This window comes from Scatophagus argus, chromosome 15, assembly GCF_020382885.2.
Source record: "Scatophagus argus isolate fScaArg1 chromosome 15, fScaArg1.pri, whole genome shotgun sequence".
NCBI classification, from domain to species: domain Eukaryota; kingdom Metazoa; phylum Chordata; class Actinopteri; family Scatophagidae; genus Scatophagus; species Scatophagus argus.
Window position 1 is genome coordinate 9271129 of NC_058507.1, and position 288358 is coordinate 9559486.

The 288358-nt window shown below is 41.9% G+C and overlaps 2 protein-coding genes across 8 annotated transcripts; both read left to right on the forward strand.

Annotated features, from left to right (window-relative positions):
• Positions 1 to 12701: 12701 nt before the first annotated feature.
• Positions 12702 to 132351, forward strand: pacrg (PARK2 co-regulated). 3 transcript variants are annotated; one of them, XM_046412393.1, is made up of 6 exons: positions 12704 to 12916; positions 31487 to 31621; positions 53906 to 54086; positions 73387 to 73558; positions 79506 to 79655; positions 131907 to 132351. In XM_046412393.1, the coding sequence occupies exons 2-6, from the start codon at positions 31590 to 31592 to the stop codon at positions 132083 to 132085; spliced, it is 714 nt and encodes a 237-aa protein (XP_046268349.1). In that variant the 5' UTR covers positions 12704 to 12916; positions 31487 to 31589; the 3' UTR covers positions 132086 to 132351. The 3 variants fall into 3 exon arrangements, with proteins under 3 accessions (XP_046268350.1, XP_046268349.1, XP_046268351.1); XM_046412394.1 differs by lacking the exon at positions 53906 to 54086 and having other exon boundaries at positions 12702 to 12916; XM_046412395.1 differs by lacking the exons at positions 12704 to 12916; positions 31487 to 31621; positions 53906 to 54086 and adding an exon at positions 69474 to 69562.
• A 9816-nt stretch (positions 132352 to 142167) lies between these two features.
• qkia (QKI, KH domain containing, RNA binding a) lies at positions 142168 to 219343 on the forward strand. Of its 5 annotated transcripts, none has more exons than XM_046413688.1 (8): positions 142168 to 142625; positions 167731 to 167873; positions 178918 to 179034; positions 186892 to 187035; positions 206521 to 206608; positions 208894 to 209310; positions 211303 to 211377; positions 212656 to 219343. In XM_046413688.1, exons 1-8 carry the CDS (start codon positions 142481 to 142483, stop codon positions 212670 to 212672), a joined length of 1146 nt encoding a protein of 381 aa, XP_046269644.1. In that variant the 5' UTR covers positions 142168 to 142480; the 3' UTR covers positions 212673 to 219343. The 5 variants fall into 5 exon arrangements, with proteins under 5 accessions (XP_046269644.1, XP_046269642.1, XP_046269643.1 ...); XM_046413687.1 differs by having other exon boundaries at positions 142169 to 142625; positions 208870 to 209310; XM_046413689.1 differs by having other exon boundaries at positions 142169 to 142625; positions 208870 to 209169.
• Positions 219344 to 288358: the final 69015 nt, after the last annotated feature.

The window sequence follows — 288358 nt, forward strand, 5'->3', positions numbered from 1 at the left end:
TTTTGACACTACACTTCTTGTGATTGTGTCTTTTGTGCGTGGCGACACCTGCTCCTTTTCTTCTTTCTTTAATTCCCCCCTCCCAGTCTTTTTATATCTCCCCCCACCAATCTTTATGCCTCGCATGCTTTCACACGCCATTTTCCATGCTGGCTCTGGGTATCCCCACTGTGGAGAACTCTGCCTGTTTCATCTGAGTGTGGAAACAGTGTGCTAATATCGCCTGCTTATACCCATTGGGTGGGATAATGGCAGCCATCATTCACTGATGCAGCACAAAAACTGACATTTCGCTCTCCTTGTGCTGACAAACAGCATATACCTCCCACTGCTCTGTCACTCTCTTTTTTTTCTTACAAGCACTCCCCTTTTTCTCTCTGTCTCTCCATTTGTCTGCCTCTTTTCTGTCATTTGTCTCTTTGCCTATAAGTCTCCCTTCTACCTTGTTGTCACCCGCAGTTCACTCTTTCAAGCTGGTATCATAAAACAAGGCAAAGGTTGTGACCCCTGACGGATGTTGTTGCAGAAATGGAAATAGCGCTTGATTCTAAAAGCTTTTGTGACTGATCGTTTTACTCTTGCATAAATTATTCAGTCAAGTCCTAAACAGAGGGACACATTAAGAGTCATGGCTACGATTACAACTCAACCATCCTACAGGGAATTCACATTGCAGCTCAGTGAAGGAATTATTGGCAGGACAGATATATGGACAATATGCATGTTTACATAAAAGCACAGTTTTTCCTTTGAAATTCACATTCAAAGCCATCTTCCTTCCTTTTTTTGTCCCATGTGAATGCTTTACACTTGCATAAATTGATTTCTTGTTCACTTTATGACAGAGTAAAAACAAGCTGTTAAAACAATACTGACATGTCACCTTTCAAAGTTCATACGGAGAATTTATTTCAGGAGATATGGAGCAAAACTAGCATTCATTAACAAGTAAGTCCACTTATTTTTAGCTCTGTTTTTGGTCTCTACCAACACCCAGTCTGACTCTGAAGCAGTTTCTTATCACCAGTTTTTATAGATTTACTTTCAGTGTATCAACTGAAAACAAAAAAGGTGTTGATGACAATGAAACAAAACAGTAAAGGTGTGGGCCGCTAAACCAAAGCAAGCAGATGATACGCGCTGAAACAATAATAATTAATCACTACAAATGACCATAGACATAGTCATTTGATCAGTTCCTAATATAACAAATATTATTGATTTTTACTGATTTCTATTGAATTTAAACTCCAAATTCATTAGGCCAATTTTGAATTTATCTTTTAGCAGGAAGTGTTCTTTACAATAGTCCTGGCACTGTTCATACTAGACATTCAGCATAATAGTGCTAAGACAAGCTCCGCCAGTTCTTTTTAATTAACAAAAGCTATAATAATCAGTCTTTGCAGCCTCATGCATGATTGCCTTTATGAATAAATAACTGTCATTTAGAAGAAGGAAAACTCTCACCTACACTTAATGTTTACATGCTGGGTGTCTGTTATTGTAGGTATTAGCAAATGGATGAAAAGTACATTTGATAATGTGAGATTTCTATCTGTGACAGCACAATACCTAGACTGCTTCTGATCTCCTGCTAGCGATTAGGCAGTGTTTTTGCAAAAAGCTAATTAATTAAAGAACTGATGCAAACACTTCACATGAGGGACAAAACAAAGGCAGCTACAAACAGCGAACAGCATCCGCTTCTCTGTGAGGGGGGCCTCACGTGGGAGCCATTGTTAAAAGGTGCGAGTCTACAAGAAGATTTCATTCTCTGTTACAAATGGGAAGGAATCTGGCAGTCTGTTCATCTCACACGGGAATGAACTGCAGAGGCTTATTTATGTAATTGCTTTGGCTGGGGTTGGAGCGCAGAGGTGAGCCCAGCGACACACCAGAATGACCAGTCTGTTCACTTGCCTGAACTCAGAACATAAGCAATAAAACTGTTTTGTGCTCACACTGCAAAGGAAGATTTTTGTGTTTATTCTTAGTTTCACCAAGAATAACATCTCATGTAAATTCTTTGTAATCTGAAGATGTTCATAAATTAGCACTGTGAAAATTAACATTTCTTTTCTTGTTAATCTGATGAAGAAACTTACTCGGTGGTTGAGAAGAAGACACAGGTTTGATTCCAAGAACAGTTCAATAATATCCATCCTGCCACCCCCACTGTTTTGTTGCAAAACTCTGAATCCCTGAACACTTTACACTTTGTGATTGCTGTAGATTAGCACATTAGGCAAATGTCTAAAATGTGAATGAAGTTCAAATGTGTGAGGGGAGGAGAGGAACACAAAAGTCTGCGTCTTCTCTGAAAACATGAAGAACAACATGTATTTCTGGAGGAAAGCATAAGGAGGTGTAGGTATAATGTATAAGGTATAGCTTTCTTTTAATTGGCACAATGCAGGATGTCTGAGCTTTTCAGGTGCTAAAACAACTCTAGTGGCAAAGGTGACAAATAATGCACATGATATGCCCTTAACAGTGTTATTTTTGCAAAAGGTGAAACATCTAGTGTCTCACAGGAAGCTCAAACTTGCTACAAAATGTCATTTTCTACAGTGGCAGCATGCACTTTACAGTAAAGCATAGCCTCTTCCCATAAACCCAACGGTGGAGATTTGTCTGCCCTTTCAAATCACTGTCTCCAGGGTAACTGAAGCAGCAACTCTTGCACCTGTTAAGCACTGAACAGAGAGCAGATGATTCACCTGAAGCCAGACTGCAATCACCTCTTTTCATAGATTAATAACCTCCTGCAGCTATCGACCTGCAGCATTTCAGTGAGTGTGTCTTGCAGTGTCGGTAGATAATCTCACAAAACTGTATTATAATTGCTAGGCAATCAGGTGAAAAATATTGCTAATTTTGATGGGAGAGGTCATATTTTGCATTTCCTTGCACGCATACAGACACGCCTACACATACAATATCGTGTCTCCTTATGGTGAGAGGCAAGAGTTCAATATATGAGGGATGAGCAGAAGGCAGATGCCGGGAACTCCAGAGGTTGCCGCCAGGGTTGCTGAGGGTCACTGATCTGCAGGCCCACAATCCCAGAGACGGCGGCTGTTGTGTGCACGACAGCACCAGCCGACTGCAGGGTCAGGGCACCAGGGACTTCGGGTGCTCTCCCTTCGAATGTGACAAATACGACGTGACAAGTTGGTGCATGCTCGAGAACATCGCCCCCTTTCACTCATACTGGCGCACCATGTCTTTTTTCTCCTCCTTCTGTTTCTTTCTATGGCACACATACACCCACACAGACAAGAACAGACACGTAAATACAAAAAACAACAACAGCAACAGTAGCTTTTTCTATTTCTCCCTCACAAAACTAGACACAGAAACACAAAGACAGTCAAAGAGAGAAACGCAGTTACTCACTCTTGCATGAACGTGCACACACACTTCACTCTACTCCCCCTGTGGCTGTCATCAAAAGCAGCCACTCTGCCCTACACTATGTAAAAGTAACAGCTTGCTTTTATTCTCCCCGGTCTCAGTCTTCTCTTTTTCTCCTGCTCACTCCTCCTCTCCTCTGTGATGCCTTCCAGTCATTCCACATCATCCCACCTCTCCAACACCTCTCCTACCACCTAACAGTTAAGTGCATTTGCAGGCCCTCTTCAGATAGGCTGTCATATATATTTGAAGGGCTTTTCTAGGCACATTGAGAAGGACTGAATGCACATTTACCAAGGGGCCATACAGGGTGTACTTTCACGCTGTGGCTTTTTAGAGTCATTTTTCCTTCCTGAACAAGACATTTTTTGAATGTAATGCTCTCACACTCACTCCAGCATTTATATGTAATTATGATTTTCACAGTGGGTCAATAAAATATTTGATGTGTCTTTTATGGGCTTTAAAGAGATGTCTTACATTAACAAAATGCATTCATTTATTCATTTACTACAATTTTTGAAAATGAATTTCAGCGAGTTCAAAAGAACACACACATACACACATCATAAAAGCAGTTTCAGGAGGGTTCTGGGAGATATGTGTGGGCAGCAAGATCGCCTTGTTCAACAAGCTCTCTTAGTTGGTCTAATAAATAAGTCTAAGTCCAATAAATACAAAAATAATTAAATGAAATACCGCAGTGATATAAGCAGAAGAAAAATATCCATCGTAAATGTACCCCAGTCTGAAAAGGCTACTGGGTCTGACAGTTATTGCTCACCACTGTGGGGGTGCACTTAGTGCTAACTGGTTAGCTGCTGAATCTATCACTGTTCAGGGGGTTACTGCTGTTTGTGTTTTGAGCGATTTACGCCGTTGAACGAGTCTGTTGTCTCTGCTTCAGAAAGACTCGTTCTTCGGCTCAAAGCTGTTTGAGCACCACAGTGAAGTCAGTTTTAGGTTGGATGTTGGACAGATGTTCACTCCAGAGTGAATGTCTGTTGAACATCCTACATCCCCAAACTTACTCGGTGGTGAAAAGTGTAGCATGTTGTCATCATTGCTATCCATATCCAGCTATGTCATGTCTCATTCACATGTAAGAAAACACAGAACAACATCATGATGAATGCAAACAACAAACTTGGCCATTGTTAGCACTCACAGCAGTCAAGTTAGCATATGAGCGTGAGTTGGCAGGTTTGAAGGTAGAAAGGCAGGCAGGCTGTCCATGAGCTGATTATAGCCCTGCAAGGGCCACAGACACAGATTGTTTTCTTTGTTTTCTGAGATTGTCAACAAACAGTGCTGCGTAAATACATTTCCAACCCTACCTTTGACAAAATAGCAATAATGATTATTGCATAGATGGGACATTGTTTTTGATGCATGGTTACTGTTGTTTCCAAGGTGAAGTACTGGAATGGAAATACACATTATACATTATACATACATATACACATACAAATAAGCAGATATATATGAATAGTATAATTAAATAGTATTAATATGAATAGTGATGTACAGGTGAAATACAAACATAAAAGGGGTGGTTAAAAAATGAAAAGACACGCAAATCATACACGCACAGCTAATTTGTGTTTCCTCCTTTGATGCTGTTACAGAAATTATGGTAATTTCACCTGCGCGTCTGCTCACCCCATAACCCCCACCCAGGGTCTGAGAATGCTGGGAAGTGTTAATAATATTTAAAGTTAAACGCCATCTGTTCCCAGGGCCTAGCGTGAATACCAATACAGCCAGCAAACGTTGCAATTAACGGAGCCAAGATGTCAGGAACGCCGGAGCGGCAGGCTTCAGCTCTCCTGCTCCAGGAAAAGAGAGGCAGATGTGATGTGAGCAGAGATGACTTTTCTGTTCTGAGGGAGGGGGGGGGGGGATAAAAACTCCCAATGTCCCCCCTTTCCCCACCTCCATCTGCCCATATGTGACAGGATCCCCAGTATCATCTTTACTTAGGGGAATCTCCTTTGAAATATATCGGCTCTATAAATGCCTGTCTCTCTCTATTTGAATGTTTTATACACAGAGCAGAGAACTATGAGTCAGGTGAATGAGATGCATGCTGTTTTTTTCTGGTATGAAAGAAAATTGCATTTGCCCTGCCATGCACAGTTTGTCGCCGCGGGGATGTTCTGTTTGTGTTTGTGCATGTCTTTATGTGTGTGAATAAGAAGGAAATGCACTTGAATAGCTTGCTTAAAAAATTCATACGTAAGATGGAGTGATGCAAAGATATTCATGCACTGCATGTTAAATAGACTAAAACTAATGTGGATGATTTTAAAAATGTAATTTATGGGTGGAACTTTTTTTTTTTTTTTTTATTGCACACCACTGTTTTAGATTCTTATCGATAAGTTTTCATCAAGAGTGAAAACAAAAAATGGTTCATTAAAGTCGCAATCTAAAGAAAACACAGCTGTCACGTCAGAGTTTTCCTGTGACTATTTTGTTTTTTGTTATTTTTGTACAGTACAGCCAGTCACATAACAAAGGGGAATTATTATGCTTCTGTTTGGCACCAGGTTATATCTCCTCATAATCTATTCAAATTCCAGACCCTTCAGATGTACTGATCAATGAATAATCTTCATTTTATGCTACCTGTTAAAATCCAAAGGTGATTGAGGGTTTTTTTTTAGCCTAAATTTTCTCCTCTTTAAAATGCATCTTCAGACCCATCTCTTTTTCCTAGCTTTTTTTATTTATCTAATCATCGTGAAGACATAACAAGTCATAATCCGTTAATGTTTTAATTGATTCTCTGTTCAAGACACATTTTGTGTTTTTATAATTATGCCTGTATTCATTTATTTATTGATTTTCATAATTATGTTTGTAATTGTCATTTCATTTTTGTCAGCGCTTTTTAATATTGCTCTATAAATAAACTGCATCAACTTTCTGTCTGGCTACAGCCTTATTTTTATTTGTTTATTTATTTTTTGGTCAAAAATGCAAGAGAGAGAGAGGGAAAGAGAGCACACTGCTTACAGGACTTGTTGGCAAGTCATTGCTGGGATCTGGTGGTAGCCGGTAAAGCTGGTATGGATATAAGAACCTTTTTCTTAAAGAAGAAGGATGAAGGCAACCAGTAGCAGGTGAGACTAGAGGAGGTGGAAGAAGTGTTATCTCAGTGTGTTAGCATTTCACTGCCAATATACAAGCTCAGGTGTGTGAAACTGATTGAAACCTTTTGGTGGAGCACAGGGACACATCTTATATTCATTTAATCTGAAATAGGTGCAATTAAAAGTCTCAGCATTTCTGGGTTGGGCTAAGGCCCCAGAGTTTTAAGATCCTAACTACATTTCTGATTGTATGGCTCTAATTTCAATGCTTACAGGGTAAATGTAATTCCTGGGGTTCATTCTAGTAGGCTGACCTCACTCTGTTATAGTCTTGACACATTTATCCACAGCTAATTACATTTGGAGACCTCAAGGACTCTGAGATATGCACAAGAAGAATAGGGGCTCAAACCAGTTTTATATGTAATGGCTGATTTGCTCTTCTACCTGAGCTACAGCACTGACAGTTTTCTGACATGCACATCAAGAATTTTTCAATATGCTTTACATAATATAAATTACACATAAAGTCTGCCTGGATTACATTACATTAAATTTCTTAACAAATGCATTTTCTGATGCAAATTAATAACAAGTCTATGTGCAAATTTTATTTCAGCGTTCTGTATATTGAAATACAAAGTTAGATACCATGTGGTGAACTGATAGTGTGATGGAACATTGGATTCTTCTCAATATTTCATCACCTGACAATTACAGTAAAGGCTGTAAGCTCCTGAGCTTTCCTCACACACACACACACACATACACGCTCACGCACACATACATACATACATACACACACACACACACACACATTAGAAATACAATTCTCCCCTGCCCTTCTATTCACCCTGAAATTGTGAATAGAAGGGCAGGTGTTTTTGACAGCCAAAATTGAGCTTTTAAATAGGACTCTTCAAACCAGATACCACAAATTTTAAAACACCATTATCCCTTCACCCTCACCCTCTTCTCTCTCTTTTTATCTCTCTCTCCACACTATCCCTAACACCATGGCCAGGTGTACGGCCATAGTGGAGTCGTGTGCAGAAGAGGCCGGCTTATTTGCGCCCATGTGGGATCACCGGTGTCACTGTTCACACATTCAGGTTCATGTGACATTGACCTGTGGATGACAGGGAAGCTCAATTCTTTGGAGGGTTAGGTGTTGCCAAGGCTGCTGAAAGCACCACTAGTGAGGTCATGCTGTGAGGCATACAGCATTCAGTGGTTTTATTTTGATGATTCACAGTGACAAAGCCCGACAGCCAACAGTCACACAACAGCCTGTAATGTATTTAAGATTAAAGTATGTCAGCTGGACAGTTTCAAAGAGACATATGCTACCCATGAACTTAGAGAGGACAAATAAACATGTGTTGTCTGTAACAAATATAATTATGTAAACAATCACCAAGCAGTGTGTAGCAATATCAGACATATTATCCATATGTTTATCATTTGGACCTGTGTCTGATTATTGCTGCTATGGTCCAGTGGGCATGTTAGAGTGTATACTCTGAGGAAGAGCCATGCGTTCCACTATCAACTGGCCTCAAAGCTGCTTCTATAATGCATGAAGATCAATACGCTGTGGCTTTGTGAGTGAGGCCTTGCAACTCAGGGCCCATATCAAGTATTCCCGCCAACTGCCCTGCCGTTTGAAGAGATCTATGCCTTTGGATTTATCAGGGCTCAGGGGAAAGCAGACTTCGGTCTGGATACCTGAACTGCTATTGTTTGAAAGAAAAAAAAAAAAAGCTGGGTGTACTGCGTGGAGTATTTCTGACATTTGGAGGTTTTTGACAGGATTTGATGACAACTTTCAGGGAGGCATTTTACAGAGATCAGTATTAAAAGGGTCGTTTTATCCAAGATTTACCCTCAACTGATTCCCCTTAAAGTGATTTTTCTGCTATACTTATTGTATTTCAAGCTTATTTGACTACATGTTGTGTCATTTGTTCCAGCTCTTTTGTATATTAACAAATTTTGATGATTATGTCACCAACGGTGTCAGCAAAGTAGGAGTGCATCTACAAAAAGAATAGGTTACCAGTAAATGATTTCCTCACACCCTCCAAACATGGTACACATGCTTTGTCAGCTGCAGTGACAGCTTTGTATTACATGAAGGATTTCGATTAATTCAACCCTGTGGATTTTTCTATTTTTGTCGAAAGAGGAAAGAAGCTTTATTTACATACAAACATTCTCACCAAAATGCATTTTGTGTTTCAACACCACCCAACAAACCTAATGCATTAACATGTTTATTGCATAAACACATTTGTTGCAAAGCCCCTTTCAAATGCTTAAAAGCCATACTAGTTGTGTGCATGTCTTTGTTTGCTACCTTTTGAAGCATGGTACAATGTCAAAATATTTCTCTTCATTGCCACAAGTGGTCAAAGCTTCCACAGGGCAACCTTAACTGATTAAAAGGGTAATATTGATTCAGATTGGTCCATTTATTCATTCATCCTTATTTCATATTCTTACTTTTTCCAGTTCAGGGTAATTGATATATTCCTGTACGTGCAGGGAGGAAGGTAAGCAGACATGGTGCTCATCCATGTAGCTGGACTATGGAGGGGAATACAGCTGGTGGAAACTCACTTGATATAGCATGTGAGTCACCGTGCAATTTTAAAATTTTGGATTTAATACAGGGAGGATGTGTGGATACACCTTCACCAGTCAAGGCCACAACAACAGCAGCAGAGGATCTGCTATCGTAGTAGGAGGCACAACCATCATTTCGGCTTCTAAAATTACACTGCATCAACCTACACTATTTGTATAATATTACCCTCTAGTGGATTTGTTCCCAACCTTTTCAACTTGCCTACTCACAATGGCTCATCAAAGTTTGAATATGTCTTTTGTGGTGAGTTCAACCAAAGAGCGATGCTCCTTTGTCCCACTGTTTTCCAACAGAGGTGAAACTCTCCAGCATTTCACAAGAACAAAGCAGAGATTAGAGGAAAATGAATATAATATTTTGATATGTGTTCCTCTTTTTTCCTGACTTGTTTAGTGGATTGTGAACCTTCCAGTGTTCAATTTCCTAGAGGCACAGTGAATCACAGAATTGGCTGGGAAATCTTGTTAATGTTTGAATGTGTGATATATCAAACTGATGATTAATTATTAGTGATGGATCTCCCCCAGTTCCTCTTTGAGGACTTGGACCATACCACTTGACGTTTGATTTCAACTTTTATTGAGCACCAGATTCCTTGAGATTAGACAATAAACTATTAAAGGCCTTGTGCACCCACACAGTTGTTTTCACTTATTGTGGTTGATTAGATCTGTGCTGAGGATGAAGTTGAGATTCACCATGCAAGAAATTATGTGTAGCAATTTAAGACCCTGTACTAATAAAAACTTTGGAGCAAGAAAACCTGCACTCTTTCTAACAGGAGGGTCGAGCGCAGCCTGTCCACACCCACACAGTTCAGAGAAGATCACTAATCAGACAAAGATGAAACAACTGGTGGAGGTGTACCAAGGCTACGTGAGGCCTTTAACAACTACAAATAATTCACTAATAATCTCAGACAAAATTGCTTTCACTGTGTGAAAAAATATTGTTTATCTATGTTTTTGGTCAAGTGTTGCTAAGTGTACATTATATGGCTTTACTGCATTTAAGCAACAATTTAGCAGGCTGTACTGTACAACATATTTTCAGACCCTCATAACAAATCACTACAAGATTCCAATAATATTCCTTTTGGGGGCACTAGATCACGTATTACACTGGATGGTGCTTTTAAAGAGACTTGATTGAACTATGGGTATCTTGAGCTTTAATGTCTCTTTTATTGAGACCCTATAGGACATTAAATATGTCTAAGATTACATGACTTATAAGACATGAAGCATAGTAGGTAACCTCACCTAGAAGGATCCTGATTCACTTGTGCTTTGAATGGCATTTGTAACAGTCACAAATCTTGTACAGTACACTTTGTGTGACTTTCACAACCTGACGAACTGTTAAACCCAACAAGCCCCTGGCCGCTATCCCTACAGCCTAATGGCCTAGTCTAATGGCTGTTTGCCTTGTTTCATGGTAATTGGAGGGCAACTGACACTGCAGCAGAGTCTCTGCTACCTTTTTCCTGTTGAGATTCTTCTGCTGGTCCCCTCTGGGTCCTCTGCTTTGTAGGTACTGGTTTCTACTCTAATGATATCATAATTGCTGTTTTCCCTCACAGTGGACAAAGGTTGCCAAGCCTGAAGGTGGCCCAGTAAATGAGCTGGAGATGAAACTGAGGACACCATGATGATGATGAAGGAATAGTGCAGCTGCAGAAAAAAATAACACAAATTTATCAAAGTATGGTGCATTGTGGTCCATTTTCTATGCTGTTACTCATATTTTTCTCCTTGATTCTTTCTCTTCCTGCCAGACCACCTGGTTGCACACAGTACATCATTAGCGGTGGGAACATGCAAATGAATCTTCACTGTATAAGTCAATTTGGAAACTGTGTGTGTGTCCTTGAAGTGGGTGTAAGAAACTGAGATATTAACTTGACCCCGTGTAGTGACTGACTCATATAGCCTGAGAGAGCTATAGATATTCATACTTACACAAACATGCTTACGCATGAACAAATAAAACTGAATGGACTGGCAAAACAAACAATAAATTTTGTATTTCACACATTATTCCTACAAAATCCTGTTAGTGACAATTCACAAAGAACAGCTTCAGCCCTCACTGCACATGCTCAGGAGTGAGATAGTGCAGTGCTGTTTGAACAATCATTTCTCAGGCCAGCTGAATTCATGCTGACGCTCCAGTTTGCTCAGTTTGCTTTCAGAAAACTCCCCTCTTCCTCTTTTTAATCCTCTAAGGGGAAGCAGAGAGAGAGAGAGGTAGACAGAAAAACACACACACACAGAGAGAGAGAGAGAGAGAGACCAGCATTGAATGCTGACAGGGACATAACTTGCCTTCCCTGCATACCTTGTTTACAGTCTCCCTCCCTGCTGCTATACCCTTCTCTCTCAATGGAGCCATAAAAAACAAATAGGGGCTTTTAGAGAAATTGCCTGTGCACTGAAGATTAATAACAGTTGCACCAGTTCACCCAAGAAATTCTCCAGAGGCAAAAACGATATTGGAAGATTAAAAGTACCACGTCCCTAAATTGGAATGATTCAGAGCTTAGGCTGCTCTCTAACCAGCTTATTGAGAGTCAAGGTCTTGGTCTTCCTGCCAGACAAAGAGCATCATTAAGTATTTACTTCTGGATGAGGATCTGCTGCATGAGTACAATGACGAGCTGAGGGTGTGATCCTCTGTGTTTAAGATCGAAGTGTGGCGGCCCCTGGAGCTGTCACAAAAGAAAAGTCTACATTCGCACTGCAACCCTGAGAAGACACATCACCCTTTGTGAAGTCAGGTCATCTTTTCACCACCTGTAGCCCATTTGCTAAACTAGCCTGATGGTAGCAAGTAAAAGGTGCACCAATTTGATCCATTAGAACAACTGTGTCAGACACAAGGGTGGCATGCTAATGCAGTGGTTAGCGCCGCTGCCTCACAGGAAGAAGGTTCTAGGTTTGAACTCGCTGGCCGGCTGGGGCATATCCATGTGGAGTTCGAATGATCTCCTTGTCCCTGCATTACTTTTCCATCAGCTTCCTCCCACAAGACATACATGTAAAAGTGAGCATGAATGTATGTGTCTGCCCTGTGATGAACTGGCAACCTGTCTTGCATGTGGCACACCTCTCACCCAGTGTCAGCTGGGATTGGCTCCACTCTCCCCACAACCCACCAATTGATAAGTAGTTATATAAAAAGCTAATGTGTGGCCTGTACTATCCCAATCTTCTTAACCTCCTTATCCTAATCTACTAACCTTTGCAAACAAATAAAGTATAGGTCTATGCACTTACCGCATGATAATTAATAAGATTTGTTAGCATCTTTAAAATATCATTTATCAGTAGCGTATACGCCCGCCCCCTTACTATTTTCATATTAATTTGATATATCACAACTTTTCAGAAAGAACAAAAAGAAACCTAAATGCTCTCTGGGAACACTCAGGCATTCTCTATTGACCAATCACGACAATTTGCTCTATTTTCAGCAGTGCCATGGAATTTCTATGGTAACAAGGAAACACAGTTCTCCGCAGCAACCAAACCACAGCGTCTCTTGCGTTGCATAGCAACCACTACCAAAAAGACAACGACCGTCACGTTTTGAGAACCACGCAGATATTAATTAGTTAGCAGCACTTCACTTTTGGCTTGAATTCGCCTCATTATTTTACTAGTCAACACCTGTGGATATGTTGAGGAATAAGACGTTGCTAAGAACACAAGGCTTCACCGTGAAGGCCACTATGAAGAACTCCGTGGTGAGTTAAATTGATCGACGTTGTTAATCTAACTAGCTAATGTTGGGCGAACTTTAGCTCCAGTAATGTTTGTATTATTTTAAAACATTTGACTGAGAATTGACTATACAGTTTTTATAGCGTGTGTTCTTTAGAAAGTTTTGACGAAATATAACGTGATGTTGGGATAAAAAGGTGCATTTGTAGGTAATCAATTTGACGTTAGATCGATCACTGTGAACTGCATCGTTTCTGGGAGCACAAGCTGACTGACTGTAAGGAATTTTGGCTTGGTAACGTTATACTAAATATTGTTTTTGAATGGCTGAAGCATCCCAGACTAGAGTCGTCTTTTAGTAGTCTTTTGTGAAGTAGGTTACATGAATAGTGACAGTCTGGACTCCCACATCCTGCCGCCACAGTGGCACCACTATCTAGGTTAAGTTACAATTGATGGAAAAGGATGGGGTCTGTTGGCAGCCTCGTACTTGCTGCTTTAAATTATCCTCTTACTCTTTCTTTCCCTCTGTTATTTCTCTATCGTTATTCAGCAGAACCCATCTTCTGTCTGCTCTTTGTGCACTGAATAGCCCACAGAGATGGCATAGCTGTGGAAAAATCCAAATGCCTGAACATATTCTTTCCAGCCATCACTTTGTTGTTCTTGTGTTCTGAGTGCATATGTGTATGTGTGTGAGTGTGTGCAACAGCTCGGGTATGTTTCACATAAGTATGGGGATTTGAGAACCCCAAAATTATCCAGTAAGTTTTATTTGCTAAAATGACACTTTTAGAGCCCATTCCAAAGCTATAATGCAATGATTAGACACTATGAAAATCAGGAGCCATATGCTAAAAAAAATGCAAATGTGTTTTTTAAAATATCTTTGACATATCACATTAACATGAAAGGGGAATGTTTTATAGACTTACATTCTTGTGGGATTGTTGGAGTTGGACACACATTTTTTACAAGTTTACAATTGTCTATTTGTTTTTTCTACCCATCAAAGCTAGCTTTTATGTCTTCTAAAGAAACTATTATGCACTTTTTTGTGCTGGTGCCCCTTGGCTTACTGAGACAAACAAACAGAAGCTTCCTGAATCATGATTTCCTTGTATAGCAGTCCTCATAGACCTCCATTAAACCAGTCATTCTCAAACATTTTCTGTCATGGCCCCTTTCATAGGCTGAAAGAATTTCATGTCGCCCACCCTACAATTTAGTGAAATAAAGGTCAGCACGATAACACGCAATCCCTTGTTTATTTTCCCAACATAAATCACATTCATTCAACTTGGTTTCACTCGTTATTTTCTCCTGGTCATCCATGCTCCTCTTGCATTAATGCTATGCCCACTCTGATGGCCCACTGCAGAGTTTTAGAACCGCTAAATGGAGCTCACTGGTTTCCAAAGAGAGTCATGCCAGGTCTTCATCGCTTCTTATTTACTGCAAAGGAAGATGGATCAGTTAAATGTAACGGATTTACAGCTGCAAACATTAGTCTTTATTGATAAACTGTATCGATTGGTCAGTAGAACTATGTCTGGTGCAGGCAATGGATTATTATTATTATTCTTAGAAATTAGTCTAGTTTTATCTGGGGTAGGTCTTCCATAGCTACAACTGTAAATTTATTACATAAAGACGAGCTACAAATTTGTTGTCACGGTGGTGCATGGTGCAGTGTACTTGCAGAATTGTGAAATGAACTAAATTTGCATGACCGTGGCTTTAAATATGATATCGTAAAAAAAGAGGATGATGTATGAAACTGGCTTTTCCCATAGCTGATGTTGTTTGCCCCTGAAGGCCACTGAAAGATGTATGTGTAGCCTCCCGCTGTGCTCTGGCAGATGTGTTAGGCCATAGGAGCGGCTACGGTGACAGACCATAGCTGCTGATGAAAACAAGCCTCCCAGCAGTACACAGGCATCTTTTCTTTGGCATACATAAACCAGAGCTTATCAGTGGGTGCTTGTATGAAGTGATGTGAAAGTAAAATCAACCATTACATTTTTAACACTGAAATTTGATAAAAAGCCGTTCTCTGCTGTTAATACTGACCGGGTTTGACTCATTCCACTAGTTCAGATGAAGCCGTTCACGTTCTTTTGTCATTAGAAAGACTTCTTTGCTTCAGTTCGTTTGCAGAGTATCGTATTATAAGGAACGAGGTTTGAGATACCTTCTGACATCCTCTTGCTTTTAATTCTCACTTGGCACTTTTACAAAGAGGCAGTTGCAGCTGGTGAGCAACAAAGTGTGTCAGAGACAGTCATATTGCTTAAATTGACAGGCTGAGGCATTCTTTTACTCTCACTTGCCTGATCTTTCAGGCAATTATGGCCAACCTATTTTTTGAGACAACACCATGCTTTTCAACAGAATCTTCTTCTTTTGTGGTTTAGAGATGCTTATTTTTTAGTATATTTCCTACATCCAAACTTGGCAACATGTCGTCTTTTCCAGCAATATAGTAAAACCTTCTTATTCAGGATGTTTCAAGAATACCTTATATTTGCATTTCTGTGTTTTGTTTTGAAGCTGTTTATCTTGAGAGCTTTGACTTGGTTGCTGCTGAAACGAGAGCACTGCGTCAGAAATTGAGGCATCTATGGTCAGCAGTAATTTAATGAATGAATTCAACGAAAGTGTCAGTTCAATATTTTCTGTCAGCAATCCCCGGCTCACACTTCCATATCTTTTCTACTTCTAAAATGTTGACTGTCCAGTCTTGGGTTCTTTGACGCAAACAATTTAACTAGGTCTTCCTCTCTGAGCCTGTAAGTTTTTCTGCAGACATCTATTTCCTTATTACGCCCACACTGCACTTAAAAGAATCAGGCTCGTGGTGAATAGAGGCAGAAGAGCTGCACATTTCTGATGACAACAGTAAATTCTCGAACATGAAATTGCAGCTGTCTTATTTCAATGACAAGAAGCGCCTTGAGATGCAAAAGAGACATTGACTTCTTCCTCCTTTTTTGAAGGTCATAAACAAATCTCCTGTCAAGAGCTTTCACAAGGAAGGCTCCTGCAAAGCCCTTTAATATTCACTATCTCCCCAGAGGATCTGATACGTCTGATACATGAATGATACTCCTACACTGCCACACCACTGGCTAAATCCTGAACAAAAACCATTACATTTTTCAGAAGCTTGCTTGTGTCTGTTACCTTCAGTTTTTTGCTCCCCTGTGGTCACTGACATGTCACTCCAGAGAGGGCAGCTTTGTGCAGAGCTGTGATTTGTAGGTACCGACAAGGCCATTTCAAGCCTTGAAAGGGTATGGGGACTTGAAACATAGGCTTATTATGCTTTAAAGTATTTGTGGTCATAGAAATTGAATCAATAGCACAGGCCCCTGAAACTCTCCCCTTTTTTCTAATGATTCATCCTCAAGCATTTAAAGAGAAAAAAAGATACACTTTACATTCAGGTGTGAGGTCGTCACCTTGTGTTTTAGGCAGACAGGAGAACAAAGCTGTTATTTTCTCTGTCGCAGGCTTATTCCAGCTTGGTGACAAAAAATAACAGGGGTTTAGGGGGAGAGTGCAAACACCTGCACAGTGCTGTGACAGGAATGGACATGAATACACATACTGCACACCAGCCCAGTTGATGCAGATAAACAAAAACAAGATATAGATTTTCTTATGTTATACAGTGTGTGTGAGTGATGAAATTTGTGTTTGATGATATAATTATGTGTAAATATTTACTCAGCCAATGAAATACCTGACAAATTAAGCTACTTCATAAATTACTTCAGACATGAGAAAATCTTTAAGCAATCCTGTTTTGATTTGCAACCTGGCCCATGATGGTCCAATATACATTTTTCATGGAAAATTTTCATTCTGACTTGTCAAAGCAAGGAAAGCATGTTCCACTGCAATCAAGTGTCTTCAGAATAAGCCAAGAAGAAAAGAAGAAGAAAAAAAATCAACCAGCAATAACTGACCAGTGCCATCTAATTACTTGGTGCAGGGTGGAGTCTCTCTGAGGGCACTCCTCCCACTGAGGCCCACCCCCCAGGGGCAGTCGTGGCTTGGAGGTTGGAGAAACGACTTGTGATCGGAAGGTCGCCGGTTCGATTCCCCCCACCGAACGGGCAGGAAAAATTTCGGTGTGATGGAGTGATTAATGAGAAAAATGCTGATCTGCCCTTGACTCCAAATTTGCTCCCCGGGCGCTTGATAGTTGCAGCCCACTGCTCCTGTGTGTTTCACTGCATGTTGAGTGTGTGTGTTTCAATCATTGATGGTATAAAAGTAAATAACATTAAAAAAATAGTTAAATTAAAGCCATTAAGGCAGTATGCTCAATATTAGAGCTGTGACAGCATACCTAAGTTAAATGCTGTAATCATTAGTATCTTAATTACACCTGTGCGTCTACTACAATGACCTGTAAAAAAAAAGAAAGAAAAGAAAAAGAGGAAAAGAAAAAAGCTATTTACATACAATAACAACTTCCACATTTTTATGGATCTCATTCATGCTTGTCACACTGTGGCCATTTCACATGAATTTTGCTAATATCCAGTAATTTCATCTATAGAGCTCCGATTTGTTGATTCCTTGTTTCTCCAATCTGTGGAAACAGCTGTCGGTGGCACACTATACCTACAGTTCCTGAGTTACTGAACAATTCAGAGGGCAGTGATTCAAAGGTGTGGAGCCAGTATAGCTTGTTCTGCGTGTCTGTTAAACATCTCTTTAAAAGTGACAACATTTGGTCAGTAACTATCGCATACACTTGGGATGAGTCATGTTAGGTTAAGGTGCAATTGATTTATAGACTCTTGTGGAATTTGTGACCTTAAATCATCATCATGTCTGCTTATTTATGTGGTCTGTAATTTGTTGGGTGTTTGCCATAACACATCCTATAATGTTTCCTTTTGTGTTTACTGCTTTTACGTTTTAACAGAGAGCGTCTCTGGCAATATCTTTAAGGTGTTAAGTGTCACGAAGCTTTCTCTCAGGAAATGTTCCTTAAAATACAAATCCTAACTGTCTCTGCACTCTCCTGTCTCCTACACTACATATAAAACACAAGTGAACACACACGCGAGAACATGGACATGGACTTCTTTAACAGTGTATTGCACAGTTCATCTGAGAGGGCAAATCAATATAAACTGCACCTGATCCTAACCTCAACTTTTGTGTGGCAAGGTTCTGCAGATTGCAGAGTCGATTGACTGCTTTTATAACAAGCACACCTCATTCACTGTTTGCTTCGTCTCTGGGATAAATTGCACTGGCAAAACACCATCCCCAAGTCTGTTACAACCCTACCCACAACCTGCCAACACCTTTCTCCCCCAGCACCACCGTCATCCCTCGCTCACCCCACTAACCCCGGGGGACAGATGGAGACTCCATGCTTGCAAACGTGACCTCCATATCTTATTCCATTCCTCCCCCACAGCATCATCATTATATAGCTGAGCAGATGTCTCAGGCCTCAATGCTGTTTCTGTCTCTGCCTCTTTTTCTGTCTCTCTCTCTCTCTCTCTGTCTGTCTGTCTTTATCTTTATCCATCTCTCTTTCTCTATGTCTTTATCTCTTTCTCTGCAGAAGCATTCAGGTCTCAGGGTTATTAGACATGTACTGTACATAATAATAAAACTTAAACTAAATTGGCAATGTGATAATGATAAACAATAATAATCAAATAATATGACAGAACAAAATATAGATGCACTTTGTTGTTAAATGCATTTTAATGTAGTAATTTTGACTTTTGAGTGGATAGTATAAAATGTTGGTTTGTTTGTAAGTTATGTTTATTGACATAGCTGTTTGCCTTTGACGCTAACCAGTTATTAATTAAGTCATCTGATCACATTAAATGAGTGACAGTGTAGAACTGATTCTTGATAAGAGTTTAAATTAATCTAAAATTTCAGTACAACTTGATTAAATGTAATCTCACCTTAAATTGCAATATAAACCTAGTTAAAATTCAGTCTTCAATTCAATTTAATTTGGTTTAGAATTAATGTAGATTTTCAAGTTTGTCTGATAGTCTGATGTGTATCAGTTAAAGTTTGATTTAAAATGATTTCTGCTTGACACTAAAGCACCACAGGGAGGAAATCGAAATCGAAAACAAACAAAAAGAACATGAACACGAGAAGGATAAAAAGTTTGAGACAGAAATAAACCCATTGCCATTATATGGATAGCAGGCAGTTGTTGACCAAGATTGAATACTTTAAAGCTTTTATAGACATATGTCTATTATGCAAGGAAAGCATGTTCCACTGCAATCATGTGTCAAGTATCAAGTATTATTAATATGTCTATTTATTATTTTCACTCACATTCAAAATTATTCTTCGTCTTCGCTACAAACACATTTACCTGACACAGGAACTCATAATGTGCTCAGCGTGAATACATAAATTGGCCATGAAGCCATCTGGGGTATGGGGTATTTTGTGTCTGTGCTGAATGTGAAGGATGCCTGTGCAAGTAAAGGGAAATTGAGCAAGTTTGTGCTGTTGGATCCATGCTGCAGATTCACTCACCTCTCTGCTAGCATGCCTCATGAAGTGTTTTCTAACCCAGTGGTGCTTGTAGACACACAAACCCTCACACACACAGAAACTATTTTTCTGTGTCCGTCTTTCCTACCCTCAGCTCCTGCACGCTCATCTTATCAGCACCAGAAACCTGTAGTTCATCCCAGTAAGCATTTGGGTTATTTGAGGAAGATTTGAGTCATGGTAAAACAGGTTAAATTGGCAATGGGCTCCAGAGGCCTGCTGCCGTTTCCATTACTATCAATCAACCACGGGGCCTAAAGGCCTTGAGTGGACCGAGCATTAGCTGACTTGGACATCTTATGGTTTTCCCCCATAGCTTTTGACTTTGCTGACTTTGGCTGTCTTGTTCCTTACTTTAAAAGCAGTGGAAAAAGACTGACCCAAATAGAAGCACATTTTCAGCATTGTTTTAAGATAGTTTTTATCCATGAAATGTTGTTAATTAAAAGTGACAATTTAAGAGAAATTAAGCTATCTTGAGACTTTGCTTTGATTTTGCCAGAAGCCAAAATTATAGGTTCTGATCACATTGCAAATCTACATTTCAATTACTGATGAATTAGGCAGAATTTTGAAGTACTTCATGTGCCACATGCTGTTCACACCAGGTGTCAAAAGATATATTAGATTATAATTGATGGCATGCTATCTGAAGTGCATGACTGCTGTAATGTCTGTGACCTTTACCACGCTTGAGGTAAGCACCATCTGGAAATTTCAGTCAGACATGGAGAAGTACTTCCACTGCATTCTATCATGACCTTATAGGAAGTGCTAAGATGATGATGTCTATTATGTTTGCTTTCCTCAGAGTCTGGCTTACAATTACACTGGCCTCTGTGTTTGTTATATTCTCCTTCAAGCCCTTGTAGCTTGCATCCTAATTAGATGGCTTTTAATGGAGAATGTTTATTGCTCCTTGCAGGGCTTCTATTCTCCACTCTAGAGTTAATTAGCCCTATGCCATGTGATAAGCAACACGGAGGACAGCTAGTCCTATGCCCCTTCTTGAATCAAAAGCCTGATAGCAGGAGCGTTGGGTGAATTATGTGCTTGTTTTCATTTAGTTTCAGTCATATTAAAAGTGCAGATGAGTATGAGGACATGCTTTAATGTTCCAAAATTAAGCATAATCTCACACATGCACAAGCACAGTAGTTGACATGGGCTATTTTGTCCTCTCTAAGTTTCCTGTAAATGATTAGAAATAACCATGAAATCAATTTGTTTAATATGTTGTCAGCTGGTGTTGTGTAATCAGGCCATTTTAGCTGCGTTTTACCCTACTTTGTCCCGCCTCTGAGCCAGGATCAAATTAAATGTTTTGTTAAGATGAAGTCTGGTCTTTGTGGAAATTTGGTTTGTTTTGCTACCTCCTGTGGCAATGGGGGTTTGTTAGAGTATTGTACGTGAATTTTAATTTCCTTTCCTCATACAGTACATTTTGGTTTAAGGTGTGCATTTGGTTACTGGAGTTTTGTCTGTAATAGTGAATTTGTTGCTGCATAATCTCTTAAGGTAGTGAAAGGGGAGAGAGCCAGAGTCTTGGGCTTTCTAGGGGTAACTGTATAGCAAGAACCTTCTGGACCCACTGGTTTCCAGTGAATAAGTACCCCTCAATAACTACCTGAACATGAGTCTTGAACTTATTTAGCTGGTTGAATGTTAGCTAATTTTGTGGGTGACCATTGTGCAGATTGGGATTCAGCACTTGTTTTGTATTAGGTTTGTTACTGTGATGTAGTCAGGGATTGGGCCTTGACGCAGACACTAACTTGAAGCACTGCCTTTTGTTTCAGGATTTGTTTTCCCATTGTACTGTGTATATCCATTATATGACTATTAGTTTAAATTTGTGACCACATTTCATCTCTGCTGAGATGATTTGGCTGTATTTTATTATGATTTTTAGACCTGTTCCACAGGACACAAGAAATACTTTAGTCCATTTCAATATTGAAGTGCTGATAGCAGACCTCTTATTTCTGTAGTTGACAAAGGCTGCTAATTGGCTTTCAAGCTACTCTGACTCATTTGTTTTTAATTTACGGTTACTTCCAAGTTAAGTCAGATTTCATCAAGGGTTTACATTATTTGTAAATCGTTATTTGTGCCTGTCTCCTCCCGTAATTGTACCTGTAGCCAGGTACAATTATTTTCCTCCTCCGTACATAAAATCAGCTGAAGTTAAACCTACACGAGTCTATGCTTAACTGTCAGGACATTAGCCATTTATTCATCCATCCTCCATCATTATCACCCATCAGCACTGACTTGTTCTTGTTAAAGGAGAACAGGCCCTTCTTAGTGTTCTAATCTGTTAGTGTTAGCATGTGCTATCCGCTTTTCTACAGGGTCATACGTGGCAGCTTACATGCTGCTTACATCAACATAATAGGAACCAGTAGCAGAAAAATCAATGTATCTGATGGACAATGTTATTCCATTCCAATAAGGCCAAATGGTGGCCTTTGTTTCATTACCCCACACTTTGAAATTCTTTAAAATCACCATCAGTGCAATAACACTGGCTTGACCTTTTGAAATTTGCTGACCCGACCAAAATGGGCTGTATGGATTCCCTCAAGGACAATGACGAAGTCCTCTATGCACTGTGATACATAAAAAATGCAACCTTGTAATAAATGTTAGAAAACAAGCTATACAAACAAACAATAGCAATTCAAACATGTTTGTCAGAATACTTACTAGGGGAATATTATCTCTAAAACAGGAGACAGATGTGAGGTCAGAGCAAGCGTGCAGCAGTACCATCTACTATGCACAATGAATTCAGTTTAAAATGCACAGCAGCCAGCTTCATAAATGTTGCTCCAGGGCTGTGGTGTTCTTCACCCAGTGCCAAGAAGGTAAACCTGCAAAACCTTTGAGATTTGAAGCTGTGTGTACGTTCCCTTTGGAATTCCAGTGAGGATTACTCTGCTATTTAGCTCATGCCTCAAATCCAACAGAGTCAGAATGCTCCCAGTTGAAGGTACTCTGGATGCAACGGCTCTGCTGCAGCAAGCTGGAGAAGGCAGGCAATAGGGAAAGGCTGAAAGGCAAAAGTACTTTAATACTGTCAGAAATGATCCACATCACAGCCTGACACCCCTCTGCTCCAGCCACCTCCGTTCATTACCCTCATCGTCCGGAAACACAGAGTAAATTCTACTAACGAGTGTTTGACCAACACGCCATTCTAGAGCAAAGAGAGACAGGCACCCTGTTCAGGGCTCTCTCCATCTCTGTCTCTCTCTACCGCTCTGTCTCTTCCACTTTTCCTTTTTCTTTCTATTCCTTCCTCCCTCCCATTCCCTTAAGATGGGGGGAGAACAAAGGAAGAGACAGCAGAAAAGCAATATAACCTCTTGGCCCTTATCTGCAGAACACACCAGAGCATGTCTGGCCTCAGATACAGCTTTGCCTGTCCTTTGAAGGTCCTCATCTCCCTTTGATTTCAGCCAAATGGTTCAGCACAGTGACAGATGCTCAACTATCCATCTGTCACTCTGACACCCATCTATTTAGTGCTGGTGATTCTAACTGACTTTGTTTGGACTGTCTGTTTGGCAGTCTAAATAAGGTTGTGACTTGGATGCTGATATGAGTGCTAATGTAAAAGATTGTGACAAAGACCTTTAGTTAAGACAGATGAAAGAAAACTCCCTGCCACTTTTTTCTTGAGGTCGTCTGTACTGTCTTGGCTGTATTTTTACATTTAAAATTTTATACATTTAGTTGATGCTCTGAGACTGAGTGATTTAATGAGGAGTCTAAGGGTCATCATCACATTACCTTGACAACATTCCTCTGAGATGGGCCACAAAAAGACATAAAAATTCAAGCCAAGGAGAGTCGTAGAAGGCAGCCTTTTTACGAGAGGAAATTAGAGTGAGTAGAGGGATAAGATATTGGAGAGCGAATATGATTCAGGAGGGAGAGGATGACGTAGCACACCTCTTAAATAGATGAGTGCTCATTTTATGATTGGAGATGAGAGGGGTTTTTGCTGCACTGACTAAACTTTGGAGGTCATTTTTTAACTCTTGCCTAAACAATAAACATGCACTCTTTTTAATCATTGCTTTGCCTTGGTCTGTTTTTGAGATATTTCACTTTAACTTTAGGCTATTGACAGTGAGACTAAAAGCACACACTGGCTGTTATTGTAACAAGCCCTGATTCACTACTGCTCATGCCATTCACATAGCCTTGATTTAAGCTAGTCATCAGTATTGTGGGATAGAGGAGAAACACAAAAAAACACATAATAATAGCCTATACACCTGTTTCACTGTCAGAGCATCAGCAACCTGCAATGCTGGGTGGAAGAGGTGGAAAATTGGGAAACTGGATTGGATAGATGAATGGATTGTACGTGCAGGGGTGGATAAAAATGAAGTAGATCTGTATGACTTTCATAAAAATCCCACTCCCTGAATATAAGCCAGAGGTGGCTGGCACAAAACGCTTTAGGCATGTTTTTGCATTAACTCGTTTTTATTTGTTTGCTTCTGTGACTATGTGCATGTGTGTGTCTCCCTGTAGCTCACCTAGAAGTGTCGCCTCTCTGTCTGAGAGATTTGCTGCAGCAAGCCCCGTGTGAGATTTGAGGTGTCAGTGAAGTTGGCTGTTTTAAAGCCGTCCGGGAAGCAAAGTTTATTTTTTCCTGTGTCTCTTCAACTAATCCGAAGAGTGGTAGTTATTCTCACTGAAGGGTCTAAAGACCCCTCCCCATGCTGGGAGCCCCTCTTAGTCTGTTTTAGTCAAGTCATACAAAATGTGTGTGACTGGTTGCGTGCACCTGAGTTAAGCCAACTGTGTGTCTTGGGTATCTACTAGTAGGGATGTAGCCTTCTGTATGCTTTCCCCCCATTTAATTTATGTAAAGGTCAAATTTCAGACCGTGCTTGGCTTTGGTCTCTGCATGGTGTCTCTGTAAGCAAACCTCCGGCATTATTTTTAACAGACAGCCTTACAGGCAGCAAGACTGATTTCCTGGAATAGAAAGTCACACCGGGTGTGCGATAAGACCAAGGGCCTGGGGTTCATTTTGGAATACATACTAATCACCTAGATAATGTTCTTCACAGTTAAATAATACTCCCATATCAGAGGTAGAACCTGTATCTCTTCCCATGTGCAGTGTGCTTATCTCCCCATGTCTCCCTCCACTCCTCAGTGCCAGACTACCTGTGACACTTGTGAATGTGTGTGGCTGTGGGGTGGGTGTGAGGAAGCAGCAAACTGACCTGCTCCCTCCTCTCTCATCATTGCAGCTGTCTGTCTGTGGCTCTGTGGTGAAATCGATGGCCTCCTGCTGCTCTGAGTGTGTCCTTCTCCTTTTCCTTCCCCTGTGGGCCTGTTGCTGTTAAATCAAACCTTCCACAGCTCCCAGTGATGTTTCCTTGCTAGTGTGGGTTCACAAACTTTCACCTGCTTGCCTATCTCACTGTCTGCCTTTCTCCTCGCATGGTTCCATCCTGCTTTCCCATCTCAGCATTTCCCTGACTTTCTGTTTATTTCCATGAGCGCCTCCTTATCTAGTTAGTTGACAGTCTGTAAGTCAGTTATTACCTGCAAAACAAATTTAGGTATCAACTTTTCAGTGAGTCATGCAGCTATTGTGAGCTGTGTCCAGCACTCCATAACCACTTTATAACAGAGTGTTGTTTCTGACATCAGGCAAGTTAATATTCTATGAGGTGATTATTAGACAGCTATAAAGATAATGCACTTATGAGGATGTTTATTGACAAGAAACGACTTATTTGATGAATAAAATTGGACAATTAAGTTCTTTTTTCTCAGTAGCAGAAGTGGCAAGTGCGGGTCAGGGATGTAGTTTTCCTTCTGTGCCTCATTAATTTCATTGCCGTGTGCAGCGTTTTAATACCTTCAGGTGTTGTCACTGATTGGGGCTGTAAAGACAAAGCATTGGATCAGTGCATGCCATAGTCTCCTAACAGCGAGGAAAGTATGCTTCGCTCCGTGACACACAGATATATACACTCATATGTACGCATAGAAAAATTTAACACATACGATTGACGCAAACTGAACAGCAGTCAAACATGTTTCAGCACAAACACATCTCTCTGTTGCCATTTATTACATTGCATTGTGGTAAACAACTGAAAAATGATGAAATTGTAAAATTTCACACTAGTGCTCAAATGATTAATCAAATAAGTTGATCAGTTCATTTTAACAAGACTATGAGACAAGTCACTTGGATTTGAATACTGTATACATGGGTTTACATGGTTTGTATCAGTGTTGATGCACATGAAAGTGAAACTTAGCTTTACTTATGTGAGTCAAGCAATTTGCAAGTTTACCCTCATGCGCTCAGTGCATGTGGTTTCCCATTCACTTAACATGTAGTAAGAGCTGCTAAATTCTGTCTATTCCATGCAGGCTGATTCACTTTGAGCCATCATCTGAACTGTGGTTTGGTGATATGAATCAGCCAATAGGGCTCTGTAAGCACAAGGCTGCCCTGCTGTCTGGCTGATAAGTGGGCCACACAGAGAAGATGGAAAATACTCAGGGCGTTCTCACTCCCTCTCTCTCCCTCTTCCCTGTCTTCCTCACTCTATTTTTCTCACTCACACAGCACTCCTACCTCAAACTCTTTCTTTCACATCCCGTTAACGTCTCCCTGTGTCTTTGCTGTTCTTTTAAGTTATTGGGTTAAAGTAGAGGAGACAGAAAACAGTGGGGTGCTCTTCAACACTTGAAGCTTCCTTTTGAAGCTCTTCTTTCAAAGTTATCCCTTTTGCGCACAGTTCAATAGTAGGGGACTGTCACCTGTTTCATCCTTGTGTCTTTGTAGTGACACAGTGTGTGTAGTGTTGTCTTTGCCTAGCGGTGTCATCATTTTTCATTATGAACATCCCTGCCCTTGTGCCTCTGTGTGCACACTACAGTTGATGCAAAAGCCTCTGACACAGTGACAATTGTATAGCACACCTCTATGGTCCTGTGAGTGCTGAACAAAAGACTCTGTTACCTTTCATCAGTCTGTGGTTTTCCTGTCCAGAGAGAGCTCTTTACTCATTTGTTCTCATCTGACCTTGTCTCTCAGAATAGGGCTAATTTCTTCACATAATGAAACTTGCTCGCAGACTGATTGCACTTCTTGCTGTTTGATCATGAGAAATTAATGGAGTGCTGCACAAATATTGCAGATTTATTCTTTTGGTAGGACTCAGCCTCCCACCAGTCTGTGTTTTGCCCTGCAGAGGGAATGAGCAAGCGAAAATATCCTGTTGGAATGACTGTTTGACCATGTAGCAGAGACTCCCTAGCAGTCTAAACACCTCAATTATTTTGTCTGTGTCTTGTTCATTTAAATGCAGTTTGAGAATAAAGCATACATCTCTAGCCCTGCTTACATCCCTGGTGGTTAGTGGGCAGGCAGCAGACATGGCTATGTTGGAAAAGGCTCGGTACATAAAGAGAGTTAATTTTGTTGCCTATGGCATGATGTGCAAGCTGACCTTATCAGGAGAGCTTTGGTCTGTCTGTTCCATCCTCTGTGACTCACCCACCCTGCTCCCTCCCTCAGGAAAGACGGCCTTCTGTATGGAGCTAGATTTCAATAACCTCTCAACCGAGAACAACAGTGAAATGCAGAGCGAGCAAGCAAGTAGGTGCCTACCCCTTTGCTGCTAAATACTGTAGGCAATACAGTGTACCTATGTGCAGTGGCGTGCTTGTTCTCCTACAGGTGTAGTGCAGCAAAGTGCATTTTTGCCCAGACAGACAAGAGGCAGAAGGGTGGTAGGAGATGAATAGAACTGAAAAGGGAGATTAACGAGGGCCTTATTTGAGCAAGTACAGTAGTGATGGCAGTGCAGGGCTGAAAATGAATTGACAGCTCTTCACCAGGCATTTATCAGAGGTATTCAGAGGTGTTTCGGGACAGTGGTATGGAGGCAGGCATCCCAGATGGAGAGATGAGAGACAGAGAGAGAGAGAACGCTGGAGCTGGAGGCCCAGGCACGGTGATGGATCACCTACATGCTGCAGCAGCCCTGCCGTGCTGAACTCACCCTTGGAATTGATGAGGCACACCTCTTGTCTCCCCTTCTCCCTTTTTCTGTCATATCTATTACTCCTCCTTCACCATCCTCCATTCTCCATCTCTTGATTTCGTCATTCTCTATCTCTTTGTTCGTTCTCATTCCATTTCTTTCCAGGTTGTATTTGTCTCCCTCTGGTCTCTCTCATCATCCACCTTCATCCCATCTCAGCCTTTCTCTTCATTTTTTCCTTGTGCCTTTTGACTACCCCACCCACTCTGTATGTCAAAATCAGGCAAGAGAGCCATGGAGGTGCCATACCAATAAGGTGAGAGGGAGCATCTCTGTTTCTTGTGGTGACACCTTTATAAATGACAGGAGCATGAGGCCCTACTGGTGCTCAATCACCTCTGCAGGGGCTTGCCTTTGGGGAGCTCAGTATGTGTGGTGTGCAAGCAAGTGTGTGCGTGCATGGATGCATGGATGTGTGTTAGCGTTGCTGTTGGTCTTGCAGCAGCCAGGTTTACGGTGGAGCTAGTTGGAGTGGACAACAGCATTAGGAAGAAACAGATCTTGAGGCAGAGTGAAGGTGAAGGAGAGAAATGACAGCCTGGAGCTCATCTGACCAGTACTGCCTTGTTATGACTCCCTGATGTGTGCACCGGGGGCACACAAAACAGACACTTCCTCCCTTTATTGCCTTACACCACCCCTTTGTCTGTTCTGTAGTCTGTCGCCTCACAGGCTCGCTTTATGGCCTCCACTGAGGGGTGGGATGCAATCTGCTTGTATAGGTCTACGTTATAGGCTCATTTTTTTGTCTGTTTCACTGTCTGCGTTTGTGTTTATGCCAGTGTTTTAGAACAGGTATGAATTTTTGATTACATAGGGGTATGCTGCGCAGCATGCGGCTGCTCTCGTGACTTCATATAACAACACAACCACCTTTTTTTGGCTACTCTCATCAATAAAGAGTAGGGAATAAAAAAAAAACATACATGATTCAAATCTGTTTGGGAGACACACAGACCTCAAAATGTTGTGACATGCTGACTAACAGTACGACAGAATCAAGGATTCAAGGAGCTTTATTGTCATTTCACAAATGTAGAAACATGAGGTGGGACAAAATTAGTTTCCCTGGTCCCGGGTTAAGCCCAATAACCTACAAAATACCTAATGCTATACAATATTTACAGCAGCATGGCGGTATTGCGCAAATGAATGAATAGTGCAAATGAGTTGTGCATAGTTCTGTGCAAAATGGCTGCATTGTGCAATGTACAGCAGCAGTTGAAACTGAGTTAACACGAATGTGTGCTCACTCATACAAGACAGAACTTAGGGGCATTATTGCTTGCTCACAAAATGAATACTGTGTGCTTCTTATCTGAATTGCTTGCCCTGTCCATAAGTTCATAAGGGTTCTCAGAATGCCACAAAACACAATGCACAAAACAAACCCTAGTTCCTATTGAACTGCTCTAAGATAAATTAGGTCAGTAGCTTTTGCTTTTGGATTTAGACCTGAATATCATGAATGGCAGAACAAGAGCAGACAGATCATTAGAATGACACCAGGAAGGTGGCAGGTGATAATCTCCCCACTACACTACTCTTAATGCATTTCTCCTTAAGCTGCTACGGCAGCCCACATGTGTAGCGAAGGAAATGGCTTCTGGGTTTGGCTGTTGGTGGTGTGTGCAGAGCCAAAAATATGCTATTGTTCATGCATGTATACCTTTCTGGCTGTTGGTGTGTTGCCTGTCAGTGATCATAATTGGAGAAAACAGGGCTGTGAAGCTTGCAACACCTCATCCATGAACACAGGCCATGGAAGTGACTGCAGCGTCATCGTTCCTGACCATAAAAGCTGCTCAGCCAGTCAATGCAGTCTGGGTTCATTCTCTCTTTGCTGCCCAGTCTGAGCTATTTTTAGCCTCCCTGTGCAGTGTAGCTCAACCACCGTCGTAGCTACCTGGATATGAGGGCTTTGTCACTCCTGCAGGCTGGAGCAGCACTGATCTTGCAAGCTTTACAGCTTCCTATTTCCATAGCTCGGGCTGCAAAAGAACTCCTGCAGTGAAAGGAATGAACAGAAACACGGAAAAGAGGAAGACAAGTTGTACATGTATATTTCACAAGGTTCAAATTAAACAATAAAAGACAGTTCATTCTCACGTTACCTTATACTTGATGTGATGTGACAAGACAGAAAAAAATACTCTAATAAAGAAAAAGAAAAACTGGGTATAATCTCTTATTTAGAAGTAGTAGTTTATAAGATTTTACAAAACAATAATACTGTACATGATACAATACACCATTGCAATTGAAATTAAACTTGAAGTAAACACACAATACTTAAAAGACAGTAGCAGGCATTTAACTTGTTCCATTTATTGTGATAGATTTCTTGTAAGCTATTACAGTAGGTGAGCCTGAAGAGTGCCTTTTCTTGAGTTTTACATGCATTGTTAGTCACAGACATTTTGTTAAGGTAGTCTTTCTTTTGTAGGTATACAAACCTGTGCCTATTAATTCAGCATAGTATTATTCTGTATTCCCTGACATGGTAAACAAATGCTCCAAACAGATTCATTTGAAATGGCTGTACTGCAATCCCATGGTGCATTAGGGCCGTTTGAATGCAGCGAATGCTTGAAGACAGTCACTCAGTCCCTCATAATAGTTTCTCCTCTCTTCTTGTTTCCCTTGAGCCTAGCTATGCTGGCACCAGCTACTTTCTGTTACATGTTTAACCGGAACTTTGTTCAATGTTACATCATTCCTTGGTGGCGGTTTTAGCAACATTTGTGGTTCCAGGCATTTTTTTTTTTTTTTTTTTTGCATCTGTTTTGTTTATGAATTATGCAATAAACAGGCAACATGAGGAGATGATGTAGGATAAAAATAAATAGATAGATAGATAGATAACAACAAAAAACAATCTTACCATTGATTAGCTTCATATTAATACACTAAAACCTTTCAAAATCTCTGAAGTAGCACGACAATCTTCGGCAGTCCTGCCAAAGATAACACATCCCAGTCTCTGCTCTGCCTGTGGGCTGCTATGGCAAAATTCTGTTTCTCAGTGGGTGGTAATCTGAGGATTAATGACAGCAACACATCTGCCAGTCATGTGGCAGCACAACACAGATGGCAGGGAATGCGCACAAGGGACACAGACGGGGAAAAGATTTGCTCCAACATTCTGTCATTTGTCCATTACAACATGCTGCTGCAAAGCTCTAATGTTTTCAATCAAATAAATCCAAATTCCTCAAGTACATAAGTGGCATCCACTTTTGGTCACATCATTGATTGGAGTATTTCTGTGCAGACATTTCTGGGCTAATTAGTCCTTCCCGGACGGCTAAAATATGTGTCAGTTTTTTAACACATCATCCTTGTAGTAGTTTTTAAACATAAAAAAAAAAATACTGTGAAATTGATATAGTAACACCAAGTGTCTTGTCCTGTAGAAGATGGTATTAATGGTTTCTTTTTCTAATTTCAAAATCTCCACTTACTCCTTCTGAGTGTTGCATTTATTTACATCTCTTGTATGGTTAAAGTCACCAATGGCCCCCACAACAATAGTCGCAGACACTGTGGCTGATGTGATATGGGTCCCATTGGCTTTCAGCGGCACAGTAATAGCACATATCCAATATGGAGGCAGAGAAAAGATGATCCTAACAATGCCTCTGGCAATGCCTCTGGCTACGGGGCCAGCGCACACACAAATGCACACTATCTGTGTTTTTCCTTCCTTGGAAGAGCTGAGGAGCAGGCACATGTGTCTCTCTGAATTACTTTTGAGGAAAGGCAGTGGGAGAGATTCTATTCTTGTAGGAGAAAACACAGTCAATTCTGATTTCATAAAACAACACTCTCACTTGCTGTGTATGTCTCACTCTGTTTATTTCTCTATTTTGCTCCTTTCTCTTCATTCCCATTTTCTCTTTTGTGTCTGACCAGGTGGTGGGTCCCCCAGCTGCAGGGGCTTTTCGGAAGCGCCCTTCCAAACCGACCACCTTTCGCAAATTCTACGAGCGTGGAGAGTTCCCGATGGCACTGGAGCATGACACTAAAGGAAACCGCATTGCGTGGAAGGTAGGAGTGCTGCCTTCTGGTAACTAATGCTTGTGGTTTTCACATGCTATTAATAAGAGAGCTCGGATGTTAAAATTTGCCATGAGGGAATGTTGTATGTCAGAATGGAGGTGGGATGTGGGTTCTCTCAATACCATTAAATAACCTTTAGAAGCAAATGCAGTGCTATTGGGGCTTAATTAAAGGTTTGCAAAGAAACGTCAGTCAGTCCATGATGAAAATATCTCTCAGAGGGCTCCCAAGAATCTTTGATTTACGATTACACACAAGACTTAGTGCTTGTACACAATTTACTGTTTGCATCCGTATTTACTGTTGAACAATTGTGGTGCTTGAATTTGGAGACTTGATAGGTGCTATGCAAACACCATTTATTGCCATCATTATCAACTCGGCTGAAGGGATGATGACAGTTTCTCACATTTTTAGGTGTCCAGTGTGGGCTGTTATCCTGTAGGAGGCAGTATAGATTAGCTCACTTGAAAGCTCCACCTGTCTCATAGCACCAATCACAGAATCCATAAATCTCAAACTCTATAGGTACTCAGGGCAGTCGCAGGAAAACACAGGGAGTAATTGTATATGTACAAGTATTTGTGTTTGTGCTGTGTTCGTGTGTTTCAAGACACAAGCCTCTGTAGAGCCATTAGGCTTCTGACCGGCACAGTGTGTGGGATGAATGCATTCTTCTAATCACCATGTTGCTTTATTTCAGCTCCCTCTATGCTGCCAGCTCTTCCATAACTTGTAGCATTCACTCTTAATGACATTTATTCATAGTAAGCAATGATAAATGAATCAAACAAATTATAGCCTTTTCCTCCTCCTTTTCACACTTCAAAGAGAGAAGGAAGGGTTGGAGGGTGACTGAGCTTTCTTGCTACTTAGCTGTCTGTCTTCAGGTGAAAACACTGTAAAAGCTCTCTCTCTATGAATTATTTATGTAAAATGTTCAAATGAATCTTTGCGTTTGCAAAAAATAATGGATTTCTTTTGTGCTCTGCCCCTGAAAAGCACTCAGCAAATGGGATGTGGTGTATGAAATTGTTGTTATCCAGTGCGACTGTTATACATATTGATTTTGAATACTTACACACATGCTATAATGTGTCATTCTTAAAATTCTCAGCAAAAGAAGAGTTTATGGCTTAAGCCTATTGTGATACTTCAGGACTGTATTTTGACTGTAGACAAGTGTCTGGGATTGTTTTTATGAAGCAATGTTTTAAGAACTTAGTGGAGGAGATATGTTTTTCCTCTACGATTAGTATTTCCTTGAACTGAGTCTTTATTTATCTGTTGTGTGTGTTTATGTGTGGGAATAGTGTAACAGAGTGTAACCATGAGTGGTGTAAATGGAGGGGCTGCTGTGTGTTTGCACTGAGCTGCCCTCAGGGCACAGGTTCAAGACGGTAGCTCAGGATCAATCCCAGTCTGAGAGCTCAGCCCCCTAAGCAAATAAAAGTCTGGGGAAACTAAGAAAGAGAAAGAGAGCCTTTTGGAAAGAAAAATAAATGGTGTGTTGAATTATTTTGTGGACTGAGGACTCAAGCATGCAGTGTGAACATGTGTGTACTATAACTGTGTATCAGACTGACTGTCTGCATTGATGAGTATGTGTATTCAGGACAGGAATTCAGCTTCCCACTTAGAAAGATGTTTGCCTCGGTGCAGCAGCAAAGAGCTAGCGTGACCATGAAATGGACAAAAAGGCTTGATTAAATGTCAGTACCGTGCCCTGTTGCATTTGCACCCATACTTCAAGAGTACTGAACACAGCTCTTAAAATGCTTGGGTAGTGGGTGCTTTGATTGCTAGATGACAGAAAGTACACCCTACCCTCCAGTAACAAGTTTGATAAGCTATATCAGCTTGTCAAATATTTTGTTAGCAAACACTTTTCTAATTAATACACATAAAGCACAAAAGAAGTTTCAGGTAAGAATTTTCTTTTTAACTGTGTAATGTAAGGCTTGTGAGTTGGCATGTGTGAGCATTCTTCATTGTTGCACATAAGTGCAGAAGTGCAAGGAAAATGTGTTGAAAATGTGTGAGGTCACAACAAATTATGAGCCTGGGGACATGCAACTTTGTGTGTGCTTGCATGCTGGTGAATGTGTGGCTTTATAGTGTGTGTTTGAGCCTATATGTAGAGGGAAAATGCAAGTGAACTAAATGTCAAGGGCAAGTTGAAAAAGGAAAGGTTGTATCTGGAAGGTAATTTGGCTCTCCAGAGGTAAAAGCCTCAGCTGTAATGGCGCGCTCAGGTAAAAGCTTTACACGTATGGGGAACATGTGCAGCAGATAGATAAGAGATGAGCGAGTTCCTATCCGGGTCTATGTGTATTTGTGTTACAGCGAGTTGTGTGTGTGTATCTGTGTGTGAGCGCGTATTTGGCTCCTGTCATAACGTAAAAGCCAAAGGCCTGGAACAGCACTGTAATCTACTGTGATCCCCAGTGCCAAAAAAGAGAGATAGAGAGGTGGAGACAAAAAGAGGAGGAGAGACAGAGACAGACAGACAGAGAGAGAGAAAGAGAGAGAGAGAGAGAGAGAGAGAGACAGCAAGAGAGAGAGAAAGTTCCACAGGGACTCAGCAATCAGGAGACATGGCAGCCGCTTGGCTCTCAGTTATAATGGATGAGTTGAGGTCTTCCTGCATTCCCTGTGGGGCTTGGTTTGACTCTCCTATCTCTACCCTCTGCTGTGCTCTGCAGGCCTGCAGCCAAACATCATGGTACACAGATACATGCACACACACTCACCTCGCATGTACTATTCACCTCCTAAACAGCCTTGTTTATTTCATTTCATTGATCGCCTATCTGCTTTATCTTGTCCCTTGATCTCCTGTTCAGCTCCGTGCCTCCTGTATGCTCCAGGTTGTTGTTTTGTCCTCTTTATAAATCCTGCCTGTCTGTTTCTGCAGGCTTCCACCCTTCCATGTCAGACCCCACCCCACCCTCCTACCCTTGTCCTGCTGCATGGATTTTATCTATTCCCCTTTGTCCTTTTGCGGGGTCTGTCTGGGGGCAGAAGGAAAAGCCATTTTATAAAAATATCAATGCAAACCTGATTTCTGCACACCCTCCACCACCACGTCAGCCTCAGTCGGCAGAGGGGACACAAGGATTGGGGTAGGGTGGGGGGGCAATCAATTAATCTGATCAAGTGCTTTAGGAAATGGAGAGTGTAAGCGCTCCTAGGGGATGGATATCCATCTCCTTGGGATGATTGAATTACACACCGAGTGAGAGTTGGGGAGGAGGGAGGGCAGGAGAAATGAGGTGGTTAGGGTGACCGAGGATGAGGGAGCATGTGCTTGAGAAACGCAGTGGGAGTGTGTGCTTGGTACGAGAGAATGAAAGATAGAAAGACAGACAGAGAATGAAATAGAGCAAGAGCAAAATAGTGTGGTGAAAGAGAGAGATGAGGTCATTGCAGAAACAGCAATGGCGAGGAGCCTAATTTCTCTACCTCCCTCCTTACCTCCCATCTAACAATTTACATTTTTATGTGTCATACCTTATGGTTGATAACCCCTTATTTTGACAGGTATATTACATGGCATGGGTACATCATTTTGCTTTGGTGCCAGTTCATAGCTGAGTGCTGCTTGTTGCATATTTTGTCATTTATTTAACAGTAAATTGTCTAACAGCATGCATATAGACCAGAGGTATGGAAGACTTAATGGAAATGGCTCATGGTACAATAATGACTGCATTGTCTCGATCTAAATTTGTTATAACATCATAGACGGATGTGTGTGATTGACAAGGCTTGCTGTGACATCATGCTAATATCATCTCTATACAGAAACTAAAAAGCTAAATTTCAGGCTCATAGTTTTATTTTATTTTATTTACTAGTTTTGTACTTTATGTATTTAATGTTCAAAACACATTCAAACCACACATTTTCTCACTATGTAAGCTACATTGCTGCAGCACCTTTATTCATCTTCTGCCTGAAATGACAGGCCGAAAGGCCCAGTCTGCTCTGATTGATCAGCTTCCATAAGCCTGAGCAGGCCCTACAGCTCTCAGGTTTGCAGGTGCTTTAACAGTCAGGCGGTGCCTTGGTTACAATCACTGTAACCAAGTTCAGTTGTATGTCTATCACTTCTAAACCACAAACTGATGTCTGAGCAGGAATCTGATCTATATTAGCCTGTCTCACTGTCCAGCAGGCTACTACAATAGCTTGATGGTCTGATCAGGCTAGCTGCATGGTGCTAATTTGTTTCACAATGTTTCCAAGCAAATTTTTGAATTTTGAGCATTTTGAAAAACATTTACTGCAATCCGATCTATTACCTCTTTATTTGTTTACACAGTTTCTCTTGACCCCCCCTCAATATTACAACATCAGTTCAGCGTCGCCTCAGATTGTGGAAGTAGCCATCTTAGCTATGTAACATGCTAACACCAAGTTGAACAGGCTAACCTTCAGTATAAACATGTCATAACATAAAGCATGTCAAACCTTACCCGCTCCAAGTTGGATCTTGGGTCATGTACAGTCAGTATCGATCCTTCGTGTGCTTGTACCTACTGGCCCTTGTTGTGAAAGCAGTCCAGAGAGTAAATTGTGCACAGTTTCCCAGTGATTGTATGAGCATTTCTGTCACATTTCGATAAAAAGTAGTCAATCTATTGGGTCTTGATATCAATAGATTGTAGGAGCAGATGACGTCTTAAGTGTTGGTTGTTGTAGCCACAACAGAGAAATGAGTGTGCTTTGCTCACACCTTCGCTATGTTACCAGAGCTGGCATTGGTCAGGACATAACAAATATGAAGTAGATTTACTAGGTATTCAGTGAATGGGACAGTCTAACCCTAACCTTTCTGGAGGTGGTGCAAAGACCTGAAAAATGTCGAATCTGACTAACCGTTTTGGAACACTCATTTTCTGAAATTTGGAGCAAGCAAAAAGGAGAGGGGATGGTCTATTCTCATATGTTGGGGGCCTTAAGACACAGCAGGAACACATTTCTATTAAAAAACATGAAAAAGTTTATTTTAAATAAAATGCAACCTTTCAAATAAGTTGTACAAAAACTGATACTGTAGCTACCCAAACATACATTAGCATAGCACTTTCACAACAGCTGTTTCTTAGAAATGCCTCAGTAACCGAGCTCTTCTATGGTTTCTCAAATTACACAATATGGTGCAACATATTGCTTAGAAGTTCACTGCTCCTTTCGAATGCCACAGTTTTGCAGAAAATGACCTTTTCTTCTGCTCCTGTTGAATGCATACCATACCTTCTCCTCTTCTCTATATGAATGATTTCTTATCTGCTGTGAGCACAAGAGCTTTGTCGTGGAGCCTCTGAATAGACAGAATAAAACGGGGTTAACCATGCGTTTTCTCCTGCTCCCTGCTGAAAGCTGGATACTCTTGGGGGACAGTTCTGTGTCATGAGGAAAAAGATGAAACACAATAAGAGGAGAGAATATGAACAAGGCCCCCTGGGCTTTCTCTGAGAGGAGAGAGAAGAGAGAAGGAGGAGTTTAGATTAGAGAAGTGGAAAAAGCACCAGGCATTCTCACTGAAAAAAGAGAGATGAGAAAAGAAAGAGGAGGAGTGGAGGAAGGAGGTGGAAAGAAAAGGCTTCCAACAAACAACACTGGCTAACCATCAAGGGCTGTATGAGCTGCCTCCCTGGAGGGAGAGAATTGTTGAATGACTGCTGGGAAGGAGTCCGATGAGCTGCGCCACTACCATGCTGCTGGTGTGACTGCAGGAATGGTGGGACTGTTGGAATGGAGGCATCCAGCAGAGAGAGCTTGTCTTCGGATCTTGAACTGCAACACCGCCTGCCGCCCTCAGCCATTATTCATAGCAGACGAACGCCACGTGAAGCTGATGATGGTTGTTTAGCCTGTGGGCCTTCCACTCTTGCTGTGGTATGAGACAATTGCAAGAAATAGATTTTTTGGAGAAAATGGAGGATCACTGGAGAAGCTTTTATTTCTGAAAATGACTTACAATGTGAGTCAATATAAAACTGTTTATGTTTCTATGGGTATGGACCAAAGTGACCCAGCTTCTATATGGAGCTCAGAGTTACATCCTAAGAAATTGAATTTGTTGTCATGATCCCAGTTTCCAGGAATAGTGAGCTTTATCTCTGAAGCCTTGGAACAGAACGTTCTTTTAGGAAACCAACTGCTTTCCCAAGATCATCTCTTCTCAAACCAGCATTATATTTCAGCATTATAATATATTGACACTTTTAAACATGGTTGCACACATGATAATGAACTTCTCATTCTGTGTTGTGACATTGTGTGTGCAGTCTTCATCGTGAGGCCATCTCCTTCTGTCCCACTGTTACTTCCCGTCCCGGGCCCCCGAGCTCATATCATCCCCCTGGACATTGTGTTGATCTCAACTCCCCTATTGCCCACTGCAGCCTCCCACACCTCCAACCCCAGCTGCAACCACTCACAGCTGGCTTCCCTGTGCAGATGGTTAATAATACAAATGCACACATTCTCTCGTAGGGAAACACAGGCCTGTGACTCCTTGTAGGCAGATGGGAAAAGCCATGGATAGCTAGGGGTAAAGAAGGGAGAGGAAAGTGATAGATGACATCACTGTGAAGAGCGGGAAGGAGATTGTGGAAGGGGCAGGGTGACTACCAAATTAGACAGAGACAGAGGACAAGACAGAGAGGGACATGGCTCGTCTGCCAAGGCTACAAATCATGTCCCCAAATGCAGCACCCGTCCTGTCACCCCTCCCTCCCACAAAATAAGCCAGAGATCTATTGATTGGCACTCGTATTTGCTAGCGGGCTCCAGCTCAAAATGGAGCCTTTAATTAACTTAATGGACCGGCTGCAGCTGTGTGTGAGCCAGAGAGGGAGGAATAGAAATAGATAGATGGAGGGAGAAAAGGAGTGAGAGTCAGCATAAAGAATAAGTGGGGTTAACTGCAGACCCCTTCTACTATCAGTCAGGATGGACAGCACAGACACAAGGAGGGAGAAGGATCACGGAGGTGTCCTTTCAGTTCCTTATCATCTCCTGTTCCCTGCATCCTGCACACAGCTTAAGTCATGGTGCCAACTATTATTTACTTTTTTCACAAATGGCTCTTTCATACGTGAGATGTGCATGATTCAGGTATGTTGTGCATTCACCCTGCATTCCCCCATACTGTTCAACCACCAACAGGCTTTTCTGGTGTGTCTGTGTTGACCTGAATGGGGTACATCTGGCATCGCTATCAGAGACTTAATGACACGCCCTCAGTCAGTAATCACCCCTCAAATGCTCAGTCCCTGTCAGCCAGATCCCTGTTTCTGCACACAGCTGCCCACTCTCCTTCACCCACCTCTCTCACCGCCCCTCCCCTTTGCACCATTCTCATTCCTGTCCACTCATCCATTCTGTCAAAGGTTAATTGGTTTGGAAATGATTCGATTCATTCTGGCCGTTAATGCTGTTATCATGCTTTTGTTCGAAAAAAAGAGAAAGAAAAACTACCCCCCACATGCACTTAAGCCTAATTTAAAATAAAGGGGAAAAAAATCCAATTTAATCTTTTTTTCTTTCTTACTCTGGCCCAGGCTTGTCCCCACAAGTCTTTTGCTTTAAATTATGGCAGAATTTCATTACCTTGAAAGCTTTTCTGCCCTCTCCCTCTGCTCCCCTCCCTGTCTCCAATACTTTGAATGGATCAGGACTAATGTCTTTCTTGTAACCTCAAGGTCGGAATATTTGGATCCGTAGAAGCGCTCAAGGGTCCCTGTGATTAATGCACTGTACAAAGTACCTTGGAAAAATGCGCTGGCTGATGGCTGCACAGAGTGATCAGTTGTGCACCCACCCACTCACCCTCATACGCGCACACACACAGATCCGCAGACACACAACTAAATCTGCTGGAGGTAGTTGTAGGTAGAGGTGCCCCTGTCAGTGCCCTTGATGTGGATCATGGGAGACATTCATATTCAAATAGGGTTACCTAGAGGCCCCTTTCTCAATTCCCCCCACCAGTGCCATACACTACTTACTCCCCCAAGGAGCTTTTTGCTTTTCTCTCTTCAGTATGTTACATCTTTACTTACACAGGCTTTGTTGGATACAACCGGGTTATCACTTCCCTCAGAGCTGCTTAAAGAATGATGGATTTTCATTGAAGCACATCATTCTCAGTGGAGTTGTATAAAAAAGTCCAGGTGCAACAGTTTCAGTTGTCATTTACTTATTTGTATTTCACATCAGAGAATTAATTAGATCACCTCTAAATGTCAAAGAGCAACGGTTTTCTCCAATTTGGTATCTACAATAAAACAGGCACTGCCTGATTGCTGCTGGTCTTGATGTTTTTTGCTGACACGGCTGCGATGTCTGATAAAAATGTGATTTTTCTCTGTTTCTATGGCCACCTTGCAGAGGTCCTCATAGTGGCTGATGTGTATGCTGTCCACACCCTATTGATCAGAGACACTGAGGCCTCTGTATTGAAGTTGTTTGCAGAGCTGCAGATGCTATCTGCACTTTTGTTAATTATTTACATTCAGTTCCACAAATCTGATCAATAGTTAATTGAGCCAGCGGGAGCTGTCTGAGAGAAAAACAAAAACTTTGCAGAACCAAGGGACAAAATCTTCAGTGCTGCCAGTTTTATTTTCTCTCATAGTCTTCAGTTTTATAATATTATGTTGAGTTAACTGGTTTAGCGACAGATTGAGAAAGCCAGGTAGATACATGAAATGGCTCCATGCTACATGCTCTAGTTTAGTCTGGTTTTTACCTTCTTAAAAGAACAATTATTCTAAAAGGCAACAGTTTAACAAAGAACAACTTGTGGCTGTTCTCCTGATTGAAATGTCATTTAAAATGTCAGGTGGTTGACTAGAATACATTTCTAGGTTTTGCTCTGGTGGGCTGTTGGGAAAGAGAGGTCTGTGAAGTCCAGGAACTGATCAAAGCGTGCATGGAATCAGGGTGTATGAGCTGCCCTTATGCACAAGATTAAGTTAATGAAGCATGCATATAGGCTCCTGTACAGTGAACAATAATAAATCACACCTGTTCTACATTTGCTCATGCTTAAAATGCTAATTTACGAATACCTGTAAAGGCTTGTGATGGCTTTCCTGTAAAATTTAAATAGTTTGCTGCATGTGGAAATGAACCCATGTGCTCCCTGAAGGCAGAGACGACAGTCCACATCTGTTTGATTATGGAAACAAATAGAGCACTATCTCAGCCATTGCCTTAGTTTTAAAATATTAGATTACTGGTTTTGACAGTGTACATATTTATCAGAAGATTTCAATACATTTGATAACTTAATTTTACAAAATGTTTTCCTCTTTTGGCTTCAGCAGTAGGAGAGCCTATAGCTGGTTCATGAGCTATTCATGAGATATTCATCAGTGTGTGGGAGAAGCGACAGCTAAATTCCTGACACCTGCCTCTTCCCACTAAGGTCATTAAAAATATATCAATATGCAGATGATACCGTTCTGATTCTCATGCTGTGCAATGTTCCTTTACTTCGTCCTTATGTAGCAAATACATAATAGAAATAAAGCAAAATTTTATCTTCTTGTTAATGTGTTGTAATGTTCTTCTTTTAATTTAGAGATACACAGACATTAGAATTAGTATTACTGGTTTTAATACAGTACTTTGGCATGTGACTTCATGAAAAATTTACATTTGAATACAATATCATATATTCAGCCTTGGCTAACTCTGGCAAAAGTTTGGATTTTGTGCAGACACGGAAGCAGCTGCCCCCTGAGCTGCAGGAAAATAAAGTAGGTTATGGGGATGTAAGATATTTTGCAGCCTTCCCTGATTTTAAGTTCTTAGGCTCTGTTTATCATTTTCTGCCGGACCTGTAAATACTTTAACTGAGCCTGCATTTTGTTCATTATTCTGAAATTCTGTAATATATCCTAGTAGCCTAAATATAGGACAGAAGACATGAAGCAAGAATAAAAATGATCAGATAATAAAGTTGGGCTAAATGAAGTTCAACTAAACAAATGTATTAAAAATCATTAGCACTCTCACACATAGGAAAGGGAAAGAAAACACTGTTTCACCTACGATAACTATGGCAGAAGTGAACTTAAAATAGCTTGACCTTGAAAAATTTGTAGCATATGGACTGACATTATTGCCTCAGAATGGGTGTAGAGTAAATTAGTGTTATTCATAGATTAGAAAATTGCAGCAATTATTGGTGAGCCATCCCTGAAACACATTCCTGATGCTGACGCCAAGAGAGCAACTGCCAACCACACAAGAATCAACCAAAAGGTGAGCAAATTATGTAACCAAAACATAACAGTTCATACATACATACGCACCTAATGTCATCATCAATCAGTCTTAAAAATGATTGCCTGCAAATTGTGTTGGCTTAAACAAGGGGCATAGATACATTATGCAGCTGTATGTGTTCCATGTTGCACTACACAAGAAGCAACACAGAGGTAAGAAGATACACATTGCACCAAAGGAGGACCCGGAGGAGGTCATTGCACATTTAGAAGAACTGAATTAGACCCTGAAAGAAATTATTTCCTGCAGCACTTTCTGACCTAAACCGAGCAAGAAACAGCTATTAGTTTTAAATAAAACTCACCTGAAGATGTAGGATCATCCCATGGCCAAGCTGCATCATATAAAATCAAATTAAATTAGATTCTCAATCAACTTGTCAGTTAGCCTGACATTATTTACAGCAGTGTTGGAAATAGTGAAAATCTGAGCGTGTGTCAAAATTAACTCTAACTAAGTAAAAGTTGATGGTGGACACAGGCATTAAGGAATACACTTTTCAGACAGGGGGAGCAAGGAAGTGATGAGGCAGATTGGTGTGTTTGAGTTTGTATGTACACTGGGTGTGTGTGCTTGACTGTCTGTCTGAGTGATTGAGTGACAGGAATTGATTACAGTATGCAGTAACAGCTAGCCTACATTTTAGTCATCTGTGCTGCAACACCTCAGGGGACAAACCGAATGTGCCTGGCTCTAACTGTTCATATTGCAGTGCCCATATTACGTTATGAGGCGAAATTCATCTCATTGTTTCTCCTCCCATTTACAGGCTTAAGCTGCACATTTGCCGTTGTTAACTGACAAACGTGTCAATGACTAATCTGCCTGGGTGTTCGACCACCACACCTTGTATTGGCTTTGGCGTTTCCTTATCTCGTTTCCAGCCTGTCACTGATAAGAGAGAAGGTAGGGAGGGAGGTGTATGTGTGGAGCAGAGAAAATAAGAAAAAAGCAAAGTAAAAGAGAATGGTGGTTAAAAAACTATATATATATATATAGTGAGTGTTAGACTTAAAGAGAGAGAGAGAGTGTGCATGGTAGCTTGTTGAAAATGCTACAGTGTCATTGGCTTATTTCAGGGGAGCAGATAAACTGTCTCAGTTTTGTCCTCATCTTCTTGGGCCAAAGGCTTTTGTAAAGTCTTGGGAGAAAATACGGTACAATGGGAGCATCCACCCTTCAGCATCTTAAGAATAGTCACTTTTGTTTTGCATTGTGTGTCTGTGTGAATAAAGTGCATGTGCACACACATACACAAGGCACCAGTCTATATTTCTCAGCATAAGGAGGAAGGTTCAGTAATTTGTATTCGGATGGATGAGCAATGGAAGAGGCAAGCCGTGTGGTGCCAGCCATGACTCCAACTTCAATCTGACTCTGCCCTGACCCAGCAGTATTGCTAAATCTGACTTGTTACATGACGAGTGCTCTGGCTCACTTCACCTCGCTGAGACAACCTCTGGCCGCAATCTGGGTGTCTTTGTCAGCTCAGAGCAGCCCGGCCCCCAGAATTGCTGAGGTTGTGGATTTTGCTCTCCTCCCTCACTCAATCTCTGCACACACACACACACTCTCACACACACACATATACAAACACAAACACTTCTTCCCTTCTTCTCATCCACAGATCAGCATTTTTTTCTTTGCTGTCACCCATTCATACTTCCAGGGACCTGAGGCTCTCTCAATGCCAGGGGACAGTCTAGAGAAGGAAAACCCCTAGATCACTTTCTTTCTGGCAATTAGGTGCACAAATACCTCACAGTATCCCACTCAGAGACCTGACAAAGAGAAACTGAAAGGAAAAAAGGAATACAAGAAAAGAATGACAAGAAAGAGGAGCAAGCAGATGAGAAAGAAAGAGAATAAAACATACACACACAAGAGCTTGATTAAGTGGTCTTTTAAATGCGCGAGTGGTTAGCAATTCAGCAGCTCTTTAGTCTCGGGAGGACCTGTCTCAATTACCCTAATGAGTCAGAGTGACTCTGTCTTAGGAAGGGTATGGGAGACAAGGAACCGTGCAAGGCCATACAGAAGAGTAGGAAAAGCTGGAGGAGCAAGGGTCTTAAAGTGTGTGTGTGTGTGTGTGTGTGTGTGTGTGTGTGAGCAAGAGAGACATGCAAGATGTGGATGCCCTGTGAAGTTAAATGGAGCGTGCTGGTTTCCCAATGAGCCAGTTTTAGCTGGTGGTCTGACTCACAGTGACCTCCCACTGTGCACATCACTTTCTCATCTGGGCTGTCAGTGAATGGCAGTTAACCTCAGTGTGCCCTGAACCTTGGCCTTGTCTGAAACCAATACATATCTTCAATAAAAGTCTAGCATGGAGAAGGCTCATGTCATGATATGCAGGCCTACCTCTATTCATATCCTGCCTTCTAAAAACAGAATTAATTCTTGCTTATGTGACCAGGAAAGTCTCAGTGTTGTTATGACTCACAAGACAAAAATTGTGTGGAAATTTGCTGTTCGAAATGTCATAATTTTTCTGGTACAATGCGGTTGGCTCTCTGCTTCCTGACGCAGGGTAATGGAACCAGCCTCTGTGCTCTTTATTAACCTTTCCCTCAACAAACGTACAAACATGTCACAAACTACACTGTTGTGGAAGCTATCAGCACAGTGCCATCACCATTACCCTCATGTATCTAGCATTCCCCTTCACATGACATTCCATTAGCCATTCAACACACAGCCACTCAATGCCCTGTGGCCTCTCAGGAATACATGTCAGTGTAAGAGTACAGTTACTGTGTGTTATACAACCCTTCTCTATATTCAGAGGTGAAAGAAGTACTCACATCTTGTACTTAACAATAAGTAGAAATACTACAGTGTAGTTACTCTAGAAGTAGAAGTTACGCAACTGAATTTTCTGTCTCCAGCTAGCCAGTGTTTTTTGCCTCTGTAAGCAGATGGGCCAAAGGAGGTCACTGTCAGAGCTACATAATTATGCTCCTTCCACAATGTTGGTCTATCTGTTGTCTTGTCTCTTTCTTTGTCCTTCTGTCAGTCTAACGCTTTTTGCTTTAGAGCAAGATGTCTTCTGGCCAGACTCTCCTGCGTCTTGGTATCTGATGACCCCATTTTTCTACCATTGGTAATAGGTCAACATTTCCTTGTTTGTCTATGACAAAATAATGCAGACGTAACAAAAAATGCTGTATTTCCACAAAATATGCTGCAGACATTTGCATGGCCACTTGCAAACAACATAATTCACGTGATTGTATGATAAGGCAGCTGCACCATTCTTAAACTAAAATTTTAACATGCAAATTTAAGTAATAGGCTAATTGTTTTGTCATGTCTTGTATAAGTTAACTTTTCTTGCCCTCTCTAGGAATAGCTAAATTCTCCCCAGTAAATTGCCTGTTGTACTCAACTTTAAACTTTTAGTCCTATTTTCTCAACCTTTGTTTTTATCCTTGTATTTTGTGCTACTGGACAAGATGTTATTGTGGGGGCCAAAGCCCTCACTGATAGCCATGTCACCTTTCACTTTCAATTGCTGCAAAACAACTGAAATCATTTGTCATTCTTTCTGGGCCACTGAGTGAAATATGACTCATAGGCCTCAGAAATGCTGAAATTGAAAAAGCACATTGGCACACTGTGCCTTTGTCTCAAATCTCCTCTCTCTCCTTCTTTTTTCCTCTACACTGTCAGTCATGCACAAGAAATGACTTCCATTTAGACAGTCCTAACAGTCTCTCTTAATGGCTCTTTGTGATCGAAGTTATTTATGGCAAGATTAATGTTAATCTGTCAGTCTGGGGGAAAAATCTGCCCGTGAAATGGACATTCTGAAAGTCCCTGTTGCTGACTACCAGAATGCTCTCTTTTCTTATAAAGAAAATGAAGAAAAGTTGTACGCCAAGGCCAGGGATGATTTAGCTCATTGCCATTAAGTTGGAGTTTGAATTGCAATACATCTGGCAGAGCTTGGCTTTAGGTGCGAAAAAGTCAATAGCCAAGAGTGCCGCGTCTCCCTTGTCAGCCCTGACAGAAGACCAACGACCAGCCAGGCTGCCATTTGTCTTCCTGAGTGAGATTTCTAATAACCGTAATGGCTATGGCAATAAATTACCACCAGCCTGTCACAGAGAACATAGTGCAGCATTTAAATCTAACAAAGAGCCCCCATCCCCCCTCCCTGTTTTACTCTGATTTTATTCTTAAAACTTAGTAACTCCCTCATTCCCCTGAGGAGCACTTTAAGCTAATAGTGAATAGCCAAACCCCATTGCAGAGCTCAAGTATATCACATCCTAACTGGACAGAAAATCCTTGGCTCTCCTCTTTCCCCAACAATAGAATAGAATATTTAGCACTTCCCTGATAGATTTTTTTACTATAAAGCAGTTCATGTTATATTACCAGCTAACTGTTTGAATTATGAAGGAATGTCGCTAACTACATTGGTCACCTGTCTGCTGGACTTGCACTTAAGTGAGCTAACAAATTAAGGCTGAAAGCTGATTGGAATGAGATGCCATCTTACCCTTGACCTCATCATCATGTGCCCTCACACAAGCTAGTGTTTTTCCATCCCCCTCCCATGGAGTTGACTGCAGCCCCTCTGTGAGATGAGCGTGCTCAGTAATTGGAGCAGTGGGAGGCGATTTGTTCCCGTCCTTCCCTTCAGTAGCAGCAGTTTGCCGGTGGGCAGCTGATGGAGCCATGCCATCTTGTCATTTGTCAGACAGGGTGCAATTTCCCAGTCATCTGTTTCCATCCATAACTGAAGTTGAGGAAGAAAATGGTGAATGATGGAGATGTAAGTATGGCTTCTCATAGTGTAAGCGTTTACTCGTGGTAACAGCAAGCCAGACTCATACACTCTTACCCTTGTGGCAAATACCACAGCACTGCGCTCACAGCCTTCAAATGCACACTATTTACAAGTGACGCATTTCTCACCAATGTGGGGCTCTGCTGATTTTGTTAGCAGACCTGTGATGTACCGATGGATACTGTGCCCCTGGAAGGGCGTGTCACCTTGAAATGACAGCTGCCTAACACGAAAGATTTGCCCCTGAGCAACAGGCGAAAAAATTCCAGTCATTTTTGCCCCAACCTCTGTTACTATAGCTCCCTGCGGCAACATGTATGTTTAAGCTTCTATTTCCACATGTTGCTGTTACTGACCTGAAAAAAAGGGCACAGGACACCCTCTAATGGTTCATGCATTTAACTTTAAAATACGTCTGCTTTGGTGTTGTGTTCTTCACAATGAGCCATGTATTGAGAGCCGTGGTTTAAAACAAAGTAACCTGCTTCATTAGCAATCAAGGCTCTTCTTAGCGAGGTGCCATAAAACAAAGAAACCCCGCAGCGTGCAGCTGTACAGCATGATAAGCATGCAAACTCTGCCTCCCAAACTTGGCCGATCACACATTTCCATCTATCCATTTACCAAAACCAATTATGTTTTTCAATCCAAATGTGCACCTGATACCTCCCCATCCCCCCATCAGCCTGATGCAGCAGGGACAGAGGAATTCTAAAGAAGAGCAATGGGTGGCATGGGCAGTGCTCTTCTGAATGTGGGGAATGACGAACTGTGTTATTTGTAATCACAAATTGATGTTCTTTGTAGCCATGTTTTGGTGTGATCTGTGGATTGGGAGAAGCAGGCGTCATGCGAGGCAAGGCAGCTGCTCTGCTTTTCTTCCCTCCCTGCAGTAAAGGGTTTCCTTTCAAAGGATCCAAATGCATCCCCTTTCAGCTGGGCAAAATGGAGTCACTGTAGTTCATTTGAGACTTCAGATAAGACTGGACAGGTGTTAGGATGTCAGTTGAGCTTTCACACAAATATCTTTTATTCTCCCTTTGTCTGGAATTAGGAACCATATAAATTAGCTTCTTTTTTGTGTTTTCCGTTTCATTTTTTTTTGTTTTTTTCCCCATCTTGACTCAATTCAGTGGCTACTATTCTTTTAATATTTTATGTTTGTTCTCTGAAGTACACCTGGCTCTGGATGAGTAGTTTGTCTTAAGGTATTTCTTGAAACATTTTTTTTTTCATTCTAATTGAAGGCTATACTGAGAGTAGCTGTCTCAGTGAAAACAATTACAGATAAAGGAAACATGCTATTTTAGATGTTTATCAAATTTAATTACCATCATCAAGAGAAATTCATAGTCACTGTTAATTTATTTCCCCTGGTTCTGTTCCTGTGTTGTGCCTGTTGTCAAAATATATTTAAATATTATTGCGTTGATTTGCTTTGCATGCTGTTAAAACTGTTGAAGGGACAAAGAAGAACGGTTTGCCTTTTCATACTTATTGTCCAAACTGTTTGCTCATCAACAAACAAAGCTGCCTCTTTTCCAGTAATATGCCACAGTGTTAGAGCGGCACCGACTGCTGAATGACCACTGTACAACGATATTGCTTAAATGGCCTCATGGTGTTGCAGTGGGCAATAAATGCTTAAATGTGTCTTGATCCTGAACTCATAACTCATTTTTAGCTGCAGTCATAAAGATGTGTTCAACCTCTGATTGTAAAAAAAAAAAAGAAGAAAAAAAGTTGATAATATTACATGAAAGCAATGAATATTTAGCTTAGAAAGTTATAGTACGTAGGGGGGTGTGTTTTATACTGAGCGCCAGCATGAACTGTGATATCAGTGAATTACACATTACACATTTATGGATACATAGGTGCTACATATTGTTACTGCATTGCATGAAAGTCATGTTACTAACAGATGAAGTAATTGAACAGCCAAAGTGAACCTAATTTCAGAATGCACCGCCAGTGAGGATGAGGGACTGTTAGAGAGTTCATCTGTGGAAGGGCCAGGGTTTGAAAGGAAAGGCAGTGCCTGTTACTACCGAAGCTATAACGATGCACTGTGTGCGACCCCCAGACAAGATTGATCAATAAGTCACTGCAATGAAGTGGCACATCGATTACACCAATGGCAGGGCATTTACAGGTTTAATCTGTATAATGAGTGTAACCTTTTTCTTTCAGCCACCTGCTTTATGCCTGGCATGAACCTGTCCAAGGCCAGCAGGGACCACATATGGGGTGGGAGTAAGATAAGATGAATGCCTGTGTGCAAGTATGCTGTGGGGGATGGGGAGAATGATGATGATGCTGCAGAAAACATAAGAGTGGAAAAGGCGACAAGACAGGAAGTGGAGAGAAGAGAGGAGAAGAGAGTGGTTTATGTGACACCCCGGCCTGTGCTTGTGTCACAGCTGTAGGTAAGACAGCGGTGCAGGGGGGGAGGATCATCACCACCATGCATTCGTATGCAGTGTAGGGAGGCCACCAATGATTAATGTGTGTCATGGGTAACTCGAGGCTCTGCAGTCTCTTTAGCATTTATAGGGTGTCCTCCTCTTCTTGCCTTCACAATACGTCCCAAGCATGAACAGCTTCTTCTGCTCTGTTCTTACATCCTGTTGTAGTAGAAGCAGCTTCCTGTCTTAGCCAGCAGTGATATATGTTACACATATTAACTAGTTTGTACAGGTCTTGTTTCTTTTAGCTATAGAGTAAATGAAATACTTTCCATTCCATTAATCATCACTGGGGATATAAATCACCAGTTTCACTTTTTAACGACAATGTAAAATTCATGTCAATAAGTTGAGGTTCGCAGACAAAGCAGTTGTTTTTCATCAGCATTATAAGCTCAAGCCTATGGCATTTTACATTGCATAAATTAGCCTAGTGGCTATGGAACTTTTCCTGAGATGTTCCTTATAGCATAACAAATATGTATGTATGGTTTTATATTTTACTTTTTTTGCTCACCTTTGGGTTAAGTCAGTGCGTCTCTCGACAGAACGTCACAGTTGAAATACTGCCTACCTGCACATTTTTCTATATGATTTTGTTGAAATAGAGCAGCTAATACGGTCGTTGCAAGAGTCAGTGGACTGCCAAGTGAGATGCCTCCTGATCTCGTAATGAACTCTTTTCTCTAAAAATCCTAACACTCTTGATTTATTCCTAAGTGGCAAGTGAATATCCTCATCATTTTTTTTTTTTTCATTTTTGCCTGGCACTAGCATCGTTTGAATGTTTAGGATGGAGACACTTGGGCCGTAATGGTGGCACAGACATTACCATTACCATTTCAAAATAAAGGTTTATCTTAAAGATGATGATATGGATTGGTGTTTTCACTTTGTATCACAATATTGAATTGTTGATGTATCTTAATGAACTGATGTATCAACTGAGATCAATGGATTGGTACACCTCTATTTACTACTTTACTTACCCGTAATTCTTTTTATTCCTCTTTTGCAACATAACACAATTAACTGCCAAATAACCTACACGCTTATCAGTGAAACACAGACTTGGTAAGGACTCTTTGAAGCTGAATGTGCTTTTTAGAAACGGTTTGCTCACTTGTGCAACATCTCTGCATCAAGCCTTCTTTGCACATCTGATTTGGGAGAAAATTCCATAGCAAACAGGTAAAATGATTGATCACAAGCCTTCATCACATTCATTAACTGCTAACTGATCATCATTATGCTGTGAGAGGTGTGCTTAAGAACATCCTTATTTCAACAGATTTAAGATTTCACTGTTGATATGTTTATTTTTTTACCTAAATAAATCAAAACCATATTATTATCAAGCCAGCTTTCAGTGGTGTTTTTTTCTTTCTTTTCTTTTTTTTCTGTTTTTTAACATGTGGTTCCTGTTACTCTGTTATTTTTCCTACCTGGACATCTTTACATAGGCACAGTGAAGATCATAGTATAGTAGGCTTATGAATGATCCTTTGACAGTGGTTCTGCATAATTCTTGTCCTTGCTTACTTGCATATGATATTACAATAAACTAAAATTTGTGTATGTCAGTCATATTAGGACCATTAGGGACTCTAAATGGAGTGTAGAATGTAGTGACCAGGTCGTACCGCTGTCTCTGTCTCTCTCTTCTGCTCCTGCTCTGTTGCAAAGAGCTGCAGGTCTCTATGTCTGTTTGATCAGCCTATTTGACACACACAGACGTGAGGCAAAGAGCAGTGTATTCACTGTGTATTCACAAAATCAGGAGGGTTTTGCGGAGCTATGGGTATGTGTTTATTTGTACTTTAAAATGTAACCGCTGTGAAACAATCATAAAATAGTGCTTTATTGCTCTGATTTATTGCTTCTCGCTAAAGGCTCTTCATTCACTCTCTAGCTCGCAAGGCCTCTGCTCTCTCTTGACCGTTGAGATGGTGAGAAGGGCCCGCCTTTAAATGGTTAACAGCAGTTCACAAATCCTGCAAGTTTTGCCTTTAAATTTAATGATAATAAATTACTACAGTTTAGCCATGACAAAAAATAACAATGGTAGAGCTGCTTGTGTGAAATTGTACTCTTTATTGCATTGATTTTAGTTGGCATATGTTCCTTAATTGTGTTTGGTTCAGGTTTTTGAGTGACAGTTTGGTTTCTAATGTACCACAGAGAATGTTAGATACTGTTTAAACATTTATTTTGGTGGAAAAAAACATGCCCCAGAAAATTAAAGAAGCAGACTTTGGCAAACACTCTCTCTTGTATCATCTTAGCTCTCACTATTCCCAGTGTGTGGAAATATTACAATGTGATGAATTAAAAATAAACTGATTGAATGTAAAAAATATTTTAAAATATGTATGAAACCTTATCAACAATAAGTGACCCAGCTGGCTCCAGAGTTTATGTTTGTGCCTTTTGGAAGTGAATGTGAGTGTGTAGGCCTCATAAGATTAAATATCTTTAATCTTGGTACAGTCATATAGATTAAACATGTCCAACAGAACTATCATAAAAAGGCATGCATATAAAAAATAACCAAAAACAGAAATCAGCCTGGAATTATCCTTTAAATGATTAGGCCTCTAAAAGTCTGTCTGCTGAAGAAGTCACAGCATGGTAAATGTTCTTTCCTGTGGATGGCTGCAGAAAATATCTCTGGGGCACAAAGTGCTGTGAGCGTGTTGTCAAGGGAATATTACTGCAGGGTTATGATGTGTTTTTATTCTGTCAGTCTCATCCCCAAGGGCAGGAGGAGGCCCTCTCACAACTGTGCTGCCTGCTGGTTCACTTCGCCAGAAATGCTTCGACATATACGACGCAGTAGACGAACAGGCACAAACAAGAACAGACACAGGCATGCAGATACACACAGATATCAAGATACAAACACACACACACACACACACGCACACCGTCACCTTCAGAAAGTTGACTGCTTGCAGCCGGAGCCAAGTTAAATGCTGCTTTGCCAGTCCATCTCCGCGTCCCCTCCCTCCCTGCTCTCCTCCCCTCTCCTCATCTCTTTGACTCCCAAGGACAAGGAGACCCACTGTACAATGGGACACCATTTATCACCACAGGAACAATTACTGGAGACATTTCATTGTCAGAAAATTTCAAGCCAATTCTTCCCTCATCTCTCTCTCTTTATCTTCCTCCTCCTGCTCTCTCCCTCTGTGTGTCTTTCTTGCCCTGCTGCCATCCCTTCCTTTTTCTCCTTTCCCCTACTCTTTGCATGGCTCCCAATAAGCTCGATTGCAGGTCAGGCTCCTATTAGCCCTTACTATGATTACAGCACAGTGGTGGTGGATCATTATATTCTATCTTATCTGAAGGCTCTGAGATACTTTTCTCCCTCTATTTCTAACAATGGAATCTTTCTTTTCCCATGGAAAGGCATGGAAAATTGCCTGTGATGCTGTCTTTCCGGTCCTGTGAAGCCTTTTAACATGGCATGATGTGAAGGGGAAGGAAGAGAGTCTGTATTCCAGTCTCTGTTTGATCACACATGCAGGCCTAGACTCAGAAAAGAAAAGAACAGCAGAGAAAGGAGGGATTTATCAGATATGTTATGTTTTGCTTGTGCTCTTTCACTCCACAGTTTTGGTTTGAGTTGAGTTTAATGTCTGCTCTACCACTAAATTTGCATCACCAACTGAAACAGTCGTAATCTTTTCCCCCTTGGCCCTAAACCAGCAATTCTGAAAATACTCCATTTAGCTCTTGGCGTACTGATTTTTGCGTTACCTCTATGCTCCTTCAACTGATTTACAAACATGCAACACATTATCATCCTAGGTCACCAGATACCGATACGTTGTCTCATCTAGATGTACAAGGTACCCTTTAGCATCCACAAAACCACATGATTAATATGAGAAGGCAATTTGGTTAAGTTTAGCAATAAAAACTACATGGTCAAGTTTAGGAAAACATGATGTGTACGTGTTTCACATGGGATGCAAACGCCTGGTGAAAATCAGATGCGTGATCAAACCCGACTGACGTCCACCACACTTGAAATTTGATTGTCTGTTAGTGACGCATATGTGTTTGCATTGCTACATTAAAGCTCAGCATGCCTCATCCAGATGCACACGTGTACCTATTGTCTCAGTCAGATGCCGAGAGATGTGCCGGCATGTGACTACTACTGGAATATAAGTAATATTTGGCTGTTATAAAGCAGTGAAATTTATGTTAGCTGATTCAATCACGGGTAAAGCGGCATCTCAGTTTGCCTATGTGGTATCCTCGTGTCAAATGTGCTTTGTGATAATGTGATTTATCCGCAAGTGCTGATATGATCACTATTAGATTGTTTTTAATGACTAGTGACATTTAAAAAGTGCTTGTGTCTGTGCTTAGGCAAATTCCCTCTCCCCAGTACAATACTGTGTTCTGCCTGTGGTGATAACAGCAGGTTTGAGTCAGTTATGGAGCCATGTATTGAGTATGTATCTGTCCATTTGTGTCACCAGAGCAAGCTGGTAGGAAGACCCCCGAGGCAATGCCTGAGGGCTGATCTGATGCTATGTGTCCTTCTTGTATGTATTACTTACATAATTTAGTATTTGGAGCCAACTCTGTATTGTAGTGTTACTGGCAAGTTGACATATTTGTAATAAAATGTGTCAATATAAAACATTTAATTTGTGTTTTTCCTCTTATTTGCAGGAGTTCCTTAGCATCCTGCTCTTCTGTGTTTGGGAAACAGGCTTCGTACAGATTAATTTGTAAGCTATGTGCATGTAAAAGCATCTTTTTGGTGTGCTCCGCTCCTGGTACCGTACGTGTAAAGGTTTGCCAAAGGGATGAAGAGAGGATGGACACAGGAAAAAGAGGAGAGGCAGGAAAAGTAAGGTGATGCTGAGAAAGAGTGGAATGTGTGACACAGTTGACAGATACCGAGAGGAATACTATGCATATGCAGCCACAGGCTGTCTGTTGGGTTTTTTTTTGTTTGGAGAGGGTCACTTAGCTCTCAGAGTCACAGCTGGTTTCAGCAGCAGCCAGACACCCTGGGGAGCTCCCAGACATTCCTATGGGTCTGTCTCTGTAATAACTCTGTACTGACATGGGTTAAAAGGGCCCGAGAGATAGGGGGAGTTATAGATGTGGCATGCCTGTACAAGTGATTGGAGATAGAACTGACTGTCTGTCTGGTGTTTACACTGAAGAAAAAGATAGAAAACAGAATTGAGTACAGGCTGTTGCATTCAATGCTGCTTGTTATACTTTAAGCATAGAGCCCACCATACTTAAACTAAGGTGGAAATTTCTAGTACTATTCAGTGAAACTACCTTAACCTTTAGGCCGATTTAATACAAAGTTGCCAGACAGTTTAGGCTTTGGATTTTGTTGGGGTATTGTCTTCATCGCAGCTCTCTTAATTTCCATCTCAGCAACTGAATCCAAGAATAGGCACAACCCACAGACAATCCATACAGAGTTTAATATCACTGAGTGGGCTAGAACAATGATTTAGAACCACTAAATAGATGCTCCACATAATCAACTTTGCATATTTGATGTGAGGCGCTCTCCAGAGTGGGCTGGCTTTCAAATGTAAATTTTGCCTGCAAACTTAAATCATTTAGTGCATTTTACTTTAAATGTATCTTTGACAACATTAAATCACAAGGTTGCTGCATCCATTAGCAAATTGGCTCTGCAGTAGATGGATGAATAAAGGGAGAGAGAGGCAGAGCGAGAGTGTGCGGCAGCAGTCTTTTATAATCAACGGTAACAGTTTCAGAGCTGTAGTAGCCAGACGCTGCGGCACACGGGCACCCATAAACCTTTGGTCATATACATCACAACAACAGGCCCATTGATTGGCTGGCCAGGACAGCAGGTCGGAGGCACCGGCTCTAAGTGATGCATGCCACAATCAGCTTTGAAGGGCCTCCGTTCTTTCTGTGGCCCTGTCACCCTCACGGCCCTGTCTGCGTGTCCATGAGACGCCCACAACGGATCTTTCAATGTGTGTCCTTCATGCCTCTCAGTTTGCAGCGCACCCTTGCTGTCTGCCTCTGCTCTCCATTTCATCCCCATTCTGTCAGTCTCTCTCATATACACTCACACACAAATGCGCACACACACACACACACACACACACACATACACTTACTTTTTAAGACCCTGGTCTTGTCTTTTCCCTTTTTCTTTTCGAGAGTTTTATTGTATTTGGATAAGTGCAGGCTACAGTATGTCCACCCTTTTCAGAAACATGTATTAGACAGAGTAGCCGGTGCTTTCATGAGTACAAAGACAGAGACAAGAGGAGGAGAAATGGGGCCAATTAGAGGCCTGAAGCTAGCACTGTCTTCTGATATTGCTGGTCTGGGCCAGAGTACCCAGTGCGTGTGTGTGTGTGTGTGTGTGTGTGTGTATGTGTGTGTGCATGTGTATGTGTAGGTGGATTAGATGCAGGTTCTGTATGGGAGGTGATGAGTGAAGAAGAAAGACCAGGAAATCCATTATTTCTATTTTGGTGTCCAACATTACTGGAAGCTGGCTGAAATATGAATTATGGAAATGACTGTAGGGGTGTTCTAGCCCAAAGGCTTCACTTCAGAACCCTCTTTTCCTCTAGTGATTACATATGATACCACAAGGGGAATTCTGGGAAGTTTGTGTGTGTCTCTGTGACTATGCCAAAAATATTACTTAGACACTTAGCACAATAGTCTTCCATTGTTTAGCTGTGTTTTATGTTAAAAATGTCAAAGATTCTGAGTGGATGTTGTCTGCTTAGTCCACCTTTTCCAAATGCACCAGAAGCTTGTACTTGTTACTTGTTATTATATCTTGGACAATGTCACTGTGGTATGACGATGTGAAAGAGTCAAGAGAAAGCAGTGTAGGAGCTCATACTGTTGGCCTTTTTTTCACATTATAGCACTGGATTGCCCAACTCCTATATTCAGTATGATCAAAGTTTGCAGATCAAACCACTCAACTGACAGACAAGTGCGTTACCTATCCTCGGGCTTCAGGAAATGTGTCTCAAACCTTGCAATTACTTATCTGTGATGCAAGAAAAATTTCCAATCTCTCACTAGAGAGTCGTTAAAGGGGTTGACCAACGATATTTTCCAGCTTGGTTTCGAGTGGAGAAGCTTGTGTGCTTTTACAGCTCTTTGTTGACTTGTTCCTGCATCCTGTATCTTTACAGCCCTAACCACATCCATGCTAATTAACAGGACAATAAACATGCTGGCTCCCTTTAACTGTGGCGGCCACTGCATATTTCCCCAGACAGTGTCTGACTGGTAGATAGCGCCTCTCTCTACTGCACAGTATGTTAATCAGCCTCCTTTATCTCAAACTCTCCATCTTCTCTCTCTGTCTTCAAAGTCAAGTAGGAGACCTTCTTCCTTCCCGTCCCCAGGCCCTGCCCTATCTCCATCTGCAGGTAGCTTAATCTATCTTCACTGGAGGGCTTTGCCACATCACTCGGGTGCTCGCCAACCAATTACTATCCATTTCAAGTGGACGGCTCATCAGGTTGGTGTCACGAAGGAAAAATACCCACGTCCTCTTGACCTTTTGATTGTCCTGATGCATCAAGTACTAAGGCAAACAAGAGAAGCGGTGAGTGAGTCTGTCAGGCTTAGGGTGACTAACTCATCATTATCAGCCAAAGGAGTGGAACCGTGTAGCCATCCTTAAAATCTGTGCTCAAAGTGCAAGGGAGTGTGGCACAGCTCTGACAACACTTTGGGCTTTATGTGGCGTGGAACCTCTTTATTTTGGAGGGGAGTGAAAGGCAGTAATCCGACCTGCAGATAATAAGACCCCATGTCATAAATCCTCTCAGAAAACTAAGGCAGTTAGGTTCATATTTGCTCATTCTATCAGGGCACGCACTGTTTGCTGCTCAGAAGGATTGTCTCAATTCTTTTCCTTTTTTTTTTTTTCTGGTTATAAGACTGAAAATCATAGTCAAACTCTTTAAATATCAGCTGGCCTCATATACACAGAAGAGACACCCACCCAGCTTTCAAAGTAGGGTGGACACTGTACAGAGACTGAACAGAGACTATCCCTTAGAGAATGAGAGTCAGGAGCATTATCATAAGCAACTGTCAAATTTTGTCTTTGCAATGTTAAGTAGAAAGAATAAAGAGCAAACCATGATTTAATTAAGGCTAGACTAAGGGCACAGGAGAAAAAAAAAGAAACAGAAAAAAAAAAAGGAAGTTAATAAAGTAACGTAGAGTATGTGTGTTTTGTTATTGTCGGGCCAGTTGCAGAATTAATTTTTTACCTTTGGGCAGTTAGAGCAGCGGTGGGCGATGTGTGTGCCCAGCTGCTGGTCTAAGAAAGGCAGTAGTTAGGCATGCCAATCTGGTGGCCTCTTTCAGCCTGCCAGTATGTCCAGCTCTTCAGGGCTCCCTGTGAGCCCCTTCTGTCTTGCTGTGCACTGGCAGAAGAGCTAATTAAAACAGAGCTAAATTAACAACACATTCACAGGCGGGCCTGCCTTGCCTGTTTGTCTCCTTCCTCTCTGCTTTTTTTTTTCCTCTGTACCTCAGCGCACACACAAGCACACGTAAACAGACACTCCTCCCTTTCCTCATCACCTTATATCTCACTGAGGCTGCCTACTGTGGGAACATGTGTTTACCTTAAAGGGTTTTATGGCAATTACACTCCTGTGCTCTCTCTGCCTGTTTTGTTTCCATTTATGTGTTTATTTAATTGGCATTCAGTGTGCTGTAATTCTATTAGTTCCTGAAAAGGTCAGGGTCATAGGGGATTGGCTTCTGGCAGACTGGCTTGTGAAACACATAACACTCAAACCGTTCCATACATACGGAGAGATAATTAAAATGGCGCCCATTGTAGAACCTACTTGGCAACCTTTTAGCAAGACAATTAAAAACGCAAAACCCAGCAATACTAAGAGGAGGTTCTAGATTTTAATCAATTTTGCAATATATAGTTAGAATATAAATGTTAGTTCCCACTGTATGCACAGCACAGAACATCAGAGTTAGTTTTTCTTTCTTTTTTCCTTCTTTGTCTTTTTGTATCAAACAGCACCATAGCTGAATTAAAGATTATTAAACACCATTACATAACAGAATGCTTGGACACTTTCAGAGACAGTTTTCAATTATGATATTTTCCTCTGAACACCACCAGTCATATTTGCAGCTACTGTCTCTTTTTTCTTGGTAACTGCATTATCCTGAGATAACAATACATTTAACTGTTGGATGGTAATAACTGGCTGCTGTATTGAGTATGAGTCACTGGAAAAAAAAGGCCATAATGCTGTCAGTAGCTGTAAATCTCTCTGAGATTGTGTGCAGTGAAGCACCTTTCTGCTGTCAGGTCATTGTCCAAATTACCTAGGAATTCTGAAGTATTTAAATTTTAAACCTCCATAAAGTGGCCTACATGGCCCCGGCTGCATTTGTTAATAATGAATGAAGACGAACAGATCAGCATGTGTAATGGGAACTTGGCTGGAGACATGGCATGAGCTGACTGGGTATCTTAGACTATCTGTCAGCATGTCTGCTGACCCTGATGAGCAGTTATTAAAATTGTGCAAGAAGAGATACAGACACTTGATGGAGCCAAGACATGACAAGCTTTCAGTGTGTTTGTGTAGCTACAGTCGTGTTAAAGCTCTAGCACAAAAGACCCACACCATTAACACATGCAGATAATGATATAATTGTCAAACTGTAAGTGGTGTAATCTGAAGAGGTACTGTGGACATTTTATTTTCAGTTCATGGTTTAGAAATATTCACATGCATGCACATGCATGTTGTATTATGACAGCACAGCTTTGCAGAGCAAATGCAGACCGTCAGTACAGGAGAATAATAAAAAGCGATGCACTGACAACTGATGGACCATATTTCACTATATCCCATCACAGCAATATTCCGCTTTTAACAAGTCAACAGTAGTTGTTTGATGGATATTTTTTGTATTCATTTGTTTATTTTTTCAATATATGAAATGTTTTAAATAATAAGTAAATGTTTTTTTGCAGCCCTGCTACCTTTGGTACATTTTTACTGACTTTTTTTTATTCGCTCCATCATCCACCTCACTCTCTGCGGATGGCGCTGATTATGGTTAATTATGTTGATGAATGGCAGTGCTGAGGGTGCTCCATCAGCATTTCATAATCTGTCTTCTCTCTCTCCCTGTTCTTTATCACGACTAAGCTGAGACAGCGTGCAGGACGGTGCTCATGGTGATGCTGCTCGAATACTCATACATGTCAGACTTGAACTCTGACTCGGACAGACTCTTACAAGTCATGTATCGCTGCTGGGCGCTGAGAGAGCACAGTTTTTGTAGCTGTTCGATGGCAAGTGTTTGGAGATTCACTGAAATGGAAGTAAAGGCCTATTTGTGCCCGTGCTATTCTGCATATTGGTTAACGTCTACAATTTAGACAAGGACCTGCAGTACTCCTCTTGTTTGACCACTAATGTAGCATTGTTTCCTGTTTAGTCTAATTGATACTGAACTTCAGTTTTTATATAGTGCAGGATTCACCATGAAAACTTTAAAGAAGGTATCTTACTTTTGATCATAACATAGGCTTTTTGCTGTTTTTGCAGAATTGGGGCAGACTAGTTAGCAGCAGTAACATTTTTCTTGCTGTGTAATGTTAGGGAATTGCTGAGGGAATTTACAATATAGCAAGAACTACACAAACTTGCATGTGACAACCTTCTGGTGAATGTAGTTAGAAAAGGATATATAACTATAACTATTAATTCTTATTTACCTGTTCTTTGTTTGCAACATCTTCTCCTTTTGTAGTCTTTGTGATAAAACCCTTGCAGAATCAGCATACTTTCTCATGGAAACACTGAGGAGAATAAATTGCAGACAAGCCATGTTGTTATTTTTTTAGAGGGGACTGGGTCCTCCTCTGACATTGCTCTTGAATGTGCACTCTAACATTCAAGCAAGGATTATGCCCCATTCCCAACCCGCCTATCGCTTAATTGGCTTAGATGAATATCTAAAGAGCTAAAGCTGGGTTTAAGCCATGCAATTAGAGGAGTGCTGTTATTGAATTTACATGAATGCCACAGATACTGATTGTGTGTCAAAAACAACCTTTAAATCACAGCCCATATATGATGGATAGTTTACATACTGTAAAATGTTTATTTATAGAAAAGAGGGAGCAAGAAAGAGGGAGTCGGTGTGAGAAAATTGCCCGAAATTCAATATGCTGTGCAATTATCATGTGTAATAGCCTGTAAAATCCTAATATCTACTCAGCCACTTGGAAAGGCACAAGAAATGGCCTGACCACTTAGCCCACTTTCTCGAGCCCCCTTCCTGGCTATGACAGACGGCCCTGTCTGGAGAGCAGAAAGAAATAATATAAGCCATATTTCATTCAAAGGCCCTTCCATGTATCCTCATTCTTTCTGTTCAACTGACTTTCCCCCCTTTCCTTATCCTACCGATTTCTTCAGAGCTATATTGGTGATTACCTCCAGCAAATCAGCAGAGGTAATGGAGACTGCGTCCTGGGGGCAAAATGGACTGTGAGGATGTCGTTCTCTTGTTTTGTCATTGCTCAGTTCTAGTTATTGTTTGGGTTTGGAATCAGCTGAAACTGAATTTGGGATCGATTTAGCTTCATTTCACCTTGACTGTTATACAAGCGTCGGTGCATGTACAAGCATAAAATATATGTGATCCTGAAAAGACAGTAGTAATACAAACATGAAACAAAGAATCACTTCAAGCAAGAAAGTCATTCCAATGTGGCGAAGCGTTCGATGCACTTTGCAAGAATGCAGCGTTTAGATATTTCCTCTCATGGAAAGTGAGAAGAGGGGGATAATAGTCTCGGAAGTGGTGGGTCTTCTAAAGTGATTCGTGGTGGTAGAACAAGCTATCATGGTGAACAAAAAAGCTTATTAACCTCAATGAAGGGGATTCAGATAGGGTGGAGCTGTGTTAGTGGCCCCCGTGTTAGCGAGCATGATTGACCTGAACTTGATGTGAGCAGCAACAGGGAGTCAGTGAAGGGTAATTAAAAATTGGGTGACATGAGCTGTTTTTGGCTGTTTCATTTGCAGAAGTTTTACTTTGCCTGCTAGTAGCCCTACATAACCAGTGCCTGTAGAAGGAGTTGAGCTTCATATTCAGTCAGATAGGACCTCAGAATGCAGCATGCTTACGTACTTTTTTCACATCTTCCTCCTATCCTGGTAAGCCTAAAATGAAACTGCTCTTTTCTTTACTCATCACTCATCTGTGGGAAACATCAAAGGCAGGTTTACCTTGTGTGCTGAGGTCTATGTGTCCTTGCACGTGTGAACTCTTGCATATTTTCAACTTACATACTGTATTTTTGCACATGTATTTGCAGCAGCAGGCCCTGCCAAGGCCAAGCAAGCAGCACCTACAGCTTTTGCAGTAAACCTGTCAGAAGCATACCCATCTTCATCTCCTAGCTGTTCACTTTTCATCTGACAGTGCCTGTCAAATCTCTCCACAGGATTTCCTAAAAAAAAACAATACCTCCCAACATCTTTCACACCAATGACAGCAACAAAACAGCAATAGCAGCAGCTGCAGCAGCAAACAAAAGCAGCAATAACTGCTTTCTTGTTGGCATGCCTTGTGAACATGAAGAGTGGTACAGCATTACAAACTGACGGTGCAACAGTTTATAGTTTTCTTTTTCAATATTACAGAGCAAGATTTAACTTGCTGTATAGTTGCTGTCCTACTACAAACCATATCTAGTCACCCCTTCACTCTCATGTCCGCAAATATTATCAAACCAAGCTTTACGTATGTATATGAGATGAGGACTGGACTAGTGCTGTTTATCTGCCTCAAATCTCTCATCAGGGGCAAAACCAGAGATTGCTGCCACCAGGAATGAAGAAGGGACTATTTCCTGTTGTGGTCCCCTTCACATAAAGCCCAACCAATACTACCTACACCACCATCATCTTCCCTACCTATCACATCTGAAAAGAGCAAGGGAACACTTGCCACCTCTGCTGAAAGATTTCCCCATTCTGTGGCACCCTGATAAGCTGTGACTTACTTCCTCAGTGTGGGTCAGAGGGACTCAAAAATACACGACTTGCATTGCTTTTTGGTAATTACATATGCTTCACTGCACTGTTTCTGCTCCCCTCACTCTCTCCTTCTTCTTTCAAATGGGAATTAGATTTGTGATTGTGTGTGCATGCATTTGTGTGCGTATGTGTGGTTGAGTTTTCTGACACACACACACACACAAGCATAATCCCTGTATACCATCTTCATTCTACTCCAGCTATTTTTCTTCAATCAAGGCAAACACTAAATAGAAGAAAGGCCTTTTGTCCTCTCAACTACATACTTCATACTCACCATCCAATGTAATGTCACCTACCATTTGCTGTAATGTATCCCCACCCAAGATTTCACACTCTTTGACCAATTTGCCATTCTAATAGAAAAAGGGGAATATTTAATGATCTCCTTGCAACAGTTGTACGTGTATGCCTGTATTTGTCCGAGCAGCACTGAAAGAAAATGTTTCGGATGAAAAGATTGGGACAAAACAAGTGTTCTTTTTCTATTTTACATTACTGATGGAGAAACGATAGATAAATCAATATTAAAGGATCCTGTATTCATCATTGTATTGCAAGGTCAAATCAAGTCGCTCTAAAACATGCAGATTGACCACTTTGAGTACTGTAGCAATATTTTGTTTAATTCTCGTCAGCTACCATTAAATAAATTATTTGAAGTTATGGTTAGTGTTATTTCAAACACTCACCAGTCACTGATTTCAGTCTTGGCCTGCGTTGCCAGTCTGATTATCTTAGCTGAAAGCAACAAAACTGTATTTTAAGCCTCATTTGGATGGGATTTACTGCTCCAGACAAGGTCGGCACACTGATTTTCATTCAATCCAGAGTGATGGTTCTCGTGACTTTCGTTGCCCTGCTCCAGTATTAATCACAGTCCCAAATACTTGTTTTTTACTGCACTCATTTGTCCTCCCAAAGTTTAAAAAGTAATTTCACACAGAGTCGTGAATCGTTTCACTGACCTCTTAAGCTGTTATCACGCTCCCTGCATAAACCTGCGTGCCACGTTGGCTGCATGTCTGCAACAGTCATTGTGCATATACTCAACCATGCTCTCTTTCGTGCAGGAGTTGGCATTGCTCTTTACATCTGTAGTGTTTTTGTATTTTACTTGTTTCAGTGTTCTTAAAAATGTAAGACTTGGCCTTGGGTATTATACACTTTCTGTAATAAATCATTTAAAAGCAAATTGAGGGCCCTGGATCAAAATCTTATTAAATGGCCGTATGTGGACTAAGTTGTGTCTGTGCAGGGGTTCTTGACGTGAAAAACGTTTGAGAGGCAGTGGCTTGAGCTTTTGTTTGTTGTCCACATTTTGTGATCCTTACTCGCTGGTTTCGCACCATGTGTCTGATTCTGGATGTACTGAACTGCCCTTTACTCTACCAGTTATGTTCTGTTTGCATTTGGGTTGTTGCCAGTAACTGGAGCTGTGACAGGTGTTGCACTGTATCAGAGGCTATATCAATCTTTCAGTATTTGATCCCAACACCTTAATGCTGGTTATTTTTCATTACAATTTGAAATAATGGGGGGATCATTTCAGAGCATTTCTTTGCATTCAGTTAGTCATGTGATTAACAGAAGATCACGTTCAGATTATAGTGAAATGTGAAAATTACAGTAGTAGTAGTAGTGTGTATAAGTGTGTGCTCAGACGTATGCAGCACTCCATTTTCTGTGACATTTCAAAAGCTGGCTTTCATCCCACTCATAAGGCCCTGCGTGTAGAGCACATTAGTCAGGTTCCCTGAAACAATCCTCTTCTTTAGATTCTGTACTTTTCTCAAAGGCCTTGAGTGAAAGTGTTGAGCCATGCAACTGAAGATGCTATCATCAATGCTGAGGAAAGACATATTTCTATCTGCAGGTGTATGATCGAGCTCTGTGTGTGTATTTGCATTTGGACACATGTATAGCCCTGTTCATACAGCTTCATTCTTGCTTGGTGGCCTGCCCTCACCTTTGCCTTTTGATATTCATCACATCAAACCATTTTCTTATCTCTCGTCCATCAACTGCACAGCTGGCTGCCACTCGTACCTCAAAATGTTGATTCCGCATCACCTGACACAGAGCTTTGCTCTGATATCATTACTGACCCTTAGCAGAGAGGGTTAAGGTTTACCATGTGCTGATGCACTACAAGCAAGGCTAGCCTCGGATGTGAAGATGCCTCAATTCACCACTTCACCATGCATTGACCCGACAAGTATCCAAAACACCGCATGTCTGCCTTGTCTGACAATCTTTCACAAAGTGGGGTCCTTTTGGAGGAACGTGTTCTAAGTGACATGATCTTGAATGGTCACAATACTGTGGTACTGCACACAGTCATATTTGTCTCTTAGCTTCTCCATATTAGGTGAAAAGGAAACATCGCTGTCCCACCTGATGGCTTTTTTTCTTTTTTACTTCCCTCTTTTCACCATCTTTTCCCCTCACCTAAATAGAAGCAGAAAATAAAAGAATTGGCTTTAATCTGCCTATGAAGGTGAACAGAGGGACACAAGGCATGCGTAGTGCAAAGGATAGGATGTTTTTTGGGATTTTTTTGGTTTCTTTTCTTTTTTCTCTTTCTTTTTTATTTCTTCCCTGTTTGCTTGCATTCTTTCTTTCTTTACCCTTTACTCACCCTTGCTACTCCACTCTGCCTACGTCCTCTCCATCCATGCAGCCCTGGTAGCTCTGTGGAGTCCAGGCCCTCTTTGATCTGTAGTCCAGAACACAGGATGAGAGTTATCCGCTGGCAACAACAAGAACATCCCATTAGGAGCTGGACAGAGCCTTGACAGACACTCTCTGCCTCTGCTGCTGCTTGGCCCTAAAAGCGGACTGCCTACTGCTACTGATGCTGCTGATTCTCTGTGCTTCTCCTCAGCTCAGGGTGGGCATTACTGGCTCAGCACACGTGACACACAAGCTCAGAGTCGGGTTCACTTGTTGAATTTAAAATGTTGAAAAACTGTCTGTGATTTATTTTTAGTTAATCAATGAGTTGTCACCCACTGGTGTTTCTGGCACTGAAATTCTGGCTGACCGCTCTGCTTGATCAAGGTGAACTGGGATCTTTCATTTAAGCAGGCACCATGCGATGCATGAAATATTTTGTTGAATAAACACTCACCTCAAGGACCATTTAATAGCTGTTCTCGACTTTCTTCAGCCGAAGTAGTCTGGCCAGCTTTCTTGGAGTTGCATATGCTCAGATTTTAAACACTTCAAAGGTCTAGTATGTAGGATTTTGGGGGGATTTATTGGCAGAAAAGGAATGTAATATTCATTAGTGTATCGCCTGAAACTACTAATTGATGTGTTTTTGTTACCTCAGAATGAGGTAAGGAAACTTTCATGTGTGCTATCTGCTTTTTTTCGACTGCAGACTATTGTTACTATATCGGCCTTTGAAAATCCACTATCAGTCAACCTCTGAAATGCATGTAGAGAATGTCACACTGCCTGGTAAAGCTGCCTTGTTATCTTAAACAGACCGAGCATTTGTCTTGGTCTCTATTGTTTTAGCTTCACGCACAAAATCAATGGAGCTCATTCATCACATTCTCATTGAAAATGAGCATATTTGTTTGAACATTTGTGTGGATTTTTCAGTACAGTGTGAGGCAGAATAGCAAGATTTATCAAAAGTGTGCAGGCAGTAGATGTTCCAGTCATGGTATTTGCTCGCTGAAAAAGCATTACTCTGTCCCCTTATCTTCGCCTTGCATCTGACATGTACAAATCACACACACAGGCAGACGCGCACTCATATATATGTGCGAATAATTAATGCATGCATACACACATGCACAGTTTCACACTCAAACACACACACATGCACAAGTACTCTCTGTGGTTTCTGTTTCCGTCACAAACAACCAGTGATGGATTGGCCCTTTCCATTTTAAACAGGGAGAAAACACATGCCCCCAGGGACCCTTGTGTGTGGAAGTACTTTGAAGTGTCCACATTTAATTCTTCTGTATGATAAATGAGAGGAGAGCTGCAGTTGTAGCCTGTGAGGAAAAGCTCAGCTTGCTCAACGAGGGGAGCGGTAACAAATGTAGCGATAGCTGATAAGCTGACTGTGTCTCTTGCTCTTACTTGTTGTTCTGCTCCCTGCAGACCCCCACAGCCAGATAACAAATCCATCCTATCAATCAAACCCATCAATGGCTGGCTGCAGATTAGAGACAGTGATTTTGGGGCTGATTGGAGGGGAAATGCTGATTACACCTCCCTCTCTCTCACTTGATTACACTCTGCCTGTGTGTTGTCAAGCTCGGCTGCTGAGCTGTAATCACTGGAAGCGAAGAGCAGAGGCTGCGGCTTCTGAATAGACATGACACAGACGCAATCACACCACTCGCTGGTGAGCCATGACTTTGTGGCCAATGCTAGGTCACTGGAAAGGCCCAAATCCCACACTGTCAGAGAATCTGTGCTTGGTAACTGAACACACAAGCCAACACATGTGCATGCACATACACATTACATTGAGATAAGAAAAACACAAGCTATGAAACCCTGTGTCTCGCTTTTTTTTTTCTTTTCCTCTTGTTATGTTCATCACCTCCCGTATTTCTCCTCCTCCTGCTTCTCTTCACTGTTTTGGCCTACTTCCAGCACAGTGGCAGAGGGTCCCGTACTGAAGAGCACACACATCCACACACACTCACACAAACACACACAGTGAGCACAGTGAGCAGAGTCCTAATCTTAGCTGTATTTAGCTGCTTCACCTTTAAAACTGGAACAGGTTCCAGACAGACAGACAGTCCCTTCCTCAACCGCCTTAGCTTCTTCCTCTTTCACTCCCTTGTATGCTTCAATCACTGCAGCCACAGTGGCCTAAGACTCACTTTGAGTGTACTGTGAAGTGGCTGTCAGAGGCCCCTGTTCATGGTGTGTGCAATGAAAACTGCATGAACTAACAAATTCGTTGTCAGATATTAACAGCATTCTACTGGCAAGTTTGAAATGCGTGTGGGAAAATTAATTGGTTTTACTCGATTGCTTGTTTATAGGAAACTAGTGGCAATGGGTTCTCGGTGTGAACACAAGAACAAACCAAATTTATTCTTTGTTCCTTATGTAAACAAGGAAACTACAGAAACATAAAGTTAGTGATTTTAATGAAAGTTTGGGGAAATTGAGTGCATGTATGCATAAAAAGCCCGCAGCAAAGTCAGGCCTCTGTAAAATGTGTTGCTAAATATTCAGTGACATTTTAAACCTCCCAGAACGCTCATTGTTGGTTTTCTTTTATTGTATGATAAAGACTTCTTGGAGAATATTTTTACCATGTGCAATTTGTAATAGGATCATCTACCAGGGCTTTTCTTCTTTTCTTTTTTTCCTTTTTTTTTCTTTCAACAACAGTGTCAGCAGAGGCACAATCTTAGCAGAAACACCATCAACAGGGTCACTGTTTCAATTTCTCTGGCTAATGTTTGCTCTGCTAATAACACCATCCTGCTTTCTAATCCACAACACACCATTTGGGGAATGGCATGACTGTGCCAAAATCAAAATTCTTTTCATCTCAGTCAGTCTGTATTTGTGTGTGTTTTTGTGTGTGTGAGGCAGGTTCACATAAAATTCATAACTTTCAGTGTCCTGCTTTTGAACTATCTTTGAAGCCCAAAAATTGTCTCATCCAGCTTGTGTTAGGTATCATTTCAATTGACACCATGCACTCTACTAGTAGTGCTTTGAATTGAGCATACTTGCATGCTTGTTAGATGGAAACAGCTGTCAGGGGAGATAGCGAGAGTGACTCACTCCTCTTTCCCTCACTTATCGTTTGCCTATTCCAGTCTTGCTACTCTTATTGTGACCTCTGAGAAAGTCAGAATATTCTGTTCTCTTTCTCTTTTTTCTCTATTTTTTTCTTCCTCGTATTCACCGCGAGTGCACAGAGATGGTGACTGATTTTTGGAAATGTTGTGGCCCAAAGTGTGAAGAGCACCTGTGGCACAGTTGGAAACGGGGCTGGATTAGGATAAAAAAAATTATGAATATGTGTTGTGTGTTGCATGCGCTTGACCATTTCTGACATTTGAGATGTTCTACTGTAAGAAGCCTTTTTCTCAAAGCTAAATTGAAATCTGCGCACAAGACGTGAAGTTCCTTTGCAAACTAACTTTTGAATCAGGCACAGAGGCTATATTTGGTTTACAATTTGATTTGGTTTGATATTTGGTTTGAGAATATGACAAAACAAAACAGAATTTACACCCTGCCTTGTTTATCAAAATGCAAAACAGGCTTGTTTTGAAGGTGTGTCACCATGTATTAACGTCTTTTAGAGGAACCAAACACTGAAAGGGGTTCAGGGATATTTTCAGAGCTAAAGGTAGCAGTGAGGTGGGCACCAGCAACTCCACAGCCTGTGCAGAAAGTCTAAAAGATGTTTGTGCACACATCAGTCCTTAACATCATGACTGTAGCACTTTGCGATGTGCACTGTTGCTTAATAATACACGTAATCTTTTCCTGGCTGGAATCTGGAGCTGAATAACTTGCCTGTCTTGCTGTACTGGTTGTTTGACTCCACTGTCATCAAACTGTTTATCAACATGGTCCATTCTCTGGCCAAGTTGCAACCTTTTAAACTGTGATGTCTGCAGCTGAACAGGATGGAGTTGGAGGCTGGCCCTACGGACAGTTTATGTATCCAAAAGATCCATAATCGTATGCATAATTTTATGGTAGGACAAACAGCTCATATGAGAGGTGAACTGGTGGGATATTGCTATGCACAAAGTTAATGTCATGTTTACTGTGATCTGTTGAAGCGGTTCATGGAATCCTTCCTTTACTGTTTTTTAACAGCGTCGGTCTCCATACGAGGAAAATTAAAACAATGATTGCAGTCAATAATTTAGTCTTATTGCGCCACGCTAATATTGATTTTAGTACATTATAATCATACACAGTAATGTAGCGTAATTCTGTTAATTCTAAAATTACAGCACTTGTAATGTAATTGATCCTTAAATCACTTAAAGCCAGTCTGAGAGCTAGAAACAACAAACAACTGGCTGTGCCTTGGGGATCCTGAAATTCTATAACAAAATAAGATCACGCCATAGTGTCAAATCTTCATTATTCCTGTTTGACCCCTGCAGATGGGGTTTTGGAACCTGACATGGTTTCTCAGAGCAACAGCATGCCTAGTTGTTCCATCACACTGATGACTGATAGGAATCCTGTTGTGGTATGTATTGTTATTTTTAGTGCTTGTCAGTTCATGCCTGCCCCATGTATCTCTGTAACGTAAAGCCCTTTGAATGCATATCTCTTGCCTGGGTGTAAATATCTGTTAGAAGCATGCCACACTGTCTACGTGCTATCATATGTGAATACTGCATTCCTTTTTGGTCTTTTATTGTACATTTTCAGCAGAACTAATGGATGTTTTTTTTTGGCTGTAGAGACTGTGTAATGAATGACTCACAGTGTGAGTGGCATCAACAGGAAGACTGTTCTCCCCTCAAAGCCGAATTGACAGCAGATCATCTGCCAGCTCATCTAAATACAGAAACCTGTACTTGCGTTAACAGAATCCAGGTCAAGTCATTATGGCATCATCAATTAAAATAGCATCATTGTCAAACAGCTGTCATGCATCGTGTTTTGGTGCACGATCTATAAACCATGCTTTTAGTAAGACAGAAAAGGTTAGACCAGAGGATGTTTTGCTAGCAGTTTTTAAAGGCCAAGTGAAACAGAAGTTTCTCTAATATGACGCATTTTTGACTGAAATGGAATATGTAGACGTGGTATCATTTACAGAGGAACTTGAGAAGGGATTTGAAAAATGGCAACAGCAGTCTAGTGAATACAGGATTGCAGAAGAGTGTGAAGCTGTCAGGGACAGTTGATCTTTACCCATGAAAGAGGATCAGTATTATTAAGCAGGTACTCTCGATAATGTGAACAAAGGTTTTATCAATTAGCATCCAAGCACACACCTCAAAATCCATCATTTCACCCTGTTGAGAGCTCAACTAGTTGCTCCAAATCAGATCTGATCTTGTCTAATTAGGAGCAGTCAGAAGCCGACGGAAAAAAACACACATACGTAAACACATTCATGCACACTCTCTCGTTTCTCCCCTCATTTTCTCTGTCACTTTCACATTGCGTCTTATCCTGCTTTATAGCCTCTGTGTGATTTTGCGCTTAGGTTTTGTAACATAAATGACTCACACCTCCTTGGAAGACTAACCCAAAAGCTTAACACATCTGAGCACACACAGGCTATACATGGAGTCATGTAAGCACACGCACGTACACACACACATACACAAACACTGTCATCCATCCACCTATCTATGTATTCACATGTACACCCCCCCACTCACAATCACTTCATAATATGTTGTATTTAAAGTGGTAGCCTGCTGATTTCTGTCCTCCTGGTCTCATGTGCCTGTCGGTGGCCTCTGATACTGTTGTTTAATGAGAAGACGCTCTCCTCAGGCTTGCTGCTAGTCTGGTCTACTTCTGTTGCTCTGTGTCTAGTGTTGTAGCGCTGACCATAGGAGACTTGCAGGTCTGTGTCCCAAGGCTAATTGCTGCTACTTGGCTGGTAGTCTTTCTGTGCTCCACTCTCATTGACTCCCCGGACTCCAGGGGGATTCCCACAGGCAGCCAAAGACAAACAAACCTGGGCGGACAATCGATAACGGATGCAAGAGTTACCTCTCGGCGCAGTCGCTGATTAAGATTCCCTGGGAATGTGTGTATGTGTGTGTGTGTGTGTGTGTGTGTGTGTGTGTGTATATGTGTGCGCATTATGTAAGAGCGTGAGTGTGTGAAGGTGTTTGCAGACTGTCCTCGCTTCTTCAGTGCTCACAATCTTCAGCCAGTCCCTTAGTGCTTGTTTCTGTGATTTTGATTAAGAGTGTGACAGAGTTCAAAGGAAACTTCACAACAACACCACTTTAATGCTCCCAGGTAATTATTCCCATGGCATCACAACTTCACAACAAAGTAGGTGAGATCATGTCTCCGTTTAAATGTGAGACCTGATAATTTGCAACAGTGTTAAATACAAATGTGTGGTTCTGTCTGTAGTCTTACAATACGATATAATATTAAAGAGAAAAGTGCGAGAATACAATACACACATGGAATAGATCACATATACACGTATACTGTCAGTACCCTACAGTATATCACGCCAGAATGACACAAAATGAAATTAGGAGTTATCCATTGTTTGCATTCTGTTTGTCAGTTTAGTCACCCGCAATATCAAGTTAATACCTGTTAATCTTATTTTTAACATTTTCACGTTTCTTTGAATATAATCAAAGTGTCCAGTATTATTTCTAATGTAAATACTTTTTTCTAGCATTTTAAAAATCAAAACCCTGAAATATTAACACGAGTGAAAATCTGGACACAAGAGAATTTAAATTAAAGAATACTAAATTGCTTTCTAAATCCAAATCTCGGGACTTGTTTGTAGATGTATTATATTGTTGTGGTGAAAGAAATTAAGCAGCGTATAGCATGCTGTGTGTTTGTGTGTACCACTGACTGCCACAGGCTAGCAAGTAATGCTGTGTGTTTATGTCATCGCGCCTCTTCCGCACCCTCTCCACCCCTTCTGTGTGTGCTCATGTTTGCTTTTGTCCTTGTCTCCCACATGCCTGACTCACAATGATGATCTTGACCAAGCACAGGGAAAGGTCAAGGTTGGCCAGCAAATTGCCTCAAAGCAATCAGCCTTGTCTTTGTGCGCTAACAGTATGGGCTCTCAGTCTCTGTCGCCATCTTGCCATCTCTCTGTCTTTTTTCTCTTCCTCTGCCTCTGTGTTTACCCGGTGGGGGAGATGTGTGTCAGAGAGGATTGGCAGAAACAAGGCAGGGGGGTCGTCTGCCCTGCTTTGAAGTCTCGGCTCTGACCAGTGGCTGAGCAAGGACTGGGACTTGAAAGCAGCAAGCGTCACTGCCATGGTGACATTTCAGCAGGGCCAGTGTGACCCAGCAGGGTGCTTGAGTGTGTGTGTGTGTGCGTGTGTTTGTAAATGAATGTTTGTGTCTGTATATGTGGACAGTAAGTGAGTGTCTCCTTATGCTTCAGCTGTCCTCAAGGACTGCTGACTTCCGGGGGCTATTTGTCTCTGCACCAAAGGGATTACCTTCCATTACATGAAAAACAGAATCACCCATTCAACCTCTCACCCCTTGCTCGACAATAGTCCTATTGGGATGCAGTGCTACAGATGACATCCCTGTTATAAATACACACTTAACTAGCTCTAGTGCACACAGATATTGTGCACAAGGCTCAAGGACAGCCTCCAGCCCAGGGTGTTTGAGGGGCTTTACTCTGATGGCTTCACACACATGAAAGGCTTCACTTTAATGAGTGGCACCATAGTTACACACCCAGCCAAACGACTTCAAAGCCTGCCCGTGACCTGTAGCTGGACGGATGTCTTCATCTGCCGCCCCGATTGTGTGTGCATGTGTGGCTTTCGGTCTGTCCTGTAAACGGTGTAAACAGGTGTTAACATGTCAGCCCATAAGATGCCACATGCCGCTGTGTCATGATCTCCTGAACAGCTGTTCTTGCCTTTGTGCGTGTATGCGTGTGAGTGTGTGTGAGTATGAATGTGTTTACTGTAAGGGTTATAAATGGCTGCAAGAGGGAGCTTTAGCCCCAGATATTGTGCAAAGCCAAGGACAAGCAAAGAGAAAGGGCAAAGAATGAAAGGGAGCTTTATGGCAATAACTGATTTAATCAAGAACACCTGGAATTTTCTTCTGCTGTGTCTCTCAGTGTGTGCACTTTTGTATGTTTGTATGCGCATGTTCAGATGTGAATCTGAGTGGACTTGATGGTGATTTGGTGGGTAGGTAGAGAGAGACTGTCCAGTAAACAAAAAGTTGATCCTTGCTGCTGGCTAATGTCTCCATCAACAGCAGCATGTTCCAACACGTGCCCTTGAGCAAAGGACAGAAACTCAGTTAATAATAACAGTTAATAATGCCTGTTATGTAAATGTAAATTTCTGTCCTCAGGTGGAGATTGAGAAGCTGGATTACCATCACTACTTGCCCCTGTTCTTTGATGGCTTATGTGAGACTGTTCATCCTTACGAGTTCTTCGCCCGCCAGGGAGTCCATGACATGCTAGAGCACGGAGGCCCTAAGGTCCAGCCCGTCATCCCCCAGCTCATCATTCCCATCAAGAGTGAGTCTGGGCCGGTGGCTTCTCTCACACTTTACAAATCACACACAATACAGCTTCTTTTCCAAGTGACCCTGTGTGTGTTGACGTCAGTTCACCCACTCTGTGGTTCCCTGCCACTGAATGGAATATGTGATTATCTCAAAATGAGTGAAATGAAATTTGTGCATTTAAAATACGTGTAATTTGATGTTTTGTATTTTTTTTAATCATCACACAGGATCACATTATCACAGCAGTTTTCAACAATTAAAATGTAGCAACTATTCTATTAACTTTGGCAGCAATAGTCCTGCTTTCTTGCTCATTTGCATACATTCTACAAGCCCTTCTACACCTAAATATTATTATTTTATAAGTGATTGACATCTAAGTAATCTTCTCAGGGTTTATTTTCAACCTCAATAAATATTATTGCGTGTCGTTATTTCATTATTTACTGTTTTGCTGACAGCATCATTACATTTTGATAGCTGTTTGCTGATCTGAGACAAATCTCAAGTCTGGAAGACGTTCCCAGTTGTTTATAGTATAACTAACTGCGACCTTAAATAAATCAGAAGCTAATAACACACTACCACACACAGATTAAGGGCACAAATTAGAGGCCTATTATTAAAATTAATTCTTAATATGAAATTAAATGAGTAAGCAAATATTAAAGAAAATCTATATCTAAAATGTATTAACATGTTTTTGAATAATTGAACATTAGCCCTCTCAAACCCCTCTCAGACTTCAAGTGCAACCAGAATAGAACAACATACTTTACCGAGAATAGACTCACCTGTCTTGCATACTTGAGCTACAGCAGATTTTAACATTACCATACAACCAGTCCTGTGACAAGTCCTAATTTGGTTCGCAGTCATACTGTTCCTATTATTACATTAGCCCTTAGGGCAAAGTGTCCTTGTGTTTTTTATTTGCCTGGAAGAAGTTGGCTCCAAAAGCACGCCTGATAATCTGCCATGTGCAGTGTTGTGACATGCTACATTTAACTGTCATCGTGCTTCCTTACCTTTTCCACCCTGACACCTTTCCATGTGCACATACACTCGCACACACTCACACAAAAGTTGGCAGATGGAGGTGGGCGGAAAGGTCGTGTCTCAGGGCGGAGTGGTCTAAGACTTCAAAAATAGACATCAGAGCTTACAGTGAAGTGGACAGGAATGGTTTCTTGTATGGCAAACATGGGGACGATCAAGTCGCAGAGAGGTTGGAGGAATGGAGAGTGTGGCTTTTGTTGGGAAATTTCAGCACATGTGCACAGATACACAGTCTCTCTCAGACACACACGCACACACACACACGCGCACACACGCTGTCTTTTGTTTGGCGCCGCTGCCAAGTGGAGTGTCAGTTTCAAAGTGGGAGCCTTTAAGTGGCGCCTAGTGAGCCTGGGATAGTGTTCATGTCATGGGCAGTTGGCTGGTGGTGTGTACGTGTCTGTGAAGTGTGTTCCCTGTTTATGTGTGGGCGTGGGACGTCTGTGGAGGCAGAGGGGCGTAACGGCCAACAATAGGCAGGGCTGCTGGAGATGCAGAGACACAGTGACAGACTGACCCTGGCACAAAGTCTGTTACCACACATCACACTGCGCTGAGCACACACTGCAAGATCTTACACATCTTATATTGTGACATAACAAGTTTTCTGTGCTGTGTGTTCCATCAGAATATCGTTGACTTGACCACTTAATTTTTTAAATAATGGAAAAAGCAAGGATTTAGCGAAAGTAAAATCACAGATTACATTTAAATTCCACCATTGTCATGCAATATGCAGTGCAATATCTTGTCTCGTAACTGCATGATTTACTGGTATCTTTTCACAGATTGTTTAAGTATTTTGTTGGTCTAATATCCGTTTTTCCCTTCATGAAGTAGCACCCACTTTGCACACAGCTAGATATTATACACAGAGTGACTGGGCCACTTGCAAACCTGGATGATAGTTTATAAATTCAAACCTCTCAGCAGTTTTGGACGTTTGCCTTTGGGAGGCGAGTCCAAAGGTGATGGTTATGCTCCTCATGAAAATACACACTTTGCACTGATAATGGAATTTTAAATGGCCTGCTCCTTATTAACTTCTTGGTTTATTAAAATCAGGCCTGTTTCACCATCCACAAGGCAAAGCCGCCAGTCCGTGTCTATGTTGCAGATTAATTACTTTTCTATGTAGCAGGGAAGAAGAGGGGATGATGGAAAGAGGAAGAAAGTAAAAAGCCGTCTGCAGTCTTAAAATGGCAAGATATATATTTTTCTCCTCTGACGTTAATACATCTTCAGTGTGGCTGGCAGGCTCTTATCTGCAGAGCGACTGAGTCACATCAGGCCCTGGTGAATTTTGATGATGACTGCAGGTCACCCAATGAGAATACACAATGAAGAAGGCTCTGGCTGACATTATACTCTAAGGCCCTGTCCTCAGTGCATCAGTCCCGCTGTACACACTGTGCCCTTTACCACATGTTAGAAATACTACCTTAAATGTGGAAAAAAACGGAACCCCCCCCCCCCCAAAAAAAAATGAGGAAATAAAAGATATTTCTATAGTTTTCAAAATACTCAGAAGCTAATGGTGCAGAGAAAATAGTGCAATTGAAACACCTATACATCTGTAAGTGATGTGTAAGTCCTGTTCAGCTAAACACCTTCACGGTCACTTAAAAGGAAAGGCTAAAATGTTACAGAAATGTTGTAAATGGGGTTTTTCCTGCTTCCTTAAATAGGGAGGAAGATTCAGAGCCATGCCTACATTGAGCCTCAGTTGATTGGCATAACATTTGTTCAGCTTTGAACCAAAATGAGACTTTCATTACAAGAAGATCCTCAGTCACGCCTCTGCACGGGAACATCTTCTTCTGATCTGAAAAGTATATTTGTACAATAAGCATGAACAATTCACCGCTAAACACTCCACCGTGTCACTCTACCTTTGACATTTCACAGGAAACGGAATACAAGGTCACCATTGTTTTATTTTCACACTAAATATGAAACAGGTCCTTGCATGAATAGATTATTACTTTATTCAGATTTGTCCCAACAGGATTTATACCAGCATTAATATATCAGGCCCTCTGCTGCCTTCTCCCTGGCTCTTTTAATTTTTTTTTTTTCCTTTCTCTTTTCTTCAGCAAGGCGAGAGTGGCGATGAATAATTGAACAGTCCCGCGGTCCAAATGTCACAGCAGGGAAAATTGTTTGCGCTGGCTGGTAATTAGAATTTCATTGTTTGTTATGTAGGTTTGAAATTCCTGTCATTCCACATTCCACCTTATCTCAGTGATGGCAGATATCTCTGCGCTTGTCTATCTGGGGAGGCACTAAGGCAGAGATGGAGAGATGGCATAAAGCACAATACATTTGCTCATTCAGCATCGTCTCCACCGCCGGTCCTCTGTACAGGCACGCGCGCACACACACACACACACACACACACACTTAGAGACAAAGGCATTCTTTAGCAAACTCATCATACACTCAAAAGGATACAAAACAATTCCGGTTCGTGTATGCAGGTAGATACAATGTAACAAGGGTGTAAAATGTTCTGACATCTTGTTGCTTATATGATTTTTCTATGTTGTACAATTTTATTCATATTTTGCCGTTAACGCGTTCAGCGCTGCCTGTGCTCGTGTTTCAGGCTGACATTACGCCTCATTGCTTGTGTATGCGCGCGCCCTCGTGACTGTGCGCGCATCAGTGTGTGACTGCTTTGTGCGGGTGTGGGTATGCACATGCTTGTGACAGCTTTTTATTTGCATATGAGCTGTTTTAACACAGGCAGTGGGTGATGCAATGTGTGCTCTTTTGAGTGCCCGGTCATGCGCAGTATTTTAGGGTTGTTACACTTTTCCTTTCTCAGTCAATTTGGTAGCAGAGAAGGCTGTTGTTAGCATGTCACTGAAATCACTATTCTTACTGGTGCGGCTTATCAGTTTGGTAGTTCAACGTTATTTTTATGGATTCTGTTGATGTGCTAGGAACTGAGAGGAATTATATAAGAGTAGAATCAACACTGTTTTAATATGCCCTATAATGAAAATATTCTCCCTTTGGTAGCAGTGTTATTCATTGTGAGGTGAACACTGTATCTACAGCTCGGTAGGATATGTCTGATGTATTCTTGTACTGATGGTATACCAGCTGGAAATTAGCATTGTTTCTCTTTTTTTCTTATTGTATTATTGATGTTTTGTGTCTGTTTTCAAAATGTAATATTTAAATGCAACCGAGTGACTACTATCTTTTTCTTTATTAAACTGCACATGGCCTCCGCCCAGGGACCACAGGTGGGAATGAGCTTGTAGCTATATATGGTGCAATAAATGTATTGTGCATTGTCCTTGTAAAATAAACAATATCAATAAATAAATATAGGCATGCAGCAGTCCAATGCTGTTGTATGTATCAGACCCTATTAAGGGACTCCAGTAGCCGCTGTGATGTGACTTATCCACATGTATGTGTAGCCTCTTTCTAATTTCGTGCATGTGCATTTATGTTGATGTTGTTCACACAACAGGCACTTCATATTAGTAGTGTTGACTCCTAGTGGCTTGTAAAACACTTTACTGCACTTGTTGTGGCAACAAGCTTTGTCATCAGCATGAATAAAGAGTAAAGCCATTTCATCAATTTAGTTTTTTCTAATCCCCTTGGCAGCCATTTGTTCTGTGGGTGTAAGTCTGACCGCCCCTCTTGCAAAATCAGGTGTCAAGAGAGAATAAAGGAAAAACAAGAAATGAAAGAGGAAGGGAGAGCTCTGTTGATGTGAGATGGTGCAGACACTGAGCACGATCATTTGTATGCTTTAAAACCAAAAAGCAGCTTTAAATAGTTTTCTTTTTAAATAATTTATTATCCTAGTGTCTTTTGCCTGATCTAAAATTTACCTTTTGATTTCAGGCTGTGTTTAGTCTTTCAGCTGTGTAGCACTAGCTTTCCTCAATAAGTACCATGTCTCTCACTCATTCTCTTCTCTTTATTCCTTCTCTCTCAGTTGCATTTTTCCTCCTCTCTGTCAACTGCAATCTCGCAGTCTTACTGCTCACTCCGTTTTCTTTGTTTTGACTCTCTTTATAAATGTTGTTTTGTCACACCTTTCATTTTTGTTGTTTGCAGGTGCTTACTAGCAAAATGGATGCTATGATACCGTTACAATCCTCTCTATGTTTTTTGAAAGTAGGCATCAAATGACAATTTTAAGGTTTCATGAAAAGAAATAGCTCATGTCTGTTTTCTAAGCTCGGGTTATGCTCTTTTAAACTGACACTGAGGGAATTCCAGCACTCATGCAGAAGCTCACATAAGAACACTAAAAGAGCACAAATAAAACAAGTGCAAAGAACAAGCAACATATGTCAGCCTTAGTTGCTAATCACAGTTATTTTCTAACCCTTTGCCCTCTGCCTGTCACATCCCTTTATCTCTCTTTCTGACATTTTGTCTTTTATTTTTTTCGCCTGATCGCTCTTTCCCTCTCTATATTTGTCTCTCTTGATCTCTGTAGCCCTCCGTCTCTTCCACCATCATTCCCTTTGTTCTCTCTATCAGTGGGAGATGGAGTTAAGTGCAGCTGTAGGCCAAATAGCCCAGTGATTGGCTCTCACTTACTCCTGCCTCCCTAGTGCATTTGAAATCACTGATTGCAGACGAGCCAGTCCAAATCAAAGCCGAGGTATAAAGGAAATGCTTTCAAGGGAAATGGAGTTTGTGGGGGTCAAAATTTATGTGTATTTTGGCCCTGCTAAGCCCACTCTCATGTAGCATATCCTGTAGCTGCAGTTGTCAGCGTCACTCTACATTTACTGTACTTCCACCTGCCTGAACAAATACCCTGTAATTCTATTCTACAGGGCAAAACTGGTTTATGACCACTTGTGGCCATTTTTTTTCTCAACTTTTAACCTTTGCCATGTCCTTCCACACAGATGCCCTGAACACGAGGAACCGTCAGGTGATCTGCACCACCCTGAAAGTCCTGCAGCATCTGGTAATGTCTGGCGACATGGTGGGAGTGGCTCTGGTGCCCTACTACAGACAGATCCTTCCCATTCTTAACATCTTCAAGAACATGAACAGTGAGTTCCAGCCATGCAAATGGTTGAGTATTAATTTGTGGACAGATGGTGTGTCAGAGTGATGTGTCTTTGCAGTCATTGTGTAAGCTCATCCCTTTGTGTCATCAATCATTTTTTGTGCCAGTGCTGCTACTATGTCAGTGAAAAGAAGAACAGCAAAAGTTTACAAGCCTGTGAAAGGCAGTGGCAGGTATTCATGTGTAGCGTGTAGCCTGTGGTGAGGTTAAACCGGGTGATTCCACAGAACTGCCCAGTATTGGGAAATATTATGCAGATGTTAAGTGCTTCTTTTTATTTGACTTTGCCACCTCCAGGCGGAAAGCATCCTGTTTTCTACCTGGTCTTTTCTCTGTGGATCTGATATACGCGCCTGTCCCTGAATCCTCTTTCCTTTTTCTCCCTCTGCTTAAACATCCACTTGAGATAGAAGCTCCATTTTGTCCTTTCTGCTGTCAGTCAGGCTGCATTGTGCACAGCTGTTGAGGAGACTTTGTCCTTGCTCTCTCTGAAAGCCTCCACCTGGGTGACACGGAGACCTGGGGAGATTGGCATCAGATAGGCAGTGTTCTTTGTGTGGCAACGTGAAAGCACTTAGCATGGTGTGACATGATGTCGGCCCATTGAATTCTTAAACGCACGACCAATCCTCCACTGCACTCGCCACACAGTCAGTAGGATGTGAAGAGTGACATTGTGAATCAATCATTAAAACACAGACTTCAACAGAAGAAAACACAAGGCTTTATTCTCTTAATCAATATTCAATTTGAATCTCTTGTCTCTTTAATTTACTTACATTATCTGTTACTATTTGCTGAGGTCTAAAAAAAAGGGAAGGAGAGAGCCGAAAGAGATAGCGGGGAAAGACAAAGGATGGAAGAGAAAAGCCTGCCTTATTAGCGCGTGGCCATATGCAAATCTCCTCTGTAAATTAGCTGTCAAGTCAATCCCCTAAACCAGTTTGAAGCGTGAGTTTTGCCGCTACGGCGCAGGCTCAGCAGTTGGCCGGTGAACCCCAGCAGGAATAGTTTTATCTCTGCCTGGTAGCTACCGTGCCGGCCTGTCTACCTGGCTGTCCGTTTGTCAGTCCTCCTCTGGCGGGCATCGATTAAACCTGAGCCAACCTCTCACCTGGCAGACATCCCTGCTATTGACCTCTCCCAGAGAGACCAGTCTGGGCTGGAATGGGGTCCATACAGCTGCCAAAGCCCAGGACCCAATCTGCTAAACAAGGACAGTGCTAACTGTTTGACAATTTGTGGGCTTCCAGTAGAGTTTCTCTCTTTTAAAAGTTTAGTTGGAGTTGAGGCTGTATGATGATGAGAAATTCTAACCAAAGTAAAGTATAAAAGAATGTATATTTAAGGAAGTAATAAGCTGTATAAGCATTTATAAGAATTAATTGCTAGATTTCTTTGTATTATTTTCTGCGTTTTATATCTGGGGCTTTCTTGTTAGATGAGCTGTCAATTCATGTAATGCACCACCCACTCCCTGCTAACATATAAAGATACGACTTCAAATATAGAGAATAAACACTTTTTCTTTGGAGACAAAATACTGTGAACCAGAACTCTGTCTTCTTTCTCTCTAATATGTAGATATTTCAGGGTTGTTGTTCTCTCACACTCTTTGTCTCTTTGTGTGTCTTTGTCTCCATATCTCTTCTGTTATATGTGTCTTGTTTCTATCAATATCAAAGCTTTCATTGAAGTCACTTTATTATCTAATATCGCTTACATACACCTCCAACTCCATCCCACGCTGCTTTGGCTGTCTCATCTGGGGCCAGCATGCTGCCTCTAGCAGACAGGCACGATCATTGTGTTTAATACACTAGAAGACACAGAGGACTGTCTAGTATTGTGTGGTAACATCTCCCTTTGGCTCTCCCACACTGTAACCCAGAGAGCTTGCATGGAATCCCTCTTATCTCCTGAGCCACAACCAGACCACTGTCCAGTATGTGTTTGTGTGTGTGTGTGTGTGTGTGTGTGTGTCATGAATAGATCTGTTGTGTCCCATATGCAGCTGTTGACTTCAGCGTAGATGAAGGCCCCAGCTTTCTGCCTCTGTCTCGATCTATTCACTGTTGTTTAGGTCTGCCAGCCTTTGGCACATAATGTCCTGCTAGACTTCTATGACATGATCGCACATAGGCACACACACACACACATATCGCACACTGTCCCATTTGAGTCTACACATCCTGACTCTGTCCCTGTCTCCCCAGTCATTGGAGCTGTGAATCAATAGGCTGACAGCCACTGCTGTAGAGTCAGGGTTACGCGGAGATATCACCAGCATCTCATCTTGGGACAGATCCCCCAGGCTGTGTTCACACACACCCGCTGTGTCGCTCCCACTCTGAGACAGGGTTGTGACCTGTTAAATTGGTCCGCATACAGGCCTTATCTGAGCCTTTTTTCCAGGGTCAGTGCTGGTCATCTTCAAAATGGACCCTCGGGTATCCTTTCAGTCAGACAGAGCAGTGGACCTCTGACCGGTAGAGAACACTCATGACCCACATGCTCAGCCTCTCTGGGACCCAGGCCTCTGAAGAAGGAGAGGCTCCATTGTTTAATGGTAAAAAATGTGCTTGTTTAACTTCAGGCAGCCGACTGCCATTCTCTCCACTGACACAGTAATGTGTCATTTTGAAGTGTACGATAATGAGTAATCACATAGTATCACCGTCCTTGATGTACCCCTTTGTCTCCCGAATCAGCTTTCTCAGCTTTTGTTTGCTTTGTGCCTTTTTGCGTATGAGTTGTGTTTGCGCATGTGTGTTTATGTGACAAAGTTGAAGACAATGTAGGAATTCCTCCAATGCGATTTGCACGGCTCTCTTGTTTGCTTGCTGTGATGAATCTTATCCCTAATGAAATGCAACAACGTTCCTTATGAAGGAGAGATGTGCTCCCTCATCCAGCAAATTCCTCATCTGAGCTCGAAAGAAGGGAACTTGTCTTCAATACGTCATATAGGGAAGAGAGAAAGAGAGTTTGTGGAGTTTTGCAAGGCAGAGTAAACTGCATTAAAATATAATACCAGTATATCAGCTAGTATGCTTTTTATTTTAACTAAAATATCTTAAACAAGATAAATGACTATGAAGCTTGACTTAAAAAAAAACATTAAATGCTGCAAATAAAACAATATTTCTGCAGTCACTGCTCTGCAATTTCATGTTGTGTACCTGCTAACATACGAAACAATCCAATATTTCTTTTTTCTGTTTTAACCCGTTATTGGTTGATAATTTCAGCCCTTTGTTGGTACATGTGGCACATCTTCATCAAAGTGCAACATTTTTGCAAGTCTGTCTGGATTTGACAAAGTATATAAAGAATGCACCACCCAGTGATGTTTGCCTGGAGTATTTATTTGGGCCTGAACTGCAGCATTGTTGTTGTTGTCCTGATCATTTTCTCTGCTTATCTGAAAGGTGTAGGTCCTTAAACTCCTATTCATCACTGACAACCCCCCCCCCCCCCTCTCTCTCACACACACACACACATATATATGTATTTCTCTGACACGTTGCAGTGATCTGGTTCATTTGGCCTCTTTTATCTTCCTGCTAGGAATGTGGCCAGCTATGATAAGGTCTCTCACCCACATGCATTACTGAGCCTACACACACGCACACACACACACACACACACACACACACACACCATGGCTCTCTCTCTGTCGTCTGTTCCTGGTGGCTGGTGAGGTTTTTGTGTTAGTGACCGATGCAGTGCTGTAGCTGGCCACTCTGTCTTCCCCACGGGCCTGCTTTAGCTGTGTATTGCATACACACACACATGCTCATGGCTCATGTTGAACATCTTTATGAATACAGCTGATCAGTTACAGCCCACGCTGATCGTTGGAATAAAAATAAACAGGAAGAGTGGACTGACCTCATAACCCTCCCTGTCAAACAGGGACGGTCACTAACAAGGGGTGCAAGGACACTCTGTCAACTGTGAATGGAGATCATGTACATGTAGCTGTTACATTTGAAACAGCCATTGTAAATACAAACACACACACACACACACAGGCAAAACCCCAATCCTTTTTTTTTTTCCAACTCATTTTAATCCGACAGAAGGCCAAGCGTATGCCAGTGTACTCAGCCACCTGTGCTCTTGTCCACAATACAACGTGATGCTCTCGTTCTGCTAGAGCGCTGCACTGTTGCGTATGCGGTTTTGAAGTTAATTCCTGGGGATTCCCATTCGCAAACATTTGTTTTATATAATGACCTTTTCCAGCTGCTGTTGTGCAAAATTAATTCACTACCACGCTTTCACTGTGTACATAGCAACACAAGAGGGGACCATGCCCACTAACACACACACACGCACACACACACATAAACTTGTGGCCCCGCATGTAATCCATCATCCCCCACAGATACACAGAGCTTCTTGTCCCCGAGGAGGACAGAACACACACCTCATCTTCAGCCCTTGTCTCCTCTTCCATGTACCCCTCTCCAACAGGAGATATCTATCTATCAAGCAATCACAGCCTGCTAAGACCCCTCTGCCATTAAAATACAGAATGAATGGGAGAAACAGAGAGGAAAGAGAGATAGATGGAAGGAAAGATAGCGTGAGTGAGCAAGATATGAAATCCAGGTAATACCGAGCTGGTCTGTTCTTACCTGCTCCACCGTTAGCATGCTTCACAGCACATAATGACTTTTTCCTTCTCTCCTGAAGCTTAAAAGAAGATAGTTGTGGAAAATAGTGGAAATATATTTTTATATTAATGCAATCCTCCCACCCACCCCAGACACTTCCACGCCCCACCCCCCCTACCCCCACATCTCCCTCCACCCCATACTTCTGCTGCCTGCGGATATGCCCACCTGGCTCTGTTAATTTCTATTGTCAGCAGGTCTGAGGCGGAGCAGCCAATCAGGTCTGAGCGTCAGCCCTTGGGCCTGCAGTCGCTCTGCGGCTCCAATTTAAAGGTCAGCTGATAAGCAGCCAGATTCATGCATAATCTTGGCTGCTCTGCAGGCAGACAGGCTGACTGCTGCCGCTAAAAGAAAACACACATGTGCACACACACACACACACACACACACAAACACACACACACTCAACAGATATAAACATCATAGTCTTTGTCTAAGATTGACCCTCTCAGACGTTTCACTGTGATGGACAGGTTTCACTTTAACACCTTTTGTGCCTCTGTTGTTCCATGAATGCGACAGTATACTTTCACTGATTGCTTGAAAGGAGCGCCTCAATAAGAGCTTGGCTTTGTGTTTGTTGATTTGTTCATTAATTTGTACATAGTGCATTTTTGCTACGTGAAGCACTTAGGGGAATAATGGGATCCACCCTTTAAATGGTGCAGAGCCCTGAGACTGGCAATATGCTTAAAATAAAATAGAATTTGGCATCTTCATATAGGTAGTCTGGAATTTAAACAAAGTAGCACTTTGCTGCAGTGTGTGGAGGCTAGCCAGCAGAACTCGCACAGCCTCGATCACCTCTCTTCAAGTCACCGCTACTGGTCTACAGTGCCATTTTATTGCTTCGTTTCTGGTTCTGTCCGTCGTAATTTCACATGCCTTGTGTTTTCATGCCTTAATCTTGCACGAATGTCTGTCATTGCTGTACTTTGAAAGGCTTTTTGTATCCCTCCTTTGATTTTGTAAGAGTTATGCAGGAATCTTATGCGACAATCACATAGGATACCTTAAAAGTGAAGTGCTTCCCCTTGCAGGTGGGCTCATACAGCAGAACAGTAGTAGTGAGTCTTAAATCCACAAATCCACACACGCACGCGATCATGTATGATTTTACTTATTTTTAATGCGTTCAATTGCAATGTTTAAACTTTTGTGGGAGGACTTAAAGTAAGCAGTTAGACAAAGCCTCTAAGTGAATGTTGAGCTTTTAGACGGATAGGATCAGGTTCAGCGTTTACTTACTTGTAATCTGTATACGACCATATATATATTCCTCAGTCTCAGTGAGGCTCTTCCTTTCTTTCTTTCTAATCCAAGTAACACTCAATTACTTAATTGGATAAGTTACAAGATTCCCCCCCCCCCATTTCAATGAGATTAACACACACTGTAATTAATGAATTTGGGGCAATTTGAAACGATTCAAAGGATCGTTCAGGCTCCGGGCACTGACATGTGTTACACAGTTATTGAGTTGTCGAAATTAGACAATAGAATGATCATGAATAGTGCCGACATTAAGCATGTTTGCTAAAGACAGCTGATAGTTCCAGTCTGAATGTGGATCAGGTCGATGGGGCTGCTTTGTTGGATGAGAGTGGGGGGTCAGCTGTTTGATAGCCAGTGAGTGTGCTCTTTTAATGTCATTTTATGTGTGTTCTTGTGTGTGACTCTGTGTCCTTGCGTGCGCCTTTGTGTGCGTCATGACTTCCTTGTAGTGAGCAGGGAGCTCTCCTGCAGCCTCTCACCACATCATTGTGTTTGACATCTCCGCGGGCAGCCAGCGACAGAACGCTGGTGTGTGTGCAGACATTTGTCCAGCCAGCTTTAGATCAGCATTCGCACCCTTTGCCAGGTTGCTTGTCAGCTCTCATAAACAGCCGTACCTTCACAAATAAGCCGGCCGCTTGAAAGTGAAAAAAGGCACTATTTTACGACAAATAACAAAAAGCATTTCTATAGTCTCCCGAACTTGTTGTCCCAGGCAAGGACACACAAAATAAACAACAGAAACGAAACAGATTATCATTACCGATGTCAGAATACGGTCTTCTCCCTGCTTGTCATATGTGGGCACACTCAAGATAGCAGATAAGTAAAATAATGCCATTAGTGTGAAACATTTTAACATAAAACAACCTGGATTTTAAGTATGGCAGTTAGACTTTGTTTTGTTTTGTTGTTCATCGACTACTGTGCATTTCCACATATTATGAAAATGCATTCATCCAAAGAGAAAGTTCTGTAGACATGGTTTCAGACTTGCGATGCTGATACATTTCAAGGTCATTGTTTGGGAATTACTTGAGATTGTCAAGTGAGACCTTTGTCAGTTATAATGCCTCCACACCTGTCGTTTTTGGGTTCTGTCTCCTTTCTGTCTGTGTCTTTAGAGACCCACCCCCCATTACTGCCCCTGTTCAGCATGTTTCCCTGACAGAGGTAATCTTATCTCCTCACCTCTCACACAGGCATGTCAGCATGCAGCAGTCACAGTCCTCACTATCTCTAATGGATGTAATTGAATCCTATTCTAACATTCTAATGCGCACTATTTCTCAGGAACCCCCCCAGAGCCCCTCACAACATTCCCCCCAACTCACACACATTGCCATAAGGTTGTCCCAGCCAAGTCTTGTCCCATGTCCAGAAAACAGTTTTTAACTAGCTCCCATCTCATATGTTTCCATCTGGCTCCACGGCTCATATTCCCATAGTATACAATATGGCATAACCAGACTTTTGCACAAAATGTGATATCCATTACTTGACATAGTAGACTGATATTCATACTGTAATAAAATGAATCAAAGTGAAACAAATTACTGAAAAGAAAAATGATCACACTTTTTAATTAAAGGAAGAAAAAATGTAAAATTCAGTTTATTAGATTAGTTTATGGGTAGTCGTTTGTTCATACTTATCATGTTACACAAGTTGTTAGACATACAGGTTAATCATACATGTAATGTCCAGGTCAGCAACATGGATCAGTGGTTAGTGTTTTCTAAGCAGAACTACAGAGCAAAATAATTACAGGAAAATTCTCAGCTTATATTTAGCCACAGGAGTTTTACTGAGAATTCTTTTTGTTGTTGCTATTCTTATATAAGTTTTCAAACTTGAAAAAAAAAAAAAAGAATTAATACTAGAAATGCTTGGCTCTTTATTCACTCTGCTATCTGCACAACATCCATAGCGTCTTGTCTCAGAGTAACAGGGTCTTTTAGTAAGTGTGCGGGTGCTACAGCTTGTGCAAATGAAAGCCAGTCCACTGAACCAGATGTTACCTTATTGAATTCGACCACCCACTTCTAGGACAAGGACTAGGGTCATAGAGAATAAAGGCTCCCATGTTTCACTAGACGTTCCTCAGAGGCCCTCAGGCGAACAACCATAACAACCTAGCTAACCATCACCAGTGCTTTTTTTTTGTCCCTTCCTCTGAACAGTACATCAGTTCTCATGTCCTCACAACAATCACATGAACCAAAAGTAAGGCCCCATTCACACTTGTCACTGTAAGTGTCTTGTATCAAGACAAAATCCTGATGAGGTTTAAGACACTATGACTATATTCACGCTGCGATTTTACATCAGTGTGAACAGGTCTATGCCATGTACCCCACATTTACAACAAGCATACTGCCGAACAAGAGAAAATGTCATTAGTACAACAGCCTGTCATCAAAATTAATAAGACAGAAGGGATGGCATTCATTTCTTCAGTGATCTGTTGTGGTAATAGTAGTGTGGTGACAGTCCTTCAGCTATTCAGGCTGAGGGCAAGATGGAAAAAAGGGTTTTGTTTGAAACATCTATCTTTATATCTATTAAAGTTACATCCTCCTGTCTCCCAGTCACAATGATGGCTGTGATCTGTGAAGTGTATACGTCTATTAAAGTGTAAGTATGAACATCTTTATAAATCTGACAACTATATATCTGTACTTATTTTCTGTCTCTCTGGGGATCGGAGGGAGACTCATCTGGTATTACAGTTAATCATTTCCTAAAGCTTTGGTTCCCTATCACAAACAATTTGGGGTTGTATATGGAAAATACTATATTTGCATAGTTTTCACTGGGAAGTTTTGTAGCTATTCAAGGAATAACCACAACTTCTCATTGGGGCTAATAATTTAAATCTGTATTTCTTACTGACTTCCTACTCCAGAAGTCTCCTAAAGTCTCTCTTGGCCCCTGACTGGTATCTTGGAGTGTTACATTGAACAGTGGCATTTTAAAAAAGAACTCAACAAGTGCCAAGTCACTTATGAGCTGCACAAAAGTGTAGGAACCCTACATGACAAACAGGACGTTCTCCGGACACAATAACAACCACGAGTGCAGCCCGAGAATGTTTTTCATGTAAGCCATCAGCTGAAGGTGTGCTGAGAAATTTATGCAGTCACCAGTAATTTTTATCTGCAAATAATGTGCCTCAAGCACTTTCGCTTTTCAGTGCTGCAACATGCTAATGGTTAAAATTAATTAAATTCTTTTAAAAATTAATATTTAAATAGGCTCCTGCCCCAGTATTATGTGGAATGCACACTGTACATTGTTTGCATAATTAATTCAGTGCAGCTTCATCATCTGTAAATGATATTAGTACCACACCAGTTGCCCAGACATGGGACCACTGTCAGGACCTGATTGTGTGTGTGTGTGTGTGTGTGTGTGTGTGTGCACAGTCACTGCTGTGCAAACACTGAGAAAATTCCCACAGTTCTGTCTTATTTACTCCCAGGATCTGTTCTGTCACACAGGCATGCATGCCCAGGTACACACACTCGCACACAAACACACACACACACATATGGTGCATGCCCTTCAAAATCAATAGTGGGGATATAAACATCAATATGTCTATTTCACACCACCACGTGGAATATAGACGTCAGCTATGATCTGCTTGAGATGATATCTTATAGGTTGTTGCTGGGCATCAGAGCGTCTCGTGTTGTTCAAAACATGCTTCAGTGCATATGAAATTTACTCTGCAACTGAGCTGTGATGAATGCCAGCTTATATTTGACAGTGTTTTTGAGAATATGTGCAATTAATTATAAAAAAGTGAAAGGAACAAAATGAATAGCAGCTCATTTTCAATAAACAATCTCAATGTGAGTATCAAGAGTAATTCTTCAGATAAGATGCTGCAGTGTCTCATAAATGCATCAATGTTGACTTTTAAACATTTTTATTTTTATTTTTCTGTCTGTTTCTAACAAAAATGTTTCCATGTTGGAAATACAGTACAGCAAAACAAATGCTGATGATAACACAAGTAAACAAAACATTGTCAAGGGTCAAGGATTTTGATTACCTTCTGTGGTGGTTTATACACATCCAGTGTGTGTTCCTCATTATTTTTCTGTTTCTGTTGATAACGGCACAAGGCAGTCCCTTTATGTTACATCCTGCTGCAGGAGCCACATAGTTAACTCTATCTAACCTCCAATAACAACCAAGGCTTTTACATTATCTCATTATCACCCGTGTTTGCTTCCACTCCTCCTGCTTTTTCCCCTTTGTGTTTTTTCTGTCACCTCTTTTTCTTTCCTCCCACAAAACTGAAGCCGTGCTTGTTTTTCCGTTTTTGTTTTAGCGTATAGCCCATGTGCGAAAAGCCTTGACCTCTTTGTTCTCTACTGTGAGCCACCCATAACGCTGTTCTAGCATTGACCTCAGCAAGATGAATAATTCACGGTGGACTGTCGTAACTCTTGTATCGTCCTGACCCCCTCCTGGCCCCCTGCCCACCTGAGACACTTTCCACACTCTCCTGAAGGAGATGCACCCATGATTCTGCTCCTCTCACATCAGCTCCTCTCCACCACCTCCACCCATCAAATATTTAGCCAGTGTGGTTGGCGCACATCCCCAGCTCCCCCCATGGCTTTCACTCACTGCCTCACCTCATCTCTCTCCCTCATACGCAACATGTTCTGCCGCTCTTCTCAATAGTCTCTTTATTCACAGAAGCAACATGGCGATGGAACGAGTCGATGAAAACAGTGGCTTTGTCAAACATGCTGAAACCTCAGCACACTACTTGAAAAAGAGCTACAATGATGACCTGCTACTGTCTAGTGTAAAATCTGTCTCGCTCAGATACTAGACCCTCTGTGATGGACCACGCATTTTCCTTCTGTTTTTCTCACAAAGAAACACAAAGACTGAAATATGAGAAACTGTCTCTTTGAGTGTTTTTGATATCAGGTTTCTATTGGCGGTCGATATGCTTGTCGCTCAGGATGATGAGTAGGATGGTGGCGACTGTGTGGATAAGTGTGGATGTGTTCCAGGATGACTGCCACATGGACATTCACATCTTGAAGGTGCGGAAAACTACACATTTTCTCAATCAGCCTCTTACTGTACAACAACATGCAATTTTAAAACAGTTTGTGTTGTCTTTGCTCTTCCCACTGGTTTGAAGTAGTTGCTGTGATATCACGTACATGACCACATCCTCTAGTTTCTGCTGGTTGCCAGGCAACTTCACGTTGACAACAGCATTCCAACAAAATTAAACTTGTTAGTTAGTGAGTATTATAGATGCTGGTAGACAGATTTGGTTACCTTTGGACAGAGTCAGCTTCTTTCTGTGCCCCACCTTTGAGTTTTTGTGCTATGCTAAGCAAATCAGCTGCTGATAGTAGTTTCATATTTAACATGCAGACATGAGTGTGGCATTGTTCTTGTTTATCTCTTATCAAGGGACTGAATAAACTCATTTCCCACCTATTCCTTTAATAAAAGCATAAAACGGTGTTGTGCTTAGAATTGTGTGTTCAGCTTGAGCTTGTGTGCAGATCATGTGTGTAGGCCCCGGCGGGGTCACAGTCTCCCCCCGTGTGTTTGTCATCACAGCCTTTTGTTCCCCACAGCCCTGCTATTCTGGGCAGAGAAAGGTCATCTTCCCCTCAGATACTGGCACCTTAAGGATGTTCAGATCACAATCACACTCTCTGTTTTCTGTATCATGAAGCACAAGAACAAGGTTCGTTTTCAGCAGTCTGTACAGCTCATGTACCAGTGTTTAAAGTTAATGTAGAGGGTTTATGTCAGATTCCTGTATCCATTTATGATAAGCCCAACACATGATAAACTACAGCTTCTTCTTTTATGAATCTTTGTGTGTGTCTGTGCACTGTGTCTGTGTGTGTTGGGTTGTTCTGCGGTTCCTTACTCCCTTCTCTATTTATGTCTCTGTGTCCCCCTGACATCGAAGACAAGCTGGTGGGCGGTTCGTGGAAAACTGACCCATGCAGCATAACATCTGTGCCCCCTCACCCTGTACATATGACAAAGTGACCCCGTATTCTTGCGTGAGGCCTCCCCCTCACTGGGAAATACAGAGGAAAAGCTTTTGTCACCTGATTCCATATGTGCAGAGAGATGAAGCTAACAGCTGCTATTAAGCGCCTGCAAAACAGCTACTAGGATATTCTTTCACCTTCCAGCTGCTTCCAGCTTGAGGAGGGAAAGGAAACTGTAGGTTGCTGAAGGTTATGTGTGTCGTCGCAATTTGGACTTGGACTCTCTTGACTCCAAGAGAGGTGCTTTCAACTTAAGAATGGTAGTTGAGTTGCTGATAAATGCAAGCTGCAGAACACTGACTGGAGCATTTAAGTGTGTGTGTGTGTGTGTGTGTGTCACCTTTATTGAGATTCTCCTGATATTTTCAGCACAACACCCCATCAAAAAGCTGATGCACATATTGATTAAGCCAGAGGTATTTCAAAAGTCCTTACCAACAGGACATCTCAGAGTGCTTCTAAGAGTATAAATGATTAATGTTGTAGCGACAACCATAAATTGAGATTGAGCTGCCTGCTAGCAAACGATGTTGTGCTCACTCCATGTTCGTGACTCTGTGTATGTACGTGTATGTGAGTGTGTGTAAACAGAGATTTGGTTTCCCGTATGACTGTGTGTGTGTGTGTTTATACTAGCCAGAGCAGTAGTCACCGCAGGGTGGGCTTTTATTAAAGAGTTGTAATGAGTGAGCGCCATCATGAGCCAGCTCACCTATTGATTACCTATAAAGAGCACTCAGTGGAGACGTGCTGTGATCCATAGATAATGCTTTGCACAGGGAGACTCAACCTGGCCTGGTTGCTGGCCATACCTCCAGTTTTGTTGAGCCGTTCAATTAGATTCTGGTGTCGCTCTGGCAACTGGCTGTTATCCATGTTGGAGAGTCACCTAAGCCAATCGGAGCCTTTGTGGACTGAACTAAACAATAAAATGTGACATGAGAAGCTAAACATGTGAATGGTGGTGCAATTATGCAAATTGTCTTTGCATAAATATGTAACAATAACCCTTTGTTAACTGTACACTAGAAAATGCAGCCTCAGTGCAGTGAAAATGATGTCAAACAGCCAAATGTGCCTTTTTGCCTGTTTTGGGCAAAAGCAAATCTTCCCACAGAAACCACCTAATAAGGGGGCAATCAAACAGAATAATGGACTACTAATGAAATGGTCTTTCAGTCTGGACATCAGGTTGAGCTCTGCTAACACACCAATAAGACCACTGCACCAAATGTGTCAGCACACTTCTGCATAGTAACAACAGTGTGTCTCTCAGAATCGTATCAACATCTTTGCGTTCGCACAGGTCCAAGTACAACACAGAATATGTATATCTTTTCAATGAAAAGGTTAGCTGATATCAGAATGCTGCTGTATCAATATGTTGTGTGACTTACCTCTGTCAAACAGCCTGTGGCATTGAACTGCTCTGTTCATGCGATTTCTCTGAGCTTTGCCTTTTGATACCATTTAGTGGGCCTGTATTGGTGGAAATGTAATTGGAAATGGAACCAAGCATAGACGGACAGAATCGGTCTGGGAATGATTATAAAAAAATCCAACTACAATAGTTGAATTTCTGCACAGTCAGAGAGCCATGGCAAAAGTTCAAACATTATCATTCATTCCTTTTCATTCATATCATATAGGCTTATAGAGGTCATTTCAGGAATGAATTCCTACATACCTCAGAAAATGTCTGCATTGGGGTAAAAATATTATTTTGCCACTGTCTGCCTGACCCAGCTGTCTAATGTAATTTCCCCGTGGAAGGGGTCCTGATGTGTGTACTGTATCTGGTGTTGTTTTCATTTATTGTTGCAGATATTGATTGGTGTTTACAGTAGCCAATATTGCTGAATGTGTAATATGCCCCCCCGCTGTGCAACACCTGTTGGTCCTATTAGCTGACTATGTTCAACACGTAAATATGCAGAATCAAATAGCACTATGCCTTCACCCACTGAACACAAGCGGACGCGGACTGAACACAGCCTCTGAGACAGACGGAGGCCAGTTTGATGACAGGGAATGCAGTTCCTCTGTGGTCTTTCTGGATTCTGCTTTGACACCCTGAGGCTTTGTAACTAGGTAACGACGGCTACAAATACCAACAGTTGGAGGTTAGCTTACTTTAGAAACAAGTAAAGCCACCTGAACATCATTAAACTGTGTAAATCACCTCATTTATGCCATTGTATTCCCTGTCATCAAAGTGGCCTTGTAACATTGAATGGCTTCTCAGTGAATTGTACCACCATAATTGAGGTGAGGGAAACTATTCATGACACAGTTATAATGGTCTAATGGCAGCTAATGTCAAACAGTTTGGGTTCAATATTTAGACAGTTTAATGTCATGTTAACACATAAATCTTAATTATTTCTTAGAGTTTGATAATTAGGCCTTTAATGACATGCTTATGGGCCATGTTGTCCTGGTTAATGTCAAGTTGTCAACCAATATCTCAGACAGTGTCAACACTAAGTTAAAATTAACTGACCAAGTGACATTTAATAACAACAGTCATAAGCAATGAAAAATACAGTAGCAAGTATGCTTACTACTGTCAACTATTATATTTGAAACTCCAAGTGTAACACTATGACCTCAAAATGCATGAAAAAGTAGTCTCCGCAGCGTTTTGCAATACATTTCTTCCTGAAATGTCACATTTCAGTCAACTATTATATTTGAAACTCCAAGTGTAACACTATGACCTCAAAATGCATGAAAAAGTAGTCTCCGCAGCGTTTTGCAATACATTTCTTCCTGAAATGTCACATTTCAGTTTTTCATATTTGATAGTTATGTAAAATAACAGGGCAGCTTAGTGGTGCAGTGGTTAGCCCTGTCGCCTCACAGCAAGAGGGTTCCAGGTTCGAATTGTTTGTGGGTTTTCTCCGGGTACTCCAGCTTCCTCCCACAATCCCACAATCTGTCTTTGTGTGTCAGCCCTGCTATTGACTATGCTATATCACTGTAGAGTAAGCTACTGAATATTCATTCTGTAGGGTGTAGTGAATATATAAACAAGAGTGATCATGCAATACCTCCAGTATAAGCTGGTAATATTCAATAGACATTTTCTTGTAATAATGTCTTTTTCAGCTGAACTCACAACACAGTCTTGTTGGAAGTATTATCTAAACCGTGCCCCATAGCTTATTTGCTGCCAGACTCTATTGACTGTTGGTTGATGTTCTCCAAACTAATGTTGCTAGCCCTGAGCTTATAAAATTTAGGCTGACTTGGTCAAGGCTACATGTAAGGAACAGTAGGCTTACACCTTGGTATCAAGGTTTGTTGGGCTGCTCCTCATGAGGCTTTTGGTCGAGTGAACAAGACCTTCTAGCATACCTGAAGCTAATGATCCAGGTGAAATATGTGTTCTAATCAGAGTATGTCCACAGTTGAGTGTTTGTGTTGTTATAATGGCAGCCAAATATCACTTTAACAAGGGTGGGAAACATGACATGAGTTTTGCAGAACAAGGAATCCTGTCTCCCTGATATACAATGTGGTGAAAATGAATTTTGCACACTACGTCATGTCTTACATAGCGAACTGTAAAGCAGATTCTAAAGCAGATTTTCTAAGGTCATGCTGATTTATAATGGAATTGAACCTACTATGCTTGCCAGCTCTGTAGATCATGCCGGGGATGAGAAAGCACTGCAGCACCAATGGGAATGGGCAGAAAACATAGCCTATGTGTAAGTACAGCCAGATACAGAGGTCCCCCTGAGGCTGGAGAGTAGTGGTGGTGAGATTGAGGAGTCACCTCATCACTAGTGATCCATGCAGGTCGACACACTACGCACCCTTGACAAAACACACAAGTGCACGGCATCGTTACAGCACACACACATGCACACACACAGTTTCATGCAGTTCATTTCAATGCAAATAAGTGTTCACCCCTCTTCTGGGAGGAGAGTTTGGCAGACTGCATTTTCTCCTCTCTATCATATGGAGGATCTAGATTGTATAGTGAGCTCTCGGGCGGAACCAAACAGCCAGGAGCACATGCAGCGCACTGCTTGCTTGCACTGATTTATTGAGTTTTATATTAAGTACCAAGCAGTTTTTATCCTAGCTTGTTGCATTTGTACTTTGCTCATGCAGGAAGATGCAATCATGCTCACAGTGACTGATGTGTATTTACGTTGTCTTAAATGTATGGTTTAATTGTTCAGCATCATGGACTTGCAATATTGTTATACTGATATACGGTCCACTCTATACTGCATGCGTGCTGCATTACAGATGAGGTGAGATACTACTGCCCTTCCAGCAGGCAATTGTCCTTAAAAGAATGGGAGCTCCTCACTTCGTTGAATAGATTACAGCCAATTAAATGTGTCCGTTATCACCCATTAATTACCGACGCTACTTTTGCTAGAAATAGGTCTGACCAAGAAACGGCCATGGATATGAAACTGACCCAAATACATCAAGATGAGTTTCCATTTTTTACCACTTTTTCCCTGCCCTCATCAGCAGAGGCCTATCATTGAACCGAGTCATCTTTCACATTGATTCCCCGGGAGATGCGTACTGCTGGGTCAGCATGCATGACTGCTGTATGTTGATGTATGCAAAAGCAGCCGTTCATATATACAGTTATAATATATGTGTATGTAAATGCACATGGATGTATAAACATGGGTGTGCAGGCTCGCGTTCGTTTGTGCATGTCTGTAGTGTGTGTGCTGGTGCGTTTGTGTGCGCTGCTGCACGTGCTTGTGCTGTGTGTATGTGCTGGGTTACTTGAGGTCAAAGCTGATGGAGTGCGCTCCCTTAGAGACGGGCAGCAACCCTGAAGGATTGACACTGTGTGACACCTCTCTCTGTCAGCCTGATTAGCCACCTCTTTGATGTAGCAGCCTATATTAAGGCTCTTATATGGAAGACACCTGGCAGCTGACTAGGCCTGATTTAGAAAAATACAAAATCTCAAGTTGTATTAACAACATAATACTGAGCCAAATTTTCCCATCAGTGGGTCAGATTGAAGTAATTTGTGCCTTCTTTTGGATGTAGTACAGGTGTGTTTGAGAGTGCATGAGTACCTGTCGGTGCCTTATTCAGTCTCCCGTGTTCTCAGTCTTTCAGAACTGTTGCATGCTTGTAGAATTAGAGGGATTTCAGGGATTGTTAGCGAGATCATATTTCCTCCCTGTCTACTTCTTTTTCTCTTCCTTTCTCTTTATTTCTCTCTTGTATTTTCTCCTTCTTTACAAGCTCAGGGAGTCGACAGCTGCCCCCTAACCCAGAATCAGGCATTAGAGGAACAGCCTGACAATTAGTCTGCTATTGCCTCACTGGTACGGGATCAGAGCAACAAGACTGACAACGAGTAAAAGAGAGAGGTTTAAGATGTGGTCCTGCCCTGGGAACATTTGAGCGAACATATTTAAGGTTTCTCATTCTTTACTCAGGGGTGTATTTTCCTGAACTTGGAAGCAGCTGATCACACACAGAAAGTGGCACGGTCAAATTCATTTGCACATACTGGTGAAATATGTGCCTCTGGAAGCTTGGTGACCTTTTAAATACTTGTCGCTGCACGAAAAGTAAGCCCACACTGTTAATTCAAGGGAATATATTGGTACCTCTACTCCTGTGTCCGTACTGACTTGTTAAAATTGTATGATGTATAAAATTGGCTGTATATGATCATATAGTTGTATGAAATTGGATGGTGCAACACAGCTAATACCTTTGTTCTCTCAAAGCACAGCACTGCCACGATGGCTCACAATTGGTCAACGGTGCAAACTCATTCCCCTTAACTGAATGAGTTTACTTTTCTGCAAGCGAATCTGCTGATTGCTGTAATTCCACTGAATTTAACTCATTTTGTTCCAGTACTTTGATGTGACTGATGCTGGTGTGACCAAGCTCTCATGAAGCCCAACCTGAAGATTTCTGAGTTAGTTATTGAAATTTCCTGGCTGTGTTTGATTTCACTGTTATTTATTAAATGATTTGCTATAACAAGACAACACAGAAGCTGTTTGGAAGTTTCAGAATTTTTCACAATACCTTTAGATGCATTTTTTTATTGCCTTGATTTTGCCACATTTATGGAGGGTTTAATGGTGGCAGCGTTTGTCAGTCCATCGGACAGTTTGTCTATCTGTCCCTGTAGATGTCAAGATTTATTGATCTTTTCAGGTAGTCAATATGGCTAAACTCAACACACAGTCTAATTTGGCATATCTGGTTGTTGTGCCATTGATTATGTCAGACTAGTGATGAATGATGTGACATCATCAGGCCAAGTGAAGCGTTTGTGATCATACTGAACTGCAGCTTGACTTGAAATTTGGTAGGGTTATCTTTCCTCTGTTATTACAATCAGGCCAAAATGTTAGCGCATATCAAAATATAATTTTCAAGAAACTTTCTCGTGTCACTCATGCTCTCATGTAAATAAACCCATTTTATACTAATGACCTGGTGGCCTTTACTCCATCAGGAATTTTGAACATAGTTGTTGTCCATTGCTCCAAGAAAAGTAAAATCGTTAGCATGAACCCATTTATTTGTCTAATATGGATATATGTTAGAACTATTGCAAATCATATACACACACACATGCACGCACGCACAGTGGCAGAGAAAGGTGTGAGTTAACAACACTGAAAATACTTTGCTGTGACAGAAGAGAGAAGAGATGAGGTGAGTGATGAAAAAGAGGGGAAAGTTATAACCTGCTGCCGTACATGGTTAAGGGCATCAGTGAAAAAAGTAACTTCTTGTGAGTGTGTGTGTGTGTGTGTGATGTCTGTACATGCATGTGTTTGAGCAATCAGACATCCTTGCAGCTCTGTTAGTTCCACGGTTGTAGAGAACATTTTACAAGATCAAAGCATTTAACACTCCTGAGGACTGGGAATGAGCCAGCTTCCTCCCTACCCATTTCTCCACACACACACACACACACACACACACACACACACACACACATATGCATAAGCACACATGCTAGTTCATCCAGCCTTTACCCTGCACATTTCTGGTGATTTTACAACACTGAAATCACCCAAACATTCCACCCGGAATGGACCGCCACCAGGTTTTGAGATAAGCCAAACGCTGTTGAAGCCCCTCAGCTCTCGTATCCTTGACGGCAGCCACAGCAGCAAAGTGGTATCAGCTCGGCCACAGCAGCCACGCTCTCCCCCCCCCCCCCCAGGTGCTCTTTGACAGAAATAATTGAGGCAGGGAGGTGGTGGGAGGTTAATGAAGCACTCCCAACACACAGCTGACCTTTCCCCAGCCCCTGCGCAAATCATTGCAGCACAGTTTTTTGGACATTTTTAAATGAAAGCCTTTAAATAATTTATCTAACTATGGTTCCCGGAAGGCCCTTCATTAGAGATTGGCCGTGACATTTCCCTCCTCCCCCCAAGCCTCTCATACTTACCACCTCACATCCAGTCCAAGAATATCACTGTCGATTTCTCTCTCGCCTTTGTCTCTCTTCCTCTTTCCCGGTCTCTGTCTCTGTCACTCTCACACTTGCACACTCTCTCTCTCCCTCTCTCTCTCCCTCTCTCTCTCTCTCTCTCTCTCTCTCTGACATTAGCCGCATTAAATATTGATCTCTCGTGTGTCATACTCATGACTGTGAAATGACAGACAGGCATCAGGGCATAAGATGCGATTTTGCCAGGGCGGAATGGAAATTGAGCTTATTACCGTAAACATGTCGCAGGCTAACTCATCAAACAGATTACAGGGATTGCAACTAGCAAATCAACAACTTCTCGCCCGTCTTATTCAATTCAATTCAATTCAATTCAATTCAGTTTATTTATATAGCGCCAATTCACAACAAAAGTTATCTCATGACACTTTCCAATTAGAGCAGGTCTAGACCAAACTCTTTAATTAAATTGTAAAATAGAGAGAGCCCAACATTCCCCCTTGAGCAAGCACTTGGCGACAGTGGCGAGGAAAAACTGCCTTTTAGAAGGCAGAAACCTCGGAGCAGACCCCGGCTCAAGATGGGCGGCCATCTGCCTTGACCGGTTGGGTTGAGAGAGAGAGAGAGAGAGAGAGAGAGAGAGAGAGAGCAGGAGAGCGACAGAGAGAGCAAGGGAGAGAGGCAGAGGGGGTGGGGCGTGAGAGAAGGAGCACACAAGCAGAGATGCATAGCAGCAGTAATAATACCAGAAGTATCGAAATGTAGATAATGATAATGACAATGAAGTATACAGAAGGTATTATGGTGATTTTGATAACAATGGTAGTGACAAAAATGGTAGTAGCTGTACTGAGTCTTAACAGATTTAAATCAGATTATGACTAAACAGTAGTAATTGCAGTAGGTTTTGAGCAGGACGACAGCAGGACCGCAGCAGGAGGTCCAGTCATGATCGCTAGGAATCTGCGGGACAAGAAAGCACAGGGACTCCAGGGAAGAAGTTGAGTTAGTAATATGCATTAATGGGACATGAATGTGTGCAGAAGGAGAGGGAGAGGAAGAAAGAGCTCAGTGCGTCATTTGTGCCATTTGAGTACTAATCCTAATAAAAAATGCTGCTAACAATATTGTGTTTGCATGATTCAGCAGTCATGAGGAGAGACAGGCAGACTCAACCTTTATGCCTCCTTGTTTTTTGTTTTTTTTTTGACTCGACAGGAACCAGGATGCATAATATTGACTTCTATTTCATGACTGCTTGATGTGATGATGAATGACCTGTACAGTATTGGACAAGCTTGTATTGGGAATAGGTGACAAGACATGTTCGGGGAGCTAAACTGTTCTTTTAGAAACCCCTGTGCTAACAGACAGATATATGTGTATGCCTTTGTAGAGATAAATCAGACACAACACAAGAAAGTCACCCTCTCGGTCTGCAGCATAGGTGTGAAAGACAAAGCAAACTAGATCAGATATGTTCAGGGTAGAGTGCTGTCATTTCACAAGAAATGCAATTCATCAAGCCTATTTTGCTGATGACACAGAGAAAAATGAGACATGACAACTGTTTGAGTTATACAATATTGATATTAGCGGAAATGTTATCAGTTACAATGTGTGAGGCACTGCAGAAATCCAGACTCCCCAGGGGAAGAGCAGTAGTAAGGCAATATCAACTTGTCTCAGACACTCTCATAACTGGAACAGCCTCTGTATGGCTGTAGGGAGTCTTCAGAAAGTCTAGCAAGTCAGTTTAGAAGACCTCAAATTGTGTGATTCAACCTTTTCAGTATGGCAGACGAGTAAACTTAAAATTAAAGGCAGGACCCCAAGCAAATCGACAAAACATTTTTACCAGTTTAACAACCAAAATGCTGCGTTTAACACAGCACCACGTGTACAGAAAAAAAAATAAAAAATAAAATAAGCGTGCCAAAAAATACATTAATCACATTTATTTTAGTTTCACAGTATGCATGTTAATATGCAAACAAAGAAACAGATGCTAGCAAGAATAGGTAACGAAATTACTTTGGGCATTTAACTTTTCAACTTTACTAAATTGCTTTTTTGTTTCACTTGGTTCGTTCAGCTTGTGTTCATGTTAACTGGTTTCTCTAACTAAGTGGTTTCTCTAATTAGTGGTTATTTTTGTTATACCCAAACAAAGCAGTAGATTTTCTCAGACCTGACCTAAAATAACTTGTACAACTATGTCAAGGTCACTCGGGCTTGTCATCGATTTTGTGACTGTTTTTCTGTCACTGTTTTAAATGGTCGGTAGGTAGCTTATTAGGTATGAAGGAAGATGGACGCAATATAATCTTGTTTACAAAGCTATGGCACGTTAATTGTTCTTCTGACAGCAGGAAACGGCCTACAGTAGGCACACCACCAGACCAATATACACTGCTAAACAAAAGAGATGTGGGTGGCAAGTCCATGCTACTACATGATATGTTAAACTGAACAGCTTTCACAATATTTGACTGTAAGTCGAGAGTTTCTACAGAAAGTTAATCATTGTGGTTTTTCATACAAGTTTGGGCAAAAGATTTTTTATTTTGGGTGCCTTTTTTATCTGACTCACTGACAAGTTCGGAGATAGAATACACTACTCGTTTTAATATCACTTACCAAATTTGACATAAGGTATTTAAACACATTATAGTAACCGTTCAGATGTGATGAAGCACTTGTTCGTGTAAATGTTTTATAGTGGGAAGTGTAAGTGATTAGAGTGGGTCGATTCTGTGCTTACAAAAGAATTTAAGCCTACGTGAAATGGACATTTGCATGATAAATTTACTGAACTCTTGATTTTCTGACCCCATAATTTTTGTCCAACATCAAAATTTCTCATGTTATTTTGCGATTATGTTGGACTTTTGTCTCGTCATGACCGTTATACCATGTGGCATCAGCACCATGAATCATTTATTCACTTCATTAGTCAGGAGTTTTTTTTTTTTTTCACTCCCTTAACACTGCTGCAGCTCATATTTAGGACTCCACCACAACTCCCTTTCTCTCTCCCTCCCTCTCTCTCTCTCTCTCTCTCTCCCTCTCCCTCCTTCTCTCTCTCTCTCCCTCCCTTCCTCTCTCTCTATCTCTTTTTTTCTCTCTGCTGCTGCTGCTTTCTTGCTATATCAGAAGTTCTTTATTACCAGGAAACAAGGCCAGATTTATGCCTTTGTCCAGAACAGAGGCAGGTGTGGTTTACAGTGTGCGTTGTGAGGGATGAGTTGTGAGCAGGATTAGTTTTCAGGGCAACAGGGAGGACTTAAAGAAGGGTAGAGGAAGATCTTTTGGTTGTCTGCTAGCTTGTGCTGCAGTGGAATGCAAGCAGAGATATTCAGGAAGGACTGCTTCATTAACTCTCAGGGTCCATGGCCACAGTGTGTCTGTGATTTCTGTGTTGCTCACCTTGTAAGAATGGTGCTATTGGTCTTTTTCTTAATGTCTGTCTCTTAGTTTGTGTCTGGTCCTTTCTGCTCTCTGTCTTCACTTACCAAGGCCAGGATTTGTATTAATACCAGGAGAAGCAGAAGAAATAACTGAGTTACTTGGGTTTTTGGGTTTGGGCAACACATACGACAATGCGATTTAAAAGGTTAAAATAAAGTTTATATAACAGTACATCTTATTACATCTTATTATAAGCGAGACAAATGACCCATTTAGGCTTCTCTAATGTGTTGTGATTTGAAACCCACTCAGGAAACTAACGAATAAAAAATGAAGTGTATTTGTTTCAGTATTCTATAATGTCTTAGTGTTAATTAACAGAATTAAGTTCAAGTTTTCACCTCACAGAATATATTTCCTGTGGCTGCATGATTCTCTTTTGAGTCCTGACACATGAAAAGGTACCTTTTGACATCTGTATAACCACCAACATTTCATTTGACTCCATTCTTAATCAATCCATGCAATACTCGATATGCTGTCTGTGGACTCTAATTTTAGCCCACCAGTACAGGACGTTTTGAGCTTCTTGATTCCAGTTGGAGAGCTGAGGCATTTAGACACACTTTCTGCCCTAGCTGTGGTGGTAGCAGTTAGCTCATTTTATCACACATGTTGCTACATTAAGAGTCGGATGATGAAATATAACGTTATTGAACTCACTAGATATAAATATCTCCCTTTCATTATTACTTATTGATCTTTTTCTCAGAGGGAAAAAGTGATTTTCAGAGCATAGGTAGCTTATCATATTTGAAGATGGCTGACAAGTACAATTAAAATTCTTGAGTGTAATCCTGTTGGTACGGCTGTTGCGGCACTCAATCAGTGTACCTTGCCTTTTCTGCTCTCTGCTTTCTGTGTATCGCTGCCACTTTCCCAGACCTAATTGTGGAGATATTTAAGAGCGATACGAGCCGTCTGATTGGAAGAAATCTGTATGTTTGTGGTCGGTGCGCACATGTACACATTCTTGTTTATTTGTCTTTCTCTGTCATACTTTTTCTCCAGATGACATTACCCCCACCCAGCTTAATTTAGCACAATGACAGCCTTACATATTACTGCTGTTGCCTTTTTTGTTGTTGTTGCCACTCACATTAATAATTCCCTTTTTTGTTAACTGACTGATGTAAAGTGGGCTAATCCCTTTATGAGAGGAGAGGATGAGGGTGAATTTGTCAACGAGTGTTTGTTAATGAATCAAGCTTGTATCATCGGTATGCACAGGGTGTTATTGTGTAATGTGGTCGCGGGTGTGTGTGTTTTGTCTGGGAGGGAGCGGGGCTAATTTCAACCCTGCTAGGGTCCTAGAGGACTAAGCTGCTTTTGACCTGATAAGCTCATTAGAATTCCACACTAATTACAACTGGCCCTGTTTTGCTGTCACCAGATGAAAACAACAGGTCCCAACCACATCAGCCTACTCTAAGAGGCAAAGTAAGGAAACAGAGGAGAGAATGGATAGAAGCTTGTGTCGAAGGGAAAGAGAGAACAGGGGGAAGTACAGAAAAGGGAGAGTGAAATGAAGAAAGGAATGGTGAAAAGTTGGACAGGTACAGATAGAAAGTTATGATTTGTATAATGAGATGTAGAAATTACAACTAGCAAATGATGTAGAAGAATGATGTAGATGTGGAAAGAGAAAGGCAATGACAAGAGAAAGTGGGAGAGCCATAGGTGGGAGGGAATGAGATAGCAGGAGAGAAAGACACAGAGAGAGAGAGAGAGAGAGAGAGAGAGAGAGATTGTAAATTAGCCGGGCCGCCACAGAGCGTTTTCTCTGACTTGTCGAGGCTAAACTGAGGGCAGCAGGGAGTGGGGCCCGATATGTCAGAATCTCCCTGGCAACCAATCCTTCAGCCGCCCACACACACACACATACACACACTCCACACACAGCACCCTGTTGAGGCTGGGGCGGCGTTTTGTTTGCATCCCCAGCCAGATTAAATCTAAGGCAGGCCCAGAAAATTTATAACAAGGCCTCTCCTCTGTTTTTTCACATATGGAAAGCTGGACTGGCTCTCTTTTCACACTCTTACTCTCTCATTCTTTGTTTCTCACTCTTGCATCCCCTACCTCACTCCATCCCCCTCCTGTCTTTCTGTCTGTCTGGCTCTACCTTTTATGTGTGCCTGTCTTGTTTCTATCATTTGTTTTTGTCTTGTAACTCAGGCCACAGTGCCTGCAGTCAAAGGGATCGCTTGTTTCCATTCAGTGCATGTGTTTTTGTGTGCGTGTGTGTGTGTGTGTGTGCACACACTTGTATGTATGATGTGTGCATTAGCGTGTTTATGTGTAAGAGTATGGGCTCTCTGGGGGGCAAAAGCACTCACAAGGGACCCGTCTGCCTCGACCTCTATTATTCCCTTCCATTTGCTATTTCCTCTCACACTGCCGCAGAATGTGAAAGGGAATTATTAGAGTATGTCGATTTGTTCTCTATGTCAATATGGAGCATCCCTCTAATCCCGCTCTAGTGCCATAGTCAGTCATTCAGTCACTCGGCTCTGCTATAGTCCAAAGCCACTAGAGCCAGAGTCCTCACTCATTAGCCAGGCTTTTGTAACAGACAGCGAGCTGTCCCCAGGGCCACGGCCTGTGTGTGTGAGACATGGGCTAGATTGTTTACGCGTGTATTATTGAGTGCCTGCATGCTTATATGTGATTGTGTATACACGACTGGACGTGTCTTTTTTCTTTTTTTTTTTTTTTGCAGAGACATGACTTGTGTGTTTGTATTTGATGTCTAGCTTAGTCTCAAGCTGTGTGTGTGTGTGGTGCCCCTGGGCAGCAGCTGGTGGGCGTGCAGAGCAGAGCAGAGATGAGTGGGTTAGCCCCTGGCAGAGATCTGCACCTTGGGAGCAGTAGCTGCTGGCGCCAGCCATCTTTGGCACCAATTAATCCCCAGGTCCTCCAAAGGCTGAGCCCCTCAGGAGATGTGCACGATGGCAGATGTGTGTGAATGTCTGTTTGTGTGGCAAAACTGTTAAGATGTTTCTGTGCTCTGATGAAATTGTGTAACCATGTATGCGTGAGTGCCTGTATTGAATGTATGATGAGATTTGTATGTGTGTTGTACCACGTGACAAGCAGTGTGTCCTTGGAAGCTGCCCTGGCAGGAGAGGATGGGGACGGTTGCCTCCACTGGGATGACACTTAATTGGACTCCTGTCAGCATTTGGCTGTCTTTCACTCTACTCACTCCCCTCACTCCCTGCTACAGTATCTATGTCTCTCTCTCTCCCCCACTATTTCTTCCTCTTCCTCTCTGTCTTCTGTCTTCCTCCACCTCTTTCACACTGAAATGTTCTCTGGCACCACCTACTTCCACTCTGCCGCCTCTCTGTCTGTCTGTCTGTCTGTCTGTCTGTCTGTGTGTGCATGTCGCTCGTTCTGTCTGTCCCTCACAATCATCCCTCCCACTTAATTTGAGAAACAGCAGAGGAATCGATTGGTGGTCGCAGCCGCTCATCTCCCCGCCCTCTTCGAATTTATTATTCTCTCGAACACTGATGGTCCCCTAGAGGGTTGGGTTGTGCATCTACCAACACACACATGCACACACACACATATAACACAAATGTCAGATGTTGATGCATTACCACATCACAGTACAAGAACACACAAACTAGGGCATACATATACACAATATTATACACAGTGTCAACTCATACATTATGGATATGCACAGACCAGAGCAAGGTGTAGTCAACAATTTAAGCAAACACAGACTGTGAGCTGGGGGACCTCGGTCTGACTCAGCATTTCACATGTGCTGCTAACATTTAAGCTTCATCTTCACCTGTGATGGCACAGCTTAATCACAGAGCTTTATGGAGCAATGAAAGGTTAGGTAGCCATACTGAGAGATCGAGGAGAATCTCTGCAAAAATACAGTCTTTTCAGGAATTTGTTTGGCAAAATGAAGCAAAGACGCGTCCATGCAAGCTGAATTGATAGCGAACAGAAATTTCATGCTCGTGCCAATCTGTGAGACTTCAATCCATGACTGTCAAAAAGAAAAATGAGAGTGTGCAGGACATTTGTTTCAGTTTTTGAACAGGAAAATAGTAGTCTGAACCAAGGTCATAATTTCCACTGGGAAAGAGGATGACATGTCCCCTTCAGTTTTCAGAATTCTGTTTTGTCCCCTCACTTATCTAGTTTTAGGTTGATTTTCTAACTAAAGTCCTTTTACTGTCCTGCAGCTGTTGTGTTGATATACTCGTCTGAGCTACTTTAAGTTATCACTTTGTGATCAAAGCAGTAAGCTTAAGAAGCAGCAGAGAGTGCTTTGTGAACATTATTTGCTCTGGGTTTTGCCTCTTAGGCTTCCTACAGGCTTCCCAGCATGCCTACAGACACAATTCAGGACTGGCAACATAACTACCTGCTTTGTTTTATTGCATTAAAAATAATTTAATCTGTGCTATCCGTCAAGGTTAATTCTCCTTAAAAGACACAAATTCAATATCTAATCAAAGATAAGACAGCAATGCACAGAGCTCATTCTAGAAGAGATGCTGGAGTGATGATGCCCCGTACTCCCTGTTATCTAAAGCGCTCCTCCATTTTTTTCTCTCCAACTGAGGAACTAAAATATTAAGGGTTTGCACAATCTGTTTCAAATTCATATATTTTTTGAAGTCATCCAATCATCCTATGTCCTGCAGGAGAACATATTAAAACACATAGGATGTCAGAGTTGTCATACTGACATTTGAGTTATGTTGGTAAATTCACAGCATCAACTCAGGCATGAAGCAACATGCAAGAAATCATTCCACCTTTAAAGTGGCCAGTAGCTGCAGGTTTATTTTTGATGCATTTGAAGGATAAAACATTACAAAGCCAGCCAGTTAAACTTGGCCAGCTTGTGCTGCATCCACAATGCCTTTAGGAAATGAAGGCTCTCCTAGCTACGTTTTCCCTGAGTGGATGTTTCCAATGCTGCTTCATTTACTTGCACAAATAAGGGAAATCATTCAATCATGGACCGCTAGTGTTTATTCCCCTATATTTCTTAATGGTACTGCCTGATAATACTTAGTTCATGAAGTCAATTTAACATTTGATGTGTGGTCAGATGTAGTTGACTTATGTATATAAACTTGCTGCCTCAGGACTGATAGTTATATATCCTCTGAAATGAGTCACAACCGTATGCATGCATACATGCGTGTCATAGATGTGCTCTGGCTCTTAAAGAAACCTCTGGCACTACACACCCCTGCAGTTCACCACCCACATGTCCCTTCACACTCCTGGTGGAGATCTGCACTCTACTGAGTGTACTCTTTTAAGAATGTGTTTCTTATCTATATGTGAGTCTGTTGGCCTCCATCAACCCCCCCCCCCCCCACACACACACACACACACACACACACTCCCACCGCCCCCTGAATATGTCAGAGTGCTGTCGTCTTCTCCTTCCTCCTGTTTATGGCTCTGTTTTGACTCAGACCTGCAACTTCCAATTTACGCACTGCCACAAATCACCCGCACTAACTTTGGGAAGCTGAGTTGTCTGTGTTGTAAGCAGGTTTAATGGTGTGAGCTAGGCTAATAGGCTGGAAGTAAAAGATGCAGAGAGAACTCAGGTAGGTCTGCTGGATACACAGTACTGCAGAATTTGTTTTCTGATTTTGGCTGGCAATACTGAAAGCTAAAGCCAGATTGAGAGGAGGACACAGCTGTATGTCTTTGATTTCCCTGATGGATTTCACTATCAATGTGAATTCTTTGTCTTATTATTTGCCTTAATGTCTCCTCGATATTTTTGTCCATCTGCAGTGGAAAACAAAGCCAAATCATGTTGATGAGTCCAGGGCCGTCCTCCTCTTGGAAGGAAAATCAAGTCTGAAATTTGCTGTTTTATGACAAACTCATAATGTTTCATTAGCTATGTAAATTGCTTTAGCCAAATAATGCCCCTTATGTTTAACACTGACCATCTTGACTTTACTTAAAGTCCAACTCCTGATAGCTACTTTTCATCATCTTAAATCTCCCTCAGATTGTCGCCTCTCAGTTCTTAAGTCTGATTGAAATAGGGAAATAGGGAAATCTGTCATCTGTGTTGTTTGAGTTCTGCAGCTTGGCACTTGCTGTAGTATTTTTGCCTGTGTGTTGATTTAGGGAGACTGGATAAGGAAAGTGTTAAACTAGCCCAGGGCTCTACTTATAAAGCAAACATGCTAGATTAGTAGCTGTAGTATTCAAAAATTTTAGAATACAGAATTACCCCTACTGTTAGGCATATGCTGTGGTTTGTGGTTTATAAAGTAATCATAAACATTATTATCTTATTCCTGCACAAACATCTTATCATAAAACCACAGCAAACATAAAAGATCATTAAAGGACGGGACATAAAAGCAACATAAAAGACTTAAAATAAAATAATAATTTGGGAAATTTTTAGACTCATGCATAAACAAGCATATAAAAAGGGATTTAAGAAGATTATGATTATTTTTGCCAAATTGCACCAATTAAAGTGCGTGGCTGCACATGAAAAAGAGCAATCCACCTTTAGTTTTCTCGTCTCTCAGCTAGGGTCTTACTTGCTTATGAATAAAAAAAACTTGCATCTGACTAACAAAGAGAAGCAGAGATCTGATTTTTCATCTCCGTTTTTAACTTTTCAGATATTGCTTCTCAAAAAGTGAGGACATGCCTTTTCTATTTTCAAAGCGGCCTTTGAAAACTAGCATGAGAAGAAGTGATTTGTTTGATAGCAATACACACATGCACTCAACCACACACACGTGCACACACACACACAGGCAAGCCCATATCACACAGCGCCCAAGGATGGCAGGCTTTCAGTTTTAAAAGACTGTTATGGAAAGCCCCATTACAGTGCAGAAGGTTTCAACCTCAATTATATGGAGAATATATAGTAGTCAAGCTGCTAATGAAAATGGAGGAGAGTGTCTACTCTAGCAAACAGCTTTCTGTGAAAGATGGGGAAGTAATCTATTCTCTTTACGAGGAGCAGTACTTTTTTCCCCTCTGATTGCCACAGCTTTAATGAAGAGCTTACATACCTGGGGGGATGATTCAGGAGCAAAGTACTGGGCAGCATATTGGATGTGGCTCTAAAGAGCAAGTCAGGAAAGCAGATCTTTACAATACATGTATGCCTGTGTGTGTGTGTGTGTGTGTGTATGATGACAAAATGCAAGTCCCCACAATGTAAATCTTTAAATATTAGGAAGACTTGCTTTAAGGCAACTAATGTTTATTGTTATGGTTAGGTGGTGGTTAACCCTCCAGGAAATGAATGTAAGTCTATGTAATGTCCCCAGAAATGATGGAAACACAACTGTGTGTGTGTGCGTGTTAAAACCTCACACGGTGATGTGTGAACTCACACCAGCGAGCTTACCTGAACCCTGATGCTCATTTTGGCTTAACAAGTAAAGCACATGCACACAAACACGCTAGACGTGCAAGCAGATTCAAACGTGATGGAACAAAGGGAGGTGAAAACATACAGTACATTCATGCATGGATGCCTTTGTGTCTTGACACGCACCTCATAGTGTGTGTGTGTGTGTGTGTGTGTGTGTGTGTGTGTGTGTGTGTAGCCAGCCAAGTGGAACCAAAAACACATGCCAGGAACACATACTTGCTAGTGTGTGCTGACATTCTCTATGTCATCCTGCCACAGTAAAAACTCTCATTTCTCAAACAAGCCTACTTCACACTGAAACTTTTCCCCACGGCACTCTTTAATGCGAAAGAAATATCTGAATTCTGTATACTGCATAGCATAAAACACTGTCTGAAAACAACTATGGTAAAGACTATCTTTGATGGATAAATCAGGTTCAACTATTAGTACATTTATGGGCTTCATATGCATACATCTGGCATGCGCTATGTCATGTAGACAGGAAAGAGTGTATGTGTGTCTGGGATGGATTTGGCTTAAAAGTGGGTGGAAAAAAACAGAGTGATAAAACTGGCTGTAATTTACACATCTTATGCAAGAAATACTCAAAGAAAGGTTCATTTAAACCGGAATTTAGAATAGAAATAGATATGGATGCTCACAAAGTGAAGAAGCAGTAAGCAGCATTCTGACCGCACAGAGTACTACCACAGTTACAGAATGCTAACTTGTCATTTTAATTTATCGTAGATGTACGTCATTTGTTTTAACTTGGCACATCAATATAAGCAACTACTGCTAGATGAGTTAATTGATTCCCTTGCAATAAATTGAGTTTAAAATCTGGCAATATAACAAGTTTCTAAGAAAAAAAACATTAATATCTCAGTCAGTAAAACCTATTTTTGGCAGCTGGGGTGGATTTATTTATTTCATTTTCTGATTTTTATTGTTCACCAGCCCTTGGAGGGTGAGACAAACCCTAATCTTGGACACTAACTAAGAGTTCCTGCAGACAATGTGCAATCAGTGTTGTTTACACTACAGCTGTCTTGCAATCGAATCCAATCAAGGGATCTATGCCTGCATGACTGTTTTACCTGTGGTCAGAAAAACAGCTTGTCTTCTTAATCATTTATATAGTCACTCATATTAGTCCCAGTGATATCGTCTGACGCAAAAGAAATTCCGTCTAGACTGACATCTGCTATTACACAAAACTCAAAAAAAAAAGAAAGAAAAAAGAAAGAGCTACTCCAGTTACTCAGGTATGAGTTGCAAAAGATCACACTAGAGTTAATACAGCAAGCCAGAGGGAGATAAAGACAAAGAGAGAGACAGAAGGAAGAGGGAGAAATAAGATTTCATTTAAGAGCGCGTAGCACTTTCTCAGAGACAGTGCAGTGATGCGAGGCTAACCTCTGGAAGGAAAGCAGCAGCAGGGGTCACTGAGGTTGATCCAATTCTGGGCAGTCAGTGCCAACACTCTGATTAAGAGGTGATGAAGAGGGCAGGCTGACCATCATCTGTGCCGGCGGATTCGCTTTGGGCTGCATGTGGGGTGGGAGAGATGAGGGACGCAGAAAGTCCAAGCTGGAGAGATCATCGGTGAAGGTGCTAAAATAGCTCTGAAGTTGTTGTCTGCTCATGGTACTTGCATACTTTTTTGTCTGTTTCAATACTTCAAGTTACCATCACTGAAGATCCAACATCGCATCACAGTGTTACTTCTTTTCAGTTGACAGATGGTTGATTCTATGAGACTGGGCTCAGACATGCAGTGTAGGCTGATGCCCATGAGGAAGTAACATTCTGTTCATGTTATTTCATTGTAGTTAAACCAGGACAATATTTTGGCAGGTTTGTTTTAGTGCTAAAACAGAGAACCAAATGTCCCTTGGATATAATGTATAACATTCGTTCTTGTTACTTTAAAGGATAGTATTAAAGGCAGAGCGGTTAAACGGACTCAGACTGACTGACAACTTTATTGCATGTCATCCCCTTCTCTCTACTAACGTTTTCTTGAGGTCTTGACCGGTGACTAAGAATTCTTGATGAAATGCAGAATAAAATTGGACTAAAATCGAATGCAGCAATATGAACATGGAGCATGGACAGAGAGAGAGAGGATAATCACAAGAGAGGACTAAAAAAAAAAGGAGACAGTGAGGTCAGAGGCAGTACATTCAGTGTCTACTACCATCCACTGAGCCAGCCAAAGTACCAGGATACATGTGCCAGTGTGTGTTTGTGTGTGCGTATATGCATATATGAAGCGGTGGGGCGTAGAAGGCACAGAGTAGTTGGTGGTGGCGAGGAGTTCCCCTGCTGGGCCAAAAGCTGGGCGACGACTCAACTCTAATTAGGCTCGCCTCAGCAGCCGTTCCCCGCCCTGGGTCCCCACGCCTCTCTTCCTACCTGTCTGTCTGCCAGGCTGGCCGAGCTGGGCAACAGTACAGCTCGGCAAACACAAATTCACAGTACACACACGCACAGGAATTTTTTCACTTTGTTTTCGAATGAGGCTAGGAATCTGGCCTTTGTTTTTTGTTTGTTTGTTTGTTCTATTTTGTTTTGCTTTGAAAATGCAGACGCAAGAGAAGACGGACATGAAACGAGACTGACGCGCAAGCAGTAAGAGTGACAGCAGTAACGCGCAAAGATGGAAGGAAGGCCTGCAGAGAGATGAGAGAGAGTGTTAATCCACACACCGTAGCATTTCCTCTGTGGATCTGTGTGCGTTTGAACTTTTCAAGAAGAGGATGGCAAGGAGCGATCGGCCACTCTGTAAATGTCAGTGGATCTGAACAGCCGGAGCCTAGACAGCCTTTCGCCGTCGCCTGCCACTCACTTTGTCTCTGTCTGGGTGCTGTTTATTTTCCCCTCTTTCCTCGCCTTCTCTATCCTCCATATCCTGCCCTCTCTCACACTTTTATTATTGTCTTTTACCTCTGCTTTGCTATTGCCTGCAGGAAAATAGACAAGGCTGGTTTTAGTTTCTGTGTGTCTCCCTATTTTTCCTCTCCCTTTCCTGAAATCTCTGTTGGACACAAAGCCACCATAGTAACAACCTCTTTGTCTCTCCTTATTCATTTTCATAGATCATATAGGATCCTCACTACCCAGCTTTATTTCTTCCTAATTTATTAGCCTACCATTATTTTTCTCTACTGGTAATTAGATTTTTTCCCCCCTGTAGAAGGACTTGTTGTTTTATTTCATTCTTCAGAACCATCTTCAATTTCCTAGGGAATTATCAAGGGAGGGTTCCTTCATTTAATTTGTACGGAAATTAATTTGTCAATGTGAGAAATAGGATACTTGCTAATCTGGTTAGGCCAGCTTGTCCCCCCCCATCCCTGCATTAGTCCTACCCTAACTGCCTATCCAGCATTCAGGAATACATGAGTGGAAAGGCAGAGGACAGAAAGAGTACGAATTCAAAGACAAATGAAAAGAACATACAGGGCTTTTTGTGACTAACAAAACAGAAAGGGGAAGTGAGAAAGACAGAGGAAGCGTATTAAAATCAAAATGCCGAGAGGCGGGGTCATAAAATGGCTGACTTTATTGAGCAGGGCACAGTGGGACCGTTCCAGCCTGCAGGCCTTTACTCGTCTGCCTGTTTGTGCTGCGCTGCATCTTTCTCTGTCTTGCTCTCACTTCAGTCCAATCAAATGAAGCTGTATTGTCATAGGGAGGAGGGGGGGCAACAAAAAAAAAAAGATTTCTGCCAAAATAGAATGACATCCATCCATTTTCTATACCGCTTATCCGTCAGGGTCGCGGGGAAGCTGGAGCCTATCTCAGCTGACTACGGGCGAGAGGCGGGGTACACCCTGGACTGGTCGCCAGTCAATCGCAGGGCCAACACACAAAGACAGACAACCACACACTCTCACACACACACCTATGGGCAATGTAGAGTAGCCAATTAACCTAACGTGCATGTTTTTGGTATTGTGGGAGGAAGCCGGAGAACCCAGAGAAATCCCACGCAGGCACAGGGAGAACATGCAAACTCCACATAGAAGGGCCCAGATCGGGATTCAAACCTGGAACCCTCTTGCTATGAGGCGACAGTGATAACCACTGCAGCACCGTGCCGCCCAATGACAGGACAATGGAAATAAATTTAATAAGCACATGTGTTTACACACATTTTTCACCGTTTTCATGATTTGGTTTGGCTCTTCAGTTCAAATTAGGTAAATCCTAATGCTACAGTCTGCAGTTATTTTTTGCAACTTAATGGCAAGAGTTTGGGAAAGACATTTCCTGTTTTAACACGAGGCCCATCTGCTTAGCTTTTTTGTCTTCATAGGCAGATGTGAACATGGTATCAGTCTTCATTCCTCGGTCTGAACTCACATATGACTGAACTGTTCAGATGTTCAAGTATCTTGTTGGCCTGTCCATATACTTTTGGCCATGTGGGGTAGATACAATGAAAAAGTATGTATTGATAAAAATATATGAACTCTGAATGAAGTTGAAAGTACTCGTTCGTTTGAAAAATATGGAAATTTATGTGCATTGCAACATCTATCAAAAACTGGGAAAGAATGAAAGAAAGAAGAAAAATAAAAATGTTCTTGTCCGTCTCCTCCTTCCCATCCCTCCAGGCCATCTCTTCTCTCAGGCAGACTACGGCTGTTGTGTGTTTGTCTGAGATATGGACTTGGATGCACGCTGAGCAACCGCCCACTCCACACATTCCTCTGTAGTCCGCCCGCTCTCTTGGACGTTGAACAAATTGATTTGGGCGTTGATTATTCGAAGGGCATATTTCCTAACTTTTGACTGGCTTCTCTCCACCTCCCACTCTTACTTTTCTCCATGCATCTGACTCTCTCTAACTCACACCCATATCCAGCTGCCGCTCTGCATGATACAGCTGAAGGAGGCCCGTGGGTCGTGTAGTTCCAGGCTCTGTCTCCAGGTCTGATTGCACTGTAGCAGATCAGCGGTATAACCTTTCTCCTCAGGGAGCCACGCAAAGTGCCCCGGCATGGCTGAGAGTCGGAGATAGGGAGACAGAGAGGTTCCATCGGTAACAGAATCACTATGCTGGTTTGGAACAGAGACAGACATACATATCAGACGCTTCATTTTTCTGATCGTAGTGGGAGCAGTTTGAAAGAAGTTTGTCTAAGTTTTGTTGGTTGTTGTTTTTCAGTGCAGTGCGTTATGACACCTAAGAACCAAATTCATGCAGCGACTTGTTGCGCTTGCATAAATATGTTAACTTTTTGAGGCATTCAATTATTTTGTACCTCTCCCTTATAGATTAAAAGGAGTTGCTACAGGGAATGAAACCCTTGACTGCATAAAATCTATATATGTATACTAATAATGAATATTCAAGGAAAGATTGGACACCAACCAATAAAGCATTCATCACAGGGACGTGAGCAGAGGCAGGGCTGCAGGCACACTCCCGCTTGTTATTAATATAAATGATCTTCACCACAAATGACTAATCGACTGTCGTCCGTCCCCCTCTCTCAAGCAAGGAAGTCAGATTCTTTTTCCCTGAAGAGTAGGTTAAAAAATGGGACAATCCTAATAAAGGACCAAATCCAGAGATGAAAACATGCAAATTATTGATTTACAATGTATTATGATATTTACAGTATTTCTTCATTGGATTTGAAACAAACTGGACCGGCTGGAAGTAGAACTGCTGATTCAATGATTATGATTAATCGATCTATTGTTTGGTCTAGAAAACCCCAGAAAATAGTAATATATGTCTGAGGTGGATGTTTTTTAAATTGTTTGTGTTTGTCTGACAAAACCCTAAGATATTTCAATGGCAATGACATAAAAATGACTTGTCATAATAGTTGGTGATTACATTTCTGTTGTTCTGCTAATTTCAGCTCTAGTTGAAAGAACAGTCTGCAAAGAAAGAAGAACAACTGCTGTGAAATAAAACAAATTCACACGTATCTGTAACTTTCAAATCAGTAGTTGAACCACAGAGTGCAGATGGTCACAAACAAAACCAAATTCTTTCAAATCCAACAATCCATTCTCTCAAACTAACTTTCCTTTCAGCCAAAAACTTCATTTGCAGGCTAAAATCCAGTTTGAAACATAAAGTCGGTCAGCTCATTTAAGATGAAATGAGGAGAGCATCCATTTGGGGGTTAGCAAAAAACAATAATAATAATAATACTAAGGCATCAAATTCTCTGATTATTTAAAAATCCCCAACAATCACTGCTACCCTCATCAAACTTCACATAGCAGGGTGTGAGAAGAGTGACACGCAAAAATGCGCCACAGAATAAATGAGAGTGTTATAAAGAGAAAATGAGACACTAGTGATTAATTAACTACTCGTCGTCCTCATAAGGCCAGAATAATTTTGTGACTCTATATGAGGCTGCGGTGCTGTGTGCTCCGGCTCGCTCTTGTTCACCCCAGTCAAGGCATGAAACATAGATCAAGAGGAAAGTTTGAGCAAGGAGGGAGTGTGTATTATATGAGCCTATGGTTGATTGCTCTGAAACCAGGGGGGAAAAAAAGTGAGGGGGAGGAATAGCTTTGGTGAACACTTTTGATGTATTTTCTTTCTCTTGAATGTAACCCACAACACGCACACACCGTATCTAATAGAAAAGCTTTTGAAGACATAAACAGTCCACCCTGATGTCCAAATGCATCGAGAAGGTTGCAGCTGCTGCTTCCCACTGGACCCGAGGTGTGTGTAGATTTTGCGTGTGCACCTGTTCATGCCAATCCATGTGTGTACGTGTTTTACTGTCCTGCGGCATTGTGCTGTAATCAGGTAAGCCCAGCGGCAGAGCAGTCTCAGTCAGATACTATGAGCCACGAGCTAACTCTTCTGCTGCTCTCCTTTCGTCTTTCATCTCTCTTCCTCCTTTTCTTCCTCCTTCTCCTTCTCAGCAGCCTCCAGGCGCTCTAATCTGCCTCCTCCCCTCTGGCTCACCTTCCCCTCCTCCCCCCTCTAGCTCCCCTCTGGCACACTCTGTCACCGCATCACCAGCACCAGGCCTGGGCCTGTTTCTCTCTTCATCTGGTTTCCTGGGATGAGAATGGCTTTGTTGTGTTATATGTACTGTAAGTGTGTCTGTGGAGTGGAGTGGCATGTTTATTGGGTAATATTTGTGAGATAAAAATAAGCACAGTGGACACACGCGTCAGAATTTACAGTGCGGGAGCCATTTTACATGTTCATACTTGCAGGTCGTAACTGTTGCAGACCAAACTGAGCCAACTGAAAAAGCTAATATTAGCTTGTTAATTTATTACCCTATCAGAGTGAAGTGTGAAAGAGGTGACGGGGAACATGGTTGACGCGTTGATTAGCAGATAAAACACAAATTACAAAACACTGTGCCAATAACTTTATACGCCTATAAAAGACAGAATCGCGTTTGCATAATTATTAGCATAATTTCCCACTAATTTTAACCTGCATGAATCTTAATCTAAAACATGCATATTTATGCACCAGTGCATATATAAGATTAAAAGAGTTAGTTATGTTGTGGCTTGTGACGCTTCTTGTGGTTGATTGCTTTTGCGTTGACCAAACTGTCGATGTTTACTAGCAACTGATTTTCACATCACTTAAGTATTTTGTATCCAAGATATTTTTCAAGTTTTAATACTGAAACTTGATTCAATAAATTGCCAGTCTGAAACTAGCCAGTAGTGACTGAGAACTTAACAAACACAAACTAATACAAACTAATAATACGCCTGCATACTGTATGTACCTGCTTGTAATTAATAAAGAGTACAAGCAAATGCATTCATGTTCATATGCACACAGGAATGTTAGACTCCTTTACCAAACGCATACACACACACACACACACACCCCCGGTCCTGTGTGTGTTTAGACTGGAAATGAATGCTTCAGGTGAGAGTGTTTGCCAAGGTGTCTGTTTGGTGGATAGATGATTTAGTGGGTGATTCTATGAGGAGATTCCTCTGTGGTCTCAGCTGGGATGGAGCGAAAGAGATAGTGTGGAGAGAAGAGTGGAGGAGACTGCTCTAGTCATTTGATGGAGAGGTGGAGTGGGACAGGAGCCTGGGTAATAAGGCTTTGCTTTCATCCATGTGCACACACAGACACACACACACAAGCATACGTGCACACAAACCTGAACATACACACAGAATCGGCCAGCAGATTAAATGCGCTGCAGGTTGTATGAGACCAGAGAGCGAAAGAGAGAGACGGGGGAGAAGGTGTTGAGTCAGTGTGTAAGCCGCAGGGCAGCAAAGTCTTCCTCTACCACTAAGTCAGCCACTGATCTCATTTCTCCACAGATGGACTCCTAACACACTCCCATCAGGGGACAAATATATATTCCCTCCTTCTCTTTTCCTCACACATTCTTGCACCAACGACCTTTTCTCTTTATTTGTCTCCCACTCTCTTTATATTCTCTGTCTCTCCCTCTCTGTGCTGCGTTTTGTTTGTTTCCCCGCTCCCCATCTTCTCTTCATTCTGTCTGTATTATCCTCCTCCACCCCAATATTTCTCTTCTTCTTCACACACTCCATCTTTATCTGTGTGTCTGATTTTAACCCTCTCCTCTATCCCATCACTTCATCCCATGTCAGACCACACACGCCATTAACCCTGTCTCCTTTTTCTTTGATCAATCACGGCCAACAGGTGCTGTAAATTGTGTCCCCTGGCGACCCGTTCCTTCAGTGTCTCCCGTTAACGTTCTTTCCCTGGCCTGCCTCCACCCTTGCTTTTTTCGTTTCTCCTCGCCACATACCTCCGGCTCTTGCCCCAGTTTGTCAGCGAAGCAAAACTGGCCGTGTCTGAGAGCCCATCATTCATCTCCCCCCATCCTGTCACGTCGGCAGCTTGGCTGGTCTCAGACAAATAGCATCACGGCAGATAATACAGCCACAGCCAGAAAAGAGCCAAATAAATGGTCCTTTCTCTGCCGACCTAATGGTCCTTCTTTGCACTTGGCCAGGGGACAGTGTTCAGCCCAGGGACTACAAAGGCACAACCAACAGCTATTAATGAGGAAAACCTGTAAGCTTCAACTAGCCATGACATGCATGCATCACGCACACACACACACACACACACACACACACCTCATGAATAAAAACCTGTCAACAGTATCCCCAGACAAATACACTGTTTGTCTGGGGAGGTGTTTATAGTGTAGAAATTGCATGATATGATATGTGGATGCGACATGATATGTAGCAGGAGGACATAACAGTTAACTAATTCATGTCTCAAAGCCCCAATCAAATCACACACATACATACACACACACACACACACACACACACACACACACACACACACACACACACACAGCCGTCCGTAACCGTAGTTGTCACATGTAAGGATATCAGAAAATGTGCTTTGTTTAAGCTAATTTCGAAAAAAAGGTGGCACAAGGAAATGCTAATCACGGTGTCTCTGCATTCTTCTGTGCTGCAGCATGTGCATAATCTCAGAAGGGTGTAAGAAAATTACATAATCAAATGAACACAAGCATCTCTTTTGTAAAGCTGGTACATCATGGCATTTAATTTTTGCTCCCCACCTGAGATGGCATTTGTTATGAATTCATCTGCTCCCTCAACACACCAGGTGGTGTCTTATTTTCAAGCAGTTGTGGTTATCTGGGATTTCTGGTAGAGTCGGGTGTGTTGTGAAATGTGGCATCAGTATGTCTGCTGCGACTGCCTTATCACATATGATTTTTTTTTTTCAATACAAGAACATTATAACTGCCAAGGGTGAAAAAAGAAAGTCTTGCATTCTCTTGCTATGTTGTTTGAATCTTAACCCCATAAAGGAAGCCATGAAAACAGGACTGTCCCCAATTTTAGTTTAGTTGCTCTTTTAGCAAATCACAAAAAAGCATTTATTTTGAACTTCTAAAATCTCATCCCTGACAAATACCCCCCATATTATAATAAAAAAACAACTCAAACTAACACTAATAAACGCTGAACTAAAGCCAAACATTTTAAACACTAAAAACTAAATGGAAATGAACAACCCCACTCTGAAACCAAACTGAAAAATGAAATAAAATTAAAAACTAATGAAAAACACAAGACCATAGTAACTCTACTCCCATCATACAACAGTCACAGTCCCTCTGGCTGAAGAGGGCTTTGTCACTTGGACGTCTGTTGGGTTTTTTTTTTTGGCATTTGCTGTAGATGATGCTGTTCTTTTTTTTTGCCTTGGGGTCTCTAATGTGTTAGAAAAGGATCAAATTGATCAGCAACAGATTTCCAACAGAAACTGAGAGCTAAAAACATTGAGTCTGCTGCGTGTGTATATTTGGGTCCCTGTGTAAGTTATTGTGCAGGACTTAGCGAAGCGCCGCCACCATAACTGCTGACTCGGTCCTCTCCGTCTGTCTCACACTGATGTGCCTCTTCCATTCTCCTTGATCATGGCTACTGTTGTCATCTCCTCTCCTCCAGCGTAATGAGTCAGTGTGTGATGTTGGATGGCTGCTGACAGTATGTCCTATGACTCACATCGGGGTGGTACTGCTGTTCCAGCATATCTCAATACTCCCCCCTCCTCTCTTGCTCTTTCTCCCTCTGCTTCTTATTAAACTGTACCTTCCCCACTGAGAAGGGGTGATACGCAAACATACAAACCTCACACATGCACATATAAGCCCGTTTTCCATAGCTTTTATTGTGTTTTCATTAGTCACATGCTTTTTTTGTCTGTGGAGAAAGAAGAGCGGAAAAAGACTAAAAGCTGGAGAGAAAAAGGAAAGATCTGGCAGGAGGTACAAAGTGCTGGCGAGTGGAAAGTCCAACAATGATGGAGGCCAAATTGACATTGAAACTGAGTGAGACTGTGTGAGTTTAATTGCGTGTGCTTGTGCAACAAAGATTTGTGGTGTCACAGTTTATATTTTAAGGGCTATGTCGAAACAATATGCTTAAAACAAGCTATCTGTGTAATTCACATTCACAAACGCAGACAGATACGACCGTTGGTGGTACGTCAGTATGAGCTTATCAGCCTGTGAGAAACAGTAAACAGGCTTAAGACGGACACCTTGGCCTGTTTTATGTAAATACCGCACTTCAACACTGCTGCTTTAAAGGGCCTTGGCACTTGTAAACCTTGACAGACCCTCGGGCTGTGCTACTGTCTGTAAAATACTGATCCTTTATGGATGCCTGTACCCGCATCCTTCTGCCCTTTAACACTTTTCTTTGTCCTTCTGGGATAGAGTGGGTGAAGAGGATAAAAAGAGGAAGAGATCATGTCACCTCAACCAGGAAGTGGCCACGTCCACACTAATGTTTAAAAACCAAAAAGCCAAAACTATAGAAAGACACATAAATAACATGACAGTGAAGCACCTGAGATTATGTGACAGCAAATCAGAAAATCATATATGAGAATCCTGAAAAACCGTCTTTGACCTGTTGTTTATCCGCTCAAGTGTTTGTAAAGATCTCTTTGTTCGGTGGTTGAAAATCTAGATTTTAATTTATTTATTTATTTATTTTTTGGACATGCTTTTATTCTCTTTTATCATCCGCAGGGAATCGACTGCCACTTCTTGTAGCCTGTCTCTGCTGGTTCCTGCTGTGAGTGCAGAGGGACTGCATGCCGTCCTCTTGGTGCCATTGTCATTGTTGAGCCAAAGTTCTTTTAATCACGCCTCCGCCCCCACCCATCGTGATTTACTAGCCCTCCGCATCCATAGGCATCCACTCCAGCCAATTGCATTAAAGAGATAAATAACCCAACCAATAAAAGTGCTGTGAGGAGGCCGAATGGGCCCTGGAATGCTCATCGTCCATTTGGTGCAGTAAGCAATGGTGGGGGGTGAGCCAGAGGGATGTGCGGGGCTTTTAGTGGAAGGTTTTTTAGGGGTGATATTGTGATTGGTGGTGGAGGTGATGTCATGTCATCCATCTTAGGGAGCCACTTCATTAGGCTAATGGAAGGGCTGGACCACTCACCGTTTGTTTCTGTACGAGTGTGTGTGTGTGTGTGTGTGTGTGTGTCTGTCCTTCCATTGATGGCAGCTTCCAAGGCTAAAGTGGTTATGAAGACTAAAGTGATTTTATTAGCCAGGCACATAGCCCATCACTGCGTATGGACATAACTCTGTGTGTGTGTGTGTGTGTGTGTGTTTCTGTGTGAGTTACTGTTTGTCATGTGTAGGCAGGTGTTCGTGCCAGTATTTTCACACAGTGCCCGTAATGACACTGTTTTTGGCGAGGAGAGATAATGCTGCGTGTCTAAGAAGCTAAAGCACACCTTATTCCTTTGATGTTTAAACTACAGTCGCGTTTTCTTCAATGACTTGCAAAAATGTGAAGTGCAGAGAGGATACTCACCGCGCTTTAGGGTAATATCAGTGATAGACTTTGATTTGTCACCAACTTAAATTAGTATGTCACTTCAAATGTTCCTCTTGTGGCGAGTGAAGAGGACAAATGGAAGCGCTCTTTGAATTGTCTCTTCATCTCGGACTCCTCTCTTTCTCCCTGTCACTCCCTTCCCTCTCCTCGTCTCTCCATCTTTGTCAGCTTTTCCACCTGAAGACCACATGATTTTCTGTCTGGACATGTGCTGTCTTTACGAGAGCGATTCCTCTGATTCCATTCCTCCCTTTGTTGCCCAGGTCGTTTCACCTCCAGCGGCCCATTTCATCCACTTCTTTGTATTTTTCAGATGTCACATGAGGCCTGTGTCTTTGCAACAACCTGAGTCTATCCTATTGAACTGAAGTAATTTCTTTGCCCAAATCCTTAAATTTTGATGCTGTAAAGTCTTTGTCGTGTCTTTTTTCTCTTTGTGGCTCAGTTAAATGGGTGATGTTTGCCTCCTGAGCTTTCACTCAGCTTGATGAAACCCCTGGCCTTGACATGGTGCTGGCAATAGGCTAGCTAAGTTGATCATTTTATTATAAATGAATGTTACTGTTTATTGTAACTCACATGTATATACACGGTCAAAATCAGAGAAAGCATAACTTAAGTAATATACCTGCATTACTGAAATTCAAATTAAATTTCAGGTACACTTTCCTTTGAATTCTGCCCTTTATTTTGATTTTATACACGAGGGATTGTGAAGAGGACCAGAGGCAAGGTGTTCTTTTTATTCGCAGACATCAAATTAAATCCATCACAAGCAGCAGGAAAGTCTCTGCATTAGCAAACTCTTCCAACTTCCCCTCCCTTATTTTATGACACTTGTGAGATGTTTCCACAGGTCATTAACCTGATATTATCACTCGTCTGTTTATACACACTATTTAGACTATAATGTGAGTTAACATATACTATTTATGCTACCATACGTGCACAGTGGAGTTGTCCAAGTTTCATTCAAAAGCCAAAATTTTTCCAAATGAAGTAAATCTGTGGAAAAACAACAACGAAAAAGAAGTTGGGTAATAGTAGTTTCCTTGCTTAAACATATGGTCTCTGCACCCATTAAGATGTGTAAATGAGAGGACGGGATGAGGAGCAGACTTATTAAGGTGTCGGTATCCCCCACGTATGGACACCTGCTACCAGAGCAAAGGTACACCAGCCAAGCTGTTTCCTATGAATATTAATTTCTTCACTGTTACCTTCTGGTACTGAAGGTCACAAGCCACCCAGAATAGGAACAAAAATATTCCCTCCTTATAATTTACTATTTTTGACAGCCATTAATTTGACGTCTCCATATGCAAAGATCTGAGGAACAAATACTGTTAGACAAACATGCGTAGGGTGAGGCAACTTTGAAGGTCTGACGGATTGAAAGATGCAAAAAAAAAACTTGTCAATGCTTACTGGATTCCTGTCAAACACTAGCAGACAGCCTATCTGATGTCAACTCTGAGTAAACATTCATCAGCTTGATGTAACAAGAGACAACAGTATTAGAGGAGTGTGCTGTTGTCTGACGTAACCTGGAGGTCACAGGTAGCAGACAGGGTGTTGAAGAGATATGTGTGATGCGATATAGCTGTACAGGTTTTTATCCTTGGTGTTTCAGGATCTCCTTTGAAGTGATAGCATTGAACTTATTTATTTTGAGATGATGATAAGGGGTCTCCTTATCTGTATGACGCAAACCAAAAAGATAAGAAAAGCTTTTTTTTGACCGCTGACTAGATATAGTTCCTGAAGAAATGTTTGCTGAATTCTTGTGCATTAGAAAGTTTAGAGACATTGTGTTAATATGTTAATCTGCACCCATTTTGCATGGCTTCAGTGCATCACAGTGCGCTTTCAGAGCTTTGTGTATATATGTTATGCGCCTACACCTGTATTAGCGGGCCTTTGCATTTCAAAGTGCAGTGCTTGTTTGGGTTGTGTGGCCTTTAACGCCTGTCCCTGGTGCAGATCGATTTTGTGCCTAGCCAGCAGCCCACTGCTAACCTTGAGGTAAGCTGGCGTAATGAGATCGCATCTGACGGCATTGACTCACACCTGACAGCACTGACACTCTCCTCCCAGCCAGGGAGAGACTCAAGACAGGCAGAGTGGGAAAGGCTGGGTCCTCTGTGGTGACCTGTACTGTTAAAGGCTTTGATTTCTTTTCTCTCCATTTAGCTGTGATATTTACTTCTACCTTCTAAAGAAGTTGGCGGTTTTAAATGTGTAAATGAGTGACACAATGACAGAGAAACATTCTTATTCATTACGAACATTTATTTAGGGAAAGACATATTTATATTATTTATTCTTAAAATCTTTAAGTTGCAAGTGACATATAAAAATGCATGTTTGCTTCATGAGAACACCCAGATTTTGGGGTGAAACCTCAGCAGCTGTAGCTTCCTGCTGTGCAGCACAGTTGAATTTGGACTGTAGATTTTTCTGTCGCACTGTGGTATGGCTCTGTAGGCCGGGCTGGGATATGGACGGTCCTGTGTCTGGACTGTGATAAGAAACTCCCTGCGTGTATTTTCTGAAAACTTGTGCGGCAGCAGGCTGCAAAGATCATTCATCACCAACAACACACATGCACTTGTGCACCCTGAAGAAAGTGTAATCCAGTTTGGAAATAATTAAAAAGTAGCTGTCCATCCGAGCCATCAGTGTAATGTACCTGTGAACATAACACAAGATGACTCTTTTCTTTCGAGCTGTGACAGGCATACGCAAGCTGATTCCCAGATGCACGTATCAGGCTACAGTTGAATGAGATGGGACTGGGATAACCATTATCTGAGTGGTGGTAATTGAAACAATAATGGACATGGTAACAGCTCGGAAAATAGCATTGATCCATCATCTAAGATGAGCTCTCTTTGTGCATTAATTCCATGACTAAACGGCGCAAACTGATATTGCTCTCGGTCATGGCTAGGTCTAGTTGGCTAATTGAAAAAGAAATGAGCAAGAAGAGAGTTTTGTGAGGTGTGGAAGAGTGATTCTTCCGCTTCCCCTCAGTGGGCCTTTGAATCTCTCCCACAGCCTGGGATTTCGAAGGAAAGATTATCCAAAGACGTGGCACAATTTTGGCGGAAGTGTGGAATTGGAATTCAATTCCTTTATACCTCCATACAGATGTAGACTAGTAAGCCAGTGGGAGCCAGATCGATAGGAATCTAACAGCTTTAGCTCCTGTGCAGCTCAGGAGCATCCTCAGCAGGTTACGTCTTTGTCTCAACCTTGTCTACGCGTTCCTCCAGTCTAACTTTCTGCTGTGCAATCTGACCTTGACACGTTCTCCTCCTCCTGGCATACTGCTTTGCTGATTTCCAACTTTCACCGGGTTGAAATGGCACTGAGCTGCAGCCGGCCTATAGACTGAGCACTGCTGGGCTGGATGAACACATGGAAAATGAGATCACTGACCTACAGCAAAGGTTAGACTTCACTAAGCATGAGCAGTAAGATGATTTCTGGTGTTGGGGTTGGGGAGTTTAATAAACTACTGCTGGCCACAAGCCTATTGTTTTACTTCTCCGTTCACAACTTATGGATATCTGTGTGTGTGTGTGTGTGTGTGTGTGTGTGTGTGTGTGTGTACCATGATGTGTCTGAAGCTGCAGCACTCATTGTGGCTAACTGTGTTAAGCTGAAATGCTGTTATTGATTACACCCAAATGTTGAGATGGAAAAGCAACAGAGTGGGAATGGGCCCAGCTCCAGGTTTTAGTCTGTGTGTGTGTGCATGTGTGTGTGTGTGTGAGAGAGAGAGAAAGAGTATGATTGTGTGTGAGAGCCACAGCTGTGCTGTCCGTCAGCCTCTGGCTTATCCATTAGGGGGAAAGGGGGCTGGGGACTTTGGCAGAGGGAAAAAGCAGCGTGAGAGAGAGAATAGCGTTTGGGGCCGAGGTGGAAAGTAACAAAGCAATTGTGCTGTGCTTGAGTGGAATTGTAAAGTGAACTTTACTTGAGTGCTTCCATTTCTTGAGATTCAATACTTTTTACACCGTAACACTTCAGAGGGAGATACTTTTTTGTGATTTCCTACATTTTCCATGTGCAGATTTTGCATGCTAAGTGCATAACAAGTTTAAAAATATGATGCACTTCTGCAGCTTAAACTATCTCGCAGCACGTGGACCAACTAATAACACACTGATTTTGCATTAATAATTTACCATTAGTCTACTGAATGAACACAGCTTGCTGTTAAAGCCTGTGTACCTTTTTTAAAGCGTATTTCACTTTTACCTTTTCCTTTTTTATTACTTTTACTTCCACCACTACGCTCATGCATCACTTCCTGTCTCTCCTTGTCCACTTGCTCTTTCACGCTGTCACATGTAATTTATTCTCTCTCTCTATGTGTGTGTGAGAATCTGTAGTTTCATATACAAAAACATATGCATGCACTTCTATCTGCCTGGGCATACACACACACACACACACACACTGTTAAATCCTGTATGCTTTCTCACTCTGTCTTGCCGTGTTTCCTTCACAGACACACGTCGTTAGCCACACACATAAACATGCACCCCCCGACACACACAGACGCACACACACCTGGTCTCTCCCACCTCTCTGCCAGAGTGTGTCTCTTTATGAGATGCCTGCCCGGCACCCAACTGTGAGACCCTTTTAATTAGAGCCCCGCTGTTAAGCACAGACCTCCTCCAGAGTCCCATCCACTCCCTACCACCTCCTCACACCTACACACCCTCTGTCACACACTCACCACCACCGTGCTCCTCTCCCTCCCTCACTGTCCTCATGGCCTCGTTCACACTTTGTTACCACGTATATCTGGATTGTATTTGCATATCATATGGCTCCACATTAATCTATGGCTACATCCAAACTAGTACGTTTTTGTTTTAAGGTGCATAACTGCTGCTGCTGCGTTTGCTCCTTTCATTCGCACTACTCCAGCATTTTAGAACCCCATAATATGGAGGCATTTGAAAACACTGCTGACCCCATTTCAGTTTGAAAACTCCAGGGTTGCGTTTTAATGGAATGGGCAGAAACTGAGACTTTTGGAAACGATGACGCAGACCCCCACAGACACTTCCTGATTTTGAATTATCAGCCGCTACGTGTCCTTCAATTCGTCACGCCCGTAACACGTTACACTTTTCCAAGAAGAAAAATAAATACAGCGCAATTCTGTGTTACTGACAAACTATAGGCACGTGTCTTTATTTAGTTGTGGAGTATTTATCTCCTATTTTCAGATGATTAGAAAATAAAATATTTTAATTTTAGCCATTAAATTAAAAATGGTAGTATGAATTAAATAAATTTGGGTCATGAGAGAAAATCTTTGAAAACTAAGCTTCTGTATAAACATGATCTAATTAGACTTTTATCATTAAGGTAAATGCTAATTACTACAACAAAACAAGGAAAAATATGATGGTTTCCAAGGGAACAACAGTTTTTAATATGTAACTTTTGCATATTCTTTTAGAAATTTTTGATATATGTGGAAAAAATGTAATTAAAGTATCTTAATGCAAAAGATTATGTATATGTTTATGCTGATATAAGAGCCCTGAAACAATTAGGCTGAGGAATGGGGGTTTATCAGTGCATGGTTGGTTGGTGATAGGAAAGAATGAAAACTCGTGCACCCACGTAACACCCTCAGCTGTGCAGCCACAGTCAAGTTCTGCACAAAGTATTCCTGGAACTTGAACTGCTCCATCACACTCATAATCTGCATTCCTCCATTTCCCTTTTTAAGCAAGGCCAAAGCCCTTGTTTAAAAGCTAATGTCTCACATGCACTGATTCTCTTCTGCTCTGATCAAAGAGCTTTTTGTGTTGGGGGGGGAGGGAGGCCTCCTGTTAAAGCAGCTTTCATAAGGAACTTCCACAATCAGGGCTAAGTTGATTAGAAACAATGGCAGGTGGGTTGATATTATGTCAAATCAGCTCTGGAATTTCAAGCTAAACTGCCCAAAGCTGCTGCAGTGTGTGTGTCACCCGGTCCCTGGCGGAGGAGGAGATTATAACCACACAACATACACATAATGCATGCCAACCACAGTCAGAAATCTTAAAATGGCGATTGCAGTACATTTCTGTTACAGTCTGATAATCACCCATCAGGCTTGCGTTCTCTACAGTGCATATCCGCTTCAAAATCTGCTGTCTGTGTATTTGAAATTAGCTGAGAGGAACCCGCCGTGGCTGCCTGCATCTGTGACTTCTTGTCTTTGGCTTGATGTGGGAAGACAGGTTGTTTAGGACTGTGGGGAATGAGGGATGGAGAAAGAGAAGGATGGTGGAGGAGGACGAGGAGGAGGAGGAAGGCTGCAGCTGTTGTGTGGACTTTAGAGTTGGTCTGCTGTGGCTTGGCAAAAATCACAGCAGAGACTGAGCGGCACAGATAGATAGATAGATCTCCCTCATGTTTTGCCTCTTCCTTCCATCTTTGTGGTCTATGCACTGAAGACCCCTCCAATCCCTGAGATTTAGCATGAAAGGCAGAAACAAAGCACCTTTTCTGTGTGCGCCTCCCTCCTTTCTGTCCTCCGCCTTCTGTGTAGTAAATGTCGCTGCAACGAGAATCCTCCTCTGTCTGCATCTGTATCGACCTGTTCGCTTCCTCAGAGGAACGGGCAACCAACTCCTGCTAGGGCCCTTTTCCTTCTGTTCACAGGGCGGCCGTTTTTATTATGATTGTTTTTAAAGATTTTTTTTTTTCCCTCTCTGCCTGCCCAGGGTTGCGGATATTGCCGAAAGCACAGGGAGGAGAGAAAAGAAGAAGGAGAAGAAGAGCGAGAAAGAGAAGTTATTTTGCTGAAGGACATTTGCAGAGGCAGCTTTTAACACCCTCACCCCTCCCCTCCCTTCCCTCCCCTCCATCCCTCCATAAACACACTTCTCCCTTTTCTGCTCTTTAAATATTGAGAATCGTTGCAAATTCCTCTGGCCTCTTCCTTTTGATGCTGCCGGCCTCCCAACAGCCTGGCAATAGAAATGCGCTTGGAAGCACTGAAATGCTCAGTATAGCAACAGCAACAATTCCCCCCTTGCAGGACCTCCTTGCTCCCCCCTCCAGGCCCCAGTAAACGGGTCTGAGCCTTGCTGGTTCCCAAGCCGCACCTCTTCCCCGGCTCCCCGTGTTCTCTAGTCTGAAGGCCAAGCTCTCCCTCTGGGCTGGCTTTGGCTGCTCATTTTCACTCTAACAGGGGGTGGCTCTCCACAGGCCTGGCTTTTTAACCTGTACCAACATGCATGCATGTGCACACACACATCACAACACACTGCGTTCCCCATTTCTCTCTGATTGCTTTGCCTTTTCTTTTATTGCTCAGATGGCTGCATTTTAGATGCTATTTAAGATTTTGCTAACTAGTAGGGTGCAGACGCCTGTGTTGTGGGTAGATCAAGAATAAAACACAGTCTGGGTTTAGATAAACAACGGGAGATTCTTCCTAAAGACTGCATTCCTTAAGCATATGCAGCTATTGTTGTTGTTTCTCCAAAGCAAAACAAAAAAAAAGCAAATGGCTGCTAAATAAAGCCAAAGCTGTTAAAGTTGCACTGCATCTAGGCTAACCAACGGTCAAAACACGGCTGGAGAATTCTCCCCCGTCGCTTTCATGTAAAACAGGGGAGCGAATCCTGAGTAGAAAGCAAGTGCAGCAGACTGAGATCATAGATGTGTTACTGCTTAACAGCCCACTTTATGGCACTGGCTCTCTTTGTGTTTTAATGAGGAGGCCACGGATGGGTGGAAAAGCAAGGAGAAAGAGAGAGAGAGAGAGAGAGAGAGAGAGAGGGAAGGTTGAGATTGTCATGGAAGATGAGAGATTAGAAAAGATTGAGAAAGTATAAAGGAAGGAGTGTAAGGGAGAAGTGGGAGAGAGGTTCAATGTGTCCTTTTCTCTTCAGGTCTAATTAGAAGTGAAAGGAAGGGCTGAAGGGTCCCCCTTAAAGTGCTGCTGTTAATTTTTCACACCACAGGTACACTTCATGATACCCTTCTCTTCTCTTCTCTTCTCTTCTCTTCTCTTCTCTTCTCTTCTCTTCTCTTCTCTTCTCTTCTCTTCTCTTCTCTTCTCTTCAAATCAAATGTTGCCTGATTTTCTGTGTTTCATTTTATTGCCTCAAGAAATAAATCTCTCCAGGATATTTTAGTTGAACAGGACATTTTTTTTTTACAAACAAACTTGGAAGTCTCTCTCTCTCTCTCTTTCTCTTTCTTTCTGTGTGTGTGTGTGTGTGCATGTGTGTGTGTAGGCCACATTCCTCTCTATATTTACCTCCCTCTGAAAAGTGTTTTGAGCCCCTAGTGCTGTGGCAGGAGATTGGCAGTTTGCTGTGTGCTGATAAAGTCACGATCCGTATGTGTGCGTGTGTGTGTGTGTGTGCGTGTGTGTGTGCGTGTGTGTGAGTGAGTGAGTTTAAGTGTGCCTGCTGGTGAAAGAGAGGAAAATGGAAGGAGTGGAGGCTGGACACCTCAGGAATGTGTTTTCAATAACACCCGTTTTTCTGCACTGCCTATAGCCCCCCTTGGACAGCCTGTTCAAGGTGGGAATGTCGCACCATTATTCCATCTCTCCATTCAGTGCAAAAGGTAGAAACACGGCATGAGGTGGGGGCATTGTTGTTCCGCCTTTAAGCCGGCAGCTGATGTAGTAACTGAGCCAGACTGACTTGAAGCGACAGAACTGTTCCACACGCTGTTGTGTTTCACATTATCTCTCACATCTCTTTTTGCTTTGAAACTCCAGCACGTTGTCTAAAATCACACACTGGACACAATGCCAGTGTTGTTCGGTTCTCTGTGTGTGTGTGTGTGTGTGTGTGTGTGTGTGTGTCCTGATTGAGGGAAGCTTCTCTAGCTTTCTTTCTATATTGTGATCAGCCTGTAATGTGCTCTCAATGTGTACAAACACCTGAACAATGTAAAAACATACACACACAACACACGTTTTTGTTTGGACATTTTGATGCTGTTGAATTTGTCGAGATTTTGATTCGCGTGCAAACGCACACACACACACACACACACACTCACACTCACACCCGCACACATTCCTTCCTACCTGTGGAGTGCCACTCCAGGTCATCATGCCTCGTCTGCGTCGACGCAGTGTTGTGCAGAGCCATCACTGACTCGGTTGTCCTTTAAGCTGCTCTCCTCTCTGCAGGCTGCCTCATTAAACTTTCAGCCGAACAGTTAAAAACTCTTATGCCGTTCAGTCCCAACTGGCCACGGCATAAGAGGAGTAAATTAAATTCAAGTCCGTCCGTTGGGTTTGACATCAGATAGAAGGATGGCATTTGCCACCTCGGTATGCAGCAAAGCAGAGCAGCGTGGCCACAGGTGGTGCTTTGTGAGCCATGACATCATCAACCTCACAGTCTGCAATCACTGAGACTGAGCTAAAATACAAGTTAGCTTTGGGCCGTTTTTTTTTTGTCTCATTTCGTTGGTCTTCTCCTTTTTCCTTGTCCCCTAGTCAACTCCGGAGATGGCATTGACTACAGCCAGCAGAAGAGGGAGAACATCGGCGATCTGATACAGGAGACTCTGGAGGTGTTTGAGCGCTACGGAGGAGAGGAGGCCTTCATAAACATCAAATACATGGTGCCCACCTACGAGTCCTGCTTGATCAACTCAGGGGTCATATCACCTTGACGTGACCCGGACTTTTCACTTTGTTGACTCTCTTCTTTGTTTGCCTCCATTGATTATAACTTTGAGTCATTTTTTTTCTCCTTTGGTTCTGAACTGATCTCTTTTATCACTCAGATCCAATGCTCCTTCTTATGCTCAGGATGTCTTTTTAACCTCTATTAACAGGATGTAATTTGTGTAATTTCATCTCTGTCGCTTGTGAAAAGCAAAACAAAGTATGACAGAACAGATTTGCCTTATTAAATATACCAGTGTTTAATATATTATCCATGTATTGTTATTATTTTATTACTTTAATGATTTATTTAGCTAGTTGATAAGAAATCCTTGATAGAAAATGACTTTTATTTCAAACAGAGATATGCATCAGATGAAAAATGTGACAAAAACAAACACAGAGTTGGAAATTCAGCCCATTGTGACTGTCAAACACTTCATGTGATGCTTTCATGTTGACTCAAAAAAAAAAAGTTTGTTCTTTGCTCTTTCACAGAGAACAGCGGCCATCTTAAATATACGTCAGCTGCATTTGATTCCATTGCATGGGGACAAGATCTTAAGGCAGGAAAAGGGTCTACAGGTCCACAGTAGCTTCTGTGCTGCTCATGCAACATTTTGTTTTTTTACTGCCACCTTTCAAGCCTGCAGAGTGTGTGCATAACTCTCAAGACACATTTTTTGCCAGAAAGACACTTAAATAGAATCTAACATTTTATAATATAATTCAATTTGAATATTAACATATTATGTAATATATTAAGCACATTCTTTTCCTATGTTGAAACAGTAAATATCTGAAAGCTGTTGTCTCTGCACTGCAAAGCTTTTAATTAAAAGGTGCTAATGCAGCTTGAGGGGATTTCAGTGGGATTGCAGTGATGCAGAGCCGTCCTTCCTGTGTCAGCCCATGAAGTCCATGTTGTACGTCTGCTCTACAACTGCTTCTGTTCAAAGCTGAGACGCTGTTTTGTGTTGTATTGTACCACTGTACCCATTCTGTGACAAACCCATCTGGAGACAAAGCCTGTCTGAACACGCAGGGAACGACATATAGGAATGACGACCAGCAGCATTCCTCCAGACAAACACACGCTCATACACACACAGACACACACATCCTTTAAACTCAAGTGCCTCACTGTGATCTCAGTCTATCGTGTGTGCATCTCTGTGTGTGTGTGTGGGCTTGTTTGTGACTGTCTTTCTGTATGACAGCATACTTGGTTTCTTTGTTTATCCAGACCAGCCAGTAGCCACATTTGTGTTCTTCCCCCTGAGGAGATTGAAAGAAGTCTCTACTGCTTTTAAGTCACAGTGGAACTGAACTTCTTCCCAGATGCAATGGAGGTTTTAGGAACCGTATTTCACCCACACAGCGACATGCATCTGCGCATATACATACACAGCCCTGCGACCCACAGGGGAAACATAGCGTAATTGATTTCTGACACTCACAGGGACACTTGCACCATCTCTTATTGTAAGTCATGTCTCCGGCAAATGCAGCTTTACAGGACTGCGGAGGAATTTATTCTCAACTGGAAGACAGGTTCATAATACTCGTATTTCAGCCTTAGCTCATCTTGAAAAGAATGTTGCTGAAGAGCTGTTCCACGCTGCTGAGCCCGGCTGTGCTGCATGCTGCCTGCTGCTTGATCTGTGCGGTGAAAGACAAAAAGGAGGTGCAGTGTGGTCCCCTTTCAGCACAAAACACATATTTCTTCTTAACAACTGCAGCTGCACAATAAAACAAATATAGCAACAGTACAGGCACATAAACTACTTTTAAGGGAGGGGGGGGGGGGGCAATTTCTCTGTTCTCACTTGATGAGCTGATCGAACTCTCAACAGCCTGCAGCTCCGTCCAACTGTATCAGTGACGCCCTGCTGTCCCGCTTCACCTGTCCAATTTTACTGAGCCACAGGCTAGCAGGCTAGCCAGCAAAGAGAGCAGAGTTTAGAGCGAGAGAGAACAGCTAGAGGCAAAAAAGGACAAAGTGAAACATGGTGATCGTTTCTGTTAAGCTTCAAATGTTGTTTTTCAGAACAAGGCTGGACAGAAATTTTACTCACAGCTTTCCATCTGTTCTTCATAGCCTAGCCGACATACAATGTCATACGAGCCATAATATACAGAAATTCCCCAGAGTTCACTTCTTCACAGTTAAGGGGTCAGGCAGTCTGATTGCTTTGGCTCAATTAGATCACATCAGAAGTGCTAATGGGCATTAAATGCTTATCTGGTGTCCAGTTCGACCTCTTCAGGAATCCACTGAAGCTCATCAAGAAAGGTGACGGTCTGGAAAAGAATGTCGGAGAATATGGCCTCCAATCAAAAGCCGCGTGCACACATACATGGGCCCAAGCTGACAGACACACACATCATAATGGCAAACAAGAACCAAACAACAACACCAAGCTGTAATTGCTCATGCAAGTAATAGAGTGAACTGTGAAATGAACGGGAATGGGAACAGCCAATGAGGTTATTTGGCCTATCAAAGGCATCAACGCTTGACTGGTCCAGACCTAAAGGCCGGAAAGACCAAGCATGACATTGTTTGAATTTGTTCCTTATCTTGCCTTGTGCTCGGACAGGGGGAAAAATAGGTCTCAAAAACAAATGTAGCATAGAGGAGAAATTGTCCTGATCATCATATTCTAACCTTTTTCCCTTAGTCATAATGAGCAATTGATCATTTTGTGACTGCGGGTGCCCCAACATACACAAGAAAATAAATTGCTTCCCATTCAGAGTATTTCCTCCAGTCATCGAGCACAGGTTATAGCACCATGCTCTACTTCCCTACAGCAGATTGTATCTGTCACAGATAAAGCCACATTACTGTTCTCAGCTGAGAGATTTTCCAAGTTTTTTTTTTTTTCATTTTTTTACTCTTTGTCCATTCTGATGGATCTGCCTGATGGAACATAAGGGGTGATGGTATTGATCTATATGTTATTCAGCCATTTTGCAATACCTTTGTTCTTGTCCTTTTGTCGTTTTTATAATTCCCCAGTTTTCAGGAAATTCTGGCTTCGCTAGACGTACCTCAGCTTACAATCCGAGGTAAATTGTTCGTGTTTCTTATGTTTCACCGCTCCTGTGTACGTGTATTCCAACTGGATTTGAGCAAAACACTAGATGTACCGTGTAGTTAACAAGCATGTGTTCCATCAGGCTTCCAAAGTGCTGCACAACCCTGACGTTACCCACTGAGTGCGTAGCATTCCTGCACACCTTCCTTTGTCCTTACAAGGGTGAAACAGCATTCTCTCATCCACGACCTGGTCTAACCTTCACTCTCCACTGCAACTGGACTCGGGGGGTCAACCCTAGACGATGTGGGGGCCCGTGGGCACTCGCTACAGCTCCTGGGGTTATTATTAGCTTAGCTAGCTCAGCCCTTCACAACAGCTGCCAGTGCACCGCAGCCAGCAATAGCTCCCACTGAGGAACACATGCAAGCCATTTCAGTGATGGAAACACTAGGCATTGCACCGACATAGGACGATTTATACACAGAATTCACACAACCTCACAGATCAGCACAGTCGGCCACGCAGACAAGTGCTTACATGGGTGTCTGGCTCGCGCCCCACCAGCTACTCCAGCGTTCAGGTTGAGCCACTATCTCAGAATGAAGAGTGAATTTCTGAAAGCTGGCTCCACGGAGCTCAAGTTTGTCCTTGTGCATCTCCGTCTCACCACATCACAGTGGTGGCAGGCTAACAAAGGCTTTTGTATTGCAGTGAGCCATGCAACAAAAGCTACACAAACACACCGGTAGCGTTCTGTTGACTGAGGGGAAAAAAGAGATTGAGAAAAGTAGAGAAACAGCTAAGACTGAGAAAAGAAGAAAAAGACAATTATGGAAGAGGAAAGTAGCTCAAAAATGCTTGTGGTGTGTGTGTTACAGAGAGAGAGAGAGAGAGGGAGGGAGAGCGATATTGAATCAAGCAGAAGAGATACATCGTGCCTGAGCTCCAGTACAGACTAGCAGTCCGAGATGAATCCAGCTCCAAGAGAAATGAAGGGTAAGGAGAGGCTGTGTGGGCCGCGTCGAGTTGGATGGATGGAGGGACGTGGGATGTTGTGTCACCTGGTAGAGAGAGCTGTCGGCCGGGCCCGAGATTTAGGAGCAGTCAGCTGCAGAGAGAGGAATAAGAGACCAAAGGGGAGAAGGAGGTGGGGAGAGGGCTGCATTTTCTGTTTTTCACTCACAAGTGAAAAACAGAAGAGAGCTGAGGTGACAGCTGGCACACAACGACATCACCACGCTCCCTTATATGAACCGCATGCGGGTGCTTTGTTTATTGAAAATTGAATAATTCATTCATGTGGGTCACACTTATGATTAAAGTTGGGCTGCGTGTCACATGTTGCAACCCTGCGTACAGTGCAGGATTTATTAAGCATTCAGGATGTCTTCATCTGTCTTCCCTTTTATCACTTCCTTCCTTCTTTTCTCATGTCCCTACTGCTGAGCTGTTGTTCTTATTCCAGTGTTAGAGTCTCAAAACGCAGATTGTTAGGACCAGCATTGAGGGGATTGTGCTGTGCAACAGAAATAAATGCCCCCTTGGGAATGATTCGTCTTGTTCACGTCTGCCTGGCGGACTCCATGCTCATCCAGGGAGCTAGAGAGCATGTGCGAGACAGGACAGCACAATGGAGATTTATCTATCTGCCTCTCCATATGCCAGGTGTCTGTTTCGCAGGCTTAATTCAAGAGTGGAGGAATAACAGAAACACTTCGGAAGAGGAGATCATATTCTGTTTTCCTTGCGCAGCCCCCTGTAAAGCTCCCCTTAAATATTAATAACTTCTGCTAAAATTTCACATCCTGATTTACTGCTGAGGTTTGTGAGAGATTCTCTCATCTGTGATTCTGCGTGTGTTTAGATCCCAGAGTAGACCGCACCACAGGATTGATCCTTCTCTGAACAGATGTGATCAATGAGGATTCTCTCCATTACTCTCCTTCTCCCTCTTTCTCTGTTCTTCCTACTCCTCTTCCTCTCCTACAGGTCTTATCACTCAGAAACACTCATTTCTTCTCCTGCTACGTGGCTGGCAGGCGTGCACAAACAGGCCAACGAGCAAGTAAACAAATACGGGCATCTTCAGTGGGAACAGGAATGGATCCACGCTGTTAACAATTGGCAGGGACAGATGTAGCATCGGCAGGACTTCTTTAAGCCTTATTGACACCAGTGTGTTCTCCACAAGCGGAGGAAGGAAGAAGGAGGATTGGGTGAAACTTGTTTATCCTCAGCCTCTTTAAGTGCCCCTTCACTGTAGAAAGTGTGATTTTGTGTGCCCTTTCCTCCTGTTGATTGATGACGAGCAGGTTTAAGGTGGAAGTTGGGAAGCAATGTTTTCTCATCAGTGTCTTCTAGCAACCCCCACACCCACAAACACACACACACACAGGCAAGCAGGCAGGCCAACAGGCGTTTCCATCACCAGATTCCCAAACCATTGGAGCATCTAGACCACAACACCAAAGGTGACCTTTACCAAAATACCGATAGTTGTGGAGGCAAGAGAAGAACTGGTTCCTGGAAACACAGGAATGTTGCAGCGTCAGGTTGACTTATGATAGATTCTTCCTCATGCCGCTCCACATTGTAGCAGACCAGCTGACACTTTTTTTCTGTAAGAATAGTATGAATAGTTCATACTCTGATGCATAGTCTAATTTGTGAAGGATATGAAGAATAGCCTGTTGCACACATTTTACTCACTTTTGTTGAGCTTACTGCCAGTATCTTTTCTACAACCACAAATAATTCAAAAACCTGTGGAAGAAACACTTAGCATGGTTTAAGCTCAAGTTTAGGGTCAAAACTAGGCCATCTAAAATTGCAAATGCTTGTTTTTGTATCTATTCTGGCCTTCCATAACCCAGTAAATCATTCAGAAGGTAGGTGTCACATTTAACATGATGGCTAGAGGTCTACCTGCCTCCAACACCAGACCCCCCACCCCCACCTTCCCCCACAGTTACAGCTGTTATGGAATCCAGGGGAACGCGAATGTTAGTTACACTCACGAGGCTGGCTAAATCTGAATCAGGCAGTCCCCCATCTTCAGTAGTCTCAAACAAGAGGGAAGTGGCTAAATCTCTTCTGCTGTGTTCTCTTTTGGTTTTGCACCTTGTGTGATCAGTGGGTTGCCATTTAAAAATGAATGCACACGAAGATGTATGGAGGCCATTTAATGTACTGATTTTTGGAGAGTGAAACAAAAGAAGGAAAATGGCTGATTTTGTGTCTCACCTGCACAGTTATTTACACATGCTTCCTCTTCCTTCTTATTGTCTATTGTTCTTACTTTGGGTGATTTCGGGTCAAATAAATAATATTCAGTCACTGACAATAACAGATGCACACACACTGTTCAATACCAGCACACACAAACCAGTATGAGTGCAACAGTGCATGAACACACGAGCAGGGACGGGGCATTTGTCATGTCATGCTTATGATACGATTTAAAATGAATAATAGGTACATTATGTATTTCTCAGTACATGCTCTGTATATGCTGTGGTTGCTAGAAGGACATTTATTTCTGTTGCACTGTGCTCATACCTTCTTCAAAATGTAAATGACCCAGTTTCTGCCAGCACTTTTTCCCCCACAGTCCCCAAACTAGTAAGTCAAAAGAAAAAGGGAAAGATGTTGTTCTTGCTTGTATGTATGTGTGTTATCAGAGCCTGTGGGCCTCTGTTTGCCTCCTCTGGAGCTACGGCCCTTATCACAGACAGCCTTGCCTCGACAGAGTCAACGTCTCCCACTCACTTTCCTCCGACTGTGGCCCCCGAGGCGAGCTACAACCAGCTACAGGGGCCCTTCCGAGGGCCCCATTGTCTCCGACAGCATACAGTCAGTTGAAAACCCAGGGTACTCTCAAAGCTCATTGTGAGTGAGCTAACAGCCTCTCTTCAAAAGGGGCTAAACGCATGTTCATTAATTATCTGGATCCTTGTTAATTGGATTAATTGTTGAATAGAAACCGTGTTATTAAAAATGACGAAAACACAAGGGCAGGGGGAGCAAAAGGGGGGATTAATATCGTTTCTGTTTACTCTCAGGCTGTCAGAAAACACAAGCGTGCACAGGCTCATACACACACACATTTAGATATGCTCTGCCTGTCTGTCGTCTTGTCTCTCTCTCTCTCTCTCTCTCTGCCTCTAAATGTTTCTATTTCACACACATATCAACACACACAGAAGCTGTATGTGACCCAAGTCAAAAGAATGAGCGCTAGGCAAGGTGCAAATTAGCATGCTCACCGTTGAGATAAGAACTAAACCCATTTTCAAAGCTCCGAATAAATGCCAGATTCTTTTTGATGCAAGAAGTCTGTGACTTTTTCCATCGCTTATATTCAAAGATTAAGGGGGGAAATAAAAGAGAAACATAAAGTCAACACCATGAACAATTTAGCTATCTCTAACTCACATGAAAAATGGGCTTTTTCATTCCCTCTGCCTATCTACACGCTCTTATCCACCAAAATCACTTATCAGTATTAGGCTTCAAGGGATGTTTTATCATTCTGGCTTAAGATAGCACGCTGATATTGCAGACCATTCGAATGACAGGACTAATATTACATGTCCTGTGTAATTGGCGGAGGTGCAAAATGACAAGGCATTATGCATAAACCTTTCTATGTGTGTTTTCATATGGTCACTGGTTGGAATTCTGATAATCAAATGGTAAATACCATTCACTCCAGAAGTCAGTGAATATGCTGGCAGGACATTTCAGATATTACATTGTTAAATCCAGCCAATGCAAGGGTTCCCAATGTGCAGTGGGCCAATGGCGGCCCCTTAGAGGCATTTTGTGTGATTCTCGCAATGTATGCACAATATTTTTAATCATCAGCGCATTTCAATACTTTCACTTTCAATACCCTATATGTTTTATACACTACTTGACGAGCCACAAGTTGCATGTTACCTTATGGCACCTCACAAGTCTTTAATGTTAATCGTTTGTTTCAGTGGACGCTTCTGAAGTTTAACGTGTAGGTGAGATGGAAAAGTCACTGCAGACAAAAACACTGTACTGTTGGCAGGACAGATAAACTGATCTGCTGTACCTGCAAACGAGTAAATTCTGTGCTTAAGGGATTTTTAATGTTAAACGGCATTAAAATGACAAGTTCACAATCGTGTGCTTGCTCCCTAAATTGCCACTTGCTCATCAGAACTTTGAGAACCTCTGAACCGAAGTATATAAATGTCATTTTAATGTGCAGCTGCAAACAAAAGTCCAATTTAAAATAAAGCTTTAAGAAATTCATTAAGGAAATCATTTCTGCTCAGTTTAATGACGACTTCTCGAATATTTTAAGCAAATGAACTGATTCCAACATAGATAAGGACACTGGGTAATAAATCCTTGCCTCGGTATTAACTTTTCTCCTGCTTTTCATAGCACCAACAATTATTGTAATCAGGCTGATCAGACCTGCAGAAGTCAGTAAAACCTTTCAAGATTATCAACATTATTATTTTTTTAACATTTTGTCTCATCTGCAACAGGCCTGCCTTGTGTGAGATTCGACTGAAGCTCAACAATAACTATAGAAATAACATACTGTGTAGATGCTGGCTGAAGGGTGGAGAGGAATGATCCAGTAGACGTGTTGCACTGGTTATTAAGGCAACTGTATCTATCTTCCTGCTTTGATGTGGAGGCTCCTGTCGCCTGCTGCTCTCCCAAATGCTGTTATCTGGAGCTGTAGGACTGATTGCAGATATTTTTGTGGGGATATATGTGATATTTTTCACTGTGAGGCTGCGTTTGCAAGTTTAATATTTATATGTTGGAAAAGGGTGGCATATGTCGACAGAGACAGTGTAATTAGACTTGTCCAAAAGCATGACACTTAGTTTTGTTTAATCAATTTATTGGACAAATGTTAAGAGTTTGGTCTTAATATACTATCTTCTATACCAACACAGTGTCGACAAACTACAGCCAGAAGGTCATAGTGCAGCTGTCTGAGCATTCATGCATGCTGCGTGGGGACTACTTTTACAAAGACATGAGTGGGTGAGCAGTAAGTGGACCAACTGGATGAGGGCCAAGGTCAGGGCTCAGATTTAGATGGGCCCCTCTCAGTCAACAGCTGTTAAAATCAAACCGGACCAGTTGTGGTTTATTTTCACATGAGGCAGGATGTGAGAAACCGGAGGTAGCCGGGTTGCGTGTGTTCCATTGATCAGGGATGTTAATCTTCAGAGGATTGGTAGAAAGGTCCTCCCAAGGACAGGACAATGAAAAAGCTCTATTGATTAATGGAACCGTTGATCAATTGGTCCCAAGACAGATAACAAGATGTACAAGTCTTGAGTAACAAAAGGCATCTTGTAGGATATGGACAGCACAGGTTAATCTTTTTTTTCATATTTCTACACTCTAAAATGAAGCTTCCACATGAAAGGCTGGTCTACTACTTCGGTCACACACAAACTCTGTATATGAAATGGAAGACTGAACACACATTCAGCCCACGTATGGCCTCAAACCAGATCATCAGTTCATTCCAGCTGAGTAGACTCACACATGTCATTGCTAAACCACAGAATTACACAAGTCCTTGTTAAGTGTAAGTGTAACAGATAGAATTAAACATATAAAAAACCCAGAATTTTAAAAGTAAGGTAGAAACTAAAACCTCAGCAGACTCCACTTTTCACTTACAGTCTTCTCATCAGCGCTTCCTTTGGTGTTTAAGTTTTGAGGTCGCTGATTACAAGGGTCGAACTATTAGGACAGAGATGCTGTCGAAGTCTGGAAATGTTTGACTGCTGTAATGTCGCTATTAGTGGGGAAAGAGAGAAATAAGTGAATGTGTGTGCTATTCTGTGTTGACAACACTTCAGGAGCATTCCTGCGCACTGCACACCATTGGCCCGAATTTCTGTCCATCATTCCACAAACCTCTCCACCCTCCCCCCCCTAGCTCGAATCTGAGTGCTGATTGGTTCTCCCGCAAGTGCCCTGAAAGCTCTTGGCCAATAGCCGTTGAGGAGGACGGAGCCTTTCCGGTGGAACAGTCTCTCGCGCCGACAGTGGTGGAATCGAACGTCCCCGAGCGCACACGGCGTAGAGGAGAGTACGGCGCACGAGTCTCTGGAAGGAAGATAACGGTTTCTTTTTTGCCCCCCTCTCCGCTCAAACAGCAAGAACAAACCAAACCTGAATTTTTAGGGGGGTTTGCAGAGTCTTCTCATCACAAGGAGGAGGGAAGCGAGGGATTGGAGCCGCAAGTTTTTTTTCTTTTTCATTTTTTTTTCTCCTTTTCCCTAAAAAAAGGATTCTGTGTTTCGCGGTGGTTTGTTCTCCGCTCTCGCCGCAAAGATGATGGTCGGAGAGGTCGAAGTGAAGGAGCGACCGAGGCCGAGTCCCGACTATTTGATGCAATTATTAAACGAGAAGAAGCTTATGACCAGTTTGCCAAATCTCTGCGGCATCTTCACACACCTGGAAAGGCTTCTCGATGAAGGTAAATGGCAGTCTGGAGCGACGGGGGAGACGCCGGGGAGGGGGGGAAAGCGTGACCACGGCGCAGTCCGGTCTTGGCAAGGCTTCGCTGGGCGTCCCTGCTGCATAACGTTCTAGCATCTGATACACCAATATTGCTGACCCTGGCAGGCGTAGTAACACTCACAACTTCGCCCGAACAACACCTCACACTCAGAACAAGAAATCCAGTAGAATCCCTAATGAGTTTGTTGAACCCTAAACCACAGTCAGATGTTGATTTGGGAGTTTCGTTGCTAACGTTAGGCGTCCACTGAGTTTGTTCCTGCACTCCCGACTTTGTGGTGACAAGAGGAAAACTTTCTCTCACTCACTGAGAAAAAATCGGAACTGTCTATCGCTGTCAGCGTATTCCCAAAAATCGTTCACAGAGAAGTTTTGAAACACATTTCACGTTTATCCAACGCGAATCTCGATTAGTTTAGACGGGGGGCCTGATTCCACATGTTCCCCAGCAATTTAGCTTGGGTTAGCCACATTTTAAGCTAGCGAGCTTGGGTGTCTGCGTTCCGTTGAACTCTTACAAATCAAAGCGACGGCATTAACTTAGCTAATGTTACGTGTTTGAATAAGGACTAAGTCGGTTCATACGGCGTTTCGGGCAAATGTAGACAACTGTTCAAAAAGTTAACTTCCGCTTTCCTTATTTGTGTTTCGAGAGGTTGTGTTGGTTGTTGACCAGCGGTCGAGCTTTGAAGCACGGTGGAATGTGTCTGCTTGTTGCCCAAACAATGGCCAGCGAGTTGCTGCTGGGAGGGGGAGTACACGAAGATAATTTCAGCCGTCTAACTTTTTCATGAAATGGGGCGCCGTTTTGTTTGTCTCCCCTCACTCAGACACAGTATTTGTCGTCAACCAATGGTATGCTTCTCTCGAAAATATTTCCTTTCCTTTGCTACTGCAGCAGCCGTCGTGTTTTTCTTCTTTTTTTTTTTTTTGGCCAGTCAAGCGTGCTCAGCGATACCGAAATTGCGTCGCCTTTAGTCGGCTGCGCCGTCCGGAGATTGTTTGTCTGTCTGCGTGTATTTTCTACGCTTTGTCACTGATTTTAGCATATGCGGCGACGCTTTTAAACGAGCCTTTTTCGCCGTGAACGCTGATAGTATCAATAACATAAGCTGTTCTAAGCGGAAGGTTGGACCTATGCTTTATGTAACTGAGCTGGGGACACTAGAGAGCGCCACAGCCCCCTGGCAGACTGTCCCCATGCTGTGTGTGCTGGCGAGCTGGACACCATGACACTAGGATGAATAAAAATAATAGGCTTGAGACTGGCTCGCGGGATAAATGAGTGACTACGTGAACGTGAAGAGCTGTGCAGACCTGATAGTTTCGGTAGCGTGTCTGGATGAGTAGGCTCTGTAGTATGTAGTTGCTAAACCGGTTTGCAAAGATTTTCTTGCTTCCTTGATGGGTGATAAACAAGACACTTTTGACGTTAAGTGGATCATTTCCTCGCTGTCCCACCAGGAAAAAAAATGTATAACGTTAAACGAAAGTAGAGTGCGGTCCCTCTAATTTGCCAATTTGAACTGAAGTCTGGATGAACCTATATGACAATGTTAAAATAATTATGCCTAGAGAAGCTGGCACTTAAACTTTGAGGCCTGCAGAAATGTAATCCAGCAAATCACTCAAAGAGTTTTTAGATGCAAAAGACTCACAAATTTTCCAGCATGTGATAATATTTTTCCCACCTCTTTGCAAACAGATTTTTCTACTTAAAGCGCAAAGTTTGATTACTCTCCACACCCCATTCATGCATTACAAAAGAGGCATTATGGACTTGTATATTAAATCCCCAAAGAGTCATGCTTTTTGGGTCTCAATTGGGAATGATGGGTGTGTTGATGTTTTCATTGAGGGGCGAGTCAGGAAGCAAGCCTGTTTTCTTTTTGTCCCTTTCCCCTTGGCCGTTTCCCAGCCCCCATAGTCATAGATCTTAATGATCATCTGAACAGAATCGAACAGGGATCAGGTACAGTCTGTTCTTCTCATTTACTCCAGCGGCTCAGCCGTTCTGCCATTGTCACACTGTATGAGCAAAAGCAGCAAACTGTTTTCTTACTTCTGTGTGGTCAACAGTAATTTTTTGACCTCATGTAAAATTCATCTTCCACCTATTGGATTTTAATTTTTGGAGTTATCTAAGAAAATTGTTTTTTTTTTATTAAATGGACTGGGAGAAAATCACTTAACTTTTGTCACTTTCAAAATGTGGAAAAAAATAAAACAATTGTGACTTCACTTCCTAAATTTCCTGGTTTTTAGAAGGAACCTTTCTAACACAGCTGGGATACTGAGCTATTTTAAGTTTTTCTGGGGGTGAATTGTCTCGTGTCGTGTGTTAGGCTGATGGTTACCTGCTCATAGGAACCTCCAAAGCTGTGCACTAACTCCGAGACTAAGTAGGAGAGGAAAGACATTGCGCTTTGCAGACATGCTCTGTGCTAAATGCAACGTAAGCAGTGAGTAATTACTTTCAAAGACATGTATAGACACATTTCAAGTATTGCAATACTGTAACCACTAATTTTGACCCTTGGGGATTTACATTTACAGACTCAATATTTTGCTCCAAGTAAAGTAAAAATCATTAAGCTGATGTCAGAAATTATCGCTGGAACTGAGTTGTTCATTCTGTTTCTTTAAAAAGACCTTTTCTGACATGTGCTTTAGTGTTTTGTACCGTATGGTCTTGTGGCTCTGGAGGAGGAGAACTCAGTTCTGTGATGCCGATTTGGTCTGCAGCTTTTACGCGGCGCTCGTCACATAGAAAATGGATAAACATTCCCTTCAAAGTCATTTAAGAAATCATGACTGGGACGCTCACAAACCCTCAGTTTCAGTCTCACTGCTTTAAAGCCTCACAACTCTGAGGTTTACAAAGGTTTCCACAGCACTAGCCCAAACTTAACCCTGCTGCCAAGAATTGCGTGTGTGTGTGATGAAAGCCACCCCAGTGCAGAGGAGACCCGTCTGACTGTCTGGAACCTGTTAGGAGCTGTTTGCTTTGCTTTCCCCTTTGGATGGGGCTGAAGCTCGCTCAGATGCGATATTCAAGACCAGTCTCCGCCCACTCCCTGTCCCGTACTGGTGTAAACTGACCCCACCCAGTCTAAAACCAAATGCACAAACCAGTTTGAGCAACTGTTAATGATATAAAAATAGAGAGAAGAAAATGGCAACAATGTACAAAGCCACAACCCTTTCCGTTAGCCCATTGTTGTGATGTGTATGTTATAGTAATAGTTTTTTTAAATGGTAATTAGAAGTTGTGCAATAAGATTTTTTTAGAGTGATAACTGAAGAATGTTTTGTGACTATGGTCCTTGCCAACCGTAAACATTACACTCGACTGCAACTTCCAGTCAGACAGGATAGACTTCAGAAGGGAATCTTTAACTTGTGGTCGGACTTACTTTTGATCTGTAAAGTTTCTTGGTTCATTGTGGGTGTTGGGGTGTGTGGTTTTCTCCTCATAGTCTGTTGCAGGTATAGGAGACTTCACAGTCAGTTCTGTCACATTCAAAGTGGTTGTCTTGGCAAGGCCACAATTAAAGAACGGGTACTGCATGAAAAAGCTACAACAATAAGGAATTTAAGGGCTGTCCTTATCTGTAAACATTGATTTGTATTTGTATTTCTTTGTATTTTTTAAAGGTTTACAATGAGGACTGTTTCATTGCCTTAACTAATATTGAGCATCTGAGCTCGCTTCTGTTGTCAGACTTCCACGCCTCTAATGAGAGCAAAAATGTAAATGGTTACCATTGAATGCTTTAAACTCTTTACCAAATTGTCCATTCTCAAGAGTATACCCTTCCGACAGCTGCACATAACCCACCCAACGTTTTGTGCATGTCTACACAGCTGTTTCCACAGCGAAAGAAAGCTGACACCGCCCTTGAGTGCGATGACTGCCCCCGCCCTGCTTTAGTGGGCTTGGACGTCCCTGTTACGTTCTCAATAAGTGTGTAGTCCCTCAAGGTCACTGCGGCCGAGTGACAGGCCCCTTTTGAAATCCCCTTGCGTTGCAGTTGTTCATCTCCCTGAGGTGACACCTGCTATGGACTTTTTGTATTTCTTTTTACGATCTGCCAGCCAACAAGCTGCTTCAAATTGCTATATTTTCTCTTGGCAGGAGGAGACAGCCCATATAACATCTAGAGATGTTGCCTAGTAGCGAAGTGCAGGCGCTGTTGTAAGGTAGCAGAGCATAGGAGAAGGGGAGGATTTTTATTTATTTATTTATTTATTGTTGCGAAATGTGGGGAGTGTTTCTGTGGTAAATGGAATAGTCAGATTGATGAAAAGCATTTAATCCAAACTCCCTGTACCTTTCCTTACAGTCTCATTTTGGAGCTTTGTTTGTGTAATAGATTAAATGGTCCATTGTTCCATTGCACACTATGTGGTGGAGTCATGTCGCGCATCGTACCACATGTTCCCGGCTTCAGCATCCCCCCTTTGCATATGCAGTTTTATGTCTGCTTGTTTGTATTGGTGTGCCGTGAATTAACAGAACCTTCCCGGGAGAGCTGTCAGTGTTCGGAGGACAGGCTGTTTGCTGTCCACTGTGGTGCCTGTGTAGGAAACTGGTCCTTTGGGAGCAGCTGTTTAGAGAACAGATTTTGATAAATGGGAAAATGCGTTTTGTTTTCTACCTGAGGTACCATATTTCTGTCAGTTTGTCTATACCCCCCCCTTTTTTCCCCTTTGTCTTTCTGCATCTAGCTGTTGCAAGTCTGTGATCTCCCACTGTAGGTTGACCCCCGGCGTTCCTCAGCACAGAGCTAGACCTGTGCTAACCTTTGACATGCAATCAATTTGGCAGCTAATAAGATTTAGCACCGCTCGCAAAGTAAGATACTGCTCGGAGGTGCGAGAGAGCACAGATAGACTGACAGGAAGAGAGAACTGGGGGGTGGTAGGCCAGGACTGTTGTCGCAAACAGAAACCTGTTAATCCCCACCCCACCCCACCCCAGCCCTTTCTCTTCTCCCCACATTCTCTCCCAAAGCACCACTTATAAGCTGGAATTTAATTAACCGCAAGCCATTCTGTGAGCTGGTTTACTGAGCCGTCGCCACCAGTGAGAAAGCAGAATTGGAGGCTTTGTGCTGTCTTTCTCTGTCTGCCTCCCTCTTGCCCTCATGCAGTTCCTCTTTCTCAGTCTCTTCTCCCTTGTAATAAATTAGGTGGTGGCATAACTTTGACGGGGTGGGGTGTAAGGTTTGTAGCAGGACCCAGCATTGCCTTGCCTGTCTTTGTTCTGATGTACCCCTGTGTAGCAGCCTTGCAGTCCAGCAGCCCCACCACAGTGCCTGTGTGATCTTCAGTCCCAACCGCAGAACCCATCCTGCTCCCATGACCCCACTTCAGCACCAGCAGTGCCACCCCCCCAGCAGGTTCGCATGATAAAGTCATCCAACGACAGCTCTGCACTCTTATCTCGGGCCTCTATACCGTGTGTGCTCGGCCCTCCTTATCACTGCTGCCTCTGCTTGGCCTCCTGTCTTCGTGCCCTACCATGACTGCCTGACTATCTGGCTTGCTGTCTCCAAAACTAAGTGTTTTCGCTTCTATTACTACTGCCTGTTAAGAAAGCACATTTCCAGAGGCATTTTGTCTCTCTTTCACTCTTTGCTATTCCTCAAGCCTTAAACTCATCATATTAAAATGAACAGCAAATAAGGTGACCATCTGCACAGTGCCTTTCACTGAAGGTGTTTTATCATGTGCATTTTATCAAATATAGTTCCATTTATTTGCGTGTGTGCTAGATCTTGACAAGTAGTATTAAAGAGGAAGATGAATTAGGGTATGTTGTAATAATTGTGTCACAACAGCTCAGTGACACAAGCTTGTTAATTAAATTCGGTTGTTAATTCCCTTTTCTGTAGCCATGACTCCTCCCTTTGCCCTTGACCCAAGACAGGCTTGTACCTTTTTTTGGTCTCCATTTTTTTGTGTCTCATGCAAAAACATCTACGGGAAGCAACGCCTGTTTCAGGCAGGAAAGGGCTATGGGGAAGGCAAGTCAGTGGTTTGTTTTTCCTTCAGACGGTCGGGCAGGGAGTGGGGCTGTTTTCTTGCTGTGGTGTCAAGAGAAGCCAGCTCTTCTTTTGCCCTCTCCCACAGAGGTGGGTCTGTCTCTCAGCTTTCCTTTGACTAATTTAGATTACATCATGAATCATCGGTCCTGTCCCTCCTCCACACATTTGTGTGGATTTATAACACACACTATATTTCTCAGTATGTCCCCCAGTTAGTTTGTATTCATGTTTGGGCCACACCCTGTTAAATTCTTGGAGTGCTTCACATAGCACTCCCACTCCCCTCGCTCATAGTGCTCCCCCCTTTTTGCCTCACTCTTTCTCTTTCTGAATTTGTTTTTTAAGTATATGAACTGTAACAACAGTGTCTGACAGTTATGTTTTTCCAGAATCATACCAGCAACATTTGTCACAATACTTTCCCCATTTTCTTTTTAATCATAGTAAGGAGGCGAAAACATGAGCTGAATGCCCACTTTGTTCCTTTCTGACTCGCCCACCCTTCTGCATTCATTTTCAATCTCCTTTCAGAGTAGGAATGGCAACCGAGCATTGGCAGCCAGCTCAGGAATTTTACTGGGAGCACAGTCAGAGCACTTAACCTCCAACCTGGTGTTTGTTTTCCTCACACACCCTCTCATAGTGTGTTTTAGCTCTGCTCAGTGTGAATGCCATCCACAGCGAGCCATAAGGACTTCTTCTTAGCCGTATATATAAGTGTTGAATGAATAATTTGTATTTTGATAGAGCTTTTGCTTTGCTGGCACTAGCGAGCTCCACTCCAATTTGTAATAGTACCTCAGTAACCCAGTCCTGTTTTCTTAAATCTTCTCATTTTGTGACATTCACCCCTGTCTCTCACTTCCCTGTCCTCCTTATCTGGACCCTCTAGTACATGTTCACCCGCCCCCATCCTTGTGCAAAACATCCCAGTGAATCAGTCAGCCTGTGCTGTGCAGCTTTTGCCTTGGTTTCACTAGTTCCAGGCTTGCCGATAAATCAAAGATGAATAATTTACCTGTCCCTCAGCAGCCGGTGTTGTTTCTCTGAGGCTTGGCAAGAGCAGGCGGTGGTGCCATAACCTTCCCTAAGGGCCTCTAGAAAGTGAGGTGGCAGCAGGTAGTTAGATTCCTCTGTAGTGTTCTGCCATCAAATGTGAAGCGCTGGGAACTCCAAACTTTACCAGCTCTCAGCAGCCTCTCTGAAGCTTCAACACATTTTCATTCTTGAAATGTCAAAATCTATGTTGTACTATTCACACTGCACTGTTTTTTTCTTTGCTAAACACAGTGGGGTCCACTGCCATGTTTCAGTCTAACCATTAATATCTAAAACACCAATGCCAATGCAAATTTTTGTTAATGGTTTTTATTTTCTTCTTCCATGTATTTTGTACTGCAGGGTTCTTCACCACTTGCTTCAGTCTGAACCTAAGCTGAACCTCTACTTGGTTGTAGTTTTTAGATGCTATTACATTAATCTCCATGTCTGTTTGTGTAAACTCTTCAATGGTAACTGTAACATTGTCTTTAATAGATCTGTAAAAAAGCTTTCCAGAGTCTTATCTTTGTCTGCTAGACAAACTGATATTGTTTGATGTGGCCTTGTTTAGACTTGTTTTTATGTTGAAGAAATGGCTTGGAAGGGGCTGCTCTCACAGTAATGCTTCAGTTTGACAGTTTGTTTGTAGTTTACCTAGGGCAGCCATTCAACTGGCTTTGTATCCTGAATGCAGATGATGTCTTGTAGAGATGTTTACCTCTCTGTTTTTACATAGTGTTGTCCCTTTAGGTTTCCCTGATCTTGCTCTGGATGAAATTGATGTGTTGTGTGAAAATCTTTCTGCCTTGTGTTGGACTGTCACCCTGGGATGGCTTTTCGACACTGAAAAGAACAAATCAGTGCCAAAATAAGCATTGCCAGCATTGATCCAAACAACTTTAAATATTTTTGTTTGATGTCAGTGTAGTAGCAGTAGTGGTAAGACAAACCCAATTTCACCCAGGGATCAATAAAGTATTCTGAGTCTATAGGATCCCAGATCCTAACATCAGTTTTTAAAGAACAGCATCATAACAACCTCCTCAACGTTTCACACTTGAACACTTCACGTTATGTATTTCTGTATAGAAATATTTACCAGTTTATTCTGACCAATTCAAAAGCAATAAATAGTTGACAAAGACTTTTGGACTCCACTCCACTGTTGCTATTGTGTTATTGTGCAGAGTGCCTCTGGCTCTCACACCTTTACTAACTGCTAAGTCTTTTTTAAAGACTGTGAAACAGGTTTGATCTAGGGCTGACCCAAATGTTTTGAAGCTTGTACCGTTGCCATGGTAATTGATATCCAGTATTTGCAGGAACGAAAGCTTATGTCGATTGCACGTAAAAAGAGGAAAGCGACAGATAAAGAGAGAGAGAATGGAGCACTTCAGTGCTGTTTAAGTAGTCTCAAAACCTGCAAATATAAAAACCAGAGAGGGAGCATTTCTGCACTGCACGCACAAATGCGGTCCTGGGGATGCACGGGGAATGTGATGAGTGCGAGCTCGTCCGTGAATGCTCCCAGCCACTTAATGCTCACTTGTTAAGTTTACTTTTGAGACTTGTGAAGCAGGGACAGTGGCTGATGTCTCCCCTCTTTTGCTCATCTCTCATTAGACCCCCACCCCACTCTTTCCCCCCTACTGCTGTGCAGAAGGTGCGTAGCCACAAAGCAGTCAGGTTACGAGGCTTTCTGTAAGTACAGTGAGCTCCGTGTCAGTGTGGGATGTTGGTAAAAGCCCGAATTCTACACCGCAGTTATTTAAGGTCATGGTGTTTCTAACATCTGCACTTGACCTACCCTCAATCACTGACGCCATCCTGCACAGGCTTGTGATTGAATGCTCAACGAGTAATTGTGCTATCTGCTTTTAGTAATGGATTTTATGCTGGGGGAAATTTTTATTTATTTATTTTTTTTACAGTTTTCTTGCACAGAGCTGTCACTTCCTTCACACAAGTTTTTATCCGCTGTTCTCCCTACCTGCTCAGCAATATTTCAGTTTCTTGATCAGTGTTGCGTGTCTCTGACAGTCACACGTAGTTAGAATGTTGGCCCAACTAGAATTACATGTGTTGCACAGTTGTGTTTTACAATGGCTGCTTGCTCTACAGTCTCTACAGGCTCTATAATGTAAAACACAAGGCATCCCGCCCAAAGTACATGAATGAAGTCGGAGTCATGCGACTGCATGTGGAACAGTTTTCCTCTTTCGGGTTGTTTAGAGTTTGTTGCTGCAGGTCTGTTTGTGATGAGACTTAAGTCTGTCCTTATCAGTTCAGTGATTGGGAGGAGATTACAGAGCAGAAATAATGAGTGTTTTTGTATGATTAGGCTTTAATCGGTGTAACAAAGAGGCTCCTTAGCATCGTGTGTAATATAGGAAAGACTTGCATAAAAAAGTGCCCACAGATAGCCGGCAGGAAAGAATATGCTGTGTATATGAAAGGGTTAGTGAGCATGATCCTCGTTCCTGCTCAGTTGATTGATTGTGGTTGCTGAAAGGAAAAAAGACAAGCAAGGCTGCTGAGCGAGGGGAGGATAGTGAATGTGATAAAGAACAGTGAGGGAGACAGAGGATTCCTATGTGCTGTGAATGAGGTCATCTGGTGGGTTGTGAGGAAGGTCACTGACCCGTCCCTCAGCTACACACTCTGCCCTCCTGTCTTTCCCTTCCTCCCCCTCAGCTAATGATACACAATTGCTTTTTGTACTTTAATGAGTCACACGCACACCCTGGGCCCTTCCTACCCGTTCACATAGAAGTGTACACAGAACTGCTGTCTGTGAAACGAGTCCGATACATTGCAAGGATTTTTTGTGTACTACGTATATCGCTTGGCCTATTGTCTCTGCTGAATGTACAGTGCTGAATGTACTATTCACAAAGCTGCTGGTGTGATTTATGCAGCCCAAAGCCCTGCCATCTATACTGTTGTCATAGTGGAGTGGTGATAGTTGAAGCAAATTAGAGTGTGTTGAGGAAAGTCTCTGTTGCTCTTTTCTCATATTTTTGTTGTCAGCACAGACCTTTCTCAGTGTAAAATTCTGTGGCAAAAAGAACAGGAGAATGTTAACATGCTTTCTGTGGATCAGTGCAACCCAAGCAAACAAAGCCAAGCTCAGGACATGTCCTTACATTGCCTTATATTGGTGCACCATGAATGAAACAATGAACACAACAGTATATGAAGTAGCAATCAGTCATAATCTTCATTTTTGAACCTATGAAGTACTCTCTACGCTGAAAGACAGTAGCAGCCCTGTCATCTGTGTGTTTGTCCTGTAACTAGTCGTTTTTAATTCCAATATATAGGGCCTCTTCAGTACATCTGCATTAGCATGCATTGATTGTACTTGCAGATACCAAACCATCAAAAAATCTGGGATATGACCTCATTCTAGAGATCCACTCAAGATCATCTCTAACCCACCATTACTTTGCAGTTTTTTCCTCTGACCTCAACTAAAAGCCTGGATCACATCAGTGACTAATATGCTCTCCATACTCACTTGGTTACATGGCTCACAATTATTAAATAGACAACCAGTGTAAATTGCCATTGACAGTAACTTGCAGATGTGCAGAGACCCTCCTGCTGGGGCGTTTGACAGGTAACACAACTTCTAATTGAGGTTAAAAAAAAGTTAAGACAGAATATACAACCAACTGGCATGGTTTTACAGTTTCTATCTGGTAGATGCTCCTGTAGTGTACTTCAGCTGTCATTTCTGCAATCTCTGCCCAGCGTCATTATGGAGGAATGTTGCTGATAATAAAGAAGGTGCTCACTGACATGAACAAGTAGTGATTTGACTGAAATTGCTATTTTTTTGGATTGGATAGGTTTCTAATCCACCTTTCATTCTTTGGATGAAACAATTTATTATAAACTGTAGTGGTCCTCTAGGGAAAGTTAAAGGCAGCTGAGAATGGACGGTGTGTGAACACAGCAGGGGAGACAGGTGTGGGCATGAGCAAGGTGCCAAGGTGCCAGCTGTTGTTGACACCTTAAGGTGAAGAATAGTCTGCCGGGAGATGGACTTGTCTCTCTCTCTGTCCCCTCTAATCTTTCTCCTCCACTTCCTGTTCCACCCCTACTCTGCTTTCTTGGAGAGTGTTTGTCTGATGTAAGTTTAGGGTGTTTGTGATGGGAGCTCTTTCTGCAACCTTATTTTTATTGAGCATCTGACACTTTCGATGAACCAGACCCTGCGGTATTTTGCCACTCCTCCTTCCTCATCCCCATGTATATAATCCTGCTTTCCTTTTCAGCACCCCAGATGCACATATGCGGTTTTCTTTCTTGCTGTTACTTTTTCCTTTCTGTCTTAAACATCTACATGCATCCCTCTCATCTGTTTATTTTACATTGTCTTCTATCGTTGTCATAGTGTTTTCCAAAGGAGAAAATCAGTATCTGTTCTCCCAAGAGGGGTGACTCATTTTTCCTGGCTTTGCCTTTTTACCTATTTATTTTAGTGGAGTGACTCTACAGTTCCTGTCACCCTCTTTTCCCCTCTGTCTTTGTGTTCTCTCCAGTTTCTTCCATTTGTTTTCTCTTTTGTAGCTTCCTGCTCTACTCGTATGTGACTATGTGTAGCAAAAATCCAGCCTTGGGGCTACATTGCCTCTTTCATGTGAGGACCAGTGGTGACATTAAAGGCCCGCTGCGTGGTCTGTCGGTTTGCATCAGCTCAGCTCTCACTGTCTGCGCTCAGGATCCTGGTATGTGCTTGGTTCTCCCTTGATCACTCCCAAATTCAAAATATTGGTTGGTGCATCCGGCTCTAATTGTACGCATGCATATGCACTTGCAACCTCATAGGGAATGCTACCTCTATCCTGTCTTCGTGACACTCTGACCTGGTTGTTACAGCCACTCCAAGGTGTTTGTCCTTTAAATGATCTAAACGGTACATTCAACATGACTCGGCAGACAAAATAGATCAAATGGATGATGTCCTGAACCAGACAAGCAGACCAAACATGCAGCCTGAAGAGCATATCTGATGATCTGCATGCAGAAAGGAGTGATAAAGGGGTGGTCTTTTCCTTCTCTTTTCATTGTCAGTCTTAATATCTGGAAGTGCATCAGACACAAAGAATTTTTCGGCATCTTTAAACAGTGCCAGGCCTGTTTGTTAGAGAATCAGTATGTACTACTTTGACTTACAATTACCTACACTTGCTCACAATCCATATTTGGATACTTGGCCCAGAACAATTTAAGTTCTGGCAGAAGACCACAGATATTCATCCAGATATTTAACACATTTCTTGTATGTCTTATTTGTATTTTGCAAGTGCAGGCATTTGAAGTGGTGAGATTCAGATGCTGGAAAATTACTATGTCAGGCTGTGAAGACAGTGTGCTGGCACAAAGACACAACAGTAGCTGTGATGTGGGTCTGTGTGTTGGGACACGAATGACTTAGTGTCTGTTGGAGTTGAATTTAAGATGGTACCTTCAAGCCCAAGCAGGCACCGCCCCTGGGGATGTAACCTGTTTGTCTTCATTTGTTCATAACTTATGTCTGCAATTTCATATCGCTAAGAAATTTATACAGATATAGTACAGTTCCTCTACCGAGAAGAAATAGAAAGTCAAAGCACTAGTGTTACGGATTAGCTGTTAACTAATGACCTTTTTGTGTCAGTGGTTGCTTATGGTGATGGTACACAGCACACTCTTGAGTGTACCAGTCTCGGCTATAACTGCTTTAGACTGAGGCCACTTTGAAGGCTTCAGTTTATGGTCCTGTTTAATTGTTTTGCGTTTTCCTCAGCAGGGTGTCGAATGTTGTCCCTCTCATTATTTTAGTAAGGGTAGGCTGCATTACTTTCAGCCCAGTGGACCCCTTGGCTGGTAACAGGTGATTGTATATCGAAAAGAAAAGAGGACGTTGAGCTGTCTTCATTAAAGCTCTGTTGTGGTTTTTGTTCAATGAAATGCAACCCACTATAACTAGATCACAATGGACAACATGTAAAGCAACAATAGAGTTGAATCAGTGGAGGAGTGTGCCACAAAGGTTGGAGTTGTTGCAGGGCTTTTATATTTGGTTGCATCGTATTTGTAATATTTTAATTACAGCCCATTGATTTAGCATGTATTAACGTGCACACACCCTAGAAAGGTAGGGCACATGGGGGCTGGTATATCTCACTGTTTCTATTTATTGTTTCTTCAGATAAATCAAATTTCAGTAGGTGACAAAGTATTTAAGGTACCGCCTTTGTCTCATTTTGATCCAATAAAACCCCTATTGCTATAAATGAGAGTTTCCAATTAGTCAATTAATTTGTTCATTAGAAGAAAGTTAGCTACCAGCTGTTTAGAGAATCAATTAATGGTTTTAATCTTTTTTTTTTTTTTTTTTTTTTTTAAGCAAAGATGTTAAACATTTGCTGGTTCCATCCTCTTCCAACCTCCATCCTAAATGTAAGGATTTGTAGCTTTTGTTCGTTTTGGACTGTTGGCTGGACAAAAAGAATCAGCTTGAAGACATCACTTTGGGGTTTGGGAAATTGTGATGGGCATTTCTCACATTTTTGACATTTTATAGACTAAATAATTAAAAATAAATAAGCAGATTAATTAGTATTGAAAATAATCAGTTTATGTCAGTGTTCAGGTTTAATTCTCTGGATAGAAGATGTGACTGTCTGTCACTGAAAGTAAGATTGAAGATTACTGCTAACAAAACATATCTGAAGTCAGTTGTCGCTCTGTTCTGAGCATCAGTCCTTTCTTGTTGTAATCAAGGGACCTCGTTCTCTGATAATGAGCGAGAGAAAGAAATGTTGGTGTTCCCCTCATTCTGTCACTTCCCCACCTACTAAACACATATTAAATAAAGAGATTTTTTTCAATCTGTTTGTTGACATTCTCAATACTGCTCTTCTGGCAGGCTCCTGCTGCTCCCATCTGTTCCTCACAAAAACTCACTAGAGTGGATGTGAAAGGTATACTGTTAAAATGCAGCCTCTGTCTTATCCTTTCTCTGTGTTGCCATTTGTCAGTGTTTAACTGATGGAACCATTTGGTTTTTTTGTACTGACCTAATCAGATTATTTGAAATCATTTTGATGCATGAGTATTTTTCCCTTTGGATCAGAGGACAAAGATAGTTTGGATCACAGAGTCATAAAGTCAAAAAATCTTTTTGAACTGATGGTGGGGAGTATGAGAAATTGTCTTCCCTCCCACCCTTCTTTCTTTCCTATTGGTTATGAGCACTGCGGTCTCCTTAGTTACAGGGGTGGGGACAGGAAGCACCGTGCCTGTTATCTTCTCCAGTCACACTGACAAGCCAGAGCCTTTCCTTCCTCGCTCTTCCTCTCTTGTTTCCTCTTCTGACAGCTGGACCTTTCCTGGCATTGTTGCATGACGGATGGGGCAGCTGTGTGTAGGGGTAGACACAGTTGAGATGTGTGTAATAGATTAATAATGTTCAGCGCCTTTTAGATCCTCTCATTGGTGAACAGTTATTCCGCCTAACTCGTGGGTCAGCGAGTTGTTTGAGGCATTGTCATTTCAGACCCCTCCAGGTTGTGGACAAAGGAAAGGGATACCCCCTTTTCACAGGCCAGTGGAAAAGGTTCCAGGGCAACAATCAACACAAAATGGGAACAGAAGCTGCTCTTCCTAACCACAGACATGCACCCCATCAGCATGCATCCTGCCTCTTCATCCTGTTATTCTTCCCATTTCTTATCTTGTATTCTCACATCTTGTTGAGCTCACAGCATGCATCCTGTCCTTCATTTTACATAGCATCCCCTGAATTGTAGTGTGTGTGTGTGTGTGCATGCGTGTGTGCGCGAAAGGATGCATGTTTATAAAAGTATGCCTGGGCCTCAGTGAATAAAACGGTCGTGTTTCTAGATGCCGTAGTAGTGCATGTACTCCCACCGAAGCACTGAGGGAAGAGTTAAACAGGTTAAAGCAGCCTGAGAGAGGGATTCTTGAGTAGCACCGTGCAGTACAGCTCGGGTCTCGCTTTTGTTTGTTTGTGTGCCTGATTTCACTGGCAGGTAGTGTCTGTGAAATGAGTTCCCACGAGATGCAGAAGAACCAACAATCTGTTTGGCTGTTTTCATGCATGCTTTGCTCATGCTTTGACTGTGTGTTTGTGCTCATACAGCGAATCCACCGATTTTTACTGCTCCTGTTGTAACTAGGCGTCCATTATGTTATTTACTTATTTACTCGGATACAGCTTATATCTCAAGGAAGTAAAAAGTGAGCTCTGTACTTGTATTGTAGCTCAGTCGAAGCAAGCTCTTTCTTTCTTTGGACCAAGATTTGTGAAACCATTTTCATTTCATGAGGTTACACTCTTAAAGCCAGCCTGTTAAATGAATGTTGCTGTGGCTTCCAATTTAACGCTACATATCGCTCCCCTTTTAGATGGCAAAAGCAGCAGTGAAATAGCCTATCGTTGCTTGGTATTTTAGAAGGAGCCTGAGTCTGCATTTGTGTGCATTAGGTTGGCTGTTTCAGCTAAGCTCTGGTATTGGGCTGCTTTTAAAGGTGAACCGAGGAGAGAGGGAGTATTAGCACAGAACTCTAGATTAGATTTTGCTGTGCTGGATTAGAATATCTTCACAATTGCTGAATAATTAGCAATATTAAGAAATTACCCTGAGAAGGAGCTTTTAGTATTCTGTTAACTACCATACTAACACTCCCCGGTGCTTCCTGTAAATCGTATCTGTGGGAGTGTGTGAAGGAAAGAAAACAGTTTCTGTAGCTGTCTGCCTTGCTCTCTCGCCTTGGGGTGCCTTCCTCAAGTTTAGATGTGTGTGTGCGTGCATGCACTCCCAAGTTTCACCCCAGGATACCGTTGAAAATCCCCCCACGCAGAGAGTAATGAACGCTGGCCCCTTGCGGCAGCCATTAAGAGTAAGCCATTATGGTTCAGTATTGAGCCAGCCCTCCCTGCCAGTTTCACCTCACTCTGTGGTAGACCCCACTGAGCGCACAAAACTGGCACTCCTATGGCTCATTGAGCTGCCAGCGTGCCCCCTACCAGCTCTCAGTCTCATAAAGCAGTTCCACATCATCAAATGTGATGATCCCTTGTTCTAATTTTAGTCTGAAGTCTTAATAGCTCAGCAGATACTGTCTGAACCACTCATTTCACTGCGGTATTGTGAGTGAGGTGGATAAGATGTTCTTTTTTTTTTTGCTTCAACTTTTTAGTGTTCATGTGAATTATTTACTTGAGAAGATCAGTTACTGAGCCCTTTAGTAAAATAAAGTATCTTTTTATGTATTTTTACTTATACTACTTTTTTTTACTTTACTTATATTACATTATACTTATTTTCTCTTCCCACTTGATTGTGTCTCAGAAGCTGTTTTGGGACTGCATCAGGATTTTCTTCGTTGGTCTTGCCATCTCAGGGCATTCTGTAACAGTTACTTCATGGCCGTTTGACAGCTGTTTAATGACTTTGCCTCACTGATAATCATTACCACAAAATTGTCATCGTAATGCTTTTTCAAGCCTCGGTTAACTGGCCTACTTTTGAGCCATGTTTTCCAGGACAATTACAACACCTGTTTATCTGTCACCGCTGGTGCTGGAGTTGTCAAGTTACTGTAGTCACTCCAGTAAAACGGTGACTTCTGTTGTGCCAAGACATTTTGTTAAATGCAAGACAGCCTTTTCAAATATATTTTCCCAACGCGTGGAAATGTCCATGAACTGAAAATACAAACTCTTGACTTCCCAGTTTGTTCATCCACTTTTTTTTCCATCCTATTTCTGCTTCTTTCCTGCCTCCCCTCCCCTCAGCTCTTGGCTCTGCCTTTCCTTTGGCCCCTCTCTCCTTGTCTGCCCTGTCTGTTTGCTTTGTTTAATCACCAAACTAACGTGCTATGACACGTTCCTATAGCCCACCGTCACCGTTCCTGCCAGCAGTCGCAGAAAGCCACATTCAGCTTGGCACTTCTTCCCCTTCCTGCATGCAGTCACAGCGACAGCCCCAGAAAACATTTGCATTTGCCACCGGTTATGATTAATGGCTTTGCTGATTGCTGTTCTTGGCCATCACCACACCTACACATTCTGCTTTTAGCGTACATATTGTCAGGGGTTCAACCAGAATGGAGGAGGAGGAGGTAAACTGTGTGTCCAACTTCTCAATATGTCTGACGTAGTAAGCAATGTGGGGATGTGCTCAAGCCATGGTTTTCATTTGATAGGCCAAACTTAATTTTGACAAGTTGTTATAAGGCAGGCCTTAATTTCTGTGTTTTAGGAGAAGCTCTGCAATACTTACTTTTACATTACACTAAATTATATATTTTTGTCAAATTATCATAAATGTCTTAGGTATATAATTGTTGTAATCCACTGCTGTCAGTCATTTGGATAAAAATGTTTAACCAGCAGGAGTTGGCGTGGGAGAGTGTGGAGCTGATGTATAATAGAGAGCAATAAATAGGTGGCAGTGGCTGGTAAAGCAAGGTAGAGGAGAGATGTAGCACAATTTCCTACTTGGTTCCTGCTGTATTTGTTTAGCAGATTTTTCCTCTAAGGCAGTTTCCCCTCTCCTTCTGTGTGGAGTGTTTATTTCTGTGGGTCCCCTCTCTCAGAGGAGTCTTGCCTACAAACACACAAAAGCTCATTAGCTCATGTGTGTGTGGGTGTTTCAATGTTTTTTGGGTGTTGAGTTTCTATGTATTTAATATATGCTTCAGTTTTTGTCAGGGCACACATGTTTCTGTGCATTGTTTGACCATAGCTAAATATGATCTTAGTTGTTATCTTGCTGTTTGTTTTCAGGCAGCTTCAGCTCATTATTGACGATCAGAGAACAGAACGTGCCGTTGTTGGGGATGTAGTTGTCCGGGATATACTTTCGGCAATTTCTGCACCACAGTCTATGTAAAAAAGATTGTGTTACTGTAAGTGTGTGTGTGTAAGCATTTTATTGGTGCATCAACCGTCCGTTTCCAATCTGGATGAAAGTATAGTTCCTCTGTGTCTTGATCATGCTTGTATATGGGAATGTAATATATTTTTTTTGACCTGGCAAAGAGAGGGGAAAATCCCGACAACATTTTTCATCAGTCATTTATTTAGTTGCGTATCTACTTAAAGACCCAATGCTGGAGCTGGAGCTGGAGCATTTTACCCAGCCTGCCTTAAGAGAATCCCTGACACACAACATAAATCTTTCCCTCTGGCTGCCAGCAAACCACACTGTCGTTTCTGTCTGGAAACATTTAGACCCCTCAGCCGGTGAGGACCAGTGCTGATATCCACATCATGTCAGGGTTCAGGAACTGTGTGGACGAGGCACTGTAAAGCAAAGCTCAGACAATAGATATTTTGCAGTGCTATTATGAATTTGATAGTTAGAAACAGAAATAGACTGGGAGATCATTAAGAGATCATCACTTAGATTTAATTGATAGGTTAATACTCTATCTCGCACTGCTTGCATGTTGTCGGTCATTGCAGTTGCGGATTCCTCCTGTCACACTGTGATGTGACTGCTTAATAGTGTAACTCCCATGTAAGAGATGGGCGACAGAATTCTCTTTTGTTATTCTGTGTTAAATTATTGTGTGACAAATATACAGCTGAAGCTAACATGATGCTTCAGCAGTCTGGGTTTGTCAAATCAAGTATCTTCCAGAGTTATTTTTTTCCCTGTGCAAAATTACCTCTTTGTGTTACTATCCCCCTGCTACAGCTCAGCAAGGAAACACTTTAAAGGGAAACACAAACAGGGAATTTTGTGCTAAAAAGGCTTATGAATTTGGAAGATACCCAATAAGTAATCTAATGAAAACAAAAGACAGTATGTCTGTCTTGCTCAAGCTTAATTATGAAACTATTCGGATGTGAATGAACATTATCATGGGGGACTTGAGCACTTTGGGTTTTGTACAGCTGCGTATAGTCACATATCCACAGCAATAAATGCACCTATGTTATTCATTATTTCCTCTTCTCTCTGTCTCTCTATATCTGTGAAAATGGGCTGTTTGGATGCCATGGGGAGACTGACTTGCACCCCAGTGTGTTTTATACTACTACAAGTAATAGACACACTCGGGTAATGCTGTTGCAAATGAGCTGGAGTGTTTGATGTAGCCATTTCCTGAGACATAACATTGCCTTAATTGGATTGAACAATGTTGATCAAGAGTTCTCGTCTGATGTACTTCTGGTTGCCCAGTGTTGCAATTATTTATTGAGAAACCTTAATCTTCCTTGGCCCATAATTTCTTAGTTCATAGGGTCAACAAAGCCAAACACCCCCAACATACTGTACTAAATGTTTTGTGAACTGTATGTGTACTGTACTTAGGGTCAGGCAAATTGTAAACAAGTGAAGTAAGGGAAGTGAAGTACCTCTGGCTACAGGATGTTGACATTAAAGTTCCTTAACACAAACTTTAAGGACAGGATATTTCAAACTTAAACTTGGTAAGAGCTGAATTACATATGCTATTCTTAACTATGCTGATAGAACAGCATACTCATTAACAGCACAGACATAGTTTTTGCATGAACATCAAACATTGCGCTGTGTAGGCCTACTCTTAAATCAAAGATTAGAAAGTAAAAGTAAGACAGAAGCACGAGGAAACATTTTTTTTTTCAACAACAAAGAGGGAGAGGGAGGGACAGGCAGCTGTGAGTTGACGATAAGACCCAGAAATGCATATGTTTTCATGGCTCAGTCACCCCCACCAATGCATACTATACTTCTGCTCTCTGCTTTAAAAGAAATTTCCGTCTTTCTTATGCTTGGCCTGCCAAACCCCTAAACTGTTGAAGTGGAGTGTCGTCTTGGATAAAGTTGTCTGCGCCGTGAATAAAGGGCAGGAATGCATTAAACGCACAAATCCTTTCACTTGCAACGGGTACCCAGGCTTTGTGATTGCTAAAGTGCACAGCTTTAAAGTGAAAAGGCTTGTTCCTCGCCTCAGTCTTGTTTCACTCAGCACCCGCGCATTTAGGTGTATCTGTGATTGCTGTAGTTTTTTGGACACAGCCTCTACATTTTTATGACTATATTTATCTCAGCTTTCTAGCCGCTTTTTTCACCTGTATAGATTGTGATTTGAGCGTGCTTGCATGCATGCATGTGCAAGCAGGAAAAGATGGAGTGATTTTGAACACTACGGATTTTTGATGTTAAATCCCTCTAAACAGGGAGGACTCGTTCAGTCTCTCTGCAGAGTTGAACATTTGATCATTTTGGCTTGAAGATTAATTGGTGTTACACTCGATCTGTTTCAGGTGCCAGATATTATCAGCCTAATACTAGGCATCACAAGGTGTATAAAGCTGCTTTCCTCAGGCAAAGCTGATCACACTGATTACTCACCCATTACTTCTCTCTCTCTCTCTCTCTCTCTCTCTCTCTCTCTGTCTTTTTCTCTCACTCTCTCTCTCACTCACACACACATATTACACATGTATAGACAGATGTGCTCTGAATGGTCAGAGGACGTTTTGCTCTGAGCTACCGGGTGAGGACAAAGCAGTTATGGAGCAGGTCTATTTTTGGCCTCTTAATGGACTTGTTCCCATTCTCTAGTGGAGCAGGTCTAGCTGACTGATATTCACCAGTCTTAAAACTGATTGCAGAATCTCCTACTGGACTACTCCATTGTTTTTAATTTTGCTCTGCCCTCCACCTATCTCTTAGCTCCTGCTTTGATCTCTCCTCTGCTCCATTCCCCAGGTTTGTTCTCATGCTGGGTTTACATTCATTAGATTATGTTTGATAGGTTGCAACATTAGAAAGTATTTCTACTTCATGTGGTTATTCTTTTATCTTATCCTTTTCCTATTCCCATCTCATCCTCTTCTGAACTGCTCCCTTTGATTCTGCAGGGCTGCTTCTATGTGATCTTGCTTTTGGCATCAGGCTAGGTAAATAAATGAGAAACGTCCCTGTCCACGTGGTGCTGAGTTCATGGTGGCTGACACCGTCAAATATTGCTCATTCAGATGTGTAGATACTCTTAATTTAGTTTTTTCCTTGTGCCTTCTATCTTTTTCTCCCTTGCGCACATGGCTCCCAAGCCCAGGCCTAGTTCTGCTTTACAAGGAGTTATAGTCTCTGTGTGGGTAAAAATCTGACTCATGTATGTCACTCTGCTTTTTTTTCCACTGGTGGCTTCTGGTATGGTAGGCATAGTCTGCCTGCTATAAAAGTAATGCAGTGGTTGGAACTAATAAAAAAGGGCCACTTGTGAGCCTTTGATAGGCATGCTGCTTTCAAGCCTTATTTCATATTGTTTATCAATGAATAACATTTTTGTAATACTTAAAATGTATCTGAGTTTTGACTAAATCAAAACATTACATATTCTAGAGAATATTAATTGCTTGAAATATAGTTATAAACAGACAAAAAAAAAAAAATCAGCTAATGTCCACTTACCATTTTTTTCAAGAATTTTCTACAGCCAATCAGTCTCTCTCAGCATTTGGTCAGTTGTCATGAAGGTAAACAAATTGAGAGCTTAAACCACATTTTTCAAGGTCAAGGATGAACTTTCTCACTTAAGATCCATCCATACACCACACCGCACCACACCACACTTTGATGCTAGGCTCTTAGCTTACATCTACATTCTCTCCCATATGCCCCAGTCCACCGCCTCTCAAACCCCTGCCATCCGCCGCTCCCGCATCCTTCCCTTTGGGCTGTCACCTCTCCCCACTGTCAAGATCACCAGAGAAGATGAGGAGAAGCCTTCTCTTTACTTGAGCTTACAAAGGGCAGGATCCGCAGCCACAGCCTGTGACATTTTCTTTTTTTTCTCTGCAGATTTGAGAAGAAAGGGCAGACATTGAGAGAAACAAAAGAAAGAAGGATAAAGTGAAACGTGTATTAACTAAATTGAAGCAGAAAAGAGCAGGGCAAGTCAAGGGGAACACAGCTGAACTTTGCTTGCTCAGCACTGTGGTTATAATTCAACTTCTTCCACCAGTCTTTGTCTCATCAAACCTTCTTCCACTCTGCCCTCTCAAGGCAGATTTTTATCTCTCTGACAGGTGTCTGGGTAAAACATTTAATAGAGATATTATGATCTCTCTTACCTTGTGTGTGTGTGAGTGTGTTGGCAGCCACCCCCCACAGGTAAATACACATCTCTGACAGAAAATGCTGTTTATGTGTGTGGTTTGCTGAGTCAGACTGTGGATGACACACTGAGCTGAGAGATGGCTGAAGGGGAGTAACAGAATCTGTTACTGGCCTTCATTTAAATGTTAAACATGCGCATACTCCAGATTCTTGGCTTCTAATGCCAAAGTTCAAGAAAAGTTCCCTTTTGATAGCCTATCCTTGTCTTACTTCAACCGATTGTCTTCTTTTTCCTTTTTGTCTGTTGTCTCCAAGGTAGTAATCCCCAGTCTCCCTTCTTTGTGTCTTTCTTACAAAATCAGCCTTTTCTGCCGGGGTGGACAGCTAGACAAATGATTTTGTCGGCCGTGCAAGGCAGGGGGTAATTTTTAGGTGAGCGCAACGCTTCAGAAAAGACTTGCCGCACTGAAATTAGAGGTTGTCAAATGCCGCACGTCTCCACTGATGGCCTTGCACGGCCCCCTTATGTTAATGTGGCATTTCAGCAAGAGGAAATTAGAAGGAGGGAGGGATACTGCTGGTGGTTGTTGGGTAGCATTGTCACATGTGCACACTTCTTTTTATTATGTTTTGCTATCTGAAGGATGAATATTCTTGGATGCAAAAAAACATACAGTGCATTTCCCTTTTCTATGTGCAGGGAACTGATTTTCTAACCTACAGAACATTGGCTTTTCTTTACCCGTCATTGATGGGCTCCTACACACACGCTTAGCCCACCAGTGGTCTGTTAAATAGCTCTTCTGTGTTTACTAATGTTAGCTTGAAGAGATAGATCCAGCAAGTAAGGCTCTAAGATTTATGACAGGTTGGAACACTTTATTTTTATAGAATGCCTTTCAGTAGTGAGCTTCTTGTCCAAATATACTATGAAAGATCGAGTCTGGGAGAGTTTTGCATATCCAACAACGTTACATAGATTAACCATATGACTGTTGGCTTAAAATGCCGTCTCTTAAACCATTAGGCTGTGTTCACATTTTATTGGCTTGAGGGTTTCTTTGGAAACACAACACACAATCACTTGTAATTAACTAACTTGTTTTTCATATTCTCATTACTCCCTATGCTGCGCTGTCCCGATTTCCTCCCTGTATAATGTGTCACTGCCAAGCCCCTCTGTTCGCACGAGGCTTGTGGCCTGAAGACGCCAGTGTCAGTTAGAACTGATGTAATCTGTCCTCCAGGCTAGATACCACGAGGATGAATTCATCTTTAGGGAGGACTGGGAGTGTGTGGACCAGAGGGCTGAGGTCATATTGTTTGGGAAGGAGTCGTCTTGGGGCCAGTCTCCTGACTTGTTTGCACGGTTCAGATCTGTCCCGCAGGTGTTGTCCACACAGCTGCAGGCCAGATGTTGATGCGTGTCCCTGTCTGTCGGTGAGCCCATCAGTTACACATTTGTCAGTCTGTCATCGACATTATCCAGAGAAAACACTACAAACCCAAAAGGAAATCCCTGCAAACTGGCGCCATCGTCTTACTTTTTTTAAATTTGTAAAAAAAAATTAAAAAGAGTGCATTTATCCAGATTTATCACAAAGATAAGAACTGAACTAAATCTAATTATAGAAGTTTGTCCCATCTTCTTATTTTGCTTCAGTGAGAGGTTAAGGCTTAGAGGTCGGCCATACTCTACCAAGGGCACCTAAGCTTAGTGTCAGGTTCCCCAGCTAGAGTTTAATATAGAGCTCCCAACTGCTCAAAAGTCTCATGAGAGATGGCAAACACCCGCTCCCGCCCGTGCTACCACTCCTACACATCATTCCTCGAGACCTCACCAGCTCTACCATTTTGTTTCAGCTGTTTCACATTCAAATTTATAAATCTGTCTTAGTGAGATGCCTCTTTTTGCATCATACCCCTACCCTTTACTGACGATTAACATTTTGGTTCTGCAGTGACATGACTGTTCGCCTTGGGAAGTTAGAAAGTGCGACAAGTGTGTGTCCCTTATTAGTGGGTGTTACAACTCCATTCGCTGATCCTCATCCAAGTGCGACACGCTCACGTACTGTATACATGCACTGACAACCTGCACAGCAGAGCATTCCTCTGTGTGTGAATTTGTGTGAGTTAACTCACAGGGGCAGTCAAAGTGGGGTGTGTGTGTGTGTGTGAGATTTGAGTTGATCGCGTGTGAGAGAAAGAGAGAGATATAGAGCGTATGTCTCTGTCGGCAGTGTGTGTGTGGGGGTGGGGTGGGGTGGGACGCCTACGCCGACGACCCATTAGTTTTATCTGACAGAGAGATCGGATCTGAAGGCATGTACCTTAGCATGAGCAATTCCCAGCGTCTCTTCTCCCTGTCTGCTGAGCCGCTCACAGGCTACTCTATTAGCCAGCAACCACTGGGGAGTACCAGACAGGAAGGAAAAAAGGTGGTGGTCTTCTACACCCCAAAGTAATACAGCTCTTAACTTTTTGTCTCTGACATATAGAATAGCTTGCAGACAAATGCACATTCATTGTATTTAGACAGAGCAGTTTGTTCTGAAAAACTGTGCTTTCCTGCAGGTATTAAGCACCCATGCTCAGCTGTCAAACGTTTACTCTCTCACAGGGCAATGATTATTTTTGTGTACTCTCAGAAAACAAATCTTCACAATTATTAGTCTATAAATGACAAACAATACTCAAGGCAACTGAAGAATTTCTGTTCATTTTCCTTTCTTTTTTGTAGCGATTTATATGCTACATTAAGCCTTTGCCCGAAGTCAAAATCAATATGACAGTGATATATCAAATACAAAGTAAAAATAAATGTTTGATTGTACTGTTCTTTTTCAGTTGCTTACCACATCATTCATGTTTGTTTCAGAAATCAACAGAGTGCGTAAAGACATGTACAGCGACACAGTGAATGGCCTTGTGGACAGACACCCTCTGGAGCTGCCTGAGCCTGTCGGACCCATTGTCCATCTGCAGGAAAAACTGTTTGTGCCTGTCAAAGAGTACCCTGATGTAAGTATGTCGGTTACACATCTCACACTATGGTGATGTATTGTAAATGTAATGTGTCTTCAGCAATTTACAAGAAAGAAAATAACGGTCAGGTACAGAAAATTGATGGAATAGTAGAAATATGTTTCTACAGATGGCCATTATTCAACACCATAAGACAGGAACAGAAGGGGAGATTGTAACCATTTAGACTTGGACTATCTCATCTGTTTTGGCTACAGTCAATCAAAGAAGAGGCTAACTGCTCATTCAACTATGTATTCCAGCCAATGACAGTTTGGTCTGAGAAGAGCATGTCAACCAACCAACTGACAATCCGACCAAAAGGTGTCAACTCTGTGATTGTTGCTTTACTCGAAAATGTGTTGTTAATTGGCTACAGTTATATCCGTATCAGGTGGCTGTCTGCACTGGCCCTGGTCTCAGAAAAACATGGCATTCTGGCATGTTTATGGGTCAGCTCAGCGGTAGATTCGTGAGAGAAGGAGGGTGTCGAGAGGAGGGGTGTCATGAGAAGTAAACTGCAGTTCTGTGTTTGTTTAGAGTGGTGGTGTAGATGGCATTTCTTAGATGGAAAGACACACATACATGGACACACACAGAGCTGGGAAAGAAAAGAACATAACTGTGCTATAACGCCTGTTGTAGAGATGGGGAGGATTAGGTAACACTGAAGAGGCGAGTCAGTAAAAACCTTGTCTGAATAAAGACGTGTGTTAGTGTCTATGTGTCTACTATGTGTAGACTCCAATAGAGTGTGTGTGTGTGTGTGCATAAGGTTGTGACCACAGTAAGTCAGCCAGCAACCTTCCTGTCCTCATGGTAATCTTCGGCACACACACGAATGGTTGTGTCATGTCTAGTGCAGCAACATTTCTCTTCATAATCCCAGCAGCTTGCGGTGAGGAAATGAATGGAAGGAGGTGACGAAGGATAAGAGAGACTGTAGAGCAGGGCAAGGCCTAGCCAGGCGTGGATTGCATTTTCCCCCTGACAGAATTGATAAAGGGCACCAGGGACTGGCTGGGATCAGCTTAGCTCCAGCTGACCCTCAGACCAGACCCAGCATAGTTCATTATTGTGTTTGTGCGTGCAAGTTGGTGGGTGGATTTTGTGTTAACCCTGTAAATACGCTTTTTATAGTGTGTGAGAGGGCTGTGAAAATGTGTGGAACACAGAATGTCACCAATGGCTGTAAAGACATGCATGGAATGACACACAGAGCTGTATACAAACTATTTAAAAGTGTGCCATGTGTTCCCTTTGCTCAGTTTGCTGTGCTGCACTGTGCAGAGCAGGGCTGTAACTCAGTATTGTGTTTACGAGCTGCCATGGAAGCTACTAAATTAATTAGACTTCCCCCTGGTGGCTGAAATGACTCACTGATGACCTTAGCAGTCACAAATTTATACACACCCTAACTTGCACACAAAGAAAAAAATACATATTCATGGTGATGCATAAAAGGCAGATATTTCACTTACGCACATGCACACACCCCCCTCCTCCAGCTGTGGTCATTAAGTCTGCAGGAAACAGGAAAGTGCTGGATAGCTTTGTTTTATATTGATGTGATGACCAGAACCAGGGGAAATCAGGAGCAGGCCTAAATGGAATTATTTTTTTTTATTTTTCTATTCCCACTTCTCCTTTTCTCAGAAAATATACTTGTTTGAAACAGAATTTATAGGAAACAACTGTTTAACATGTTTGTTGGCATGGCTTCTAGGCATCAAAACACAGCAGTGCTAGCCTTTACATCCACAAGCACCCTCACATTGAATACATTTTTAAATTGAAAATTCTGATTTTTTGAAATGTAAATATTGCCCTTTTCCAAAATTGAAATTCAAAATTATTTGAATGCTGCCAGTCTCCTTTGTAATAAGTTATGTAGGCGATCCTTTTTGCCTACACTCCTTTGTTTTCACTGCTCCTCTAACTGCAATTTATGCTACTTGGGTGGGACGAAAGAGAATAGTATTTGATATTTCATTATTTGAACAACAGACAACTGCAAATAAAGTGTTACTGTGTGTTAAACTGTGTTAAAATGAGCTTCTCTTGTGACTTTAGGTCCAGAATTGTTGTCTACACAGAGTAAGCTACAATTTATCAGTTAGTGTTTTCTAGGAGTATAAAGAGGAATCATTTCGCAGTGGAATGAGAGCAGAACTGATGTAGGATCAGTCAGAAACGGAACAGAGGAAAGAAATGTTGAAGGAAGGGGAAAAATGTCACTTCCTATCCCCATCTGCCCACCGTTGAAAGGAGAGGAAACTGTAATGATGATTATTAGACTGGGGAATATTTTCCCCCCTCTCACATTTCCGTCTGATTTCCCAGATTCCCCCCATCAAAATGGCATATGCATATGTGTGTGTGCTTGTGTGTGTATGTGTGTCTCGCTGATGCAATTCTAGTTTCTCCCAAGAAAGCAGGGAATGATGGTCCAAGTCTCTATTTTGTGTTCTTGGCATCGGCTCACCTGCCAGGGACGATTTGTCATCGTTCATACTGTTTCCACATCTCTTCCTTCTTTCCACACTTGTCATTTCAGGACCCCTGCCATCCACTTGCTTTCCTCTCCGTTTCCATTTTTATTTAAAAACAAAACTCCCACTTACCTTTACCCACTGTGTCCTTATGCCCAGGTCACCTTTGCTCAATGGGGCTTTCTCTGTCCCACCTACGTGTCCCATGATCTGGTTTCACCAGTAGATAATTTGATTGTCCTGGTGCCTGGATGCACTTCAGCATGTCAGTTCTACCAAAATAACTTGCTTTGCCAGCATGCTTCTACACTAATTCCTTTAAGTGTGTCCCTCTTCTGGCCTCTGTGTGTGTGCCTGCATGCCCCACATCTGTCTGTAAATGTGTTTGTGTGTTGGGCCTGCGTCAGCCTGCATGCCTACCCACTGCTTCACCGTTCTTTAAAGTCAGCCATTTCCTGGTGTCGTCAGTGGTGCAGAGCGCCGTGAAGCGTCACTGTGGTGACTGCGTCTTGACTGACAGCTGAGTCGCAGGCTATCTGATAACTTCAACCTTCAATTAAATGCTATCTGTGGCTCTGCTTTTCTCCCGAGCGCGCACGCACACACACATTGATAGGCAGCTGACTGACAGCTCAGCATGTCATTTCCATTGACCTTCAGGCATCTGATAGGATGTGTGACATGTCTTTCAAGTTTGTCTCTGTCTGCTTTATTCCTGGTGTATCTGTATTTGCTAACTGTTATCCCCTTTCACTCTTGACAAAAAACCCACCAACATCTGGCTTTTGTCTTCAGTGGGAAAGGGTACTGTATCAGCGTTCATTCCCGGGTCAAACTCCTTTGCTGTAGTCACGGGTATTTCTTGGCTTTAGCTCTGATTGGCAGTGATGGAAACATGACACTCGATAGGACACCTTTTCTGGCTCGATGCGAGGAGGCACGTTGAAGTTCCGTATGTTGGAACATAAATAGTTGCCCACCTGTCTCTATCTGCCCTTGGACATCATTCAGTTGAGTTGAGTTTGAAATAGAGGCTGCAGATGTAAAAAAAAAAAAATATAAGTAACCTGCTTGACATTGAAATAGGCTACCAGGCTGCTTTCTACTGGTCCCTATTTTCTGGTGTTTATGACATCAAATGTGACATGCCTGGAAAAAAAAACAGAAAGACAAATTGTCTCCTAGCAATGGAAAAGGAATCACTTGTTTATTTTAAAACACCTGCATATATATGCTAATTTTGAAAAAAGTCTTTAGGTGAGTTGAAACACTCAGGAGTGAAAGCACAAACACACGTACACCAGCTTTCCTGTGCTGAGTCTATGAAATAGGACCCTTGTTTAGACGTAAGATATTGAGCAACTGCTAAACAGAACCATCAGAACTCCCCCCACCAGCTAGAAGAGGCCTGAGAGAAGAAATATACATACATAGTTTTGTAACAACAGCTGTGCAGTACAACTCTGCTGCTGGTATTTCTATGATATTAGTGTTTGTCTGGTGTTTAGGGGGTTGTCATGGTACTTTAGGTTGTTTTCCTCAGTAATGGAATCCGTTTAACCCCCCTCAACCCCAGCTTCCCCTCCACCTGTTGTCTCCTTGATGAACATCCTGAGAGTAACAGGTGTTTGATCCCCTGTAAGTCCACATTTTTTTGTTTATTAGTTTTTGTTTTGAAGGCAAATGAATCCATCTGAACACTGCAAATGACTTTTGTATGGGTTCTATCCCATGCATGTAGTTGTTGGAGAGTTGTTGCTGTTTTTTTTCCCCACCAGAACAACTCGAATGTCTGTATTGTTGTTGTATAGAGTACAACAAGATTGAAAAGCTGTATACTAGAGATTAAAACAACAAATAAAATAAAGTGCACATAAACTCTGTAGAGTAAAAATAATAAACTAATAGTTTCTCAAATATTAAATCAGTTCTGATGACCTACACTCATGCTGTAAAATAACCAAATGAATCCTCCTATATTTGTGTGTCTCAGAGCTAAAAAATAGTCATAAAATTCATTTGCCTTGAATCCCACTGTGATTGGACAAAGATATTTAGGAATGATGCCCAACTGTCAATCTTTGCAGGTGGTGTAGCATGTGTGTGGGCACATGTGCAAGTGTTTTTGCTCCGTCAGTACCTACCTTGGTGCACAATGTTTCTCTTCAGCCGCATTGCACAAATTTGAGTTACCAAAAAAGGGGGCTCTGGTGATTTGAGCAGACAGGATGTCCTGGACCTTTCTGTTTCACTGCAGTAAAATTGCCTGGACCAAACCAGCCAGTTCCCTGCACAGGGAAAGTCATTAAGCTTGTTCCCATGAGGGTGTCATCACTTATCATGCCAGCTTCTGATATCCTTCTGACCCCCTTAAGTCATTACCAGTTCTGAAAATGTACTGGCCCACACCTCACCTCACCTCACCTCACCTCACAGGCAGAGAGAAGTGGCAGAGTGGAGGATTTTGATATCTCTAGCTAGCCAACCATGCATGATGATTATAATTTGATGAATGGATGGTTTTCTAGTTAGCTATTTGATGAGAAGGGTAATTACAAAGATAATTTAAACAGAGGACTCTATTTGTTGTAGTCAGTTAACATGATGAAGGGCAACAGCATAAGCTTTTAAATGTATATTTGTAACTAGACTAATGCCAGTGATTTCGTTTATATTACCAGCTAATGCTTTTATACCAAAAGAAGACCATGTTTGGTGCGGTGTTTAGAGCTGATACAGGATTTTTGAAACCAATATCAAAGCTTTTGAGTTTAAAAAGAAGCACATAATGGTATACCTTGTACAGTACTGCTAACTCCCCACGATTTTAAAAAAACACACATCTCCAGATAAATGCTACCAGTTTCACCTTCTCTCCCATTGGGCCATCAAAGAGCAGTGGCAAAGGCTAATACAGAGGTAGGATATTTTACAGATGAACATTACACTTATACAAAGATTAAGTGTGCTATAATTTGTGCTAATTTATTTATTTTTTTACCACCAGAGACACTTTATTTTTAATAGTTTGGCAACAAGGACTTTAAATAACTAATACACCCGTATAAACACTTAAGCAATGGTTACAAAAGTTTTAATACTAATTCAATACTAGAGAAAGTTGGATGGGTATTGCAAGTGCTATTGGCAGGACAGTACTCGATGAATATTAATGACTAATCACAACATTCATGTTGTAACTGCCTTCCCATATGTCTGTATAAAAATGATTGGCTGTTGGTTGCTTGCCAGTAAACTGATTTATGAGCCAATGAGGATGACTCATGAGTGAAATTAGCTGATGGTTGATCTGCCAATGCATGTGTGACTGCGGTGTCTTGCCTGAACTAACACAATTCTCTGTAAAAAGGATTTAACATCAGCCAGACGTGACCAATGTAAACTAGATGCCATTTACTTCCTCACTTGGATGAGAGGGTTCCAGATGAGTTAGCAGACCATGGCTAGCATTGGTCCACAGCTTCCTCAGTTTTGTGAAATAGCAGTCTTCTATTGACTTGTTGTGATTACCTGAGACACTGAGATGAACATTGAAAGAGAGACTTCGCTTATCGAAAAAGTTCTCAAACTTTGCTCTCTGCCTCCTTCTCTCACGTCTTCAAGTCTTCTAGCCGACATCAATCTTTACGCTTTCCATCTCTCCGTCTTCCTTCTTCTGTATTTCCACCCTGCCTCAAACCCGAAAATAAACCCAAACAGAATTATCAGAGGAGCTATGGATTAGGAACTAAATGCTGGATGTGCTGAATAGAGAGCTTTGAAGTCTATAGGGCTTTGAGGCGTAAATGTCACCACTAGAATCTAAGTCAAATTCTCCCTCCTTCATCACCCTGGCCTCACCTCCTCGGTCCCTCCTGTAGACCTGTAGCTCAAGCATGCAAACTACTGCAGATTAGGCACCTGTCTGCTCTCCATTTCCATTTTCCTGCTCATGCTTTCACTGTGAGAGGAAGAGGTATGAAGAGCTGCTGCATATTCGTGTGTGTGTGTGGGTTGTGGGGATCAGGCCACAAAGCGAAGGTTAAGATGGATTAATTGAATGATGGAAAATTGCTGCCCAAAGATGAATGAGTGATGAAAGGCAGCTGGCTGGTGGCTAGGGTGCTTCTGCGTAATCAGAGAGAAACACTGATTCGGGCTGTATGGGAACTATGCACATGCAAGAGAGGTAAAGCAAGATCCTATGCATGAAGACAAAGAGGAAAAGGGATGCCTGCTCAGTTTTCAGAAACTGCAAAGTGGTGTCTTGGAAAGAGAAGGGAGGTGTTTGGGCAACCAATAGCACATTCAACTCTGTGCCCTCAGTGAAGCCTCCAAGTACTGTAACTTGAAGTGAAGTGAGACGGAAGGTATCTTAGGTATGAGGAAAAGGGGAGTTTTGCTATGATAAATGATTAGCCATTGCTTTGGTATGAGCTGTTTCACAATGATTCTTTGTAACATTAAGGGAGGGTTAGTATAAAATGAGTGAGAGGTAGAGGGGAAAAATTAAAAGAGATGGAAAGCAGAGGAGAGATGGCAGTGCTTGGTGTAACCACGGATTCCACCTTGCTTTGATTCATTGCACTGAATGAACTGCCCCTCATTTCCATAAGCCCAGCGAGGTCGGCTAATAAGTGATTGGTATTCTCGTCCCGGCCTGGCCCTGCTCTTCGATAAGCTCTGCGCGCACACAGCCAGAGCCCTCAGCATGATCTCATTTCCTGTCTCCCCACCACCACAAACAAACGCCGTCAAAGGCACAATTGTTCTGCTTCTCTGAGCTTTGTTGGGAGAACTGCTGTTGTTTCTCAGTTGTTCACACAAAAACAAACCACAATGCACATGCACGCTAACCAATGTGACAATCAGCTTCGGGTGCCGAGGGTGTCTGCAAGAGTTCACTCGATACATTGTGGTTTCACACACGCACTCGCGTTCATAAAACACACAGTGGTGTAGACGTAGATGTTCTCACAACATAACCCGCCTGTGGAGTAGCGATAACTGGGGCTAAACAAAGGCCCTTTAATGTCAGTGTAAGCCCTTGTCCTGAAGGGGCTTTGTGTGTATGTGTAAGTTTGTGTGCACGTCTGTCTTTCCGTGCTTGCACATGAACTATGTTTGTATATACTGTATGCACTTCTCTGTATTTGTGTATTTGTTTGAAAAACTAAGAAAACTGAGATAATAATAATAATGAGGCTGCAACAGAAGAGTACAGGAAAGAGTTTGTCCACCAAAGGGTCTCAGTGTCTCTAATCTTCTAGTGTTGTAAATGAACTGAGAGCACAGCAAAGAGAAAAAAGAGACCGCTGGGAGTTTACAAAACACATAGTTTATGCGTGTATTCTATTCACCAGATGGGTGCTGACAGTAGTGCTTGATTGAACAGAGCTGTTAGATATACTTTCTCTTTTTTGTTGTAATTGTTTAGTTCAGTCCCAAAATGGCCTGTTGCTCTCTATTTCAGCCATGAAGGCTGCTTTTCACAGGAGACACTTTTGCTGTTTGTGTCACTTATCTGTTGTCAAAAGCCTGTTTAAATTTCAACAAATTTCCGTGTCACTATAAACTGTTTCAAGGTCACAAAGAGGACACAGAGATTTGGAAATCTAGCCAACAAGCCATGGCGTTTCCCAGACATTACTTCAAAAAAGAAAAAAAAACTCAGTCTGGGGAGCCAGTGGAGTTGATGTAACAGCGGCAAAATAGAGGATGAAAACTAGCTTTTTTTAGTAAGTGTGGAGGAGGCTAGATAGTTTAGCAAGAGGAGGTGAAGAGTGGATAGTGTATTTGTCAGTGAGGGCACTGTATCCATCCTACTCCTCTAGCTGTACTGAGTGGAGTTCCTGGCAGGCTGAGTGGCCCTGCGCCCTTCCGATAACTCAGCCCCTCAGCTTTCCATTGTCTCTACATTCCTGTGGCTTAAAATGGAGGTCGCCTTTTCTAACAGCATATCAACATCCATGAGAAGAATGTCAAACCCTCAGTGCAGAGCGGGAAGCCAGCGAGCATTGAGAGCCATCCACCACAGTTAACATCAAGCTTTATTCCATCCCTCAGATTATTTTTGGCAGATTTTTTTATTTACAGAAGGGTGCCATGTGTAATTGTGAGATTTTATTAGATTAGATGAGGCAATGTTGTTTTTTGCCACATTGCCAAATTGTGATGAGATGCTTGAAGCAAAAACATTTAAACACTTAAATTTTCCTTCAGTGATGCGTGTGAGTGAGCTCTGTGCAGTGCCCTCACCCATATGTTTGCGCATGTATCTCTGTCATCATTAAAACACATCTGACACTGACAATTCTTCACCCACAAGCCCTTGCTCCAGGGAGGGATGACCATAAAACCTTAGCCACACGTAACCTAATGAGTTATCCCAATCATATAGAGTTGTGTCCCAGATCTCAAGTGGGAAACTGCAGAAAAACAAGATGTTTGTGACTTTTTCTGGTCATCTACTCTCTAACATTTAGTATCTTTATTTCTCTGTTTTCCTCCATCAAGCTCTGGTTACTGTCAAGTCTAATTATCATCAGCATTTTTATATCCATAGAGAAACACCTTCCACTGTCAGAGTGAGGGTGGTATTAGCAACAAGAGAAGAGAGAAGGGAGAATAAAATGTTAAATTCTCTGTATCTTTTGGTATTTTTCCAACTAGCCTTATACTTTGGATCCAATATAGATTTAACCTTTCTCTTGTCTATTTGACTTCTGGAGTTTGGTCTGTAATTCATCCAATGTATGAATTTAATACACTCGTGGTTTGTAAATCTGATAGGATTTGGACTGACGGAAGAAAATCTAGTCTGTTAGGCTGAAAGGACTGTCCAATGTCTTTCTGTATTCGTATGGCTGACAGATAAATTCAGAAACTTTTTAAACCTCATAGGTTTTCATTTTGCGTTTGAGCCAAATGACAAGCTTTTTTTTTTTTAAATGTAGTACTGCAGTTGCTAGCAGGGCAGACTGTATAATAAAACCCAGGACAGTGTCACTGTAGCTGCTGTATAATAGGTTAGAGGCCATGTCTGTGTGTGTAGGAGTACTACAGCACCGCCATAATGTCCAGAGCTTGAGGCTCACCATTGTCTGCAGCGGGTACTGTGATGCAGACGGACAGCTCTCTCCTGTGCTCCTTGAGGCTGTGTGCGTGTGTGTGTGTGTGTTTCCATGTGGAAGTCAGAGACAGGCCACCGTGCATTGTTGGTGGCTGACCTCCGAGGACAGGTGCCTCTACATCCGTCAGTATGTGCACATACTCTGGCAAATAGCCCCTCCACACGTTTCCTTGATTTGCGTTAACCAAACCGACAGTTGCCTTGCGACAGAGAGAAACACGCATAAAGCCTGCGTAGCTGCATGCTATGATCATCCGCAGGGACTTTAGCATCCCAGGGTGTGTCTTTCCTGCAGGCAAGCCAAGTGACAAGGACAACAACAACATCCTGGAGGTTTTGACTGTCCTCATCAGTGTTTGTTTACCTAGTTCAGGGGAAATACACCAACATTGCGTTAAATTTGTAATCCCTCCATAATTAAATGTGACTTCTGCTGATGGCCTTTTTGGATTTTGTAGAGACATTGGTGTGCTGGAGCGCGTAAGCAGATGTGACTGTTTAAGAATTTAATGCAGCAGTGTCACGGCTCATTGTAGCAGTTCAAGAGACGAACACTTGTGTTTGTCATTGTCAAGAAAAGCTCTCCACTATGCCAGTGAGCATTTCAGTATTTCAGGTTTGGATGTTTGAGTCCATTTTAATAGTGTCAGTGATATCTTACCCATCATGCTCTGCTCCAGCCTGTGTGCACACTGTTTAAACACAGGTGGTTTGTTTACCTCACTATTCGTCACTGCTCCCTCTGTCCCTGGTCTCCTCCTCTCCTTCTGTTTTTATTTTGGCTGAACATTGTGCTGGATTATTTCAGCACATTTTCCCTTTATCCAGTTGGAAGCCAGTTTCAAGTGGAGGGGATTACGTCGTTAAATACGTTTCATTTTGGTACAAAGCTCCAAAGCCACACACCAATGAAAGGGGACCTTGATAAGAAAATTGTGTCAAGTACACTGCCTCACCTCAAACCCCACCCCATCCTCCCCACTGCATTTTCCCCTTTTTTTCCATTCACTATTCTGACCCACGCTAATTCTGTATAGTACATTTCCTATTTGGACTATTTTAATGTTTAATGGGGGATGAGTAAAGCAGGAGCAGGCCAACTCAACTGTGATCTTGGTTTGGAAATCAAGCTGGTTAGAAAAATATTCAACTGTAACGTTGGTTAAAAAAAACAAAACCCAAAAAACATTTTCCATGACTGTGTGGAATATGTATGTATCTGTGTCTGCATATGTATATGTGCATGTATACACATTACTACCCACTTCATATCCTAGATGGAACTGACTGCTTTAATTTCGCTCTTGCTCTTGATGAAGATGTCTTTATGATCTCCTGATGTAAAGGAAATCTTAATTGTCAGTATTTTGTCATTCTCTATATTCACCCGTTTATTTCTCTCTCCCTGTATTTGCAGTATAACTTTGTGGGGAGAATCCTTGGCCCTCGGGGACTCACAGCCAAACAGTTGGAAGCAGAGACGGGATGCAAAATCATGGTGCGAGGCAAGAGCTCCATGAGAGACAAGAAGAAGGTAAGCTCATCAGTGTGGCAGTGTCTCTGTGTTTAATGTGCTTTATCTCTTGATAACTATGTTACTCATTAGGTAAGATTCCACTCATAAAAACAAACTCTTTCTCCACAAGGGTTTATCCCCTGTCTTGAGATATTACACAATGATAATGTTCCACAGTGCTGCTCATTGATAATATCACAAATACTGTGAAACTAGCTGGGGTTGCTGTCACACAGAAACATCGCCTTAGCCCCGCTGAAACACGAGGCAGACACACGCTCAGTTGATCCCTGGTGGCTGCAATCTGACATCTGATAGGTCTGTTTGCTAAGCGCTGTGCAGTGGAAAGTACAGACGGCTACAGCCAGGGGCAGCCTCTATTTCTGGACCTACTGAGCTGAGGTTGAAGACATAAAAGGCTAATGTTGTGTGTCTATATATCTTGGGACCCAAGGGGTGATCTTACACGAGAGCATTTTTGTTTTATTTTACCTGTAGATTATACTTGCACCTGTTTTTGAACAGCCACATCACAGCATTTGGAAATTCAGACTGGCTGTCTTTTGGAGAATAATGCTGATGAAAGTTGGAGCATGTTTGGTTGTCCTGTATTATACTAGTTCAAGGCCAACCATGCGGTAATGTCTTTCATGCGGTAATTTCAGCTGCGTACTGTTCAACCAGAGTAGATGATTAAGCAATGAAAATCTAAACTTTGAATGCTACAGCAACTCGTCTGTATCCCCAAAGGGGTTCCAAAGTGTGTCAGATCAGATTTGCTGATGTACTTTGAAGTTACTGTGAGGACAAATTGACAGTTTTGAAAATTACGGTATTTCAAGCATCTGTGCCTGTTTTACCCATGGGTTTTAGCTATGCTATTATGGTTGCTTTTGGCTGTTTTTCAGGGTTCTTTTCTCCTTCAGTGAGTGACACATTTTGGAGTTCCGTCTTTGTTTTTCTCCTGTTGTCTGTACATCCTAGTTACTCCGATTTGCCAGGCAGTGGTGCTATATTACACTGCATTTACAAAAGTCAGTAATAAGTGTATTTCAACCCTCGTCGTGTGCTAATTATATTCCCTCCACATATACGCCCTTTACTCAAAGCGCATTGTAACATATCTGGGTTCATATGTACATAGATTTTCACCTGAGTCATAATCTTAGAAGTTCCAGTTTGCTGCAAGGCCCACATTTTCTTCCCCCTTTCTTCTTTTATTGCTCCTCTATTCAGATTTTAATTTCTATCTCTTCTTCCCATTTCCCTTGGAGTGTGTTCATTATCACAGAACAAGATGAAGACACTCTGTTATGGTTCTTTCTTTGGAATTAGATCCAAAAGCAGTTAAATGGGAGTGAGCACACTCACGCATGTACAGACCCATATACACACACTTTAGAGGTTCGTAGCTCATTACATGAATCTATGATTGCTTTCATAATCTCTTAACATCTTAAAACTTAATGACATGTGCCAGTTTGTGTAGAGGGACCTGTCAAAGACCCGGTGCAATTAGTACGCTAACAAAGGTCCAATACAGTCAAATATTTATACAAAAATACAGACGAGCAAGATAATTTCTTTACACAATGTTTTGATGGGAGATGAACTCAGGGAATAACTCAACATTTAAAATGTTTCAGAAATAGTCCTGGTTGCTACTCCAGTTAAATTACTCTATCAACTTTCTACACAAGGCTTTATTTTCTTAATAGACCTCCATTAAAATTACATTTGCCTTCCTGACTACCTTTCTGTATCTTACCTTAGACTACACTGGTGTCTGGTTTAGATATTTATAATAAGAAAACGCTCAATGGTTTGGCAGTTTTTATGTCCTCACAACAGCTAATGTCTATAAATCACAAGAACCACTATCATTTTAGCTCCTTGTACCCCAGAATCTGTTAGATGGACCCAAGCGTGTCACAACTGCGGCTCAGTCCCAGACAAAGGCTCAGCCGTAGCCTCCAATTGGCTGCATCCTCAACCTCAGTATTTTCAGTCTGATGCCCTGTGGCAGCAGAGGAAGCCGCAGGAGAAGCTTAGCCAGTGTGTTTATTCAGGATCCATTAGCGGCAGCATTTTTATGTTCTCAATAATTCAGCTGGTTGCTCCCTCCTGGGCCGCATTGCCTGGCGGGGAGTCGGCTCACTGGAGCTATGCGGCGAGAGCGAGTGTGAAAGGGAGAGAGAGAGAGAGAACAATAGCAAGAAAAAGAAAGGCAGATCAGGTAGAAGATAGGAGGGAAAAAAGCAGGTGAGGAGAATAATGTGGTACCTCACAGAGCCAGTGAAATGCTTATAAGGTATGTCCTGATCACTCTTTTCTTTCAAATTGTTTTGATACTGAGTATTTACCAATGGTTGATTGTTGTTATGCTCCTCAACTCTCCCAGTCTTTGGATGATCCATCGCAACCTTTTCTTAAAATGTGTTGCTGTCATCAAATTCAGGATATACTTACATTCACAAAATTAATAAGTTGATGAGGTAAAGCATGAAATATATTGTCAATGTTTTTTAATTAACTATGTCAGAAAGGATGCACAAATTATCATATTTTGTTTTATACATGTTTTACACGGCATCCCAACTTCAGCCTGTCACTGAATACTGATATCACCATCCTTTTTAAGCTAGCCTTTGCTTCTTTGATCGCAAAACATTATCTTTTCTCAAAGATTTTTTTTATTATTTTAGATTACCATATTATATTTAGAGATAAATGAGCTACTGCTACAGTTGCTTGTAAAATTTGAACACATTGTCATTTTTAACAAAGATAAACAACGGTAATTATACTCCCATCTTCATCCCAAGTCTTAGTCGCTGTAGTGCTGTCATATGAGCATTACTTGTTAAATGCCAACAGTCTAATGTTTTTTGTTTAATTAATAATCTTTCTAACTTTTATTAGTAATAAGTATCTTTAACGCAGATGCATGATTATTTAACTTAGAATATATAGACAACCAAGCAGAAATGTATTATTCAATCATTTATTTATTGTTATGACAGTCAGAATCACAGTATGAAAATGGTGAAAACTTTTAATCCACTGGTGCATGTTTGTGGATGGGAGTTGAACTCAGTGTTCAGCTCACCTAATGAGAGACAGAAGAGACAATCGCAGGATAATAAAACTCCCAAGACTGTACTTCACACTCTGATCAAACAAGACCAAATATAAGGTGCATGTGACTGTGACTGAGTATCCCGAGAAGTTACAGAAATGTACTCGCACTTCGATGCTATTTGATATCCTTTTGACACAATTGTAGGGAGTCCAGGATGGATCACACACCAATTCCATAGAGAGCACTTAGTTTAAGTTTACACTACACTGGTACTACTACTACTACTACTACTACAGCACTCAACCCTCTTCCATTCTCTTGTATTTGGGAGCTTTTTTTTTTTGTTGGTTACTTTTTTTTACTTTTGATACACTGCCCAAATGGATGTATGTTATGTCCTTTTTGATGATTAATGTCTAAACTTCTCCTGGCTCTCCCTGGTTGTATCTCTTATAGTCATGCTTAATGTCAAACAACAGCAGTTAAATTGCAGATATCTCTTATCAACCATTGCACAAGTAGAAAAGGGATTTCCCTCCCGTTTTTACTATATTATAGTTGACATCAGAGAGCTGTTTTTTTTTTTTTGTTTTTTTTGTTTTTCTTGAGTCCTTTCAGACACACACTTTGCGAAACACGTTGAGAAACTGTATCAAATAAATCTTTTTTTTTCTTGCCGATTGTCCAGACACGTGACAGCTAAAATTGCGTATCAGCACGGTCACTGGCAGAGCAGAACAGGCCTCAGGCTTGGACCTTCAACTTCTGCCAGTGATTAGACAGCACCACAACATCTTCTGCATTTTATTGCTTTAAGAACTAATGTGTGACATTGGCAATCAATACGTTAAACTTGATTGCCCTCTTGGTACTGCAGAAAGCCCACTTGCTTTGTTTAAAGTTTAAGCTGACTTGTCTTTTTTTTTTCCTTCTCGTCTCCTGATTCTTTGACGCAATGAAACTGAAAGCTTTTTTCTTTTTTGTTAAGAATTTAGATTGGGGATCATTGGCTGGAAATGGCTTTGTGAGAGGATGCAGTAGCAAATAGCATGAGGTGTAACAGGCCCTGCAACATGGTTCAATGGACTTATAATTCGTGTCATTTCATCTGTTGAGGTGTACTGTAGTATGGATCCTTTTTTCCACAAAGAGCCAGGAATCCTGACTCTGACCCAAGTTTCCCTTCTGGAGTCATCAATAGGCATTTTCAGACCCAAGGAACCTTTTCTCCGTTCTTAGAACTGATTTCCAATGTCCCTCAATTTTATTGTCTTTGTGCTACAAGAATTAGGAACTGTCCTAGTTGTTAGAACTCAGCTTTTAGGGAACCTTTTTAGCTCCTACTTCAAAGTAGCTATTCTCCCAGCAAGTGAGTGGTCCAGACATCTTTTCTGGTTGAACAACATGCACTTTTTAAAAGCCTGTGTGAAATGTTAGCCGTGCAAGCAAGCCTTTAAAAACATGGATAAATGTTAAATTGTTGTTGCTATATGTCACACAGAAGTGCCATACTAACTGCAAGGTAGCTTTCATCACTTAAGCGTTCCTGTTAATGGTGTGAATGCAAACATAAAAAAAAAAACGATGATGGTATGGCGGTTCATCTCAGAGAGTCCTCAGAGCGGTTTGGTCCAAAAACACCTAATCTGTCCTCTTTGTCCTGTTTTATTTTAAGTAGTTTAATATTTTAATTAAAAAAAAATCTATCCCAAATCAATCATTGCAGCAATTTCGTTGCACCTACAGCATGTCTGTTGTTGTACAATGACAATAAAAGCTTTCTATTCTATTCTATTCTATTCGGTAGGCCAGAACCATCAAGCGTTGATAAGCCATGCTTAATGTTTGAAGGCAATCTGTCTCCTCCACAGCCCTGCCTGCCCTCTCTTGTCCTTCTTGAAGCTCCCTACTGCACCGACTTGGCCTCCTGGCATTTAGACTCAGTTGCATTGACCCTAGTTGAGAATGTCCTTTAGTATTAAAGGAGAAGGGACTGTCTAAAGTCGGAGAGGTAGAGTTGAAACAGTATAAATAGTTTCATTTATGAGAGTTAAAGTGCAACATTGCCGGGACGAAAGTGTCGCACCACATAGCACAAAATCCTATTGAGGCAGCAGGGTGGTATATTAAAATAGGACTGACCTTCAGTCACAACAGCCAAGGATTGAAAGCCTTGTATGTGCAAATGTGAATCCTGTTATGTGTCCTTGAGAAATGTAATAAAATGCTTCCAGCTTCAGAGGTATACATGAGTGTAAATGATTGTACTAACAGGATTGTTAAAGTAGCAATAATGTTGAACTGCCACTGCCATTCTTGTTGCTTTTTGTAAAACCTAAGAAACAAAAAAAAAAAAAAAGGGAATGGAAGGTCTTGCAAAAAAGACTTCTATTTTTGTAACCGTTTTGTATGTAGTGTCATCCATGTTGAGAAGTGGAACCTTAAAGTTTATTAGGCTCAAGCAGAGAGGTATGAAAGCCAGCGGGCAAACAGGTGCTGTATAGACGATGGAAGTCAGGCGGCACAAATGACAAGCAGTCTTTCCCTCTGAACCTATTCTTAGATGTTGTTTCTACATACAGTGCCTGTGCTATTTATTCATGTTGCAAATTTTGCCAAAACTGATGACTCCTTGGTATGTAGTTATTGCTATGGCAATTCATGTCGGTCATTGCAGACAATTCTGCTCAGAGGCCCTCCCAGTGTTCCCTTTAGTTCTCTCTCTCTCTCTCTCTCTCTCTCTCTCTCTCTCTCTCTCTCTCTCTCTCTCTCTCTCTCTCTCTCTCTCTCTCTCTCTCTCTCCCCTCCCCCTCACTCTCCCTCTCTCTTCTCACCCTCCCACGCTACCCCACCACCCATCCCTGTGTTTGTCATGCTGTCACTTTCTCTCAGAGGGCACACAGTGACCTTGTTCACAAGCAGCCATGCTGGTGTAAGGTGTGTGTCTGTGTGCGTGCATGGATCATGTAAGTGTCTATGCGTGTGCCCTGATTTCTCTTTTTCCAGACCTCTCTGACCATAATCTTAACCAAATTAGAATCTGCCAGAGCGTTGGCATGCCCGCACATGCACACAACGTCTCTCGTTGGGTCCAACTTGAGCAACATCTGTCAATAAATGCTCATTTTTATATCTACTGTGTGCCTTGCATATAGAGGCAACCCCTCTGGCCTGTCTGTCCCCTTTAGAAAATGCTGAGTCACCTTGTAGTCCCCATGTCCCCTAATAGGCCATAAGCAAACAGTCATGGTGAAATAATGGCCTGACCGCTGAAACTAGGCCCTCCCCCCTGTGTGGAAAAGGGGAAAACGAGAGTTGAATATTGAACTTTCTTGTGTGTGTGTGTGTGTGTGTGGTAAAGAGCAATGCCATGGCAACAAGTCTCTGTGGAGTAGAAAGCAGGTGGGTGGCACTCAGCTGAAGCTCTGAGCTGCTGTGTGTGTGTGTGTGTGTGTGTGTGTGTTTGTGGTGCCCATTGAGTGTATTGAAATCATGTCAGGTGGACCCCCTGCAGAGCACCACAATGCGTTGTTTGTAATTAGACACCCTCACAGTGGCTCACTACTCGCAAATGAGCAGTGATCTGAAGTTGAGGTATTTCATATGGGTGGGGGTAAACGACACATCAACAGTCTGTACAAACCTGCACCCGCAGCAGGAGGGGAAAATGCTTGGATGCAATCAACTGCTTGAGTCTCTTGCCTCTTTTAGAATAGAATCTGATTTTTGCTTTTGAAATCCCTGTTTTGTCTTTATAAAATCAAATATTACCACTCTAACAATTTAAGTTGGGTCTAATACTTTAATGTGGTGTCACACATCAGAGAATCTCAGGTTGTGTGTTTTTCAGACAACCCAGACCTCAACTCCTCACCTCAAGGGGAAGTAGTCAGCTTTCAGACCGCTGGCTTTCATGGTTGTACGGTGACATGCGATACAACCTCAAAAGCTTTTTAGAGCGCTCTCAGTGTCTGCTCACCACATTTACTGTCAGCAGGGCAACCAGAAGAGGGAGGAAAATAGCTATGCTAAATGGAGAATCATGTTTTAAAAAAAAAAAAAAACTTCTGCAGATGTGAGGCTACTCGATATTTGTCTCTACATAGCCCATTTTACCATTTCACAAAAGAGTGACCGGGCTTTTCACAGCAGTACCTGAAAAACGTAAAACGTCCTACACCATTCCCCCACACTCAGTCTCCCCAATTCAAATCTTGAAATGGCTTCCTATTTAACAGTGTTGAAAGGCTATGGAGAAGTGATGTTGCTTTTGAATACAGACCATTTTGCTTTTCAGGTGCTACAATTTGTTGCCCTCTGAGTGCTTTGGAGCTCCCTTTCAGGGGGGGGCAGACACCAAGGCACATGCTTTTACTCATTCACACACACAACCCTGTGGCACTTTTAGCCACACTATATCCAAGTATCATAATTGCATTCCTACTCGTTAAGTTGGTGTGGCTTAAAAATATCCCCATCCATCTTTCTCTGATCCCTCCACCCATCCATCTTTCACTGATATTAATTGCTCCAGGGCTAGCTGTCGTCTTTGTCTCTGTGAAGCGAGGGATCTATTAACGAAGGGTGTCCTTTCAAAGTTAAAGCTAAATAGCTGACTAAAGGGCCGCTCCTGTCATCCTGCCTCACTTCATAGGGCCCCGACGTCCTCTGTGTATGCCTGCCTCTCGCCTCTGCTTCCTCTGATATGCTGTGTTACTGCACTGGCGCTCCAACACACCCACACTGTCACAATCACTCACTGTCTCTCTCGCTCTCCCTCTATCTCTGTCCAGGAGGAGCAGAACAGAGGGAAGCCAAACTGGGAACACCTAAACGAAGACCTTCATGTCCTGATCACAGTGGAAGATTCGCAGGCCAGAGCTGAGATCAAGATGAGGAGAGCAGTGGAGGAGGTCAAAAAGCTCCTCGTACCTGCCGTGAGTACATACCACACAGGCTCATACATACACCTCACATACACAGTGGTAGGTGCCCACGACCTAATAAGCCCTTTAATGCTTTACACAAGTAACACCTCTTTAGCTTATAGGGATGTTTTACAATGAAAACAGGGTTTCGTTCTCATTTAGTAGTGCTGAAAGTGGCCTTCCCATATGCAACACCCTTACTCCAAACAACAGGATAATGGTTCTACATATGGCACTCCATCTCCATCCCACTGTTAGCATCCTGTTTACTTCCATATATAGGCCAGGGGAACAGGTTGGCTGTACCCCTAGCAGAGTGGAAAAACACAGCTAAGCTGTGCACACCTCCTGTGACTGCCACATTTCATCTCCGCTTCCCCTCTGCCCCAACTTCCTCATACACTGTGCCGCTGGTGAAAGCTGCTGGTACTTTCTTGGCATGTGATGTGTATTTTCCCTGTTAACTCTGGTGACCAGGTGGATGGGGCAGCTGAAGGCCCAGGTTTGCCAGCAAGTGGCAGTGTGCAGGGCTTGGTTCTCTGCGGAAATAGGGCCAGCCATCAACAGACTAAACAAGAGATGCAGTGTTGAATTGCATTGAATCGGAATGTTGTTATCCTCCATTGTGTTCACATTAAGTTACATGAGAAACAAATGCAACAAGGACGTTTGCCCTAGATATCACTGAAGTACAATTTATCTGCTTTTTCAGTAGCAGAACTATGATGCTTTTTGCAACCATGGAGCAAGTGACACTGCGTAGAAACCCCTCCCTTTTAATTACAAACAAATTCACAAAAAGAAGAGGAGGGCAGAAAGGCTGAACAGCACAACTTGGAACTGACATGAAGAATTTATTCTGAAAACATGGTTGTTAAGGTTAAGCTATATCTGCTGACATGAATATGCAGGCAACAGTCTAGGGCCACGAACTGTAACTTTTTGTTCAGCTCATCTGAATTGCGCTAGTTACAAATGTAAGATCTGACACGAGGTGCCATCAGGCCTGGCTCTCCTGTCTAGTGTGAATGTTCTTCCCTGTCTGTCTCAGCCAGGCGTCAGCCCAGCCTGACAATGTGGAAAGCACTTCGATTTATGTCCTTTTGTTTAAGGATTGCTGGTCTCTATTCAGCCTGCCTGTCACTTTTTTAGGCATTTGTTTTGTCTCTGGGTTCAGAAGTTTTTCAGATCTCCACCGTCTATATGTGCAAACAGAGGATGTTGACACACTCACATGCACACACATACTTGCGGGTGAAGCCATCTCTGGAAGCAGCAGTGTTAAGGAGAGCCTCAGAATGAGTCACTGTTAATGCACATGTGTAGACACATATATAACAAAAAACTCTTTTGGCGTCCTTTTAAGTCAATGACAGCTCCCCGCAACTAACACTCATCTGAATGGAGTGCCGCAAAATAGCTTCCTCGCTTTTCTGGAAATCTCTTTGCATTTTCCAGCCTGACGAGAGCATTAAAGACAGTCTGTTAATTCAGTACCTATACCGTTTATTGAGTTAAGGAGGCGCCCTCCTCTTTTATTTCTCAAACACAAAGAAAGGAGCTTCGAGCTCTTTCGAGACGCTAATGAAATCTTACCCATAAGAAATTTCACTCTACCCTTAATTCAAGTAAGACTTTTATAGCGATAATTAATGACCCAATGCAATCCACCGGAGGCCATTTTTCCTTCAAGCAAGGCATCTTTGTTCATTTAAATGTAATGAAAAGATCCTTCCATTAGATAGATAGTGCATGTTGTGTGTTTTTCTAAGCCAGATTCACATATAAAGGGCTTGATTTTTGAGGCTGAAAATGTCCCTGTCTTATTTTGTAATTTCATATCAATGGCACATTTGTCTACTCTGTTTGGACACATTCCAAATATTAAATATTATTACTCCAAAGTATATTTTCAGTTATTTTCTTTTGAACATATTGTGGTTCTTTCATCAAACCCAGATTAATTAATCAGAGAAAGAAACCAAGCTTAGTTTTCTATTCTAGAGCTTTCTATTCTAGAGACCTTTCATGCTGTTTTCATTAGGGGTCAGACTCAGACTAAATTCACTTTATTTTAATGGTCTGACACTGTTCTTTGGGTAGGACAAATTTAAATGCCAATAGAAGCGATGTAGTTCCAGTCTGGCAGAATAGATGTCCTGTAGTCCTATCCCTGTATGTTTGGTTGGTGCATTATCTATCCATGAACCCCTTAAGGCATTATATTTTCTTCATGTCACAGCCTCCATGTGCATGCACATGTCATGAGTGGGTGGGCAATGTTGCTAGCTGGCAGTAATGCCCTTTATCATGTTAAACTCGATTGGATTAAAGTATGGACACGCCGGGTATGCATTGTTGTAATGAAGGGCATCTTTTCCACATTTGGCAGCGTAAAATCGCCTTCATTAAATTGCACAGGAAACGAAATGAGGTCATGCTTTTTACTCCCTGTCAAGGAACAGGCTTTACATGTCGTTGAAGAGGACCCAGCTGCAGAAGTGAAACAAAGAGGGAGAATAGAGAGATATCCACAAGGTTGTTTTGTCTGCAGATCTGGTGGTAAATTGAAGATAAAGGCTTTATGATGATTGTTATGCTTTTAAATAATCTCATAATTGACGCACTTGGGATTAGGAGCCAGTTTGTCTAGCATGGAAAAACCTATCCTTAACCAGCTAAGCTGAACTCATAGAGATGTAACTAGCAGGCTTGCAGTGATTGTATTATATATAGGATATTGTGTACAAATAATGTAATTGGATCATTAAAAAAATATTTTATTTTGATTTTTTTGTTCAAAGTCACCAGCTAACTACATTTTTCAGTAATATGCCCTTACTATACTTGACATTTTTCAGAAAATTGAGGGATCAGCCAAGAGTGATTCACACACTAGAAACGTATGAGTCTGTTTTAAATATATTTTGTCCGTGTCTGAATCCATTGCCAACATTTCAGTGGTTGAAATGTAAGCTGAGCAATTATTGCCTATTGTGTAATGCCTTTTCAGTGCCCGCTCCTTACTGAGATTGACAGTTGGAAGAGGGCACTGGTGGGTTAAAGGTTTCACACTTGGTTCACTTTCCCCACAGTAATGCTCCTTTGCTCCCTGTTTCTGTGAACTCTTCAACTCTCCATGAACTAGGAGCTGGGGAACATTGGCGAGATGAGAGAGACACAGAGGGCGAGGGGGGGGGGATATGGGTGGGAGAGCTTGATTGAGCTACTCTTTCAAGTATGGATTTACTCCACTGATCCTGCCGTAGTACACACACACACAAATACACTTACACATGCCTAGAAAAATACTTCCACGTGCACACACATACACACAGGGTGAGATGCGCTGCTCATCCCTTGAGTCCTAGGTTAAGGCCCTCAAACGGAGCCGACAGCAGAGCCCCACTGCACTTTAGGTAACCTCCACTCAGGTACTTGCAAAGCTGTATGTATAAACCCTGGCTGGCTCATTGCATTTCACCCCTCTGTCGCTAGAAGAATTGGAGAGCAGTATCAAGTGACCTGGTGGCAGATATTGTCCTGCAATTTACAGTCAACCATGGACATTTGAGAGAGACACAAACAAACTGACTATATGCCAGATTATGAAGAATGATGTTGCCATCACAGATGAGACCCTCTTAGGTTAAAATCCATCAGAATTACCACCATATGTTGCTAATGATCTTTTGCTGCGTTGTTCTCCCCATGACAAACAAAACTTGGATGACAAACACAGAAATTCTGCTGTTGTGTCATAAGACTTGGCTTGGCAACTGTATTTACAAGGGGTGCCACATAATCATAAGACTTTGTATCAAGCTTGCCTTTGGCTTTAGAGCAGTACTAGTGTAACCCTCATTTATATAAAAAAAAAACAAGCAACAACAACAAAATAACATATAACATGGCAGACGCATTTAATTTTGTGAACCAACCCGGCATCGCTTGGGGCAGACAGATACACCACTGTGCTCCTCTGTGGTTCGAAACATGTAAGCATGTTGCAGAAATGTTTCACCTTTGCACAGTCTTCAGCAGCTGTTTTCTCTGAGTGATGTAGTTTAGATTTAATTTTTTGCTTTTTCGCCACTTATGTTAGTCGAGAGATGCATTAAAATTACATTAAATTACATTTAAATGCACAGAATGTCACACAAAGTGGGGAAGTTGCGGAGAAAGAAATGTATTTTTTATGTTTTTGTAAGCTTTTGAGCTTTGATGAAAACCTTACAAGCTGACTTCCTATAGTGTTTAACAGGTTTAACCACCATTAAATTGTGCTCTTCTGGACCGCCATGTTTGCTTTCTGCATAGCAGTGTTCGTTACCATATGAAGGTGGCGAGCAGTAATGAGCTCAGTCTTTTTTTCAGGAAGCCATGGGCAGATGTAGAAATACTATGTGACACTGTACTTGTGTTTTTGTCTGCACACTTATTTGTCTCCATCTCTATTTGAGTTCTCATGTGTCTTATTTATTTTTGCACACCTGCTCATTGATGTGTGATTTGCAGATATCTGCAGTGGACATGTCTGTTGATATAATAAATGCTCATTGGTCTGGTCACAGCACTGTTTAAAGGGCTTATGGGAAAATGACAGACAAGCAGACAATTGGATAAGGACATCTGAGACTAGACAAAGGCCTGATAACCCTGAGTACTTTACCTAAAGAAACTTTTTTCCATTAGATATTAAGGGTGCTGAAAACACTGTGGTGATGTTTTGCTTTTAGTTATCAATGCTGAAATTCACCCGAATATGGCTGGATACACTGTTTCTTTTTCGGATAAATAAAGGATTCTTTAGATTTTTGTTATGCTGGACTTTGCACACACTAGTCAGGCATGGACAGGAGACTCATATTCTCTCACAGGATTAAAGCACATCTTTATCCTTTATAATGTGCTTTAGGTTTGGAGGTCCCTTAAGCCCGTTCTGCTTTTCAGTTTATCTGGCACAATAGAATCATTAGAGTGCAATGGCTTTTATCTTTGTATTATTTTCAGCTGTAATGTTTCTGATACAAAAAATTAAGCATATAATTCTGTTGCATTTAGCTACAAGTTGCACTGTAAAAATCTTAAACAGGTTAAATCCCAAAATGCAAACGTTAACCTGTTGCCCTGCAACAGCCCCAAATGTACAGAATTTTTACTCTGGTGAAAAGTCTGATTGTGGTCTTTTGTGAATATGACTATTTGATCTGCAGGAGCTGATGTAAAATTTCAAAAGATCTTCAAAATGAGGTTCTTACAGGGACATTTCTCTCCTTGCTATAGCAAGAACTGAAGTATTGCCATTCTGTTTAAGCTTTGTGAGATTACCTGATGACAGAAGCTCACGGCAATGCTGTCTACACTGCTCAACATTTGATTCAGTGCGGTGAATGGCAAACGCTTGCCGTAAGGTACCTACAGCACATTAGCAGGGGAAAGGCCTTGAATCTCTTAACACATGCACACACACTTATAGAGGACCCAAGAAGCAGGAAAGGTTAGGTTTGAGAGCAGAACAGCACACAGAGAAAGAAAGAACTAGTTGGCACAGGGGCACCTCGGCCCTGGAGAGCCAAGTGCATGTCTCCCTGAATGAAACTGTCATTGCCGAGAACAAAGTGAGCAGCAGCCTGTGCAGACCAGCGGCCTCGAGCGCTACTCTCTATTTGCAACACAGTGGGAACCCAGTGCTGCTCTCTTGCTCCAGCTTACGGCTCCCTCTTTCACAGCTTTCGCCTCCATCCTCTTCTTGCCCCCCTTTTGTTTTAAGTTCTATTTTTGGTATTTTTTTCAGTTATGTAGTTCTAGTCCACATTATGGAAATTAGGAGATGGTTTCTTTGCTCTACTTTCCTTTTTTCACCGTTATAAAAGCCTTGGCAGTAGATAACAAACTGAGAGCTCTCCATCAGTTGCTATGTTTGGCTGACCAGTCTCTGTCTAATCCTTCTAGGCCAAGGCAAGTTTCTCTTTTGGGCAAACCTGTACACCCGTTCCTTTGTTCTTATTCCTGTCTTTGCTCCCCTGAGCCTTCTGTCACTCCTCTTGTCTCTCCTTTTTTCTCTCCTCTTTCTCTTCTCTTTTTCTCTCTGCTGCTGACCACCTTTGAGGAAGAACATACAGTAGATGGTGTTTTTCTAAAAGCCAGACAGATGGACCTTAATGGACGCCAAGTTTGGCGATCTGCAGGGTGTTGTGTCTGTACTCGCCAGTATGCATCCGGCTTGGCAGCTTTCTACAATGGCAGTACCATCAGAACCACTAAGACAGCAAAGGCACAAGCACAGAGAAGATGATGCAGAACAAGCAGAGCTAGATTTAAACAGTAGAAGTCTGTTCTAGTCAGGAGTGTACGGACTTTGCAATCAATAAATACCTCTTTTTGTTTTTCTTTCTCTCTAGCTCTCAAACTCTCTCCTCTCTCTCCCTGTCAGCAGTGTCTGACAAATGAGTACAAAACACCATCTGGCTGCATCCATCCATGTGTGCCTCTCCAATTAATGATGTTTATTCTGTGTTAGGCCTACCTATCACTACCATTCTCCTCTTATTTACTCTTAATCTACCCCTTCACACATACACACACACACAACATGTCTTCTGTTATGCGTGATAGCCAGCCATATCCATAAGAACAGATTGCTCATTTCTCATTGAGCCTGATTTATTGGCTTGGGTGGTGCACGCCTTTGACTGTGTTTGATGCACATTACATTAGTACTTCTAAAAGCAATGGTCTGCAACAGTTGTTGTGTCTACTATAGCGTAATTACTTTACAACTGCAACCTAATAGTCATAGTACGTGGGAAAATATGTCTTTGGTTCCTGAAAGGAAAAAAAGTTAAATGAGTTGTGAAAACTGCTGTGTGTTTATCGTCCAAGTGACCTCACTGCAAGGCCTTCAGTACAGCTGCAGAGTGAAAGCAGTAACAGCTACACACACGCAGCACCTTTTGTGATAAAGACTATAATATCTGCACTTGTCTTACGTACACTACATTGGTGTGGATGTAAAGTGTGAAGAACAAAGGTGTATAATTTCTCACAATGCCAGCCAGCTCAGGTAGGCTGAGAGGCATTGCAGGCCAGCAGTAGGCGGATAGTTTTAGTGAACCTGGCAGCCTTTCTGTCCCTGTAGGCCGTTATTACCTTCATCAGGCTAATGAAGGAGCAGGATTGGATCATATTAACCTCCTGATCTGCACCTCCCAGGACACTGCAGTTACAACAGGCTGGACTGCACTGTTCACTGCTCTCATTATATATGTGTGTGTGCAAGAGAATGGTGAGCCCATCCCACCTGCATGTAGCCACAGCATCTCCCACATGAATGTTAATCATCTTTTTAATTGGCTTCCTTGACTTGGTGACCTCTACTTGAGACGGCAAGACTGCATCACTGCACTCCTTCGGTGCTGCTCTGCTGTTTTCTGACTTTGCTTGCAGTGTGTATCTATTGTAGTCTTTCTAGTTTCCATCCACTCTAAACAGCAGAGATTTGAGCAGGGCTGGAGGCAGTATAACCTTTGACTCCCAACCACTCTCTTGTCTGCCACTTTCATCATTATCCGTCTTCACATCCGCACACTCTTTGTACTCATTTATCCAGCCTTTTGGTCCTTACATGTCCTGCTAATACATTTGAGACAGGTACTTCACAGACACCTATTGTAACCACAAGAGCAGAGGAGAGCAAACACGAAAATCGTGTGATACATAAATCACCTCTGATTAATGATTAAGAAGAGATAAGTGTGTAATTGGAATTGACCACTAAAACCTTTTTACCACAGGGAACAGATGTGACTTTTCCAACACTCATGCCAATAATGATTACTACTGCGTACTATTTGATTAGTAAGTCTGTGAGAGTTGACGGTGATTGGCCATACTAAGTGAGACTGTATTTACCCAACCATGCACCCAGACATTTAGACACTCCACACTAAAAACCTTATTTCATGAACTTCTGGATTACACAAATAACTGGCAAGCTGAGGTCCAGCATCCACGTTTTAACTGCACTCCAGACACCAAAACAATAAAATACTTAATGCCTCTGGCCTGAATGTTGGCCTTAACTTCAAACACTTGAAAGCAGGCTCGGGCAGACCATGACTGGCATCAGTGTATGGACTCGGTTAAAAATAAACACACACACAATCCTGTCACACAGAGGACCCACACACAACAACGCACAATTATTAGCTGAATAATTTTACCTGGGCCTTATCTCTGTATTTCTGAGAGAGGAATGGCAGACAAAAAAGAATATTTTTGCATTAACCAGCTCAGAAATGTGCAGGAAGGGATATCACCTTCTTTCTTCTGTATGAAGACGACCAAGTTAGAAGACCAGCGTGGTGGGCATATATTGTATATTTCACTTCTTTTGTTTGGATTCTTTTTAAGTCCACTTTTTCTGCCACCAAAATACGTGAAAGACATCTTAGTAGTTTTCCTTGCCTCAGTGTAATGTCACCTACAATATCTGTCCAAATGAGGGTGCATTTTTATTCTACTGTACTATTGTACTACTTTATTACTTCTCTCTTGTTCCCTTGCTTTTTCTCTGCCCATCACTCTGTTGCCACTCAGTGTGTCTTTACTTTATTCTTTATTTGTTTTGTATTTGCCCTCTTTGTTTCTATCCAGAGCTCTTTTTCCTCTCTCCAGGTGATTGAGGAGACAAGCCATTTACCACTTTCTTCCTTTATCTGCAGGGGCCCGAAGGCCACCACATCCTGTTAGCAACACGCAGGTTACAAACCACAGAACAGGCTAAAGCTGTCTGTATCAACTATGCCAGCCACACAGGAAAACATGACAGATAGTCACTGTTGCATTATAAATCTATGTTTAGGTATTTTGTGATGAGGACATGCTACAAAAGGTTTCTGTTGTTTGTTTGGGCCTAATATCAATGATGACTAATGATTCCTGCACACATTATTCCGTTCTAAGCTTTTTATTGCTGTAATTGGATATGGTGACTATTGAGCTTCTTTCCATGTGTGCCTCCTGTCATCTTAAACCCAACAGGAAGGACTTGTTCTGGTTTTGACCGAAGGGGTTCCTCCCATGCCATCCCTCCCCTCCACATCTCCATCTGCCCTTCCCTCCTTATTTCCAGCTCTATGGCTCTCCTGAGGGGTTGACAGGTGGTTCTAACCCTAAAGAAACAGTACCCCTGTAGGGAACAACCTGCCCAGGCCTGGCCACCTTCCCTGTTCTTGTCCTCTTTATTTTCCTGGGCCTACAACTGAAAGGCAGGCAGTCTTAGTTAGCCAGCCTTAATCGGGAGAGACTCGGCCACTCTCCCTCCAAGATGTAGCTGAAAACAAAAAATAATAATCTGCAGAAGGCGTGATCGGATAAAGCAGCTTAATTATCATTATCAGCTAAACTCGAACAGTTTAAAACATTCTAACAAAAAAGGTTGATTGCAATGGCTTTGTGATCACTGGAGAGATTGCATTTAATTGAGATTGATAAATTTCTTGTTTACATGCATCACCCCAGGGGCAGACCTGGGATGACATAGTAAGCTCATTAGTTGTTGTAGGGTTTGTGTGTAGAAATGTGTGCTTGCACACACATGGTGACATAAGAACAAGGAAAGAGTCAGGATGAATTTGAATTCCACTCTGCTTGTTTCCCCCTCCATCAGGAGGCTGCTCACAGAGTCAGCCAAAAGAGAGGAAAAGATTCAGATTGCGGTAACATTTGTGCTTAACGGCATCTCTCATACACTAATAATACTCATTTACTAATACAAACTTACATAGTAAGTCTTTAAGAGTCTGTCCAGTTGAACAAGACTAAATATGAGGTTACAGTAAAGAACACTGGTGCTAAGTCATTCATTGTTGGTGAGCCACATCACGCCACAATTAGCACTTTCTCTCTTACACCCTCTCATGAGGTCTTCCTTCTCTTATTATTCCTTGAAACATCATCCTGTTGCTAATCCATCTCTTTCATTTCTTTTCTCTAAGGAGAATTGGTCCTGTTTCTTCTCTTGTCTCATTCATTTAGATTTTTAAGTCAGCCAAGATCCCCAGTGAAAGTGCATTCTGTGTACACAGGCCCTTTGCACCACTTAGAAAATTGCCTTGCCCACTTGTACTGTCCTTTTAATTTCAGTTCGCCTACATACACATGCACTTGGGTCCCTAACCACCTAGGCCTCTCACATCATTGTAAAATAACCTCCTTCCTAATCCACCTGGTTGCTCTGGGCTCCTCCAGGGTTTTTTCAAGTGTCCTAATACAGTACACAGGAAAATGGAGGCGGGTAACAAGGCTCACCGAGAAGCCTGGGCAGTTTTAAGCTGCCCTGGTCCTCCAGTGGCAAGGAGAGGGACCCTGCAAGCCTCTAGCCAATCTCTGCCTCTCTTTGAAGGTCTCCTTAATCCCCTTACAGAGAATCAAGGAAATGCAGATGTGTGTGTATGCCTGCGGGTGGATTGTAGGGGAACTGCGGTTAGGACACTGCATGTCCAAAGGTCTCATACTGATTGAGACTTGTGCACATCATGTCACTGCCTCTTTTGTTTCTCACACACACTTCACTGCATACATTGTTCACCCACAGTAGTTTCATAACTTTCCCGAGGGCCTTACCAGGGCCAAGCTTCAACATCTGCAAAGTAGGAATGAACACACACACACACGCACAAAGTGCTTTCATCTCCGCCTCTCCAGCGACTGTGTCCCTGTGTTTAGGCAGGAAAATAGGATTGTGTAGAGCTCAGCGTTTAGAGAGCCCAAAGGCCGCCCGTCAAATTCAGCTCCTGCAGTCTGTGATGCCTCGCTTTGCCAGCCATCGCTCAAGTCATTTCAAACTCCATTCTCTCTCGGTCCCACTAGCCAACTCTGGACTGATGGCTTTGCTTCCCTCATTGTGTTACAATGAGGGAGGCACAGTGCAGAGGCTTTGCTGCTGCTTCTTCTTCATCTGCTTTGTTATCACAGTCCCCTTCTCTTCTCTTTCGCAATGTTATTGTTTGTTAGCAGTGGTGTTGCCAATACTTCTGTCTACTGTCTCTTGCACTGAGTGGTTTTCCCATGGTGGGATGTGTTGGGTGGGGCACTATTCCAAAAAGTCAGTTGAAATCGTACATTTTTTTTTGTTTCTTGGCTGAGAAGAGAGACAACATCTGTAACACTATCATACTAAGAACGGAGAAGATCCCTTTCAGCAGTGCATTGTAGGGGATTTACACAGAACTGACTTGGCTCTGCGAGCTACTCAGTGATCCAAATCATAAAAAGAATCATAGCAAATGTCTCTGTGGTAACATGGTGACATATATTTGCACTGTCTAAGATTCACTTCCTTGTGAATGAAGAAAGATCTGTCCTTAATAAGCTTTACATGTTCACATTGTAGATGTGAGTATTTAGAGTAAGTATGAAGGATGTTTTTGAAGGTTTGTTGACTGAAATGAAGCTTGCACCATCCCAGAGATTGGCATGGGGCCAAGGACACCCAAAGAAGCTAGTTAAAAAACAATGTTCCTGTGCTAACTGCGTGTCCAAGTAGATCCATCTACAGGGTTCCAGGTATGAATCCAGACCTTGCAGGAGGTACTCAGATCCCTGTTTTATGAGAAGGCTCCAGTGATCAGCTCCGAGTCAGGATCTCTGAATGATGCAAATCCCCTAGCAGTATTTAAGGCTCCCAAATCATCTTTGGCCAAATCCCTTCAAGATATTCCCTGCTCGATTGGATGGCATTAAAGGATCGCAGCAACAGAACAATACACCGTCTGGCAGCCTGGCGGAATGAGGGATAAAAGGGGCGGGAGGAGATGGAAAGTGGAAGGAGAAATAGCATAGGGGTGGATGAATAAGGTAGAGATGGTGGGTGAAAACTGGGAGTATGCCCTGGGAGAACAGAGAAAAGAGAGGAAATTTTAATAGGCAGGGAATGATGATGATGATGAGAGAAAGGGGGCAGGAGAAACAGACAGCTGTTTGCTTGGCTGTACAACACTGGGGACTGAATGATCCCTTCTTCTTTGCTCTTATCCTATAACATCATCTGTTTGTCAAGCCACTGCAGGTCAACAAGGTTTAATAATAAATCATAATCTTGTTGTTAAATCTATATATATGTATTTTTTTCCTAGGTTATTTATATGAGACTTAATCCACTCTTAATGCTGTTACCTTACATGGAACTCCAGCCCTGTTTCTGAGGATAAACAAGATCACTCAGAATTTCCGCACAGCTTTTCCCCTCGTACTAGTGGAAATGCTTTTCATGGAAGAGAAAAACTGTTTTTTTTCCTAGTTCTAGAGAGTTCAGCAAGATGGTGTAAAAACATGTTTTCTTTACTTCTCTCTCTTTCTCCTCTCCGTTCTCCTGTCGGTGGCTCTCAGTCTGTGGATGTGTGTCAGTTGATATTAATGGGCCTCACACAGAGCACCAAGGCTGCCCACTTCACTCTCCTCTAGCACAATAAAAGCCTGTTATAAACCCCATAGATCCAGGAGCCAGTGTCAATGCCAGGGCACCTACTGCGTCAGCCGCCTGTTCTTAATTTTGTATGTTCTGGGTAACCCAAGACAAACTGTGGGAGTAATCTAGACTCTACTAATAAAATGAATACTCAAACTAATAGTAACACTTTGAGCAGCCACCGACACTACATCATACAGAAGGCAGCACTTTGGTACTTATGAGCTTTGTTAGGATGGAGAAAGTGAAGCATTAACAGAAGTGTTAGTTTCTGACTTTGTAATGTGCCACAACTGTACCTCAGTAAGCCCCATGATTGACAGTAATGGGGCGGAGCAGCCGTGATGTGTTTGTAATAATCTGACTGGAGTCAGGTTCACTTCTATGCTAATGAACTAGTGTGTTGGTGGTTTAGCATGACTAATGGCGCACATCGCTAACAGAGCTGTCTGGGAGTGAGAAGGGGAGCCAAAGAGTAAAGGAGAAATAAAGAGGCTTTACAGGAGTGTTGTGAAGGTATAAGACAGTCAGAGAGCAGAGTTGCAGGAGATTGCGTTGTTAGTCTTTGGGGAACAGGAAAATACAGTTGAGGCCTGATTCCCTTGGCAGATATGTTCACAAAAGCTGAGGAGCAAGGCAGGGGAAAGAAAATTGCCTTTGAAAATGCAGAAGTGAATTTGAGAAAGGACATGCAGCACTTACTCCAGCACACTCTATAAAGATGCTTTTTATGAAAGGGAGAAGGAATAAGGTTAAATGTGTTTATGAAGTGCTTTACGTCTATTTTTTTTTTTCATGTTGTCGATTGACACATGGTCTTGTCCCTGAAAAGTGAAGAGGTTTCAGTGTGTTTGTGCATGATGTTATTTGTGTGTGTGTATATTTATTTATTTACTTTTGCTGGAATTGCTTTGATTTATATTCTTGTCTGTGAAAACATGGAAAACAGGTTTCCTGCACATGTGCTTTCATCTCAACCCCAATCCAGCTTCCAACTTTGCTTTAGTTGACTTGAATTGATTTAAGTTTCTTGTCAGTTATTTATTTAGTGTGGCAATGTTTTGAAGCTTGTTACAAGCACTTACTCCTTCCTCTTCTATTACTGTCCGCTTTCTGAGAGTGTGGAATTGTTGATAAGTCGTCTTGGCAGCATGGAGAGAGTAATCATTTTCCTCCAGATGTTAGAGTTTGAGAAGGAACTGAAAGGGAGGTGAGAGAAGGAGGGGAATGGGGAAAAAGCCAGCTGCTGCCACTACCAGTTCCACCCCACTACTTGAAGTCATCTACTTTTCCCTCCCTGAGGCCCCCAGTACCACCTCCTCCACCCCACTTTGCTGGATTTCCCCCACCTTCTCCTCTCATTCTCTGTTCTACACATTCTGCCTGTCTGTATCCCAGGAGGCCGCCAGGGCAGGCTGTGTTTACTGCTGAGGTAATTGGAGTAGTTTGGAGAAAGCCTGACCCTGGCCCTGCTAAGACCTAAGATGTGTGTGCTTGCGTGCGTGCGTGCGTTCATGCATGTGTGTGTATATACACTCGTGTGCATACGCCTGTTTGTGATGACTGGCAGTGAGGCCGGGGAAGGAAAGCAGGCCTTAGCCAGTGTCAGCCCACTAGGGAACAGACAAATTGGTTTTCACTACGCTGTCTGTCTTTCCTTGTCTCATATTCTCCAGCTATCTCTTTCTTCTTCCTGCATATCTCTCCATCCCTTCACCAACTCAAAGACAATCATTCATGCTTTCTCTTGTACTTTCTCTGCAGCACTTTTTCTCCTCCTGGTACTCTTTGGTTCTACCTCTCTTTCTATCGCTTTCTCTCTGCTCATCATTTCATCTCTCCAAGCTGAGCTGTTAGCTGAGCTGCATAGACAGTGACTGTTGCCAGATATGAGCAAAAACTCCCCCTCAGTTGCAGCCACAGACGTGAGCAGATTCATCCATCCTAATCCAGGCGCCTGTTGTGTTTATCTGTGGGTGAGAAGGATAGGAAAAGGCCTGGAGTCAGTGTGTCAGGGGGAGAGCAAGGGTGTAGCCCTATAAACACTCTCAGCCAGCCACTCATCTGTTGCTTATTGTTTTCCACAAGCACATGCAGCATATAGCACATAACATCAGCTTTGTCGGTCTGTAACAATTGAAATTAGCCGCAGTTTGTATTCATCAACATATGAACACAAGCTTTGATCAGAAGGGAGGCACAAAAGAGGGAAGCATGACAGTGATTTAGTATGCATCTAGTGACCTCATCGCAGGGTTGTCAGGTAGTGGCGGTGGGACATGGCTCACCTACTTTAGCTCATCGCACTCCCGTCTCCCTCCTCCTCGTTTCCTTCCCTCCCTCCTCCCTCTGTCTTGCTCCTCCCTGATAGCTTTTACCGCTCTGTTGATTTCACAAATAGGCCTCATTGATTGAATCTGATTCTTGTGGATAGAGCAGCTTTATTGAGTGGCTTTTTCGCTGATGGACAGGAGTGTGTGTGTGTGTGAGTGTGTGTGTGTGTGTGTTGCGTGCATGCCTGAGTGCATGTTAGGGATGATAAAGGAAAACTTCCTTTTCTCGTCCCTCTTGTTCTATAAATCCAGCTATTCCTCTCCCAGGAATTCCAGCAGCCAGATCATTACAGACACGCACATGCAGCATGCTTACACGCACAGCTCGAGCGATGGTTGTGTCTGAGTGAATGTTTTATTATCAGTGGTGCATGCTGACTGAGGAGCCTGTTAATTGTGGCGACACCTTGAGCAAGGCAACATTAAACTGCTCTCCCTGCTGTTCATCAAACATTCATCTAAGCTGTGTTTCTGCAGTAGGAAGCTGGCGCAGCACACCCAGGGCTGCACGATTCAAGTCGATCCAGCTCCACTCCAGCTGTGTCGCTGGCATAATCTTTTTGGTTTCTCCTGATCTCACTGCTCCTGTCTGCAGCCATTTTGAATCTGCCATTTTGCTTGTTGTGTACATCAGGAGTTTTTCCTAGCTCATGATGGGCCTTTCATCGACTTTAGGAGGGACTGCTATAGTAAGCATAATTGGTCAGGGCTGGGTGACGTAGCTGAAAACAATCACAATGAAAGGTTTCATTTCACTTGATTACATAAAATTATTTATAATGTTTTATGACCTACTTTTAATTAAGAGAATAAGGAATTGTCAATTTGTTGTGTGTTTCTTTTTCTTTATTGTGCTTTTCTAATCAGCTTTCAAAAAAATATTTTTGTTGTTAATACAACCCAAGAAACTGTCTGTGGGTGATTAGGAAACCAGCATTGCTCACCAATAGCTTAATGCAAACAATGTCTGAAACTCAACAGCCAAGTCCAGTTACACGATTTAGCGTTCACTATAATTTGCCTCAACGCAAAAAGCTAGCCTCCAGAGTTTGTCATAAAAGACAGCTCTCAGCTGGATGGCCGATCATTAAGACATTTCCAGTCAACTATTTTCAGTTTCAAGTCACTTCACCCTCACTTTTTAGATTCTGATTGTTTTAACTAACAATATATCTTTTAACCAGATGATGGATTTTAGTCATCAAGCATCTGGATCTTAAGTTATCAGGGAAACGAGCTGAGAAAATGCTAGCCGCAGCTTGTGGATTAGCTGGCCCATCTGGATTGGGCGTAAAATACTGCAGCTGTGGATGAGAGGGGTTTTTGACTGCTGGAATTTAAAGACATCGGATTTAAGTTAATGTTCGGCTTCCTCAACAGCTGTTTGATAAATTACCATTAAACACATTTGCAAAGGATTTGAATTGCTATCTTTATTTTCAGTTATCATTTCGTACTGAAAGATGCCAAAATTCCCGCTATGCAGGGGAAAAACCCTGCGAACACCGCCTTTTGCTTCCCAAACATTCATGGCACAGGGAACAAAAACGGAGAAAAATAGGCAAATGTTGCAGTAGGGGATTCGTATTTCGATGTGGAAAATTAGCTTGTTTCAGATGTAAAACAGAAATGATCTGTCGGGATTTAGGGGCTTCAGCTAACAAACTGTGTTAGCGAGAAGATGGAGCTATATCAGCAGCACTCCACTGGGGATACACACATTTCACACACAGCAGCGCACTCCTCATCCCAGCAGCAGCATCTGCGCTCTTCCCCTCTCGCTGCCCTCTATTTTGTGGCTCTCCTCTCAACAGGCAGTGTGCCACCTATACAGAGTTGGATGGATGGTGGCACCCTCTTGCCCTGCGCCCATTTAACCCCCACTACCAAACAGATCCATCATCATCCAACGCACACAAACACACATAAGCAGCCCTAACATTCATATCCCAGCATGCCTTTGTCCTGAGTTGCAGCCTGCTGCCGAGCCACCCCACCCCCACCCCCTTGTACACCGTCGCATATCTATGTTCTTATCTTGCAAGCAACCCTTAACAACCCCACAAGTGTGATCATTTTATTTTTTTTTCCTGAATTTTAAAAGGTCAGTCTTGACACTATTTTTTTAATTGTAGCCACAGAGACATCCAGGATCTGTGGTGCTCCAGTTTGCACCCATTCTGCTGGAATAGTGCGCTTGATTTGAGACAAAAGAACTGTTAAGATTATTGTTGGGAGAAGGCAGTGCTGTGCATTTGGGAAAGCTTGCGACAAGTATGGTTTCAGCAGAGTTAGTAGTGTTTATGCAGCTCGCCATACGGCAACAATAAAGTCAGGGACAATTGTTTGATTTATTGTCACAGACATGTTAAGATTTGAAAGAGTAACAAATTCGGCCCACTTCCTGATTTGCATCTGGCAAAGTTATGTTCTTGTTTTGTCTTTTCCTCTTTCCTTCCCTCATTTCTCTCCTTTGTATAGAAAGCTGGTTTGGCTCACTTCAGAACCACTGACACAGTTGGGTTTTGTTGTTTGTTGTTGTTTTTTTTGGGGGGGGCATGCAAACGTGCAAGGAAGGGAATAATAAACAGCAATTTTGATTCGTGGGAGGTGAATTGTAGCAAACTTGTGTTGTTTAAATTTGTACAAGGTTGAAGAGGACAGGGTCTGATTTAATTTGTGATGCAAATAACTAAGTCGGAAAAGAAAGAACAATGAGAAACTAATAATGTGCTCTTTGCTTTCCACTCTTTGAGGTGTGGTAGCTCTTTAAGGGGCTTGTTCTTTCATGTTTACGAGTGTTTACATAGACATTGCGGCATCTAATTAGTAATGATTTTGTCTCTCATTGAGGAGGGTTTACTTGCCCGTATTAGCCATGCTAGCCATTGACCCAGGCCATGTTCAATTAGCCTAGTCTGGTTATCACTGCTGACACTGTATGTCAAGTGGGCTTTTCTTTACCTCCTAGGCTTTAAGTGAGGTGACAAGAAACAGGGTGTAGCACATATGCAGAATATGCAGAACTACGTAATATGCTGATTTATTTAACTGTAGCTGAGGGATTGGTTTAATTTAAAGTACTACATTCACAGCATTACATTACATGATTATTATTATTATTTACAGAAAGGATTGTAATCATTTGCCATATAAATCCATTTGTTCCTTTTCATGTATGTTGCATCATTAGTGTTTGCATTCCTATCCTTTTATCTGGTTTTGCAGGGAAAAAGTGTTGTAACTTGGAAAAAATTTTGGTGTCATTTTTGTGCTTCGAGACTTCCCCATTAAAAGCAAAGAGAGACAGAGCCCGGTGGAGGTAGTGAAGGAAAGAAAGCAGGAGAGAGAATTTCCTTGCTTCGTTAATTGGCAGCTCTGTGGTACACTAAATATCACACACACACACACACACACACACACACACACACACACAGCTGAATGCTGTGACTGTTCTGAAGCCATTGCCTTATATTTAGTCAAGGGAGACCAGCCTCTGTCACTTTTTCTCTTGCTTAACCTCGTGCTTTCTCTTCCTCTGTCTGTAGCTGTGCTGAAGAGGAGTCTCTGGGGAGGGCTTAACTCTGAGCCCTCGTTCTTTTTTCCTTTCTTTTTCTCTCTCTCCTTCCACGTCTTTCTCTCCTTATCGTCCTCTGAATTGAACGCCAGACTGTTGTTAGACTTAGTCCAACAGACAGACCCTGCGCAGAGATAGAATAGGGAAATGAAGGAGGTTCAGTATCGGCCTTTCTGCTTTTATCACTGCTGCCACTAACAGGCTTGTCTGCCATGCTCTGGGTACACACAATGTGTTTATGTGCACACGCATGATATACGTGCATGAGCCACATTTCTTTGTTGAAAAGATGAGGGAACAAGCATCAAGATTTTTAACTTTTAGCAGCAAAAGGCATCTATGGGTCACTTAAGGTGGATTTGAGGTCAGCAAGGCTTTATATGCCTTTATATGTCGTTGCAGCCTTCAGTTTGGAGAGTAATTCACACAAGGCCCTGCTTAAATTATGATGTACAACCTGCAAAATCACAGGGGCTTTTGTGTTGTCATGGTTATTGAGTGTTCGGTAGCTTCAGGGGAAATTGGAGATTGGAGGTGGAGAGTGGGGTGCAGAAGGGAAAGTGGGGAGGAATGGGTGGGAGTGAGTGGGAGGAGGGGTGCTATCTTAATTGCTTTCCGTGAATAATTTCAGTCCCCTAATTTTGCGATAATGACAGTGGCTGCTGCTTTTGTATTTATTTATCCAAACATTAATTGACAGGACTGACATTAGCCAGGGCGGTTATTGTGCATTTGATTGCGCACAAGGGAGCAAAGAAAATTACAGTAATTATCATTCTGATATGGATTATGAATATGCATTCCCACACTTAATGTCTCTGTCAGCATTTTGGTAACAACAAGGCACTCTGCCATGACAACAGCACTTTAGCTTATCTCCATCTCTGTTTCCCTAAACCCAATCCAACCGGTGCTTGTGGGGAACAGATGACATGTAGCGTCTGAAAGATTTAGCAGCCCCACTGTAGCTGTTTTACAACACCCAGGCATGTTGTTAGGTGAAATGGTCATGATGTGGGTCGGTTCAGTCGGCCTGTAAACAGGCCTCAGAGCTGTGTGTGCGTTTGGTGTGTGGTGTGTTGAATGGACATTAATGTTTCTGTTTCTCACAGGCGGAGGGAGAAGACAATTTGAAGAAGATGCAGCTGATGGAGCTAGCAATTCTCAATGGGACATACAGAGACAACAACATCAAAACACGTAAGTGAGCTGCCATGAACACACACGCACAGCCACAATTTATGCAATCCATCTATTTTGCACCATAAGTGACTAATCTTTTAACTCCACACACCATGCTTAATTATACAAAAATGCTTCATTTTTTTGTATTTTCAACTAATACTGTTTTACTTCATTAAATTAATGTGTAGTCTGTGTGGCTCCCCCTGGGTCAGCTGAGAAAAACAAAACTGACATGCGTAAATCTGTACATTAGCTTTAACGGATCGTGTCCAATTTGTAAACCATGCACCCTTATTTTCTCTGTATTTGTATACGTGTCACATCCACCAGCGGACTGCTTTCCCTCCTCCTCTCTTGCAGTTTTGATGAAGTTGCTGGCTTCAGCCCACTTGCCTATATTACTGTGACCTAATTTTGGTTAAGTGATGTTTATTTGTCTCATAATAAGCTATATTATTAACACTGACATTCATATAGACATTCTGCTATAATGTGCCTGCTGCACTCCAGTCCATTACATATTCCCATGAGGCTTTACTTTATACAATGTAGCCTGTAAAATTAACCTTATAGAGCATTACTATCAAAACTAAGAAAATTTAACTATCAATTATATCTATGAATACAGCATGAATGTTGGCACAAGAAATTCACAGTTCAATTAAAACTAAATAACCTTAAAATTAGTATAGTATATAATAGACTGGAGCAGAACCTTGATATGAATGTTATAATATTATGGGTAAAATAAATAGCAATATAGACACGTGGGCAAAAGTCAGCAGCTTCAAATCAGTTTACAAATTTATTGATGTGGATTATGAATGTGTGCATAGTTTTGTAAACCAAGATTACAGTTTTCCACTGTATTTTCTCTTGGCTGAGCCCCGGGGGGCTTCGTAGCAGCAGTAGTCAGATCTTCTGTGTACATACCATCATATTATGTCTGACCACTGGCAGACTTCTCTCTCTCAAGCTCTCCCACAGTTCATGTTTGCCTACCCCCTACCCAGCGATGAGTAGGACAACTTCTATTTCCATTCTACTCCGTATTTCCTTCCTCTTCATCCATTCCTAAACCCCCCCCCCCCCCCTCCGCGCACACACACACACACACCTGCGCATCCCACCAATCCAGATGCAATCGCTTTGTATTACTTGCTGTTTGCAGGCTCTAAACTTTCAGCACATTTTTTGTATGCCACTTGCTCCACTCTGCATGTTAGTCACTAGCTCGCACATGGACAGTGTTTGCTTCTCAAGCACCAAATGCCATTTCTAAATGCATAATCACATGTATGATTTGGTTACAAAGTCGTATGCCCCCAGACATTTTGCTTACATATTTACTCTCTGGACCCTATGGTTCATAATCATCATTCAAAGTTTAATTCAGACATGATTATAAACTCTGTTCTTTTATGTACTTGGGCTTAAATTTATGAAGTGAAACTTAAAGTGATTGATTCCAGTGTTTAAATTCCCTCATTAACATCTGCTCAAACGGTAGCCATGATGAACTGGCCCACCACCTAACCATAGTTACCGCTTGATTTAATCGACCTGCCTATGGGGAAGCTTGTGTGGCACGGCTCACAGCACATGCTAATGCAGAACCACTTGAAAAATGATTTTTGTGTGTTCATTTGTATGTTATTCAACTTAAATGGACTGCTGACTGTTTTGGGGGATGGACCCCCCCCCCCGCTTTTTACTTAAGTGGAACATGTTCCCCCCTGGTGTTCATTGTTCTTCATTTTCAGGCCAGAATATCTCCTCTATGTTTCACGAAATCTTCATTGTGTGTATGTCCTCTATATAGTCAACAGCTCCATTTCAGTTGGTCTTTGTTTGTGCGTGCGTGTTGTTTTGCCCTCACCTATGCCATTTTCAGTAGATGAATGTGTAGCTGCCATGGTGATTTGTATGCTTTGAATGCAGCGGGATGACAGCAGCATTTTGTGCTTCTTGTGTTTTGGTGTGACGGTTTTTTTTTTGTTTTGTTTTGGGTTTTTTTGGGGGCTATGTTGACTTTTATTTTGCAAAAGATTGCGGCTTTTGTGGTTCACCACCATGATCATTGCATGGACTAATTTTCCCTTTTGCTCCTCTCCTTTTCTCCCCTCTCTACCTGCCTTTTCCTGTTCCCTCTTTTCCTCCTTTCATATTTTCACCCCTCACTGTTCATCTGTGATTATGACCAACCACACAACACTTTATCTTTTGTCCTCTTTCTTTCTCTCTACGTCTGTCCTTTGCTCTCTTGCTTATGGCAGCCACCCTTGCATTCTCTCTTGCAGCAGCGGCAGCAGCCGCTCAGGGCCCCCGTCTCATAGCGGCCCCTACGGGTCAGGTGTTGCCTCCCCCAGCGCTCCGGCCCCCAACGCCAGCTGGGGCCCCGATCATGAACCTCATCCGGCCCACTCAGATGGCTGCCATGCTGCCCAATGGCACCCCCACCTTGGTGCCTCCCACACCGGATGGCGGGCTTATCTACACCACCCCCTACGAGTACCCCTACGCCCTGGCACCCACCTCCCTGCTGGAGTACCCCATCGAGCACAGTGGGGTTCTAGGTAAGAGAGCCTGGGGAAGCATGGGTGCAGCAGGTACAGCGGCCAACTTTAGCCAGCCTGGACAGGAGGGCAGCTTGTTTTACCCCGGAGCTGGGGTGCTGGACGCGGCTTCCATGAGCCACAGTCAGGACTTGTTGAAAGGTAAATATGTTGTGTCCACCTGAGGATCAAAAACAGAAAAACTCAAAGAATGGATGTGCTGGTGAAGCTCTCGGTAGTGGGATGACCAGCTATGTGGCTCATATGGACACTGCATTAAAATGGCAAAGGGGGACACAGATGACCTTGTGAGGCTCTTGGAAAGTTCTCATTTATAATTTAGAGTAAGGTTACTTCACTGTTTTTTAAGTTACGCTCTCGCCAAACAGTTATGCTCTCAGGTTTACATTGCCTTTCTTCTGCAAGGTTTATATAGGAGGACTTGGCTCAGTATGAAATGAGGCACGCTGACAGAAACGCTCACATACACGCAGCCTGCTCTCTAACCCTTTCATGCACTGGCCTGGAGGCATATTCAGTCTGGCGGCAGATCCCCTCGGATTTCTGCAGCTTTTGAAATCATTTCTCTGTGCTGTTCTCTGCAGACAGGCCTTGATGCCCGCAGATAGTCCCTCTCTCACTCCCAGTGGGGATGTTCATTAAATTCCTCCAGTCTTCCCTTTTTTCTTCTCCTTCCCCTCTCTCCATTGTCTTAGCCTCACCCCTCTTGAACTTGAGCTCTGTGCTAAGACCTGACATTCCCCTTATTTTCTGTGTCAGGAGTACAGTTCAGTAAGAAGGTCTGTATATTATATTCATTCACAGCGGTGCTTTAAGCTGAACTTGTCTGCTACCAAAGAGACAACTGAACATCCATTGATGAAACAGAGTCTGATATGAACACCATATGTTATATTGAGGCTGCAGTTAACAGAAAGCAAATCTGTTCTTCCGGCGTGAAGACAGAAGAGGCCTTTGTCGTTTGTTTTCCAGCTTTAATTTGACACAGTACTCCTAGTACTCCTCTAATGTTGTCCGCGGCGTCATCTGGCAGCAGCAGACACAAGTGTGATTTTTAGCTGACCTGTGTATTTGAGGTGCCTCTGGGAGTCGTGTGTAGAACAGACAGGGGCAGCTGACTGGCTTTTCTCTCTTTAACTTGCAGGGTTACACCAGCTTAGTGCATTTTATTTACTCACGCTATCGATTGGTGCCTTCAGCAACACAGAGCCCTGTGGAACACACTCACTCTCGCACACACACACACACACACGTGCACTTGGCTCGACTGCCAGCGCTACTGTAGCTAACCACCATTGGCTTCTCTTAGAATAAGGGAATATCAGGCCATCTGCCTCTTTAGGATAGTGTAGGTGGTTGTGTACTTAAAAGCCAAAACTCTTAACTTGACGATGCCAGAGCGAAATCATTGTAGAAAACTTATTTCACACGTCCCTTCTTCTTTTTTGTCATACTTGAACATACAGCAACATGTGAACAGTTTGTTGGGTTGTGCGCACGAGGCGGTATGAAGCTCTGCAGTGAGGAGAAATCAGTAGTGACAAATACAGGAAGAAAATGACAGCTTCCTCTGCCAGTGAGCAGATTGACCTGGAGAGAAATGGTGAAAGAGGGGAAGAGAAAATGAAAGCGAGGGGGAGAGACAGGTGGTGTCTGGCAATATTCAATTACCATCAGAGCTGTATTGGATTTCCCCACCTTTCAAAATAAAGAGACAAATTTCTCTCAATCCCCCACTGGATGCCAGAGGAAGAATCACATTATTTTTTCCAGACAGCCCAGGAGCCTGTTACCCTTTACCTGCCCCCAGCCCCTTTTCAAAGAGTCCTCCATATAACTGTGAGCACTGTGGAACTGTGTTACTTAAGTTATGCATTTTTAATTGCCAAGTTAAACTCCAAAAAAGGTGTATTATTTTTTTTTCTACTGCATTTTTCTACACATAAAAAAAAGATATGAGTGTTGTGTGTATATGTACTATATTCTGTATTATGTTGCTATTCTGTGTATTGTTGTATTATCCAAGCATTATAATGATAATGGTTAAAAATGTGAATGCTATTACTGTAAAGCTTTTTTTCCCCCCTGCTCAAAGTGAACAGATTCTAACCTTGTGGACCTGTTACAATCTAGGTGCAATGGCTACTAAAGTGAGACGGCATGACACGCGGGTCCATCCTTACCAAAGGATTGTGACCGCTGACAGAGGTCAGTTTAGTCTCTTAGCTACACTCTGCTATTGACTGATGAATTTTAATGATTATTATGCCTATTATGCCTCGATGCCTTAGTTGGGAATTTGTATATTGTCTGTATTGTATTTTGTTTTCCTCCCCCCACCCCCACCACCACCACCACCACCTCTCCTACCCCATACATCCACACACCAGCTAAATGGTTGCTTGTGGTCTGCACATTTTGTTTACATTTAGTACTTAACATATGCAGTATATTGAGACTGTGTATATGTCAGCGCTCAGGCAAAAGTGATCTTGACAGCTTTTGGTTCATGCAGCTGTGAAGCCAGGACAGGTAGTACTTTGCAGGCAGTGTTGAAAGTGTATAATGACATTCCTCTGATGTGAGATTAGAGCCTAAAATGGGGCAGGCTTGTTCCCATACATGATTTATCTCCTGGGCTCATAAGGAGCAAAGAAAAACGAGAAGCATTTCTATACTGTAACTGAGAGACCGAGCAGGCAGAAGACAAGTAGCCATGCTGCTACCAGGCACCATTTCACCTTGAGATTTAAATTTATTTTGCATTTTATTTTTCTATGGAAGATAGACACGCACAGACATAAGCTGAGGTAGCTTGCATTCTCTCCAGTGTATTGCAAATAGATTGAAATAAAGCTAAAATACATTTTTAATATTTCAGTTGTACATGAGGTACTGTCATTTTATATTTGAGCATTTTATATCAAATGTATTTATGGTTCTTGTGTATATTTATATTATAAAAAATATATACTGCTAAATAAAGAGAAAGAATCGGAAAACATCGATTCATCTATTCATTGCACATTTGCCGCTAGTCACGATTATCCATCGCATAACATTAGTTACTGGAAGTCTTACCACTAATCACACTGTTTGTAACTTGCACTCCCAACTTGACAGACACTAAAAACACTAGATTTTTGTTTTTCTTATTGTGTTTGTCTGTTCGACCTCTCTTTGCTTCTGTTTTTTGGTTTTGGGGGCAATGTGCGCTTAAATTAAACCACCAAGCTACCTGATTTCAGGGGTGGGGGCTTAAGTAGTTGGGATCATGATGTGACGAACAGCGTCATGATTACAGTGAGATTAGCTGGGTTCATCTCACATTGGCTGGAGGTTTAGGAGCAGGGTGGGAGGGGGCAACATAAGAGATTGCATTCATTTTATTGTTAAAATGATGTCATTCCAGTCTCTTCTTGCTGACACTAATATCCTTTCTATCTTTTTTTTCTGTTTGTTTTGTTTTTGTTTCTAACCACCTAGCCGCCACCGGCAACTAACACATGACCTTCTGACCTCTGAACTCTTCACCCAATGACGAGCCGCCCCAAGCCTGCCTGCTGATCAGTTAACTGGTAATTGCCTTTTGCTAGCCTCTCGGACGCAAGTGAGAAAGAGAGAGGCGCCTGCCCATACAGTTGCCCTAACACGTTCTGACAAAAAAAAAAAAAAGAAAAAAAAATATTAAAAAAAAGAAAAAAAATAGAACCAACGCAGAAACACAACAAAACCCAACAACGAGTTGTGTAATATTCATTTTTTTTCCCTCTGTTCATTGAGTTCAATTCCCATTCTTTCTCTTTCTTTTTCTTCATGAATCATACACTGGGTGGATGCGTTTGTGGTATTACTCATGAATCTGCACTGAATTATATAGCAATAAAGACCCCCACCCTAACCTGCCCACCCACCCTCCTGTAATCGCTCTAATTTGGTGACCTCACTTGTATGAATCAAAGTTCAATCTCTATTTGACGCAGACCATTTGGTATTTGGTTTCAGAGTAATGACACCCCCCCCCCCCCCTCCAATCAAATGTTAGAGGCCCTACCTGCTCCCACCCTGTTCTGACCACCCACCTACTGGGAGAGAAAAAGAAATAGAAGGAAAGAGAACATACACTCACATTAACTTGTTTAATTTCTGTCATTTTTCACATGTAGTGCAGTTGTTGAGCTCTAAGATGTAATTATGAGCTGACACATTCTGGGTGTGCACCTCCAAACAGCTTTCTGTCTGTTTTTAAAAAGCATGGCTGAAATGTTTGCAAAATGAGCTTTTTATGATTTATGTGTGTGTGTGTTTTGTTTTTGTTTTTTTTTTTTCTTCTGTCTTGATTTTATTTTATTTTTTACTTATACTTTTTGAGTCATTTTCTCCACTTGATTTTGGTTTTTCTGTTGTTCATATTTGACTAATTAGCTCTGCTTAAACTGACTAGCCAAAACAAGGCAGGTGGTAAACGAAACACAACGTTATGTTTGAAGCAGGCTGCAGAAAGTAAGAAATGATGATGGGCAAGATGGGAAGGTCACTATTTGGGTTGATGAGTCTGTGTGTGTGTGTGTGTGTGTGTGGGTGGGTGTGAGAGTGCGTTTTTAATTAATACTACAATGAAAGTAGGGTGTGCTGAGGCTTCGGGGACATTGGAGGAGTAGTGCTTATTAGCTACTGACCATTGCTAGCCCCCCCCCCCCATCCACACTACATCCATCATACAGTGCCTGATGTATTTAGAAACAATATCTCTGATGAGTTAGCTGAGCTGTGATTGAAAACACAAAAAAAAAAAAAGTATTAAGTGTGCATATTTAGCCAAAGGGTTTTCCAATGATTTATATATCTGCAATTATGCATCTGTCTCACAGAGGGCTCTTTGTGATTTTTAGAGATTGGAAAGGTGTGAATTTGTGGTGCCTGCATTGAGCTGGAACAGACAGCCAGTTAGTTAGATGATTTTTCACCTATTAATACTCGATTTGTCTTTTTTCTCTGAGGAGGTGAATGCAATTAACACTAAATGAACATGTTACTAAACAGCAGTCAATTGCTGGGGGCGGGAAGGGCACTTTGACATTCTGTACATAAATGCTTTTGTCATGATACCTGGCTTCCATATTGAGTTGTTTCATCAGCCATATTGCCAAAATAGTGTTTTATTTGTTTGTATTTCATTTTTGCATCTCAACATTTGGCCATATTTTTTTTAAAGGGTATTTTAATTTTTATCCCCAATTAAAATCTTAGTTGAGGAATCAGATGGGTGTAATCTAAGCCCTCTGCAAATTAGAAGAATTTTGTTTTTATTTTTGTTTTTGAGTGATGAAACATTTATTTGAACACGTGACAAACCATCCGAAAGCGCATCCACAATGTGTCACACCTCCCTGTGATCGTCTAGTTCCTGAGCCCACAATCTTTTGTTCGACTCTCTCAAGAAAAAAATAGGATGTGAAAGCCATGCCTGCCTGTTCAAATTGCTTTATACATACGTCTTATATATATATATAAATATATATATATATATATATATAAATATATAAAAATGTAGATATCTGTCATTGCATATACAAATACAGAAGAGAACAAAACATAGATAATTTTACAGGGTGCTGGAGAAGAGAAAAAAAATGAAAAATCTATTTTTGGCAATTTTAGCTTTTGATACTTTACTTGCAGTTACAAAATCTGAAAAAAATCACATAAAAAAAGTTTAAAACAGTATAGGGGGAAACCAGAAAAACTGAGTGGGTGAGGAAAAAAAAGTGCTGTTACCTTGGATATGATTGGAAGGAAAGAAGAAGACCAAAACAGTCATAACCTTTGAAAAGCTGGCGAGGATCAGAGACAGACGCCTGGAGAGTTTTAAAAGGATCAAATCAAAGTGCCTTATCAACTGTGGTTTCTGTTTTCTGAGTATTCCAGTTGTGTTCAATAATATCCAGCACCCACCAAGATGGCGCAGAGAGGAATGGCTAGTGTTACACGCTCTGAATAGTTGAGCAGGGTAGCTCCCACCATATCGTGGTGTTACCGAAGTTATTCTATGCAAAAAGAATAGCAGTCGTTTTGACCAGCTAAAATATGTGCCATGGTTTTGTCTTCCTGAAATTTATTTTATATTTTTGTTTTTCCTTGACTCGATGGCCCTTTACCCTGCTCTATATGCAGGTTGTGTTCTTTTTATTTAGACGATTTTATGATCATATGAAATATTGTCTTGATTTGTTTTGTTTTTTTTTTTCTTCTGGTGACTGTGACTAACTTCCTAGAACAAATTGAACTGCCAATAGCAATGCAGTAGTCTGCCAGAACATGTTCTGATCATGAGCTGAGAAAAATACAAAGCATTCAAGGGAATGGATATGTAAAAGGGTGGAGGGGTGGGGAGTCGTCCCTGGAGGCGTCAGGCTCGTTTGTTTCAACAGCTGCAAACTGAAAGCATCCAGTCCATGTCTCTCGATGTCAATTTGACAACAAACTATCAATACAATCACGAGATTGATATTAGACAAAAATGAAATGCTGGATAATGAGACAAGCAAGTCTATTTCACAGCCAGATCGTTTTCAGTGGTTGAAACAACTGACAGATTATTGCTGGAAGGCGAAATCAACTCATAACATTAAATTGAGGAGTTCTTAGATCCCAGCACTACCCTTGGCAGTTTGTTTTTCCTATTCATAGCTCTTTCATCATGCTGTTACACCGAAAGGTCAATGAATTTATCTTTTTTTTTTTCTCAGTGTTATTATTTTAAATTGAAATGCAATATTAAAGTGGAGCAAGAGATGGCTATTCAGCATTTGACAGTATTAAGAAAATTCCCTCTGCAATGTTACAACTTGCTGTGTCATTGTGAAAGGCTGGATAAGTCCATCAGGTGAAAGGTTAACTCTATACCTACCGTATTCTCTCTGGCCTGCCTACTACATGTATGATAATGTAATTAACAGCAGCCATTGTTACAGGTTTATAATGTATTTTTCTAATCTCATTTTGTATGTATATTAATCATGTTTCTGAGTGCTTTTCTTTCTTTTCTTTTTTTTTTTTTTAAATGAAACCCACTGCACCCCAAACACCCCCCCACCCCCCACCCCCACCTTCTCTTTTACATCTCGAAAAACTGTCTCTTGTGGGGAGTGTTGCCTTTTCCCTGTTATATTTTGTTTTGGTTTTTTTTTCTTGCAAATTCCCAGCTTGTTTAACTCATTAGCTACTTTATTAGTTTTCTTGTCATAAGTATTTTTACATGCTTGCATTTAGTTTTCATGGTGTATGCTGTTATTTTTCTTATTAACCTCTTGGCATTTATTTTAATAAAACATTCTTAGTAAGAATTTTACTAACTTGCTGATATTTTGTCTTGTGTTTTTAACCAGTTTCATGAATGTATTACCTTGGTCTGGTTCACGGACTAACACAATTAAAACTGGTGTCTGGCCACCACTTACACTGACTGACTGACACGCACACTACCGAACCGCGCACATACGCCCTACACGCAATCACTCAGCGCACACGCACACACAGACACAGACACACACACACACAACCTAACTGGAAACTGCACGAGTTGATAAGCGTCCCTCACTGCCGCTCACGCACTCTCACCTCTGTGCTGGAGAAATCTGCTGACACTCTTCATACCTGCCCTCCCCGCTCAGTTCCAGCACTGCTGCTGTGTCTCGTCGCCTCTGTTAGAGACAACTCTCTTGTTAGTTGTCCTGTCCTTCTGTGTCACTGACCCGTCCATCCCGTGAGATGACAGGAGGTGTCGGGGGGTGTAGGTGGGTTGCGGGAGGGGAGGGCGTAAGCTGCACGTTACTTGAGGTCGCTTGTTTAACTTCTGGGTGAGCTGTTTCCTCTTTAACAAAGCGCACTCTGATTTTTAAAATGGTGATCTCTCTGCACACGATGGTTAAAGCCTAATCCCTGAAGATAAAACTCCATTTTCCTCTTTGTCTAACCATTAGTTAGTCAGGATAATCTGTGCAAAAAAAAAAATACTGCATATTGGTCATCTCATAGAGGATTACTTGTACTGTGAATTATGCAGAGCAGGACATCTCATCTCAGCACACGTTATAGATGCAGCGAGTTATTTACAACACAAACTCGGGGTAAATTTAAGGATGACAGTTGCGTGATAGAGGAATTCTGTCCCCCCGCCTTTTCCCCCACCCTTTTCCTCCATCGCTGCCACGGTTGTTATGCCTGGATAGCAGCATTACAGTTATCACCAGCTGTTGTCTGTTTGGCGAACACTTCTCCCCATTCAGCTTATTGATATAATAGCTAATACTGGGCCATTTGGGAGCATCCATAATGCTTAGACACACACCAGTACACCATGCCAATATGAAGTACTTTGGGATCAAAACAGCCTTACTATTCCTTGCAGTGTAAAGTGCTGATATGGCTGTCAGCTAGCTCGTATTTATTGTTTTTTGGGGTCTGGAACGCTGCCACTATGTGCTGTTCATTCTACTGCTGTGTCAGTGCACTTGTCCCTGGGTTCATTCAGCCCTCTTCTCTCTTCAGCTTTCTTCTTCCTCCTCCACTAATTCAAGGTATTGACACTGACACACAAGCAAAAGATTAACTTCATTAATCCCAATTATTACTTTAACCCACTGAGTGATGCCTCTAGATTTTTTTTTCTTCTTCTCTTTCCTCCCCCACCCTCCTTCCCCCCTCTTTCCTTTTTTAAATCTGCACAACAAAAGCAACTTGGCCTTAAATGATGCAAATTCTTTTTCATGTCTGAACAAGCAAAGAAGAAGGATTAAAAGTGTCTAACATCAAACTTAACATTTTCTCCTGTCTGGAATTAACATTTTATGTCTTGGATCTGAAACGGGTGTTTTCACCTGCTTTGTACACCAGCAAGTAGAGAGATTGGATTACTGGCAGCCAACTCAAATTGTTTTCCCTCCTTCTATACTTCTGGTGTTGTGAGCCATACGCTTTTTTTGTTTTATTTATTAATGTAGCTTTGGCCTTTTAATGTTTTTGATTGGCTCCTTCGTGCCATAATGAGCAACTTGAGCTAAAATCCGTCCATTAGCGGTCAGTATATTGACACCATCGCAGACTTGGCCTTTTGTACGTCAGAAAGGTTTTCTGTGGCCCATCTCAACCACCAGGCTGATGACAAACACTCTAAGTGGCAGGTTATGTTTTCACAGCACAATGTATAACAAACACTGCCGAAAATATCGCATCTGTGAGCTTAAACAAGTGCCTTTTCTCCTGAGATTGGGAAATTATATATTTTTGTACTCTTATCTTTCAAGTGCCAATTTTCTGTCTCCCTTTATCTCGCCAAAAGCTCTTTGTTGAGCACAAAAACTAAATGCCCACGCTTTTTTTTTTTGTACATAAAAAGAAAAAAGAACTGGGAAAGTTTGACCAAAATTTGGGACATACATTTCCCACCATTAAACTTCGGTTTAATGAGTCCTGTTCTGAATTTGATTGGCTGAGAACTTGATTGGACCACAGTATGCGGTAAACGTCCGTTTGCATACTGCTGCCGCCTCTGGCCGAGTTCTCGGCTCCTTCCCAAATCTGTCGCAGGGCATTCAGTGTATTTATCTACTAACTACCCTTTCACCTGTCAATCTTTTTATTTTTCCTCTGCTCTGTTTAACAAACATTCCTCCAATGAGTTAAACGGCAGGTTAACCAATCAGTATTGGTCTCAGCGATGTAGCACTCAGGTGGTTAAAGGGCAAATGCTACCAAAATATAGAATGAGAAAAATTTTAGCCCCACTGGATTTTTTTTCTTCTTTTTTCTTTTTTCTTCTTTTATTTTTTGGACTGTGATAAAATTATAATACATTTTATTTCCTAAAATTATACTAGTATGTTATATACTGTAAGTTCCTCATCCATATAGTGGTGCACTAAAATCTGTGAGATTTTTTTTTCTTTTTTTTTTTTTTTGTGGAGTTGTAAGTTTTTATGTGAAGTAGCCTTTATTTTATTTTGTGTTACCATGTTTTTATAGCGGGTTAGACTCCGAATTTTGAATAGGGTGTAAAACATGTAATGCCAGTTTTTGTTGCTCACACCAAAAAAAAAAAAAAAAAAAAAAAAAAAAATTAAAAAGGAAAACAAATGTGTCATGTGTGCAATAAAGAACCATATTTACAAGCTTCCCTCTGACTGCTCTACCTGGACTGGTTCCTTTGCCTCTGCGCTCTGCTTCTTTATCGGTGACATCGTTTCTTCGGATTTTCTGTGGCTGTTTGACGTTTAAAGGTAGGTGCACCGCATTTGCAGTAAATAAAACGTGAAAGTTCAAAGCTGGCAAAATAACTCGCACTTAAGCCCTCAAAGTGAGATCAAGCCCTCGAGGATTTTAGTGTGATGTTAGGGAAACGCTGACCTTCTGCGAGGGTCACAGCATAAAGCTTTCTCTCTGGTATTTAGCGGTCAAAACCATTTCAGGCTTTAGTCATTTAAAGTGTCTGATCTGAGGAACAACTAGAACGTAAATCCTCAGTATTCTGCTCCAGTCTAGTCCAGTCAGTCGTTCTGCACCTCCAGCCGCCAAGTGTGACGGATGATGTGAGGAAACGTGGCATCAGGTTAAATGCTCATAATTCAACTGCAAACTGAAGGCTGACACCTCACAAAGGAAGATGTCTCTCACTACAGGCTGACGGTACACAGTCAATGTGTGTTTCCTGCAGTGAACTCACCACAGAGGCAGGACTGTATGAGAAAATCACATTCATTCATACATCAGTCGAAACTCTTGTCCAAAAATGTATTTAAAATTCAAGCCTTCACCATAATAAAACCGCTCGATCAGCCTCAGATGCTGATGTTCTTCATCTGATGCCCATAGAACATGCCCAGACTGAATATTAATGAGAATTGCCAGTAAATACAAAATGATTTTGAAAATGACAGGTGCACACCTTGTGTCAGGGGTCAGAATACAATAGATTTTTCACATGCTGTAGGTTTTGGATTTGTGTTAACTCTGTGCAGCAGTTACCCCTCCCCACACAAATCTGTTTGGATCTCTGTGACTGAAGCTTAAATTTGTTCATTTAAGCCCCAGTCAGGGAGTGTGTTAGCCTGTCTTCCTAACAAAATAAAGACATTTGTTGACGCCAGAATAACATAAAACATCAAAAAAAAGAAATTTTACACTTGGTTGAACAGCAGCTCCTTCTGGCCTTTGATGTGTTTGTCACCATCGAATGTGAAAGTTCACTTTGCGGCAAACAGAAAGGCAAGTTAGGTTTTCATTATCTCAGAGGAATATTTTAAAAACAAATTTAATGGATACTAATATTGCAGTTTTCTTGTTCACACATACAGCAGTGAAGGTTAGAAACACACACACACCTTCCATCCATTCATAGATGTGGTCATAGAAGTGGATTAGTACCCAAATAGTATCCAGTTTTTCCTACAATCAGAAATGCTGCACCTAATGTGCTGCTGTCATCTGAACACTGCATTTGTAACATTAAGGCTTAAAAAAAATAAACAGAAGCATAAATCAAATTCATCAAAACAAACACAGGATTCCATTTTTCTTCTCTTATTGTGCGGTGGCAGGATGAGATGTTTGCTGTAGGCTACTGCGCATCCTCACAGACACTCACTCTGATTATCAAACACATCGTGTCACTCTGGGTTTACTGGGGGAGTCGGATGCATGCAAATGTGCCTGCAGAAGCAGCAGAATCCGTAATCCTGCAATGAAAGTAATGGCAACCCGCCGCCTGAGTGGGTGATTATCACTTTCTTGCTTGTCAAATTGATGAGTCAGTTCTGCATTTACAGCAGTTCACCGGTATGCAAACTCCTGTGGGCTCCCTGATGACTGATGACCTTAGCGGAGGTGAACTGAACCAGCTGTTGTCACGCCGTGAAAGCAGAGCAGTGCAAGAAGTACAGTCACAATCCGATTCTCAACTCTTTATTTGGTGGGGTAATAAAATCAAAGGATATTGAAGCGGACATTACTCCTCGAACCGGCAGCTCTGCAGGAAAAAAAAAAAAAATTGCAAACAGGGACAAATCTTCCTCTCCCTGCTTCTCTCTTTCCTCTCATCCTCTTGCTGGAGGACAGAGCTGCTGATACTGCTGCTGCTGAATAGGACAGTGGGGAGTAACGGTTCACAAGGGGGCTGCTGGGAGTGTCTTTAATGTCATGCAGGAAGCGGGTAGAGTGAGAAGACGAGCGGAGAAGTGGAAGGGAGGAGGAGGTGGTGGAAGAGGGTGCTGGTGGTGGCTTTGGCCCCCGGGAAGATGCATCAAAGGAGCATTTGTCGCAGAGACCAGCTGGGAGACTAATCAGAGAGAAAGAACTGGGGTTTGTGTGTGTGTGCATGTGTGTGTGTTGAAGGGGGAGAGTGGAAGGGTTGCATCAGTAGTGACAGATGAACCAGCTTCCTGTGGAATGAATATAGGGCATTCATCAGATTGCAGCTGTTTCTCTCTCTGCCTTGCTGCCTCTGCATGTGTGTGTGTGTGTGTGTGTGTGTGTGTGTGAGATACTGAGTTGTTTTAGAGCGCACAGTTGTTGCAGGTTTCAAGCCCAGATTGATGAATGAAACCATAGTTCTTTGGACACCTGTGTCAAGTGACAACAGTCTGGCAGCTGGATTTTGTATGTTTGCAGCTGATTCTGAGTGTGTTAGAAAGAATGACAGAGTGAGACAGAGAGTGAGACAGCAGAGGGAAGAGCAGCAATTTTATGTATTTTACGGCTCTCTTTCCAAGAAAAGCTCTTTGGAACTTGTGTCGCGTGATCTCATTTTCAGAAGTCTTCATAGCCAGGAAAAACTGTTTCTTATTTAAGCATTTTTATTGTGATTTGTCCACGTCTAAGCAGACAGGTTAGCTGACATTTCCTCGGTCCGCCTTGTCCTCACTGACACACAAATGTCACTGTAAGAAGTCAAATCGTTAAGCCATCAGTCACGTCACACCAGCCTGGACAGAACGATGAATCCTCCTTGCATGTGTAGCAGGCCGTCGTGCTGCTTTTATGCCCTTTTTTGTTGTATTGAGTGATCCAGACAGGTGCTGGATACTGCAGGCCTGTTGTGTCACCTAATGCTGACAGAGACTGTCTAACAGGTGTGTGTGTGGGGGGTTTGATGTCTTGTGTCAGCCCCATGCCTTTATGTGCCAACTGCCTGCACGTCCCCATCGTACAGCAGTTGTGAGTACCGCATGCTGCATTAAATCTCAAGTCGAATTCAGTGTAGATGTAAGTTGTGTTTGCGGATCAGGAAATAACAGGTTATGTCAGCTACCTACACTGCGGTAAACACATATAAGGGATTTTTGGTGGCAGGAACGTTTGAACCAACTGACAGCAGCAGTCTGAGATTATAACTATAACGGACTTAGTTTAAATGTCAGCAGGCGAAATGTTTTCTTGTCCATGTCCTCTCGTTCATGCCACAAAATTACTCCCGTCTGGAGTGCTGAACTGAATGCTCTAAGACTGACTTCCTAAATGTTCCTGGCAACTCCAAGAACATTTCATGTCTATTAAAGGCATCAAGCACAACTTCACTCTAATTTTATTTTTTTAATTACATTTACTGTCTTATATATTTATGCATAAGAATTTTACCTCTTAGCAAATTTTGAGACATTTGGACAACAATAAAGAGTGAGACAATAGCCGCTTGTGTGCAGTCAAATTATCAATTAATCCAAGTCTGTCAGCATAGTGAAGAGTCTGGAGTCTTCTGCAAATATACTGATGAACTGAGATGGTGGAAACTAATAACAATACTACTGTAGTTAAAACAGGCTGTTAAATCTAATCAACTAAAGTTTCTAGCATCTAACGCTGAGCCATTGCTGCCTGCAGTGTCTTCAGCCACGTCAGCCAGTAGGTTTGATAAAGATGAAGCTGGAAAGCAGACAGGAGCAACAGCAGTGAACAGAGACACAAAGCTGCACCTGATTTTATCACGGGTGCTCAAAAAAAAAACCCTGACCCCTGCATCACCACCAGTCACATTTAAGGTGCACACTTTCTTTAAATCCTTGTGGTGCCATTAGTTTAAATATGCGCATGTGATTAAGTGATAAGAGCAAGGCATCAACATCTCACTCCAGTCGAGAACCAGTTTGTTGTCAGTTGTATGTTAGTACAAGTGAGCTCAGCTGTAATCTGACTGGTGCTGGCATGATACTCATGCTAGCAGCTGCGTACATTAGCATCAGTGTATGTCAGCTGTCACAATTTCCTGTTCTAATGTTCAAATTTCAAATGTCCTACAAAGTTATTTTGTGCGGAGAAATCAAACTCAAGGCTAATATAGCGCTGCTAGCTCGCTACCAGCAGGAAGTGTAGCAGACAGGTTGGACTCCTGCCAGTCTAGCAGCATTCAGGTTAGCTCTGTGCTGCTTTTCATCTGTTTCTGGCCCTCTTTCATTGTGTTTTCTGTGTCGTTTTTGTCAAGCTTCACTGTATGTTCTTGCCGCCGTCTCCTGCTGTTGTTGCTGCTGTAACAGCGTGGCTTTCATGATGTCAAAATAGACTTCAGCGATGTGACAATGAACATCAGGAAAAGGTGGTCACCCCAAAGTCGCAAGCACACAAAGTTCAAGCTGTTTTTTTTTTTTTTTGTTTTATTTTACGGAAGCTCGGGGCCCTTTGAATGGAGTCGGCCTTCCTCTGACCCTGATCCCCTGTGGTCTGAGCCCTGGACACACACACTCATACACAAACAGAACCAAAGTCACAAAAGGAGCCATAAGAAACAACTTCCTGCAATTTTCTTGTGGCTGAGAATCTCCTAAACATACTTATCTGGGTAGTGTTAGTGTGTGTGTGTGTGTGTGTGCTTGCACGTATACTATATTAGAGTGTGTGGGTATGTGACTTCTTATGTATAGTATGTGCAGGTGTGTTTGTAACAGGGTTTACTTTGAAATAGTACAATTCTGTTAGTGTGTGTGCATATGTGTGTGCGTGTGCGCGTGTGTGTTCACCCTGGGAAATGAAAACGCTGACCCAATTTAATACACCTGTGTCTCACTGCACTATGGCCCAGCACTCAATTGCACACAACCACATGCACACACACACACACACACACGGACACACAACTCACCTGACTCCATTGCAGTACAGCTCTCTTACACCACATAATCCAAGAGCACTGCCTCAGCTATCCTCTTTTTTCTTTTTTTCTACTTCAAAGTCAGAAAATAATAAAGCTCCAACTAGAAGATGGAGTCATAACTTCTCAGATTTTTATTAGTTTTCACATTCTTCATATGCATGATTAAGGCAGCGCGTAGACGCTTGCCTTAAGAGTTTCAGAAGCAGATTTTTAATAATTAGAAAACAAAGCTTTCTGAATTTAATCATTTCAAATTGTTTAATCAAAACTACTTGTCTGTGTACCTGGGCAAAGACAGTAATAATAATACAGGGAGTATTAATAATGCATACAAATATACAGTGGAAACAGCAGGTGTAAGTTATTCTGAGGCTGTTTTCAGATTTATGATTTCATAATTTCATGTTTGTGTTATATTCTGCTGTTAAGAATTTGCCTCCAAACTGGGTGTGTTTCTCCCCTCAGGTTAAGCTCCCAGCATGCTGTTCAGGTTGTGGCGAGCCGCTCTGCACGCGGTGGCTTCACACTGAGCGCTGAGGCGGTAATGAACTTCCTGCCATGCAACTTTCCACACATGCACACGCAGACATAATCTCATCCACATCCCTGAGGCATGGAGAGATGTCACATTAGCTTGGTGCTATCTTTTCTTCAATGAGTGTGTGTGTGTGTGTGTGTGTGTGAGGGAGACAAATGACTACATTGTCCCTGGATGTATTTGCAGTGTGTGTCTGTAATTAATCTGGGCACACGTCGAGTGTAAACATTAGAGAGGACAGTTTTCTTGTTCTCTTCTCTTTTTTTTCACAGATTAATCTGTCTTGTCAGATCTGCATCCTCACTAAATCTCTACACACTGGCCTGGCAGGGGACTAGGTACCATCAGCACACACACACACACACAATAACACCCACAGAGATTTACTGTGTTGCTCTGCACATTTCTCGACATATATTAGTCCTGTTCTTCTTCTATCAGAAGTCATGATTCTATTAAACTATTGCAAATTTCAAATGAATCTCTTACATTTTGGCATAAGAGCACAGTATTTCCTGTTGCTCCTCACTTCAGATGACTTTTGCTGACGATCCATAGCTACTCTGGCATATTATTAGTCACTGTGGTAGGAGAGAGGGTTCTCATATTTTGGGGAGCTTTGCTGCTGAAGTGGAGGCATTTAACAGTGACTGACAGGATGACATGAATGTTGTTTACAGTAAAAGAAGCAGAGAAATGGATTATTTGCAAAAAATCTGTTTCCATCATGTTTTCTTTTCAGATAACAACTGTCCCACCTCAGCCGAGCTCAAGCTGACAAAACAGCCTCACTTCAGTCCATTTAGTCGTTATTTTTTGATAAAGCCACATGGTATTCATCAGCAGATGGAGTTTGCCAGATGTCATAGAATTGTAGATGTCAAATTTTTCATGTTTTTAAGGAGCATTTAAATGGCTTCACTTTAAGGTGTAATTATTTTTTTCTCAACTGCTCTTTCCAAGGTCAAGAATCAACTTTGAAGCTTTTTGCACTCGTATGTGCAAAACATATGGGTGGAAGCGAGTGCTCTGGGCGGGTGATCTGTTTATGCCTCTTTAAAAAGTGTCGAAGAGGCCGAACATTTCGAAAGGTTTTAGTTTAGACTTTTCAGGTGTAGAAGGAGCAAAAAGATGGATGGACGACAACACAGACAGACAGATCATCCTAAGCAGGCTGCAGCTGTATGCAACCCTTTCTCTCATCAGTAGCCTCGGGTTTGCTGAAACACTGCTGCCTAACCGTTTGATTCACTCACTCATCACCAGCTTCTCTCCTGACCTCCTCGCTTCACCTCTCAACCTACGGCCTTTGCTCCCTCCCCACACAGCTGCTGCCCTTCAGCCCGCGGTCGCTGAAGTTCCTCCTCATGAACCCAAATTCTTCCCTTTGCCACTTCCCTGGACCCATTCCACTCCTCTGATCCAAGACATTACATTGCTAATTGAAGCTGACAGCCACATCAATTTCCTAGCCTGCTCTACGCAGGTGAAACTGCAACCTGGTGAGCACATGGAAAGTTATAATATTGCCATATTAATTATTAGGATGGCACATCTGGGATCTTCATCAATACGGTTGTAATTGTCACAGGAGGGAGAAATAATTGTGCAGTAATTAGCGAAATGAGGGAATTTCCTGCGTTATAAGGTACTGCGTGATTTCGTTTGGGCGTTTTTGTCATTAATGATGCCTCCATTAAAGCAACCGCATCACATGTCCGTGAAATCTGGGTGAGAATTTCAGCCGAAAGGCGGTAGGCACCGACATAAATCCTGATGCAGCCATGTGTGTTCGGAAACCTGCTGGTGGGAGTGGAAACAGAAGATTAGGGAGATGACGTACACATGCTGAGGTGAAAGATGAGCGCCGACGAAGGCAAGACAGGCAGGGAGAAGGAGGAGACATTGATCATTATTCCCTTTAACAGACACTCACGAGTTCCCTCTGTAGTGAGCGGGAGATTTTCACTTCACTTAAATGTGTTGCAATGCATTGTGGGATTGTTAGCAGTAAATAGTGTTCATGCCATCATGTCCTGATTTCCAACATACTGCCTCAAAGTGGAATGAAGCGTCTTAAGCATCTACTTGATGTCTCTGGATGCTTATCAGAGTACAGTGTGGGTGAGGTTTGTCTCCCTTATTCATTTTGTCATGAAATTCTTATTTATATTGGTTATGTTTGTCTTTTTACATACTAATTTGTGTTGTTGCTTGTGTCTGTTGCTGTTTAATTGTTGTCCCCCCGGTGCAGTTGTTTCCCCACTGAGACGGTTTGGCCTGTCATGGCAAAGATGCACTGGTGTAATTGATTAAAAACCAGGCTGGTGCATGCTGGCTCCATCGTTAACAGCATATGTTTCACCTGTGCTTCTCCTGCAGCGTCAAGTCATAATGGCCCCTGTGACAGAGGTCTATTGCAGGACGAAAGCTTCATCATAAGGATGCAACTGACAGTTATTTCCATTAACTGCTAATATGTTTATTAGTCAGATAATTACTTTTTTAATCAATAATTTAATATATTAAATGTCAAACAGTAGTGAAAATGTCCATCACAGTTTCCCTTAGCCCAGGCTGATATCGTCAGATTGTTAGATCTCTTTGTCCAATACTCAAAGATTCTCAATATCGAACACAACAGCACTGAGAAAGCTAGCAAATGCTCATATTTGAGAAGCTGGATCCTGAAATCTGCTGGGGTTAATCTCTTCGGCACCACTTCATGCTGAAATGCATGAGCAGAGATTCCCATCCATTAGCTGTAAATAAACAAGAACAATCAAGATATGAGGTTTGCGTTTTCTTTACCACTGAAGTGTTAAGATAAAGATATGAAGGAATTTTATTAAAAAATAACAATGTGTAGACTCATACATTGTGGCTCTTTCAGACAGCCCAGCGTATATCCAGCACAGGAGACTCACACACCTGCTTCCTCTTGCAGCGTCATGATTGTTGGATTGTCAGGGGTAAGTCTGGGGTTATGTGCATGTGGGAGACTGAGGCCACAGAGGACCTTGTACATGTCTGCTCTTATCACAGTCTGCATCTGTGTGTGTGTGTGTGTGTGTCTGCAGCACATTTTGCCAATATGTGCCCATCCAACTCTTTTTCTATCAGCCTGTAGCAGCTCTCTCTCTCTGTCCTGTTTCTTTTACATTTTCCTCCTCTTCACTGGATCACTTTGTCTGATGGACAGCAGGTCTTCGCCGTCTGCGGTTAGTCATTATGATGCCAAGGTTGACATATTTCTGCTTTGATTGATTTAATTGACGCTGCTCTGCCTAAGAGTAGCAATGAGTGCATGTACATGTAGACTGGACTCTTTGGAGACCAAGGTTGGCTGATTTTACATTATGGAGACGAGCTTGAGGATTTGAAAGGATGAGTCAGCGTTGTTCACACCTTTTTTTATAAGCCTTTATAGCAGTGCCCCTGTTCTCAAAACAGTTGACCTCCTGACAATATAACAAGTTCTTTATATGGCAAAAAAAAAAAAAAAAAACCAGAAAAGAGCACAACAAAGGCTTCTTTTAGTTGTTCTGTGTGACGTTAGCTCCTCCATCCTATATTTGGATGAGTAAATTAGCTGTACCCTGCAGGGATTCCCTCTGTAGCTTTATCTGACATTGCAATAAGGCTGCATTTTAATAATAACAACCTACAGATGTGGGGAGTTTTCTGAGTGAAGCAAGGATTATTGCACTCAAAACTCAACAATGCTCATTTTGAAAAGGCAAGTTTGAGAAATATTTGCATTTACTGAGCTGAACAAGATCAAAAGTGTTTCCAAGGTCATTAGAAACTTTATGAGATGCAGCCTTGCCAGTGCAGATAAACCACCAAACATAAAAGACTTTAATTAAATGTGTTATGCTATCGTCCTGCTTTAAGTGTCTTTGAACGAACTGGAGGAGAAAATAAAGATTGAATATATACATAGATAAGCAGACTTTAACAACATTGTGCGTGTTCATAGGACAAAGTTAAGACGGGACGTGTTTGAGCAGTCCATAAACACACACATACACACACACACACACACATTTAATCACAGATAAATGCTAAAAATAAACCACAACATATGGACATGACTGCATAGCATGACAACAACAATAATAAAGATAATAAAAACAAAACGACAACAGAAGACAACAGCATCCTGCCTCACAATAGCTGGGCGTTTTCAGTGAGCTATGTTAAGCACAGCTTATCGGCCAATCTGCTCTCTCTCTCTCTCTCTCTCTCTCTCACACACACACACACACACACACACACACACACACACTTCCCCACCCAATCATGTAGGCCTGGGGCGACTTTTCATTAGCGTTGTGGTATTACTTCAAACCCATTAAAATAGGCCCCTCCTAATCTAAATCCAATAATTTGTGCACTTCTCCCTCCCTTCACTGGCATCATGCTTTCCTCTATCTAACCAAATACTATAAGAGAAGATTCATTATCTCTTGTTTGGACAGGGATTATGCTGATCGGGGCAGCTTAAGGCAGAAGATATAAAGACTCTTAATAAAATTCTTCAGCCGTTGCAGCAATGTGCCATCTAATTTAAAGCAGGCAGACCCCTGAACACTCACACACACACGTCCCTTCCATCACCTTCCCCTTCTTACCTCAATCTCAACATGCTTTCTTTTCATCTACATTTCCATTCCTCTCAGATCATCCCTTTTTTCCAGGTCTTTTGGGACTAAAACCCACATTAAGTTGTTAGCAGGGGGGGGCAGATTTATTATCATACTGTACACAGTTTTGGAAGTTAACAACAAAACATCTTAAAGTCTGTTTCAGTGTATTATAACATGCAGTTGATGTTGGCTATAGAAAAGCAAAAATGTTTTTTTTTGTTTGTTTCTCATGTCATTCTTGTAACTCAAGAGGAACTGGAGTGCCTTTTTATTGGTTTCTATTCACTGAGGCTCCAGAGTGAAAGAAAAAAAAGCATGTGGAATTCAAATGAAGAGTTCATTTCCAAAAAGGTATCATATCCTTCAGCACCCGAACTTCATCATTCAACACTTAAGTATTCAACACTTGAAAATCTAGAGCATTCTGTTTATGAGCACTTTTTCCACTTTGTCAGCAAGGGACACAAGCTTAAAAGAGTGCCATAATTGTGCTTCCTGCAATCACTCATTTTTTAAGGTTAGCTGTCACTATTTTTCATCAGCAGGCGGGAGGCAGTGCAGCAACTTTTGTTATTTTGAACTTGTGAGAGGCAGAGCTTTAGAGGATAACTGCGCTGAATGTAGAAGCAGACGATTAAGTCATGAGGGTCAACCCTGATTAACCTGTAGAGCAGCACAAAAAGCTCTACAAATGTTCTCGCAGTCATCTAAAATACTTTATATAGACAAAAATATTGGGACGGATAACCATTATACCAGTAGGGACTTTAATTACACTGCATTCTAAATACATACAAACAACAGCTTTGCAGCAGTAAAAGCTCCCACTCCTCAGGGAAGACTTTCCAGAAGTTTTTGGAGTGTTTCTGTGGGGCACAGTCATGCTGGAATAGAAAAGGGCCTTTGCCAAACTGTTGTCACAAAATTAGAAGCATAGCATAGTCCAAAATATCTTGGTGTGCTGAGTCATTAAGATCTCCCTCCACTGGAAGACAGCACCATACCAGGAGTCAGGTGATATGCAAAATACTTGCATGAAGTACGTGTCCGTTCCAGAAGGGGTCTGGAAGCAGAGAAGCAGTACATCCATCCACCCTCTTCGTCCTCCTGCTTCCCACCCAGCAGTGGCTTAATGATCATAGGCCTCACTGCATCATAGTTCTTTGCAATTCAAACTCTAGTTCATTTCCCGCTGCTGTTTATGTGGCTCTGAAAGCAGTTTTTATGAAGGTATCGGTCTTGTTGATGTTAGTCATCTGACAACTCATTGTCAGCTGAATTGGCTGGCAGAGTGAGTGGCGCTTTACAGAAACAATATCAGCGGCTATTTTTTTCCCCCGGCTCACTTTGCCCTTGCCTTTATTTATTTGTTATTTTCTTGTATTCCATTATGGTAAATAATTGGCTTCATACTATCAGGGTGCGATTGAATTGATCCATCCATTTTGGTTTCCTGCGTATTTGAATTTTAAGTATGGGAGAAAAATGTAGATGTGAGCAAGCAAAAGTTATTATGTGCAGAGACGGCTGAGGGGTGTGCTTAACTAGAATTGCTGGTGCAAGAGGACATAAAACATACAGACCCACACAGTCTGTAGGGTCAAATGGGAAATTGGGAAACACCACATTTGCAGGCAACAGTCAACACACAAACACACAGAGGCACACAAATTCAATTAAGATTCATTAAGTGGCCAGGTATCTGAGGTGACCAGGCAGCGAGTGTATGTCAGTCATCATTAATGTTAATTCACAGGCAAAACTCCTCTCTGCCAAAGCTGAGGAGCACAGGAGCACAATATCAAAATCTTTAAAACAAATACATAAAATATGACCTGTTCCGAAAGAGAATCAATATTGCATGTTTGTCTGGAGGAAAGCTGCTGATGCATTTGCTGTGCTGACTTTTCCAATTTCTACATCTGAGATTACCATCGCTTTCGAGTATGCTTCTCATTTTGAAAAACAGAATTTCATTCAGTGGCTGCTCTGGCTGTATGCCCCGAGGCTCTGTGAGAGGGGAAAAGTGTATTAATGAAATGAGAGACAGACAGTGTTATTTAAATCACCTCAACAGCATAACCTGAGGCCTAACACGGGCTCTCTGCTGCTTTCCAGACCTGTTTTCATACCTCAGCCAACCAAACAAAACTTAATCATATCCACATAAACTCAGCCGGAGACAGCCGAGCTGAAACACATCAGGCCAAGTGTATGGAGTCTTCAAGTGAAATAAAATGAAATCAAAATGATTCAAATTAGAACGAGTCAACCTTGTAGAATACTGTACTGACATTAGCACGATCATCCCCTGACTTCCTCTTTTTCTCCTGTTCTAATTGGTTCAGCCTCTGCAGGATTTTCTCACGTGAACATAAGCAGATGTTGTCTTGGGGCCTTTGCTGAATCGACTGATGCCATCGATCTCTTTTGTGAGGATATTGCCAAATTATTCATTTCAATGCTGTATTTTATATCTAAAAACAAAACAAAAAAAGCCACAATACACGTCCTGTTACACTCATGCCCTTTTTAAATTTTTAAATTTTATATTTTTTCAAAGCTTCAAGCTTCTTGGTAATGATCATTACATTTCTACCTTGTTATCTGTGTTGTTTCCAATTATGTGTACTTAATGCATTTAAAATTAGGGCGTGATAAGTCACTACATGCATGACTTGTGTCCCAATGTTTTTATAACTCAGGGGGTAATAATAAGCATTAAGTTATTTTTAACCCCATTAGCCTGTGCTACAGCTGACTGAACACACTTGGTAAACACTTTTCACAACGACTCAACTGTACACCAAGAATCCTGTTTGTTCGACAGGAAATCTCAAAGAACCCATTTGGTTGAAAGACAAAGTGTGTATGAGTGTGTGATTGAGTGAATACGTGTGTGTGTGTGTGTCTGCAGTGTTTTCTGCATGCCAAGGCTTCAGAAGCTACCTGTTCTCCCAGAACAATTAAGCCAAGCCTCTTTACAGTATCTCCGCTCCAATTAATTTTAATATTTAAACAGCCATGCAGAGACTTCTGAACCCACTAACGAAAGATTAGAGTAAACTCAATTAAATATTGATGGCCATAAATAAACATTCTAATTTGGAAAGCCGCCACGGTGCGCAGTAAATCGAGAGAAAAAATGGTTTCAGCCGAAATGCTATGCTTATTAGCTGAGCAAATGTTGAACTGTGGAGGGGTCAGGAGAGGAGGTGAGAGGAAGGACAGATTAACATGGATGGATGCTGCACGCAGACGGGCAAGTGGGTGGAAAAACATGAGAACATACCGCAGGTGGTTCTGGCCACACTGAAACTTTAGATCGACTGTATTTGGACAGGTACACTTTTTTTTATTACATAACAATTGTAATACCACGACCAGTCCAGGGTGAACCCTGCCTCTCGCCCATGGTCAGCTGGGATAGGCTCCAGCCTCCCCGTGACCCTGACAGATAAACGGTATAGAAAATGGATGGATGGAATTGTAATACCAGATTGTAGCTTTCTGACTTACTAAAATCCATTATTTTCTGGATATTTTAACAACAGGATTGTGCGTGAAGTGTGCTTTGTTACTTTGCAGTGAAAATATCACAGAACAACAAACCAGTGGCACAGGTGCAAAAATGTTTGTGGCTGCGAAGTGGGAAAAGAAATGAGCAGCAAGTAGGGTTTCACTCCACTTCACAGAGATGGAGTAAAAATGTCGAAACTTTTCAATTTCAGCTATCAAGGACATTTTTCAAGTATTTCTCACCACTCTGGTGCTTCTTAACATTTGCTCCCTTATTAAACCTGCTATCTAGTGATAGCAGGTCTGTCTTGTTAAACAGATGCATGGGAGGCAATTTGCCACACTTTGGCAGGAGCCGCACTAGCGTTTTGTTTAGAATAAATCAGAACACAGGGTTAGTTACAGACATCAACAAAAATGTTGCTAAAAATAAGAATGAGCTTGAGTGATTTTTTTTTCTTTGCAACACAATTACTTTTTTTTTTTTTTTTTTAACCGAGCAGGTCTGTAACACAATATGCAGTAATGATGTGTCTGTGTCTCTGAAAGCAGAATATCTGACCTCCACTTTCAGAGGATTTAACAGCAGAACTCTGGCCTCATATTCAGGCCTTGCTGACCTGCAGAGCACCACTGTGGTGAAGGTTTATCACAGAAAAGTCCTCCTTGACATTGTAATATCCCAGCTTTCATCCTTCAAGCCTCCAGAATAATTTTGTTTTATCCAAAAATGGTGGAAGATGTTTCAGAACTTCCAGACAGAAAACAAGTCCTTGAGAGGCTGTCTGCTTGCTCGGCTCTGACTGACAGTGAATCATTCATGGAGCGCAAGAAACATGATGAGAGCTTGATTAAAGACAGGGAGAGATAGGCTCCAATGTTAAATCACACCAGACTGAGGGTTGATTAGACGAGAACTTTTACGTAAAAAAACTGGAGCCGAAAAACCTTCTATCAGGCATGTCGGTGAGTCTCTGAAAAACTGGCAACATTCTAAATGATGATAACATGCACATATTTATACACCAGCACCCTGCTCATACTCAGTAATTATACAGACTTGCAAAGATTATTTCTCATCATTGCCCATATTAATTTTTTGCTGTGTTACATTTATGCAACTTGTCATCACAGCTGTGCCACCTACATGCAAATGGAAAATCAAAGACAAACATATGTGCGCACAGACAGAGACACACACACACATTCGCAGAGATTTTTCATCTTCAAGCTCATGAATTCATAAGACAGTGTGTATGCCGAGCAGAGCAGACTAACATGACAGCCTCCTGACAGCTCACCGTACACAGGCAGCCTGCTCTGTGCTTTAGATATACAGTATATTTTGAAAGTTGTTCGTGGGGAGGGGGGCAGAAACACCACATGAATAAATAGAAATCAAACATTCGGCTGCGGTGGTTTTGGCAGTTTGAGCGGAGATATGGGGAAAGTGTCAAGGGGTATGGCAACAGGGTTTGACAAGGGGGCCACGACGGGCAGCAGCCGCTGTCAGAGCGCCAGGTGGTGATGCGTGAATTGGGGGAAAGGAGACGTGACGAGGTGGACTCCTCTGTTGGTCGCTGGAGAGGACCAGAGGCTGTGGGAAGGGTCCCTTAACACACCCTCCACCTGTCAGAGCGCCCTCCAGCTTTACACACACACACACACACGATAGCGGACATGCAAGTACCCGTTCATGTGGATGCAAAAAAACACAAAGTCATTTGACAGGATGAAGGTTAGAAGGCAGAGGGAAAACCATGACTTGTGGGTGGACAAGATACAGGAATTAAAAGGCCGAACATTTAGTGACTTTGATCGTGGCCCCGTCACATACGGGTGGGGTTTGTTCGAACTCAGCTAGTTCCAGTAGCTGTAATAAAACTGCAAAGCTGTGCAGTGTGACTGGCTTTACTGACATTTAAAATAAATGATAGCAGAGAAGACTGTAGACTGACTGTAACAGGACACTGGAAAGCAGCATATCTGAGTTCTTACATTAAATTGTAACTCCCTCTAGCCTGACAGAAAGGTATGGAGGGAGGGGAATTCAGGGAGGTGTTTGACGATTTGAGAAGCACTTCCTTTGAAGCATACTGATGCCCACAGCCTGAATGATTTCTGTTCTGGTTCTTTGATTTAACCATAACCACTTGTTCAGGAAAAAGATTTCTTTATGACGGATGAAAGATACATCATGAATGCTAAATGAAAGCATGCATGTCCTTGTACCTGTCCAATTTGTCCCATCTTTCCCAGTTGTTCTTCATAGAGTATAATGTGCTGCCTTTTAATACAGTAGTTTTGGCTTATTCCTGTGCATCCCGCACATTCTTGCTCAGGTTGGGATCTGGGGAGTCTGCAGGCCGTTGTTGTGGCCCTTGAGACATTCCTGAGCTGTTTTCCAAATGTGACAGGGTGCACTGTCAAGTTGAGGGGAGACTGCTGATGTATTCGGTCTGCAATGTTCAGGTGGGTGGTGCATGTCAAAGAACATCCACCTGATTGCTAGACCTGCAGAACATTGCACTGTAAACAGCTGATTAATGTAATTCACTGCACCTGTCAGTGGTGTTAATGTTGTGGCTGATAGGTGTACAGGACTGCATGAAGTAGCCCAAAATTTAAGTTTTTCATGCCTCATTTGCACTTAGTATAGTAGATGTTGACGACACATTCAAATTACAAATCTCCTTGTTTTTATAATTTTCATATTGCCCCTCTCTCTCTCTCTCTCTCTCTCTCTCTCTCTGTTTGTCTCTTGGCATTTCCTGAGGGGAAACCGGACAGTGGGCAGAGTGTTTTTTGGAGCAGGCATGGGAAGCAAAGGCAAAAGTCAGAGGGGGAGGGAAAAAAGCTTCCATTCACAGCCCCATAATACTCTATTCATGAAGCCCCATGTGCTTTTATTATTTAAAGCATTCTCCCAGCACAGAGAGCTCCATCCTGTCTCATTGTGAAGCCATCATCTGAGGAGCTATTTCCACAGAAGCAAAAAATAGTCCTATTTGTGAAATACTGATTATCTAAAATGGGACTGCAGGGCCTCGATGGAAGGGAATATTGAATTCCACAGGCGTCCACGTCCCACTGGTGGATTATTGTTTTTGTTTTTTTTTTTACTCCTTCCCCTCATCTTAAGTCTGCTTGATATCATTACACAAATCTTGGATACCAGCTGTCAGGAAATGCAGATTGTAATGCATCATTTTTCAGTGTGAAAATACATAATTACGTTCATCTAATAAGTTTTCAAGGGCACGTGGAGGTAGTATCTGTCTTGTGAAACAATAATCTTGCAATGCATCAGTGTAATTAAAAAAAAAAAAAATGCTGCATTTGCTTATTTGTCACCTTACAGGAAATGTGCTGTGTTGACAGCTGAAGGGAAAAAAAGTCACTGAAAGGATGATAGTAATTAGCTTTGTGTGGGTGGACTTTTGTACATGCACATGAGTGTGTGTGTGTGTGTGTGTGATTGTCCCACTCATTTGTATTTCACTGTATTGTCTTACCAGCTTGTATTGTCTGGTGCCATCGCCACGTGCACCTTGACACTCAGGCCCATTGTTGCCACACCAGAATCACATGAAAGCCAGACTAATTCAACATTTATTGATGGAAATGTTGCACTTTGACTCCCTCCCTTTGGCAGCCCTGCAGCCGACTGCTTCAACATCTCGTACAGGGAGCTGGACGCTACACGAGGACAAGACACGTAAAATGCACATTGAGAGACACATCGAGAAACAAAGACGAAGGTAGAGATCTCTGCAGTGTGAGATGAAGTTAGAGCTCAGACAGACAGACAGACAGACGTACTGTAAAAAAGTGAGCTGAAAGGATTAACAGCTACCTGTCACATGTACTGTATGTGCAATCAGGACGATGGTGCTAAATACTGGCAATCAGGGCAAATTCATCAGAGCCTCCTTTTCCTGCCAAGAAAAGCAGCACACTGTAATTATGTAGACATCAGCCTCTGCGACAGCCACCCGCGCTAGTTGTAATTTCGCCCAATTTGCGTTTGAAGGCTTCAAAGGGCCTATAATTTGAATCCCTTCAGCTTTATGGTAATGTGTTAGCATTGACTGTCGAACCTTTTGTACTCACCCTAAAATGAGCACATGGGTTGAAAGATGTGCTGGAGGGATTTTTTTTTTCTTTTTTTGAGGGGAAACCATTGACTTAAAGGAAGTGGCTGCGATGGCGGCGAGACTGGAAGCTCTTTCACACCTGTTGTTCAATTGGTCCAGCGGATGCATGGCTGCATTTTAGTTCTGGTCAAGTTCATGCTCACAATGGCTTCTTATTAACAAACTAAGAGCTGTAAACAGATAGAAAATATGCAAAAAAAGGACAATTTTCCCTAATATTACTTGAAGATAGTTGTATAGATAGTTGATAGTGTTTGTTCTTATGGTCATTTTAAGTCTGTTGGCTTGCACTTATTGGTTAACTGCTAAATACACAGGATTGGACATAAGCTCAACACACAATTTAACTCCTTTTTTCATGTATGGGTCAGCATATGATGTGATGATTTGGTTACAAAATGATCATAAATACAGACTCTATGTTGCTTCATGGTGTTTCAGCTTTCAAATGTGTGGTAAAGTCACATACATACTCTCACGCAGGTTGATCCCCCTTGGAGAAGACAGAGAGCTCCTCCAGCCTCGAGTTCAACTGACAACTGAAGAAGGTTAAGTGTGAAAACACAGAGGGGTGTAGGTGGGCTGTGGACATACATGTGTAACCGAATGATGACATGAATCCGATGTAACCTCTGTCCCTCTGCCCTGTGTGCACCTTTCCGTCCATGTGGTGGCATCAAGAGGTCAGAGACCAATAAGGACTACTAGTAGAGATTAGTTTGTGACTCTAAATGCTCTTCTTTGAATTCCACAGTGTGTGCTGTGGGGGAAAAAAAAGCTGTTGGGGTCAAAGTTCGGTGTGCTGTCTGACCAGGATTAATAAAAAGGCTACTACGCCTTCTTTCATAGTCTCTACTCTTTCTCTCACCCCTCCCCCCGGTCTGCCTCTTCCTCCTCTCTGAGGGATTCTTAATGACTAACCTGTCAGGATTAGCATCTCTCCCTATTTCACACTGTGGTATCCTGCTTCCTCCTCATCCTCTAATGAACAGCGCCGGCTCCAAGGACAGAGCAGACAGGGGTGAAGACAGATGAAAAACTCAAAAGCTCACGTCATCGCCCGAGCTTCACATTTCAGGAGTCCGCACCACCCGCGTCGAGCCAAGACAGCTCTTTTCCTCTCTTCTCGCCCCCTTTTAACGTCCTCTGTCGTTCCCTGCTTCCGATGGTTAGGACAACTTAATTAATCACAGTACAGCTCTAATGAATTGACTAGCCGGCGTGTATTGATCCCTGGGGTATCAACGGCTCGCCTTTGTGAAGTCTAATACCCTTTTCTGAGCTTTGAGATCAAACATCTTGAGGAAAAAGTGGGAAGGAATATCACACTGAAACCTTTTTTTTTTTCTTTTTTTGAAGAGCGTGAGGAGGTCAGCTCAAAAGACACTGGCTGTAGCCACTTCAGCAAATATGTGCATTAGACAGAAAGCAAATCCTCATCTTCATCCCCCACACACTCCCCTTCTCCCCTGCTCTCGCCTCGGCTTGTGTTACATCTGTCACATTTATAGAAATAACATTCCTTTCATCAAGGGAATTAGTGTTATATTTCAGGTTGTCTCAAATCAGGAGAGGAGCTTACAGCTTATTAAAGTGTCGTCACGGCACCACCACTAAGGATGCTGGGGGATTTGGCAGCCTTCTTCGAGACTGGATCACTCAGATCTTTTTCTGGGCCGAGGTTAGATTAGGCATTGATCTGAAAGGCTAATTTGATGCCACATTACAGCTGTGAAATTACAGCACTGTTTGCCTCCCATTTAGGAATATGAGCCGGACAACTCCCTCTCCACTTCTCAGAAATCAGTTATGTAAATGCTCACTGGGTAGCGGCGAAAGCCATGTACAATTATAGCAACAAAATGGCGGAGCAGCCGAAGAATTCAATTATTGGTTGTTGAATTTTAATCTACATGTTCCACACCTGTGTCCACACTGCATGCTGTTAATTTTGAGTCTGTTAGGTCACATTAAAAGTCGTGCAGGTAATAGAACGCCATTGTATCAGACTCCATACACAAACAATGCGTTAATCAGTGCCGTTCAGCAGATTTGATAAGACTATAATTAACTGCTGCCACTGTAACAGCCAGGGGTTGCCCTGTTCACCTGTTGATTAACACTGCTCTACCAAGTCTCTGCCTACTGGGAAATTTAAACCAAACAAAACAACCTCTTTGTTTTTCACCTACAAACTTTTCACTTTGCTGATGAGGAAATCATGTGGCTGATTGGCTGCGCTCTCCGCAAACAAACATGAACAACTGAGTGTCAAATTAGAAGGTAAGCAGTGTACCATATAGTCTGTAATTATCATCAAGCAAACAAACTGACAAAGGAGCCGAAATCCCACTCAAGTACGAATTCACGCCTTTTTCCCTCACATACCTCAAATTAGTTTGATTTATAGCAGTGGGTTTACATCAGAAATACTTAGAAAGGTAACATTTGTTCCACATATAAAAAGAGCTGTACCCCTGAAAACTATTTCAATGTTTCAAAAAATTTATCTTCAATGCACCTCTAAAGACATCAGAAGCAAGCGCGTGGGCTTGATATTTTGGTCATATTCTTCTTTTTCTACATGGGAACGACAACATTATGACCTCAAATACCTTTCATTAATAGCACTTCTGTCTGTTTTTTTGTGGAATTGTTTCATCCTTTGGTTTTTGTACAGATTATTGGAAAGCAATAAAAATGTATGGACATGTATGTACCTCATGATGATTACTGTTTAACAGTGTACACATTGCAAGGGGCTAATAAATGGAAATGAATATCCTCATTGCCTATGAGTATCAAAGCATTAATAACAACAGTTATGGGGGTTACCAGGCTGTGACTAATGTGTGTCCAACAGCATGACACTTCCGCAGGCAGTCTGACAACTTATTATTTATCCAAATCTATATTATATAAATATATGAATCCAAATCCATATCGGACGACTGCTTAATACTGTTGTAATCCTACATGGATTTGGATTCATGTATGTATACATATAGAGAATAATATATAGGGCATCATAAAGCATTAAGACATGATTTTTTAAACACCACTAAAGTGGATGCTTTCACTGGAAAACCTAATACAGTACATCTGTGTAAGTATCCAGGTGACGCCCTGTCTGTATGAGGCTATTGAAGCGCTCTTTAACTGCACAGCCATGTTATACTGTGACTGAGTGATTGACTGCCTGGCTGGAGATGCCGGCAGATTTAAGTGGAGGGGACACTCTCTCCGTCTCTGATCCACACACCACAGAGCACTCGCACAATGGAGTTAGTCAGTGAAGTCTATCTGCCATAAACTAAATCCCTCTCACTCTCTGCAACTCCCTACATCCCCTCTCTACTGCCCTGTCCCCCTTCTCTCTCTCTCTCTCTCTGTCACACACACACACACACAATGAAATGCTCTTTAACTTTGTTGAATGCCCAAGCGTCACAACCACTCTCTCCCCTCACCCTCTTCCCATCCCTCTCTCACGCTCTCATGCTGATGCATTGGGTGGGATTATGCACGAAGGCTGTGCGCCGTGCAGTCCCCCTGCTGTGCTGGACCGTGTGCCGCCGGCCCGTGTCTGCATGGCTGACTGTATTAAACATAAGCAGCTTTACTTGATAGGGCTCTATCCAGCTTTAATTACCACAAACTCACAAAGTCTGCGGACAGCACTCCTCGCTCTCGCCACTTTGCAGAACAAACATGGCAAAAGCAACTCATCTGTAATTCTCCTAACAGAGGAATGAGAGGAGAGAGAGCGACGTGAAAGCGCAACATATGCAATTCGCATTCACCATCGTTGCAATCATCAGCTGTAATACAGACCATGATGATGATGACGACAGGACACAATTCATTATTGCAGTGAGTGTAACAGTGGTGCTGCCTGAAGGTAAGGGTGGCCTGGATTTGTTCATTGTATCTGCAATGTAAATACTGAATCTCATCATGTGTGCACAGGGTGTTAGAGTAGCAGCAGGCTCTGTAATATGCACCAGGACTCAGTAACTCTCTGCAGCCAAACTGAATTTGTTTCAGCGTGCTAGAAGTTAGGATTTTGACCACAAAAATAAAACAATAAAAGGCAGTGTAAGCATAATTTGACAATATTTCACGGTGTGTTTAGCTCTATTTTTTTTTTTTTTTTAACTGGCATCCAAGCCTGGATATACCAAAAAAGTGTCCTGGGTGCTGAGCAAGAACTATGCATTTCAGGTGTAAATAATCCAGCTTTACAAAGCACCCACAGTTGTACCTCATTTTAGAGGCCTTCACAGTGGTGTTTTAAATTATAAAGATATGATAATCCTTTATTGATCCAAAGGGGAAATTCTGCTTGATTAGACCTCTACTGTAGATCAAGTAGCACCTTTGCTAAGTCCCACCCCTCTGAGTTACTGTTTCTATGACTACAGACTTTATAATCTGTCACTGTACATACAGAATACAGCCTTCATTTTTGTTCCTTGATTTCAGACCGAAGTTAACAGAAACATTTGCCATTTTTGATGTTTAAAATACAAATACGAAGGGTCACTTGAACAAGTACCACAAAGGTTACATGTTTCACTACTACATGAGACTGGGGAGTAGCTGTGGTCTGTACACGCCCACATGGTCCTGACAAGACATCTCATCAGGGAAAGTGAAAACACCTGTGTGGGTGTTCCCTGAAAGTGAAGGGTCTTTAAGGAAAGCTGAGAGCTGTGATTGGCCTGTTGAACAACATGGGGCTGGGCTACCAAGACTCTGAGGTGATTTGTTTGACTGGTCACTGCTTTGCTTTGAGTTAATGCTCTCCTGGGTAAAAAGGAAACTTGTGGTAATGCAACAATACATTGTGGAACATATCCGCTGAGCAGAGCTGGAGAAAGAAAACATAAAACGTAAAATGATACAAGACATGTGGTATTAAAGCAGACCAAACACTTTTGTTATGAAAGAAGAGGAGTTATGAGGCTGCCCACAATGAATGGGAACAAAATGAACCACAGTAAAGTTATCCAGACAGCAGCTGAGCTGGTCAGGAAGCTGGATTTTTGAGGAACTCGGGAACTTGCTCAGGTAAGAATAAACTATTATTATTCTATTTACTGTTTGTGGGTTTGTGTGACAATAAATTTCTGGTTAAAACTCAATGTTTCATCGATGCACAGCTGAGGTGCGTGGATGTGTTTCTTTTCAGAGCAGTTGTCAGTACTTCTCTCTTTAAAGGGTCAATTTTATAGCTGCATGACAAATGTCTAGTGATGTCTAGCTTCACATGATATTCATGTTGAAATGCTATTAGGTGCTTGTTGTGTGATGTTGACGTGTCAGCAGATGTGTTTTGACACGCTGGGTGGCCATTTGACCTTAAACACCCCTGGGGCCTGTGGAGGTCTTAATCCAACCATGCTGACAGCCTGCCTGCGCTATCTGAATGTCCCTGTAAACCCACTTTTCAGAGAGAATTAAGGGCATTTAAGTTTCACCTCTGACAAGAAGACCGAGTTGACCACACACATGCTGTAATTGCTCAAAGAGGACTTGAAGGATGTCACAGTGCTGTGCCATAAATTAATTATCCTAAAGCGCTTACTGAAAGTCATTATAATAGCTTACACTGAAGGAGAGAGGGTGAATGGAGGTGAACTCGCAGCCCTGACTACAAGGGGAAAAACTTGAGTGACCTTAAATTCATACAGTAGTTATGAGTCCCATCAAGGCAGCTTGACTGACTTATGGCCTGCACTGAAAATGGTGTTTGTGTCCTGGCTGTGGCCTGCGTCGTCTCCCCGAATGCCTTAAGAAAGAGGACAGCGTATGAAAGACTTATTGTCTCATTTTATTGAGAAAAAAATGACCCCCATTCAAAGGCAGCTGGCAGAGAGAAAAGAAGAGAAGGATTTGAAGTCTGGTGGTGCGTACCTTTGTGTGTGCGTGTGTTTGTGTGTGAAGCTGTCATGGTAGCCCTGTAGCCCCCTGGGAGTGACCTGGCTGCCTGTTGTCAATGGAAATCATCCATCTTTCCTCTTATATTCTCCACCTCTGTTTTATTCATTCTTTGGGCTCTTCTGTTTTTCCACATAGTGTATCTTTTACACGTAAGCACCTAGACTGATCATTTTAGCCTACTTAGAGAGAATCTGCAGACAAAATCACTCATGAAAAACACAACCTGAAGGAAAAATATGAAGCGCATCACTTGTATATTGAATATTTCACCTGACATTCAGGTTAAAAACTGAGTTTGGTGCTCAGTTTTTCGCACAAGAACACTCGAGGTTGTGCTACAGATGAAACCAGCGACTCCTCGGTCACACTGCAGTCGTTTTCATCACTTGACCACACTCTTCAGTCCTTGGATCGTGATGTTGCCTCCTCATGTGTAGTTCCAAGATATTTTTGCTTTTCAAAGCCATCGCTTTAATTTGGCTTCACGCAGAGGACTGTGGGACCATGAGAGCGTTTGTGCTGTTTGATGTACCAAGCTGACCTAATTACCCACTAACGAGTTACATCGCGGCACAGCTGAGTACCAACATCTACTCCAACATTATTGGTTCTGCTCGCTCAGTTCTGAATCTGCCCTGCGATAGGCTGTCACTAGGTTACCTTTAATTGCAATTAAATTCTTTTCAGTTCAGTTCAAAGTTTTATTGCCTGATTAGGAAAACTGGTTAGCAAACCAAAATTCACACTTAAACAGACGCAGCTAAAAGAAGCATATATCGGAAATTATTTAAAAAATGGGAAAAATGTTAAAATGTTAAAATGTGTTTTATGCTACTAGATCTAACAACAACATAAATATTCTGTATAAAACTGAAAAAAATAGAAATGCATCATTCTGCTCTATTCCGGTTGAAGTTTGATAACTTTAAAAGAATAATTACCCAAATTAAATTCACTTTTCCCTGCTTCAGTGATGTAGAGGAAATGAAGCCTGTGCTTCTGCACCTCCCATCCCAATGTTTTAAACATAGCCATCAATAATGAGACACGTGAGTAAGGGGAGTTTCGCCAGCAGAGATCCCAGGTTATAAATTACGTCTGCATGAGGAATGAATCCTCATGACAAATGTCAAATGTGCTGGAGTTCCTGAGCTGACCACATGTGAAGGTTGTGCCAAAAAAACTTGTAAGAAAGGGAGAAGAGGAAAAGATTTCCCGTCACGTTTAAGTTATTGATGAGCCTCAGAGCAAAGCATGCTAGCTCATGCGAAGGATTCAGAGGCTTTCTCTTGTTACATCCCCAAAAAATGTACAATTTTTCTCCCACCCTTTCCCCTCTATGTCATTTGTCCGTGACAGTTTTATCTTTGTTTTCTATCAGCGCACTCTCCCAGGGCTTACACACTCCCAATTTTTTGCCAGAGGCTGCAGATGTTTTCTTTGGTGCAACTGATCAGTTGTGAGAAAATTTAAAGATTCCAGAAACAAGTTCCTCAAAAGACTGTATATATACTGTAACACTGTAAAAATAAATAAACAAATAAAATATGATCAAATCCACTCAATGGGATGAGGATGCAGAGACACCCATGCGCACAGCTGTTCTCTGGAGTGTGAAGCCCAGTGCAGTGAAGCTCATCCCACTTTTCTCTCTCGCTCTCATCCCTTGGCTCTCTCGAGATTTCCTGACCCCGTCATTCCTTCAGCTCCTCACTCCATTTCCCAGTCAGGATGCTCCATTTCTCTGTTTTCTAGCTTGTCTTTCAGAATCAGTACCGAGGAATGCTTCTATCCTATTCCACACAAATCTTTTCTCCTCTTTCTCTAGCAAACCCTGACACCACTTGGTGGGGGGTTTTGTTCTTGTTGAACTGCCATCTCACAATTGTTTGCATCCTGCCCTCTGATGCCTCATCCTCATCACCTTCAGAGATAGAGAAATTCAATATGAATTGCTGTCATTATTGCAAGGACAGGATAGAGAGAGAGAGGGGGGGAGAGAGACAGAAGGAGATAAATAGACCAGAAAGCAAAAAAGGGAAAAAAATAGAGGTGGGAGGTGGAAACGGATAAAATCTATATTCACTCCCTCTAACGTGTCAGTGATAACCACAGAGGCCAGGCTCCTCTTTACAAAGCCGTCCAAACGAGGGCGCGACTAAAAGCCCAGAGAGCCTTTCACCCAGGCCTCGCCACAGCTAGCCTGTCAATACAATATTGCCACAGGCTCAGAGAAAACAAAAAATTCAACAGCAAAAGAAGAAAAAAAAAACATGCACCCTGAGGCCAGGCATCACTCTGACATACAGTTTCTGTATTCTCTTGTCTCTAACAGCATGCGAGTATCCAGTCTGCATCCATCATTGATTACTCAATTACGTGAGTTTGAAAGAGAAGAAATACAGCAGCGTTTAGAGGGCAGATTATTCCTGAAATTACACACAGTGAGAAAGGAAATGGGCTGAAGGAGACATTTAAATGATGTGGGTACAGGGATGTAGAGGGATATGCATGTATTAGCGCAGGCTGTGAGAGAACATTGCCTTGTCATCAAAGAGATGTTGACCTGTAGGCGACTCAGCGACGATTGTTGTTTGTAACGCACAGAAATCTTTAAAAGAAGACACCCTGCTTCTCTGTAGTTTTGCATTATTAAAATAACTGCCAGTCCAAAGGTTAAAGGTTAGATTTGACACAATGTAAAAAGGCCTGTGCAACCTTTTGCTTCTGTGTCGCCCCCTTTCTTATTTCAAGCCATGCAAATCACAGAGAAGGGCTGTCTAACACCATTCAGCTATAGCATGTCCAAGAAAAATGCTAGTGGCAGGAGAATTATCACTTTATGAAAATTGTCATGTCTTTGCACTTTGTCTGAGGGTGAATCAGCTCTCAGGAAAGCTTGACAAATAGAAAAGAATCAGTCAGACTCCTGTGAGCTCAGAAAAAAAAAGTTTTTGTAATAATCACAGGGTATCATCTGTAATGAAACCACCATTTGCAGTTTAACACCCTTTTAAATACAGTAATGAGTTTTCACTATTCTGAGCACTTCAGTTCATACTGCCAGCAGAACTTATGGACGATACGAAACGCTGTACAACAATTACCTTTAAAGGGAAAGTCCACAACTCCCGTTCTGGAGGCCGTGCACGTAACAAAGAGGCACTACAGAGTTGCATGATGGGAGGTATATGATCCAGAGGTTTTGTGTCAGGGTATCTCAGCCTCCTCTGAGGAGTTTTGATAAATTTGTCTCTTGCAAGTTTGCTAACTTTCTGAAAGTGAAATACTAAATGATTGCAGTATTTGTTAAAGCTGAAGATTCTGGCCTTTTGCGTTCAGTCATCTTAAGGGAGGGATTTTCAACAGTTGCAAAATCCAGACAGCATAGTTTACTTGCATCTTTCAGCACAATAATCTTGATTTACTTTTAGTGAGCTTTTCAAATCGCAGTAAATAAGCCACTTTCTGTGTTTGTTCTTGCATTGTTGCACAGCACAAATACACACGGGTAAAATATATGCATGTTTTATTAATTTAAACAATTCAACAAATTCAACTTAAATAGCTTAACCACATTTCTCCCAATAATAATGGACCTGGAACATACTGGTGGGGCTCCAAAAAATACAGCATATTATGTCAAAGGATTGATGACAGCTTGCAGGTGCCTTGAGTTATGGCTAGAAAAGCTAAGGCTTAAAGCTGTGATTAAATTGTCAGGAGCATTTTGTTTTCCTCTTGTTTATTTGATAACCCCACTAAACAAATTCATGGTTTTGTGGCAGCACTTGAGATCCATACTGACATAATTTAATCAGTAATCTGATGAACTGCAATTTGAAATATGTAAACGCATTGAGTTAATGTAATTAATGATCATATCGAGCAAGTGAATACGGCTGAAATGCAATCATGGATGAATCTGTGCTCGAAGACTCTGTCATACATCCCACTCACACATATAAAAATGAGCCAAGTGTGATCACTGAGGAACCAAGCCGATCAATAACAAGTAAATGATGAACTCCAGACCTGCTTTTAGCTTGAGGATTACTGTTGGTTTACAATTCGCATTACACTGAGAATATCTTGTTTGAGCGCCGCTGGCAATAAGGTGCAGATGGCTGCTGTGGTATACCTTTAAAAACAATATTGTGACGGGGCAGCTGCAGTATGGGTCAGTGGTTCTGCGATGCTGTTTCGATCTACAACAGATGGGCCCTGCAGCAGCACTGGAAATCCCCTGGTATCCCCACAAAAAAACACAGCACTGAACTCTCTGCTTCCATTTTACATCCAGGAACTGTTTATTTGAATAACTCCTCCAAAGCCATTATCTAATGACATGACTCAATGAGTCACTATCCCCCAGATACTGCTGAGCGAGAAACATTGGGTTTTTGGCAGAGAGTGACTCGAATGCAGTGGAAAAAGTAGAGTTTAAAACGAATTTCAAAGGAACAGAATACTGGAATGATTACAGCACATCGAATCTGCATATCTACAGGGAATATATGTGACTCTGAGAGAATTACCTTGACATATTTACTTACTGCCAGGGTTTCTTTTTTTTTGTTATCAGCGGTACCCACTTTCCTGCAGGAGGATTTGGAAAAGCTCACTGATTTTCAAAAAAAACAAACAAAAAAAAGCCCCAAACTTTCATTATCTACCACTCATCAACGCAAAAGCCTCACGCTCGCCAGACCCTGACCACATCCGATTGGAATTTTACCTTGAACTCACCAGAGAGAGTGTAACCGTTCAACATGACCCTCTGGGGGACCATGAACAAGCAGATGTGTCTGAGGGAGACCCTAATGAGAAGACAAGATTTAAACAACAGACTAAGTGTGACTCAGATTTGTACTCTCTCTGTGTGTTTGTGGGTGAGACAATAGTGCAGAAGCATTTAATTAACCAAAGAAAAGTGTTGTTGCATTTTAAGGTATTAAGGAGACAAAAACACTTGCTAACGATGTTGATAAAATTAATCATTTAGGTAGGGGAGAAAACTGAAACCAACGTTGCTGTTTGGAAGAAGACGAGGCACAAAAACACAAACTCTAGTGCTGAAATTATCAACCACCTTGACCTCATTCTGCCTCTTTGCAGCTGTAAAATGTCACGTTATTTTCTACCATTGCTGAAGTATTTTCCTGGGTAGGATAGTCAGTGCATGACAGGAAAATGCATACATGGATTCTTTAAACAAACAGTCAGCGCCATCATTTATCTGGTGAGAACAGTCTCATATCATCAGCAGCCACAAGCTGAAGCACAAACAGACAGACCTTCAACAGAATATTTGTCTCAAATGGCCAAATGAATAAATAAATGAATTTTAAACATGAACATAAACAGATCACTTCCACAAATTAAAGCTCTATGATATAAGCTGTATAAAAGTACTATAAAGCTAATTCTGATTCTGTTAAATATGTTGTACTTTTGCGGGCATAGTTTGAGAAATGTGTGTTATTTTATCACTTATGCTTCAAAATTACTACTAAGTAACTAACTAACTAAGTAACTAACTAACTGGTAACTAACTAGTAACTAACTAAGAATGTCATACATTTGTTTAACAGCCAAGAAAACCCAGTCCAAAATGACCACTTGGTTGGTTTAGATATCTGATTGGGATATTTTGGTGTCAATCAAATCTGGCAACCCTGGCCAGCGAGCCCAACAGGAAACTGTTTATTTGGGCAAAACACAAGATGAATAACCTGAAAGGACCACAAGTCTTGGACCTGTTGACTGAGTCTCATTTGTACCAGTGGAATGCGTTGTTTGCAAAGAGCCAGTTGATGCTCCGGCCCTCAACATCCTTTGCCATCTGTTAAACATGAAGGTTTTGAATGGGCCCAGCCTGCTGTGTTCTTGCAGCCATTAGGTCCATTGATTGCTCTGCAGGGTCACATAACAGCAAAACAGTATGAGGCCATTTTATGGGACCAGATGCACCCTACGACACCAACACAGTTCCTCCACAATGTTCCCCATATTCCAAGATGATAATGACTGCATACACTCAGCTCAGTACATGAAGATTTCATAAAAAAGGATGATGTCAAACACCTCACATGGCCCCAGAATTGCCATATCAATCATTTAGTTAACCTTCTGAGCAGTTTTTTGCTACTCTTCTCAAACCTTTTCATCTTTAGTGATGCACAGTTAAGGTCAGGAGAGACTAAACATGTTTACGGTGACTTTTAATATTTATGAAATGTTGTGCATTTGAAGAGAGAGCAAGACAGTGTCATCTATTTTCATAATCTGTGACATTTCAAACTGCTTTACGATGCATAAAAACTGCCCCTTTGTGCTTTTCAGTTACATCTTGTTGGCCAACAGCAAACAAGTGAAATTTGAGGAATTTCTTCTTTTTCTTTTTTTTTTTCTTTCTTTTTTTTTTTTTTTAGTTCAGTTGGGGACAAGATTGAAAAATCCATGTCAGGATAAAACAGAGAATTCGTCTTGAGTCCGACATGTTTGTGTGGACATGGCACTTTGACCTCCCAAGAACAAAACCCCACTACCACAAGTCGTGAGATTAGTCATTTTCAGCGGGTAGGGGGCAGTACATGTTTCAATCGATGAAAATGTCATCAGGGACAAACCTATTTTCCTCAGCTCTGTTGTAGATAAATATTGTCCAATCTTGCACTGTCAATCCCTCTCTGCTATGGAGACCTCACCACCCAAGTCACCCCCCTCCCCCCCATTTCTGAGCTACACATGGACACACACACATATCAAAGATTTCATCATGAGTGGAACACAAAAATCCAAGGAAGGTGTAGGTGCTGGTGATGGTGTTTGTGTCAGATATGGATTTGTCAAGTGCTGATGAATTACATGTTTCGAAACGATAACCTCTATCAATCTTCTTGCTCCTGCTTTTGACTAACGCAACGGACCCGACGCACGTTGAAACACACAAAATCGATAACGCCAAACTCATGCACACACACACACACATCAGAAAGATGGTGACAGAAATAGGTATAAAAAGAGAATGAAATATGGTTTAGAATTCCAGCCTAACCCCATATAGCAATATAACTCATAATAACTGTGATCAGCGAGTGTTTTTCAACCCCTGCCCTCACCCCCACCCCTCCCACATCCCACCCGTCCTCCAAAAGAGCAGGTGAGGGGTGGGGGAGGTACATAGATGATTGATGATTTCAGGACCCTGGAACATACAAACAACTTGACATTTTGTGCTGAATGGAAATTTAGACTCGGTACAATACACTACAGCTACTCATTGGAGTGACGCAGGATTAGTATTCACCGCTGAACAGAACAAAAGAGCTGCAGCTAGTGAGGCTGCAAAATGGAGGCACTTCTTCCACAGTTCCTTGCTCGACAGCGGTGGCGATAGGTTTGTCTCATTTCCGAGCTGTGTTTATGAATCTTTGGTCTTTGCAGTGGCTGACTGCACGAATCTTCTCATCAAAGATGGCTGTTACAGCAGATTAAAATGAAGACGCTTTTCTATCAAGTGTTGCTGAGGAAACTGATAAAGTCAAGGTATTCAATCAAAAGACTTTCAATCAGGGGAGTTTTCATAGTTTCCACTGTCAGATTTATTGGAAATGAAATAAGTTGGTGAATGTGTGCGTGTGTGTGTGAGAGAGAGACAGCGAGATTAAATTATTTTGATTGAGACTGGTGCATTGTGAGGGCTCACATCTGTCCAAGTGCCACACAATGACATAAATGCAGGGCCTCAGCTGTGGCTTTGCATTGGTTGCATGTATCACTCATACTGGTGTCATGGACCAGGGCCCTGTGTGTGTGTGTGTGTGTCATTTGAGAAAGTGAAAACAAGATAGATGTGTATGTGTGTGTGCACGGTTTGGATGACTCTCTATGCATTCACGTTTGCATGTGGGTAAATCGGGCAGGTGGCCATCACTGGCAGAGCCTCTCTCGGAGGATGTGTCTGAATACAGAGGGCTGTTGTTAATGGAGGATCTGTCTCTCTGTTTTCCACATCTGAGGGTCCATACAGACCTCCACAGGCACCCGCTTCACAGTGTGTGTTGGCAAGACATTCAGTCCCATCACACTGCGACTCTCTTCCTGTCGAACACCAGGGTGTCGGGGCTTTTCACACCACAGATCAGAGTCCAAGCCAGGAGGAAGAATAGGAGAAGGTCAGAGGGGTGTGTAGATGGAGGAAATGGTATTGGGATAATGGATGCATGGCTGCACAAAGCATCAGGGTTTTTAGGCAGGAATAAAATACCAGGGGAAGAACAAAATTGACCAGTTTAACACTGAATGTCCTTTGTTTTAACAATTACGTTGTATCTTTTGACTGAGGACTAAGACCACGCATTTACTTATATTTTCATGTTATTTTCAAAGCAGAATTATGTACTGGACCCTGAGATCTTATCGTCATAAAATAGTGTGGTTGGTTTTGGCAGTCTCTTTTTATTTCTCTCTCTTTTTTAAGTACAAAGTACAGTATATTACAGAACAGGCGTTTTTCTCCTATCTCAGTTAAAATATTCTCCTAATTTGTCATATGATTTTGATTTCTCTGGTGGTCTGGATTCCAATAATAACTGTCCTGTGACTGGGGGGAAAAAAATGTTGAACTTAAACAAATGAAATAAAAATCTTTTCCTATGAAACATAAATGCTCAACAAATCTCCCGGAAGCACAATAAAAAGATTAAAAAGAATAGAAAAATGTGGAAATATTGTGCAAACTGGGAGGTGAACTATGGTGAATCAGCGCTGATTATCCCTTACAGCTTGTTACCCCCCGCTGCTGCAGAATGAGTCGCAGCCCGACTCAGTTGGAAGACTGGACCTTTATGAATCAGAGTTTTATTGGAAAGTAAACAGCAAGTTGAAGGACACGGAGCATCAAAACCTGCAATACATGTTTTCAATTATTTTGTCAGTCCAAATAAGCTCCAGAAAGGAAGAATCCAGAGAAATTCAGTAATTCTTAGTGGTCTCTAACTGTCTGTACACTCATCAAGTGTATCATTGCAGAGCTACTGTTCTCATTACATCTGGTTGGTCTCGAATGCTTAAACCCAGGTTCTTTTTTTAAAAAAAAATTGTCGGCACACTAGTTTTGAGAAGTTTTATTTCAAAAATTCACAACATGAAATTGGTGTTAAGCTACATCCTGAAATCCTGTGTCCTGAAATGAAGCATCTGTATAAGTGCTATCATTTTAACATTCAAAGCAACACATGACAGTGTGCACCATGGGTAGTCCGGCCAGGGAGGGTACACAGAAAAGTATTTGAATATTAACAATGGCAGCCACATAGTACCTTAATTTGTAAGCTTGTCAGCAAGTTAGCTTCCAGACCACAAAGAAAAAAAAAAAAAGCTCTCTCAGGCCAGATTTTTAATTAAGAAGCTAGCCAGAGGGGTTGTTTCCACTGTGCGACTGAAAACAAGCTGAAACTTTTCCACAGCCCCTTCATTATGTCAGCCTGTCTGTAAATTGCTTTGAAACACCTTTTCCTTTTTTGCAGCATTTAGGAGCATTGGATTGAATTAACCTATACGCCCATAAGATTTGACACGGGCGGTTTATGTTCCTCTGTAGCGTAATGAAAGCACAGTGTGAAACAGGAAGCTAACGTGTTCTCCAAATATGGGCTGTTATTTATGGAGACTGGCATTTATCAAAGTAATTCAGATTTTTCACCATGGTTAAAAAAAAACAATGGTTAGATTACATTTAAACCAACAATGTTTTAATCTTCAATATGGACATATAAGTAGTTGATTATGACACTTACTTACTTTGACGTGGAAAACATCTCAAAGCAAAATCTGGACTTGAGGAAAGTAATTTTCCTGCCGGTTATGATTTGTTATTGGTAGTTTGTAATGCATCCAAGTTTGCGGTGAACTTTGCATGAGCTTTATGAAACATGCAAAAGGAATTATCAATTAAAGGTGTGAGAAATGAAGTGCCAGACCATTTCTTTTGAACATCAGCCACAGTTCTGTTTCTACCCCGTTTGTCGACCCGCTATTTAGTCCAGTGAATAATACATGTTGCCTGGTTTCAATTTCCTGCTGTTGCCATGATCTTGTTTTTGATTTTCTCTTTTAGTTCATGTCTATTCCTGACTAAACCCCCATTTGTGCTAGAATTATATAAGTGAAAATCACAAGGCAGGTGCAGTCAGTTTATATTGATTTGAGATATATAGATCACAGGTGTTAAAGGTACAGAAAGGACTCTGACAGCCTGCTTAAGCAAGGTTTTTAATGCTCAGTATCTCGGTAACTCAAGCACATTGTTGAAAATAATCTAAGTACTCTAAGTAAAAGTATACATCTAAGAACAGTAAAGCCTCTGGAGGTGCCTTTTGGATGCTTGTTAGCCTAGCTTACAAGCTTTCAATTGCCAAGTGAAGTATAAATTTAACTGTATTGTGACTCATCTAGAACATCAAATGTTGGAAAAGGACAGACACCTTGAATTGTTGTCGGTACATAGCCAGTGCTTGGTGGGAACAAAGGGAGAAAAAGTGCAGTGATATGCTCGCAGTACAACAAAAGTTGACAATATGTCCTTGAAAGACACCATCTCTCAGATGTCAGTCAAAAGCTGTCATGGGAAACATCCACACTAGAGGATGTTCTTTTAAATATGTTATTGTGATAAATAGGCTATAATACAGTTTTCACAGAAAGGAGAAATCAAATTTTAGTTTGACTTTAATGCATGTAGTTTTGTCCTTGGTCCTGTCTAAAATATGTGTGCTTTATGAGATCTGTGGAGTGTAAACATCACTTTTTGTGCTTCACCAAACAATAATGCGAAGAAACTTTTAAATATTACTTTTTAATCCTCCCATTTCATTTTGTTAATGCATTTCTTGCTTTGTGTGTGTAATTTTGTGCACCCCCCACCCCTCACCTCACTCCCAGCTTCCTTTGACCATTTCTCCTCATTAAATGTTCCTCCCATTTCTCTGACAGTTTGCGGCGCACTTCTCCGACTAATCAGAATCTCCTGCTGTGTAAAAGAAGTGTAACAGTGTTACGCAACATTGTTTCATAACACTAATCATTAAGTTGAATTGATTGGCACATTAATCAGAAGAGTTAATTGGACAAGCACATGAATGCTAATAAGTGTCTGATTTGACAGAAGCAGAAATCTGTTATTAGGTCGTACATCATCATTACCCACAAACTACTGTACCCCATGCAAAAGTGTGGATACGTAATTTCATGTGCATGTCTCAGATAGATGAAGTTCTTTATAATTAAGCTTTAATTGGATGTGTATCATTGAGAATTAGGGGTGGGAGTAAGTAGGGCAAAGCTAATCTCAGAGAATATGAAATTGGATTTAGTCGGCTTGAAGAAGGTGTGAGGTTTTGTTGTTTTTGCCTTTATTCTCTCTCTCTTTCTCTCTCTCTTTGGTCTGCATCAGCACTTTTTCCAGCCAGCTTTATTCAGGCAGTTAGCGACATCATTAGCAAGACTCTTGGACAGTGTCTGACCTTTTCACCTCTCAGCAGTCACACCCTGCATCATTTCTTGCAGACTACCAAGTTTGGTCAAGTCCCTGTGGTATTCTATAAGTTCATTAGTAAGGCGATGTGACAGCGCAGCAAATGTCTTTTTCCAAGAAGGCGAAAAGTCTCACGGAATCCACTAGGAAGTGGCTTTCTGTGTCTGCTAATAAGTTTTTCAAGCTATTGGCATATATATTCCCCAAACAGCCAATGACTTTGATGAACTCTGCATAAACTGTAAAGTATTTGTGCCCTGCAGTCAGCTTCAAACGTGCCTCGTGGTGTCTTGTTACAGCGCATTTAAACGTGATTCATCCTTGTTTATTTGGTTTTCTGCTACTTTCAGAATTCCCCATGCATAAGTCGCACTGCAGGCTGGATTGTCATATGAAGCAACAGTCTAGTGGTCTCATGTTTGGACTGATGAGCTCTCTAGTCCAGTGGGCTGGCGCTGTGCCCAGTGGTAAACTCCATGCCCTGCAGAAATAGCTAGATCAATTGATAGATTGTCAGCATAAGCAGCTGCAGGGATCTGAATTACATTAGGCACAATTCAAACATGTGCCACCCTTCTGAATAAGTTTAATTGATCCATTAGTCTGTGGCTCCTTCTATTACTTTGTTAATAGGCAATATGTACAGACAAATAAACTGCAACCAGATCCCATATTGTACAGTTGATGAATTAATAAACAGAAAACTTAATTCTATAAGTTGTAAATGGAAAGTTGACAAAGGCACTGATTTAAAACAAAACAAAACAAAACATTTAAAGGTGAAAACAGAGACTTCACCGCTTCATATCCAATGATAAGCTTGGCGCCTTCTCTGGCACACACTCGTCTGCAGGTGCAGATTTAAATTTAATTATTCTATAGTTGTATGAATTTGAAAAAAAGTTATCAAATAACCACTGTGCACATTTTGATACTCTGTATTTGACACATTCACGTTCCTAGATTTATCTGAGTGTGTAGCTCCAGTGAGAAAACAACAGATAACCATCAGTACATTGATCCATCCACTGAGCCATACATGGGATTTATTGACCCTAATAGACATCCTGCAGAAGTGAAGCAAAATACTTGATGAACAGGAGAATTATCTTCAACCACACATGACACACTTTCTCTCAGTCTGTGGAGAAAGATTTGGAGACAGCGGGTCTGTTTTTGTCAGTGTCATTTACCTTTTCCATTGTGGCGTTCCCTGGTGATGCATCCATTTCTGTGTGAGACTATCAGTGTCAGACGGCTGATTCTCGGCACCGTGTGGCTGACATGACTCGGTTTATTTATGGCAACGAAACAATGTTCTCATGCCAATGCAAAGGGCAAATGCTTTGAAAGGTGTGGCAGCTGCATTAGCACTTCCCCTACCTGAGACTGTTATCAGCGTGAGCACATGTGGGAAGACGGAGAAGAAAGACACTACCAGCCAGTCTGGTAGACAACATGTAAACAGCATTTACAGTAAAGACAGGCCTGCTTCTAGGCTGATTGGTTAATTCAGCTGTTGTCGGGAACCGCGCATAGGTATAAAGTACAGTGTACACCCAGACATAACTGCAGGTGCTTTAATTAGAAACTAAATAATGAAACAGGATGGACGAGTGAGCCTAAAGCAGGAAAAAAGGACTGGTGGCCAGACTGACGGGGGACGAAATGTTTCTTAATCATAGCTTTGTGCCTCAGAGCATGGTAAGTTTTAATGAATGATTGAAAACCAATCATAAATGGTGGAACATTAATACTGCAGGAGGCCAGATGACCTTTTCCTTTGAACTGAGTGAAAAATGACATTCCAACTCAAAATTTTGATGGCTTTTTTTTTGTAACTTATTGTGTGTTTTCCCTCCTCTGCTGCACAATCCCCTAAGAGATTTCAATTAAATTGTCCTACTGAAGTCTTCACTTACTTTCCTTAATCTCTCTCTTGGCTTGTGGCAAAGTGTGATTTTGTTTTTTCCCTCGATGTCATTTCCAATTTAATAGAAGTGCATTTCTGTTCGCCTGTGTTATGAATTAAAATGGAGTTCTTTATGGGCGGAGGTGCATGCTGCCATGGTTGAGCACCCCTTCATTCAAACGCTGTGTAGCTTGAAGGTGAATAGTGCAGTTCCTATGTGAACTCCATAAATTGAGATGTAAGCGTTCTCCTTTTGGTGTTGTTGAAGGTAAGGCTTCAGATGTGCCCTTGAGAAGGTGTTTGCTCCTGGTGAATTATAGATGCAGTCAGTCTGGATAAGTCAGTTCACTCAGAGAGTTATATTTTCTCAGGAGACATTAGACTCTCTGTGTTATTATGAGTATTATCTCCATGAATAGAGACAATGTCATGGCCATTTATATGATTCATTATACAAAAATCCAAATTAAAACCCAGCTGCGCAATACAACTGCTTTGGTAATGGTATAAACAAAATAACACAACCATCCCTCATACATTTCATGACTCAAGTATGATTCATTGCAGCAGACAGATCAGAAATCCTTTAGATTTTCTCAGCGAGGCCTTGCGGTTTTGGGCTGCAGAATCCGTGGCATTAGAGGCTCTAATGAGGACAGCCCAGAGATCTGTGGACCCTGCAACCCATCTTCTCATTTCTCCACAACATGAAAAGACAAGCGGAGGACCGCCTACAACCCATCCCCGAATAAATGATGAAGCTTTGTGTGTCTGTAGCACTTCTTTGGAATGACCCAACGTTCCCTGGGAGACGAGTGAAACTTTCACATCAAAACTAAAAGACGTTTTGTTCATGCTGCCCCTAAAATTATTCCCAGCTGACACACAACTTGTTAGTCCCCCTAACCACCCCCCCCCACCCCCATCCCTACTCCAGTAGGCATCCCTGGGACATTTGGCAAGAGGATGGACACAAACAGTTACGTAAAAGCTAATGAGTGTGTAGCATTGGGCTGACAGAGCCCCTGGGTGTTCTGAGCTGACTGTCTTTGTATGTGTGGATGTGTTGATGCGCATGTGCATCATCATGTCCTGAATTAGAACATGCATCTGTCAGTCTTCAGGCCCATGCTGATGGCTTGTCATTCATGGATGGTTAAACAAGGCTGGTCATTGAGTGTGTGTGTATAGCTGCATTCAGCGTTGCTTTCAGCCACATCAGCCTATGGCTAACAAGTTGCCACCCTCTGCTGTTTACACGCGATGCCACAGTGCTGACATGACTCAATCATGCTTTGCAGTCATTTTAGAGGATTGCTGATATGCTAATTGATACATGTTTAAACCCAGCACATCTTAGCTGCTGCTGCTGCTGCAACAGCTGTCAATCTTTCCAGTCAGGCCGTGCATAGATACACGAGACACTCTGAAATAATAATCTTTTTGAAAATGGGTTCTTGACTTTTGACAGAAAGAGACAAAAGCAAGCTTTTCATTTTTAGTTAGCTACTCCATTTTGCCAGTGTAAATGACGCTGACTAACACTCTAACACTAACCTCTTGAGGAGGTTGAAAACTTTGGTGTCTGGCTGATTTATGTTTATATTGTGTCATTGTGACTTTCAGACATTTTGGTGCCTATAGAAATACAGAAACACGTTAGATTTACTTATAATTGTTTGCATTTTCATACAGTATGCTTCACTTTTATATAATAACTAGCTTTGAGGACAAGGACAGACGAAGAGTTCAGCATCTCGGTCCTCAACTCCAGTACAAAGCAGCATAATAACACAATTTTTTTCCTAAACTCTGATATGGCAGGTAGTATTATCTAAGACCATCACTAAGTGCATCAGCTGCCATGCAGGGGCTGTAAAGATCCTGATCTGGGCTTTTTAAAAATGTAACCCGCAAGCTCATATACAGTAACTTAGTAAGTGAACGGCATACTAACCCTTGCATGTAACAGAAGGTTACAAGCCAATATTTCCAAATATCTTAATACTAAGGCTTTGGAGAGGTGACACATTTAAGTCAAATCAATCAACTACTTCATACAAGGAGCAGATCCCGGCAGAAGCAGTCAAATTTCTGTAAAACTGAATCTGCTGCTTTAAGAGCGGAGAAGAGGCTGACTTTGTGATTCCCTAGCAATAATCAGTGAGAGCATTTGGAATGAAAAACCAGACTGAGGTAATAATTCTCCCACATGCTGCTGGATAATTAAAATGAAGCATTTTAGAGGAAGCGAGCAGCATCTAAATTTTACTCTTTAAGATTTGAAGCAGGGACCTTGGTTGTGGTGAGTTGTATCCTTGGGGAATTTTTTATTTTTTTATTTTTTTTGTCATCTTTGACGGCTAGACAATTTTAGACCCACCATGTATCTGCCAAAAAATGTGATTTTTGTTTTGGCTACATTTGTTTTGCAAGCATTTCACATTTTTGTGGCACACTCCTGCTAAGTTGCATCGATTTGTCACAAGAGATATTAGCCTGTCGTGAGCCAGGTATATATTTTGTGGAAAGATTAACATTCCCTGCTAAGCGCAGAGTGCAGCTGCCATTTTCCAAAGTGCTTTATATTTCCTTCCTTTGCTTCACAGTCAAGAGCCAAAAATCTTAAGCAGAATATTTCTGCCAGTATATAGATCATGTGCTGACTCTTTCCATCATTCTCCTGATTCATTTCTCTTTCTGCTCACACCTCTTACGCTATATGTTATTTCTCTTCCTCTGTGGATCGCTTCTATTAGGTGAATCTTGCTTCCTCACCTGTGGAATAAATTGCAATTTGAACTGGTGGCTTTAATAGAAAGAATAAACGAGTGCTGATATTGTGCAGTGATAAAACAAAACAGACCAGATTCCCAACCTTATTCGTAAAAAGCATACCCAGTTTAGATTGAGAGCTGTGTTCTTACAAGACGTATCACAGATGGCAAACTCTGTTGGGTGATTTTAAGAAGTACAAATGGAGGAGTGAAATCTAGCGAGTGTGCTATGTGCTGAGATACAGAAAGAGAAGAAGAAATGAGCAGGAAAGAAAACATGGCGCAAAGGTGGGATGCAAAAAGATCAAGATGTTGCACTAAAACTGGGGGAGCTTAGTGTAGACACAGCAGGAGGCCAGTGGAGGAAAAATCATGTCAGGGAGTATCACGCTGTCACAAATCACATCGCCAACTCCCAGCTGAAATTGATCCGCCAACCTTCTGCTACCCAGCCTTTGCACGCCCTTAGTTTTTTACTTGCTCGTCATACAGCTAAGACATTTCTCCGCGAGGAATTGCTCTGTTGTCGTGAGCAGGTGACTGCCGCTCCAGGGTGGGATCACAAGGTCATGGCTGTGACTGCAAGTGGTAGAAGAGGATTAGTGGCCCAGTGCAGGGAGAGAGCGGCCTCCCTGCAGCGGAGAACCAGCTGGTCAGCAGGCCGGCCAGTCCAGCTCCATCTGTCAGTCACCTGTTCGACCCACTGGGAGCTCTGGTAAATCTCTCCACCTCCCGTAGCTCACAGAGATTATGTCATTCACTTTGGTCTTTGCATATTTCATCAGCAATGAAAGTCTCATGCATAATAACGTTTCATAAAACTTTTTTATAGTTGAATCAGTCTCACCTTCAGCCTTCTCTGACCTTCTAATGCACAGCCAATGAGATAATTTGATAGGGTCAGGACAAAGAACGAAAACTTGAGACAGTAGTCTTTGCCAGATGTTTTACATGCACGTGCTGACACATCGTCAGTTCAAAAAAGGCAGGTGGGCTTAACGGGCTTGTCGGTGAACAGTGGGGATTTCCATCTTCCTGTTGCACATTGGTTGACATAGACGTACAATACACTTTGCCTTTGCACTGTACTCTGTACCCCATCTTGTGGCGAGGTCATACCTCTGAGTTAATTCATAATTTTGGAAGATCAAAATATCTGATATCATCTTTTTCCAAGAGAACCTAGCAAATTACCACGTTCATGTAGGGTCCCTTTGCTGATGGTAAGAGGTTAAAAAGGTCAAGTTCGAGAATGTCCCACATGATGAGAGTGCTACATAATGTACAATGAGTGCATGCCTCAAACTGAAGGATTAAGTCAGAGTTAGTCTTGTAAATTTACATTAAAAAAAAGACAGGATTTGTTAAGGTTTGTTCAGTTCAACCCAGTTGTTTCTGGAGTCTTTGAAGACTTTGCACGAAACATTATTTTCCCAGGCCTTCAATCACCCCAGTTCTGTCACTGCTTCTGTTTCGCATCTCATCCATGCCCAAGTCAGGTACCAAAAACAAAAAATGTTTTTTATTTCCCCCCCTCCCTCCCTATTCAAAACAATGCTGCATTTTGTTTTTACTGCTGAATCCCTCTGACAGCTGTTGTGGGTTCCTGTCAGAAAGTGTTGTTTCTTTTTTTTTTTTTCCTTTCCTTTTTCTTTTTTTCATTTCTCACTCTCAGTCACACTAACAAGGAGTGAATAAACAGAAGGTGGAGTAGAAAAGCTATAGCTCTTGAAATGCCTCTGCCCAAGAGAGTCAGCAGAATCCGGGCGCTAGGAGAGGTTAAACTTCATGACACAATCTTTTGAATTGTTTTCTCCTTCATCTGATATACATGCAGGAGTGTCGAGGAAAAATTATACAGCAGGCTGAGAGTTGGAGCAGCCGTTTTCGATAATGGCTCGGCTGCGCTCATGTTGCCGCCTTTGTGCTCAACATTGAAAGCTGCTGTCTCTTCCCAACAATAACAGATGTCAAAATCATGTTCTCCTAAAAGTTTATAACTGCTGTGTGCTTATTGCAGCCATCTTAGCAGAGAGCCAATTGTGTTTGATTGACTGTGACTGTGATTGGCAGAAACTTGGCTCTATTGTTTGGCCACTCATGTTATCACATTTGAGAAGCCTGGCTAGCCTGCAGCAGTAAAAGCAAGAGGGGGATATTGGCTCCTGAGTAGCTGGCATCGAGCCTCTTTCAGACAGGCAATTCCAGTGGAGCAATTGTCTGGTTTAATTGCTCCAAAAAAGAAAGACAGAGAGGCGGTGAAACTAACAAGCTGTCTACAGAATCAGTAATTTACAGACTCTGTGATAAAAACAGATTTTATTTTTCTATTTTTTCCTCTCTCTCTTTATGTGTATGCGCTCTCTTTTGCTGTTCCAGTTATTGTAAAATATTCACAGGGTGGATTATTGAGCTGGTATAATTTGCAGTTATGATTTGCACAGTGGGACAGACGCTGATTTCACTAACTCTCAGACTGATTTGATAGGCGGGTGCTGTCTACCACCTCATCACCTGGCCCAGTTCTACACCAGAAAGCAATTAGAAAGCTCATAAATCTGCCAAGACTGCACAGTCTTTTTAGATTTGTTATTCTAAGAAATGTTTTAATGCACATCTGGATCTGGCTCTGCATCAAAAAGACACACAGGTGCCAGATTGTTTTTTTTTTTTCCTTCTTCAGTTTAGTGCAGCAGAAGAAAAAGCAAAATATGTTACACCTTTTGATGTTAAGTACTCCTTTAAAATATTTTTGGATCCAATCCAATCCTAATTCAGTCCTTGGCCCATTTACCATTTACATTTTTTTTACTGCATTTCAAAGAAATCAGAAATCAGATTTTGTTTTAATCAATTTTAACAGACTGGATCAAAAAACATAACCTTCATCTCCTTCACCCGCTTCTTCAGCTTCATAGTTTTCACCCTTTGCTCCCATTCATCATCACCTTCTATCATCTTTTATCTACTGTAAATACTAAGGGGCTGAGGTTAGCCCAAGCATGCTGTTGTACCCATTTTCTAACAAGAATTATTCTAAAAGACAACTGAGTCCTATATTTACTGCTGCAGTAAAAAGAAAAGGCAGCTACTGCAGTCTGACAGTCTGACATTTCGGGGTAATTTTCTACTGAGAGCTACCTGGATTTGAGCAGTACATAACCTACATTACCAAGGCAGACAAAGAGCAGGCACCAGAATGTCGGCCAAATGAAACACGAGCCTTTGATCCTGGCACGTGTATACCTTTCCCATCTATTGCTGTCACAAAATAACTTCACTTTTACACATAATTATTGATTGTTTTTCACAGAATTAATGACCTATGAAATCTGATTTGGAATCACAGTGGTGAACACAAAGGAATACCAAATGTGTGTGCATGTGTGTGTGTGTGTGTGTGTGTGTGTGTGTGTGTGTACAGTACTAAATCAATGTGCCACAGACACAAATACATCCACAGTGAATAGTCATCTTTCTTCTTTTCCTTTTGGCTGTTCCTTTCAGGAGTCGCCCCAGCGAATCATCTGCTTCTATCTCGCCCGAACCTCTGTGTCCTCTTCCCTCACACCAACTAGCTTCATGTCCTCCTTCACTACATCCATAAACCTCCTCTTTGGTCTTCCTCTAGACCTCCTGCCTGGCAGTTCTAACATCAGCATCCTTCAACCGATATATTCTCTCTCTACTCTTTCCCACAACTTTATTGTTTGTATCCACAGTGAATAGTCATGTCAGGGCAAATTCATGCACACTTGTGAAGTCAAGCAGAGGGAAGAGGAAAATGGACATTAAGAGTCACAGACACATTAGCAAAAACAAAGTGCGTATTTTGTGTGTGTCTGTGACTGTGTGTGTGTATATGTGTGTGCGTGTAAGGTTGTAGACCATGGCCTATTCCTCTCTGCAGCAGCCTCCATCCATATTCATAACCTCCCACAGCGATAGCAGAGGAAAGGAGGGAGGGAAGGAGTAGGAGGAATGAGAATTTCAGTGCGTACAAGTTAAAAGGAAAAGAATAAGGTGTGTGTGTGTGTGCGTGTGTGAGTGAGACAGAGCGTTTCTGTTACCTACTGAGGACTTTTTCTGGTATAAACACCAAGCATGTGGGCACCTGTGGTTTTCATGTGGACCAAAGCTGGTCCTGATGTGGCAAAACTTAATTTCTGAGGTCCTGGTCATGGTTAAGTGTAGGCAAGGTGTGAATTAAGGTTAGCTTAAGTTCAGGGTTGGCATTAGGCTGTCCACAGCGGATGGAAGTCAATGCAAAGTCCTAACAAGGCAACCTGCATAAACGTGTGTGTGTGTGTCCATATTGGTCATTAGGATATCTTTTCCTATAATTTTGGACAGTCTAGGTTGGTAATCATGAATCTGAGTGTAAACTAGAAGCCATAAACAAGACAACTCATGACTGCAGTTATCAATCTTTCAAACACACCATTTGCAGTGCACATGAGTTCCACTTTATGGACTCAGCAACAATATGCAGGGCAATTTAGCAGGGATAAAGGAACATTTTCCGGTTCATAACCATTAGCACCACAATTAAATTCAAATGGATGCAAAAGCTCAAACAAATACGCATGAAATACATGAAGGCAAGGTCCAATTAATCACCAGCACAGGAGTATCAGATTCTCTGCTTTGGAAACACATTCCTTTACATTTCCTCTCTCACAGAAATCACTGACCAATATAGTATCAGTGAATTTTGTTTTAAGGAGTGGGAGTGACAATGTCAAAAAGAACAGAAGAATAAAAATATAAATAAAAGGGTTGCATTCAGTTGAGCGTGTTGTTTCAAGTGCTCCGAAGATGATGAAATAAAATCCAGGGAGTCCAGTTTGAGTGATACGTTACATGAGAATGTGCCCTTTCATGTATTTGATTAGCCAGTACAGCACCATGCCAAGGTGATATTGTATTTCTTTGCAGCAGGTTGAGTTAGAGTTAACATTTTTGTGGGACATCCCTTTTAATGCATCTCCACCACCTGCAGCATGTAGACGCCGTAGCCTCGTTTGGATAAATAAGTGGGTTGCTTTTTTTTTTCCAAACAATGCAATTGTACAATGGCACAAGTGCACTGCAACTTAATAAAACACATGCAAACAGACAAAATTCAAGGATCAGTTTTTAAGGGCCACAAAAAAAACTTGGGACATGCTTGTCGTTGTTGCAACCGTTTGTGACTCAAAGTTAATGATGTTGGTGTTGGAAAATGAGCTAAAATGAGTTTTTGTATATTTTTTCAGCATAATTCAGTTATTATTGCAGATATCTGTTGTTATCCTTCACTTATTATGAGCCTGTCAGTTCAAACAACCTGAATAAATTAACACAATTAATTTTGAAACTGTGACAACTACTAACTAGATCCTTTGTCATCTGTGCTAATTGCAGCATGTTCCTGTATATGGTTGTGTTGTGAGTATTTGCAGCACATGTTGTCAAATTAGTGATGTTTTCTTAATTTGCTTGGGTTATGTCTGCTTGCTTGTGTTATCTTAAGTTGCAGTGTGTTAAGTTCTGTTGGCCACCATATTGTTTGTCTGCTGCCCTACCCCAATAAGAGTCCTCACAAGAGCAAATGTGTGTGCCATGTGAAACTGTGAACTGAAAAATTCTCTCACCTGCAGGCACACCTCCTTCTGTATTCAAAGGCTTTTCACACATTTCTGTCACACACACAGACGCGCATCTGTCATTCTGTCCAAATCTGTCTGTCCGATCATTTTCATGATCATTCCTCTGTCTATTCATGTCAAATCAAATCTCCCTTGTCTGATTTGCCCTTATTACCTCCACCAAGGAAGCTATTGTTTCATTCAGGTTTGTTGGTTTGTCAATTTGCCCAATTTTCAGGTTTTTCCTTTTCCCACTTGGTGGCAAAGTATAGCAGGGACCACTAAGGAACCCATTAACCCCTCAGTCAAGTCACAGATACATGAATTATTAGGACTTAATTGCAGGTTGGCCTCTCCTCCCTGACATGAGAGAGCAGCAGTGGTCAAACAAACTATAAGGGAGCGGCATTAGCAACAACAAAATGGTAAATAAGAGGAGTGAAGTTACTTTCTGATTGCTTCACAGGGGTTACGTTTTAATAAACACCCCCACATTTCCACACAGCCCAGGAGGGTGCCATATTGCTGGATTTTGTGTGAATTCACGCAGACCTGCGCAGCTCTTACACGTCCATGACAAAGACAGAGCAGAGACATGGAGACAACCGTGTAACCTCGGCTGGGGGCTGCAAGCCCATTCCCCACGCTGACACTTCAGCTTCACCGGGGATATGGTGACGAGTCTATCAATAACATAATGTAAAGGAGTGGACTACCCGCCTTGGTGGAGGTATGCGGTCTCTGAGAGCCCCTCCTCTCCATCTGTGTCATCATCTTGGTTTGATCTCTTTTGGTTTATTAAACAGGGAGACAAGCTTGATGTTAGTTTGACATTGATTGTTTAAACAATATCACGTGTTGTGATTCATTCTTTCGTTTGTTTTCAACTGTTAGAGAAATTATATTATTCATAGCTTTATAGCAGGCAATTAGAAAATGTGGACGCACTCACACACACAGACACACACACACACACACACACACTATGTCCTTGCAATCCCTGTGGACCACTTGAAGGTTTTACAGTCTATTTTCATGTTCAAAGCATTTTACAGTAGACTTTCTTAAGAGTTAAAGAAAGAGAAAGCACATCAGACTGTTTGATCATCCACTTGACACTCAGTGGAGCTCGAGGAGCCCACACGTTCTCTATCCAGCCCCAGACAGCAGAAACTCAGACTCATGCTGTGGAGGGACAGAGGTTCATGAGCACATCTTTTGACAGAACTTGGAAACAGTGAAATAAAAAAAAAGATTTAAAAAAAAAAAAAAAAATTGGAAAACTAAAGGTGTCTTCCTTTTCCCATATATGAGAGGTGAGGGAGGATGGTTTAGAGAGTTTGCTTATACTCTTGGAGGGCAGTTGGGATGTTTAACTTAATGACTTTTGTGGTGCCACTAATGATTACCTTTAAAAACAACAAGGACAAACACTTTACAGCAGTGTACATGACTGCAAATTTAAATAGTTCGTGAATAATTATGACACAGACACTGCATATTAAAAATCAAACTGCATGATATAATTTCTAGAAAACTAAGAATCTTAATGCATTAATGTTGTTTCATTCTGTCGGGTCCCAAACATGGGGAAAAAAAAATAGCCATTGCTTCTAAGGCTGTAACAATTAATGAATTGGCTGATTGATCTGAAAATCCATCAACAGCTGTTTTAATTGTGAATGCTAATTAATTGTTTAAATCTGATTAAAATCCTAAACATCTGTTTTTGTTTTCAACTTCTAAAATGTGACTTGTTGCTTTAATTTATTTTATTATAGCATCATTAATTAAATAGCTGCAATTATATGTTCAGGGAACGTCTTTTTGGTTTTGAAGATTAAACAGTTCATTGATCACTTGGAATGAAATAAGTGAAACATTAAGAAGAAAATATGTTAGGTGCAGCCCTAATTACTCTCTTATTATTGCATATTAGGCTACTTACTGTTTTTGGATTTCTTCATGTACAGCTGTGCTTCATACTGAGTGACCAGGAATGCATCACTTCTGCTTAACTCATCTAACCAACATGAGGGAGAAAGTAACACTTACACAGCAACTGTCTAATTAGTGTATTTATGAGGCTGACACTTTAAGTCAAATGTCTTCAGTCACATTCAGATGGAGAATCTAATTCATGTACAGTATGTTCCCTGCCCACACTAGCTATTAGCTACCTCCGCTTGCCTAATTACTGTCATTCATCCTTTATCAATAGCAAGTGGGAAGCAGCTGCTACCGGGTTGCTGTGTTTTCATAGGCATGCAAATATACATGTGCACACACACATGGATAAACATACACTGCACAGAAAATGTCACTCAGTTAGAGAAATCTGATATGGAAATGGGGAATGTTTTTGCATATTTTACTTCTCTAGGCGATCTTCTGCCAATAGCACATCTGTAGGTATTCCCAGCCTTTCTCCTAGTTCACATAGTGTTACATATTAAGCTTGTGTTTGTGTATGTGTGTGCATGTGTCTGCAGGACACTGCCAAGGTGATGGCATATTTTATTAGCTTGTGTTCAGGTAATGGTGAGAATCTCACCTGCGAACTCAGCTGTGACACTGTGGATCCTTAACTTCTTTGTTTCTTCTCATCTGTCTTCTGATCCCGTTTCAGCTCCTTCAAATCATCCTGAGTCCGTATCTCCCCGTCCTCCCCTTCCTCACCTTAATCCCTCTGTCATTCTTACTTCACTCTTCTCCTGCCTCAATCCTCCAACCCCTCACTCCGCTTGGGTCTTCTCGTTGCATCTCCAACAACAGGTGCCTGTTATCTGTAAAATGATCCCACCACGCTGTGAATCCTCCTACAAACCAGGCTCCTCTCATGACAACTGGCTAATGAAGTGTCACTACAGAAAATGAAAGCTAAACGGACAGTAGATACGGTAAAGCCATAAAGCTGTCAACTCTGACTTTTGGTAACAGAGGAGGAGGATCGGAAGAGAATGAGATGAGGTAGATTAGGTGTAGAGGTCAGTAAGAGAGTGAAGAGCGCTGGAAGGACGATGAACGGATGAAGGGATTCAGAGGAATTAGGAAGTAGGAGGATTGAAAGCTAGATAAATGCGGGTGAGAATGGGATGAGAGAAGCACAGATATGCGCTAAGACGTGGGAGGGAAGAAGGTGAGAAAGTGATGTGAAAGGCAAAGGCCACTGGAGCTGCCGCTCCAGTCAGACCTGTGGTATGTGCACACATGCATGAGAAAACACACAAAAGGGCAGGTAGACTTCCTGATCGATTGAGCCATGTCCTGCTCTGACGTCTCAGTAGGCCTCAAGATGAATGAGTCGACCTCCGAAGGAAAAGAAAAAGAAAAGAAAAGAGGAAAAAACAAACCTTTGGTTTTAAATCTCAGAGGTTTGTGTCATGTTAGGTACAGGATGGGCAGGTGCATTGTGCTTCAACACACGTGGTGTAGGAGACTTCATGTCACACGGATTTGATGTTTTTTTTATTACTATTCATCATTCATCACAAATACTGTAAATGTGGATGTATTTTACTTATTCAACAAAATGATTCACATTTTTGTTCCAATGTTAGAGAAATCAAAGAAAGCCAGCCAAGGTGAGAGAAAAATTGAGGTCTTGGTTTAATGCCTAAATAACAAGATAGGTAGCTTGTCACTACCGCAGCATATGTGACAGTTTTACAGACTACTCATTTGAGTTTTTTTCATCTGACATGGCTAAGGTTTAGTTATGTTTAGACAGCTTAAGGAAAACAAGACTGTTATGTTCAGAAAGAAACCAATATTGACTGTTGGCAGGAGATGGAACAAAAAAATGCCCCTCATTTGCTTGCACAATGCATGCATGTGTGTCTGTTTGCATCTTTTTTTGTCTTAAACTGAACCGAAGACAGGTTTGAGCCGCCCCTGTTCCACCCAACACCTCAGAACCATCCATCACCTCTCAGCTGATGGTCCACTGCTGCCCAGCCTGTCACTGCCACTCAGACAAGGCAACACTCACACAGCAGCCAGGAGAGTGACTGTTGTTCACTGAAAAGGGCACATTGGCTAATAATTGGAACTGTGCCCACACTGAGCTCCAGGCTAATTAGCTTTGTGCCACCAAAAGTGTGACCTCCATACTAATGGAGGATATTTTGTTAGCGGCTTTTCACTCTAAAGAAGGTAGCTGACAACAGAGTCGCTTACTATTCGCATTTCCTTTGGTACAATCATGAAACGTTAACATAATATAATCACTCTCACAAATATTCAGTGATGATATTAATTCCTCATCAAGGCAATTAGGACCAAGAGCACCCAATCGATCAATCTCATTAGCTTCTTCGTCAAGTAGTCCTTCCCTGGATGGCATACAGTATTTATGGTCATGATGCTCATTTAGTGTCACTGCTTATTTAAGTCACTGCATAGCTATGAAAATGCCTGCTCACAGATGGCTTCCTATTAAGTTCCATATAGAACGTATAAATGAGAATATTAGCCTGGGAGATGATGACTACAGCGTTTCATGAGAATGGCTGTAATTTTCTATGCACAGTAGTAATGACAGAATGCAATTTCTTATTTAAGAGAACAGCAGGTACTGTGGTTGTCTAGCTGTAACTATGGCTATCTATCAGCCTCATTCACACAAAGCACCTGTCTGCTGAGCGTACAGTCCTTGCCACACAGAAACCTGAAACCATCATTGAAGCAGGTCCGCTCTAAGAAAATTACTGACGGTGCTTCAGAAATTAGGGGGCTAGCAAAGACTGCATGGGCAGAAAATGGCTGTTGAAAAATAGCATGCTACATAGAGCTAATACAAGCTTGATGCTAAATGTATCAAACTGAATATATGAAAACAATAATGTGATGACTTTGACCGATGAGTCATGTTGGGGTTTCAGTTTCAGTTCATGTTTGTTTTAGCTTGCTGTCTACAGAGTAGGCAGAAATGTGACACTAGGTAAAAATAAGTTGTCGTCTTAGCTGGCTCACTACCATTAGCCACTGGTTGTCAGAGAATTTCTAATGGGAGGAGATCTCCCACTCTCAGAACTTCTGGTTATGTAAGGGGCTTTCATGAGGTAGTCCAGAATAAATGGGGGCCGTTGTAGCTGTAGCCCCAAAATGTGACTTTTATGGGCCTCTTCTCCCAAATATAATGAAACTAGATGGCACTGCTTTTTGATTTTGGGATGAACCGTCCCATTAAATAATACGTGATAAAAACCATAAAATGTATTATAATATGTAATTAATATATCAGTGTAATTACTCTTCTTTCTACATTAGATCTTTCAACTTGTTTAACACTGACTATGGCACAATGTAAATCAAATGTAGAACTGAAAGAGGCAAAAGATCAAGAATTAAAGCTAGTGTTCCCCATTTTAAACTTTGATATCGTCTCGATGGAACAATAACTATGAAAGTAGCCATTAAGGCACACGTTAGATGAAGTGAAATTTTAGTAGCCAAAATTCATTACAAGTGTGAAGAAATGCTTGGTTCCTACTCTGCTTTTATCCAAGAGTTTCCTAAGGAATGTTTACTATGCTACCACTACAGTAAAGTGGGTTGCTGCCTTTTCCTTTGTGGATTAACAAGTAACATTGCTGGCTTCAGCTATCTGTTAAAGTGCTAGTATTTTGTCATTCACAGAAAGGTGACTTTTACAGTAATGTTTCTTAGAGCTTCATTCAGATATGACAGCACACAGTGAAAGATAGAACAGCACTAAATGATTTCTCTTCCCTCACATGCTCAGCTTTCAATTGTTTGATATGAAAGAAATCAGTGACAGAAAACAATTGTCAGGACGCTTGTTTAATCACTGCTTGCTCAAATGGATGAAGAAACTGTTGGTCAGATTATTATTATTACAAAAGGTTTTTTTTTTAACATCTTTTCAGCATTTCCAGGTTTATTGTGCTTTTCTAAAAGATGATTGTCACTGTAGTGATCTTGATTTTTAATCTCTCTCTCTCTCTCTCTCTCTCTCTCTCTCACTTTGTCTGTTTTTCTCCTTTTCCTGCTGCTGCCTTTACGTTAATCTTTTGGCATTAAATTCAGACTTGTGCTGTGCCGAAAACGATATGCAAATGTTCCGACCCAGTGAGATTATTGTCATAGCTTTTATGTAAAAATGACCAGGGTGCTTATTCAGACAAGAGGCCGACTTGTTAAATTGCCATCAGATTAATGTAAAGGGTGCATGTCTTTAAGGAGCTTAAGACACATTTGTTTCAGCTATTCTGGGCAGGCTTATTTCAGATGGTTGATCACCTGAGTTATCAACATTATAGAGGACATGGCGGCAACAGTGAACTGCGTTGTTCAGCTTTTGGAGATCTCATGTTCATTCTGGACACATAGCAGCAACACACGCATACTCGCACCACACACACACACACACACACACACACAGGTGGCATTTAGTGATGAGAAGACCAGTTCTTTCTGTTAGCAAAACCGACTAATGAAAGCTGCTCCCAAAGCCTTTTTTAGTCTAATAAATAACAACAAATAAATAAATGAGAAATAACCTCACCAAATGTCAAAAAAGGAGACATTCTCACACCTATTTTCCCTCTTAAACAGAAAAATACAACCTTCTGAATTTAAGTTTTTCTCTTTCACCAAACTAAGAGCAGCTAAACTGCACTTCTTGTTGACTCATCGTAAAAGGTATTTCCTTGATATTTAAAAATAGACTGTCACCAGAACTGTCTTGGTTAGCCTTTCCACTGTTCAAATGATCAACTCAACTGTTCAACTCTGATTTGGTTGAAATAAACCTTTAATTCACTTTAATTCACGTTAATTCATTCAGAGTTAAATTCTGTCTGTTTTTCCCCTATACCTCTCTGTGCCATTGCTCCCCTCTTTGTGCTACTCGGTTAGCTTGCTGACCAAAAGCCTGATGCTGAGCAGTTTTTCTTCGGCTCAGTGTGTGTGTACTGTGTTTACTGGGTTAGCTCACTCAGAGGGTGTGTGCAGAAGAATTGAGAAAGACTCTCAATTCTGAGTTGGAAGTTAAACTGGCTGTTGTGCACAACTGCGCATGCACCATGCACAATCAGGATTTTGAATTCACTTCATCTTGCAACAAAGTTACCTTTTCTACTAATCTAACACCACTGGCGGAACTGTCTCAATGTACTTCTAATTGTAAGGATGAAAGGGCGCTGAGGTATAAAACAAGTACCACTATAGACCAGTTAGAGATGTGCTAAAAGGTTTTCCCAAAAAGTCATCTGGCACAGTCTATATTAGTCTAAGGGTGCTTAGCATCCTCAAGCACGCCTGTAGAGCTGGGCCAGCTTTAAAGCTACCATTTCCAGACATGCTTAGATGGCGAAAGGACAAAAAACACCTGCACACTTTTAAGCACTCACACATTTTGCAAACTCAAATCCCCCTCCACACACACAAGTACAGTAATCCATGGGAACATCACTCAGACCACTGAAGAGCAACAGGAGGTGATTTAGTGTGATCTAGCTGTACTCTCCTTGTACTCTAGCCACAGCAATGGCTGTTGAGTTGATGTTTTAAGAGCTTTAATGGACTGGCGGGCCACACTGCTCTGTCTCTGCCGCTCTATTTTGATGATGTACTCGTACTTATATACACACACTGTGATATGATGTGAGCCAATGAGATAAATATCTTAAGAGTAGTAACCTATAAAAATGTGAAGTGTACCATTTTTAGCCATGCAAATGAGAGTGCAGATCCTCCATGGATGGCAATGTTCACAAGTAACTTACTTTGGTCACAGCGGTCCCGAATGGCTGACAACGTTTACACGCTAGTTTTGAGTGTTGATAACTGCTTGGGTTACATGCAAACATTTCATTTAGGGTGTTTTAAAGGCACCATTATGTTGTCTGATGGCCACACTCACATTATTGCTGGAGTTGGAGACTTGGAAGTGTGCTTTTACAAACAATCTTCTAAGAGAGCCACGGCTGGTGATTTAGTCTATCCTCAGTCTATCACTATTACAGATAATGCTGTGTAGCGCTCCCAAGGGCTGCATTAGTAGATCAGACTCCTTTGTATCTCCTTTAACTTCACAATGCACCTCTTCAGTATATTTGGCTTCTGAAAAATCTAGTCTTTTTCTTTTCCCATATTTGCTCCCCTCCTACTTCCCCATTCTCTTCTGTGCACCAGCCTTGAGTAGTCTAGTGTAGCAGATTCAATATTGATGAAGTGAATCGATCAGAAGAGTGCCACCTTCCCCTTTCTGTTACAGTAGGTCTTGAATAATCTATGCCCCATCCAATATTCTGATACAAGCAATAAATGGCTGAAGTTAAAGATCCACTTTCATGTCATAGTCTCCAGAGCAGAGAATTCTAAATGTGGAGACTTTATCTATTTAGTGTTTGAACTACGAGCTACTAGCATCCTGGGACATGTGCTTGTTACTAGGTAATATTCCCACATTAGATTAAGACCGATGAGAAATAGCAAACACTGGCTTTCGTTTGCAAACACATATTCACCTCCAAATACAAAATCTTTTCGGGGGCAGGTAGTAGCAAAATGTATGTAATACTACAGAGACTCAATCAAATCAATCAGGCAGTTATGAATAAAGTTTGAGGGAGGTTTCACCTTTTTCTTACAAGCCTGACCTTTAATTTTATAGCACTCTCAGTTCAGATACAGTGCTCAAGACAAAGCAATAGAGAACAAAATTATTACATATGTGTGTCAGTTGTTTTCTAATTTTAATGTCAAAAATGAGGGGGGAAAAGTGATACGATTATTATGGCAACCTTTTCCTTTGTTTTTACTCCTCTGAAAACGTGAGTTATTCCTTTATATCTCATGCGACTGACATAATTTTGTGTCAGGCCTCCGCTGTTATAAATTGGGTTTTAATCTCAAATTCCGGCCTTTGGAGACTTTGTCACAGAAGTGATCCTTGACTGTAGCACCTCGAGTAATCACAGAGGATTATGTGTCGGTTCGCCTAATACCGAACAATGTCAATATCATAGTTTGCGCTACATCTTCCTCGCCTGAAATTTAACTAGATACAAGATACTCTGATGATTGCCTTTTCCCTCCGAGACTCTAAACTCGGTTACATTTTAATCTTCCATCGAATCTAAGCACTACGATTTACAGTATCTAAATTAAATGAAGTGGTCTGCTCCCGCAAAACTGACAAAGTGAAACAGATCTGGCAGTGGAGTAATTGGGGGAAATTAAAGTTGTGCTCTGTGTACTGTGTTGTTCACTGTGTATAAAGTAAATGTAATCAGTCAGATGCTGTCATACAAACACAGTGACATCCGGCCAACTGTGGCCTGTAGGGCAGCAACAGTTTTGTTGCACAACACTGAAACCATGGTTGACAATTGCCCATAATTTCGCCATAGCTGCTCCTGAGGGACTGTGACTGAGCTCAAGCACAGCAGCTTTCTATCACAGACAATATCATGGGCCATTATTAAATTGAATATAATGTCATAATAGCAGACTGGGTGTTTGCTTATACTTGTTAATCTGGCCGCTAACGGTTTGTTTGTGTTTCCTTAATCCTCTGACAACAAGCCCATGATGATGGTAATCAACCTTAATTGTGAATTTGATGTGATTTTGAAATTAAGGCCGAGAGTGAGCTCAGAAGAGCTCACAGCTCAGGCCATATCCGAAGTCTGATTGGTATTGATTGGCTTGAAGCATTGTGTGATTGTGTTGTGAGATATTTCCGTAACAAGACGACACATAGACATAAACACACACACACATATTCTATACAATTGAATGAAATGTTAATCATTCCCTTCCCGACAAGGACTTGGGAAGTAAACACAGCTTATGTAAATGTTCTCTTACCCACCAGTACTTGCTGTAAATAAGACGACAAGAAGATAAACTCAAATGAATGTATGCTCTTGGTCGTCTTTTTGCCTCCCCATGAGTGTAGCCAGTCATAGAAAACAGGCAGTGGACAGTGGCAGAAAAAGCTCACATACCCTTTGCCAAACGCACACAGACACACACACTTGCACTGTTACCACAGCCTGGGAAGAAGTCTCTGAGACAGGAGTGTGTGTGAGATGATGGATGTGTTGGATCCACTTCCTCCAGACAGCTGGTCTGCAGTGTGGTCGAAGGGATAGAGAAGGCCATCGGTCAACACACACTTTAGCCTCTATTGAGCATGTGTGTGAGTGTGCGAGTGTATGTGCCTGTGTGAATGTATGTGTGTCAGTGCACATCCTGGCTGCTGTCCTGTCCCTGTTTCTGACCGCAGTTCCTTCGGTGGAGGACTCCAGGCCACATCCTCCCTTCCCATCTGCCCCGGTACTGCCTTTGCATCCCTCGGCTTGCCGTACTGACAGGCGGAGTTGCCACGGTGATGGATGACTGTGCGCTTAGTTTCAGTGTCAGAGTCCTGCACCTCTGCTACCTGCCGTGAGGGTCGCTGTCAAAGACTTCCTGTCCGGTCGGCTCTAATCACCCCACCAACCCTCTTTTTTTATCCAGCTCTTCATCTTCACATTGGCGTTCTCTCGTCTCTCCTTTATTTAGCTCACGAGTGGGACCTATATCAAAAGCTGGAGCAGAGTGTAATATTTCCAAGAAATAGGTTGTCAAGTTCCAAACTTTTGAAGAACTTCCAAATAAAGATGCTGATTATAAGTGCTTTCCCACGTCTCGCAGTTAGACTGGTCGAGTCTATGAAGAATTTACATACAAAGCATTTTAATGAAGGCGTTTTTCTTAATGAGCTGCACAATGTGAAGTCACTCCTCCCTGGTTTTGCCAATAGGTTGTGCATGTCAGCATGGGATTGTGTATGAAGACGTGAGGGCACCTGCATTTGTCAATGTGTGGTGCTGTTTTCATTATACAGCAAGCCTCCTTAACAGTGACCCCAGTTTTACATCCTGCATTTTAAATAGTGGCCCTTTTGAAATGAGGTCCATAGGCAAAGCACTCATGAGCTTTGTCTGTGAATGTAATTAGCCAATTAGTCTGTTCTTTATTGGAGACCAGTAGCAGCCATGCGTCTCTGCTACCAGGGACTAGTTAGTGTGTTCTAATGAGCCTTTAGCTTCCAACCAGAAGCCCTGTCAAGCATTATTAATAAAGAGGCTATTTGTGCAGGCCTTCCAGTTTAAACACTGTTAATACCAGGGAACCATGATTATTAAGATTTATCTGCAAGCCTCGTGAACAAGGATGCACTATAAAAGCACAGCAAAACAAGGTGAAAAAGGAAAAAAAAAGGACTCATTCATTTTGTTTTTATTATTCGAGATTCAGCAATTTTGTGTATTTGTTGTTGTGTCCCTGTGATTGCAACTATCTCCACAATATGACAAGCACCGATATGCTTTGTGCAACGTCGACTATAAATGTCCTCAGGCTGTTTTACAATTATTTTCATATTATCTACACATTTTCCCAAACTATTGTATTACACTATTAAACTGTCAGGGGAAACAACGAAGAGCAAAGATGTGGAATTACTTATTCTTCATGTGATAAAAAAGAGAATATATTTAGGATTCAGTTCTCCGTGCTAGTATTGCAGTGTAATCATACCAGACTCGATATGCTAATAACAAAAGTGATTTGTGACAGGTTAGTTTTAGAGTAATTGCTCTTGGATTTCTCGGAGCTTGGATTTGATCAAAGAGACAGTGGATGAATAAAGACACAGAAACTGCTGTCACCACAGCTGAAGGCTGAGTTTTGAAAAAGATTTAAAACACCAATACCAAGCATCAGTAAAGAAAAGAAAAAGAGCACCGCTACCACAAAATGAAAATTGCACATCGGATGATTACATGTGTCTGCAAGCCAGCTAATATGAGCACATGTTTACATATCATATTCAAATAATCATGAGCTCATCCAAGTGATTACAAACAAGAGAAACAGCAGCACAATCTGAAAAGAATAACCGAGCATCACTAATGAAATAACAGTAACAAAGTCACTCACTGTAATGTATCTTCATTAATAAAGTGATTTTATGTCTTAAGAATATTGTAGGTGCTCAAGTGAAAGGTTTCACAGTGCGTGGCACTGCTTATTCAGACTGTATTAATTAGATCGGCAGTCTAATGTCACGTTAAGTCTGCTCACCACAGGATGCTCTACTGCAACACAAACTAAGTCACATGAGTGCCAAAGATCATCTTTTATAATCTGATATGTGTTGATAGACCATATGAACTCTCCACACGTGTTCCCAGCTTTGACAAATGCACGGTAGGCTGTGCAAAACAATCAGGGCTGCGACTTTTAACTTGCACTTAGACAAGCCAACAGTGGCAACTCAAACTTTAGAGGCCAGACCTTAAACGTAACACTTCAGAAAGTAGCTCAATGGAATTTACCTGCCACTCACTGAAGTAAGTCATAGTTATCTCAATTGCTTGACTTTGATTTGCATGCCTCAGTGTTGTGAAGAAATTCGCCAAGTCTAATTCTACACTTACTGCACCCAGCTTTGAATGGTGTATGTAAAATCTCTGATGGATAGATCAGTGATTTTGTGATACTACATTTGTTAAGATTGTTAATGTATTCCATTAATACCTGTGCTTGTATGTGGCCATTGTAGCACATCAATGAACAGGGATATTACATGGCAAATTTTTATGGTTTTGGATCAATATGAAAGCCCTGATTGTTGTTGTTTATTGTTTTTGTTTTTTTATCCTTAAATTGTTTCTCAATTTATTTCCAGAAATTATATCATGACATACACTGACATCACAAGATAAAATAACATTTACCTTGACGGGGGACAATATCACCTGACCTTATACCTTCTGAAAATCTTTTTCTGTGCTTTATTGTTCAGTTTTTAAATATTCCAGTGGAGCATTTGCTGCCAGAGTTGACTGTGTTCGATGCAGAGCTTCTACTATGGGTGAATCTTGGACACGTCGCTTCCTGCTGGATATGAAACCACTTGAGCCGTGCCTGCATCACTGCACGAGTTTTCAAGCTGTATGGAAATTCTGCATAACGGCAGTCAAGACCCCAGCTTATCTCAGGCACACAACTGTGTAAACCACCTGGGACTCTTTACAGTCTGAAATGTGACTGCTGCCTCTCATTTTCTCTCTCTCTCTCTCTCTCTCTCTCTCCCCCCACCCCCACCCCCCACAACACTCTCTCCACAACACAGGAACTGAGTGATGCCGTCTCTGCTTCGTCTTTGACTGGCAGAATAAACACTGTTACCACAACAGCAATGCTGGGAGACAAACTACAAGCAACAACAGAGGTAGACAGACACACCACGACTGTGACAGTATACGGCGGGAGAGATAAAGGCGTGACAGTGTTAGCAGAGATAGTTGTGTGAGCCCGGTGATGATAACAGAGTTATGAAGCAGATATACATGATCTGATAGAATGAGAGAAGATTCACATTATATTGTGAATATGACAGTACAGGAGGAGGTCTGGGGTGGGAAACTTTTGAAAGATGATATTTGGCAGAGACAGTCAGATTGAAGGGTTGACTTGAAATATACTAGCAAGGGCTTCTACGTTACCTTGCTACAGTTCTGTGCATATTATTAGTCGGGGAGGAAGATGGTGAAAGATATCTTTGAAGCATGCATGACATTCTGATGGTGTTTGGAGAACAGACAGTTATGGTTTCAGCACCCCCAGTCACTCCAGCAAAACAAAACTAGCATTAAAGAAACCTTTTAAGTCCCACCTTGCTCTTTGCTGCCTGTAATTAACACAAGAAAGGGGGGTCGAGACACAAAGTTAAAGGAGGAGGCGGGGTGCGGGTGGGAGGGCGTGAAAAACAAACAGGAGTGAAAGATGGGAGATGAAACACTGGAGGCAAAGCAAGGCATTAGCAGAAGGAAATTTGCACAAGAGCTGTAAATTATGCCAGAAAACGAAGCAAGCATAGAGAGACTAAAAGAAACAGACTAAAAGAAATAAACAAAAACATCAGGATAGAAAGAGAAGCAGTGAGAGGCAGCACAAACAGGGAGAGAGAGAGAGAGAGAGAGATAAAGAAAGATTGACAGGCCAAAAGGGAGACCACAGAAATGTACATACCGCCGGGCTGATATTGTCATTCTGTGCAGCAGCCCAGCTCCAATGTGCTGATTATGAGAGCATCATTTGAGACTGTCAACCTTGTTCCTATAGTGCAGCACGCCAAACAAATTCCCAGCCCCCATCTTCCCCTCTCTCTGCGTTCACCCTCTGAGCTCACACAATAGCCGTCTGATGAAGACTGAATGATTGGAGGAGGAACGATGTGAAACGTGAAAGGCTAACAGAAATACACACGCTTGGAGAGGCTGGTGATGCAAGGAGTGCAAAAAAAACAAAACAAAACAGAGATGCAGAGAGAGAGTAGAGAGGAGGTGTGGAGAACACGGGCTCAATGCAGCTGCAATTAAGGGAGCGATTTTGTGCCAGAGAATATGCTAATTCCTCCTTTGTGAGAGCAGTTGATTGGCCATTGCGCTGCACACCAGGCGGAGAGGGAAGGGGAAGCGGTGGGTTTGGACGCCTCTGTCTGGCACGGCGTCCATCACAGGCCTCATTTAGCTACACCATCGCAGTTAGCAGCAACGAAGGGGAAAAAAAGATACACTTTTGTCAGCTGCCTCTCCGTGCATCCGAGGGATATAAGGAAAGCTTGCTGCTCAATTAGCAAGCTCCAGAGATGCGGACCGGAACAAAGATACTCATTAATAGTCACGTATGACCTTTATATATCTATATCTATCTCTCTCTCTCTCTCTCTATATATATATATATATATATATATATATATCCATCTATATATATATATATATATATGAGCTCAGGCTCAATCCACAGAAGACTGGTTGTAATTTTGGACCTGGTGGTGGGTGGGAACACTGGAGGCTACATGAGAGGAACCTGAAGCTGCTGTATCATTTATCATCAAGACTAAAGCAATATATATATACAATATATCACATTTTACAGATACAGTTACAGTCAAAAAGGCTCAATATGTATTTTTGTTTTATGTCCATATTAAGATTAAAAAGTTCTAGGTGTGGCAGCACATGGTTGGTGTCTCTTCTGAAAATACTTCCTGCTCACCTTCCTTCACTGCCACATGAAGCAGATGATTTTCTTATAACATTTTACAAATGAATCACATGTATCACGTTACATCATCACAGAGTCAGATCTAAAATAAGCACTTACATGCTCTCTGATTCATGGTCCATAATGTTGTGCACTTGCAGTGTGCTTGAATGATGGGGAAACTGAGTTGCTATCACTAATGCTGATCAAGCAGTCCAGGCTGATATAACCCTTTGCTCTAGCATACACTGCAGCCATGAATCTCTTTATAATGTTTTCCTCATCTCCCTAGTTTTTTTCTTGCAAGTTTAAAGTTTCATAAAAATCTCACAGCTGTAATTGCGTTTAGAGTATAAGCTTTTGTTCTAATCTATAATTAATCACTAACACAGGAAACACAAGAAAAAGCACAATTTGGGCTTGTAATCCCTAATTTAAGATAATTGGATAAAACCTGATCCTGCTGCAATATGGGATGGATGAGGTCTGGCAGAATTATTATCTGCTCTCCTTAAATGACTGCGTACATTCACGTCCATTTCACCTCAACTTATCCTGCATGCATCATTTTTAATTTTTCTCCTGCTCGTTCTATAAATTTAGTTAATATTTTCAATTAATTTCTCCCTCGATTTTATCTATAAAGGTCGCTCTAAAATATATGAAAACAATTCAACAGCACCACAAGCCACAACTCAAATGACCACAAAAACCCTCCTGAAAACAGTTTTAGCGAAAAATTCTAATCCTCATTTATTTCAGTTTCTCTCACCCTTTGTCTTTGAGTGATGATGTCAGAAACAGTCGGGTGGAGCGACCAGTTCCATCACCATCTGGTCCCCAGGAGAAGGAGGCACAGCAGGGCCCTCAAGATGCACACCCACTCACCAGCCCACAATGCGCACACACGCACACAACTTTACTCTAAGGCAAAGCCAAGTTCCTGCAGTAGCACCTACGTGAACACACACACGCCAACACACATGGTGGCATCAATTGGAGCATTCACAAGCACACGTACAGGGACATGCAGACTTTAACCACCCACTCTTTCTGCAGCATGCAGTCCATCTGCTCACTCCACCACTCCCTCCATGGATTTAGATGGCAGAGTACAATATGTGATGTGACTTACCAGCTCGATGTACCTTACAGTTCCAGTATGTACAAGTGTCAAAGGTACACATATAAACCACGAGCAAAACACCAATGCATTGATGTGACATTGACAGAAAGTTAATCTACAACTAGTTTGACAATTGTTAAAGCCATTTTTGACCAAAAATGCACAATATTAATTGGTTCCACATTCTTACTTGTGAGGATTTTTTTTTTCTTACTGTGTGATATTAAACTCAGTTTCTTTGGATTTTGGATCACGAGTTGGACAAACAAGCAATTTCATACTTTGCAGACCAAGTAATTGGATGTTGAGAGAAATTGATAATAAAATTAACACATTAAGTTTGTTATCCTAAAAAATTTCACTTCGTGCATTTGTTGATCACATAATACACAATATGGGTATCAGTATCTGATATCCACTACCAGCTACAAATCACTAGAAAAATCAGTGGAGAAGGTAAATACAGATATTCACCAAAAACAGGCAGGCACTGCTTGAGGTCATAAAAATGCCCCCAGGCATGTCAGGAAACATACAAAGATCCATGAATAAAATATGCTTCTCCTCTCTGAATAGGACCCGAGGCACAGGCAGTAAGATCTACATTTGTAAACATCACTAAAAAATAATATACCAATAAATAAATTGTCACATGCACGAACATAAGGGCAGCACCCATGTGAGTAAAATAAATTCCCAGAACAATTTATTGTAACACTCATACCAAAGTGAAGCAGAATGCCAATTGAGAGGCGACTACAGAGGTGATCAGCCCTCGGTACAAAGCTCTGAGCACTCAGGTTGCTTGCTGCAGCTTAAAACATCACTGATGGCTGTTTCACCCTCTGACTCACTAAATTAACTCCAAATCCATTTACCAGCGTTGCAGCTTAAGCCCTCCAGTTTGGTCTTGGTCTTCAGCGGTTTCTTCTAATTGAGTTTCTAGTAATTACCACAAGGCTAATGCATTGTAAGTGCCTTCTAAATCTGGGGTAAAGATTTTGTTCCAGACTACAAGTGTACATAACGATTGTACGCAACGGCATGTAAAAGAAGCTTTGAGATGTATGTGGAAAATAGCACAGATCCATGGCAGACCTTTGTGACAAGCAGCTCACATCCCAAGGAGAGGATGATCGTATGTCACGTGGCCCTGGACCCCCTCCCCCACTTTCGCTTAATCCGTGACTTTGATTCAGCGTGCCAGGCGGAGGTAACCTGGCTGACACGCAGCACAGGGCCCTTTGATCTGTGCTGGCAAATGTGACAACAATGAGTGGGCTGACGCCTGTTGGATAAATACACGTGAAGCTGAACAAATTAGCTCGTTACCTCATGTTACCCGTTTCTTGATGCCACCAAAAGTACAGAAAAAAAAATCAGAAGACTTTGTAGAATCGCGATGGGATTGCGTGTCCAGTTTCCTCAGGCCTTTCATTATCTCAGCATTTTTTTTTTGGTCAAACTTTGTTGTGTTGGTCAGGAGAGAGTGAGGAAAAGCTCACCAGAGACGTGAGTAAACACACCACTCCCTTACCCTCATGAAGTTGCCCAAGACCTTCACTCTCTCTGAAGACTCCTTTAATTAGGCTTTAATTGCCTTATTAGCTCTAGCTATCGATGGAGGAGGAAAGGCAGAGAGAGAATAAAGGTCAGGCAAAGAAGAGTGCTGGAGACGAGGCAGCATAACAGGGTAAGTAAACAAGAGTGGACAAAAGGGGCAGGGAAAACAATCAAAAACAAAAACTGGAGGACACAGAGAAGCATCCACCCACACATGCATGCAGAAAACTCCCGCACATATATGTGCACAGAGCACACTGCTGCGGGTGTAAGTGAGGCCAACTCCTGTGGGAAAGAGTTGTCAGGCGGTATAAAACAAAAAGATAAGACAGAGCACAGTTACATGACTACTCCTTCAAGAACAGGCTCTGTGGTGCGCCCAGGCAATTGACCCCTCGCCCTGACCTGGGTACGGCGAGGGAGATGGACGAGGCAGAGGAGAGGGCAGTGAGGGAGAGGAGGGGCGACGAGAAATGATGAACGAGAGGGATGTGGAGGAGGAGGAGATGAGCAAGTGGAGATCAGGCAGGGGAGGGGTGCAAAAGCAGGACCAAGAAAAAGAGGTAAAGAAGGAGAAGGCAGCAGGAAATATTCTCCAGATGACTCTAGGTACACATTGTGTGTTTCTCCAGTGTCCCTCGGAGCTTGGACTGCAGTCACTGAGATGAAAACTATGAGAATTAGCTCATAATATAGATCACTATCAATACCTGATAAATGTCTTACTTGTTCACTAATGTTTTATGATGTAGTCAGTGAAAACTATTTTGTTTAGGATGCGCAGTTTGTCTCTACCTTTGCACTCACGCGTGTGCACTCTGCTGCCCTGCATCTTACATACGTGCATCTCATATCTGCCACTTAAAATTCATAGACTGGACCTGGGTTGCTAGCTAATTTCATTTTCAATTTGTATTTTGTTGACAGTGATCTCGCCAACACCATAGCTGGCATTTGTTATTCTCATTAGCCTGTGGCTAGTAATATCTCTTTCAACTTTCATTCCACTGAGGCGTGGAACAAAAGAAACTTCAAAGATGGAAAACTTAGTGGAGTCGAAGTCCAGCGCACAACACAAAACAGAAATAAAACCAACATCTGTTAGGCCCAACAAGAATAACAGCTGACTTTTTTTTATCACTGCTGTAGGCTTTACCAATCCATCTGTTGCTATATCCAACTCTACCTAGTGAAGTGATACTATAAAAGGATGCCTGTGGGAGTGAAGCGTTCAGATAGGCGCATCTGCAGAGGCAATACAGCAAGTTACCTTTCCTCTATCTCCTCTTCATCTGCCACCCACTGCACACACTCACAGACACACATAGTACCAACTTTCTGGCTGTACAGTGAGAAAGATGGTTGTATGCTTTGATTTGCATGTATCTCCGCTGTAATTGTGCTCCCATGTGCACAGCAAAGTGATTGCGAACCTTTGCACTGTAACTGTGCACCGGCAAGTGTGTTTGTACCTGCATGTGTCTATGTGAGCGCATGGATGAATCAATCCATCAGGGGAACGGGGGAGTGTTTCTTCCTTTCCTGCACGTCGTTCCCCAGCCTCATTAGAACCCATTCAGTCAATCAAGCATGAATCCCTAACACAATAACATGCAAAGTGCTTTGTCTGGGTGTAATTGGCCTTGCCAGAACTGTTTTTCTCAAACGGTTAGCTTCTCTCGCCTCTCTCAGACCGCAGCCAGGAGCCCTGTCCAAGAATCGCAGCTGGCTAGAGGAGGATGGACAGATGAAACCAGGAAAAGAAAAAGTGATAAAGAAAAGGAAGGAATGATTAAAAGGATGGAGAGGCAAGTATGGATTATTTGCCTCCTCTTGGGATTTAGTTCAGTATTTATACAGTAATGCACGCTGTTTTATATTCAGTTTTGCTCTTGTTTTCTGTACGCATTAGGCCAGTGTGTGTGTGTGTGTGTGTGTGTGTGTGTGTGTGTGTGTTTGCCCTGCATCGGTGCTGTGTGCGGTCATCCAGAACTCCTGTCTGTCACAATCACACATGTTCCCCATTACCATGACAAACCAGATGACATCCCATTCCCCACCACCACCACCCACACACAGATGCATAAAGAAAGGCATGCGATGGATAACTCATGGACACAGAAACATGGCCCCCGTCCCCAGAGGAGAGACTGTTTGTACGCTGTGATGAGTGACATGGCTGACTGACACTTTCCTCCACACCAACCCACGAGTCAATCTACCGAAATTGCATAGTGACATTGTTGATTAAGCAGACATTCGGTGAACTGCGTGTGCATTGTCACAGTGTAATGAGCTCACTGGTGCAGGGAAATGCTTCAGTGTCTTTATGTGCATACATGGATGTTTGTGTATATTGTATGTGTGCTCCATGTGCATTCCGATGACATGTGACCGTAAGAATCAAAGGAATATGTCTGACTTTGAATCAGAGCTTTGCATATCTCCAGCCAGGCCACAGGTCCCCAAACTGATAAACATCAGCTGTCAAGTACTGCCATCTAGTGACCTTGAAAAAGAGCTTCTTTTAACACAAAAATACAGCCTGAAATGATCAGCTGCTTTGAATGTGGTATCGCATTTACTGGAAAACTGATGTTTAGTGTCTGGAGTCGGCTAAACTTGCAATAAGCTTTAATTATTGGAGCAGTTTTAAATTGACACAGCAGGATTGCTTTTGTTTTTCTTAACAAGATCCGAAGTCATGAGTTTATCATCCTCTCTTTCTCGCTCTTCCTTGGACCTCTCAGGCTCAGATCAATAGCTTTGTTTGTTCCAGCAACACCTCCCAGTGTTTTCACTTGTCCCTCTCCGCATGATGTGAATTGGACGTCCTATCCTGTGCCGTGGTTATGCTGTGAATCAAAAAGCCAAATTAAATTGCCTAATTGGTTTCCTTGGGAAGGGTAAAACAGATTTAAATTGATTACCGGTAATGGCCTTTTGTGGAACCACATTGGCTTCTGCTGTTTGAGGAGGATTTAGCAAAACCAATTAATTTGCCTCACCTCTTACGCGCCCTCCTTCTGTTTCCCTTTGTCTCTGTCTGGGAGCTTTTTCATCTTTGCTTTTTTTCAGCTTCTAATTCTTCATACTTCCAAAAATAAAAGGGATGATGATGATAACGTCACTGGATAGCAATCATTCAGGTCCAATGCTGAATATTGTCATACTGCTGTGCTGATAAAATGGCAGAGACGTATTTTTTCCAGGGCTACTGTTACGAGACTGGTCTGACAAAAGATAATCTAAATCTCTCTTTCAATTAGGTTGCCTGTGCCTGTTTGCTTCCACGTGGCAGCTCTCGCTACTGCCGCTGCTTCAGCTGAGGAGGGAAAAAGTGAGATGTCAAGGTCACATTTTGTCACACAAGCTGATTGATTCCCTAATATGTTCTCCCCCCCCTCTCTGTATCCGTGCCTCGGAGTTTCTCCATGTCCTATTAAATATTATCACAACCAGACCTAATGTGACATTTAGAATGGGGAAAATTACAAGCACTTAATGTGATTTCATTAATTAAATTAGGGCAACTATTGTGTTTGCTTCGAACAGACGTCATCTACCTCATGAGAAGAGGCGAACAATAATTAAAATAAAGTCAAAGTTTTTCTTTCAGCCACATTTATATCTAAATATAAATATCTAATGGCAGCTCAAGAGTGCAGCATCATCTGTGTGATGCGACCAAGCACAGCCAAGTTCGTTTTGAACTTTCTGCAGCTTTACAGCATGCACTAAAATTAAATGCACATAGGCTGAACTGCCCATGACAAATTAACAAAATAAATTCAAGCATTGTAAATGTATTTATAGCTGACCTCATGGATTACAGATCAGTGAAGCAATCTTTCACCACCCACGGTTCAATACAGATGTAAGAGTAATGACTTAAGTCCTGCTGTTTAGTTGAATTACACACTAAACCCTTAAGCATTACAAATTGCTGTTGAAAGAAGGCCAACCTCCATTATAATATTACTTACATAGGTGTGTATTACTTTACACACCCATAGCATGGGTATTGAACCAGAGTTGGTTCATGTTACCCTGGAAGCCTAGTTAAGGCACCAGCTTGACCTTGATGGATGAAATTAATTGGTATCAAGAAAAAGGTCACAGTGATATTGTACACCTGAGTAGCTACATTATGCCGGGTGATGCATCAGGGGGAGAAAAAGGAAAACAGTTTCTTCAGGTCAAAGGTCAAAAGTTATACTAGCATGTAATAACTTAGCTAAAGAGTATGAAAACACAGAGACAACATTTGTGAAAACATCTTCTTTAGCAAAACCTTTCACTCAATACACATTCAGGTTTAAGTTTCTAAAAAAAGAGATTTATACAAAAGACAAGAAAAGACAAAGTGAAAATTGAAAAAATGGGCCCTAAGATAGGTCAACGAAACAGAACCTAAGCAACCAAGCAAAACTAACTAAATGAATATATTGACTATCCAGTCCTTGTAAGAGGGGGATTAAACTCAGTAACTAAAATAAACTACAAATAAACTCATTAAAGATCAGTTTTTACCATGAGTAAAACAATAAAACAATTCTAAAGTCAACAACTTAAAGACAAACTGAATCAACTGTAACTGAACACAAACCAAACTTAGGAAAAAAGGTCAGACGTGAGAGTGATGGGCTCAGTAGGAGACTGTGAAAGCAGCCAGCACAGGTTAGTTACCTGACTCATTTTATGAGCATTTTGTGTTCTGGTTCACGTGCTAAATAATACAACATTAGTATTAGCATTTAGTATTCTGTTTAAAAAGATTTCTGCAGTGTCATAATCACAGTTTACATGGAAACCGATTCTCAAATCTTGGGTGGATCGAGTGTCATGATGGGATGCAGCAACAGGAGGAGAGGATGATCTTGGAAGAAAAAGACAGGCTATAAAATATATTGACCGTAACAGAGGTCAAAACACGTACCTCGTAGAGATATTTCTCTAACATAATGGCTTTTTTTTTCTTTTTTTTTTACCACATCACAACCGCAGAAGTGTATCATTTCACTCAGTCTCTTCTGTCACTGTGTCTCATGATAGGCTCAAACTTGCCACCCGGATCTGATTTCACTTTTACCTCCTCCTCTCTGTGGTGGCGTCCCTACCAGCATGTGAAGAATGAATCTGAGACAACCTTAAATTAACCACCGAACACTAAAGAAAGTACAATTTTAGATAAAGCAAAGAAACGCTACCCAAGCAAACAAAGAGTACAAAGACAGCAGAGAAGAGCAAAGCGGAGATATTACTTTACCAAAATGAATTTTCCACTTCTGAAACTCTCTGCCCACAGCTTTTATCTGCAGCCTGAGGTTTGCAAGCCAAAGGCCACAGCAGCAGTCAGTGTCTGAGGCAACATCCAAGCCCAAACATCAGAATTTTTTATGTCAGTCGAAACTGGTGTAAGCAGTGAATTCAGGTGTGACACAAAGCCCCAGGATATGAGGATAAAATCATATCATGAAAAGTTCTGAGCCAACTTGACTAAAGCAAGTATATTTATGACGTTAAAAGAGCTTTTTATGTATTCTGCACAGAGCACAATGTATTGTTAAACACGTACGCCTTGACTGAGGGCAAACAGTTTAACTGAAGCTATTTCAT

What these genes read in the sequence shown, in the direction of transcription:
- pacrg (XM_046412393.1), top strand. Translation starts at nt 31,590, where the DNA reads ATGACACTAAAGGAAACCGCATTGCGTGGAAG. An exon ending in GAAACCGCATTGCGTGGAAG is followed by an intron (nt 31,622 to 53,905) that starts GTAGGAGTGCTG and finishes TCTTATTTGCAG; the next exon opens with GAGTTCCTTAGCATCCTGCT. An exon ending in CATCTTCAAGAACATGAACA is followed by an intron (nt 79,656 to 131,906) that starts GTGAGTTCCAGC and finishes CTTGTCCCCTAG; the next exon opens with TCAACTCCGGAGATGGCATT.
- qkia (XM_046413686.1), top strand. Translation starts at nt 142,481, where the DNA reads ATGATGGTCGGAGAGGTCGAAGTGAAGGAGCGACCGAGGCCGAGTCCC. An exon ending in GGAAAGGCTTCTCGATGAAG is followed by an intron (nt 142,626 to 167,730) that starts GTAAATGGCAGT and finishes TGTTTGTTTCAG; the next exon opens with AAATCAACAGAGTGCGTAAA. An exon ending in CCATGAGAGACAAGAAGAAG is followed by an intron (nt 179,035 to 186,891) that starts GTAAGCTCATCA and finishes ATCTCTGTCCAG; the next exon opens with GAGGAGCAGAACAGAGGGAA.